Source organism: Leucopleurus acutus (genome assembly GCF_964270905.1).
Source record: "Leucopleurus acutus genome assembly, chromosome: 10".
In the NCBI taxonomy this organism is placed as follows: domain Eukaryota; kingdom Metazoa; phylum Chordata; class Mammalia; order Artiodactyla; family Delphinidae; genus Leucopleurus; species Leucopleurus acutus.
Genome location: NC_139153.1, coordinates 103,046,983 through 103,318,687, shown reverse-complemented (window position 1 = coordinate 103,318,687; position 271,705 = coordinate 103,046,983). Strand labels below are relative to the sequence as shown.

At 53.3% G+C, this 271,705-nt stretch overlaps 3 protein-coding genes across 3 annotated transcripts; 1 reads left to right on the top strand and 2 right to left on the bottom strand.

The window, feature by feature from the left end:
* Nucleotides 1-37,216: 37,216 nt before the first annotated feature.
* LOC309968083 (tubulin beta-2B chain) lies at nt 37,217-40,162 on the bottom strand. The gene is made up of 4 exons (XM_082849204.1): nt 40,015-40,162; nt 39,147-39,255; nt 38,782-38,892; nt 37,217-38,434 (listed from the first exon to the last, which is right to left on the bottom strand). The coding sequence occupies exons 1-4, from the start codon at nt 40,069-40,071 to the stop codon at nt 37,374-37,376; spliced, it is 1,338 nt and encodes a 445-aa protein (XP_082705330.1). The 5' UTR covers nt 40,072-40,162; the 3' UTR covers nt 37,217-37,373.
* Nucleotides 40,163-65,925: 25,763 nt separating this feature from the next.
* Nucleotides 65,926-70,726, top strand: PSMG4 (proteasome assembly chaperone 4). Its single transcript, XM_082847130.1, has 3 exons — nt 65,926-66,152; nt 67,595-67,670; nt 70,537-70,726. The coding sequence occupies exons 1-3, from the start codon at nt 65,979-65,981 to the stop codon at nt 70,656-70,658; spliced, it is 372 nt and encodes a 123-aa protein (XP_082703256.1). The 5' UTR covers nt 65,926-65,978; the 3' UTR covers nt 70,659-70,726.
* A 1,138-nt stretch (nt 70,727-71,864) lies between these two features.
* Nucleotides 71,865-217,888, bottom strand: SLC22A23 (solute carrier family 22 member 23). Its single transcript, XM_082847535.1, has 10 exons — nt 217,165-217,888; nt 182,631-182,734; nt 177,401-177,555; nt 112,461-112,629; nt 96,992-97,119; nt 92,547-92,649; nt 90,111-90,343; nt 88,531-88,563; nt 87,327-87,450; nt 71,865-75,638 (listed from the first exon to the last, which is right to left on the bottom strand). Exons 1-10 carry the CDS (start codon nt 217,795-217,797, stop codon nt 75,281-75,283), a joined length of 2,040 nt encoding a protein of 679 aa, XP_082703661.1. The 5' UTR covers nt 217,798-217,888; the 3' UTR covers nt 71,865-75,280.
* Nucleotides 217,889-271,705: the final 53,817 nt, after the last annotated feature.

Sequence of the window (271,705 nt, the reverse complement as noted above, 5' to 3'; positions counted from 1 at the left end):
TGTAAGTGAAGGCATCTAGCTTCCTTCTACAAAGAGAAAGCCCAGGTGAGTTTCAAAGGCTTAGTCAGGGTGAGGTAAGATCCAACCTTAATTATCCCTACGAACCATCCTGAACGGGTGGCCAGGGAGTGGAGACCAGGGACTGCTTCCTTCTCTTTCTCTCTGAGACCAGTTTCTCCAGCTGTAAAATGATAATTATAGGTGCCCTGCAGCCAGCTTTGTGAGTAGGAAATGAGAAGCTCTATATGAAAGCGGGTCAAGTTTATGGAGCAAAAATGCCCGCATAAAACCCAAGGTGATCCTGTCCTTATACATATTAAGCCCATTTGTCATGTTACTGGTGGGCAAAGTCACAGCTTCATCACCCCTGCTTCGGGAAGCCAGTCCTCGGAGTCCCTCTGCGGGCAGGCAGGTGCCTGGTGCCCCCTCCTGGGATGGGGGTGTATCTCTTAGGCTCCCTCCTCCTCTCTCCCTCCCGGTGCTGCTGGGCTCCCCTCGCTCAGCCCATCCCACTGATGCTGTACCCCCATGCCTAGGGCTTGGCTCGACCTTCTCACCACCGCTACCCCCAGCTTCCGCTCCCTGGGCTCTTCACGACCAGCTGGAGCCTTCCAGAACCTCTCCAGAGAACAGCTCTGCTCCAGGTAACTTCTGTGATTACATAGTTCCACGAAGATTTTCTAGAGATTACTGTGTCTTGGCCTTCGTTGTTTCGTTCAAGGTGGGGATTTGGGGCCGAGTAGAAGCAGAAGATGAGACCTGGAAGGGATGGTACTGGGGACAAGGGGACCTTAACAGGTGGGCATCTCTACGCGTGGAGGGTGTCCACTTCTCTGGGTCCTGGTCGGGTCGTTTTGTTACGTTGTGAAGATGAGAGACGCTTATTCGCTGAATACTCAGTTCACGAATATTAAGTGACAGCATTGATTCCAGCAGGCCCGGGCCCCTGGGGATCCCTGGCAGCAAAGGCTGCCTCACTGCCACCCAGTGTGCACCCGGCCTGCTTCCTCCCCGGCACCCGCCCCATGTCTGTTCCTGTATAATCAGAGAAGCACGCGGGCAGAGTTGGAAATAGCGCTTGCCCGACCTAAGGTGACACACCCGAGGACTCTGAGCTGCCCTCCTCTGCCACATGCGTGACCCAAACGCCACCACATGGGCACACGGCACCTGTGCAGACAACAGCAGGAAACGGGGCCCAGGGAACCTCCGTTCCCTGGCTTAGGCTTTGACGAGGTCTGGGGAGAAGGGGGTTGTTGCTGGCTTCTCTGTGTGTCTAAAAGGAACAGCTCTTCTGGCTGTCGGGCAGGGTGATGGGGGAGGTGAGTCAGTGTCTGCCTACCGTGGGCCATTTCCTGCTTTGGGCCTGATGTCATCGACTGCGTCTGGGCCACTCCCACCCCTAAGGGACTTTGGGGTGACGATGACAAAATTCAGACTGGAGGGGGAAGGTGTGAGTTCCCTGTGGAAGGCTAGGCCTGTGTCTTACTAAAGGGCTCTGCCTGCCCTTCCCCCTCTCCTGCCTCCGCTGAGAGCCTCTTAGTGAAAGTACCCTCTGAATGCCTGGTACTGTGATGGTGGTAATTACCGTTGCTTGATGTGTTGCTAAGTGACTGATGGGATCTAGTTGAAATATATTAGCTGGGGTCCTGAAATGTTGAGAACATCAGCTTCCTCTGTAGAATAATGAAAACCCAAGAACCATCTTAGCAATAAAATTGTATCCATTATCCTGGAACAGTCACATCCTATTTGTTTGTGCCCTCGGAGAAGGCCCAAGGGATGAGGCACCTCGATCTCTCTTTCCCCTGAAATATCTGAAACAGCCTCGCCGCTCCCTTGACTGCGCACATTTCCAGGCTTTTAGTAAAAGCGTCTCTTGATGAAGATGGAGGAATTTTGCTGGAAGCATTTGAGGTGCTTCCTTTTTAAAAAGACTGTCTAAAGCACAAACGGTCTGAACTCCAGTTTAATTTACTTTAAAGATGTCAGCGCCACCAGTTTATACATTTTTGCCCCAGACAGTAATAATTTAGAGTAAATATATGTAATGTTTCTCAGCTATCTTCTGGAATGTTTCATGTCCCAGTATGAATTATTTTTACTAGAATTGTCAATCTGGACCTTTCATAATTGAAAAAAATGTATCGTATACAGTGTGTGTGATATACACATACATTGTATATACATATATATTTTTATTGTGGTAAGAACGCATTTCATGTATACATATTTTCTGAATACAAAATTAGAAAATTTATAAAATACTAAAGAACACAAGTATGTCTTTCCACGCTCCTCTAGATGTATTTTTTTCACTGTTCATGTTTGATATTTTCCTTTTTTTCCCTTTCGTGGGTTATTTAGATATTTTTGTTCCTTTAAAACATGGTTTCAGTCATTTTTGCCTTGGACATTAAGAATGAAAGATACTGTTATTCTTATGCTATGACTTAAATGAGACATAATCTCACAAATTCTCAAATATGTGTAACCTTTTTCCAGCCGCTACCATTTTCCCCGTAACCTAGAGAACCTGGACCATACCAAATTCTCTGAGCAAACTCTGCTTCCCATGGCCAAGGCTGTTCACAGGACTGGAGTGAATTTCCCCTATTCAGCCCACCCCACATTCCCTGAGTGGTTAAGAGCACAGGCCCTGGATGTATGGAGTGGGTGCAACTCCTGACTCTGCCACTTATTAGCTGTGTGATCTAGGGCAAGTTACTTGACCTCTCTGTGCCTCTATTGCCTCATCTGTAAAGCGGAATAATAACAGTACCTGCTTCCTGGGGTTGTTTCGAGGACTGAGTGAATTAATATGGGAAAGCACCTAGAAGACCCCCTGACCGCACAAGTGAGGGGGTCCCGGAGACTGTATAGGGTTATAGCAATCTTAGCTATTGCAGTTGGCATCACTGTTTCCTTCCCTCCTTCCAGGGTGCTCTTCTCCATAAATCAGGGCTCAGCGCCAATGTCAGTCTCTCCACGATGTGCCCTCCTCTGTGCCTCGTAATACAGTGCACACACTTCCATGTTACAATCCAGGCCCCTAGTCCACGAGGCTGTGCACAGCAAGGAAAGGTGTTGTGGGAATGACGAGCTGCAGAGCTCCTAAGCGGGGAGCTGAGGATGTTCCTCCCCACCCCCAAACCCTGAGGGTCTGCAGGTCGATGGGCGTCCCCGAGCTGTGCAGGGCAGTTCTGAGCACAGGCACCCCGAGGGCAGGGCACGGACTGGACCAGCCCCTGCAGGAGGCATGAAACCCGAGAGAGCCTTTTCCCCCCACTTTCCAACTTTCTGGCTCCCTCGCCACCTGTCTTCTGAATGCAGGCTTTCTTCACACCAAAATCTGAGTTGCCAGAGACTTTTGGTGAGGCCAGCTGTGCTGATGGCCACGGGGCCAAGCTGGGCACAGACGGGGTGCTGGCCATTTTCTCGGAAGCTCCAGAGCCCAGGGTTTGCTCTGTTTCAAGGCAAACAGATTATGGAAAAGACTGACGTCGGTATTTCCCTCTCCGAGGTGAGAAAGCCAGTAAGCCCTGCAGAGCCTAATCATTCTGTCTTCTGCTGAAAGTGTGCAGGGCAGAGGTGAACAGCAAGTAGGCATTGGGTATCCAGCCAGGCTGCTGTGGTCCTGTTCCCTCCGTCACCGCCCTCTGCTCTCCGGGGGCTCCCTGGCTCACCCATGCCCCATCCCAACTGCCAGGCTTTTCACCTGTAACACAAGACTCCTGGCCCACACCGTGCCCCCCACCACGTGGTCTGCACAGCTTTCTCTAGAATAGTCTTTGCAGAGGGGCGAGCAGCCAGTTACCACCAAACTTGTAAAATCCGCCAGGGAAGATGCACTTGAAATATGCAGTGCCTTTTTTAACTATAAAATCATATTGAGGTACATCTTAAGAGTGTTTATCGGACTTCGAGCACTGAAGTTCTGGAAAAATACAGTCTCCGGGACCTCCTCACTTGTGCGGCCAGGAGTCTTCAGAGAAACCCCCAAATTGTTTTCCTGTTCACAGTTCCCTCCTTTGTTTGCCAACTAAGTCCCAGACATGCTTTATTTGACTGTGAAGAAATGCTACTTGTTTATCATCAGTTATTATCTATGCCTAGTTGTCATGTGGTACAAAACCAGTAACAAGCATCATTTCAACTACGGGGCGGATTAATTTTGTTACATTTATTATTGATTATACCAAATTTTGTTGAACACTCGTAGTCTGATGCTTTTGTAACTTGCTGTCAATATTTTCTTATTTTTCTTAATTAGAAGAAGTATTTGTTAGGTCTACTCTTTTAATCTTATCAGCAAAGCCAGTTTTCCACTGGGTACCTGTAAGCATAGCCCGTGCTAGTTTTCAGGACCTGAGAAGATGGGGTGTGGAGGTGACAACTCTAAAATATGAAAAGAAAAACCTGTAATAGTTAAATTAATGTTTAATTAAATGAAACATAGCACATCAATTAGTCAATGCAACTTAACTTTTATATCATAACATATAAGTTATAATAAACTAAAAACTTTACAAAACGGAAATTTAAATACTTTTGATATGGTATGGGTGGCGCCTCCAGGAGCAGGAGATCTTAGATGTACACAGCCCTTAAACAACTGGATCATCCATCCTTCACAATTAGTATCATTGTCTGGATATAAAGGAATAATTTAAAATTTTTTGATAACTAGAAGAAAGATGGAGATTAAAGAAGATAGAGACGCATTATATAGGAAAGGGATGCCCTGAGAGAGCTCGAACAGAGCTGTGAAGAGGGAGGGTGAGAGGCGCGTGCATGCGCTTTGCCTGGGAGGAAACCAGACGTCTTGGACCAGTCATTTCCCCTCACTGGCCGGCAGGGGCGCATGGCCGAGGACCGCTTGCTTGCTTTGGGTGAAGCGGGGAGAGATTTGGTGAATTACAGGATAGAGAAGCAATGTGCAGCCAGACACTTCTGTGTACTGGGCGTTTCACAGTCAAATTTTAGTTAACTCGTGGAGTTCGTGTATACCGTGCAGATTCGCAGGTGACTTTTCCAGTTGCATAGTTTTGTGGGTTTTTTTTTAACATCTTTATTGGAGTATCATTGCTTTACAATGGTGTGTTTCTGCTTTATAACAAAGTGAATCAGCTATACGTATACATATGTCCCCATATCCCCTGCCTCTTGTGTCTCCCTCCCACCCTCCCTATCCCACCCCTCTAGGTGGTCACAAAGCACCAAGCTGATCTCCCTGTGCTATGCGGCTGCTTCCCACTAGCTATCTGTTTTACATTTGGTAGTGTGTATATGTCCATGCCACTCTCTCACTTTGTCCCAGTGTATCCCTCCCCCTCCCCATGTCCTCAAGTCCATTCTCTACATCTGTGTCTTTGTTCCTGTCCTGCCCCTAGGTTCTTCAGAACCTTTTTTTTTTTTTTTTAGATTCCATATATATGTGTTAGCATATGGTATTTGTTTTTCTCTTTCTGACTTACTTCACTCTGTATGACAGACTCTAGGTCCATCCACCTCACTACAAATAACTCAATTTCGTTTTTTCTTATGCCTGAGTAATATTCCATTGTATATATGTACCACACATTCTTTATCCATTCATCTGTCGATGGACACTTAGGTTGCTTCCATGTCCTGGCTATTGTAAATAGAGCTGCAATGAACATTGTGGTACATGACCCTTTTTGAATTCTGGTTTTCTCAGGGTATATGCCCAGTAGTGGGATTGCTGGGTCGTATGGTAGTTCCATTTTTAGTGTTTTAAGGAACCTCCATACTGTTCTCCATAGTGGCTGTATCAATTTACATTGCCACCAACAGTGCGAGAGGGTTCCCTTTCCTCCACACCCTCTCCAGCATTTATTGTTCGTAGATTTTTTGATGATGGCCATTCTGACCGGTGTGAGGTGATACCTCATTGTAGTTTTGATTTGCATTTCTCTGATGATTAGTGATGTTGAGCGTCCTTTCATGTGTTTGTTGGCCATCTGTGTATCTTCTTTGGAGAAATGTCTGTTCAGGTCTTCTGCCCATGTCTGGATTGGGTTGTTTGTTCGTTTGTTGTTGAGCTGCATGAGCTGCTTGTATATTTTGGAGGTTAATCCTTTGTCAGTTCCTTCATTTGCAGATATTTTCTCCCATTCGGAGGGTTGTCTTTTGGTCTTGTTTATGGTTTCCTTTGCTGTGCAAAAGCTTTTAAGTTCCATTGGGTCCCATTTGTTTTTATTTCCATTTCTCTAGGAGGTGGGTCAAAAAGAATCTTGTGGTGATTTACGTCATAGATGTTCTGCCTGTGTTTTCCTCTGAGAGTTGTGCAGTGTCTGGTCTTACATTTAGGTCTTTAATCCATTTTGAGTTTATTTTTGTGTATGATATTAGGAAGTGTTCTCATTTCATTGGTTGCATAGTTTTGTAATTCATGCGAGCCTGGGTCCCTCTGAGATCCCAGGACTGAGGTCGGAGGAATGAAGCCGAGGATGGGGCACAGGTGAGCTGTCGAGGCTGACCAGTGTTAACGCAGGCCCAGGCCTGCGCTCCGGCCTTACTGCTGGGCTGAAAGGACGCGATGAGAAAGCAAGACAAGGGAGCCAGGAGGCGCAGGCGTACGTCCGAGTGGGGCCTGTCCCTGCGGGGCTGCTGCTGCGAGTCCAGAGCCTAGGACAGAAGTTTCCGTCCTAACTTCCTGCACTGGCAAATTTGAACCGCTGAACTGGAGCCAGTCCTCAGGGGGGTTGCAAGGCTGGCTCAGTTGCCTTTTTCATTTTCGCCCACCTCTTGCTGCCCTTCCCCCACCTTGAGCACACAGGCTCCACCCCCTCATGAAAATCCTTACCACGAAGATAATTTAATACCAATCCATTAAGGCCTTATTCTGATGAGCAAGTATATTAACTCTTCCAAGAATGACCGCATAGAGGCATAGACTTCTGTGGTCAAAGGGACCTGAAAGTCAAATATCCAAACAGTGAAAGATAGGCCAGAGCCAGCCCATCTCGGTCCCCCGCGCAGAATTCCTGACAAGAAGCCACAAAGCCTGTTCTGAAGCAGCTTCCTGGACAGGACTAAGGCTCAGAGAGATTAAAATACTTGCCTAAAGCCCTACAGCTACTAAGTAGAAAACTCACGTCCTTTATGAACGCAGATCCAGATCGTCGGAACCGAGGTTCCAGGAACCATGTTTGTTTCGGTCCCCAAGCTGTCCGTTCCTGGTAGGCAGAACTCGAAGCCCCAAAGTTCACCAGCCCCGGGGTGCACACACCTTTTCCCAGTTATTCAATCAAACGCTAATCTCAGTGCTGTGGGAAGGGATTCTGCAGGTGTAATTCAGGCCCCAAATCAGTTGACCTTAAAATAGGGAGATTACCTGGCCGCGCCTTCACTAATCACGTGAGCCCTTTAAGGGAGAATTTGCTCCAGCTGGTGGCAGAAGCCTTCAGAGTTTCAGTGCAGTGGAGGTCCTCTCCTGGTGGCCTTGAAGGTGAGGCTGCCGTGTTGCGGGCCACGTACTGGTGTCGGCAGGCACCTCCAGGAGCTGAGCACGGCCTCTGGCCGACCGCCAGGAAGCCAGCAGGGGCCTCAGACCCCAGACTGCGGGCAACTGGATTCTGCTAACCACCTGAGGGGTGCTGGGGGACCCGAGCTGCAGATGGAGCAGCCTGGACGGTCGGCTGTGCATGGCCCCCAGCAGAGAACCTGCTGCACCCCGCCAGACACCGTAAGTTTGTTACGAGGGTCCCGCCATCGGGCTTACGGCAGCGTGTTGCACACAGTGCACGAGAAAAGTGCACCGCGGCCTCCCCTTTGGTCTGAGGTCAGTGCCCCTGCCCTGAAACAAGGATTTTACTCTATTCGTTTTAATTATAAAATGCTCTTTTTAAATATTTTATTTATTTTATTGAAGTATAGTTGATTTACAGTATTGTGTTTCAGGTGAACAGCAAAGTGATTCAGTTTTATATATATATATATATTTCTTTTTCAGATTCTTTTCCGTTATAGGTTATTACAAGATGTTGAGTATAGTTCCCTGTGCTATACAGGAAATCCTCGTTGCTTATCTATTTTATATATAGTAGTGTGTATATGTTAATCCCAAGCTCCTAATTTATCCCTCCCCCTCCCCCTTTCCCTTTTGGAAACCGTAAGTTTGTTTTCTATGTCTGTGAGTCTGTTTCTGTTTTGTAAATAAATTCATTTGTATTATTTTTTTAGATTCCACATATAAGTGATATACAGTATTTGTCTTTCTCTGTCTGACTGACTTCACTTAGTATGATATCCTCTAGGTCCATCCATGTTGCTGCAAATGGCAGAATTTCATTCTTCATTATGGCTGAGTAATATTCCATTGTATATATGTACCACATCTTCTTTATCCGTTCATCTATCGGTGGACATTTAGGTTGCTTTTATATCTTGGCTATTGTAAATAGTGCTGCTATGAACATTAGGGTACATGTATCTTTTCGGATTAGAGTTTTTGTCTTTTCCGGATATACACCCAGGAGTTGAATTGCTGGGACCATATGGTAACTCTATTTTTAGCTTTTTGAGGAACCTCCATACTGTTCTCTGTGGTGGCTGTACCGATTCACAGCCCCACCAACAGTGCAAGAGGGCTCCCTTTTCTCTACACCGTCTCCAGCATTTATTATTCGCAGACGTTTTGATGATGGCCGTTCTGACTGGTGGGAGGTGATACCTCATTGTAGTCTTGATTTGCATTTCTCTGATAATTGGCGATGTTGAGCATATCCTCATGTGTTTGTTGGCCACCTGTATATCTTTGGAGAAATGTCTGTTTAGGTCTTCTCATTTTTTGATTGAGTTGTTTGTTCTTTTTTTGATATTGAGCTGTATGAGCTGTTTACGTATTTTGGAATTAATCCCTCGTCGGTTGCATTATTTGCATGTATTTTTTCCCAGTCTATAGGCTGTCTTTTCATTTTGTTTATGGTTTCCTTTGCTTTTAAGTTTGATTAGGTACTATTTGTTTATTTTTGCTTTTATTTCTATTGCCTTGGGAGACTGACCTAAGAAAATATTGCTACAATTTATGTCAGAGAATGTTTTGCCTATGGTCTCTTCTAGGAGTTTTATGGTGTCATGTCTGTGTTTAAGTCTTTAAGCCATTTCAAGTTTACTGTTCTGTGTGTTGAGAGGGTGTGTTCTAACTTCATTGATTTACACACGGCTGTCCAGTTTTCCCATCACCACTTGCTGAAGAGATGCTTTTCTCCGTTGTATGTTCTTGCCTCCTTTGTCGAAGATTGACTGTAGGTGGTTGGATTTATTTCTGGGCCTGAGACAAGGATTTGAGTGGAAATTTGTTAGGGGGCTGATCCCAGGAAGCCTGGGAGGGCAATGGGGACGGAGCGGGGAAAGGAAGGAAGGAAGCGGCATTCTGCACTGGGGTCCGTAAGAGACCCCATCACTGAGTTGCCCCCCTGAGTCAGGGAAGCTGGGCTATTTAGCCTCCAGCCTGTCCTTGACTGGTCTCCTTCCAGAGGGGTGTTACAGGCAAGACACGCAGAAGGGGGCCTGGGAAGGACAGTGAGCTATGGAGGTGCTCATTCGTAGGTACCTCCCCATCTAGCAACACAGGCCACGTAGCCCGGGGTCCTGATTGGGGCCCTTAGCTGGTGACGCTGTCTTCTCCGTGCTTTTCAGTTCCTGCAGTTTTCATGCTCCCCAGGTGCTCTCTTCACTAGCTAAGCATCTCCAGTCTCTTCCTGGACCCCCATGAAACAGGAATCTGAGTCCTTTACAATCTGGGGTCGGGTGGGGGGACTTTGCACCCAGAACTGGCTGGGTGGCTCCCAGCTGAGAGCTGTCACCAGCGCTGCTCTGACCGCGTCAGCTTCCAGGCAGCCGCCTCATTCTGGCGACTCAGGTGAAGCTGTCCTGCTTCTTTGTGGGGCTGCAAAGACCACGTCGCGCTTCCTGCCACTCTGCCAGTAGTGCTGGGATCGTAGGGGAAGGACGTTTCATTACTGGGTGGACCTGGGCCTGCGTCTGGGGGAAGGGCCCCGTGTTCACGGCCGGTTTGCTCAGGCCTGCGTTCAGTATTTAAAATACTTAAATCAGCTACAAGGAGCAGGCAGGGTGGAGGCACACGTGATCAGAAGAGGCCACTCCAAGCAGCTGTCTCAGCCGCTCCTAACCTGTGCCTTTGGCCTTCGCTCCAGGAAATGCTTGCCTGTTGTCACTGGTCCTCTGAGATGACCAGTCACCTGGGAGCTGCTGTTGGAAGCTTCCCTTCGCTCTTTATTCTCTGCCCTCCCCAGGCTGCTCTGCCGTGGGACGGACCCTCTGCAGGCAGACCCCGTCCTTTGAGCTGTGCGGAGAGGGACCAGAGGAGCGACCGCCCGTAGACCGGGGGCAGTTAGGCCAGGACTCAGGGCCTCTGTGGACACGCAGCCTCCAGCGGGGCACTCAGCAGTGAGCTGTGACCTCCACGGGATTCAGAAGGAAGTGGGCCTCCCGAGCCGGTGCCCGGGGACCACGCTACATACCGAACACGAAGTTGTCGGGCCTGAAGATCTGGCCGAAGGGTCCAGACCTGACCGAGTCCATGGTGCCCGGCTCCAGATCCACCAGGATGGCCCGAGGCACATATTTGTTACCTGCGGGGACAGAGCAGGACTCAGACCTGCGGTAGGCAAAGGAATCACAGACAGTGCCCTGCTCTCTGGGCCTCTTACGGCAGAATTCAGCAGGGAAAATTCCAGATGAGACAAAAGTAGGAGATTAGAGGCGGCTTCTGCTCTACAAAGGGAGATAATGGCCTGCCTCGTCATGACAAACATGCAAGAGACTTCAGGAGCTCTGAAGTGTGTTTTTGAGCAGTTAAAAATGCATGCAGGAAGCCTTTCTTTGTCATTTGCATGTTCCTAATACATTGCGTCTGCCGCAGAACAGAAAGCAAGGTGAGGGGGCAGGAAAGCTTCCAATAATCACCGGCAGCTTCATTGTAGTACACGTTGATTCTCTCCAGCTGCAGGTCACTGTCTCCATGGTAACTGCCCGTGGGGTTGATCCCATGCTCATCGCTGATGACCTCCCAAAACTGGAAATAAAGAAAAACGCTTGACGGCCTGGCATTCGAAGTATCAGTAAAAATGGCTCCCTTCTCCCTCTCCTGTCCTTGGAACGGCGGCGTTGTGGTCAGACAGTCGAGGAGACCCAGACAGACCAATAGCTGCCTGCCCTGATCCTCCAGCAGCTGCTGCTGAGGGGCTCAGGAATCCGCCGCGCATCAGCCGTATGATGGCGACAGGCTGAAAAGCTGGGAGGAGCCCTGAAGGAGGAGAGTGGCCACAGCCGCGGGGGCTGTCACCCCCGGCAGGGCTGAGTGTCAGCACCCCAGCTGATGGACGGGTCACCCGTGGGGGCAGTGGCCAGAGCTGGGACCCTACTGTCGAGTAAAACACATTCAGACTTAGAGATGGAGCGACTTGAATGGAAAAGAGTGTTACCGTAGGGAGAGTGCTCCGATCTCAGAAACGTGCAACAAGCGTGCAGAATGGAAGAGGACAGGCTTTTCTCTGGCAGGGAGGGTGAACAGGGCTAGCGTGAGCTTGGTGGGCGGGGAGGGAGAGAGGGTGGGACAAGCAGATGTGAAATCAGCTCGCTGCAGCCGGAAGAGTGTTCTGTCGTCAGCGGACCCTCAGCCTGTTACAGGTGCAGCGTTCACCTGTGTGCTTGCTTCAGCCTGGGGGCTGTGGAGGCGGGACGGACTGAAGTTTGGTAAGAGGTGGGCACTTGTGAACACCTGGTCGTTGCCCCTGTTGTTTTATATAGACAAAATCTGTGGTTAAACGCTACTAGGGATGAATAAGTGTGAGATTGACGTGAGTTCGGTTAGTTGTCAGCGCTGGGTGGGCTTCCAGGTTCCTGGTGGCCCTGGAGGACCAGCTGTTACCATCTGCTGAGCACGTTCCTGGCCTGGCAGGTGTTAGAGGCTCTTAGAGACCAGGGGTTTCACAAGAGGTATGCTTAGGAGTATTATTTTAAAAAAATACTACAGGTTAAATGAGGGAGTAGAAACACAATCTGAAGTTGGAAGGCAGTTGGTTGAGAAGGCTGTGAGACGTTGGGCCTGGAGCGTATTTAAATGGCAGCGTGAGAGCGACAGTGGCAATCTGATGGATTTCTCCGTTTGCGGTAAATATTTCGGGCGGCGGCATAGACATTTATGGGATTGCGGTTTGCGGTAAATATTTCGGGCGGTGGCATAGACATTTATGGGATTGCATGCACAGCCGTTACTGCTGACCTCTGCCCCAGGGCCCCTTTGGGCAGCCCAGAGCATGCCCAATGGCAGACGACTGTTGAGGACCGTTCACTGAATTCCTGGAGTTCTCTCGTGTTGCTGTGTGTCCTCGGTAAGACTGTGCACGGTGCTGGTCACTTCCTGAAGCAGAGGAGGAAAGCGTAGAGGTTCTGGCAAACTGGCTGCGTGGCCCACCGGCCGCAGCTCCAGACACACATGTCCGCACGTGATCTGCAGCGGTCAAGCCTTTTGAGAGCCCTCCCAGTCCCTTATCCTCTTGTTCTAAGGCTTCTTGAGAACCTGGCAAGGAAGGAGGGTCAGAGCCTCTTCCTGCAGCCAGGATTCTGCAGGTGGACTTGTGGCTGTGGCTTCTGTCCCATGAAGATAGCCACAGGTAGCTTTTGGATCATCTAGTGCCTGAAAGCTGAAATCAGAGGTGATAGTGCAGTTATGGTGATGAACGAAAGCAGTCTGGTTAAAAATTTGATACGGGCCAGTAAGATTCGCTAGTAACAGGATCTGATCCAACCGCAGGCATGATCTTCCCAGTTTGGGCCATGCCCTGCCCCATGGGAGACATTTATAGAGCCAAGAGGTCATATCCAGCAGACCCTGCACCATGTCCCACATCCTAGGGTGTCTGAACTTCCTGCCCAGTCTGCTCCAAGCCCACTTCTAGCGCAGAGATGAGCCTCTCTCCCAGGGTCTTCCTGAGGGCAGGTTATTGAAACTTAGTACAAAAAAGGTGCCTGCCGTGTGCACCCCTAGGACCAAGGGGAGGCCGTGTGGGGAGAGGGAGTGGTGGGGTTTGGCGTGTGGGCTGGGCTGTCCCTGAAGCCCAAGAGAAACTCTGAACACGGAGCTTCAGGCGAGCGCCCCAGGCTGGCAATACTCCGTGCACAGTGTCACACGTGGATGCAGGGCAGTGACGTGTCCTGACTCCGTGGAAGGACAACAGAAGCCCTGTGTCTGGTTCATCTCTGGACTCAGCCCTTTGCGTTCTTCCCTTGGCTGATCTTAGCCTGTATCCTTTCCCTGTGAAAACAAGACAGAACTGTAACTGCAAGGATAACAGCTTTCGGTAAAGTTCTGAGTCCTCCTAGTGAATTACCAAACCTGAGGGTGCTCTTGGGGACCTTTGACCTTGCAGTTGGTATCTGAAGCAAGAATAGTCTTGGAGACCGTTCCCTCCAACCTCACAGTTGGCCCAGATGCTTCACAGTTGGTGTCAGAAGTGACATTTGCTCGTGTGACCCTGACTCACGGAAACATATGGTTCAAGAAGAGGGGGGATGATGGGGTGGGGGGTGATGAACCTGTGGTTCCTAGGGGACCCCAGGTCAGCCAAGGTGTAGAACTGGAGCTGTGCTGCACTTAGTTATCAGAGGTAAAAGTCTCACCATGGCTCCAGCCCCTGAGTAGTTAGCTCACTGGACGCGTGAGAAAATGCGGAGTCACAAAGGACAAGCGAATGAGTGTCCGTCCTGCGTGGTGGTTCTCTGCAATAAGCCAAGTGCAAGTGGGGTGTCAGGATGCATCTTGAGGCTGCGCCACGCTTGCATTCAGGCTGCTCCGAGCTAACTCAGGGCTGCCACCCAACGGGATAGTTAAGCCAAAGACACAGATGGCTGAGATCTGCAAGATAGTGGGGAAGAGACAAAGGGGAAAGTCGGAGCCGGTCCCAGTGGGGCTCAAATCTGTGAGCGGTTCCTATTGGGGAAGTTAAGCAGACGTTGATGGGATCAGAATAAAGGTCTTGCTGCAGCACTCTCAGAAGTCAGATGGACCCATGGGAGCCTCTGCTGGTTCCTCCACATTGAAGGGCCCTAAATCTGCTTCGTTCGCCTTGGTTTGGAGGAATTTTAAAAGCTGGAAGGCACAGATGACAATGAGACAGCTGACCAAGAATTTCTTGAGGTGACGGCCCCATAGTCTAGTCAGGGCACAGACTGGCTAAGAGCCCAGGTCCCTTGGGCAATCCCCCTCCCCTGCCCCGAGCTGGGAGCCCAGGATGTGTGCCCGTGAGGGGGCAGAAGGCTCGGGGTGGGGGGGGTGGCGGGGGGAGGAGGTGCTTTGGGAGATCCTTGACACGGGGGCCCGGGGGCCCGTGCACTCTGCTACCAGCGCTACAGTTAGAGTCGGAGGATACAGGGAGGAAGGAGTCGGTGGGACTGCGGTGAAAGTTTGGATGAAAACTGAAATGTTCCGGCAGACTCTGTGAAGTGGTTGTGTGTCCTTTACCTGAATGCTTCATGGGGACAGAGGTTGTGTCTGACTGGAGAATGCCTCCCCTTCCTAGTATGATAAACCAGGAGGCAGGTAAAGCCACCCCCAGCTGTATTACTGTTGATTCGACAGCCGAGGGGTCGTCACCGAGATGGCCTGAACCCCCAGCCTGCTCACGCGACCGGGGCGAAGTACGGAGAGATTATCTGTGCAGTGACCCGCGTCGGGTGCAGACCGGGGCTTGTGGCAGAAGCCTGTGGATCCCGCCTGGCAGTGACCGCTGGGATTCCCGCTGGAGAATTCCGGAAAGTTTCCATTGCAAAGATCATTCCTAGCCTGCTTTGAACATTACTTGAAACTGCCCCGATGGCTGAAGGACCTAAGATAACCTCGGACCTGAAAGACCCGGAATGTCTTGGGTGACGTCAGAGAAATGCTCTCTAGAGAGGGGCGTGCGAAGAGCGTCCCGTAGTGGATGGAGATGGTCCGTACAGGAAAGGGTGCTGACGGAACACGAGGAGGAGTGGGCACCTCCCCCGGGACTAACTCTGGAGCCGCCTGAGGCGCCGCTGGACTCTACAGCCGCCTGGTTCGCCCTGTCAACAGCTCTCCTGACCAGCAAAGGGCTGCTTGGCTTGTGGCTGGCAGTTCTGAAGCGAGCGCACAGCATCCCGTCTGGAGAGCTGCCGCTGTACCTGAAGGAGGAGGGAAGCCGTCAGCTCAGTGGCCTGGACGGCGAGCTACTCGCCTCTATGTTTGGGCTTTTAATGACTCAGGGGTTGTGGCCAATGGCCTGGCCCTAGGGTCAGGCAGACGGGCAGCGGAGCCTGGCCTGTTACAGGGCCGCCCGCGTGGGGCACAGCCCTGAAGTCGCTCTGGGAGTTGAGGGGTGCATCAGTGTAGGGCGTGCTCGCTGCCCACGAGAAGCGCCCCCTTCGGGGATCGGGAGAGGTTGGGACGGGCAGGTGGCCATCCTTGAGGTGCCCTCGTGGGTCCACGAACTCGGTGGACGTGTGGGTACCACAGCAATGCAGAGATGGGCTGAATCTAGATACACTCCTCCTGAGGCACAAAATGGCAGCCGTACAGTCTGTGCAGGAAGGACGGAGGCTGCTCCGGGGGAGGGTGATGCCCACAGCCGGCAGGTGGCGCTGTGCTGCTGCCCCCGCCCCCGCCGCCGTGGCAGTAGACACTCTGAGTTAGGCTTTGCGTGCCTGGTGGAAGAGGCAGTTGTACAAAATACTGTAAAAGGACTGGGACAGAAGGTATTGTACCAATTTGGACCACGGAGTCGCATTTCTTCCCATCGAGGACCCCACTCTCATCCTGAGAAATAGTCGGGTGGATCACTGGAACGGGCAATGATTCCTGCAAGGAGGGCCGGCTTACACACCTCTGTGAATGTGTGCTCACACTCAACAGGAAGGGGGCCGTGGATGGTCCACCGGGGAGGTTCCTCCACTTTTCTGTGGTATCTGGGGTACAAGTGGGAGGGATGCTGATATGACTGTACAGCCGTTTCCCACATCACCTCAACTTCCGTTTTCTGGATGCAGTGGTCCTGGGACCAGGGCAGCAACCACTGGCCAGTAGTAGGGTTGATGCCTAAGCACGAGACTCTCACTGTACCCTCCCATCTTTATGTCAGAATCCCTAAGGGCCAGAGGGAGTGGGTTGTGCCTTGATCTTATCTGGCAAAAACCCTCCCCTACAGAAAGGACGGGGGTACTGAAGGGGGGGCTTGCCAGACTACCATTGCTGCTGCCAACCCAGCACGGAGACTGAGCCTAGCATCCTTTCTGAACAGAGGTGGACAAGTCTGTTAAAAATCAGATGATGAATGTGGAACGGGAGCTGAGGATAAAGGAGTGAGTAAGTAAATGGTTTGTGCAGTGAAGGAAATCCAACGTTTATGTTGGTGCCTTGAGAGAGACTCGGAACACGAGATGGTGGGGGCGCTTAGCCCGGGTACACCGGCTGCCTGAGAGGGTGGGGCTGTCTGTTGCCGACACCACGCTTGCTTTTGGAACCGGAATGGTCTAGTGGAAGCCTACAGAACTGGGTGGCATCGCTCACGGAGCGTCGTAGGTTGTGATGATGCCCTGGTCCCATTGTCGATAACTCAGTGGGACTCTGATGAAGTGTAACCTTTTGACTTTCGTTTGTCAGGCTGCCACACTGTGATACGGGGGCGACGCTGGCCTCGTTGGTGAGACTCAACCACCTTATGTAAACACGTCTGATGATAATACTGATGTTGATGATCAAATATAGTGAGAAATGGAGTTAGAGCCTATGCAGGACGTAATAAAATGACTGGCTTGGGGAAGAACTGGGTTGACCCAACTGTCAGCTCATTTTTATGCTGCATAGTTCTGTACAAGTTTATCACGAGGGGAAAAGAGTAATCAACTTAGTACAAAAAGATGGAAATATACGTACTGGCCTTGTAGGATAAATCGATGGGTTGTTTCCTATTGCTCAGTCTGATAAATACTATATCAAGTATAGATGCTCAAAGATGACTGCTTTGCTGTAAGAGAGCCTTGGCCAGAAGCCAGGGGTGGCCTGTGTGGTGGAGAACTAATCTCACCCAGGAGAGGTCTGGTCTCTCCCCTCGGCTGCCGGGAGGTGACTTCCAGGCCCCTGCAATGTCCTGCCTGATGCGAGTGCGCTGTGTGCTTGGGGGGCTCTGGCCACTGAGTGTCTAAGGAGTGACTTGCCGTTGGGGTTCTGGGCCACACGGTACCAGGCGAGACCTCCCAGGAACTAGAGACCAAAGGCCTCAGCGTCCAGGAGGAGCTGTGGCAAGAGGCTGCTGGGTAGGCCGGGGGGTGGCCAAGCCCCAGTAGGAGCTGCGGGCTCCCAGGTTCAGGCCGTCGGCCTCGTGGGGGCAAGGGGCTGCTGGGTGGGCCGGGGGGTGGCCAAGCCCCAGTAGGAGCTGCGGGCTCCCAGGTTCAGGCCGTCGGCCTCGTGGGCGATGCGCCGTGTGTGGTCTCACATCGGCGGCAGGGGCTTAATGTGTCCGTGTCCCCACGGGGAGAGGACCACTGGGCCCCTGGCCCTCTGCCGGACACCCCGGGACACCTCCCATGTTTCCCCTCCCTCGGCTGATTTTAACCCTCGTGCTTTCCCTGTGATAAACCATAAGCAGGAGCAGAACAGCTTTCAGTGAGTTCTATGAGTCCTTCTGGCAGATTATTGAAACTGAGGGTGGTTTGGGGAACCCTTCAAACTTGTACCTGTCGGAAGTGAGGGCAGTCTTCTGTGTGGACACCGTGCCCCCCGCCTAGACTTTGTAGTTGGCCCTCATTTATTCAGGGGACGTGGTGAGTATTACTACTGAATTCTGAACCCCCAGGCTTCTCCTTGGCTCTCAGCATGCTGGCAGCCAGGTGTAGGGAACAGGATGTTGGTGAGGGGATTCTGGGGAATATGGCCATCTCGGGAAGAAAGCCCTAGTAATAGTGATTATCTCTATCTTTTTTTTTTTTTTTTTTTTTTTTTTGGCGGTACGCGGGCCTCTCACTGTTGTGGCCTCTCCCGTTGCGGAGCACAGGCTCCGGACGCGCAGGCTCAGCGGCCATGGCTCACGGGCCCAGCTGCTCTGTGGCACGTGGGATCTTCCCAGACCGGGGCACGAACCCATGTTCCCTGCATCGGCAGGCGGGCTCTCAACCACTGCGCCACCAGGGAAGCCCCTCTGCTATCTTTTGCTCTGTAACTAACCGCCCTCAGGTTTGATGGATTAAGACAAAGCACTTATTAAGCCAGGTTTGAGGGGTGGCTGAGCACGATTTGTCCAGGGCCAGTCCCTCTGGGGCCCCGTGTCCTGGGCAACTTCACTAGGGCTGGCGGTCGGCGGCTCGCTGGTCCAGTGACTCGCTGTCTTGTCTGGCTGTCAGCGTGACGTCAGCTGGGCCAGCAGTCTGTCACCTATCAGGTTAGTGATGCTCCTTCGTATGGTGGCGGAAGGTCCCCAGTGGTGGAGAGGGCAAGGCCCAGTTCACAGTGCCTGCTCTTCGCGTGCATCACCTCAGCTGTTTCTCTACCAGATCTGCATCCCAGTTATTCAGTGGTGCCTGGTGAGTGGGCATAGAAAGGAAAGCATCCACACTGAGCTCCCCGTGTCCACCAGCCGGCCGAGGCGCCTTACACACACACACGTGCTCGTGCACTCGCACACACACAAGGTAGATCTGATCTCCTCCTCGGACATGAGGAAACTGGTGCAGAGGGGTTAAGAAAATGGCCTGGCATCACGCAATGCCCGCAAAAAAAAAAAAAAAAAAATGCATCTCCTGCCGCCTGACCACGCATTTCCTGGAGTTTCACATCCACGCTGTTTCCTAGGTAACCACCACACAGCCCGCAGGACCGTCTGCATGAAAGGAAGGGGGGTGGTCCATCCAGTGTCCGCTCTTCCCCTCTTTTCCTGCACCAGCAAGGCTGCAGCCCTTTGTTGGGGCGTTACCATGGGCAAAAACAGAAAGCCCAAAGCTTGCCGGTGGGATTAAATGTCCAATAAGATACTCCTTCTCACTGAAGGACCACGTTCATTGAGCGTCTGGCCTGTCAGAACAGTGAGCCTGTTCCTATTTTCATTCACTCCCTGCCTTTCCTTTCCCTCAGGCTTTCTGTCTTCACAGCAGGCTCCCTTTGCCGGCCACAGAGAGCCTGTGCCCTTGAGCCCAGGACCTCTTCCCCTCGGGCAGCGGGCAGCGGCCCTGCAGGGCCCTCATCCTGCCCTGACCTGCAAGTGACCAGGGCCAGCAAGTGTCTGTGCCACGGGGCCGTCATCCTGGCGCTGAGTCTTTGTCATCGTGCTTGCCCTGTGATGGTCCCTGCAGGTGGCCGCTGGGACCTCAGGAATTTGAACCCCTGCGCTGATACTGGGACAGGCTCGGGGAGGGGGGAGATAGGCGAGGGACAGGAGAATGGGGCAGCGTCTCCCTCCCGCCTTCAACGGTTTGATCTTCCTCCATACAGAGCATTTCCTTACCCTTTTCTACGAAGCTGAAACGCATTTGCTGTTCCGAGCACCTCTCTGCTGACATAAATATTAGTGAAATGGGAGCTCCCGGGCGTTGCTGCTGAGAGCCGTTTTTCTCGGCAGCGTTCTGTGCAGGCAGCGGTCGGAATGTGTGTGTCCAGTCCTGTGATGCACAATTAACATCTTCACTTGCCATTTGAAATACGCCTGCACAGCTGCAGCGCGGGCCGGGTCAGGGTGGCCCATCAGCTCAGCCACGGGTGGCCCACGGGGTCGGGACGCGGCCTCGGTGACGCGGGCGTGGGGAGGCGTCCGCATCAGGGGTCTGAGCTGCTGGGCGAAGGTGCCTGACACGTCTCTGGACAGCCTCATCCGCAAGTCGGGCTTTTGGTTCTGGAAGGCAGTGGACAGGGTGGAGACAGGGCTCAGTGCCCAGGCGGCAGGGCCGGCAGCCAGTTCAGCCGGCACACGACGCCTGGGCAGCGCAGCTGCATGTTAGGTGAGCCTGGGAGCTGGTGACACGCTTCCCGGGTGTGGTAGCAGCATGGCGGTCGTAGGGGAGGGTGTCTCTGTCCTCAGGAGGTGTGCTCTGACACTTTAGGGGGAGTGTTGTGATGTCTGTAATCTGTGTTCAAATAATTCAGCAAAAAATATACGCACAAGGCAGTGCCACAAAGTGGGCGGAACATTAATAACGGTTGAAATTAGCGAAAGGCATCCTGGGGTTAGGGCTGGCTGCTCTCCTTCCAGCTTGTAGGCTTTAAGTTTTATTTTTTAAATAAGTGTTTTCAAGGGTTAATGATTAGTTCTAGGCCTGAGACGTGAAACAGTTTTCCTCATAACGGGCGTAGAGTTAAACTAGAGTAAGTGGTAGTTTCTTAACTGTCTCGCCGACTTCCTCTTTATTAACGTGGAAGAGTCCAGAAAGGATGGACTCTGGTGAGAAGGCTGCACTCGCATCCACCCATTAGAAAGACGTCTCGCAAAGCCGGCTGGTGTGTCCTATTCTTATCTCGCTTTTTCTTGTTCTCACATATTCAGTGCTTAAGTGTTTTTCTCATGAAAAGAGCGTTTTTATCTGACTGGCCGTCCTGCCGCAGTAGGAGGGCGGGAATGGTATCTGGAGATTAAACCCCAGGAGTGGATGGCGAGTCTTCAGGTACCTTTCGAGGTTCTGCTTTTATCATAGCCTTGAGGAAATGCCTCCATCAGCTAAAACACACACAGGACAGCCACTCTTCTGGCCACTTGTATGTGAACAGCAAATCATTTAAAAAACAGGTATTCTCTGTTTTGATGCTTGTGCAAATACAACATGAATGCCTGGCTCAAATGGGTAAATGCATGGAAATCACACGATGGTGTCTGTCTCCCCTCCCAGACTGTGAGGTTCTTAAGGGCAGGGACAGTGTCTGTCTTATTTATAGGTGAACCCCCATTGCCCAGCACCATAAATAATTTGTTGAATAAACACATGAATAAATAAGTAAATGAAAAATAAATAAATGAAAAAAGGAAAATAAAGAGATGTGATGATATTTGAATTTTACAAACAGCCATGGATTATGCAAATTCGTAATACCATTGTTCTTATGATTTATCATGTTTGTAGACTAAACATAGCAGATGGATGTCCAGTGCTTACACGGGAAATACTTAGGTAACGATACAGCATTATCAACATGTAAAAGTCTGTTGTTGAGGAAGGATTAGACACTAAAATTAAAAAAAAAGAAAGAAACTCTTGCGTTACAGTGGTGAGACTTGAGGCAGCCTTCTTTATCCCGTGTAGCATCTTGTTTTTAATAAAAATAGTTTATAAATGAGTATGACCCCCGCAGGCAAGCAAATGGAGGCTGTTTAATATAGAGAAGAAATAGCACAGCATGGAGAATGACTTGCCTCAGCATGTGGAATCTAGATTCAGAGAAGTGCGTGTTGCTCTCATTAGAATGTTGGGAAAGAGAAGGGAGGCTTTGGAAGTAGCAGAATCCTGAACACAGCCTGGGGCCGTGGCCCTGGCCCCAGCAGGCGCTGACGGAGGGAGCAGGAAGGTGGGCAAGGAGGGGTGCGTGTTGGAACAAAGTTCAGTATCCACGGTGAGCAGGGCACACAAAGACAGAGGTCAGCTTGAACTAGAAGAGTTCGTCCCGTAAGCAGTCTACTTAGTGTCGGACAAACTGTAAATCTACTCAATTTGAAGGTAGAAGTAGCAGCGCCCGTTTCTGTGCCCGTGGGTTCTCTTCAGATCCTAGAGCGTCCTATTTTGTGAACATTAATTGCACAGGATTCAAAAGCACCGTAGTGGATTCAAAAATAATGCCTCCAGTGACATACGAATGGTACTTATCCTCGCTGATAATTAGGAAATATAAATAAAATGAGAGTGAGATCATTTTTCTTCAGGTTGGCAAAATTTTTGAATTTGATGATGTCCATTGTTAGAGAAGATGAATTTTTAGCACATAAACTAAAAATGTATGTTTATTAAAATGTTTTAAAGTTTCCTAAATTTTCTAAAATCAACCTTAGTTTCTATCTCAAGAGCCCCCGACTCTGTTTGGCGGAAAAGACAACCTCAACTTAGTCGACGTAGGTTAATCTTTGTCAATTCAGAAGACCCTCTGTCAACTGGGGTTTCATCCTCCCCTCTCCTCCCTGAGGCTGGTTCCACGTTAGGGCCGGAATATGTGATGCTAGAGCATCCCAGAGAGGGGGTCGTGCTCTCCCCGTTCACTGTCATCTACCCACGCTCACACCTTTCGCGTACCCACATCCCGTCGTCCCCCAGGAGAGAGTTCGTGCTGACTTACCTTCCTGGTCCCGTTGTGACAGTTAATTGTATGTGTCAACGTGACTGGACCATGGGGTGCCCAGGTAGTTGGTTACATGTGATTCTGGGTGTGTCTGGGATGGTGATTCTGGACGAGATCAGCATTTTAATCAGCAAAGTGAGTGAAGCAAACTGCTTTTCCCAATGTGATGGGCGTCACCCAATCCTTCGGAGGTCTGAGTAGAACAAAAAGATGGAGGAAGGAGAATTTGCTCTCTCTGCCCGACTGTTGAGCTGGGACATCAGTCTTCTTCTGCCCTCAGCCTGGGGCCTATACCATCGACTCTCGGGATTCTCAGGCCTTTGGACTCAGACTGGAACCACACCACCAGCTCTCCTGCACCTCCAGCTTGCAGATGGCAGGTGGTGGGACTTCCCTGGCCCGCAATTCCTTATTCTGTTGGTTCTTCTCTGAAGAACCCTGACTAATACACCTGTTGTCTAAACAATGTCTCTTTGGTTCTCCTGGCTCTCTCCCAGCTACATATGCTCCTCCCAGTTAAAACACGGAAGCTTTCTGAAGCTCTCTTGCAATGTTCCGGGGCCCAGCAAGGCTCCTGGGGGCTCTTGGGACCTCCCAAGTCTGGACATGCATCTGCAATTTCTCCTCTCCTGCCGGCACAGCAAACTGGTAGGAGGAAATGTGGTGGGCTTTGCCATTTCCCAGGATCCAAGATAGAAACTGGTTTTCCGATTTCTGGCTTGAGAAACTACCTAGGAGTTTATCAGCAAAGTTGCTTTTGGCTGCAAGAAACAGAAGGTCCAACTGAAGGTAGCTTTCATCTTAAGAAACTTATTACCTCGTGTAACAAGAATATTAGGGCAGTAGTTCTCAAAGTGTGATCTAGTGACCCCCTGGGGGTCCCTAAAACCCTTTCAGGGCATCTGCATGGTTAAAATCATCCATTCCAAGTACAAGATAGACCAATAGATTTTAATGTAATAGAGCAGAAGTCAGCAGTCATTTACAAAAAGTTTATTACAAAAAAGGTGCTGTAAGTTAAGTTTTATTGGCCACAGCCACACTTACTTGTTTATGTTTCTTGATGGTTTAGGCAGAGGGTAATGCAAATGGCAAAGTTTCATTCTTTTTCATGGCTGAGTAGTATTCCATTTGTGTGTGTGTGTGCACACACCCCACATCTTCCTTATCCATTCATCTATTGATGGACACTTAGGTTGCTTCCATTTCTTGGCAATTGTAGATAATGCTGCTGTGAACATTGGGGTGCATGTATCTTTTCAAATTAGAGTTTTTGTTTTTCAGATCTATACCCAGGAGTGGAATTGCTCAGTCAAATAGTTGTTCTATTTTTAGTTTTTTGTGAAACCTCATACTGTTTCTACAGTGACTGCACCAATTTACATTCCCACCACCGACGTACAAGCGTTCCCTTTTCCCCACATCCTTGCCAACATTAGTTATTTGTGTTCTTTTTGATGATAGCCATTCTGACATCATGAGACATCATCAGTGGGAGGTGATATCTCATTGTGGTTTTAATTTGCATTTCCCTGATGATTAATGATATTGAGCATCTTTTCATGGTCTGTTGGCCATCTGAATATCCTTTTTGGAAAAATGTCTGTTCAAGTCTTCTGCCCATTTTTTAATCGAGTTGTTTGATTTTTTTCATGTTAAGTTGTATGAGCTGTTTATATATGTTGGATATTAACCCTTTATTAGTCATATCGTTTGCAAATGTTTTCTTCCATTCAGTAGGTGGGCTTTTCATTTTGTCTGTGGTTTCCTTTCATGTGCACAAGCTTTTAAGTTTAATTAGGTCCCATTTGTTTATTTTTGCATTTATTTTCTTCCCTTTCGAAGACAGATCCAAAAAAATATTGCTGTTATTTATATCAGAGTGTTCTGCCTATGTTTTCTACTAGGAGTTTTATGATTTCTGATCTTATATTTAGGTCTTTAATCCATCTTGAGTTTATTTTTGTCTGTGGTGTTAGAGAGTGTTCTAATTTCATTCTTTTACATATAGCTGTCCAGTTTTCCCAGCACCACTTATGGAAGAGGCCATCTTTTCTCCATTATATATGCTTGCCTCCTTTTTTGTAGATTACTTGACCATAAGTGTGTGGGTTTACTTCTGGACTCTCTATCCTGTTCCATTGATCTATGTGTCTGTTTTTGTGCCAGTGCCATACTGTTTTGATTACTGTAGCTTTGTAGTATAGTCTGAAGTCAGGGAGCATGATTCTTCCAGCTTCATTCTTTCTCAAGATTGTTTTGGCTCTTTGGGGTCTTTTGTGTTTCCATGTGTGTGGTTTTTGAATGGGTGTGGAGGTTGTGAATGGAGGGTTTCAAGAGAAGAGCAAGCAAATAAGATATTTTCCAAAACCCTTTTCTCATAAAAAGAAAGAAGTGATTTTTAGCAATTCAGGGGCATAAAAGTGAAATGGCTACAAAGCTGCCAAAATCAGTGAAGATTAGCTGCTCCAAACATTCGGTGAAGCAAGACAGACCTAGTTTTAGAAGCTGCGGAGCATCTGAATTCCCTTTTCATCTCATTATATCCAAATCTGAGGGGTTTCCAGGGGGAAGCAGAGCTAAGGCCCTGGCCAGCTCTCTTTCTGTACATGTGATGGGCTGTCGGTCCTGTCCCCACCTCTGCCTGCTTGGTGTCGGTCAGGACAGGTTTATGGATGCTGTCCCAACAGCTGGGCTGTGAAAGGTCACCTCCCTGGATGACGCACAGGCCCCTGGAGCATTTCCAGTCCTCAGCAGTCTCTAGCCTGGGCAGGGCAACCAGGGCGAAGGGCCTGGAAGCAGATCACATCCACAGGCATCTCCACAGGCAGGAGTCCCTGCCAGGTGGCAGAGCGCTTACACCAAAATGCAGTTCAGCAAAAAGGTGTGAATGCCGAATGACTGAGACATTTTCCCACGCTCGGTAGCCCAGCCTCTCTCACGTGGAGGCGCTCAGTAAATGTCTGCAGTGAGTGGTCAGTGAGGAAAGGGAAGAAAAGCGTCCTTTTGCATAGGCTTCGTGGGCTGGCAGCAAAATGGGTAGACTGTGACCCCTTCAAGCAGGTGGTGTGGAAGTGTGACACGCTGCTAGAGACTCTGCTACCCCCTTGTCTTATCTTGTTTTTAATATGCTAATGCTGCAAGGAAAACATTTATTCTGGGATCTCTGCAGCTAGAACTCAACACCCACCGACGTCATCCAGGGGCCCTGCCCCTCCCTGGCTGGTGGGGCAGCAGTGTGTCCCTGGGCGCAGGTTAGAAATGTAGGATTTCAGGCCCTACCCCAGATGGACTGAGTCAGAATCTGCATTTTAACGAGATCCCCAGGGAAGAGCCGGCAGGTTAAAGTTTGAGGAGCCCCTGGGGACGCAGACACTCTTGCCCCTGTGATGAGCCGTCAGGAGAGCCTGGGAGACCCCACTGCTCAGGACATACGTGGGGTCACATTAACAGAAATCTGGGGTTTTCTCCCCGGGCCCCAGCGATTTCGTATGGTTCATCGTCACACCTGGGGAGCGTCCAGTGTTTCCACACTCCCCTCCTCGCCCAGTGCGCGGTGTCACCACCTCCTGCTTGCTGACCTGGGTACCAGCTGTGCCTCCTGAGAGAAGGCCAGGGCTTCCAGAAGGGCACCACGTTCAGGAGGTGACAGTTCTCACCACCACCTCGAATGTTACCCACAACAGCAGTGACCACGGATGGTAATACCAGGTGCTGCCGCGTACCGGGCGCTGTTCTAGGGCCCGCGTCTGTATGTGACCCCCGGGGCAGGCATAGCAACCATTCCTGTTTCGTAGGCGCAGAAACGAAAGCCCGGAGGCATTAAGTACCTGCCCAGTTCCCGCAGCTTGTAAGCGGAATGACACGTGCTTGCACCCGGGCCCTGGTGGCAGAGCTGCCTGGCGCTCTGACAGCACAAGATTTCTGGTCACTTCCTGCTGGGCGTACACGCTAAAGGCTCAGAGGAGCCAGAGACACAGTGAACGGTCTAAAAGTGGGTGAAGAAATCGAGGACATGAAAAGAAGCTGGTCATCCATGCCACTGTGGGCAGACATGTTCCCAGGAACCGAGGGGCCCCCCTGAGTCCCACAGTCTGCAGTGTGATCAGTCTGGCCCGTGTCCCTGGGACACATGGACCTCACTGAAGGGCACAGCTATCACAGACAATGAGCTGTGAGCGAGGACGGCTGGACAGGACAGGAGATGTGGGCAGGGGTGGGGGAGGGGTGCCAGGCCAGGGCCTGAGACCTGCAGGAGAGACGCCTCTGAAGGCTTTATCCAAGAAGCCCCCACGGGGAGGTGCCTTCACCTCAGTGGTCTGGGGGTAACTGAGGGGACAGAACAGAACGGCCGAGGCGGGGGTGAGAGAGAGAGGAGACCCGTCCCTGGTCCACGGCGGCCCGGATGACCACGCGTGTCTGGTTGGCGACCATCTCAGGCAGCGTCAAAGCCAGGAAGGGGAGGTGGGAGGGAGCCCACGTGGGAGACGGTCGAGTTAGGACGAGCCTCTCGGAGGTTGGAAGTCCTCTGCTTCCAAGCCCTAGAATTTCTCATTTCCTCCAGGAACTTTCTAACCTCATCTTACAGACTTTATCTGGCAAAGGGAACTCCTCCCCTGTATGACGAGTCGGGGTGTCGCTGAACCCCTAGAAGCCAGGAGCAGCGCTGGCCCTGCAGTGACCTCCTCAAGGCCTGGCCGTGAGCCAAGGCAGCTGGTGGAGGGGCGGCCGGGGGGGTGGGGCCGCCGACCCCGTCTCTCCCACACTCCTGTCCGCTCCCCGCCCCCACTTTTGGTCGAAAGCTTTGGGCGGTGCTTGCCCTCAGCGGGCTCCCCTCCTGGATGCTGTCGCTGAGGCTGACACGGGGAAGGCCTTGCTTACACCATCGCTCTCCCGCCTCCTGGCCTCAGGGGTTGCTTCTGAGCTCCTGGACCTCTAGGAAGACGTTGCACGTGGAGATGGTGCTGGCTCCCAAGCATAACCACATCTGCGTCTCCTAAAATCTCTCACTTAACCTTTGCACAACTGAATACCAGATGCAACACTAAAAAACCCAAAAACAACCAAAAAATTTCACTCGCAAGAAGCGCACATCGGTGCCGTGTAATGAAGATCTGCCCACAAAGACTGCTGTGGGCGGAAGCTGGGCGCATGGCAGCCTGCCCTCTCCTGTGCCAGCACTCACATCCACCCGCTGGCTTTTTCTGAGAAATATCCAAACAAAGGGGCACGATTGTGTGAAATGCCAGCCAAGGAGCCAGCCTGTGGGCCTCCGGGGGGTGATGGGAGGGGCTGGGCCGGGGAGGCTCGGCACGGGTCAGGAATGCAGGTGGACTCAGCTCAGGACTCCTTTCCGCCGAAGGACAGAAAGCTACAGTCTGGGGTGTCTGCCACCAAGAGCAGGAGATAGCATCTACACCAAGCACAGCCACCCTGCTTCTTCCCAGACACCTGTCAGGATTGCTGGGGGAAGAGGAAAACAAAGCCGAGGGAGGCCAGGCTCATGGTGATGGTGAGAAGCACGCAGCTCTGTGTAGGAAACGGCACTAATTATACAGCCACGTTTTCTATAATAACAGCTTGGCTGTTTCAAGAGCCATCGTTTAAACCAGCCGTTGTCTCCTACAAGAGCCCTGATTCTCATTAATATGTGAGTCACATTAGACCTTCCAGTTTGGGGGGATGTAAATGTTGCTTTTCTATGGAAATTGGCCTGATTTCAAATCAATGAGGGTGCGTTGACGCCTCCTCCGTGTTTCCATGGCATCTTTACAGCAGCTACCCCTGGTTGCACTTAATTGTGCTTCTATTTGTCTCCCCAGCGGCTTGGAAACTCCTTGAAGGCTGGAGTGTGTTTATTCCTATCTGTATCCTTAGCACAGCGTCACGCTCGGGGCAGGTGCCCAAAGATTATTTGTCGAAGTAAGTGGATGATGAAATAGAAGCGAGACTTCAGAAATGACTGGATCCCAGGGTTCTTGGAAGACGGTGGCGGGGTCACAGCTTTGAGTCTCCCTCAACCATCTTCTATCACCGCCCCCATCAAAAACAGGCCAAGAAACTGACCCTAATCAAACTAAAAAATCAAATCTCCCTTTCAGAACTAGCCTTATAGTAAGAAAAGCTGCTGGAAGCAGAGTCCATAATATGGAAGATGAGATTAACAGCATCAAAGGAAAGAAAAGGTCCTGGTAAAAATGAGGGAGGGAGACTGATTGGAGCAGATCTCAGAAAGTAAGCTGGTTAAAAAAAAAAAATCACTTTCTGAAAACAACACAAGGGGGAGGAATAGAGCCATGCAGCTCTTAAAACTATCCTGGCCTTTCTTTTACGCCTAAAACTACAGGAAAACCCATTTCGCTTTAAAAAGGGCAAGAGAAAAAAATCGTGCTCAGATCTCATACAAAATTATTAATAAAAGCAAGGAGAATTATAAGCAGAATAGTGTCTCTACAGATAAGTATGCCAAAAACACAACAGATTCGAATGGACGAAAACTAACCTAAAATTTCAAATTATCTAAAAAAGAAAAAAATCAAGCAAAGGATAACAGACATGAAAGAAAAATGCATTAAAGTTACAAAAACTCTGAAATGAGATTCTTGGGGAAAAAAATTCTAAATAGGTGAAAGAAGTGAGAAAAAAAGTAAAAAGAAAGAAAAATCATAAATGAAGTCCAAACTCAAAGGAATACAAGAGCAAACACACAGGACAGATACTGCCGTAAGAGAATTAGTAGCTGGAAGGGGAAAATAACCCCACCATTTTAATCGAAAGGAAATGAAGAGAGGAATTCTACTTTCAGCCAAGATGGGGCAACAGGAATTGGATTACCCTCCTGACGGAAACAACTAAAAACCTGGGCAAAATATATGAAACAATGGTTCTCAAGATGTTGGACACCAGGCAATCAATGGCCGCTGAGGAAAGGGAGATGAGTTAGCATGGGATTGCCCCAGCTGACGGTTTGGACGCCGCTTCCAGGCTGCAGTGGGGACGGGGGGAAGTGGAAGCCAACAGGGTTCGGTGGTCTCCGTGAGTTGAGGACCGAGACGTCAGAATTCAGAGGGCCCAAGTCAGGCAGGGGCACAAGGCAGAAAACAGAAGAGGAAGGAGCGTCACAGAGAGAGCTCTGGGGGTGTGCAGAGAGGGCCTCTCGTGCCTTTGGCTGAGAACCAACGTGCACGTGTAAGGTCGGAAACTACTGCTCAGGAACGGGGGAGAGACTGCCGGAAAGCAGTAGACAAGACAGTTCCTAGGGCTCATGCTGGGCTGCGAGTGATTTGTGTTCCTGTTAGCTAGACTGGAAACACCTCGTCACGCGTGGGCATTGCTGTAATAGTGGGGTTAAGTTATCCCTGGATCAAAGACTACTTTGGATTTACCCCAGTAAAGCTTAGAAGCGTGTTTCCAAAGGACCCATTTGATTCCAAGTAACGTAACTGTGTGCCAGAACATTTAAAGGACTAGAACAGAATCCAGCAGTCAACACCGTGAAAGTCACATCCAATCAAAAGATACAAAGAAGCGGGAAGATATGGCCCGCAACCCTGAGAAGGAACAATTATAGCAATACATCTGGAAATGACAAAGATAAATGACAGACAAGGACCATAAAGCAGTTAGTGTATCATATGCTCCATACACTCAAGAAAGTAGAGGAAAACATGAACACGAAGAGGAGAGAAATGGAAAATTTTTAGAAGACACCAATAGAACTAGAAATTAAATATACGTATGAGATGAAAAATACTTGTATGAGATTAACAGCAGAGAACAGTGAATCGAAGGTACAGCAGTCAAAACTTGAAGCACAGAGAGAAGACTGAACAAAAAATGAGCAGATTATCAGTAAAGTGTGAAACTATGTCAAGAAGTCCAAAATGGGGCTTCCCTGGTGGCACAGTGGTTAAGAATCCACCTGCCAATGCAGGGGACATGGGTTCGAGCCCTGGTCCGGGAAGATGCCACGGAGCAACTAAGCCCGTGTGCCACAACTACTGAGCCCACACACCACAACTACCGGAGCCCGTGCGCCTAGAGCCCGTGCTCCACAACAAGAGAAGCCACCGCAATGAGAAGCCCACACAATGCAACAAAGAGTAGCCCCCACTTGCCGCAATTAGAGAAAGCCCGCGCGCAGCAATGAAGACCCAACACAGCCAAAAATAAAATAAATAAATTTTTTTAAAAAAGAAGTCTAAAATGCATGCAGTTGGAATCTCAGAATAAAGTAGGGGGATGGAAAAATATTTGAAGAAATTATGGTCGAAAATTTTATGAATTCGATGAAACTCTAAGCTCACAGATTCAGGAAGCTCAAGAAACCCCAAGTAGAATAAAAAAGAGGAGAGCACCCCAAGGCACATCACCTTAAAACTGCTGGAAAATAGTGATTATCTTGAAATCATCTTAAAAGCAGCTAGACAGAAAAATAAAACATTGCATACAGGGAAACAAGGTTGATAATTATTGGTGATGTCTCATACAGCACAAGTTAGGAGACCATAGAATTATGTCTTTAAAGTGCTGTTAGAAAACAAGTTGTCCACCTAGAATTCTGTATCCAGTGAAAATATCTTTGAAAAGTGAGGCAAAGTACCTTTTTGAGCCAAACAAAAGCCGAGAGGTTCACGGCCGGCAGGTCTGCACTACAGGAAACGCAAAGGACGTTTTTCAGGCAGAAGGAGATGTGATCCACCCACAAAGATGAAGTGACCTGAATTGGTAAATATTGTGGATAAATCTGTTTTTCTTAGTTTTTAATCTCTTAACACTATATATAACATCACGCACTTTGGAGTCAGAAAACCCTGGGATTTATACACAGGCCCTCCACTTAGAGCTGAATGATTTGGGGGCAAGTCACTTAACCCGAGTTCTATCAGGAATGGTCAGTTCCCTAAGGAAGGATGAGACTGCCAGGCATGTGGCCCATACTCGCCCACCTCACAGGACGACAGGTAGTCCAGGCTAGTCAACCAGCATTGCTTTTCTCTGACCACATGACCGATCCAGGGATGGGCACACAACATCTGTCTGGCCAGTTTGGGTTCTTCTTTTCTCTGAGTCTCTAGGAATAGGGTGGAATGAACCTAAAGTAGCCACTCGGTGGGGAGACCCTGCCTCAGCATGAAACCTAACGGAAAACTGCGGAGCCAGGAGAGCAGCAGAGAAGGACAACGTTCTGAGAACTTACTTAGAGGCTCCAGATGCAGCCACGAGACAGCCAGAAAGGTCTGCCCCTGGGCTTTTAAATTACGTGAGCCAACAATCTCCCAGCCTTACCCCTTTTGTAAGTAAATTTTGAATTGATTTTGGACACAATGAAAAGCACCTAAACTGTACAGCATCTCTGAGAGGATGAAATGAGACAAATATGTAACCTACATGTTCAATAAATCCTGCATATATCATCACTTTCTTATCACTGCACGTAGCTAATGCCCTTTAACCCTCTGTACAAGTAGGGTAAGGACTCGGTTTTATAAAGGAATTTACAGAGGTGAAGTGACTCATTAAGATCCCGGAGTTAGTAAATGACGTGACTGAGAGCTGTGTCCCCTCTACACTGTGGTCTCCACAGTAACATTCCTGGCACGCGGTCGGCACTTGGTAAATGTTGACTCCCTGCCCGTTTCCTGTAACCGAGACCCTAAATCATGCCTGTCCGCGCAGAGGTCTGAAAGAAAGTCGAAGCTGAACAGTTGCTGTCCTGATCCCGGCTCGTTGCAGCATAGTGTGCTCTCCAGGGCACTATCTTGGAAGGATCTGACCTTCGCAAGGCTTGAACCTTCCCGTCTTAGCCTCCGGAGGCGCGTCCCTCTCAGCTGTCCCCCCGGGGTCTCCGCTGCTTCCCCGCCCCGGCTGGCCCTCCAGCACACTGACTTGCGTTGTTCCCTGGCATGTACCAGCGTCCTCCTGGGCAGGCTGTCCCCGTGACCCCGCTCACGCCCCGTGTATGCCCTGTACCCTCTCCTCCCACCCAATTCACCCAAGTCGCCTTGGTTCATTCTCCTCAGTGGCCAGGTGTGCAGGTCACACTGAACACATTCATGAAAAAAAATCCCACTGCTTTGGCCAAACAAACGTTCACAATGGGTGCAAGCTGACGTGGCCACTGCCCTACAGATCATTGAAAGGAATTTCCCTGGAAGCCATGGGTATGTGCTGGCATCAGCTGACTAAAGGTTAGGAAGGTCCTGACGTGCGAGGAGTAAACATTTCGATCCAGGAATTTGAATCAAGAATCTTCTTCGCTTCAGTCTTCAGCTCCCTGTTTTAGAAAATGGGAACTCTTGGCATGAAACACTTTGCAAACTCATGTCTGCAGAGAGCCCTGCAGCAGGAGCTAAGAGATCGGGGTTAATGTCACTCCTTAGCCCCCCCTCTGATTATGGGAAAAACTTCTGGTTACCCATCCAGTGTCCATTCTCCACTTCTTCCTTCCTAAAAGGACCTCTGAGTTGGTGGCGGGGGCAGGGGGATAATGTGTGCGCGTCTAAAAGCCTACTTCTCTGTGCACCCACGGCAAAAAAAAAACGTGGCCAGTGAAATGCAGGCAGAGGCCATGGAGGGGGCTCCTGGCACAAGTCTTTAAAGTGGCTTGCTCAGCCAGAAGGTGCCTCTCTACCCCCCTCCTTCCCCCTTCTTGCCAAGAACCCAGACACCATGACCAGAGCTGCAGCAGTCATCCTGCAGCCCAAGGAGACCTCGAGGTTGAAAGCCAATGGCAGCAATGGGTAGAGCATAAAGAAGATATTGTAGAGCTAAGGGCCTGGACTGGGTGTCTCTAGACTGTTTTAAGTTAGAGGAAAAAAATAACTCTAAGCCACTGTTGCTAGGAGCTGAACGTCAGCCTCAACTGGACAGAGTGACCTGAGGACATTGCTTACTTGGAGTCTTAGTTTCCTAATTTATGAGCTGATGGAGTCATGTGCCACCTCTACAGTTCCCTCTGTTTCTAAGACTCTATACAGATGCACAAGTACGAAAACCCTAAGGCTCACCGGATCTCTATTCCACCTTGGCCTCCTGGGCAAACTTGAAGGCATCTACATCCCTAGGTGGAGTCACGAGGACTATAACTTTATACCACGTGACCCAGCAGTTCCACTCCTGGTTATAGACCCAGGAGAAATGAAAACACACATACACAAAAAAAGTGTGCATGAATGCTCATAGCAGTATTATTCTTACTAGCTAAGAAGTGGAAGCCACCTAAATGTCCATCCGTTGATGGATGGATACACAGAAGATGGCATATGCACACAGTGGACTATTATTCATCCATAAAATGTCATGAAGTACTGACACCTGCGACAACAGGGATGACCCTTGAAAACATGCTAAATTTAAAAAGCCAGACACAAAAGACCGCATGTTGTGTGATTCCGTGTATATGAAATGTCCAGAAAAGACAAGTTTGTAGAGACAGATTCGTGGCTGCCAGGGGTTGGAGGGAGAGGGGAGCGGGGAGGGGCGGCACGTGGGTGTGGGTGATGAAAACGTTCTGGAATCACACAGTGGTGATATTTGCACAGCTCTGTGAATATACTAAAACCCCCTGACTTGTACTCTTTTAAATGGTGAACTTTGTGTCATGACTGTGCAGCATTTTGAGTGAAATAGACTGCACCAAGCTAAGCTTCTCTGCATACGTGTCGGCACGCACGCCTTAAGAAAAGCACGAAGGGTCAGGGAGGTAGGAGAAAACGCCTCTAAGAAGCACAGGTAGGAATGAGTCTGTTTTCAAGTAAATGGCTCAACTTTGCGCCATTTAGAAAAGCATGACCTTGCAAGAGAACTTCTCTTACACACTGGAAATCAATCAACATTATTACAGTTGTCAAGTGGTGTTGTGTAGTACGCAAGTTACAACTAAAATGGGGTAAAAGGCGGTGTAAATGGTGAAAATGGTGTAAACGGCGGTACTCCAAGGAATATTCATGAATGCCCACTCATTTTCACCCTAAGTGCCCCCCGATGGAGTATTCTTCTTGCCACCGTAATTGCAGTAGGACATACGTGTGGTGTTTTAGAATCAGGAGATCCGGCGTTGCCCGGCACTGACCCCGTCAGAGACAAAACACCCGACCCTGTGCCCGTGGGAAGGTTGAGTGTGGACCCAGGGGCACCTTTGGGTTTTTCCTTGAAGCCAGGACACTTCTCTTTCCCTCCTTCATGGCCCTCGTGTGGCCTTGTCAACAACAGGACCTGGGAGGTGCGGCTGTAGAGAAAAGAACAGAGCCCCAAATCTGATCTGTACAGAAAGTTCTGTGAAATGAGACAAAATTCTCGAGCCTCCGTCCCCTTACTCACAAGATAAGGAAGTCCAACTAGACGACCTCTTCACGTTACTTTCAGCTCAAATTTCTATTAATCTAACACAGTTAGTGATGAAATGGGAGCTCAGCTTAGGGCTGAGGCAGAGGTGCAGGCAAATCTGGAGCACGCTGGGGTTCCCGTTCCTTCTCAGACGCTTGGGGTGACTCCAGCTCACCATCCCTAACCCCAGCCTCAGGATCCTGCATCACAACCCAGTGGGTCTCGTAATTCGGGTACCATGCCTGACCGGAAGTGAGTGTCCTCCTGGTGCACCTCAGGGAGGGCTGGAAGAATTACTTTGTAGAAATGGTGTCGAAAACACACACCGTCACCATCACCCCCACTACCACATCCCATCACACAATGCTAACGTGACAAACGAAAGTAACAGTTTCAAAAAGTATCTCGTAATTCAGCTGCTGTTCTGTGCATTTTCCTACTTTTGCAGTGTTTTCCTATGAGTGCATTTCAAGTCCCTTTATACAAATGGGCTTCTAAAGCTTCGCCCTGTAGCGTCTGCTTGGCAGGTCGGTCTGGCACCCCTGTTCCGCTCATGCAGAAGCGAGCCCTGGCAGTGTGCGTGTGTGGGTGTGCCGACGGGCTGGCAGGCTGGCCTGCTGGGTGCCTCCTGTCAGCTCTTTTCTCACAAGGTGGAAAGAGAAGCAGGACACTTACAGGATGCCAAGAGGCACCTGGCAGGATTCCCTCTCGTCTCCAAAGTTACCCATCATGTGTCTGACAGGTTGTGGGAAGGCATGGCCAAGGGCGGATCCAGGGGGCCCTGGCAGCTGCCCCAAGTGATCAGAGCTCTTCAAACCAATGTTCCGCTTCAGCGAGGTTGTTGGAAGCTTCACACTAGCTCAGCAGGAAATGCACCTGCCTGTTCATTGTTAAGTGTAGAAAATTAAAGCAGAATCCCCTGTTCCTGACCCGTTTGACCCTCCGCATCACTGGCTCTAGTTTTATGATGTATAATATTCAGAAGGCGCAGCGCTCCTCATTCCCACTTGGGGGGCATTTGGTAGAATGAGCTTATTTTCACACTATTTAGAACGGCGCTGCTCACACTTCTTCTTTGAAACTGCTTTCATACTTCAGCCTCTTCACCCCTCCTCTTCCTCCTTGTTTTTCTTCTTTAAAAAAAACACGCACTTAAGTGGGAATAGAACCAAGTAGAATGAAATGAACACAGGGTCAGATTAAAGGAATATTTTCTCTAATTTTGAATTTGTCTAAAAATTAGAGAAAAATCATAAACCTACAGTTTCCTTGGTGTTTTTTTCTTCCTAGAGGGGTACGTAAATATGTTTTGCACATTTGCTTATTACTTACACTTCACTGCTCTTCCCAAACTGAGAAACTGACTGGCCCGGATTAAGGCAGAACATTGGCACATTTTGACAAAGTATAACTGATCCCACAGAAGCATATAATCTTTACTAAAAGTCACTTGTTAAAATCCCACAGCTTCTTTGGTGATTGAGTTCAAGTCTAGAGGCAGGCTTGGGTTCAAATCCCAAATTTCAAAGCTGCATGGTAGGAACACAATAAACTGAAAATTATAGTGGCTTACCTATTAAAAGTAAAACTCTCCAATAATCCAGAATTTATAATTTCATATAAATCCAAAGGTAGTTAATGTGCAAATAGTTTGTAATGTAGTAAAAACATAATTGCTGGGAGAAAGCTTGCTTGAGAATTTTAGTCTATTAACAATTTATAAATCTGTTGGGATTTCTAAGTACAGGGGATTTCATTAAAATGTCACAGTATCATATACCCTTTGACAGAATATTCCACTTAGAGAACTTCACACAATGATATATGCACAGACTTATTCACTGTGGCGCTATAAGATAAAAGCATAAGCAACCTACATGTCCATTGGTAGGGAACTGGTTAAATAAAACATGGCGCAGCGACATAATGGGTACTATTTATCCATTGAAAGGAGGCGGCCGCTCTGTATTTTAAAGATACACTGTTTAGTGAAAAAAGGCAGCAGAACAGTATTGGTATCATAACCTGTGAAGAAAGAAAAAGGGAATAATCTCAGTAGGTTTCAAGACTCATGGAAAATTTCTGCAAGGCCGCAAGAAAGATAACAATATAAGAATGCCTGCCCTCCGGGAAAGACACAGGAGGAAGAGCGGCTTTCTTTCCACTCTCTGTGCTGTGCGCATGTAGTAACTATTTGTAGAGGAAATAAAGGTATAGTAGGGTTTCTCCATGAGAAGAGTCAGTGTGCTCTCAAGCAGGCATCTCTCAACTCTAACATATTTACTTGAAGGCATCTTAAAATTCGGATTGCTCTCCCCTCCTAAATTGGGTATGACTGTGGTTGGTTCCGTTTTACCACATTGAACAGTAAATTCATGTGAGATTTTCCCCATCCCTTCGCTTTTCTGAAAGAAGGATTCAATATAATGTGTTCTGAAAGTGACATTTAAATTGATAATAAAGAGACAGAAAAGAGGACACCATTAGGACACAAACGTTTATGTGATTTTAGCCATTACAACAGTAGTTCAGAAAGATCTCAGATGTTACATGGATGTCATCAATATTACAAAGAGGAAAAAAAAAAGGGACGGGCAACAGTGAAGAGCACCTGTGAACCAGCGCCCGGCCGCGGTGACCCCAGCCCATGCTTCTCTCCTTCCGCGGGCCCCCCTCCCCCTCGCTCTCCTCCCGGCCTCCAGCCACGGGGCCTCCGGCCACGTCCAGCCGCACGCGGGGCTCAGGCCTCGTCCTCGCCCTCCTCCTCCTCAAACTCCCCCTGCTCGTCGGCCGTGGCGTCCTGGTACTGCTGGTACTCGGACACCAGGTCGTTCATGTTGCTCTCGGCCTCGGTGAACTCCATCTCGTCCATGCCCTCGCCCGTGTACCAGTGCAGGAAGGCCTTGCGGCGGAACATGGCCGTGAACTGCTCCGAGATGCGCTTGAACAGCTCCTGGATGGCCGTGCTGTTGCCGATGAAGGTGGCCGACATCTTGAGCCCGCGGGGCGGGATGTCGCACACGGCCGTCTTCACGTTGTTGGGGATCCACTCGACGAAGTAGCTGCTGTTCTTGTTCTGCACGTTGAGCATCTGCTCGTCCACCTCCTTCATGGACATGCGGCCCCGGAAGATGGCGGCCACGGTCAGGTAGCGGCCGTGGCGCGGGTCGCAGGCGGCCATCATGTTCTTGGAGTCGAACATCTGCTGCGTGAGCTCGGGCACCGTCAGCGCGCGGTACTGCTGGCTGCCCCGGCTGGTCAGCGGCGCGAAGCCGGGCATGAAGAAGTGCAGGCGCGGGAAGGGCACCATGTTCACGGCCAGCTTGCGCAGGTCGGCGTTGAGCTGGCCCGGGAAGCGCAGGCACGTGGTGACCCCGCTCATGGTGGCCGACACCAGGTGGTTGAGGTCCCCGTAGGTGGGCGTGGTCAGCTTCAGGGTGCGGAAGCAGATGTCGTACAGCGCCTCGTTGTCGATGCAGTAGGTCTCGTCCGTGTTCTCCACCAGCTGGTGCACGGACAGCGTGGCGTTGTAGGGCTCCACCACCGTGTCCGACACCTTGGGCGAGGGCATCACGCTGAAGGTGTTCATGATGCGGTCGGGGTACTCCTCGCGGATCTTGCTGATGAGGAGGGTGCCCATCCCGGACCCGGTGCCGCCCCCCAGCGAGTGGGTCAGCTGGAAGCCCTGCAGACAGTCACAGCTTTCTGACTCCTTCCGGACCACGTCCAGGACCGAGTCCACCAGCTCCGCGCCCTCCGTGTAGTGGCCCTTGGCCCAGTTGTTGCCGGCACCGCTCTGGCCTGCCGGAGGGAAAGAGTCTTCGTAAGTCCCTGATGACTGCCTTCGATTCCTTTCTCCCTAAACCCTTTAATAGAGCTCAGGGAGTCAGTGCTCCGAGCAGATTATTTCAGGTTGTTGTTAAAATGGCCAGACATTAAAATATTTGGTCGTGGACAGGATTATAAATAAGGAGGGTTAGGGACCTGGCTATTAGAGGCCGAGCGGCATTTTGTTTTAGGGTATACTGAGACAAAAATCAACACACAACTCTATACTCTATACAACTCTAAGGCGGTCACACCGCTCCACCCTGAGCTGTCCAGCGTAAAATGTGCCTCCCAGGCCGTCAGCCATGGCAGTCACTCACCAAACACGAAGTTGTCGGGCCTGAAGATCTGGCCGAAGGGTCCAGACCTGACCGAGTCCATGGTGCCCGGCTCCAGATCCACCAGGATGGCCCGAGGCACGTATTTGTTACCTGCGGGGACAGAGCAGGACTCAGACCTGCAGGCGGAGAGCTCGGGGGAGGAGGGCCTGGAACCAGCTTCCTTTTTGCAGGCGCTGATTGTTTCCCCCAAACAAAGGACATAGGATGACAGGATTCTCAAAGGGGCGCCCGCTGGAAAACCTCAGGGAAAGATGGGAATCCTAAATCCGCCAGTCCACCCTCCCCTGGGGCCGCACTCCTGGGGTCAGTCTCCCGGGGAGAGGGGAAGGGGTAAAGGCAATCACCAGTGGCTTCATTGTAGTACACGTTGATTCTCTCCAGCTGCAGGTCACTGTCTCCATGGTAACTGCCGGTGGGGTCGATCCCATGCTCATCGCTGATGACCTCCCAAAACTGAGACACAAAAAGCTTGCATTTAGCCACGCCCCACCCTTCAGAGAGGCCGCGACTCACAGTGAAAATCCCCGATCTCAGTTCTGATAACCCAACCTCTAGGAGCTTTAAGGCAGCGGGACCTGCACAGGCGCAGGGCTTGCATTTTGCAAGGCTGAGGGAGGCGGGTTTTAGGAACTGAAACTGGGCGTTTCCCGGGCGAACAGCTGCTCGCTGCAGGAGGCGGGGGTCTGGCGGGGAGGGGCGGACGCGCAGGGACCCCAGCGGCGCCTAGGGGGCGGGCAGGGGAACAGGGACCGGAGGGGGCTGAAGGAGGGGGGTTTTAGGTTCAAAGCACATCCAGAGACCTCAGGAAGATCGCTCTCCGCCCCTCCCCCCGCAGCTCGACTCGGGTTCGAGCGCGTCAAATCGATTCTCCTGGCGTCGGGGCCCCGCCCGCAAAGCCGCGCACACAGCCCGGCGGACACACCCCCGCGCTCTCCAGGCCCGCGTGCCGGGCTAGGAGAAGAGCCGGGAGGAAAGGGAGGCCGTGGGACCGGGATTCCAAACGAGTTACAGCAGAAAGTTGAAAGGTTCCTTCCCATGCCCCCCGAAAGTCGCCTCGGGCCCACGTCCCGCTCTGCGGCCCAAAGCAGCCGGGAAGGTCTGCGGTTGGCGAGCCGCGGGCCTGCTCAGGACCACGCTAGCGCCCGCAACCCCGAAGGGCGCTAGGCCGGCGTCCCCGGCCCCACCCCGGCCCCTCCCGGGCGCCGCGCCCACCTTGGCGCCGATCTGGTTGCCGCACTGGCCCGCCTGGATATGCACGATCTCACGCATGGTGCCGGCTCGCTGCTTCTGGCCCCGGTCGGCGTCTGGTCAGTCTGTCCGTCCGCCTACACACCCACTGCGGGGTCACCGGGAACGCGCTCGGGAAGCAGCCGGCTGAGAGCGTCCGCCCAGCGGGCTCGGCCTTTTATGCGAGGAGGGTGGGGCCGCCCGCGCAGGCCGCGCCCCCAGCCCGAGCTCCCCAGTCCCCTTCGGGCTAGCGCTCTCCAGGCCCCGCTGACGTAATGCTCCGGGCCCCAGGGACCGTCCAAGGGGCTGGACCACGGGCCCGCGGCCAATCAGCACAGGCTTGCGGAACGGGCGAGGCATGGGGGCTGCGGGGGTAGGATGGGGGCGTGCGCATTGTCTAGGATGGGGGGGGAGGATGTGGAAAAGCTGGGCCCTGCGACTGCGGGGTGGGTGGCGGAACCGAGGGCGGAGGGCGGCGACGCGAGGGCGACCAGGGTGGCAGGCCGGGTGTCTGCGGGGAGAGCTGGCACTGAACGGGTGGGAGCCAGGGGACGGGAGCCCGTGGGTGTCAGGTGCGCCGGAAAGGAGAGCGCTGTGCTCCGGGTGCTGGCAGGTGTCAGGGGTGGCGGGGTGGCGCCGGTTTCGCTACCAGCGAGGGTTGCGGCCCTCCTCCGCCCAGGGCCGGAGACCCCTAGGCCACCCTCCCTGGTGAGGCCACCGCCCCTTTCCCCAGCCCTTAGAGGCCAACGGCTGTCCTGCGGCCGGACCTCGGTCGCACAGAGTCTTGGGAGAGGACAGGCTGCCCCAGGAGAAAGTCCTGTGTGATCAGTTTGTTGGGGTCTGAAGGCGGTGACCTTGGACACCTAAGGCCCAAGAGCCCCAGGGTGCCCTCCGCCCCGCGCCCCCCCCCCCCCCAGCATCCGCGCGTCCTCTCTTTTGTCTCCTGCCAAGGGCCCCTTCTCTGTGGCGGCAGCATCCATGGCTGGGGCGACCTCCGCGCCTCCTCCGCCCTGCGCGACCCTCTCCAAGAGTCCACAGCTCCCCGGCTGGTACCCAGGACCCCTCCACCCCGCGGGTCGGCTTTTGTTCCTTGGGAGTGGATGGGGTGGGTGTGGCCGGCCGCGCGGGGTGGACTGTCCAGCGGTCGGAAGAGGGTGGGGTTCGGGGGCGGGGCTGCGGCAGAACAAAGAGCTGGAAAATGCGTGGGCTACCCTCCCAGAGCTGAGCATTTAAAAAGCACTGGGTTCAGTCCATCTATTGTCCAGAAAGGGGTTGGGTTCCAAGGGAGGTCATCGCCCGCCCCACCGCCAACATTCTCGTCATCCATCAGGCGCCGGACCCCGAGGCGGCCCCGTGGTCCCCAACCTTCTTGCCGCTGCCGCGGGTGAGGGACACGCCTGAAAACTGCAGCACCGCGAGGTAGAGGTCACCCAAGACCCCGAGGCGCTTCCCGCGCGCGTGCGCAGAGGCTCAGCCCAGACACTCCTTCAAACCCACAATTTCTAGAGTACAAGAAGCTGATCTCTTTGTTAGTTTTCGTGTGTGTGTGTGTGTGTGTGTGTGTGTGTGAGAGAGAGAGAGAGAGAGAGAGAGAGAGAGAGAGAGAGAGAGAGAGAGAGAGAGAGAGAGGGAGGGAGGAGAGCGCGCGCTGGAACCTGGCTCCCGCAATTCTGTGGGTGAAGCTTCCCCTCTTCCACCCTGACCCTTGACGGGTCTTCTGCGAGGTGACGTGACCCCTTTTCATCCTCAGGCGAGAGGGCCCGAATGAGCCGGGTTCCCGCGGCGGAGCGCAGCCCGCAGCTGTTGAGTGAGACCCTCCCAGAAGTGTCAGCAAGCTGTCATCGCCTCCCTTCCCGCTGCGGGTGGAAGGGGGGCTTTCAGCCCAATTCCTGCGCACAAAGAGAGACAGAGAGAACAAAAGCCCAGCCGCCCCCAAACACCCCTTGTGCCCGACTGCAGCTCGGGGCAGAGGTCCCCAGATGCGGCGGCCGGAGCCAGGGTTGGGAGGGGTCGGGCGGGGGGCAGAGGGGCGGAAGATCGGCCCACATGCCCGCTTGCGGGGCTCCAGCGCCTGACCCCGAGTTACTAACCCAGCTCCCACAGATGCAGAAGCGTCCAGGGCGAGTGATGCCCGGGGTCACACAGCAAGTTAAAGACAGGACTCAGGCCGGAATCCCGCTTCCCGGCTCCCAGCCCTGGGCAAGGGGACCGCGTCCAGGCAGAAAGGACTGTGCCTGGTGTCAGCACCCGGACCTGGGGGTGGCGGCTCGGGTGGGACCGAGCCGCGCGGGAAGGACCCAAGCGACGGCCGCACACACGCTGCTGGTGTGGACGCGCGCCGAGCGGCTAGAGCCCCGCCCGGGCGCCGAGCGCAGCGCTCCCGGGGATGAGCTCCTCGCCCGACACCTTGAGCCCCACCAGCTCCCGCACCTAACGGTTTATTTCTCAGCTCCCGTTTCACCGCCAGATTTCCGCGGAGGGCCCGGCGTGGAAACGCGTGTTCAAGATTACGTGGATAAAAGGACCCTTTCCTCCAGGGTTTCTTTTTTGGGAAGGGGCTTAGGATAAGGCGAGGGTGGAACTCATCCTTCCGAAAGCCTGGATGCCCTTGAGGACTCAGCACTTTGGGCTCAAGGCCTGCCTTCATTTCATACCATTTGCCGGTACTGTCCCGCATCCCCGCCGCCTCTACCGAGCGGGCATTCTCGTTAACTGTTCCACGGCCCCTCCCCAACTTGGAAGTATGATACTGCGCATTTTATTTTTCACAAGGAGCTGGTTTTGTGTCGGAAGGATGTGTTGATGACAGCCAAGTCTTTCCCTGAAGTTTTCAGTTTATCTGCCAACCCTTATCACCCTTATTCTGCTTAGCTCTCAGAGAAGAGGCTGGTGAAGAAGGGCTTTCAAAGAGAAAGACAAGTCGCTCTCAGTTGGGTCCTCCAGCATCCAAGCGTTTCTTTTTGTCTGTGTATTACACACAATTCCTCTCCATCTCGGTCGTTGTACATCAGACATGAAGGCGTCAGAACAGTATATTTCATCATCACTTACATGCTATTAACTTTAACGATGCAGTAACATTTCTAACTTTTCCCTTCCTGAGACCATTGTAGAAATTACACATGTAAAATAAAATTCCACCTTTATTTTATGAATAGCATCGTGTGGCTGAGGTAAGATACCCGCTAAGCTATTAAAATCCTATTTGCTCCCACACTTTTCAGAGTATTTTCAGGGGCACATTCTCAAGTGATTTTGCATTTATCTCTTACGTGGCCACAGAGTTGTGTTAATTAATTGAAGTCTGATAGAAAGGGGACATTACATAGCTGATTTGGTAGTAAATTTTTAAAGCGTCGTTTTCTTAAAGCAAGATATATGTTTTTACACACACTGAGATTGCAAGACTCGTAGCCTTCGGATTTTCCCACTGCCTGCTTGCATTCACCACTTAATACACAGCTCACAGGCCCGGTAGCCTGCCAGCCGACCCTGCCGCCGAGATGCACGCGGTTTCCTAGGCAACCGACACTTAGCCAATGAATGAAGAGGAATCGAAAGAAAGAGACTGCAAATCCATCATTATTTCCTTTTTTACCCGTCCCAGTGCTCTCCAGCTAGAAATATTGGAAAGCTACCAACCCTAATATTTATGCAAAGGAGTCAGATGCCCGGAGAACTGGGCCTAGGAAGGGGTCCAGCCCTGTCTTGTGACTGCGGGGAGGGGGTAGTGGAAAGGGTTCACGGGACTCGCCGAGACGTGTGCTTTCTCAGCTTTGTCACTCCCCCTGTTGATGTCCCACTGTCCCCGTTTCCTCCCAGGCCTTCCCTCCCCCCGTGAGAAGCCAGCAGCTCCCGGCAGAGCTGCCCCGGGGGCTCTTTAATCAAAGGGCTGCCTGGGTGGGAGCCTCAAGCCCTCGTCCTTCCGCAGTCGTGGGGCTCTGTGGGGACCCAGGTAACAAAAGACGGAGATGAGCAGAGAAAATTCCGAGGCCGTGAATGCAGGGTGTGCGGCGACGTTCACTTTTGTTCCGCCGTGAGGCTGGCTGTTTTCCCACGGCCGGTGACGGAATCTGGGTTAAAATGGCCTCAGTCCAGACTGAGAGCGCTGAGCTTTCACGGAAGAGCTTTACCGTCTTTGTCCTGCAGATCGGCGGAGGGAGCCGGACCCGGCTTTCCCGGGCACAGCTTCCCTTTTATAAGCGGCCCCCCGTCCCCTACGCCGTCAGGGGTTTGTAAGGTTCCTGGGCTGGGGGAGGGCAGGCCAGAGGATGCGGGCTCTGTGAATCCTGGGTGGACGGGCATCTCGTGACACAGAGTCAGACTGGGCGGAAAATAGAAGCAGAGTAGAAACCACCCTTGAATGGGACCGTTATAGCGTACTGAGATTGACACGTGCAGCCCGTGACATCAACAAACGTAGAAATAAAGTCCTTATGAAAAGAACGCTACACACAGAAGGTAGGAGGGGAGCCATTTTAAGTTGCAGCACAGATCGCTGTAGTAGTGATGTGACTGCGGGGCTGCCACCCCCCGACCCCCCAGTAGAAACCAGTCCCCCAGCCACTGGTGCTCATGGAGATCCAGGCAGCTCACCATCTGCCCCAGACCTTTACTTGCCACTTAAATGGAATTAAAACGTGTATTCAGATAGATAGATGCACACAAATACATAGAGTAACACCCTTGGCCTCTTGGATTTAGACGTCTGGTCACCATTAACGATGTCTTCACTGCAGAAACAGGTCACCTTCTGAGCAGGAACTCTTGGCTTGACGTGTTCAGCCTCCTTTTTAGTGGCCACCACATATTCATGGTACATTTTCAAGAAAATAATGCATTAGGAGTACCTCTGGGAGGACTCTCTACCTCTTTCAAAATAACCACTAGAGAGGAAACGTATCAAAAGATTTGGTTTCTCACGTATCTCCGGAAGAACTGAAAGCAGAATTTCGAAGAGATATTTGTACACCCCTGTCCACAGCAGCGTTATTCACAGTAGCCCACGGTGGAAGTAACCCTAAGTGTTCAGCAATAGATGAATGTACAAAAAAACCAAATGTGGTCTACACACACATGGAATATACTCTTCAGCCTTAAAAAGGAAGGAAATTCTGACACCTGGTACGACATGGATGAACCCTGAAGATATTATGCTCAGTGAAATAAGCTAGTTATGAAAAGACAAATACTGTATAATTTCATGTATACAAGGTACCTAGAGTAGTCAGATTCATAGAGACAGAGAGTAGGCGGGTGGGTGCCAGTGGGGAGGCGAATGGGGAGTAAGTGTTTAATGGGGACAGAGTTTCAGTTTTGCAAGACGAAAAGTGTTCCGGAGAGGATGGTGGGGATGATTGCACGACAATGTGAATGGACTTAATGCCACTAAACTGTGTGTGTAAAAATGGTCGAGATGGCAAATTTTACGTTTATGTGCGTTTTACCACAATTAAAAATAAAGAATTAGTTCCTCACTATCTATGAAATACCTAGTGGCACCTTTTTTGTCTTGATGCTAATATGGTGCCCCAAGTTTCTCAGTGATTGATAGATACATAGATAGATACATAGATGATAGATACATAGACACTAGGTAGATATTTTAAAAACCAGGATCAATTTCATCATTCATTCCTCCTCCTTTTGCCCCGAAAGTGGTGTCAGAGGCATCCCAGTACTGTTGACTCCGGGCTCTCCTTGTTCATTCGTCTCCACGGACTCCCCGTGGTCCACAGTCTTAGCGCAGAGTTCAGGCTGCTCCAGCCCGGGTGATCTGCCATCCCAGGGTCACCTGCACCCTCTGCCTCTACAGTACATCCCAGGAGACTTGGACCTGCCCGCCCATCTCCTTTCAGGACGTGTTCTCCCCGCCTCTGAGTCTCTGCTCATGCTGTGCCGTCGACCTGGAGTTACCCTCTCCTCTCTTCATCCGGTGACATTTCAATTGTTCTTCATGCTGCAGCTCAACTATCTGTGATTCGTCCCCCTGTTGCCAGGAACGACGACCTGATGATGCTCTGCTCCGCCAGAGGCTTCTTCACGTGGTTAATGCCAGTTTTGCATTTGTTACATTAAAGCAGTGATCACTGTGCTTTTTCATTGCACACCTCCACCCGTTAAAAAAAGAGTTGAGAATGCATATTGCCCAACACTGTATATGTATATTTATTTATCCATAAATTGTATATATTTATTTATTGTAAACATTTATTTTATTTATTTTTGGCTGCATTGGGTCTTTGTTGCTGCACGCGGGCTCTTCTCTAGTTGCAGCCACCAGGGGCTACTCTTCATTGCGGTGATTGCCTTGGCTTCTCTTGTTGCAGAGCATGGGCTCTAGGCGCGAGGGCTCACTACTTGTGGCATGCGGTCTCTAGAGTGCAGGCTCAGTAGTTGTGGCATGCGGGCTCAGTACTTGTGGCACACAGGCTCTAGAGTGTGGGCTCAGTACTTGTGGCACACGGGCTCAGTACTTGTGGCACGCGGGCTCAGTACTTGTGGCACGTGGGCTCAGTACTTGTGGCATGTGGGCTCAGTAGTTGTGGCACGCAGGCTCTAGAGTGCAGGCTCAGTAGTTGTGGCACGCAGGCTCAGTACTTGTGGCACGCGGGCTCTAGAGCGCTGGCTCAGTAGTTGTGGTGCACGGGCTTAGTTGCTCCGCGGCATGTGGGATCTTCCCAGACTAGGGCTCAGACCCATGTCCCCTGCATTGGCAGGCGGATTCTTAACCACTGCACCACCAGGGAAGTCCCCTATACTTATTTTTATAAGGCAGTATCTCAAGGTACCATATACTTAGTATGAGTTGTATCGCGAATGATATCAGAAGTTAATCAATATTTCAAATACACTTTTGTATAACTTTTCATTTTATTTTGGCGAACATCTCGCCAGACTTGAGCTCCTCATGGTTTTCTTACCTGACAGTGGGCTTGACTAAGAGCCCGTGGAAGGAGCAGAGTGTCAGCTCTGCCGTCTTATTTTTTTATATGTTTGCATCACTAATATCATCTTCATTTTGCAATTTCTTTGTTGCAGTGTTTTAAGCCCCTCCCTTGCCCAGTTGTGAGGGTCAGGGGAACAAATTTATGGGACATAAGTATACATAGGAGTTCTCACAGTTTCTCCCCACGCTGCAAATCTGCTCCCGCCTCTCCCACCTCAAGTTCTCTGCGTGAGATTAGAGTTCGCTCCATCGAGGCCTCTGTTTCCTGCTGGTTTTTGACCTTTTGATGGCAGGAACCACATCTTATTAGCCTTTATATCTCCCCCATTGTCTGAAATTAAGTGCAGGCAAACAGTAAATATTCCTCCAATAAATGAAATACCCCGAATATAAGGTAACCAGGGAACCCAGCTATTTCCAACCCACACAGAAGCAGGTTGGAGACAGAAAAAAGACCAAGTCATTTATAAAGGTGGAAAAAAAAAATCACAGTTATCCACACTTTTTAAAACAATATTCAATACTAGAAGATAATAGAACAATTCCTGTAAAATTTTCAAGGAAAGGGTGCCCAAATATTTGTATATCCAGTTACATTGCCTTTTAATTTTTTTTAATTAATTTATTTATTTTTGGCTGTGTTGGGTCTTTGTTGCTGCACGCAGGCTTTCTCGAGTTGTGACAAGTGGGGGCTACTCTTTGCTGCAGTGTGCAGGCCTCTCACTGTGGTGGCCTCACCTGTTGTGGAGCACGGGCTCTAGGTGCGCAGGCTTCAGTAGTTGTGCCTCGCGGGCTCTAGAGCGCAGGCTCAATAGCTGTGGCTCACGGGCCCAGCCGCTCCGCAGCATGTGGGATCTTCCCGGACCAGGGCTCGAACTCGTGTCCCCTGCATTGGCAGGAGGACTCTTAACTACTGTGCCACCAGGGAAATCCCTGCCTTTTAATTTTAAAGGTAACAAATATTTTTGAACATAGAAGAACTGAGGAAATGTAGTTTCTGTGAGCCATTTTGGAAAGAAAAAAAAGGGATCCAGAGAATGTAGAAATAGAAATAAATCTTAGAAACGTTGGCTGTTTGAAAGCACGTGACCTAAGAGGTAATGGTATCTCTGAATATAGTCCAGAAACAGATACAGAAGCTCTTCAGTTGAGGAGTTCTGTGGAAATGCTTTTCCAAGCTGCTGGTAGTGACCCTGGCCAAGGACCTGAGGCTGCCGGATCATCATCAAGTCCCCTGTAAATTGGAATTATTACCTCCTTATGGGGAATTGGTTGTTTGCCAGTTTATTCTGGAAGCTTCTCTGCTACAAAGGGTAGAAGATTTCAAGCGATGCAACAACAGGTGCACAGACATTTAAAAATGTCCCATGAAAATATAAAATTCTCAACAAATTGTAAGATTTTAGAGAGAAGGTCAAAGCAACAAAGGTATCTCTTGAAGAACTCAGGATGCAAAGTAAGAGTGTGTCTGAGGAGGTGAGTGGGGCTTAGAGACACGCCGGGGCCTTGAAGAAAGGAACCGGATTGCAGTAGAGAATCCCCTTCTTATTTTGATGACTAAGGATAAATGCCATGGAAAGAAACAGGACAAGCTATTGGGAAGTCAAAATTCTATGGAAATAACACAGTTTTTTATAAGGAATTCTGTAAAACTCACAGAGGCCCCCCCGCCAATGCTGTGACGAAGCTAAATTAGTAAAGGTGAAGTCTACGGTCCACCAGGCTTATGAAGAAAATAACTAAATTTAAGAGCGGCATGGAGCAGCGATGGAGGAATGAGAAATGCTCTGAGCTCGGTGAACTAATAAAATGACGTGGAAACTCTTAGAAAGATGTGTGAGGACGCTCGCTTGCAGAGAAAAGGAAATTGAAGTTTTAAACCATTGCATTTTGCAGTGGAAGCACAGGGCAATCACTGGAGTGACGTTATTTTTAAAGAAACCAGAGAAGGAGGAAGATGAAGAGCTCACAGACAAATCTTTGCTAAATCCTTTGTTCCCAACACAAGCTGACTGCTGAGAGGTCAGCTGGACTGACATTTGGCCGAAATTCTGCTGGAAAATGAAAGAAAAAACCTTGCAGCACAAAGCAGAGATCTGTAATGACCTCTCTCAAAAGAAATACCATACAGGGTTCTGAAAACACAGCTGATCCATGACTGGGATAAATGGGAAAAGAAACGCAGAAGCCGCCAGCTGCAGAGGAAGTGAAACCTTACGAGCAGAGGAAGACGGCACACTGAATGCAGGATGGCAGCAGAGAGATCTCACAGAACCCCAGGCTGATGCTCGAGGGGGAAGCGCGTGACAGCCGGCCCGCTGTTCTCGCTGGAGTGGAGGGGAAATATGCCAACCCGGGACAGAAATGGAGGCAGTCAAACCTGTGACTTCCGGAAAGAAATCCTCTGCTCCCCGCTCCTCTGCTCAAACCCACGAGGACATGGTACCCACAGCTCTGCATTTCTCTTCTCTTAGGGAAGAGATACACCCCAAATGATCTGCGGATGGGCCGAGGGGATCATACGCGGTTTCTGGAACAGATTTGCCTCTGCCACGGGCTCCAGGGGCCATCATCAGTAAACCCAGAAACCGCTTCCCTTTGACAGGGATGATGTCACAGGTGAGGCTGGCCTCAGAGAAGCCCGGCTTTCAACTGGAGGACGGAGGATGCCCACGGGGTCCGCTTGGACACCTCCTCGCCGGGGGTGGCTTCCAGCCTCTGCGCCGTCTCCCACCCCTTGCTCCCGCCGGGCTCCCCCTCCAGGCCTAGGGAACACTGCCCACTCAGAGCAGGCTCTCACGTGGGGGGAGGCCCTGCAGAGCCCCGCTCTAGAATCCCAGGCCCTCAGTGCTCTGCTCTGACCTCAGGCAGCCTCCCCAGCTTTCCTCCCGTCCCAGAGCCGTGCACTGTCTGCCTCCACCTTCTGCAAGATTCAGGAATGTCTTCAGGCTCCAGAGGTGACCCTTGTCTCCTGGCTGCTCACAGGACGACTCTCAGGCCTCTCCCAGACCTTCGTCGTGACGATGAACGGGCTGCTGGAAACAGCCCTGTGCTTCAAATCCATTTCTATTGTTCTCTTTTGTATTGAATTTTTTATTTTCCCAGGCTGACCTGACGTTGTGCCCTCTGAGCCACAAATGAAGGCTCTGCAGATGCAGCCGCCTGCAGTAGTACCTGTTTTATTTTGGTTTCCATAATTCGAGTAGTTGGCAAATTACTTTAAACATTATGAAAATATGATGAAAATGAAATACCTTTAACAATTTTTTTTTTTTTTTTTTTTTTTTGGCGGTACGCGGGCCTCTCACTGCTGTGACCTCTCCCGTTGCGGAGCACAGGCTCCGGACGCGCAGGCTCAGCGGCCATGGCTCACGGGCCCAGCCGCTCCGCGGCATGTGGGATCCTCCCGGACCGGGGCACGAACCCGCGCCCCCTGCATCGGCAGGCGGACTCTCAACCACTGCGCCACCAGGGAAGCCCATTTTAACAAATATTTTTAAAGTTCAAAAATGTTGTCAAGGTACCTTAAGATGGAGAAAGAAAAGACCTTATTGTAATTTGAAGTGTAGCGAGGTGCCCACCTTTGCATCCTAACAATTTCCTCGCTCGGGAATCAGATGACCTGGAACGACCGCAGGGGCCTGTTCCTTTGTCCTAGTCGCTGCCTTCATTCTGGAAACCGACTGAAATTAGGTGTGTTCCCAAGCGGGCTAGCACGCTGCCACCTGAAAGGTGCCCAGCTTTCTTCATGACCAGAAGGACCCGGGAGAGTGGGTTATGTCCCAGTGGAGGGTGAGGGTGAGGAGACAGCCCACTTCCCAGAGCCACTCCGGTCCTGGCACCTTCCCCAGGTGGGCCTTTCCCGGGAGCGGAGAGCGGGACGGCTCTGGCCTCCTCCCGAGGGTGAGCTGGGACCCCCGTGGTGGGGTCAGGGCCAGGGTCTCGGCCTTTGGAGGTGCTGACTTGCAGCTGGCGCACCCGGCTTGATCCTTTAAAGTGGACTTAGCGGCCACCCAATTCATCCAACAAATACCTGCGGGGGTCAGGCTCTGCTCTAGGCCCAGAAAGACAGCAGTGAAGGAGTCGGGCAGAAACCCCTGCCCTCCTGGAGCTGAGCTGCAGCCGAGGTTGTCAAGTTAGAAGCGTCTGGTTCCTGGTTTCTGATGGTTTTTCTTGTTTATTTCCTTGCCCTCATTGGTTTTGTTCATCCCGTTTATATGCTTCTCCAAGCCTTTCTTTTCTCTGCTAAATCAAGTGTGTGGTCAGACGGGTGATTAAAGGTTGCAGAGACCTGGTGACAGTGAGTCTGGGACGGCTTGTCAGACGAGGTGCAGTCAGGTGCGTTACGCTGACACTCGCGGTGATGACATTAACCCATCCTCCAATCTCCTCCCACCCCCACCCCTGTTCTGTTGCTCTCTGAGTGATTGTAGATCCTGGTGTGAGAAAACAAGCAATTGATTCTGGGACTTTGTTGAAAAAAAAATAAACAAGGAAGCAAACTCTCCGCCTAAAAATGGGCATCTTTAGTCATTACAGGATCATCACGAAGGTGACCGCTAGGCCGAAGGCAAACGTGAACCTATTTTCCATTGTCACCTTGAAGCCCTCTCTTCCTACAGACCAGCCACCGAGAGAGAGAGAGAGAGAGAGAGAGAGAGAGAGAGAGAGAGAGAGAGAGAGAGAGAGAGGGAGAGGGAGAGGGAGAGGGAGAGGGAGAGGGAGAGGGAGAGGGAGAGGGAGAGGGAGAGGGAGAGGGAGAGGGAGAGGGAGAGGGAGAGGGAGAGGGAGAGGGAGAGGGAGAGGGAGAGGGAGAGGGAGAGGGAGAGGGAGAGGGAGAGGGGGGGAGAAGGAGAGAGAGGGAGAGAGAGAGAGAGGGAGAGACAGAGAGAGAGACAGGGAGAGAGGGAGAGACAGAGAGAGAGACAGGGAGAGAGGGAGAGACAGAGACAGAGAGACAGAGAGAGAGAGAGGGAGAGAGAGGGAGAGAGAGACGGGGGGGGGAGAAGGAGAGAGAGAGACAGAGACAGAGACAGAGAGACAGAGAGAGAGAGAGGGAGAGAGAGGGAGAGAGAGACGGGGGGGGGGGAGAAGGAGAGAGACAGAGACAGAGACAGAGAGACAGACAGAGAGACACAGAGAGAGAGAGAGAGTGTCGGCGGCTGCTGGGTGAACACTGCGAGGAACCCGCCGCGGTGCCGGGGAGGGGCCTTGTCTGGGAAAGTGTGCGTGAGGGGCAGACGGGGCGGGGTGCACGGGGGTGGGACGCTGGGCGTGGGGAGCTCCGTGACCCCGTGGAGGGTTTTAATTTTAGCCGTGAGACGGTGATTCACTGAAGCGCACCAGCTGACCGCGGCCCCTTAGCTGAGGCCTGCAGCAGCTGGGAGAGTTTCCAGAACCCACGGGGCCCTGTGAAGCCCGCAGGTGAGCCCTGTTCTCCTCGCCTCGAGCCCCACGCAGATATGAGCGGTGGGAGGGGCAGCCGCAGGCCTGCGGCTCCTCCGGGCTCCTCCACCGGCTGCAGGGTTTCCGCGGCGTCTGTGCCGGAGGGATGGGCTCGGCGGGCAGGGCGCTCGCCCCGAAGCCTCAGCGGCCATTGTGCAGGTCCCTGGAGGGCCCGTCGAGCAGAGGGGCTGCGTTGCTGTCGCTCTTGTTGCTGGACTGGAAACCGGGCCGTGCAGGGACGCGGAGGCAAACGCCGGGATACAGGAGAAGCGCAGGTCACGGAGCCGGGGACGCAGTTAGACGTGTGGTGACGTCCTCTTGAACCTGGAGCGAAGCCTTCAAGACGCTACCAAGGGGAGCCCAGGTCGCACAGACGAAGCGGGACAGCAGAGTGGGAAGAACATCCAGTTTGGGCTCAAACCGCGACCTAAACGGAGAAACTAGGGACTACGGACGCTTCCCCGGGTCGCTGACGTGTGGACGGGAAGCTCAGGCCGCGGCTCCCAACACCAAGTAGGTAGGTGCCCGCCTGGGAACGACTGTCACCGTTAGATGAGGGCATGGGAGGGCATAGGGTCTTGTGCCAAAATGGTTGGGAAAAACCCAGTGTCAGAACTGGGACCCGGAATCGCACCGCCGTGCTGCGACTGGAAGGAAAGTACAAGGAGTTGTGAGGTGTAAGTGGGCAAAGCGCAGACGTTATGCCTGGAATCCTGTGGGCAAGGAGGTGAGTTCCGCCTTGGCCTCTGCAGCCTGGTGGCGAGGCTCCAGGTGGGCTCGCTGTAGGGCTGGTAATGGCGCGAGGGCAGGACTGCGTGAGTGGTGGGCAGTGGCTGGACAGCGGTACTTCCGGGCTGGGAAGCCTTGCTGGGGAGTGGGGGGCTCTTAGAGGCAGCTTCCAGAGAGCAGTGCCCAGAAAGGGGACGACTGGCCCTGTGGGGCTCTTGCAAGTGAAGTTTCCGGGAGATGCAACGTTAGTAACAATTTGTGATTTGCTCTGGATTCTCGGAGTTACCAACCTGGGTCCTTGGACTCTTGAATCAATAGAAACTGGCGAGAGGCCAGAGGCAAGGCTTTACTAGGGCTCTGCAGCGCGAGGGAGCGAAAACAAGTCACCGGTGCCCTTGCTTTGCCCCCTGAGGACGGCAGGCTGCTCCCTTAAACGGGCTGCAGGTGGGGCGGATCAGAGGTGTGGCTTAGGTGGGCTGCCCACGCCCCTGTGGCGCATGTGCAGGACCCGGCTTTTGCTCCCGGCATCTCAGAAGTGGCAGCTGGGTTTTGGCCTTGTTCATAATTGGCCCCAGCTGAGCATGCGTGCGTTATTTTTTATCCCTTATTGTGTCTTGGTATTGTGGTGCTCTAGGAGATGGTCGTTCAGGTGCAAGCACTGCCGCAAAGGGTCCCAGGTCCCAGGCTGTCTCGAGAGGACCCGGTATAGTTTGGGCAGCAGAGTGCGTGGCGGCTTCTTAGGGTGATGAGACTTGGTTAAATACATCGTGTGAATGTATTTGACCTTCTGAGCTAGGGTCACCCTTTTTTTATTTTGCGGTACGCGGGCCTCTCACTGTTGCGGCCTCTCCTGTTGCGGAGCACAGGCTCCGGACGCGTAGGCTCAGCGGTCATGGCTCACGGGCCCAGCCGCTCCGCGGCACGTGGGATCTTCCCAGACCGGGGCACGAACCCGTGTCCCCTGCATCGTCAGGCGGACTCTCAACCACTGCGCCACCAGGGAAGCCCCACCCTTCTTTTTTTAAAAAAAATTTTAATATTGGTAAAACACACATATCATAAAATTTACCGTCTTAACCGTTTTGAAGCACACAGGTCTGTGGTATCAAGTACAGTCACACTGTTGTGCAAACATCACCACTGTCCAGCCACAGAACTCTTCATCTTGCAAAACGGAAACTCTCTCCCCGTTAAACCCTAACTCCCCATTCCTCTCGCTCGGTCCCTGCCCCGCCATCTACTTGCTGTCTGACCCCTCTAGGGACCTCATAGCAGCGGAACCATCAAGTGTTTGTCCTTTTGTGTCTGGCTTATTCACTGGAGCACAATGTCCTCAAGGTTCCTCCGTGTTGTAGGCTGTGTCGGAATGTCCTCCCTTTTCAAGGCAAGGTCACCCCTCTAAGTGGGTGTCCGGATGCTCAGATGAGGCTTTGCATTGAGGGGATCTTGCTGAATTTAACCCCCTTTTCCTCTGTCTCGCTGCCCTTTCTCAGCTCATCCTTCTCCCTCTTCATTTAACAGGCTCTGAGCCCGCTCTGTCCTGTGCCCCCAGCTGTGTCCTCGGTGCTGACCCCACCTTCTGAGCGCCCTGCACTTCCCCCCACTTGGTGCCTGTGCCCAGCCCAGGCCTCCCACCTGGTCCATCTGACTCCTCTGCACCCTCCCGCTCCACGCGACCTCTTCCAGGAAGCCCTCCTGAGGGCTCAGTCTGTGCTGGGTGAACCGCCCCGGTCACTCTGTTTGCCTTTAGCGCAGCCCGTACTGAGCTGCACTGTAGCTATTTGGCTTTTCCATTTCTTTCACTAGAAAGAGCTTTGTCTTCCTCATTTTTTTTTTTTTTTGTTCCCCTGGTGCCTGGCACACAGTAGTCGCTCAATAATTGTTTGTAGGATAAACATAGGCATGAATAAGTGAAAAACTGCTTGGGAACTCCCCTCTGTGCAAGCCAGGGGCCATCATTAGCATCGGTGGGCTTAATTGCTGCCTTTTATGGACTGAGATAAAGACCTTTTTGGTGGAGATGTGATGAAGTTTGGGGTGAATACGGAAGGGACCAGTACCGTTTAGATTGGCTCTGTGCAGAGGTAGTATGTAGCATAGCTGCCTTTAAAGGCCCCCTGCTCTCTGAGTCAGGATACAAACATCTGTAGAGACACACAGATTCTTAAGCTATTCAAGGATCGACTCAGAAAGTGCTCAGAGCACAGTGCACGGCTCCACGACTGTCCTAGTGGACACTGCACACCTTCCAGAGCCCCTTGGTGGTCCCCGTCCCTCGCCCCAGAGAGTAACCGCGGTCCTGACCCGTGGCACCAGGAATCCATCAGCTTTGGATGCGTCTGCGCCCCTCACTGTGAGGTCCATTCATCCCGGTGCGATGCGCGTTCACACACCCGTGTTCCCGGTCCTGGGACCCGGTGCGTGGATGGAGGGGTGCCGCCCTCCCTCTCTCTCGGCCCGGGGAGCGGAGTGGGCAGCCGGGGGCGGGGCGCGCGCTCAAGGGCATCTTTGTGCCCCCGGCACTCAGCGCGGGGCCTGGAGCACAGATGGCCTCAGTAAATGTTTGCCGAGTGAACCCATGAATGGGCGTTTTGTCACTGGAGCTTTTCATTTTTTCCCTTGGCTTTGCTCCCCGCTCTCCTTGAAATACAGCTGCTTTCATGGGCCGCGTCTTTCTTTATTGGGTCGCTGGGCTCGTCTTCAGGGCCAGGAAGAAAACACCAGAAACGGACCCGCCCAGCAGCCATGTTCTGGGCGAAAGAGGTCTCCTTTGTGCCAAGAACAGACCCGTCTACACGCTATGAGGGGGCTCGGGGCCGAGGGGCTGGCCCACGGGCCGTGTCTCACGCAGCGCCCTGGCACCAAGGCGGGGAAGGGGCTTTGACATTCTTGAGACACCCCCCAACGTGCTGAGCAGCCAGCCCCACCTGCCCCTCCCACGGCAGGGCCTCTGTGGATGGATTTCTGCATCACATGATCCTTTCAGCCGGAGACACACACGCACACACACGCACGCGCGCGCGCATGCAGGCTTTTGTTCCCTGTCCTCCGTGTCTGCTGATCGCGGGCTCAGCTCTGAAGTGTGGTCGAGGATTCTGCGAAAGCCTCAGGGGCTGCGCCCAGAGGCGGGTCCGGCGCTGGACACAGGGGTGTAAGCGCCATCTTCCGCTGGCAGCTGTGTCTCTGCTTCCTTGTGAGTCTCATAGTGCCACCGACCCCGCCTGCGCCCCGGAGCCTTCGAGTCACCCCCCAACACAGTCACACGCATGGCGACCGCCTTTCCCCGCCCCGGGGGGTCCACGCCCTCCGTGAAAAGGGCCCCCTCCAGGTGTGTGAGCTCATCGGAAAAGTGCTGAGTCACAAAATCAAATCACATGGAGACCAACGCTTACTTCACTGAAATATTAAACACTGGGATTGTGGGGAATTCTGAGGTCCGGGGTGAGAGGCAGCAGTCCCACTGTCCACCTTCAGGGCCACAGCAGATGTCCAGCCGTGGGAGCTGCCGTGGGAGGGCCGCGTGGGGCAGGCTCCCCCCGACACCCCGCAGCCTGTGCATCCCCTCCACCCTGGCTCCCGGCGGCATTCAGCCCCGCCCCCTGAGGGGGGCGGGGCCCCGGTGGTGTCCATAGAGGCCATGCTCCGCCCGCAGTGACCAAGTGCCTTCTGGGTCCCCTGTCTATCCTGGGGTTCACTTCCTTGTTTGAAAACTCGAGTGTTGTCCTTGTTGGAACCCCCTTTCCTGCTTTGCTCCCCTAAATCCTAGGCTCGTGTCGTCCTTCCCGGGGACTGTGGGCACCCAGGCGGCTGCTCCCCTGGCCAGCCGGACTGGGGGGAACCTTTTTATTCATCACTCATGGGTCAGCCAGAGGCAGGGACCAGACCTCCATCCTAGGGTGGAATTGGGGCTCCTGCCGAGTCCGGCGTGGAGTGAGGGCGTGGGAGGCCGGTCTGCGGCAGGGGCGGGGCAGGCAGGGCTGTACTGAAGCATAGCTGATAAAGAAACTGTATTGACATCTTTCAAGGAGTTACAGAGAAGTCTCAGGGCGGATGAGTCTGTCTGTGGTCACACTGCCAGCTCAACTTGTTTCTGTCCACTTTAAGGTTCGTTTCCCTCTGGAGCAAAGTGATAGGATTATCTAATTTTCCTTTGGGGCCAGAGGCTGGTGACATCAGAACTTGGGCAGGGTTTCTTTCGTGAGCTACGGAAAGCTCTGGGGCGGCGGCTGCCAGCACAAATATGTTGTCTGCACTCGTGGAGACTGCGCGGGGGGAGGCCAGGGAGGAGGTGGGTGCACTGGGAATATAGCTTTTGGGGGATTCGAGGACTGACGGGAAATTAAAAAAGAAATAGGAGCGGTTCTGATAGCCCCCAGGAAGGTGAGCATTCTGGAAGACTTCCCTGGAACAGACTGTTCATAGTAGGCCATTTTGGTTGGAGAATCTAACCCTCCTATTTCGAAAATGAGGTAAGAGGAAAGCCACTCTAAAGGACTCACTCTGTTACGTTAGAATAGATGGTAAGGGGATGAGGGTGGGGCAGGGGGACCATTTAGAAGGTTAGCGCCTGAGTCCAGACGGCAGGCGGCGGCGGAGGTGATGCACAGAGCTAGTAGGATTTGCTGATGAGGGAGATGGAGGTGTGAGAGGAAGATGCCTGAACACGTACGCATCAGGGGCCGTGTTCGGAGCAGGGAGACAGCGGGGGAGGGGCGGGCAGGCTTCCTCTAACTTGCAAAGTTGGAGGTCTCTAGGCACAGAGGGAGATGCTGCGTGGGCAGCCGACCTTATAGGGTTGGAGCTCAGGAAGGAGGCTGGCTCCAGAGACACAAATTTGGGAGAAGTCAGTGTGTAGGAGGTTCGTAAGCTATGGGCTGGGGGGTGAGAGGGAGAGCAGCTAGGGGAGAGGGTGGACCCCAGAACAGAGGAGGCTGGGACTGTGACCCAGAACTAGGGGGAGACAGCCTGGAAGCCACGGCAGCCCAGGCTGGGAAGAGACGGTGTCGGGCTACGGCTCCGACACAGCGGGCTCTTGGTGGCCTCAGTGGGAGCAATTCAGTGACGGGAAGGGCAGCCCAGTGGAGTGAGTTCAGGAAAGAAAGGGTGAGGAATTGCAGGGGTGGGGGTGATCAGAGTCAATGGGGAGACAAAAATAGGTTTGAAGGACGTGTCTACACCCTGACCGGAGTAGTCTGGAAGGGGGGGTGGAATCGGGGATGCAGGAGAGAGATACAAACCTCTGGGTGGCGCCCTGGAGGTTAGGCAGGGCCAGTGTGCGAGGAGGGCTCATCTTTATCCACAGGCACAGGACGGAGGACTTGGAGGAGGTTCGTGGCTTTGGTGGGGGAACAGATCTGAAGCAGGATGCGGGTATCATGTACTCTTCGGGGCAGACAGTGACTCAGTTCAAGCACTTGGGGTGGTAGACACAGCTCTGGGCCTCGCCCCCTGACCTCAGGCCTCTGGAAAATCTGGACAATGCTGGTTGGCAGACGCAGAGGCTCTCAGTAAGTCGTGATCTGTTTTGTCACTGTGGCAGGGACAGTGGTGCTCATCGAACACTCCATCTGCCCCCCACAGCTTGTAACCCCTCTACCCCTGGCAGGTAGGCAGTGACGCGTGACTATTTCTGGCTAATGGGCTACGAGAGGGTGTGATGTGTCACCTCTAAGTTGGAGCATCGAAAGGTTGGGCCCACCCCTGCAGCTGTGACCCAAGGAGCAGTCCGGGTCCTTGAAGGACCACATGCAGCAGAGACCCCACCCTACCTCTTACCTCCTTGCCTGCATCCCAAGCTAGAAATACATGATAAGCTGAGGATAGAGTTTGTTACGTCACGGCACCGCCATTTCAGGGCTAAAATGTTACCACAGCATAACCTGGTCTATTACTAACCCAAATACCACGTTACCAACCATGGCATATAACAGAGTTTGCGATTGATTTTGGATTAAAGGCCCAAGGATCTCGTGAGAGAATCCTGTGATGCTGTAAACATCCTCGATGCTCTTGTGACTCACTGGGCACGTGCCCGGGGGCAGCTGCATCTCCAGGTGGGCACATCACGACCCAGGACTCACCCTTCCTCCCTTGGTAGGGAGCTGACAGGTGTCCTCCCCGTGGGCAGTTCTCTTATCCATCATCTAAAGCCTGTAGTTCTTGGTTCTTGGTGAATGAAATTCACACCAAAGCTCACAACCCAAACGGTGGCAGAAAGAAGAGAGGGACGAGTCGACACCGGGCCCCTTCCTCTCTCCAAGCAGACAGCTGGTAGGCTGGCCGCCTTCACAGCCTCCTGCTGGGCCTTTCATCTGTGGGCCGTGGCTACCTGGGAAACAGGACCTGCTGTTTCATGAGTGTTCTAAAATTGCAGAGTTTAGAGAAAATACTAGCCCTGACGGAGTTCTGAGTGTTCTAAAATTGCACAGTTTAGAGAAAAGCCTGGCCCTGACAGAGTTCCCCGAGTTGAGGGTAGGAACTCAGGCCCTCCCCATCGCTTTGCAAAGCCAAGGCCACTCTGCATGGAGCCCGCCTCCTTCCCACCTGCCACCCTGTGGTCCCCTGTGGAATTACACCCTCCTGCTCGCGTTGGAATGGAAGGATCTGGTTACCGTTCTGCATTCTTATCTGATCTTCACAGGGTATTAGCCCTAGAAGGCGCCCTAGAGATAATCCAAGCCAGTCTTCTCCATTTACAGCTCAGGTAACAGACCTAGCAGAGGGGCCCAGGGCTAATGAGCGGCGGGCCAGGCCTGGGGCCTGCAGCCTTGAGAAGTTCTCTGTTTATTCTTCCAGCATTTCCTCACTCAGTCAACCACTGAATCAATATTTGCTTTGCCTGTGACACGCAGGGCCCCTGCTGGCTACCGCTCGGAAGATGAGAGACCGCGTAGCTGCCCTTAAGGAGCTTCCTGAGAAGGAAGATAGGCGTGAACAAGGCCACTGCATGAAACGATTGCTCTGTGGGCGGTAAAAAGGCAGGCCAGGAGAAGCTGCAGCCCGTCTGCCCGAGGCGGGGAAGGCTTCCTTAAGGGGCGTCGGGGCAAACCTCCGGGGTTACCCCTGCAGGAAAGCCAGGGCGGGCAGGGGTACGGCGTGCAGTGGGGCACAGGGCAAACGGAGGTGGTGGGTTCTGGCCGCCTCGTGGAGCTTGGTGTCAGCGGGGCGTCAAGTCAGGAGGTGAGGGGCCTTGATGTCTGCAAAGGTGTTAGGGCTGAACACCGTTGAAGAACATTTAGGGGCAGTAACGTGGGCAGGTTTATTCACTCAGTCCATCTCTCCATTCATTCACTCGTTCGTTCGGTGAGAAAGACAAATTGGGAGCCGGCGAAGCAGGCGGCAGGGAAGCCAGTCGGAGTGCTACAGCAGCAGCCCAGGCGACAGACGGGCAGGGTCTGTGCCAGGACGGAGGGCAGGGCGTGCAGGGTGAGGGCCGGAGGGGGCGTGGATGACGTCTGCACAGTTTGCAGAAATAGAGAGGATTCCTGAGTTTGCGTGGGGAAAGGGAGGGACAGGTGTGCATTCACCAATGTCGGGACGACAGGAGGGAGAGGGCTGGGGGCGGGGGCAGCGGATGGCGGAGATGATGGGTCCAGGCGCTTGGGCACAGTTAGGAGGTGCTGGCCGGGAGGCATGTGTGCGGCTCGAAGAAGCGCGAGGCTGTGAACACGTTGGAGAGTGGGTGATGAGCTAGACTAGGTCCATGGATGTGACTGCCCAGGGAGAGTGCCGAGTGAGATGAGAGCAGGCCCGGAAGGAGCTGTCCCGGGCTGGGTTCTGCAGAGAGCAAATTCAGAGAGCTTAGTCTGAATGTGGGTGAGAGAGGACGCTGGGAATCCACACCTATGGAAGGAGGGAGAGGATGGGACTGGCAAAGGGAGCAGGAAGGTGCAGACCCCAAAGGCTCAGCTGGCCCTGGGAACTGGGACCCTTTGCTGCAGAGGTGGCACCTGGACAAACGTCTCCTTGAGCAACAGAATAGAAAGTATAAGGGACTCAAGGTACGCATACGCAGCTGGGGCAAATTATGGACAACAAGCTACAAAGAGACCACAAACCGGCCGCCCCTTCTGAGGCGCCGGGAGCAAGGGCAGGGTCCTGCGCGTGCCCCCTGCACACGGCATCAGCAAGGGGGTGCCGCTAAGACACGCCTCCGGCCAGACCCGCTGATCCAGCTCCACCCTTTAGCCCGTTTAAGGGACGGCTCGCCTCCTCGCCCACTTAGGGGCCGAGCAAGGGCGCCTGTTTCTTGTTTGCGTTAACTTGTGCCGTAGCAAGAGTCCAATAAAGCCTTGCCTGAATTTCCCGTCTGGCCTCTTATCAATTTCTGTTGATTAAGAGATTAAAGGGTCCAAGGACCCAGCTTGGCAACAGCTCCATGGGGGGCTCCGGAGCTAAAATGGCTGCAGAGCCCCTGGGAACCACCTTTGGGTAAGGAGGCTCTTGGCAGCTGAGGTACTCAAGAGGGGTGACACTTGAAGGGCCCAGTGACAGTTCTTTCCTGGAAGGGGATCTGCCCTTAGGCCAGCGGTGCTTTCTGGTCCACTTACTGTCACAGCTGGGCAGGGGATACCAAATGACTCGCAAGTTGGTCACCCAGGAGCAGGACACTTTCCTCCCTCCCCCAGGGGTGACAGTAGCCCTAACCTCCCCCTGACATCAGGGTGCACCTCCCTGCTGGGACGCTGCCTCCGCTTCGAGACTTGCGGGGCTCTGGACACAAGGAGCCCAAAGTGCTAGTGCTAGCCACACGTAGCAGTGGCTTAGCGGACTTCTGCCGTGTCCCCTGGGGGGGATCCTGCGGCGAGTGAAGGTTTGGGGAGCACCGGCCCCTAGATGGATTTCTGGTGTCCTTGGCCCATGAGGTCTTCCTCTTGGGGACATGGCACTATGGGAAGCACTTCGGTTCCGTTGTGTGTGGGGGGCCCTGGGGGATGACTCCCCATCCACACCGTCTCTGAGCGTCTCTTTCTTCGGTGGGCGGCAGCTTGTGGGTGATGTGACCAGCGGCTCCCGTGGGTCTGGGCCCACCCTCCCACCTCTTCCACTGTCTCAGTGAGGTTACGTGGAATGCCACGCAGAGGACACGCTCTGTAAGCACTTGGATGGTGGCAGTCTCTGAGGCCCTGCGGGCAGGAGGGCAAACCTGCACCTGGAATGTGGCCCCCATGAGAACAAATCACTGGCACCTCTGGGTGGAAGGAGCCCGTCACCGCCACCCTGCTCCCACCCCTGGGAGCCGCGCCAGAGAGGAGCTGGGGCCTGGGCCTCCTGGCCAGTAGGACACGTGGTGGCAACAGCTGCAGGATCGACCTTGGGAGGTGGGAGTCCGTGCCGCTGGCTCTTGCAGAACCTCCATCCCTGCTACCGTGGCTATTTTGTTCTTGGCCCTTTGTGCCAGCCCTGGGTGGTGGCAGACGGGGCCAACCAACATCAAGTGATGGAGTCCTTTGTCACTTAGTTGACAAATTTACCTGAAGACTTGTTGTTCTGCTCTGGGAAAGACACCACAGCTGCTGAGGCAGCTGCAGTTGGGACCGCTTCCTGGTTGAGTTCATGGTGGTCTATCGCCGTCTCCCAGCCTCAGCTGGTGAAGTAGAGACGGATGAGGACCACCGCCACTGCACCCTTTGGATCCACGATGCTCCACCCTCCTCTGGATGCAGTACTGCCTGGCTGAGGAGGGGCAGTATCCCAGGCTCCCCCCGGCGTCCTCCACTACGGTAGCTCCTACCCCAGGCCAAGGACCCAGTACGGGGGTGTGCCAACTTCTGAGCGCATCCACCCCAATTGCATGTTCAGGGACCAGGCGAATGTGGACCCTAGGCCAGCACTCTGTTTATTGTCTGGTCCCTGTAGGCCCCGCACACGCAGGAGGGCAGTGATGACACTTCTGGTCCCCATATCTCAGTGCCGCCTCTGACCCCTGAAACGCCTGGGTCTTCCTCTTTCCCGAGTGTACCGTTACCTGAGTAAATGGGCACTGGTCCCTTTGGGGGAGGGCTGGGGCTCACAGCCTCTTGTCGGGGACCTGGTGACGTCTTCAGTTATCTGGTTCCCGGAGACTGAGCAAAGGGACCACCTGAGATCAGGGTGACTGAGGATCGTCCATGCCCCATGTCTTGTGACAGTGTAGGGTGACTACTAGCCTTGTATCACCTCCACCTTACACCCTGAGCTGACTCCGTGGGCACCGTGGAGCGAAAAGGGCCCATCACAGCTGTCCTGCGTTGGGCTGAAAAGGCCTGGCCTTTACACAGCTGCCTCTGCCAGTCACTGGGGGTGGGCCGCCCTGGGGAGGGCGTGCAGACGCGGCAGGAGGCCCCAGTGGAAGGCTCTCTGCTAATGGCGTTGCCAGCAGCTGGGACAGCCAGTCCTTTCCTGAAGGGGTCTGGGAGGCACATCCCAGAGCCTTTGGAGAAGCCAGCGTGGTTGATGGAGTGGGTTCCTGAGGACGTGAAGGAGGAGAGGCTCAGAGCCCAGGGGAAGAGAGCCTGGGACAAGGGGAGGGGCATCTCCTGCTTAATGAGGGGGAGAAGGAGGTACGAGTGGGGTCACATGGAGGTAAGGGTTTGAGAGGAGGGACAAGGATTGGGGGAAATCGAGCCCGATGACCTCTGTTTTCTTTGTAAACTCAGGAGCTGGGGCATCGGCTGAATGTGGGCTTGGGTAGGGTTAGGACTTGAGAAAAGTCCTCAAGGTAAATGAGAGGATGCAGTCTGGGAACCACAGGACAGTGTGTTGAGGGGCAGCTGGTGATGGGGGGCCTGGAGGTTGTGAGCCCTGCCTGCTGGGTCACGTGGCTTCCGCAGCGGTCATCTGAGCCCGCCGGAGGAGCAGAGAGGAGCGTGCTCCCACTTGTGCTGGGCCGGTGTCGGGGAGAACAGGGGGCAACGGGGTGTTAGCTTGTTGCCTTAGTTTCCCCAGACAGCTCTTCAAGGCTCTTTAGAGAGAAACTCTGTTTTAAAAATGGTGTTTGTCTTCTAAGGGGACAAAGCATTAGAGGGTATTAGAGTTGATGTGTGGGTGACATCACCTGCTCCGTCAGTCCAGTTCATCGAGTTATTCTTTTATGTATCATGCTTTTGGTGTTTTATTGTGAAATCTGCTTAAAGGTCACAAAGGTTTTCTACGTTTTCTTCTGGAAGTTTTACAGTTTTAGGTTTCATATTTAGGTCTCTGAACCATTTTGAGTTCACTCTTGCATATGGTGTGAAGTGTAAACTGAGGTTCATTAATAATTAAGGAAATGCAAATTAAAATCATGTTGAAGTAGTCCTTAGAATGGCTAAAATGAACTCATACTCTGCTGATGGGAACATACAAGGGCACAGTCACTGTGGAAACAGCTTGTCAGGTTCTTAAAACGTTACACATGGTACAACCATTCTACTCCTAGGTCTTTAACTACAAGAAATGAAAGCATATGTTCATAGCGACATGTACAGACATGTTCATGGCAGCTTGACTGCAATATCCCCAAACTGAAAATAGCCCAAATGGGCATCAGCACGTGAGGGATAAACAAGCAGTGGTGTGTCCACCCAGCAGAACGCTGGTCATCAATGCAAAGGAACAAATGACACATGCACCAACCTGGATGAATCTCAAAATAATTGTGATGAGTGAAAAGGCAGACCAAAAATTATACCTACTGTACAGTCTATTTACATAAAGCTCTAGAAAATGCAAACTAGTGACCAAGTACAGCACAGTGTTTGGGGCAGGCAGGAGGGGTTACAAGGGGCTTGAGGAAGCCTCTGGGGGTGATGGACATGTACATTCTCTTCGTTGTGGGGATGGTTTCATGAGTTACCCACGTGTCACAACTTCAATTCGTATACTTTAAATAGTGCAGTTATTGTAGGTTAATTATACCTTAATAAAGCTGTTAGAAACTATTGACCTGAAAATTAAGTACATAATTGAATCATTGATAATTAGCGAAGGGAACAAACTTTTAACAATACTTACTCTCTTAAATGTCAATTTAGTCAACTTAGATCTATTAGAGATTTAAAAAGCACAACTCTGATAGTTCTGACATAAAACCCAACAGTCAGTTGTAACAGAATCTGACAAAAATGGGCGCTGTGTGCGTTTACCACAAACACTGTCTCTCAACACACTGAAGCCTTCCTATGTCCACTCCGAGTGTCCCAGAGTGACTACAAGTCAAGGTCCCCAGCAGGGATGACAGTGGCCCCCTTTCACCTGCTTCCCACGCCTCTGAGAGGCGCCCGTTCTTACTTCCACTTTGCAGATGGGGAGACTGAGGCTCAGGGGTTGAACGGTTTAGCCAAGGCCCACGCTTGTACAGGGCATCAGCTCAGGGGTCTGGGTCCAAAGGCGTGCCAACCCACCTCCCTAACTCAGTCCATGCAATTTTCCTTTCTAGGGCTTTCCCCAGTATCGCTGCCATCCTCACGGCTAGCTCGAGCACGCGGAGGAGGCTGCTTTGAGTGCTTGCGGCACCGACTGAACAGCGCTGCCCTCTGCTGGGCGGCGCGTCTCCACCAGGTAAGACGCTCCCACAAGTCTACACTGCTGTCCGCAAGGACGCCGGCCCGCCCCCGCCCCGCCCCCGCCCCGCCCACTCTCGGGACCCGCCCCTCCGGCGTCCCACCTGGGTCTCGCCCTTCCCCGGAAAGCCCCGCCCCCACCGGATCCGCCCCCCGCCCACTCTCGAGCCCCCGCCCCAGGCCCCGCCCCACCTCGGGATAGAAAACGAAGGCGCGCTCGACCTCTCGGCGCTCGCCTGCTCGGGTCTGGCGGCGGCGGCGCGGCGGGACCGGGTGGGGCGCGTGCGGCGGGGCCTCCGGGCGGCATGGAGGGGCCGGGGGCTGCTGCGCGGGGGAACGTCTCCCTGCACAACTTCAGCGCGAGGCTGTGGGAGCAGCTCGTCCACTTCCACGTCATGCGGCTGACGGACTCGCTTTTCCTGTGGGTGGGGGCCACGCCGCACCTGCGCAACCTCTCCGTGGCCATGTGCACCCGCTACGTGAGTGCGGCCGGAGGGCCGTGGGTGGGTAGAGGGGCCGGGGGGGGGCAGCGGCGCGGGGTCCGCGAGGGGCGGAGGGGGCTAGGCATGCGGGGGAGGGATGGGGTCTCAGGGGCCGGACGGTGACCGAGGGCCTCAGGCGCGCGCCCCGTGCCCACCGGGTGCCCGCCGGGGAGACCGCGGATTCGGCGGCCCCCCAGGGCTGTCCCGGGTCGGGGAGGGGCGCTTGGGGCGCGTCCTCCATTTCTGGTTGGAGTGTCAGGGCTGCCTCGTGGGACCTCTGCTGTCCGCTCACTCTCGCCCTGGGGGTGGCATCTGTCCCTGTTTTTCTTGCCGGCGCCCTGTTGACCGCACTTACTTACATTTCCGGCCCAGACCTCTTTCCCGCCCTTCCCCTCCCCTCCCCTCCCCTCCCCTCCCCGCCCGCGTCTCGCGGGCGGGTGTGATAGGCAGCTGTCCCTCGGCATTCCAGGCTCCCCCCGCTCCTCCAGCAGCCAGCCCCTTTCTGTAGCAGCTCCGTCCCAACCTTGGGGTCATCTTTGGATCCCCGCTCCCACGCTCCACGCGCCCAGTGTCAGTGAAGCAGCAGGCACTGCTGTCAGCAGAACCTGCAGAATCCAGCCTCTTCTCACCTGCTGCCTGGGCCAAGCTGCATCTCTCGTGGCGGCTGAGGCCCCCTTTGCCACGTTAGAGGTTTCTCAGAGCTGCTGTTGCAAAGTGCCACAGGCTGGGTGGCTGAAAACAACGGGCTGATTCCCTCCCAGATCTGGAGGCCAGAGTCTGAATCAAGGTGTCAGCAGGGCTGGTTCCTCCCGGAGGCTCTGGGGGAGGAGTCGCCCCGTCTCTGGGCTTCCGGTGCTGCTGGCAGCCTCGTCACCCCCAGTCCTGCTGCCAGTGCACAGGCCTTCTCCTCTGTGTGCCTCTGTCTCTTCCATTCTTCTGAAGACACCAGTCCTACTAGATGAAGGGTGCTTCTCACCTTAACTTACATCTCAATTACATCTGCAAAGGCCCTATTACCAAATAAAGTCACCTGCACAGGTGCCAGGGGTTAGGACCTGGACGTACCTTTTGGAGGTAGTGGCTTAGCCCTCGGCGCTGCCTTACGGCCAGTCCCCCCTGGGCTGCAGTCAGTATCGTCATCCCTCTGCTCAGACCTTCCGAGAGTCTAGAGCCCGCACTGACCTGCAGGCCGCGTCAGCTGCTGGGGCGCCCCTGCCCCCCTGTCTGTGCCCCACTCGCCCCTCTGGGCTGCTCCAGCCTTTCACCGGGCAGGCCTGCCTGCTGCCAGGAGAGGCTGCACAGCTAGGGCGACACAGGCCCACTGCAGGGGGAGGCCGGCCTGGGACAGGAAGGGGGGCCATGGGACCCTGGGTGCTCAGGTGATCCAGGAGCGTTGGGCCTTGCAGGTGGGGCAGCACTGCTCGTTGTTTTCCTTGCAGGACCCCATCCCTGTGTCCACTGCCCTCCTTGGGGACATGTCCGACACGACGTCCACCGGCCTCGCCCAGCGCTTAGGTAGGTCCTGCAGCTTAGCTGCCCAAGTGCCTGGGTGGGGACCTCGTTGTTCAGCGGAGCCGGGAGGCGAGTCGCTGGTGGAGGAAGACTCTGTCTGGGAGGCGGACCCCCGGTCTGTGCGGGAAGGAAGGCCTTGTACACTGGGCTTCTCAGGACCTGACCCAGTACCAGCACCGCTCGGGGCTTGTGCTGCCCACGGGCTCCCGTGTCGCCCTGGCTGCCGTCCAGGCCGACCAGTGACAGGTGATCTCCTCCTCGTGGGAGGAGCGGGCGAGTGATGCCCACGGTGCCTAGTGGGTGGCGGCTCCAGGTAGCCTCCAGGGGTTTGGTGGGGCCCCGCGGAGCAGGAGGGACCGCCCTTTGCCGCAGGTGATGTCGCTCAGAGCTCGGAAGGGTGACGGCCTGGCCTAGGGTGGCCTGAAAGGGCGTCAGGCAGGGCCCCGAGGTTGAGGGCTCCAGCCCCCCTGCACCCAAAACACGTGTCCTGCAAGATGCCCAGGTGGTTCAGGTAAAGGTGCCCCCAGCTGGTACCCATGACCGCCGGGTGGTCCCAGGCACTGGGGACCTCGATTGGCAGGGCAGCCTTGCCTCCTGTCTGGCCTTCGTGTTCACAGTGTCCTGGCCACGTGCGGAGCCCTGGGTCCCGGCTGGGGGGTGGCGATGAGGCCGGGCCCTGATTTGAGGAGCTTCTTTTGCAGTTGTGTCGATGGTCCTGTCAGCCTCATCTCCGGGGAGTGGGGACGTGAGTGTCAGTCGCCCCGGGACGCACGCATGCGGACAGCGCAGCCACGCGCTGGTGGAGGCACTGCCAGTGCGTCGAGGGCCAGGGCTGGCACAGGTGGCCCACAGATCGCACGAGATGGGGCAGAGACCTGGCGGCTGCGTCTCGGGGACGTCCACCACACTTGTCCTTTAGCCTGAAGCTAGAGCAGCCTGGCTAGTAAGTTATTTTGGTAACTTTTTATGAGGAAGCAATTTAAAATTTACAGAAAAGCCACAGGAGAGATGTAAAGGATTCCTGCCTAGCCTTCGCCCGGACTCCCAGGCGCTGTCATTCCTGCTCTGCGTTTGAGCTGCTGGTTTTTTGTGACCCACGGAGAGCAGGTGGAAGACCTGATGCCCCTTTGCTTCACTGCGTATTTGCCAGCGTTTCGGGGTGACGCACCCCCAGCAGGCAGGCCCCGTGTGCCGGGCCTGGTGGAGGAGGGAGGGAGGCTGCTGGTTTGTGGAGCTGGGACCGGTGGGTCCCCCCAGTGTGGACCGAGTCCAGGAGAGGAGGGCGGCGGGAGCTCGTTTGATGAGCCACAAATCACCTGGTTATTCCAGTGGAGGGAGATGGGCTCCCGGTGTCCTTGAGATGAGGTCTGGAAGCAGTTTGTGTGCGAAAACTAGGGTTCTTTTTCTTTTTTTGGGCATTTTGTGTAAACGTTGGCGCTCTTTTTAACATTCTCTCACGTGGCTTACGTCGATTTATAATCTGCATAATTTGAAACAACACAGACCAAAAAATACAGACCAAAAAATACGTTCTAACTTAACCAAAGCCAGACGCTAGTGGAAGCTCCCACCCTCCCGTATCCACAGACCCGGCAGCCCTCGGCCACTGCCCAGCAGGGACGGGCACACGTGGTGAGATGCCAGCACCCCAGGGGGACAGGCGACGCGTGTGCTGAGGCCACAGAGGCCCGTTCCGCAGGGAGGTCACCTGCAGTTGAAAATGCGTTATTAACCGTCGTTAGTTGTCTGGAGGGAGCCGAGAAGAGACAGGTGCCCCGAGACAGTGTCTTGGGTGGAAGAGGTGAACGGCCTGGGGGCACTGGGGGCTTCGGTGTGGATGGGGACCCCCTGCCCTGTGTGGCTCTGGGGCGCAGGGTGGGGCTGCCGGGTGGACCGTGCAGGCGGGATGGTTCTTGGCTCGCGGAGGGACTGGAATCAGTGGCCCCCGGGGCCGGGGACTTTCCTGCCGCCGAATGCAGGCAGGCTGAGCGGCTGTGGCTCGGCTGCCGCGGCTCTCCCCGTCCCCACCTCTCTGCCTTTGCCGAGGGGACTGACGTAGCCCCTGACTGCGGTGGGGGGAGGAGGGGCTTGCACCCGCCCCCTGTGGGGTGGGGCCCAGGGAGGAGCTATTTCACCGGAAGGGGAAGAGGGGACCGGTACCGCCTGGCTCGTCCTCGGGACCTGTCCTGCCTTCGGGTTATGGGTGTGCAACGGCGCGTGCTTTTGGCGGTTGGAGCAGCTCACGTCAGCCATGAACGGTGCCGCAGAAAGGAGCTAAAACACGTCTCTCGCATCGCGTTGAGAAATCGTGCGCGTGCGCCTGCACGTGTGTGTGTGTGTAGGAACGCCGGCTCCCCTCTGTGGGCAGGGGGAGTTGCTGGAGGGGGCGGTTCTGAAGTATAGATAGATTTTTTGGGCCGTGCCCCGCTGCTCGCGGGATCTTAGTTCCCCGACTGGGGATTGAACCCAGGCCCTCGGCGGTGGAGGCGTGGAGTCCTAACCACTGGACCGCCAGGGAAGTCCCAGGACCTTAGCCTTTTAAATACTTGCGCATTATCTGTGCTTTTTAAAAAGCAGCACAACCAGCCGGCCCGTGTGCAGAGCGGTGGGAATCAGACGGTAGAGTCTGAGAGCAGACTCGGTGGGTCTGGGCGGGCCGACGGTCTGCATCTCCCACGAGGTCCCGGCGCTGTGGCCATGGGGACCGGCCTTCCAGAACCGCTGTTCGGTGCCTGTAGTCTGGTCTGCAGCAGCTGCCCGTGACACCACAGGTGTCAGAGCTCGCTTCTCTCCCTGGAAGCCCGCCTTCCCCTTCCAGGCCTTTCCCCGCAGTGGGTTGCACACGTGCGTGTGCTTTCTCTCGTTTCAGCCAGGAAGACCAGCAAACAGGTGTTTGTCAGCTATAACCTTCCAAACACCGACAGCAGCTTCACGTTGCTGGTAGAAAACAGGATCAAGGAGGAAATGGAGGCCTTTCCCGAGAAGTTCTAGCCGAGGCAGCAGCAAGGACGCAGATGCACGCCCGGACGGACGTCTGAATAAACGCGTGGGGTCTCGCCAGCCGTCAGCAGGGTCACGCGTGACGTTTGTTTTTAAAGGGTCGGTCTTCCCGCCGTCACTGGAGTTGGGCCCCAGGGCTGCACCTGCAGGAGGAGGCAGAAGGGCAGGGAAGGTTCCTCGCGGTCCTGGGGGGAGGGGTTCGGGGCCGTTGTGGGACGGAGGGGAAATCAGTCACGACTCCGTCAGGCCCATCTTGTCACGACCGGGGCCTGAGGCCCGAGGCCTGTGAGGTCCTTCTGTCGTGTGTCCCCACGTCCCGCCAGTCCCGAGTCTCTCTTCTCTGGGCGCTGTTTCCTCACCTTTGAAGTGGGACGGTCTCACCTGGCTGGGTTATTGCTGGAAATGCTTCGCAAACCCCGGCGCCGTGGCCCCTGGGACCTGGGTCACGGTTTTACCCTTTTTGTTGAATGGATCCGAGTGTGTCAGCCCCTCCCTGGGCTTCCTGCTGCCCTGTCTGTCCTTCCGTCCCCTCTTTCCTCCAAGTCGCAGGCCCCTGCTGCGTCGTCTTAATCCTTGGCCTTTTCCTGCCGCTTCAGGTGGAGTCCAGCCTTTCTGGTACGTGCGCTCCTTTCCAGGAGCCGGTGGTGCTCAGGTCAGTGGCTCTTAACTTGTCTTCCGGTCGAGTTGCTGGCAGAGCTCTTACAGGTTCCCTTCCCCAGACTCAGGCGGCCGGAGGCCCAGGTTTTGTGGGGTTGAAGCCCCCCACGTGCTTCTCAGCACAGCCAAGCCGAGAACTACAGGCGAAGGACTCTCTGATCTTTGGGGTCCACGTGGACCCCTTTTGTCAGGAGAGGCGGACGGTTTCGGGCCCTGTGACACGGTTCACGCGATGGGTGGCAAGCCCTGTGTCGAGCCAGTGCGGGCAGCCAGAGCGGTGACACTTTGGCCGGGACGGAAAGGACCTTCCGGGGACCAGGTCTGGGGCTCAGGACGCTAACCTGCAAGGCCCCGGCCGGTTGTGGTTTGGAAGCACAGCGGGTACCTTTCTAGGAAGAGCAGGTAACGCAAATCAGGGCTATGGAGAGGAGAGTTTGGTATAAATACTTTATTAAAGAAATATTGCTTTCTTGTTAAAAAATACTACATTAAAGAGAGCTCTGGGTTCTCAGTCTCTCCTGACCGAATCACAGTGTGAGAATCGTTTCCTCTCTAGGAACCTTCAGGCCACGGATTAGATTAGCAGGACATCCACACACAAGAGAAAAGAACTCTGAAACCTGCTGTCGCCCCCCGTTTCTCGGGGCCTGCGAACGGCAGTTTGATGTTTCCTCTGCCTCTGCCTGCCTTTACGATGGGGAATCTGCAGGCAGAGAAGCCCCCCGCGGTCCCCCGGGGGCAGAGCCGAGGCTGGGCTTACACAGGCGCTAAAGTAGGGACACAGCGAGGCCTGAATCAACAGAGTTTATTACTCGTAGCCAGTGGTCATGAAATGCCCTTCACTGGACACCATCAGATGAGGTAGGGAAGACATTCCAGAGGAAGTTTGTTAATGGGGAAACATTTTTATTTCTGTACATTTACATACAAATCTCCCCCCAGGGTACGACAGCTGTGGCGTCATGCAGACAGGAACATAAGGACAGGCCAGGACCGGGTGCAGGTTTGTGCTGGGAGCAGGCACCTCCAGGCGTCCCGTCCGTACGCAGGCCACACGGTTCTCACACAGAACCCTCCAGTCCGGGGCTGCTGGGCCACTGGGGCACCCCCAGCGGCACGCAGGCTGCACCACGTTGCCACCACCCTGTGGCCCAGGGGCTCGTCCTTTCGCGGCGCCTCAGCCGCCCTCGTGTGGCACCAGGAAGTGGTATTGCGGGCAGTACTTCCTCTGGGCCGTTCCTTTCTCCTGCTGTTCTGTGGCTGGACCAGCTTGCCCGCCCCCGTGCCCCTAGTCGCAAGTGGTCATATAGTCTTTCAGAAAACATTTAGAACTTTTACTGTGTGTTTTGGGTGCTAACAGGCAGGGTATTGGGTGCGTATCGGGGAGTTGTTACTGGTTTCCAGACAGGAACAGAAGGCAGGAGGATCACGTTTGTGCCTGACTCGTTGGAAGGGGGTCCCGGCTCCTGGGGGGCTGGGACTGAGGGCGCGGCGTGATGCCAGAGGAGGAGCTGGACGTTCCCGGGCAGCGGGCTGGGTGAGCCGGGTGGCGGACGTGCAGCGGCAGGCACCTGAGAAGTGTCTCTCCCCTAAGCATGGAGGGACCTGGGCCGAGGGGTCCACACGTGAGCATGGGGGTCTCACGGAGCAAGGCAGGACCGGCCCCGGCTGGGCTTGGGGCTGCCTCGCCTGCGTGGTGTGGGGTCTCATGGGGCTCGGCCCACAGGAAGCTTTTCTGCTTTGGCTACGCTCACAGCTGTCCCTCAGGGGACCAGCCTGACCCAGGGCCGCAGGAGGGGGCATGGAGGAGCCAGGAACCTCCCCTCCCTCACACCTGCCGCGCCATCCCCTCCCTCACACCTGCCAGGCTTTGGTCCCGGGAGCCCCGCCCTCGCAGCCAGCTTCTCTTCTAGTCTATGAGCTGGTCCTGACCGCTGCGGTCACAATGCTGGGCTCTGTAGGACCAGCGTCTACTGTTGTCACTTAAGATGGACCTCAGACTTTGGAACAGGGGTCTGGGAGTGCTGTGCCCGCCTTCCTGGAGGTGCCGACTGCCCCCTGTGGCTTGAGCATGATCCCTAAAGGTCTACACGGCCAGCGGGAGGGCACGCACGGCCTGGGGTCTGGCGAGCGGCCTGGCTGCAAGGTGTCCTGGAGCTGGGGTGATGGGTGCAGACACACCTGGCAGGTGTGGCCCAGGGACCCCGCCAGCCCTGCGCTGCACGTCCCGCCCTAGACCAGGGACCCTGCGGCCGGCATGCTGAGAGAGGCTAAGGCGCTTCCCAGGTTTGGCACTCGAGCTGCACAGGTGTGAAAAAAGGCCTTGTAGATTAAGGTGAATGCGGACGGACACTGAAACATGGAACAGTCGTGACTCAAGACACGAGGCGGGGCCATGAGGGGCTGGGCTGGTGGCCCTGGGACCAGGCGGTGTAGCTGCCGCCACCACACAGGTCTGCGCGTCTGCTCCCCTCCTCACGGCGTTCTCACCGAGCCAGCGGCTCCTCCCCGTGGCCGCCAGCTTGTAGGGGCACCGTGGGGGGATGGCAAGACAGACTGGAGGGGACAGGAGGCGAGCGGGGACGCGCTCCACCTCTCTCCTGGGCCTCGGAGTCTGGGCAGCCGTGGGCTGGGAGTCCCCTTGCTGCTTCCCACGGACCCAGGGCCACGCCTTCCCTGGAAGAAGAGCCCACGGCAGAGGCACCGTGGGGAGGTGGACCCTTCCAGGAAGAGCCCAGGCTGTCCCGGGACTGCCACAAGGCAGTACCTGCCTGGCCAGCAAGGGGCTGTTTCTCAGCATCTCCCGCGTTTCCTCTGAAACGGCTCCAGACAGGTGCAGAGAGCCTGACCTGGAAAGGCAGGGGGACGAAGTGAGGAACACAACAAAAACCCTTGGAGTCGGGTGGGGCTCGAGCTTTGGTGAGTTATTGCTTCTCTCAGTTGGTCTTGATGTTCTCGGAGGCTGCCGTCAGCGGAGCTCCCCAGTGAGGGCCTGCTCCAGGCCCAGCTCCGTGCTGACGGAAGCAGAGGGCTCTGTGGTCTCCGCCGGCGGCTAGCGGAGCCGAGGCCTCCAAGCTGGTGATTTCTGCGCCGTGTGTGCTCGGGATGTGGCTGGCGGGCCGTGTTTGCAAGGGCACCGCTCCCTCCTGGGGGCTGCCTAGCCTATTGAGTTATTTTCCTATGGGTGTTAGTTCAGGAAGTAGCCGTGTGTTCATGTCGTGCTGGCAGAAAAGCTGACTGCAAGAGGGGACTCTCCTGCTGGAGGTGAACCGGGAGGAGGGGTGATAACAGTAACTTGTCTCTGATCGATGCGTCGCTGCTCGGGAGCTGAGCTGGGCAGACCTGCCTTGGAGACACTGGCGATACCGCCACTAATCAGGCTCTGGGAATGGCTAAGCTTTTCCCCCAAAGAGCTTCCAGCATCAAGTATAAAAGGATGATCCCGCGGGAAAGACTAAGCTGGTTTAATGATACCGTGAGCTGCTTTCCCCCAGCACATGGAGCAGAAGCTCTTACCTTACAGAGAAAACCTTTAAAAACCATACACAGACTCTAGCAAAACCCTAACCATTTACATTTCAGTCTGAGTAAAGCACAGCTGTGGGAGTGCTCCAGACGGTGGCTGGTTGGTCTCTGTGCACGGCCTCGGGGACAGCTGGCTCTGAGGGCACAGCGGACCTCCCGGGGAGCCTGGGCTGCGCGGTCCTCACGGTGTGTCCTCGGCCACTGCGTCCCTCTTCCTGAGGAGGTGGGACCCGTGAAGGGGAGGGAGTAAAGTGCTTTTTAAAAATGACCAAAATAAATACAAACGTTTCATGGCAGAAAGGAAAGTCTTTGAAGGGTCGTTTGCAAAGTCCTCTTCCTCACACATGGGCTCCTCGGGGGTCCCCACGCCGGCCTCAGCAGAGCGGGCCCACCCATGGCCACGGTCAGCCCGGTCCGCCCCCAGGGCCCTGCTACATGGGCCGCCCGCCGTTGGCCGTGGCACGGTCCGGCAGCCCGTCGCCCGCGGCGGCCGCGTCGTGCAGCCCCGAGTAGTCCTTGAGCTCGGCGTTGGTCGGCAGCAGGGGCTGCTCCCCACGCCTGGGCGGCAGCAGGGGCTGGCGCGTGTAGTGCTCGCCGTCGGGGATGCTCTCGGGCAGGTTCTGGTCCCGGCTCTCGGGCAGCAGCAAGAGGCAGATGATGCAGATGAGCGTGCAGCAGGCGAAGATGATGTGGTGCAGGAAGTAGCCCTTCTGGTTGTGCAGCTCGATGATGGGCGCCGTCAGCATGCCGAAGCCCGCACTGGCCAGCACCAGCCCCAGGCCACCGCACCTGCGGGGAACGCGCAGGTAGGCGGCGGGTCGGGCCCACAGGCACGGGGCCCCAGCACCGGCGCACGGCCAGCTCCCCCAACCCCCTTCACCTCCTGCATCTGCTGCCCCCGCTATTCAGTGAACATTTTCCTCGCCAGCCCCAAACTTCTTACTAGGTGACTGTGATAAATACCACTGTAGGGGACAAGCGGCCTCACTTGCCGTGAATAACGTAACATTTTGTTTCTCGGCGCTGTATCAATTTACGCTGTTTTTCCGAGGCTCGCTCTTCATTTAGAAGCGGGGAGGGTGGCCGGGGGTTGAAGGAGGCATTAAGGACACGTCGACAGGAGAGCTGCCGAGGTGGTGGAGTGGAAAGACCCCCCCCCCAGCTCGCCCCTCCCGTGGGCACGCCGGGCTCACAGCTGCGCGGAGCAGCCATCGACGAAAAGGACCAGGGCCAGAAAGATCTACAACTGGACACAAAGGACCAGAGCCTGCCAGAAAGATCCACAGCTGAAGACACGGGAGGAGCCACGATGAGCCAGGCAGGGGGAGCAGACGTGCGAGATGATGGAGGCCCGTGACCCCCACCGGGGGGCGACCCCCCCACTGGAGATGATGGAGGCCCGTGACCCCCACCGGGGGGCGACCCCCCCACTGGAGATGATGGAGGCCCGTGACCCCCACCGGGGGGCGACCCCCCCACTGGAGAGCAAGCACGTCGCGGAGCCTCTCCCACAGGAGACGGTTCTGAGCCGCACGTCGCGCTCCGTAGCCCGCGGGTCCCACACCAGGAAAACGGGCCCCCGGGGATGGGGGGCTCTCAGGGGTCCCAGAGGACTGGGGGAAACAGAGACTCCACTGTTACAGGGAGTACACAAAATCCCACGTGCACTGGGACCAAGGGCAGAGCAGTAACTTGATAGGAGCTTGGGCCAGACGTACCTGCTGGACTTGGAGAGTCTCTCAGACAGGCAAGGGGGCAACTGCAGCTCACCCTGGGGACACAGATGCTGGTGGCAGACATATTTGGGAGCTTTCTACCATGGGGACGCTGGTGCCGGCGACCACCGTCCTGGCTCATGAGCTCTGAGACCCGGTCCCACCCAACCGCCTGTAGGTGCCAGTGCTGGGACCACCAGCCGGGTGGGAACACAGCCCCACCCCTCAGCGGACAGGCTGCTTAGAGACTTCCTGAGCACGCAGCTGGCCACCTCTGGACATGGCCCTGCCCACCAGAGGGCCAAGATTCTGCTCCACCCACCAGCTGACAGGTGCTGGCCTCTGCTGCTAGGAAGCCTGCACAGCCTCTAGACCAGTCCCGCCCACCACGGGGCAGAAACCAGAAGCAGGAAAACCACGATCCTGCAGCTTGCAGACCTCGGCGCTCCCAGCTGGCCAGTGCAAGCTTCTGGACACCCCGGACCCCATACCCAACTGTGCTAGGAACTGGCCCCAGCCACCAGCGATCTTACACCAGCTCTCCGGCACTCACCCCAGGACCTGGCTTCACCCAGCAGTAGGGGGTCAACAGCTCCAGAGTCGCCTGGACCCTGGACCCTGACGTCACCCATCAGTGACCCGGCACTAGCCCCAGGGTCCCTGGGGATTCTGCAGTCAGCTGCCTCCTGACCAGGCCCCACCAACCAGTGGCCTCCACACAAGGCAGAGCTTGGCAGTCAACCAGACCGGGTGCCAACTAAGCCCACCAGACCACCCACGTAGCCAGCCCTCCAAAACAGAAGGAACCACGCAGCCCTCACAGGGGGCGCCCCTACATACAGCTCTGGTGACGAGTGTGCTGCTGGGATGCGTAATGTCTCCTACAGAGGGGGCCACTGCTGAGGTCGAGAAACAACCTACCACACACGTAATATACAAACAGCAACTCAGACAAGACGAGGTGGCACAGAAACCTGCTGCAGAGGAAGGAACAAAGTAAACCCCCAGGAGAACAACTAAGCGAAGTGGAGACAGGCAGCCTACCCGAGAAAGAGCCCAGAATAATGACAGTAAAGACGATCAAAGAACTCGGGAGAAGAATGGATGCACAGGGCAAGGAGTTAAAAGCTTTTAACAAAGAGTCAGAAAATATAAAGAACCGCCATACAGAGGTGAAGACTACAGTAACTGAAATGAAGGAGTCAGCAGCAGACTGAGTGACACAGAGGAACGGATCAGCTGGGAGCCACTGCTGCCGCTGAACAGAAGGAAGAATGAAAAGAAGCGAGGCCAGCGTGAGAGACTCTGGGACAACACCAGGCACACTTAATGCTTGCATTACAGCGGTCCCAGAGGAGGAGAGAGAGCAGGGGGCACAGAACATATCTGAAGACATAACCACTGAAGACTTGTTTAACCTGGGGAAGGAAACAGACATCAAGGTCCAGGAAGCACAGAGAGTCCCAAACAGGATCAACCCAAAGAGGGCCCGTCCAAGACTCACTGCAACTGAAGTACCAAAAACTAAAAACAGAATATTAAAAGCAGCGAGAGAAGAGCAACAGACAACATACAAGGGAACTCCCGTGAGGCTATCAGCTGTTTTTTAGTGGAAACTGTGGGCCAGAAGGGAGTGGCATGATCTATTTTAAATGATGAAGGGACAAAACCTACAACCAAGAACACTCTGCTCAGCAAGGCTCTCGTTCGGATTTGATGGAGAGATCAAAGCTTTACAGACAAGCAAAAACTAAGAGTTCAGCACCAAACCAGCTTTACAGCAAATGTTAAAGGGACTTCTCTAAAAGAAAAATAAATAGCTACGACTAGAAACAAGAAAACTATGGAAAGAACTAAGTGGTAAGGGCAAACATATAGTAAAGGTAGGAAGTCATCCACAAACAAAGCTAGTGGGGGGGTTAAAAGACAGAAATGGTAAAATCATGTATATCCACAATAAGCAGTTAAGGGATGGACAGAACAGATGGAAAATAGGATGTGAGGGGGGAAGAGGACAAAGGCAGGGTTTCCTTTGTTTTGTTTGTTTCTTAAAAATTTACTTTTGGCCGCATTGGTGCAGGGCTGCATTGCTGCAGGGCTTTCTCTAGTTGCAGTGAGCGGGGGCTATTCTTCGTTGCAGTGCACAGGCTCACTGTGGTGGCTTCTCTTGTTGCGGAGCACAGGCTCTAGGCTTGCGGGCTCAGCAGTTGTGGTGCGAGGGCTTAGTTGCTCCGCGGCATGTGGGGTTTTCCTGGACCAGGGCTCAAACCCGTGTCCCCTGCATTGGCAGACGGATTCCCAACCACTGCGCCACCAGGGAAGTCCCAAATGCAGAGTTTTAAAATTAAGAGATCAGCACTTTGAAACAGTCACATGTATATATACATAGACTGCTATATGATATACATAGACTGCTATATGAAAACCTCATGGCAACCACAAGTCAAAAATCTGTAGTAGATACACCCATAAAAAAGAAAAAGGAATCCAAACGTAAAACTAAAGATAGTCGTCAAATCACAAGAGAAGAAAGCAAAAGAAGAAAGGGGGATAAAGACCTCCAAAATCAAATTCAAAACAATGAACAAAATGGCAGTCAGAACATACATATCGATAATTACCTTGAGTGTAAATGGACTAAGTGCTCCAACCAAAAGACGCAGGCTCGCTAAATTGATACAAACACAAGACCCGTATATATACTGTCTACAAGAGACCCACTTCAGACCTAGGGACAGACACAGACTGAAAGTGAGGGGATGCAAAAAGATATTCCATGCAAATGGAAATCGAAAGCTGGAGTAGCAATACTCATATCAGACAAAGTAACAAAGGCTATTACAAGAGATAAAGAAGGACACCACATCAATCCAAAAAAGATACAACCATTGTAAATATATATGCACCCAACACAGGAGCACCTCAATATATAAGGCAAATGTTAACAGACACAGAGGGAGAAACTGACAGTAACACAATAATAGGGGACTTTAACAGCCCACTCACATCGATGGACAGATCATCCAGTAAGAAAACACTGACCCTAAATGACACACGAGACCAGATGCACTTAATTTTATAAAGAGAGCATTCCATTTGAAAGCAGCAGAATACACATCCCTTCCAAGTGCATATGGAACATTGTCCAGGACAGATCACATGCTAGGCCATAAAACAAGCCTCAGGACATTAATAAAACTGAAATCATATCCGGCAGCTTTTCTGACCACAAAACTACGATACCAGAAGTCAACTACAAGAACAGAACTGCAGAAAACACAAGCACAGGGAGGCTAAACAATATGCAACTAAACAACCAGTGGATCACTGAAGAAATTAAAGAGGAAACAGAAAAATACCTAGACACAAATGAAAAAGAAAACAGAACAATTCAAAACCTATGGGACACGGCAAAAGCAGTTCTAAGAGGTAAGTTTACAGTGATACAAGCTTACCTCAGGAAATAAGAAAAATTTCAAATGAACAACCTAACCGTACTCCTAAAGAAACTAGAGAAAGAACAAACAAAACCCAGAGTTAGTAGAAGGAATGAAATCATAAAAATCAGAGCAGAAATAAATGAAATAGAGACTAAAAAAACAATAGAAAAGATCAACGAAACTAAAAGCTAAACAAAATTGATAAACCTTTAAAAAAGGGAGAGGGCCCAAATCAATAAAATCATAAATGATAAAAGAAGTTTCAACTGACACCACAGACATACAAAGGACCATAAGAGACTGCTGTGAACAACTATATGCCAATAATAATAGTCAACCTAGAAGAAATGGGCAAATTCTTAGGTACAATCTCCCAAGACTGAACCAGGAAGAAATAGAAAATATGAACAGATAATTACCAGTAATGAAACTGAATCAGTAATTTGAAGTGCAGGACTAGATGGCTTCACAGGTGAATTCTACCAAACATTTAGAGAAGAGCTAACCCCTATCCTCCTCAAACTATTCCAAAAAAACTGCAGAGGAAGGAACACTTCCGAATTCATTCTATGAGGCCACCATCACCCTGATACCAAAACCAGACAAACATATCACAAAGTTATAGGCTGCTGATTAATAACATAGATGCAAAAATCCTCAACAAAACATTAGCAAACCAAATCCAACAATATATTAAAAGGATCATACACCACAATCAAGTGGGACTTATCCCAGGGATGCAAGGGTTTTTCAGTATCTGCAGGTCAGTGTGATACACCACATTGACAAACTGAAGAATAAAAACCATATGATTATCTCCATAGATGCAGAAAAAGCTTTTGACAAAACTCAACACCGGTTTATGATAAGAACTCTCCAGGAAAGTGGGCATAGAGGGAACATACCTCAACATAGTAAAGGCCATATGACAAACCCACAGCTAGCATCATACTCAACAATGGAAAGCTGAAAGCATTTCCTGTAAGATCAGGAATGAGACAAAGATACCCAATCTTGCAACTTTTATTCAATATAGTTTTGGAAATCCTAGCCACAGCACTCAGAGAAGAAAAAGAAATAAAAAGAATCCAAATTGGAAAGGAAGAAGTAAAACTGTCATATACAGAAAATCCTAAAGATGTCACCAGAAAACTATGGAGCTCATCAATGAATTTGGTAAAGTTGCAAGATATAAAATTAATATACAGAAACCTGTTGCATTTCTATACACTAACAACGAACTATCAGAAAGAGAAATTAAGGAAACAATCTCATATACCATTGCAACAAAGAGAATAAAATACCTCGGAATAAACCTACTCAGAAAACTATGTCACTGATGAAAGAAATTGAAAACAACAAAAAAGAGATGGAAAGATGTATCGTGTTCTTGGATTGGGAGAATTAATATTGTCAAAATGACCATACTACCCAAGACAAGCTACAGATTCAATGCAATGCCTATCAAAATACCCATGACATTTTTCACAGAACTAGAATAATTTAAAAATTTTAATGGAAATGCAGGAGACCCTAAATAGCCAAAACAATCTTGAGAAAGAAGAACAGAGCTGGAAGGACCACAGACTTCAGACTATACTACAGACTATACTACAGACTTCAGACTATACTGACTTCAGACTATACTACAAGGCTACGGTAGTCAAAACAGTATGGTACTGGCACAAAAACAGACACATAGATCAGTGAAACAGAATAGAGAGCCCAGAAATAAACCCATGCTCTTATGGTCAATTAATCTATGACAAAGGAGCCAAGAATGTACAATGGAGAAAAGAGGGTCAAGGATTCTTTTCTGGAACATCCATGGCACACACTGTGTTTCATAAATGTGGGGATGCTGCAGATCAGATCACCCTGGTTGCTCGGCAAGAGGGCCACCGTCCCAGTGAATGGGGCAGAGTGAATATGAAGACCTTACAAAGAGCGGTGCGACTGACTCCACTGGAAGGTGAATAAACGAGCACCTGAAATAGCTCTTCAGTCCTTGTGAGTCTGGCCACTCCAGGAAGCCACAGGAGGCTGCAAGGGATTATATGGGGCACCGGAAATAAAGGACGTGTTTCATGGGCCTTTGATACCAGTGAGATATCATTTTCTCTAAAACTGCCCATGTGGGACTTCCCTGGTAGTGCAGTGGCTAAGAATCCGCCTGCCAATGCAGGGGACACAGGTTCGAGCCCTGTCCAGGAAGATCCCACATGCCATGGATTAAGCCCGTGCGCCACAACTACTGAGCCCTCATGCCACAGCTACTGAAGCCCACGTGCCTAGAGCCCGAGCTCAGCAACAAGAGAAGCCACCGCAATAAGAAGCCACGCACTGCAATGAAGAGCAGCCCCCGCTCGCCACAACTAGAGAAAGCCCGCTCGCAGCAACGAAGACCCAACGCAGCCAAAAATAAAAAAATTTATTAAAACAAAACGAAACTGCCCACATCTGCCTGACCTTCCTGTAAGTTGAGTGGGGTGGTGCTGATGAGCACGAGAGGCTTCCCCGCTCAGTGCAGTAAAGTGCTCACGTGGTTAGTGCACAGGGACGTGAGTGCACCGCCGCCCACGAGGAATTCCCGAGCAAGGAGCTGGCTTCCCCTCAGAGTCCAGGTGAACTATGTCATGGTAGCAACTCACGTCAAATGAGATGGAACGTATTTGATTTACGGTAGGGTTTGATGACTTGTTTTTAAAAAGTACTGACATCTCTACAGATGCACATATATAAAATGCTATCCATGTACACGTGCATATGTAATATGCAATATAGCCTTATGTATTTTTTTCCACAAAAGCAATTTTCTGTTGGTTTTCTATCAAGGAGACCTTGAGATTAGGTTAGGAACAACTGGCAGAATCTGGTATTCCATTTTTGGATCTGTGTTCCTTTTAGAAATCTCAGTTTAGAGAATGGGATCATTACGTGCTTGGTTCTAAGGTGCTAACTTCATCTTTCTCCCCGCAAATGCTGACTCTGTACATTTTCTGCTTTTCTCCAGGTTGTCACGAGAGGGCAGCACACGCTCATGTTTAAACAGGAGAGTGGCAGCCGCCTCGATTTACAGATAAAGGAGAACCTGGAGCAAGGTTGCCTTCTAGTGCTTTCGGAGCTCGAAGGCTTTTACTGGTCGTCTTTATTTTACTAGTAATGGTATCTAAATTACTTTGAGGATAGAAAGATAGGTACACAGGCAGACTTCTTAGAAGTAGCAAGCTTGACAAAACTTCTGGAATCTTCAGAAAAAAATAAAAAGGAAAAAAGAAAAAAGAAAAATAAACAAAAAACCAAAAACAACAACAAAAAAGAATCTTCAAATCATTCTTTTAACCATGTTAATACCAGCGTCTTGAACACAGAAAAACCTCCTGTTTTCCACTTCCTTCTCTTGTCTTGACTACCTTCCTGTGAAGTCAAGGACGAAGAAACATTTCTGCCGATCTTTACAGAAATATCACTGCCAAAAATATTCAGGTAGGAATAATGAACACCACCAGTTGTCACTTACTGCGGCCAGACCCTCTGTGTACAGTCTGTCCCCCACCAGTCCCCCCACGAGAAGGCCGTCATGACTAGTCTTGTTTTGGGGCAGAGATGAGCCCAGCTGAAGGACGTGCCCAAGGCCACGGAGGAACACAGGTTCCCTGCCTGCTTAGGCCCGAGTCGGGGGCTCGGGGGGGATGCGACCTGTGTGCTTTGGCTGTCCCCTGTCCTGTCTGTCCCCCTCCTGCTGTTTAACAGTGAGGATTACACATCACCCCCTCGGCCTGCAGTCACTCATTGAGCGTGTGTTATAAACATTTATATATATATGATGCAAATTTTAAAACAAGCTAAACGACCCCACGTGTCACGTGACACACAGGCCATCTCTCTTCCTGGTGCCCGTTCCTGAGGCATGTCTGGAGCAGTGACATCAGGTGGGCACAGGGAGGAGCCAGAAGGAAGGTCTCCGGAAGGAAGACGCTTGGAGGAAGGGGTGGGCACCTGAGGGGAGGGAAGAGCTCAGCCGGAGAAGGGGGTGGGCAGCCAGGGAGCGGGTGAGGAGGTGTCAGGCGGTGAAGTGGCCCCTCTGCTCAGGCAAAGGAAACAAAAGCAAAAAGAAACAAATGGGACCTAATTTAACTTTTTAAAGATTTTGCACAGTAAAGGAAACCATGGACAAAATGAAAAGACAACCTACTGCATGGCAGACCCTGTTTGCAAATGATATGACCAATAAAGGGTTGACATCCAAAATATGTAACAGCTCATACAACTCAACATCAAAAACAAACAAAACCCCGATTGAAACAATGGCACAAGAACTGAATAGGCATTTTTCCAAAGAAGAAATGCAGGTGGGCAACAGGCACATGAAAAGCTGTTCAACATCGCTAGTCATCAGGAAATGCGAATCAAAACCACAATGAGGCATCGCCTCACACCGGTCAGAACGGCCACCATCAAAAAGAACACAGGTAACACGCTGACGAGGATATGGAGAAAAGAGAACCCTCGCGCACTGCTGGTGGGAATGTGAAACGGTGCAGCCGCCATGGAGACCAGTCTGGAGGTTTCTCAAAAAACTAAAAATAGAACCACCATATGATCCAGTAATTCCACTTTTGGGTATATATCCAAAAAACCCGAAAATACTAATTCAAAAAGATACATGCACCTCTGTGTTCGTAGCAGTATTACAATAGCCAAGACATGGAAGCAACCTAAAGGTCTCCTGACAAAGAAGACGCGGTAGACATATGCAGTGGAATATTACTCGGCCATCAAAAAGAACGGAATCTTGCCATTTGCAACATGGATGGGCTTGGAGGGCATTATGCTAAGTGAAACAAGTCAGGGGAAGACAAATACTGTGTGATATCACTTATGTTTGGAATCTAAAAAATACAACAAACTAGGGAAGATAACAAAAACGAAACAGACTCTGGTTACCAGTGGGGAGCGGGAAGCAGGGAGGGGCGACATGGGGGTAGGGAGTGAGAGGTACGACCTATTAGGTATGAAACAAGCTACAAGGATGTACTGTACAACACGGGGACTACAGCCAGTATTTTACAATTTACCTTTAAATTGCTATATATTAACCTTCAAAAATTGTGAATCACTATGTTGTACACCTGAAACATAATACCGTATATCAACTATATCTCAATAAAAAAGGAAGAAATACCCCACAGCCGGGGCCCGGTGCTCTGGGAGCCTGACGAGGTGTCGGGAGGTGAGGGATGCGTCCCTGCCACCAGCGCCTGCCCCACCCCCCGCCCTGCTTTGTGAGGGCACACGGAGACAGCGAGGCCTCAGGGACCCTCCTGCAGCTTCCAGGTGACACTGGGCCCGCCACACCAAAGCCACCAGCTGCCCCTACACCGCCGAGGCCCAAGGGGAGGATGCTGAGAAGCACCTCTGCAGCTGCCGGCCACGGGGAGGGCGCCGTCAGCGTCTAGGTGGGCGCGCCGGACGGCTGTCACGCGTGGACAGCCAACGTCCCCCAGGCTCTGTGCAAAGGAGTTCTTACCCTGCTCTTCGCTCCTCGTTAGCCAACCCTAACCTTCGCTACTGTTCTCGTTCAGAGGGTGTGTTTTCCCTGGGTGGGCACGCAAGGAAGGGCCGGGACGAGGGGTGTCCAGCAGGGAGAGTGACTCACCGGCAACACCAGAGAGCCTTCTGTCCCCACCAGGAGACCCCCCCTGGACCTCATCTCCTTCCTCTGCAACTATAAACGCATCACCTAGGGTCAAGTGAACATGTTTTCTAGTTTGTCATCCTGGCAAGCTGACCCCGAGAACATTTTCTATCCCCAAAATAATCTTTGCAGGTTTGCCTCAGAGAGGAAAAGGATACTGCATTTCCTTCAGTTTAGCTTGTTTAGCTCTTTTCAGCAAAATCTAATGATGATTAACGAGGTCTGCCGACTGCTGAAGGGGAGGCTGGCCACCCCCAGAGAAAGATACAAGTCTGACCTTGACTTCCGGTCTCCTGAAAGAGTCCTCCTTGCTGGGCTCTTTGGTAAAGGAAGGACATTAACCGGGTAAAGAAAGACACCAGGGGGCTGCTGCTCTCCGCCTGGGGCGCTTTGCAGTGTCCCGCATGAAATAAGCCCCAGGCTCACTTCCCGTGTCAGGTTAAGCAGAGGGGATGAACCAGAGCGAGGCCAGTGAAAATGCTGTGTCAGCATGACGCCTGCAGACGCGGGCCTCCTCCCAGAGCCCGGCACCAGGGACCAGATGGTCAGTCCCGGGCGTCCTGCCTGAGTGGGACTGGCCCCTGCCTGTCGCCCACGTGGGAAAGGGAGGATGGAAGGGTGCGATCATGCTGGCTTCTGGGCGGTATCCCACAGCCGATTAACTGCCACACTCCCAGTTACACTTTAACAAGCAGAGCGTGTGCGCTGGGCAAGCTGAGTCGTTCCCACACCGAGTTCGGGAGCTTGACCGGAAGTCACAACAGTCGCTACCGGGAAGACAGCGTGACGGCAGGGAGGTGATGCCCTTCACGAAAGGAAACCCTTCCGTGTGGCTGTAACCTCGACAGCACCAGAGCGTGTGCCCGCCCGCGTACCGCTGCCCGGGACGGTGCCGGACGGAGCAGACCCCCCCTCCCCTCCCCAGGAAAGCAAAGGCAGCTGAGTGCCCGCCACCCCGCCTTTCAGAAAACAGACCCGTCACGGACTCCTGGGGGCCGGGCTGCACACTCGGCCTCTGCCGGACACATGGCGGCTTCTTAACCAATATTTGTCCCACAAATCAGTGATGTAACTCCTTGGGCTTTCCCTCCGAGGCCCTTCTTTGGGCTGGAGACACTGGCCTCTCAGGCCAGTAGAAAACCAAGGCCCTTTCTGTCTGCTTTGTATGTGACACAGACTGTTTCCGGAGTCCTCCTGGGAGAGTGGACAGCGTCTGGGCTGGAGCAGAGCGCAGGCGTGAACTCAGTGGCCTCCCCACTCCACCCCTTTCCCAGGAGTCCTCCTGGGGGAGCGGGCAGCGTGTGGGCCGGAGCGCAGGCGTGAACTCAGTGGCCTCCCCACTCCACCCCTTTCCCAGGCCCTGCCGCGCTGCTTGCGCCCCCAACGCTCCCCGTCCCTCCAGCTGCCTGGACGGGACCCAGGGGCCAGCCCTCACCTCACTCTGGGTTCCCTGGGGGCCAGGGCGGAACAGCGGCCTGGAGCTGACGCCCAGCACGGGCCGCAGCTCGTCCGGAGGCCGGAGCAGAGCTGGTGGCTCGTTCACCGGGAGCCCTGCCAGACGCGAAGCCCCGCCCCCCGTGTCCTCAGAAGAAACGCGCCCCTGCACGGGCGGCCCGCCACGCACCTTATTACTGTGGGAGTGATCTCTGCACAGAAGAACACGCTGAGGCTCCCCACTGCATGGGAGGCGAACATGCCCACGATGGAGAAGGTGATGGAGAACTTGTCTTTGACGCTGTCGCTCATTCCTGGGGGAGAACCAGGGGGGTGGTGAGGGGGGCGGAGGGAGGCCTGGGGCCGAAGAAGGGTCTTCCCTCCTCCCCTCTGCCCGGTGTGAGATGCAGACCCGGGAGATGCAGCAGCGTGTCCCGGGGTGGGAGGTCAGAGCCCTTCTGGCAGGAGCCTCTGTCGGGTCCCCCGGGAGTCCCTGCGGGTCTAAAATGTGGGGCTCAGACTCTGCCGGACGCCGTAGCCTAGAGCGGCCAGCAGGTGGTCTCCCCGACGCTGTGGCGACGCCCTCCCGTCCAGCCTTCCGGCTCAGCTCCAGAGAAAGGTCTCTGGTTCCAGAGAGCCTGGCCATCCTGGCCTCAGGCCTGACCAGTCCAATACAGGGACAGGGCAGCCCAGGCTTGACCGAGGGGAACAAGAACTCAACCCCGAGAGGAGAACTTATGGGCCTGGAGGGAGCGAGCTGGACCAACTGGAGCATCTTGCCAGTGGCACCGGGTCTGACCTCACACCCAGGCGGCGCTAGGCGGGCACAGCAAGATGCTGGGGTCCCACATTTGGGGCGCAGCCCAGTTCCCCACAAGGCTGCACTGGGAGCCCTGGCGGCACAGGCTCGGTCAGGCCAGGCACGTGTGCGCAGCAGTGTCGCGTGCGGGGCAGAGGCTCTGCCGTCCCAGAGGCCGAGAGTAGCAGGCTTGCGTCGCTCACAGGCGGGGACAGCTGCTTCCCCTGGCAGCGTGGTCAGCCGGGCCCCCAGGGCCGTGTGGCCCAGCCCAGGCCTGTCCCCAAGGCCCTGCGTCACAGTGGAGGCTGCTGGGCTGTGCTGGCCACTGGTGCCAGGGGCAGGGGCGAGGGCAGCGTGCAAGCCGGGCACAAAGCGGGCGGGGGGCGGGCGGCCCGACTTTCTAGAGGCGCGAGGGGCAGAAAGGACAAGTGGATGAGTGTAGTGTCCAACCTACGGCCAACTTCAGCTGCAACTCTTCGGGTGAAAGGGGGAGGGGAGAGAGAGGAAAGGGAAACCACAGGTCTGTGAGTCTTTGTGAAAATGCCCTGCAGGTGCAATAAAAGACAACACGGTGCCGCACGTGCGTTCGGCTCACCTGAGTCCGGATGCTGGCTGTATTTCCCGATCACTGGACCACAGGAACGGCGGCACACGAGGAGGAAGGCGGGCAGGGAGGGGAGAAAGAGAGCAGGTCGGACGGAAGTTACCACCGCGTGCTTCCACGCGACTGGTTTCTAAGCACACCCCCTCCGGGACCAGCAGGGGTGGCCTTGCAGCCAGCCCGCCAGGCCCACTCGGGGAGCCCAGCTGACGCCGCCAGGGGCCAGAGAGCAGGAGGGACGTGGCACAGACGTGGGGGAGGGTCCAGGGCATCAGGGCTGGCATTTGACCAAATGGAGCTCCTTCTGTTCGGAAGGGAGGGCTGGGCCTCTCTGGCCTCGTGACCTGGGGAGGACGCCAGCTCCTGAGAGCAGGGGCCCGCGCGCAGCGCCCGCCCTCAAGCCAAAGGAGGAATCTCGGACTTAACTTTGGACTTAATGTCCAAAGTTACTCAAGTCACTGCTGGTCTGTGCGCGGGGCACCAAGTGCTGTGGGCAGACCCGGCAGACAGCATCGCTGTGCCCTCCCAGCCTGGTCCCCACGGTGCCTGGTCTCCTGGGCATCCCTGCTCAGGGACTAAGAGGGGCGGCTGGGAGCCCCGGGGCTGCCGTGCCCCTGCACGTCCGCCCAACCGGCGGGAGCTGCAGAAGACTCCCCAGAGGGCAGCTTGGGCGGCCCCACCGGGGGACAGACCCCACGTCGTCACAGCTGAAAATGAGACCAGTCTCCCGGCAAGATGCGGACCGCACGTGAACTTGCCCAAGTCGGAAAGCGGCTCCTGAGTCTGACGCTGGCTCTTCTAGAACCCAGTTGGCACAAGGCTGAGAAAGCCCCGCTTTTCTTTCTCCTCCTCCTGTTCTGGATCCTCCCTCCCCACCTGGACACCACGCAGACCTGAAACACTACTGCAGGCGTCTGACTTGCCCAGCAGCGCTGACCGAGCTCTGACAGCTCAGGGGCGAGGGCAGCCATCAGAGCCACGGGGTCCCCGCGGCGCCTGAGTCCACTGGGGGGGATGGTGCTGGGCGAGAAGGCTCATCCCCGTGGCGGGCGAGGGCTTTTGTTCACCAGGAGCTGCACTGAGCGTGCCTCGTAGAGTTGGGTGGGCGACACGGACTGGCTAGCTTTTCTTTAAATTACTTGTAACGTTTACTGAGAAACTCTCTGGCCTCAAGAGCAGCTGATGAACTTGGAAGCAGTACTGAAAAGCAGGGTCCCAGTGCAAGGGTGTCAAAATGTATCTACCTCGCCCTTGACCTCACATGAGGAAAAAGTCCTTCATTCCTTCTCACGTGATGGATCACAGCGGGAGAGCGTGGCCCCCAGTGGGGTCACCACGCCCACCAGCACTGTGAGGGCCCGGCTACCAGGGAGCCCCGGGGCAGCGGGAAGCCTTGGGGTCGCGTGGGAGGAGGGGGCACCCCACGCACGTGTTCCAGTGCGAGCTCGTCCTCCCCAAAACAGCCCCCTGCAGCCGTGGATTCTGGAGGACGCCTCGGGCTGCCCACCCACCCAGGGCTCTGGAGCGCACGCCAGGCCCTGCCCACCGCCCGCCCGGGGCCTGGGCCCACTCACGGTTGAGCAGCCCGAGCTGCAGGAGCGAGGCCAGGGCCGTGAGGATGACGAAGAGCAGCAGGCCTCCCCGGCGCCCCAGGAGCCGCACCGCCGGGCACACGGCCAGGCAGGACGCCAGGGCGATGCCGGCCGCCGTGTAGTAGTCGGCATAGAAGTTCTCGAGCAGTGGCGCCTTCACCTCGTGGCCCACCATGCTGCGCGCGAAGCAGTGGTGGATCCCGAAGCCGGTCAGCCTGCGGGGACACAGTGCCTGAGGCCACCACCTCCCGGCGGGCGCGGGACACCCTGCGTCGCGTCCAGGGGCAGAGCAGCCCCTCGGAAGGTGGCGGGGAACGCACATCAGAGAGGACGTCGGGGGGGATGTGCGTGGTCACCGCCCTGCTGTGGCCTTACGGGGTGCAGGCATAAAAGCAGGGAGACCCTCGGCTCAGACGCTGTCTCTCACGAAATCCAGGCGTGAGGCAGGCGCCCCCAGGGTCCCTGCGTTTGAGCCCACATCGTGGGCACCAAGGGGGGCCCATCAGAGCCGCTTTCCAGGCGGGCCGACAGGCAGGCAGCACAGCCGGTGAGCACAGCCTCTAGGACGCACCACCCGTCTACACCTCTGCCTCTCCCGGGGTTCTGGAAACTCAGGGACCCGCCCCGAGAACTGGCTCCCCCCCCACCCCTCGCTGCTACTCGCGGCTCATGTGGCCTGGAGGGACAGGAAGGGTCAGGCCAGTGAGGACATCTGGTCTTGGAGACCGTTCAACACTTAATTTACCGTCCCCCGCCCACCCTGCCCTGGGTTCAGCCCCCTCCTGCCCCACAGGGTCACAAAAACCCGCAGGGAAACGTGTGTCCCAGCCACTCAGGCGGATGTCCATTCTGGGAACAGGAATAAAGATGTGTCGTGTTCCCTGGGAGCACAGGGCAGCAGGGCTCTGAGGCCCCGGTGGACGTGCCCTGTGGGAGCAGGGCTGCGAGCGCCTGCATCTGTCCCTGAGCTGAAACGCCCTTCTCTCCCAGCCTCCCTCCTCCGTGCTTTCAGCAGACCCTGAGGACGCATCAAGGTCAACTACAGACCCAGTCCTGCAGGAGGGAGCCGCCCTCCTCCAAACCCGGCTCCCCTGGGCCGCGTTGGACAGCCTAACAGGTGTGAGTTCGGCGGGGCTCCTGGTCTCAGGGCGGGTCTCCCACCTTGCTGTTCTGGTGGAAGAACGTCCTCCGACCACAGCAAAGCCACAGAGACTGGCTCGCCCTCCCCCGAAACAAGAATCATTAAGGTGGAAACTCCCCATCTTGTCTATGTCACCATTTGTGTTTTTTCCAAAATAAAAGTTGGAGAAGTGACCCCACTGTAAATGGTCCCAGTGGCCCAGCCGGCGTCTGCCTGCGACTGGGCAGCGGGTGGCCGGGCTGGAGCTGACTCTGTGCAGAGACAGGCCTGAGGGCTCGGCCCCGACCAGGCGTGCGGCGCGGCTGCCCCTTCCCCTGCCTGGGCCTCGGCTGCAGGACGAGGTGTCCGTTAGATCTGGGCTCTTCCACTGCTTTGGCGCTGGGATGTTTTGCATCCTCCCCCAAATTATTTAACCTGGAACCCCAACCCTGAGAGCTGATTAAAGGAGCGGCTTCGACAGGAGCAGCTGTGGGATGCAGGGCCAGAGGCCCGCCCCCGGGCCTTGCTCTCTACCGACGACTGCCGTCCTAAGACTGTGCACCGAAGGGTGCGAGCTCCCCTCCCCCAGTGACCTCTAACCCCCTACTGCCCAGATGACCTGTGACCCTGAACGAGGCCCACCTGGGCAAGCAGGGAAGGGCAGGGTTACTGAGCTGCGAGTCAGCAGCACAGGCTTGCCAGTGCACACCGAACCCAGGACAGTGCTGGCAGGAAACGGCGTGAGCCACGGGGGTGCAGGTGCAAACCTGGGGCACCGGGCTGGACGTGGTCGGCTAGGCAGGAGGGCCTCTGGCCACGTGTGGAGGTCATACCCAGGGCCGGGCCGGCCCATCACCACCCGCCGTGACCCTGGGGTCGGGCCTCTGCAGGCGCTGGCTCCACGCAGGGAGCTAGGACACTCAGCAGCCTGGTCCCCTCGCCCGTGATGGTGCCCGGAGGCCCACACGTGGGGGTCCCGTCGCCCCCGAGCCCCCCGCCACTGTGCCTCGGGGGGAGGTGCCTCCCGGGAGGTGCGTGGCCAGAGAGCCCCGCTCCCGGGACGGCCCTGGACGTGAGCCTGCTCTCCGGCAGCCCCGTCCCCCGGGACACGTCTGTGCGGACCGAGTAGCAAGCAGGGGGAGATGCCGGGCTGCCCCGAGGCTGGGGGTCCGCGTCTGCAGACACCCGTAGCCCGTCAGACAGCTGTTCAGAAGCTCTGACGGGGTTGCTCAGGCTCACCCCGGCCCTGCCGCCTCTCCCCCGCCCCAGGCCCGAGCCCACCTGCGCCCGTGACTCACGAGTTCACGCACAGCACCACGATGTTCTTCCACAGGTTCCGGGTTCCCACCACCTTCACGATGCAGACCTTCTTGGGCCTCCGGGAAAGCTCCTTCTCCAGCTCTGCAGGGAGGGGGGACCCGTGAGCCACGCTCGGCCAGGCAGCCCCCCCGACGGCCCGATGCGCGGATTCGGGGGTCAGAAGAAGGAGTGTTTCTCTTTAAGGCAGGGGCAGGGCCTGGCTCTCAGGGGAGAAAACGCGCCACAGAGACACCGACTTGGCAGGCGCAGCTGCCCACGGGGCCCGCAGGGAGGCGGCAGGACACACACAGCAGCCACCTGCGTGGGCTCCGTCCACTTGGAAGGGCTGCGGAGGCCGCTGGCGGGCGACCCCTGGTCGGGCTTGGGCAGGGGTCCTCTTCCTTACAGTCTGAACCCTCTGCTCAGGGACCAGGAGATGCACGCACTGCTCTGGTCCCCAAACCAACCCTGTGGGCCAAACAGGCTGAGGCTGCTTCCTCTGCACCTGCCCCTGCACGGCCCACATATTAGGAGAAATGAGTGACGGAACACGTGTGCATACGCGTGCACAGAGGTGTGGCCCGTGCACATACGTGCGCTGAGCCAGACAGACGGCGCCTCGGCTCAGGTGACGTGACCAACTACAGCTTGGTCGCGAGACCCAGCTTCTCAGGGGGCCCAGACCAGCTCTGAGCAGACGCCAGGCCCACGTCAACGAGGTCGAGGGGTTTGCCGCCGTCCCGGGGCTGCCGGTTCAACAGGGAAGATCCAACGAGGAGACGCCCCAGCCTCCCCGCCTCCCGGCATCTGTGAGCAGAAATGCCGCACATTCAGCCTCCGGGTCTGTCCCTGCTCCCCTGGCCGGCCGTGCCCTCGGGGGAGGGGACCCCTTCTCAGGGGCCAGAGAAGAAAAAGGAGACTTAACCAATCAAGACTGCCGAGGTCAGGGGATGCAAGGAAAGACTGACAGCGCACCGACCACAGGCGGCCGGGAGGGGAGAGCAGGCAGCCCTGGGTGGGATCCTACGGCAGGGTCACTGGGGGTGACGTCCGGTCCAGGCTGCAGCTGGGCTGACTGCAGTGCAGCGACGGCAGTTTCCCAGTCGTAACAGGTGCAGGGGATGTGCGATGTTACAACAGGGAGACTGACTGGGGCTCTTTCAAAATTCTGTGCTCTTTGTAACTTTACTATAAACCTAAGAGGAATTCAAAACAAGTTTACCAAAAATAAAGCACGCAGTGGGGTGGGAAGGCCCGGAGGGAGTGGGGTTGCCTCAAGAGGGGCCCAGGAGCTGCAGCCCCCTCGGGGGGGCTCCGAGGTGTGTCCCCCTGCCTGTACTGCTTAGGGGTCCTCTCACCCCTGGACGCCCTACCTCTTTCCCGCCGTCCAATGGCGAGAGGGTCACCAACCTCACTAGTTACAGCTGGAAGGGGCAACAGGTTGCTTAACCATAACGGTTTAGGAGTTTTTTATTTAAAAAAAAAGTCTGGATCAGTGTCACCAGCTGGGGCACACAAGGGAGAAGGCGACACCTGTCCTACGTCCGAGGGATACCATGCTCCCTCAGTTTCCAGAACTTTCTTCCGTGTCAATATTCAGGCACAGAGCTGCAGGCATGGACGCTCAGCTCCTGACATCCTCCTGGCCTTTATCATCCCCTCTGCGAAAACAGGCTCATTTGATTTACAGACATACTTTCCCATGGTCAGAACGCTAGGAAACTTTTAAAGAGCACGGAAACATGGTTAACAAACACATAGCGTTGATCCAGCGATCTGAGTATCTTCACTGCTGTGAAACTGGTCAGGAACCTATTTATCACAGCCACACTCGCCCACCATGGAAGTCTTCCAGGAAGAAAAACTAAATGCCCATCCGCATGGCTATATAGGTTTAAATTTTTTTTTTCTTTTGTAATGCAGCTAAAACTTAATTCCTGATACTTTCTAGTGTATGAAATAGATGTTAAGAAGCTGTAGTAACTGTAATTATGACCTTGTTTTTTCTTTTTTTAAAGCTTTAAACTCTGGAGCCCAAGCTGACTGTAGTCTACAGAGGTAACTGCATTATTCTAAGTGGAATTACACTAACCTCTCCGGGGCTGTTGGTATGTTCTCTCTGTTACCTGCATCCCCAGCCTCTCGACACCACCACAGATACGCAAGAAGCCATGAGGCCTTCCTGGCCCCACGCTCTGGCCGACCCAGACCGTCCGGCCTCTCCCCACCCACTGCAGAGACTCCTTCCTGGGCCTGCGGGGACACCTGCTGACCCCAGAAATTCCCTCTCAACGCCCGAGGCTCCAGCCGGCCCGAGGCCTCTTGCAGGAGCAGAAGTAGGTGCGGAGGGTCAGAGGCAGGGCGCCGGGCTCCGCTGCCTGGGGCCGCCTAAGCTTCATCTCCTGCTGGGGTGTGACTGGTGCAAGTCACCTGACGCTGGGGACCGTGAGGTGGCCCGATACAGGGACCTGCTTCTCACCTCGGGTTCAGGACGGACGGACAAGACAGAGTGAGGCACGTGGGGTGGGATCCCCGCTCGGTAACCGAGAAGGGCTCGGGTAAAGCCCCCGTGGGCCTGATGGGGGCCTCGTACCCCCCAGACTCGCTGCCTGACCTGGTGACGCCAGACTCGGCTGCTTCCCTGCGGTCAGGCTGCCCGGAGAGGGCCTGATGCCGGGGACCCCCTCTCTGCACCTGGCTCACGTCCAAGGAGGAAAAGGGAAGCCAGTTCACTCTTCCTCGGGGGCTCCTTCCGTGCGGAGGGAATGCCGGGAGCAGGGAAGCCGTGCCTCCAGCCCTCAGCCTCCGGGGCCCCTTTCCCGTACGTGCAGCAGGGTCGGGCGATCTGATCCATTGGAAAGGCTCTGATGAGGGTCAAACGCCTGTATGGCGTCTCAGCCCCCGAGGCAGGGCTGAGGGCGGGGCAGCAGGGAGGATAGAGTCAGGGCCGGTGAGAGCCTGGGTTGGGGACAGGATGCTGATCCAGTGGCCTAGATAAGATGCTGGGACACAGCATTCAAGCAGGCAAACCGGTCCAGCCTAGGGAGGTGCAAGGGGCCACTTGCGAGGAAACGGACACCCGTCTGCCTCCAGCTTTGCCCTGGTGCCATGACGTCACCGTCACTGTCACCGTGCGCCTGACAGCTGGGAGGGAGCAGAGACCCAGAGGCGGGCGAGAGCCGCGTGCCCCGGGGCGTGAGCGCATGCCACCCCAGCCCCCCGTCGGGGGCGGGGTCATGCGTGCTGCTGCCTGCCCCCCAGCACAGACACCAGCACCAGCCCAGCTCCTGAGCGAGGATACCACTTTCTAAAAACAGGAGGGAAACGAATCGGCGTAATTAGGATGGAGAAAACAAGCTTCTCCCAGACAATATTTTAACCTGAAAGAAGTGGAGTGTGGTGATTTAATTAGGGAAATGCCAGAAACAAGGCACTTTGACTTAAGAGCGCTGACCTGCTCATGGATGGGCCTGGACAAGTTTGGGGACAAGAGCCAGACACTCCAAAAGGGGCAAACGTGGCCTGAAGGGAGCGAGGTCCACGCACCCCTCACCCCCCCGCCCGCCACGCCAGCACGTCCATCTCCCTCTCGGAAGCAGCACAGGGAAGCTGCTTCTGCTGGGCTTCCTGGGCTCAAGTCCCAGCACTACTACTCACTAGCTGTGTGACCTCTGGCAAGATACTCAACCTCTCTGTGCCTCAGTTTCCTTGTCTGCAAATGGGGATAATTACAGTACCTTGCACAGAACTGCTGTGGAAAGATTTAAGACAATATCAACACACTTCTAATACTGATATCAGATGCTTGCTTTTCCTGTAAAAGTCCAAATAGTCAATATTTTAGACTTTGCAGGTCACAATAAATCACTTCTAGTGCTTATTAAACAGACAACGTTCAAGGTTCCTTCCAAGATCTACTGGCTGAGAATCTCTGGGCGCCGGGAGGGGCCCAGGAGCCTGGATTTTAATGCCCTCCAGGGGCCTCATGGATCTGATCTAGCTTTTGTGCTGACGTTCCTGACAAACGGATTCTATGGGTCTGAAGTGTTCCGCGTCCTCAGAGGCCCAACCAACAGGTCCTGACAGACACAGACAACACAGCAGCTCTCTGCAGGTCCTGTTCGGGAGAGACAGGGAGCGAAGGCCAGCGCCCCCTGGCCAGGACCGCCGGCACCAACCCGCGGGCAGGCAAGGCTGTGTGCCCCGTGCGGTTCAGCCCTCAAGGTTCCCCCGAGGGGCAGGGGCACAAGGTCACGCCGTCCTCTGGGTTTGGCCTTGGCCACGTTCCTGGTCTAGCTGAGGACCGACTGCCCCAGGAAGCTGGACAGCTGGCTGGGCAACGAAGGCACCAGGGGTGATGTGGGGTGACTCCCGGTCCCGGCGGGACGGGTGGCGGGCCCCCGAGTCTGGCGGGGCTGTGGGTTTGAAGGGAACACGTGCTCACCAGGCATCACGCCTTTGATGTCGTTCTCGGGGTTCATGCGGTTCTTCTGTGTGAAGCGCAGGATTAGCTTCTTTGCCGACGCAAACTGGTGGGTGGCCATGAGCCACCGCAGGGACTCTGGGAAGATCCTGCAAAGAGACAGGGAGCGGGTGAGGCTCTTCCCACCGGGTGAGGCGTCAAGACACAGCTGTCGGGGGCTGGGAGCGTCCAGCCGGGTCGGACTGGGTACCCGTCTGCGAGCGGCGGAGGCTGGTGGGTGCTCAGGACTCTCTCTTGGCCCAAGCGGACGAGAGAAGACCGTGGCCCTGGGTGTTTCTGGCTTTCTCTTAGAAAGTGCAGAAGTTGCAGTGTTTAAAATGAGGCAGAAAGGAGCAGTATCCTCCCAGCTGTGTCAAGAAATCTGTGTATACTTTTCACCAGACGCTGGATTGCTAAAACACGTTCCAGCAACTCATGGAAGGGCTGCTTCTGTGATATTCTGTCTCAAAAAACAAATGTTCATAGAATGATTTTAAGTTTAAAAACAACGCCCCCATCCCCCCATCCTAGCGACCTGACGGGCACCTTCCGTTCTGAGCATCTGGAGCCCCTGACCTGCCCAGGGCTCAACTGTAGAATTAGTTTCATCTTGCTGCTAACTTGCTGCTAACTGCCCAGAACGCCTCCCGGAGGTGGGTGATGGTTTTCAAGTGTAATGAGCGACAGACTCCTTGCTGGTTTGTTTGTGTTTAGGATGAAGTACGGTGAGGAGTCCCATCGGAAAAAAACCCAAAACCAAACTAGTGTCTTATCAATGCGTTTTGTAATTTTACATTTATAACGAGATTTGCAAGTCCGTCAAGGAGAACCGTGTGCCTGTCTGGAGCAGTGCGTCAGCTTGCTTTTTCTGTAAAAGTCCAAACAGTGAATATTTCAGACTCTGCAGGTCACAAGGTCTCTTGAGAAACCAGCCACTGCCACGTGCCCAGGGATGGAGGCTGTGTTCCCTTGGGACCTGATTTTGAAGCAGGTGGCACCCCTGTGTGGGAGAAGCAAAAGCTGGAAGTCAAGGTTGGGGATGACAGCACAGCCTCTGCGGGCGCGGCGCTCCAGGCGTCCCTGTGTTTCATGTCAGTTACAGAGTGTCAAGGAATCATGACTGATGATGATAAGAAGTTACCTTGGCTACTACCCAACACCTGCCCCACCAGCTCTGGGGAGCCTCTAATCAAAGTAAGGCAGAGCTGCAAAAGCTCTCAGTGCTAAGCTTTTATTTCAGAGTCACGTCACTGATGATGTCACAGCTGTCACTCCCTTACCTGTCTGAACAAAAATCAAGTTTCTAAATGTTCATGATGTATTTTGCAGAAACAGCTGACTTCAGTGGAACACTGGGATGGTCTGATCAGAGTGTCAATCTACGCTGGGAGACCTGGGTTGTCACCAAGAGCCAAAAAGCCACTGTCCCACGTGGCTGCACAAAGGTGCAGGCGAGCTGGGGGCCCACCCTGGTGAGGTACGGCCGGAGCATTAAGACGGGCTCAGAAAGTCTCATGTCTTTCGCCCAGGAGCCCATATTGGAAAGCTGACAAAACACAGGTTTCAAACTGTAAGCACTGATTTTTTTTTTAAATAATAAAAGTTACTGTTTGCTTTACTAGCCTCTAGTGTTTATAATTTCGAATATAATTCAAGCAAACAGAAACACTCACAATATAACATAACAGACATCAATATTATATAGATATTAACATCTCGCCATACTTTATCAGATCTTTTCTTTATAATGAAATAACCTAACACAAATGCCCACCCCTACAGCTCTCACCTATGTTATCTCCATCCATCTTTCTGATTTATTTGGGTTTAGTGTCACTTTCTCATTTCTTAAGATAGACACATAGATCATTAATTCTTCTTTTCTAATATATGCATTTCAGACTTCAAAATTTCACCTAAGTATCACTTTAGCAACATTTCACAAGTTTTGGTAAGTAGTTCTTGCTGTGATTTGATTATAAATATTTTGTGATTTCTATCAGGATTTTTCCTTACCTATGATAGCCAGTTAGACAGACAGACAGACGTATCTCATATATATACATAACATTTCCAAACATACCGGTTTGGAGAGGGGGGTAGTGGCGGGGTTGCAATCTTGTTTCATTGACTTTTAATTTTATTTAGTCATTTTGAGAAAACACAGCCTGTGTTACTGCAAACTGGTACAACCAGAATCCTGGATCCAAGAGGAGGAAAGAGGAGGAGAGGAGAGAGGCAGGGCCCAGGGAGGGGAGGACCTGAGGTTATCAGGGGCAGCAGCCCTCGGACCAGAATGAACCCAAGTAAAGAAACAGGGCTCTCCCAGGAGACGTGGGCACAGCGACCAGGGCTCTGTTAGCCACACGTCCCGTCTCTGCTGGTGGACAGCACTGCAGGCCGCTTCCTCCACGCCTGCCTGGCCTACACTCACCCTTCTGCACGTTTCCCATGAATTTACGTCTTTCCAGCTCATTATGCTGTAGTAACATTATCCCCACTTCACAGATGGGGAAACTCAAGCAAGGCACTCAAGGATGTGTTCCAGGTTCCTGGGTGGTGAAATGCAGAGCTGAATGTGACCCCAGGCCGTCTGACTCAGGACCCCACATCCTTAACCCCGGGGGATGCAGCAAAGAAACCAACCCCGCGTGCGGAGACGGCGCTCCCATGACTGGGGTGTGGGAGATACTGTTCCAGCGCCACCTCCTCAGCCCTTCCAGATGCCACGGTGCCCTCTGGGTATTTAAACCTGCTGCAAATTCATAAAGAACTCGCTGAACTGTCAGCCTATGAGAAAGCCCAGAGATGGCGGTTCTAGCTCGGATACTGTGCAGCGTGGCCACATTATGGGAATTTAACGAAATGTCTGCTGACAGGCACATAATGTAGTAACACCATGAAAATGAAAAAACTGGCCAGTGGCCCAGGATCTGGCAGGAGTGCAGCTGAGCCTCAGAAATGCCCAACATTTTCAACGAAAATGGAAGAGCACCGCAGGCAGCTGGAGCCCACGTCTGCTGGCGGACCCGCACGTGCGGATACTAAGAAAACGCGACCTCGAGGATGACCTCTGCGAACACAGTAATGTGCATAAAGGCCACCGCGGCACCTCTAGGAGGGAGCTTTGCCGTTGCTGCCAGAAGGGGCGATGGCTACGGGGACAGGCAGTGGTCCGCAGAGTGGGTGGAGAGACAGGAGTGTTTGAAAGCTGGAAGTATCTGGTCCTCTCAAGCGCACTGTGGGGCAGAACTATTATCACCCCTCTTCCACAGATGGGAAAACTGAGGCAGAGCAGGTTCGGCGACGTTGGCCGGATTATGGAGCTATTAAAGGGGCAGAGCTGGATTTGGACTCGGGAGACTTTCAGGCTGTGATCCCTCCAAGCCAGGGGTTCAATGGCTCCAGGGCTTCTGCGGGAGGGTGTGGGCAAAACTAAAAGTCTCCTCTCGTCCAGTTCAAGTCTTGAGCCCCTGGCGGGAAGCGAGGGGCACAGGAAGGGCAAACGCAGAGCCCTGGGCAGAAGTCCCACCCCCTCCCTGAGGATGGTAACAGGTTGATGGACCTCTCGCCCCAAGGCACATGGTCCTGAGGCCTCCGAAATACATTCAGGATGGTCAGAAGGTCCAGGATCCCTCATTCACAATTCCAGAATCCAGACGATTCTGAAACCTAAAACCTCTTCATTTAACTCACGTGGGAAAAGACCTGAACTCCCTGAGGCAGAACGGGACCTACTGGGTACGAGCGTCAGCCTCGGGCATCGCTCTCCTGAGATGCAGACACTTCCCTGCAGAAGCGTGAGCGTCCGGTGGACACGTCAGCATCCCCAGGGGCGGTGGCGGGGCTGCAGGTGGACGGTGCCACCCCTTCCCGGCAGCAGGAGCCACAGGGAGGAAGCTGTGGTTAAAGACTTCAGCCACGAAGTTACTTTTTAATTAAGCAAATCACAGATAAACCCATTCTCTACTTTAAAAGATTCCAGAGAACTCCGCCCCCCTCCGCCGACCTCCTGCCCCAGTCCTGGCGCCCCTGCACTGCCCTCCCTGCCCCGAGCTGACCCCTGCCCTGTGGGTGCGCATCCTTCCGACCACTGGAGCCCCGTTTATCTCAAGGTGCTCCCTCTGCTGTCACACTGCCCCTACCTTCAATGGAAAATGCCTGTTACGCTCTCCGAAATCCCCTTCCTTCCAGATGGGCACACAACTGCCCCCGTGGTGGTCCGGAGACCGTCACCCCGGGGGTGTGCACGGTGGTGTCCACCCCGAGATCCTGGGAGGAAGCCACGCTCACATCCTACCTGTGCACTGGGGACACCAAGGCAGGTCAGTCCTACCCGGGCCACCTCGTTTCCCAGCGCATCCCGAGAACATCCAAACTCCGCCTGGATCTACAGGCCATGAACCCCGTGGCCTCAGTTATTCCACGAAAGCCAAGAACCAGAAATTTAAGGAAGAGGCTTTGACTGAACGCCAGGGAGGTTACAGAGGACGCACTGCAAACCCAGGCTTTCTTAAGAGGAGAACCCCCAGGCCTCACTCAGACAACCGAGTCCTGGGTCAGGAAGTCCCAGGCGGCGATGGGGGTCGGGGAGGCAGTGAGGGGCAGAGAGGCTGCGCAGGAGCAGCAGGAAACGCCCAACTGGGAAGGCACGGGCTTTCCGACCTTGCCCGGGGGCACCAGACTGCACCCCACACCACAGACCCTGCTGCAGGATCACACTTCTGCAGCACACGCGTGTCTGTTGACATGATGAAAACCCTTGAATCACTCACAGAAGAAGGCAGAGTCACGCATCTGAACTTGAAGCCCGAGGGGATCTCTGATTTGCACTTAGCCTTTGCCCGGTGGCACTGATTCAAAGGTCTGGGACCTGTGGCCTTTGAATCCCTAGGGCAGCGTCGCTTTTCCCACTTCAGGCTTACAGTACTACTTAAAAAGCAGGAAAAAATATTTTAGAAAGATGCCCACCCTGGGGGCTTCCCTGGTGGCGCAGTGGTTGAGAGTCCGCCTGCCGATGCAGGGGACACGGGTTCGTGCCCCGGTCCGGGAAGATCCCACATGCCGTGGAGCGGCTGGGCCCGTGAGCCACGGCCCCTGAGCCTGCGCGTCCGGAGCCTGTGCTCCGCAACGGGAGAGGCCACAGCAGTGAGAGGCCCACATACCGCAAAAAAAAAAAAAAAAAAAAAAAAAAGATGTCCACCCTAAATAGCTACAATGAAGTACCAATTCTTAAAGAATTACATGGAAAGTTTATTTATGTGGAACTACTTTTTCAATGGTACCAATGTAAATGATGTTACTGTATCAAGAGAGAAAGCTTTCCACTTCCTTTCTCTCTTTTTCTTTAAAGGAAGAACCTTTCTTTAAAGTAATTTATTTTTGGCTGCGCTGGGTCTTTGCTGCGCGCGGGCTTTCTCTAGTTGTGGCGAGCGGGGGCTGCTCTTCGTTGCGGTGCACAGGCTTCTCATTGCGGTGGCTCCTCTTGTTGCGGAGCATGGACTCTAGGCACACGGGCTCAGTAGTTGTGGCTCGTGGGCTCTAGAGCACAGGCTCAGTAGTTGTGGTGCATGGGCTCAGTTGCTCCGCGGCATGTGGGATCTTCCCGGACCAGGGCTCGAACTCGTGTCCCCCGCATTGGCAGGCGGATTCCTAACCACTGCGCCACCAGGGAAGTCCTTTCCCTGTTTTCTGATCGATGCCCTTGGGTTTTTCCTCCAAGCTGAGCATCAGAAGCCACTCCAACAGGAGGACCCTGCCCGCTTCCCCTCTTTAGGCCTCTGACTCACCACGTGCGTTTCAGACCTCGACGCTTTCTGATTTAATAGTAACGTGTTGCTTCTGATCTGCTTTCCCATCTTTGTCTTACTTCCTGCCTTTCTCTTATCTGGCTCCGTCTCAAGTGCATCTGACCTGCATTCCTGGATCTGTTCTACTAGCGTTGTATGGTCTCTCAGAAGAATCAGAAATTAAAATGCGATACTGCGATCCTTTCACAATACTGTGAAGGTGAGATTTTTTTCCTTAACATTTAACGATAAAAGCAAGTATTCCTTCTACCCCACTGGACGACCTGACACAGACGACGATTCCACGCAGGCTGCCTTCCAGCAAACCCATGTAACACCTGCGCTTGGCAATGCTCTACAGTCAAAGTATGTCTCTCTCTTCAAATCACCGAACTGGAACATTTACTCACAAAGTAAATATGGACAGGAAGTAAGGCTAACTGCTAACGCGCTTTGAAATTAATTTTACCCTCAAGTTGTTTTGTCTGTGTTTCTGATATAGTTAGTTTTGGGTGACACACCTGTCGACAGGTATGCTCTTGTACTGGTGATGTGACATCACTGCAACTCATGGGATGAACGTGTACTGAACATGATCAGCCTGCCGGGGGGGAAAACATGTAAATTAATAAATGCCTTACAGGGAGCGTCTTCTATCAAACAGGTTAGAAAACACAGAGGGAAGGACATAAGTGAAGTTGGAGGAGCAAAGCCATGAAGGGCTTTGCAGAGATGAAGTTTCCCTGAACTTGTGTGTGAAAAGAGTCTCAGACAGTTGTTCTAAGGGTGCTTTGATTTAAAGAGGTGATTCTAGCTGTTAATGCTTTGGGGTATTACCAAGTATCAAACTTATGACATTCTGTAAAGATTTTCAAAATGAAAAAATTCAGAGACTAGAATTGAATTAAACACCAGTTGGGGGAATATCCTAAGTTTCTGATTCAAAGCTCTTACAAAAATACATACTTGGTTCCAGTAGATAAGCTTTCAGTTGCATTTTTTTTTTTAACTTTAGTTCTGTTTGGTGTTAAAAAAAAAAAAGGTAAGTAGTTTCAGTTCAGGGCAGAGCAAATGGATATGAATTAGCTCTTTAAAAAAAGTCAAGTTCATGACTTGAGTTAGACTTAGTAAATTAGGGAGAAGGGACAAGTATGAAATTAAAGAAAATGCGGCTCTTAGGATGGTTAAACCCTGAAGTCTTCCTAAGGCAAATCAACTCTTCTTGTAAATCTTTGTAGAACAAGGAATTCTTTTTTTTTTTTTAATTTTTAAATTTATTTATTTATTTTGGCTGTGTTGGGTCTTTGTTTCTGTGCGAGGGCTTTTCTCTAGTTGTGGCAAGCGGGGGCCACTCTTCATCGCGGTGCGCGGGCATCTCACTATCGCGGCCTCTCTTGTTGCGGAGCACAGGCTCCAGACGCGCAGGCTCAGTATTGTGGCTCAAGGGCCCAGCTGCTCCACGGCATGTGGGATCTTCCCAGACCAGGGCTCGAACCCGTGTCCCCTGCATTGGCAGGCAGATTCTCAACTACTGCGCCACCAGGGAAGCCCAAGGAATTCTTTTGTAATTAGATGGCCACCACACTAGCTTATCTGTCACATAAATTCGGAACACTGCATCTCTCGTTTTTCAAAATGATATACACGCCTGAGCTCTAGAGTTCTTCCACTACAGGAAAACTGTGGAGGGACTGTATCAGGAGGCCGGTTTATAGACCAGTTTTGTGACCTTGGGCAAGTCACCTAAACCTCCGGGCCTCTGTTTCCCCATCTGTAGAATGGGGTGGGCGTGGGGTGTGTGGAGTCACACCAAGGGCTCCCCCCAGCTCCAACATTCTCTCCCTAGTTTATTTCAAGGGGCTGATGGTAACCGTGGCCCCTTCTGAAAGTTAAAAAACATGCTGCTCACGCAGTGCACTTGAACCAATATCCTACTGCTGCTCTAGGTGCTGCCAGGACGAACGGAGCTGGCTCCCAAAATGCCTTCGGAGCTGGCCTTTTAAAGGCTAAGCAACTCGGAATGTACAACAGTGTATAACGGCTGCGATCAATTTAAAATGTTCCTCAGTTCCCACTAGAAACGGGAACATTTGGAATTTATCTGGGTTGGTTTTTTCCACTTTCTCTCTCCTTCGACTCTCTTCCTTCTGCTTCTTTTACTAACTTATCCACGTGCACAATGATCAGGCTGAAGACAGCGTAGGGCACACAGGGCATTTAAAACGTAACACGGTAGGGGAATTAACTTGGCATTTTTGCAAATGATAAAAATAAAATGAGATGCTGAAAAGCAATTCGAGGAGATAAGTGGGCAGAAGGCTCTGTGTGGTTCTGCTTCTAACTGGAGTTTTGTCGGCACCTCTGAATCAGCAACCGGTTACAGGGGGCTCCACAGACCCTCCCCAGGGGCCCAGCCTCCCCCTACCTGCGGCTGCAGTCTCGTCCCGACAGGATGATAACTGAGGCCACAGACGCCACTCACCATCGGGGGGCCCCTGCTGGTCCTGCCCTGACCTCAGACCCGGCTCCGGAACCTCGCCCCTCTCTCTCTGTCCATCCACGTGGACTTTTGCCAGCTGCCAGCCGGGCAAACACTTGGCAGCTCTCACTAGACACCTGTCACCAGACGGGCATTTCCCCAATTTCTGCCAGCGGCCAACAGCTCGACCTCACTGCTCCCACCACACGCACACGCGCGTGCACGCTTGAACACACAGGCTCGCCACGCACGCTGCCTGAACCCTGCCTGGTCTTGAGGCTCAGAGACCCTCAAGCTGGCCTTAAGCGACCCCCAGCCTCCCAGGGGTGGGCAGGGGAGTGGGGTGGAACATTGGAGCACGTGTCAGGCACGGGGTCCGCGTGGACCACGGTGTGGCTCTGGGGTCAGTGACGCTGGCCTTCAGAGCGGAGGCCAGACCCTGTGGGAGCGCCTCTCTCCACATCTACTTGGAAACATTCCAGTTGACTGCAGGGGTTCCTAGTACTTTACATAATCTCTGCCCACTCAGAAGGCAAAAATGGGGTTGCCTCTGGCCGCCAATTTAGAGAACATTTTGATCTCACTTTCAATTGCTCATATCCTGTGCTTATGACGGACATACGGGCTATCATTTTTATGTCTATGTTTGCCTTTGTCAGTACTACCTAGTCTTCCCCCATCTAGATAATTTGTAGACAAACAGGATTTGGCTAAAAAAATTTTTTTTGCTCTAAGTTTCCTGAAACTCTCCCCAAATGAACTATCTGATAACCTGTACAAATAATTACTGCAGATTCATTCAAGCTCCCAGAGGCTACATGCCTTTTATGACTCACTTCTCACTTCTTCCGCTTCCTGGAAGGAAAACATCGTCCTGTGAGGCTTAACCTTTGGTGATGGTGTAACTGATTCCAGTCTCCCTCCTGGTGTGCGGGGCGCCCTGCGGCCCGTGTTTTGCCTGTTTGCATAGTGTTATTTTGACCCCGTACTGAAATAAAACTCTTTTTGATGGAGGAAGGTGTTTTGTCCCTCAAGTGTATAGGCGAGAGACAAAGGCCGGCAGCCGCGGGGATGCACGTATATACTCGTCCTCACGCTGGCTCTGGACTGGCCTCTACCGGCTTTGACCTCGGACCAGTGCTGGTACCAATCTCTGTGCCTCGATTTCTCTATGCGCCGTGGAACCTCCTTCAGAGGGTCTGACTCAGAGCAAACCCTCAAGAAACGTTAAAAATTAGTCTTATTTTGGCCAGAATATTTCCGATGCTATTTAAAAGAGCCAAGTAACATATAGGAGCGCTTATCTATTGGAATTGTTAGTAATTTTTTTTTTTCTGGATATTTATCTGACATGAGGCCCCTTCAATGTTTTATTGGCTTGGCCAAAAAGTTCGTGTGGGTTTTTCCATAACATCTTAACAGAAAAAAAACCGAACGAACTTTTTGGCCAACCCAATACAATGGCTTGTTTCTTGAAATTTTTAAAATTAAGATCGCTTTTAGCACATAGCATTTTCCCGAGGGTTTTAATTGTCTCTCCTCTACCGGTGAGTCCTGAGGTCAGCCCAGTCGAACGTCCTGGGTTTCAAGGTTTATCTCCCATTTGAGGAATGGATACCGTTGCTTATTCTCCAATGTTACCCAGCGCAGCTCGATCTTTCTCTAACTTCCTTATTATTCCCACGTTCATTTTCTTCTTCTCGTTCTCCCGAACGTTTCCCATGATCACGCTGACTGCCAGCAGCACTCGGTTAATAATTCAGCATCTTCACACGTTTTGAAACTTCGAGGCAGTTCACGCAACACACACATCAGGTAAGTCTCAGGTGAGACCCTGTCCTACCCAGGGACTTGGCTGGGAGTCTGGGGAATGTGAAGGAAAACCGCACCCAGGCTCCCTGCAGGGGTGAGGGACACACAGGTAAGCAAGGTGGGACCTTTCCCTCCCAGCAACTTCCATCACGGGCCACAGCTGAAGACTCCCAGACATACATGCATGTGGGTTTATGTTCTCACAGTGCAGATAAAAATCACTGGACTCTGTACTAAGGGTTTTTTGTCTTCGTCTGTCACTTCCAGGAATGCCTGACTTCTGCCGTCTGCCGCCTGAGATGACTCACGGTGGGGCTGGACTGGGCAGCTAGGTCCCGTGTGGCATCTCACAGACCCTCAAGGACGGCAACTGTGTCACGTCCTTGCAGAACCAAGAACCGCTTCTTTTAAGAAGGGTGTGTTGCCCCAGCCAACCCACATCTCCTTTCACTCTTGACAGCATCTTTCACTTTATTGGAAGTGGACCAGGTCCCGTATCCCATAAGCAGATATCTGGCTTTTCCTTCTCACTGGGCAGCCTGGTGTACAGCAGCCCTCTGGGACCTGAGCCATCACCAGCACCCCTGGAAGGCTTCTTAAACTACCCGCAGACACTGTGACTCAGTCAGCCTGGGGTGGGGTCTGAGCCCTGGTGTTGCTAACAGGTTCCCAGGTGGTGGTGGTGGTGGTGACACTGGCCCGGTGGCCGCACTCTGAGAACCACTGACATTCAGAAACCAGTTTTTAATGACTTGCCACACCTGTGTCTCTGGTGCAGCTTTTTGATGTCCTGGTTTCCTCAGCTAAAAACAGGAATAATCCCACCAACCACCAGCTCGTACCTAATCCGAAAATATCAGGTTGATACAGCCTCGCACATAGAAACCTGCAGCTGATCTCGGGAAAAGCGTGTCCTGAAAACTTTAAGACGTGTTCAAACCGCCACACCTGACGGTGCACCTGCCTCGAAGGAGGCACGTGAGGTCGCCCTCCTTGGTGAGCTGCTCCACCAGGCAGGGGCGTGGGCACATGGCACCCGACACCTCGCAGACGCTGCCTGGGGAGAGGCCTTGGTGTCGCGACCGTGCCCAGCACATGCCAGGCCCAAAGCAGACGTGCACGTGCTCGTCCTCACAAACTATCACAGGTACTTGGCACCAACAGTGATGCTCTAAGGCAGGTGACGGCATGCACCGGCGTTTCGGGAGGGTGGCCGGAACATCTCCATCACGTCCCGGAAATGCCTCCCAAGCCCGGGCCGTTCGCCCTCTTACCCACCTGTGCCCCAGCAGATCCACAAACGAGACCTCCCAGGGCTACCTGCAGAACAGACCTGGAACCAGACCCCGTCAGGTGACCCGCAGCCAGCGCTGCATCAGCACCCGCCCTGCCCTGTGGCCACTCCCACAGCAGACAGAGCGAGGCTCCCAGGGCACAGCCCTGCCCCGCTTCGGCCGCTGGCATGTTTTCAGGTGGCAGAGGAAGCTCGGCGCCCAAGGCCCCCCACGTCTGACCCACCTCTGTGTCCAAGATCATCTTCCGCCCCAACTGGCCACTCGGGCTCTGGCCACACTGGCCACCGCCTTCCTCTTCCACAAAAAGCCAAGCGGAGCCAGCTTTTACCCTGGCGGCCGCCGTGCGCCGGGCACGTAGTCTCAGCCCAGAAGTCACTTCCTCAGAGACGCTGACTGCACTTGTCCCTCTGCATCCCGCTGCTTTATTCCATTTCTTCCTAGTGCCGGTTATCTGAAAGCATGTTATTGGCTGACTTATGATTTACGGGCTGTGGGCCCCCCATCAGCCCATCAAGTACGTCTCAGCGGGCAGAGGTTTGGTGACGTGCACGGCAGTATCCAGAATCCGTCGTGTCTAGAACGGCACGCGGTGCGCCTAAGTGGTAACGACGCATAATATCTGAGGTGAATTCACTTCTCTTTCAGACTGGTCTGTTTTGCAGAATTCCTGAGATGCAAACTCCCTGAAGTATAGTTTTTGCCCGTGGTAATGGGTCCCCTGGGCTCGGTGAGCTCATCCTTGGTGAGAATTCTCTTCCACGTGAGTCTCGGCTCCGGTGATGCCCCACGGAGGTTTCATTTCTGACCCTGAGGTTCCAGCGAGCTCCCCTGGTTCTTCTGTCAGCCCTGGAGAGCAGCTGGAATTTGGAAAGGAACATGTAGCCACGTGTGGTGCAGACTCCAAGGCGCTGATGTCCTTCCCGCCCACGGCCCGGGGCAGTTGTCCAGCTTTGGAGCTGAGGCCCTGTGCTGCGCAGAGATCTGTTATCACTGATGCTCTGAGGCCCGGCTTCGTCCCGGGGGCTCAGTTCTAAGAGCAGAAGAGGCCTGAGATCTCAGCCCCGGGCCCCGTGCAGGGATAACCCAGGCCCCTGGGCCCCTTTCTGGTTCAGCTGCCCTGTGGTGCCCTGTGTCACTCCAGCGTGAATGCTGTCCTGAGTCTCTGCCCAGCACCCCCTTTCCTGTGCTGGGGGTCAGCGCTGTGTCCGTATTTGGATAATGTCACCTCTTACCTGGTGTGTCTGGATGCTCCCAGCTTCCATGTGGACCAGAAGATCCTTCACCTGCACCCTTTCCTTTGTGCTCCTGACCTGACCCTGCGTCCCGGGGACTTCATGTCGTGTGCTCTGCTTTATGGCCCTGTTAACACACCTGTTCCTCAGGCCTGCTCCAAAGCACCGAGCAGGCTGCCGGGCACCCAGGGCACATGCGGTAAATACTTGCTCTTACAGCAAAGAGTGACTTTCAACATTTTGTCACCAACAGCCGGTCGTGCTGGCCGCTGCAGCTCACTGCCCTCCCCAGAGGCCAGTTCTTCCTGTCAAACCACAGAGCCTTCTGCAAGAAATCTTCCACCGTAGCAGAGGGGAGGAAGGGTGGTCATTAGGGGGCGAGAAAGAGGGGGCACCTCAATGGCCTTTAAAAGCCAGTGACGCCCCTGGGGCCACTCACGACTACAGGCAGAGGTGGGACACACCTCTTACCGTGATTCCCTCGACTGGCCCCAGATACACCCAGGCTTCCACACTGGGAAGGCGGGGATATAGTAACAGTAAGAGCAGTAGCTGATCTCTGCAAGCGCTACTGCAGGCCGGACATACGTCAGGGGCCTTACGTAATAACACAAGGGACAAGTACACGGGTGGGTGGAGCGGGTCTACCCCATACTGGGGTGCCTGGTGCCTGCAGACGCTGTCCGTCTGTCTGTCCACACACACTTCTCACTTATCAGAGTACCCTGGGTGCCCTTTTCACCAAAGAGTCATATTTTTACATTTGTGTGTTTCAAAGAATTATTTTTTATGCTTTACAATGGATTTAAATAAATGAACATTTTTACCTTGCCTAACACTAAACCTTGATATATTTTTAAAATTTAAAATAAAAAAATAAGATAAACAAAACCCCTAAAGCTTTCCCACAGGGGCCAGGCCCCCAGCCCTGCTCCAGGAAACCATCCTCTGCCTTTTCTCTCTGACAGGTTTCCTCCTACCTGGGACAGGTGGGAGCAGAGCCTGGGCTGAGCCTCAAAGCCTGGAGGTGATGGAGACAACGCTGCCTATCCTTACAGGTGTGTGAGTCTCCAAGAGGCTGTGTCTCCAGGGGCCAGCAGACAGCACCACTGCCCTTGGGCGCAGTGGAGCCCAGGAAGCCAGAGGAGTGGGGTCGGCGGATTCCTGACTGCAGAGCTAGAGACAGCACAACTCCGGGCTCAAGGGTCAGGTGGGTGTCCTCAGCTTTGCCATCTGTACAATGGGGCCATGAAATGCCCAGACCAAATGACCCACTATTAATACAGTGCTTGCCATTTGCCTCTGACACGAACACGATACAAACAAGTGTTAAATAAGGAAATGTCCTGAAATTCCAAACCAAGCAAAGCCCAGCTCTGGACGCAGCATATCCTTAGGGACATGAGGACAGGCTGCCCACTCCATCCTGCTTTGGGGAACGACTTCGTTCTTTGCCTCTTAAGACCCTGCAGGAAAGAACAGGATGTCCCCAAACACGCGGGCTCCTGCGGAACGGGTGCCGTCCAGCCTCGGGTGGGGGACGCTTTTCCTGGCAGGTGGCCTTTTTCTCATCTGTCCTTGTAGCCTCCCCACCACTGCCGAGCCTCTGAGGACACTGTGAGCGAGAACCCGGCTCTTGAGGAAAAGACACGTGAGTCTGGCTCATGTGATTTCTCTGCTGGGGGGTCTGCTGCCAGGGTGAGGGCGGGGCCAGCCTGTTAAGCTGCAAGGTCGCGCTTTCTTCCCCTCCCCCGCACCTTAGGAAAGGAAGCCCCGTTAACAGCCGTGTCCGCTAGGGCGAGCACTTAAAGCTAAGACACAACTGACTTCTGGCCCCAAATCGGGTTTGCATTAGTGACTAAATAACAGAGACACAGAGCAGCGGGTACCACCTCCTCTCCAGCACCTTGTGCCCAGCGCGGGCCGGCGGGAGAGTCTGGCACAGAGAGGGGACGGGAGGGAAGGAAAGAAAGAAGAGGTTTTCACAGAAAGGGTACAGCGCTCATTTTTCGGGCGCTGTAAACATGTCTCTATCCGAGAGCGGCGTTTTTCAACCTTGGCTAAACATTAATCCCCTGAGGAGTCTAAAAGCATCTGGTTGCCCAGGTCACAGCCCCAAGCCAGGCCAGTGTGTTCAGTTGTTTTTTCTCTGAAGTCAGCAAGCCAAACACTAAAAGTTACACACGGTTCTAAAAGGCCTAGTGGGCTCGTCCAGAGCAGGGGTGGACAAACTTCCGCAAAGGACCAGAGACTAAACGTTCTCGGCTTTGTAGGGCCACAGCGTCTTGGTCGTATCTGCTCAGCTCTGCCATCGTGGCATGAGAGAGGTCACGGATGATACACGTGGAAACACGTGAGCACAGCCGTGTTCCAACAAAACTTTATTTACAACAACAGACAGCGGACCAGAGTTGGCCTGTGGGCCGGCGTTTGCCCATCCCTAGCCCAGAGGAGACAGGGGACAGTGGCTCTGCTAAATCTCTCCTGAACACCTCCAAACACATTTCCCCTCCCAACACGAGACCCCGCCCTTTGCAAACCCAGTCTTGAAAAGTCATGTCAAACACCCGGCAAGTGTGTGTTCAGCCAGACCGTGGAGGGTAGGTGGCTGGAGCCGGGCAGGGGCGCCTAGGCCTCGCCCCACTCCTCCGTCTACTTCTGTGTATGTCAGAACGTTTGCCAAGATGAAACGTTTAGAAGAGGAAATTTTTTTAAAAAGAGAGGAAAATTCCCTCATTAAAAATGCCACAAGCTGAGACTGGCGGGATGTCTGGGGACCGCGCCCGGGGCGCGGCCCTGGGATGCAACGCAGGTGGCCCAGGGGGTGGCAGGGAGGATACTCACGACCAGTAGAGCAGCATGGGCAGGAAGGGGCAGATGATGAGGGCCTGCAGCACCTGCCAGTCCCGGCACAGGGCGGCCAGCCCGGGCATGAGGAGCTGCCCCGCCGTGGCCACGAAGCTCGCCACCATTGTGATCAGGAACCGCTTTCCCGGGGGGCAGAGCTCTATGCCTGGAACACAGAAGGGACAAGAGAGCCGTGAGCGCCGGGCCAGCACGCTTCCCGTCTGGCCAAGGGCTGCAAGGTGGTGCGTCAAGGCTGAGATGCTCGTTTGTGCAGCTGGACGAGCTGAGGCTCCCCCTGCAAAGGGAGCGAGATCGTTGCTCAGGGTCACAGAGCAAGTCGTGGCCGAAGAACGCTGTGACGGAGAGCGGCCGGCTCAGGAACTAGGAGACGCTGCCTCGCGGGGAGACAGAGCGCGTGCGTCACACGCGGCCCCCATACCTTCTGCTCTCTCGGCGCCTCTGAGCTCCCTCTGCCGCCCTTCCTTCCGTCTCTGCTGCTGGACCACGCGGCCCTCCCAACCTCTGCACAGGGCACAGGAAGCCCAGCCCAGCTCCCCCCGCCTCACCACCCCTCCTTCCGTCCCACTGCTCCCCGAGCTCTGAGTTCCAGGCAACCCACTCACACGTGAGACCAAGACAGGTCAGTCGCATCCAAGCCATCTTCTGAACAAGACAGAAGCCAAACCATGAAGCAGACTGGATCACGTAGGGCGGATCTCACCCAAGCCCCCCCTCCCTCTCAGAATTCTGCTGCCCCCGTGACCTGGGCATCCCACGCACCCCCCGCAGATGACGGCTCTGCCAGTAGGGGCAGGTCTGATTCACCTTCATAGCTGCAAAAACACCGGTGTCTGCCTTCAATAAATGTCAAGGACACGGTCCCTCCTGTTTGCAAGAATCTATGCTCTTAATTTGACCTTGCGCAAAAAAAGATGGTCACAAAACCTTAAATTGTAGCACCCAAGCGACAACCAGTGCACACCCACTACATGAATTCCTGTAATAAAGTCCCCAATACTAGAAGATGCATCTGGGTTTTATATATTTTCCCCCTATAGAGCCTGTAATTTGTCTGCTATTCTTCTTCAACAATTTGCAGGATTCCCTAAAGCTTGCTTTTTTTTTCATTTTTTTTTTAAAAAAAGCATAGTTAAAATGATTTTTTAAAAAAGAATTAGACCCTCAGGAGAGAATACTTCTCACGTCTCTGTATCCAGAGACTGTTCGTAGATCAGTGGCTACAGCCCATCTGCTGGTTGTCCAGAGGCCAGAGCAGAGGTCAGAGGTCAAGAGGCAGTAAGAAGGGAAGCAGATGAGAGGGGGCGGAACAGGCCGGTTACATCTGGCCACAGGAGGGAATCGGCATTAACAAGGATCATGCACCATGCCGGCCAATAGCTACGCCAGCTCATCTGTAAGGAAGAAATAACAGCCGCCCGGGTCTCCACCCCTGCCCTGCCGCAGACAAGCAGGTCAGCACCCCAGCTACCCGTGCGCGACAGGGAAGCCTGCTTGCTACCAGCTACCCGTGCGCGACAGAGAAGCCTGGCCTTGCTCATAAAGAACTTCTGCTACTTAATTAAGAAAATAGGATCAAACAGTTCTCTCCTGGCCATTTACTGTGCTGCTGTTCCTTTCAGCGCCCAGGCCAGGTTCACGTAAAGGATCACTTCCTAGCGGGGCTCAGGTATTTACCCCACATCTGGCGTTCTTTTTTTTTTTTTTTAACTTTTAATTTATTTGGGAGTATAGCCGATTAACAATGTTGTGATAGTTTCAGGTGCACAGCAAAGCGACTCAGCCATACATATACACGTATCCATTCTCCCCCAAACTCCCCTTCCCTCCAGGCTGCCACGTAACACTGAGCAGAGCTCCCTGTGCTATGCAGTAGGTCCTTGTTGGTTATCCGTTTTAAATATAGTCGATCCCGGGCTTCCCTGGTGGCGCAGTGGTTGAGAGTCCGCCTGCCGATGCAGGGGACACGGGTTCGTGCCCCGGTCCGGGAAGATCCCACATGCCGTGGAGCGGCTGGGCCCGTGAGCCATGGCCGCTGAGCCTGCGCGTCCGGAGCCTGTGCTCCACAACGGGAAAGGCCACGGCAGTGAGAGGCCCGCGTACCGCAAAAAAAAATAATAATAATAAAATAAAATAAAATAAAAATATAGTCGATCCCAAACTCCCTAACCATCCCTTCCCCCCGCCCACCTGGCATTTCCGCTCTTAAAGATAATAGAGATCAGGGTCTTTTAGGAAAGACTAACAGTTGCAGGCTCTAGTTTTCACGTATTAAATAAGCACAAGCAGTGGATGCGCTGCTATGGAAACCAGAACTCGGCATCCGCCAGGGCGAGCGTGATGCTCTGAGGCTCGGCACAGGTTAAGATCAGATGAGAAAATTCAGCACTTGGCCACTCAGAGAGGGAGCGTCAAGGCAGCATAACGGCTTCACGTCCTCGGGTTCGCTGTTTCGACAGGCCCTGCGTGGGGCTGGTGGTTCTCCTCTTCTCCACCTGGCTCTTAAGTATGAAGATATCTGCAGCTATCGTTCTGTTCCCCCAGGCCCCCTTCGGGACGTCTAATGCCACACGTCAGTCTACACCACGTGCTGTCGCACCGAGGATCACAGGCCACTTCCCAAACCCGGGGCGAGGTTTGTGGGCGACAAAGCAGCATCGCCCCTCGACAGGCAGAGGGTTCCACAGTCTGGCTCCTCCTCCCTCGACCCTCCCTGTGACCACTGCTCAGACGACGATGAGCTTGCCGTGGTTCTCCTTCCACAGGGTCTCTCCTTCCTCGCCCGCAAGTGGCCCGAGCGATCCTCTCACTCCCAGCTACCTGGACGGGAAGCATCAGCGTCACCTGGCAGCTTCTTAGGCACACAGAGCCTCAGGCCCCGCCTAGGCCCCCAGGATCACACCTGCGTTTTAACAAGAGCCCCAGATGCCCCCCTGACAAGCACTGGCGCACCGTGCTTCTCCCAAACCGTGGGCATCACCCACAGCAGGAGAAATGCTTTTGTCTCCCAGGCACACGTCTATGAGAGCGGAATAAGTAAAATCGTTTCCCGACCTCTCCAGGGCTTCTGTTCTGCTAGGAATCCTAGCAGAGATTTTGCTTTATCTCATCGGGTGGAAGAACGTAGAGCGTTCCAGCAGATCTACAGCATTTCAGTATTCCTGCTGAGGCAATGGAAAAACACAGCCATTTGATGTAAGGACACGGGCATGACACTTACAGTGACCCTTTTGCCTTGACGCACCAGGAATCCGTTCCGAACTGCCTGAAATCAACTACGTTCTGAAGGTGGCTGTAAAATGTTTAAAAAAGAAAAAGCAATTATCAAAGAACCTCAGGCACTTTGGGTTTGCCTTTAATCACATGCTCCTTTTGGATGATGAGAAGTCAGCTTTTCTGAAGTGAGGAGAGGAAGGAATACATCAGAGGGTGAACGTCCTAAGTCCCCGCATCTGGGAGGGGGTGGGGCCTGCAGGTAGATGGTTCTACCCGAGGAAGGTCTGATCCCAGCTCTGCGCACAGGAGCGCTCAGCCCTTATCCTTTCTTAAATGCATTTCTAAAAAGCTGTGCGTGCTTGCCGCAGTTCCGGGAGCCTACGTTTTCTTGGGATCTCGAAGTGCTCCCAGCTGCTCTGAAATGAGTCTCCAGGGTTTTTCTGGATGGCAGTCGGCCGTAAGGAGGGAACACATGCAGCTGGCCGACAGCATCCGCATAGAACGAGGAGGAAGTGGGCCCTGCAGGGGAGAGGCTGGGGCGCCAGTGTGGGCGCACGGCAGGCGTGGGACCCCTTCCCCGCCCCTTCCCGTCGGGTGAAGTCGCTCAGCCTCTCTGTGCTGCTCCTTCCTGGCCTACAAAGCAGATAACATTCCTCGGCCACGAGGTGACACACATCCAACCGCCGTTCAAGGCTGTCGTCCCTACAGACCTCAGGCTCAGGCCGTCCGGGTCCGGCTCCGGGTGGGCTCACGTCCCCCAGAGACTAACCACTAAAGTAAGTGCTCCCATGTGGGACCTGACCGATCCTGGGTTTTAGGCAAAACTTGGTCGGAACCGACAAAACGATACGCGTACAAGCCCCTGTGACAGGATTCTTGGACGTCAGTAGCCTCTGCTCTCCAGGGGAGGCTGACGAGGCTGCGTGGAAAGAACGGTCTCCTCTGGGTGACGGTCCCTCTCTCGCTGCCTCTGCCTCCCCTTTGGGCTGTGAGGCCCACACCCACCTCCCCCCACCCTCACGAACTCCTGCACCAGGTCCCCAGGAAAGAAACGGGGAGTCTGGACTGGCAAGAAACCAGCCTGCACGCAGGCGTCAGCACGCGCTCCCAGCGAGCCCAGCAGGGTGTCAAGCCCTGCTCCTGCCCCCACGACTTCTCGAGAAGCACCGGCCCCTGCGGTTCCCCTGGGGCGCCGCCCGGCTCACTGTGGCTGGACCCAGACGTCACCCCACCTGGGACAGGGGCTGGCGGGACTCAACTCGCTGGAGGAGGGAGACGGACTCAGGAAAGGACAGTCTCCCCCAAACTGTGTTCAAGCACCAGAACGAAACATGCTTCTGGATCCGCCGGGGAGTGAGGAATCCATCAAAGCCCAGGGCTCCGCCGAGCGGCCCGGCCATCCCCACGAAGGGGCAAGCCCACCACGGGCCGCCGGGCCCCTCGCAGCCCCGCGGCCGCAGCACAGGCCACTCAGCGGCCACTGGGCCAGGCTCACGTCCTTCCACGCGGAGCCCCTCCCTATCCGCCCAAGAACCTCTGTCATCAGCCGGGGAGCTGAGGGGCCGCTGGGGAGAAACTGCCCGAAGCAGGAGGAAGGGGGCCCCGCCCAATGGAAGGGGGGTGGCATCACAGCCCCCCACCTCGGGCACCGGCTCCCTCCAGCCTGGCCCGGCCCAGCCCCCGGGCTGCTGACGCCCCCCCGGGCCCGGGCTCCTCTCCAGCAAGGGGGGTGCGCTCACTGGCCGCTGCCCCGACACCCGCCGGCCTCTCTCCTCTTCCCTGCTCCCTGCCCTCACCAAGCTGGCCCGGAAGGGGACACACCACCCTCTAATTACGGCTGAGGACACGGGGCCCCCAGAACCCCAGAAAATAGACCTGTGACATGTGATTCTGCAATTCCTTATTATAGCAAAAAGTGGCCTGAAATCGCCAGTCATGGAGACTCAAATAGCATCTGAGGGCGTGACTGTAAAAGGCTGCTGTTATCACAACAGCTTCCATTTCTTACCTTCCCCGTGGAAAACTTCCTTTTCCTCTCAATTTAGGACCTGCCAACCCAGCGGAACGGTTAAAACCACCTCCATTTAGAGAAAAGAAGATAAAAAAATATGGAAACGTAAAGATCTCCTACAATTCACATTCCAGTGCCTGCCAGACATACAGACTCAAACATCTAACGCTCAAATGCAGAAGAACCACATCACCTACCTGCTAGGTTACCCATCAGGTCTGCAGCGCTGGGCTAAGGCACAGCTCCCCCTCACTGTGGCTAAACACGTCGGTGGGCATTTTTCATCCATTAAACTCACTCAATCTGCACAACTCTCCGATGGAGATACTGTTTTTTTTTTGGTTTTTTTTTTTTTGCAGTACACAGGCCTCTCACTGCTGTGGCCTCTCCCGTTGCGGAGCACAGGCTCCGGACGCGCAGGCTCAGCGGCCATGGCTCACGGGCCCAGCCACTCCGCGGCACGTGGGATCTTCCCGGACCGGGGCACGAACCCGTGTCCCCTGCATCGGCAGGCGGACCCTCAACCACTGCGCTACCAGGGAAGCCCGGAGGTACTGTTTTTAATGCTCGTTTCACACAAGAGGACCCCAAAGCTCGGAGTCATTACGTGACTTGTCCAAGGTCACACAGCTAAGGAGGGAAACGAGCAGGACCTGAAGCTAGGACCCCCGTTCCCCGGTGCCTCCACCGGCCAGGCTGCAGGCAGGTCTCCAACAGGAGTCCCTGGTGGGTCTGGCCTCTCGGCTGCACCCACTGGAATCTAAGGTCCTGGAGGTCAGGCCTCCTCGGCTTTGCTCACTGCCCTTCCTCAGAGCCTGGGATGGTGCCTGGCACACAGCGGGGACTCAGGTATCTGTCACCTGAAGAAGCTCGTGATGGACTCTTCCCGTCTGGTACAGTGGCTTTACCTGCGCTCCTCTTTCCTTAGATTTCTACGATGGAATCAATGAGCGTCACGGTAGCTGAGACCGGTGAGTAAATCTGCAGAAGCTGCTCTGACACGGGAGCCCACTGTGGTTCACAGACTCACATGCTGAGCACTACCGGGGAGAACTGCCCACAAAGCCCAGCTACGCAGAAGGAGCCCCTGAGCCCAGTGTCCTCTCCAGAGAACGAATTCGTTCTATCACCTCATGTTTCTTTTAAACGAGTATTATAATTACTCAAAATGAGGAAAAAGGATTTAAACGCTCGCTGATGTTTCCGCTTAGCAAGCGCTTCTGTTTAAAAACAGTGACTAACGTTCAGCAGTACACACTTAAGAATTTACATTAATACCACTTGCAGTCTCCCAGCATTTAGCGAGAGAGGAAAAATCCAGCGAGAGAAGGGACCTGAAGCATCAGAACAGCCTCAAGCCCGCTGAAGTCCCTGCATTCTGCATCTGCTGAGCACCCTCATTCAGGTCGAGTGAAGGAGCAGGTACAGAGAGAGGGGGATTTTCGGGTCCAGAACACAGGTTTCCAGCCGTCAGTTCCAAGTGACACTCCTCAATCCTCATTTTCTTTGGTACCAGCCATCCTGCGGGTCAAAGTTGCACTTACTGACCAATCCTGTCTGCATCGTTAGATGATGCATCCAACAGAGTCCTCAGAGACGGCAGGTCTGAACCCTCAGAGGAAGGTGGCCCAGGAGCACAGTCCTACGTTACTGCCAACTCTGCCTCACATTAGCAGCACACGCTCCCCAGGTGTCGGCGGGCAGGCAGGACCACCCAACTTCTATTTCTCTTCAACAGCACTGTCGACGTTGTTGTTGTTTTATGAGCTTGACGAGCAGTCAGGAAAGCAGGGGTTGGGTTTATGGTAAACAGAATACATCTCAACATGAGGTCACAGTATCCTTACTGTATAATACCTGGTAATGGTAAATGTACTTCACTCTTTAGCATACTCGTCCTCAACAGGGAGGAATTCTTAGCAATTAGTCTTTCTAAACAAGGTCTTCCTTTTTTCTCATTTGCCTCTTCTGCATACCTTCCCGTCTCTCTTATGTCTGCATTTTTAAAAGCTTTTGAAAGTTCATACGTTCACCGAGAAGACAGAATCGTGTAATGAATCCCCAGAGACCACGTGTGGGGTCAGCGATGATCAACATTTTGCTTCTCTTGGTTCTTCTGCCACTTTTCTTTCACTGTTTCCTGTAATATTTAAAATCAAATTCTCTTTTTTTTTTTTTTTTTTTTGCGGTACGCGGGCCTCTCACTGCTGTGGCCTCTCCCGTTGAGGAGCACAGGCTCCGGACGCGCAGGCTTAGCGGCCATGGCTCACGGGCCCAGCCGCTCCGCGGCATGTGGGATCTTCCAGGACCAGGGCACGAACCCATGTCCCCTGCATCGGCAGGTGGACTCTCAACCGCTGCGCCACCAGGGAAGCCCTAAAGCAAATTCTTGAAATCATGTCATTTCACTTCTAAGCCCACAGACGTCTCTCTATGAAAAGGATATTTTCTTACGTAAAGACCAATACCATCATCACATCTGACAAAATCTATGATAATTCTTTAATGTTATTTATTCTCCAGTCTATGCTCTGATTATTCAATTACCCCCCAAATCTCTTTATGGGTGTATGTTTAAAACACCAGGTCCAAACGAAATTCATACGCTCGGCTCTAAGTCTCCTTCAATCTAGAAAAGCCCCACCCCATCCCCTTTCCCAGGGCGCCGTCTTGTTGAAGAGGCCAGAGGGCTCTGGTTTTGTCTGAACACCTACTTCCTGGGGGGTGCTGACTTGTTCCTTCATTCGCTTTTTTAATCTCTGAACAGTAAGTTAGACCTGAAGGTCCAGCTGGACTCAGGTGCAACATTTTCCGTAAGAATGGCTCGCGGTGGGCCCGTGCTTCCTGCTGCAGTCCCCCAGGAGGGGCACCTACTTTGGAAGATGCTGAGCTTGACCAACAGACTCAGTGGTGGTGTCTCAGGCTCCCATCCGGACCGCTCACCAACACCTTCCTCCTGGCTTCAACATCCCCCGACGGGCAAGGCCCACATCAGTGATTTCATCAGGGGTGCAAGATTTTCTAATTCCGTCGTTCACTGCGCGTTGTTTTTCGCCTTGAGTTATACTTGTACAGAAGAACTCTTATTCACCAGGGAGGGCCATTCAGAAGAGGCAGCACTACGGAACCACAGTCACACCAGGCAATGGGTAATTTCACAGGTCACGTCACCTCTGAGAGCTCCCACTGTGCTCAGAGCAAACGCAGGCCTTCACAGTGACTTGAGGCCTGACGTGTTCTCCAGCCCCTTGCCCCTGGGACCTCATCTGCCACTTCCCCTGCCCGTCACCCACTGGCCTCCTTGCTGCACCTGCTGTCTGTCCCTGTGCCTGGAACAGCCTCCCCAGAGTGTCCCACGCTCCCTCCGCCCACGTGTCACCGGATCAGGGAAGCTCTGCCTGACCACGCCACACGTAACAGCCATCCCTACCCTGTCTCATCTCCCCAGGTTCGTCCTGATGACTCACCACACAGCGGACAGTGTCTCTGGACTGTGGTTCTCAAGTTTCTCAAGTGTGGTCGCAAACCAGCAGCAGTGGCACCTGGGACCGTGCTGGAAACACAAATTCTAGGGCCCTGCTCCAGACCTGCTGAATCCGTACCTGGGGCTGCATCCAGCACCCCGTGTTAACAAGCCCTACAGCGGACCTGACAAATATCACATCATTCAATCCTTCTAATAACCCTAGGAGGTAGCACTATTTTATCATTAAATTTTAAAGATAACAGAACACAGATTCCTGGGCCCCGGCCTCAAGATGCTGATTCGGGGGGTCTGGGTCAGGGTTGCAGAATCTGTGCTGCTAACGAGTTCCCAGGTGACGCAGGTGCTGCTTGTTCAGGGACCACGCTCCGAAACCCAGCGCTGGGAACACCATAGGGAGAGTTCTACACATCTTAGCCCTGAGATCCCATATTAATGTCCCCTTTGCAGCAGTAGTGTATTAAAACTAACACAGCTCAAGGCTACACTGCAGCTTAGAACACCTGTTGGCCTGCAGGCCTTGGGGAGACTACGTGCTTGCTTTTTTCCCCATCACCATGTGTGACTTTCTTTCCCACTGAGGAAAACAGCTCTTCCAGTGCCCCCAGGGCAAGGCAGGCAGAGGCTTAAAAGACCTGGAGTTGCAAAGAAGTTCGACTCTCAGCCTAATTCAGATAAGAGGAAACTCAGAGAACACCCACCGGGGCTGGCAGAGTCCAATGCCAGGCAGGTAAGAAACGTGCCAAACCGGCCTGGGATGAGGGGTGGACCTGCAGCGAATCACGGCTTGCTGGCTCTGTTTAAAGCCCTTCAAATTCAATTAGAAGAAAACCTCTGTCTGGGTCGCACGGAACCCGGTGGGGGCCAGGGTCCGCCACGCGCTGCCGGCCTGCTGGCTTCGTTCACGGGGAGAGTAAGGTCGCAGAGGCCACTGGCAGCGACCAAGCCTGCTCCTACCCGTCTCTTCGACGTCCAGCACTGCGTCCAGCACCCAGCAGGTGCTCAAAATTTGCTGCACTAAGGGGCTTCCCTGGTGGTGCAGTGGTTGAGAGTCCGCTGCCGATGCAGGGGACACGGGTTCGTGCCCCGGTCCGGGAAGATCCCACATGCCGCGGAGCGGCTGGGCCTGTGAGCCATGGCCGCTGAGTCTGCGCGTCCGGAGCCTGTGCTCCGCAATGGGAGAGGCCACGGCAGTGAGAGGCCTGCGTACCGCAAAAAAAAAAAAAAAAAAAAAAATTGCCCCAATTTTGATAAAAATGAAACCGGCATTCCTTCCCCAGCCCTCCCCTCCCCCTGCCTCCCCCTCAGTGTGATAACCTGGCACCATGCTCACAGGCTTTGGTAGGGACAGACACTGACCATCACTCGCCAGGTGCAGCCGGGTTCCCAAGCCCTGGCCCCGTCCCTCCTGGGGCGAAGTCTCGGCTTTCCAGCTCATGACCTTGAGGAATATCTACCCCGAGGCCAGCCTCCCTCTGCAGTTGTATGAAATTAAAAAGGACTGTATCTGCAAGAATCCACCTGCCGGCCGCTCCTTTCCCACGGAAACAGCATCATTCAAGATAGGTAGCCCAGAGGCAGCAACGGGAAGAGCAGAAGCGCTGAAATGGGCTGGACGTTTCCATTTTCCAAGTACCTGCCTCATGGTCTTGAGCTGAGTACTTAACACGCTCATGCTGTCACGGGAGAGGGTGACAGGTCCCCGCCGGAAGGACGGGTGACAGGAGGTGAGCTGCTGGGCTCGTTTGCCCCAGCGCCTGACACAGCACATCCGAGTAACAGCTCAGGGACTTGGTCCAACGGCCCCGGGGCTGCGGGAGACGCTCATGGCCACAGCAGAGGCTCTCGCAAAACGCCCCTTTAGTTCCAGGTAACCACGAAACAAATGAACTTTTGTAGAAGTTTCTAACTCTTGTGAAAGTTGGGGACTTTTTGCATGAGAATGGCGACCTCCAAAGTGCCGGGAATGCTAACCACAGTAAACAGAGGAAGGGCCTTTCTAAATGATCCGTTGTGTAAAGGCGAGCAAGGATTTTCCAGGCCCCACGTGAAAAGGGAGAAGACAATTGTCGCAGCAAATGTGCAAGCAACAGAGCACAGGCCTCGTGGAAATGGATGGGCCACGGGGAAGGACAGCCCTGGAATGCGAGGATGGGAGAGGTCCCAAGAGATTTGTCTGTGGGTTTTGATGGGCTCCATTTGGAAGGGACACACTTAGCATTTGGAAAAGCGGCCCTGGAGGCACTATAGGTTCTAAGTAATTCTATTTGAAAGAGCAGTGTTGGGCTTCCCTGGTGGCGCAGTGGTTGAAAGTCCACCAAAAAAAAAAAAAAAAAAAAAAAAAAGAGCAGTGTCTTCACACTACGTTCCTTCTTTAAGGGTAATGGTGAACGGCCGGGAGCCCCACCTTTCATGCCCCCCGTGAACGCAGACGTTTGCATCACACCCACACCTCCGACCGTTTCATACCGTTCAAAACGGCCTGCTGTGAAGCCGGGGACTGTGCGGCTCCCTCTGGTTCTTGGTTCTGAAGGAGGCGTGTTCAGGACAGACAGCGCTTTATAAAGAGCAGGACCCTCAGGCTGAGGCTCTCTGGAGCCCGACGTGTCCCGGGGGCCCTTGTGAGCTGCAGTGGGAAGAGTTTCCCAGAAAGCATCCCTCCTCTCAGTTGAGAGGGGGCTTGTCAGCTACAAGGGACTTAAAGTCTGCAAAAGTTCTGCCACTGAATTATAATTTTGTTTGTTTGTTTAAAAGGTTTGATTCCAAAAGCCTACTTTTTACGTGGTGTAAGAGTCTGTCTCAAGGCCGAGCTCTGAGGACACACCTGAAGCTCGCCCACTGTGAGCATAATGGCTGTCAGGCCTCCGGGAGACTTCCAAGGGGGTTCCGTGTTGTTTGCTCTCTCCCTCTCCCCCTTTCTTTGGTCCAGAACAGAAAAGCACAGAAGCCACCCCACTTTGGATGTGAGGCCGCAGTCACTGCTGTGGTATCAGGTGACAATCAAATGTAAACGCTGTCACACGAAACCACCCCAGAGTCCGGGTACATGTTTAGCCAGCACCTCTGAGTCACGCTGGGCCACCACCTTCGACAAAGCTGACAGAAGACACAGAGGCCAAGGGGCAGAAAACAAATGAACTATTCACTTATCATCTATCACGACCAAAGCTTTCCTGCCAGGGTGGGGCTGTGCTTGGAATTAATTACTAGTGAGGACTGACTCCATTCCTGGTCTGGGAAAAATCAAAATTCGAGTGGTGGGCTTTACACAGAATAAATAATGTAAGTTCCTTCAAAGAAAAGTTAGTAGACTAAAAAAATTACGTAACTTAAATCTCCACGTACTTCTCTCATGTCCTGAACAAATTCTAGGGTCCAAGTGATTAAATGTATTTTGATTCATGGACAGAGGAAGCAACCTGCCCAAGAGAGTTAAGAAGGTAAAACCCAAGTGTTGTAACACCTGACCGAGCATTTTATTCCTCCAGGTAAATAATGTGGGTTGAAATGCCGGGTATGTCTGTGTGAAAACTTACGTTCAATCAGCATTTTAAGATGGGACCCTGAATTTCAAATTAAACCCATCACAGCGTGATGTTTTAAGGATATGAGTCTCCTTAACATAGCTCAACTCCTCCAGAAAGTCGCTGTATAGCTCACGCATCGAGATAAAGCAAAACTGAAAAGAACGTCACAATTCATTTAGGCAACCAACGACTAAAACTGAAATGCAGAATGAAGTAGAGCCCCAGAAACTATGAACGAGGCATGCTGGGTCATCCCCACGCCTGTGGTCCTTCTAAACGCGGAGGTCCCCCAAAGCAGTGCTCCGCAGAGTGCGGTTCCCTTAACCCTCTGCATCACCCTCCCCTGGGATCCCCTGTCCAAACCTACAGAACCAGACGCTTCCTTGGTAGAAGCCAGAGTTTAGCAGGGTGTCCAGGAGATGCTGCTGCACCTGTCACCAAGCTCCAGCAGAACTGATGCAGTTCTTCATCGCCTCAAACCACCATCAGACACATAACACCTGCACCTGTTAGTGCTGCGGGGGCGGGGAGACCTTTTCCCTACCCTTTTGGGTGCGCTTCCTGGGGGCCCGTGAATTAAACTGACAACAGGCAGATTGGCAAGAGAAAAGACAAAGTTCACTGCTGACTGTGGAAGTATGGACGCGGGGGGCTCACAAAGAAAGCGGCTCAGAGAAGCAGTTAGAATTTGGGGCTTATACACCACCTCAGCACGAGGAAGGAGTTAGGATTTCAAGGGGCAATAAATAGTGAGAAATGAATGCCAACTACGTAGATGAAAGAAACTATTGGAAAGTAAGGTTTAAGAAAGTCTGTTTATGCAATTTCTCATCTCTGGTGACAGGAGTCACTACCCGCACCCCCCCCCCCCCCACCTCGCGATAGGAAGCTTTCCATAAAAGGGGATGCATGGGAGATGAATTCTTTCAGAAGATCTGCTTTTAGGCAGTAAGAGGAGTGCAGAGAAAGCCTCTTCCTGCTTCTGTCCACTCTCAAACGTCTTCAGCCCAAAGGGCTCCTTATGCCACGTGGCACGTTCTGGACCCTTTCCCTAGGAAACACAGTCACCTGCGTCACGGCCTTTATTCCTCACCACATTCTTGTCCTGTTCCCATTTTACAGGGTGGCCCCAAGAGGCTGGTGACCAAACAGGTCTCGGGTCACGTGGTTTACAGTACCTGGACCTTGAATCCAGGCTTTCTGGATTCTAAACATCAGGTGTATCCTTTAACAAAGCAGACAGCCCTGCCCTCCACACACGCACACACTGAGACGCTGTCTTCCTATTGTTCACCTCTTTTCAGTAAGACTTGCTCCATTTATCACCACGACTGCTAACCAGACCGGCTAAGCTTATCGACGAGGGCCCACTCCCGTGTCTGCTGAGACATAATGAAACACTCAGCAACCAGCCAAACGTCTAAGGGCCCATAGCTTGCTCCTGAATCGTCCATCTGCTTCCAAACATCACGACACTGATGGATGACCTCGGGGACCCGCGTGGAGTCAGGCCCAGCAAAGAGCTCATCATTGTCAAACACTCGTGCCGACCAGGGGGCAGCTCTCCCACGCAAGAAGGAAGAAAAACATCTTATTTGGAAAAGGACGGGTGGAGGGGACGAGAGGGCAGAAGAAGAAAACTACATTCTATAAATATTCAGGGTATTATTTCCTTCACTAAATTTTATGCTGGATTCATTAACTTTAAAGAAGATTTCTGCTAAGGAATGGGAACACGAAGTGGAGTGTTCAGCCCAGTCTCTGACAGCATTCGAGGAATATTCTGGTTTCTACAGCTTTTTCTTCCAGAATTGTACCTGACCAAAATGGTAACCACCTAAGGCTTCTTAAATTTAAACTTAATTAAAGTTAAATAAAATAAAAAATTCGGTTGTTGAGTTAGGCTAGCCACGTTTCACGTGTTCTACTGGACAGCACAGATCTAGAATCTGATGTCAAAGTGTCGAAATAAAGACACTTTGCCAACATTCTCAAGAATATGTAAGGAGGAAGGAGGGGGCAACTGAACTTAAAAGATTATTTTTAAATTGTGAAATATTTCAAGTATATTGGAAAAGTATAAGAAATACTAGAAAACACTTGTGTGCCCAAACACTTGGCTTGGTCAAATCTTTACATTTACCGTATTTCCCCACTTCTTTTTGAGTGAAGATAAGAAAACACAACAGACACAGTGGAAGCCCCAGCGGGCCCCTTCAACGAGCCCAGTGAATGCTCTACTGAAAGTTACAAAGGAGCCCCACGTCGGCGTCCGGCAACCACGCGGTGAGGACCCTACGCTCCGGACCAGGCAGCACGGGTTCTAAGCTTCCGGGACAGCTGAGAGCAACTCCAGGATGTCTGGAGATCTGCTGAAGGCTAAAGGGAACCGATTTGAATGTACAGACAGATGCATAAAAATCCTTTTCCTGGAGGTAGAAGTGGAGAGCATGTCTTGAAAGAACCAATTTCAAACTTCAAGCGTGTTAAAACTCGTGATCCTTAGGCACAAATGCCTCCAACGAAACCCTTTCTGCCCCTGTAACTGCAGAGCCAAGCTTCTTACAGCTCTCCCCTGCTGACACCTTGAAACCGAGACGTAAACGCACACAAACGCTGTGCTCTTGGCAGTTCGGGAGCTAGGCAGAAAGAAGCAGCCACCGCCCTGGGTGAGTCATGCGATAAACCTCAATATTAGGAAATGAGCAAACCCCACACCAAGCAAGCTTCCTTTATACAAAGAAAACAGCTGTTTACCATCCAGTGTTTGACAAAAGGTCCACTGCTCAGCCTGTAATAAATACATGCGCACGTGTCCCAACGCGAAGGACATCTGGCTGCACCAGGATGCTGTACACACTTTCACTTACCATCACTTCGGTTATATCCTCGAGTCCAGTGGACTCCGGGCTCCGACACTGGGGGAATTAGCACACAGAGGTGTTCGGTGGCTAGGGAGTTTCGAATGCCAAGACGTGTGTTTCTTCGTACAGCCCACCTCCATTCAGCCAAAGAAAACAGTTCTCAGAGGGGAAGGACCCACTTTTAAGTTATAAGGGAAGTACACGTAGCCTACCGTCCTACAAACACGGTGCCTTTTGCAGGACAAGACGCGGGACTTGTGAGTATCCCGGGGTGAGGTGCGAGCTCCCAGGTCAGAGCAGCTGAACGCAGAGTACGTTTCCACTGTTGTGTACAAACCGTTCTGCCCCCAGGAGTTGGGTGATGAAGCTGGCTTCTCCTTCAGCACTGAAAACGTTCCACTTACAATTCACGGGCTGTTCAGCCTGGAACCACTGAAACTTCCTCCTGCTCTAGCTGCTCAGAGCCAGAGACGGGCTCCCCTGCGTCACAGGACACAGCTCCCCTCCTGTGCGTGAAGGATGCCACCTGACCCGCCAGCACTGCCCTCCTAGCTAAGTCCCACCTCTGCTTCCCTGCCGGCCAGTTTCTGCCACATCTAAAACCCACTACGGTTCACCTGGGGCTAGACTCATCACGGGCCTCCCCACCCCAAAGTCAGCTGTGCCCCTGACTTCTTACGGCTGTTAATTATGCATCCCTCGACCCCAGCCCCCGGCTGCGGGTCCCCCTACCTGGACTCAGTCTGTGGGTCCGGGAAGCTTCCTTCCTGCAGACCCTCTGAGGTCCGACTGTCCTGTCCTACCCTCTTCCATCCCTCCTGCTCAGGCTTAGGCAGGGCCCCCTCCATCACGCTCTCCAAATCTCCCACTACACGGCTCACAAGAGCATCCCCCTGCTTCCCCCAACCCTCCCACTGGAAATATTCTGCCCTTGCTGACGCCCAGGACGAACGTAGCCCGGCTTCCACGATCCAGCCTGGAGTCCCGGGACCCGGGGGGGAACTAGCACATCTTAACCTTCAACCTTAAAGACACAGACACTGGGGGAAATTCTGAAGACACAGAAAAGTACACATTAAGTGAATCACTGATAACCCAAATGGCCGGCGTTCAGATTCCCATGTATTTCCTCCCAATCTTCTAAAGAATTAATTTAAACAACAAAATTGGCTACCTGCTTGCTTTCTTTATTTTGTAGGACACTGTACACATTACCTCAAGTCGTTAAATAGTCCCCCAAACGAGAGGTTTTGAGGCTGCATGAGGTCTGACCCCATTAATTCACGTACCTATCCACTCTCTAGTCGCTTCCCACTTTGTGCAGTTACACTGCCCCCCCAAAGGGACATGAATGGTCTCGAGGGCCCAGTCCCTTCTCACACTCCTCGTGTCCCTGACCCAGAGCAGCCCTGGATGACCCCGGTGGACTGACGGATCTGGGTGCTGTCCCCCTAAGGGCTGAGCTGCCTCGGGCTCCCCTCCCATAGAGGCAGGGCCCGGCCCTGCAGGAACCCCTGCGCGCCTCGGGTCTCCGGCCTCTGCATCTCCTAAGCTGCTTCTCTCCCAGAATCTCCTTCTCACCAGCGGAATCTGCTCTCACTCAGGCTCAGGATGCGAACCTGGTGATTCTTCTCGACACCATCCTCACTCTCCCAGCCTGGCCACCGTCTCTCCACCGCTCCCTACCCCCAGTCTGTCCCTTCCCCCTCTCCCCCTCTCCCCCTGGGCAGCCACAGGGGCCTCCTCGGGACCTCCCCACCTCCCAGTTTCCCAGCTGCACTTCAGCCAAAGTCGCCTCTTCAGGACCAAGTCTGGGATGATCTCATTCTTCCTCTCATCTCCACCTGGGGCTCCTGCTTTACCCAGGAGATGGCCCAGGAGGGCCTGCGGGGCCTGTCCTGCCCCGCTCAGGCCGCGGCCACCAGCCCTTCTGTCCGCCCCTGACAGGCCAGCCCTCCCCAGCCCGGTGCCTCTGCCTGGCCGCTCTCCTGTCCTTCCCTGGCTAAGCCTCCCGGTCCCGCATGCGTGACGTGTCCTCAGGCCGCACTCTCTCTGCTCCCCCGTGTACATCAAGGCTCCCGGCTCTCTCATGTCACCTGATGCCCCCTTCACAGCACTGTCTCAAGTGGGGACACACAAATCTGATCGTCTGTACGATATGCGCCTGGACCTGAGGCTCCAGGGGGAAGGAGCCCATAGCTCTGTCGTCTTTAATACCGTGTCCCCTCCTCAGGGCTTGCACGTGACAGGTTCTCTGTGCCATGGGAGCAGGGAAGTGGGCAGGGCAGGGCACGAGCTGGCTTCTGACCAGTGCCTAGTACAACCCCCCTAGCTTGCGGGGCCCTGACCCCGAACCAAAGCCCACCTGCCACCCTCCCCGGGGCAGAGGTTCATTCCCCATCTTCTCCCACAGGCGGGGACGCGCTTCGGCTGGCCTGCGGCCCCTGCCTGAAGTGACCGCTGCAGCCGGCACGTTCACACCTTCCTCTCTCTGGGTTCTAGATCTAGCGAGGCCACTGCCTGGCTCCTGGCCCTGCCTGTGCGTCTCCGCGTGCGCACGTGGGACGCAGGCCCTGGTGACAGCATGACGCGTCCTGCCGTCCTGCCCAGAGCAACTCAGCCATCGCCACTGGGCGTCCACCCCGTTCTGGACACCGAGCTGGGCGTGGTGCCCTGTCCTGCTCCCCACACCTGAGGTCAGCCCCTCAGCACGGCCATGGTCACCCCCTCAGACCCGCTGGGAGACTATCCAGGGAGAAAACGGTTCAGACCTTCCACCTGCACAGACTCACTGGACCTTACAGCCGTGAGGGGACAACCCCTGGCCGACCTCCTGGAGCTGCCCCTTGAGGCCAGACAGAGGGTGCTTGCGAAATTCAGACCCTCTGTTCCAGGCAGGAAGGGACGGAGTCCCCTCAGCCCTCATCGCCTCGTCACCTCAGCCCTTATCACCACCCTGGAAAGAGAAGCTAATCTTTCATTATCTCTTCAGAAGAGTAAACGTTTCTCCCTCTGCGTAAACAAGGAAGCCACAAAGCACCATCTGAGCAGGAGAACAAGGGAACGTGACGGTGAGCCTTTCCCCTGACAGCTCAGCGTGGGAGCAGCCCACTCACGGGGCCAGGGGCACCCTACGGCCGCAGAGCTGGGAGATCCCCGGCCCTCCAGGGAGCCGGCCTTCAACCACAAGGAAGCACGGGGCTGTTCCATGGGAACCCCAGCGTCTTTCCATCCCCACCTTCCCCTCCCCACCCCAGTTTCTAGAACTGGTCCAGGGCAGGAACCTAAGGGTCTGTCTCTCCCCCCGCCCCATCACTATCAACACCTCCCGAAAACTTTTCAGCCCAACTGACCACCAACAGGCAAAGCCAGAGGCCCAGGGCAGCCCCGCGGCCCTGGAGTTTCTGGAACCCTCTCCAGGCTGTTGACCGCCCGCAGGGCGTCCCCTGTGGGCCCCGAATCATTAGAGCGCCCAGTACTCCTTCCTTTCTCCACCTCCGCCGCCTCACGGCCTGGCAAACAGCCAGGGTTGGCATGACTTGTTTTTATCAGATTAAAATGTATCACCCCTCTTCCCACGCAGGATTGTGTTTCTGTTTGGCGAAGAATACTGAATACCCGACCAACGCTTTAAATACCACTCAGTCTGGGGAGGTCGAAGAGCGGAGAGATGAAGCCAGGTTACTGAAATACGCAGAACACGAAAGCAGGAAGTTCACGTTCAGCGGTCGGCGCCCCAACAACCCATTACCTGAAGGATGGATATCGCTTGTTGCTTCTGCCTCTTAGGCTACAGACCTAGGAGAGAGGTGTACGCTGAGCATCCTGATTCCTGGGGTACAGGAAGGAGGGGGACCACACTCCCCTCCGTCCCCCGACATCAGCACTCCACTGGTTCCGAGGTTTTGTGTCCCTTGGGGTACGCAAAAGTCCGGGGAATGGGCAGCATCGTGACCCCGTGTACGTACGTACACACACACACACACACACACACACACACACCCCAGAAGGTTTACGACACAGTACTTAACCCTTATTATGTCTGTTGCACTAAATCCTACTCTTTTCCTTTTAAAATGCTGGGAAGGATCCGCCCAATGGACTTGGTGACCCCCCTAATGCCTCATGAACCGCGGTCTTCCAAACGCTGCTTTAGGGTAGGGTTCAGATCGCTTTACAAACAAGTGCACAAGGGCCTCCGAGAACTGTGACCCCGGGCCGCATCCTGCCCGCTGCCTGGTTTTGCACCACCTGCCACCTGTTTGCATTTAGCCTGTGAACTACAAACGGTTTTTACATTTTCAAAGGGTTCAAAACAACCAAAGGAAGAAGGATATGTCTCGTGTGGAATGTATGTGAACTGAATCTGAGAGTCTGTCAACAAGGCTGGAACACAGCCACGTCTGCTCACTCCCAGCCCGCCCGGCTGCTCTCACACTAGTGCACAGACTGATGGCCCGCAGGACCCCGAAGACTGGGTTTCTGACCCTTTACAGAAGTCTGCTGCCTTGTGCTCTGAAGCTTTGATAGGTGCAGACCGGACCATGAGATCGAGGTGCCAAGTGTGTTGCCAGGGTCGCAGGATAGTTTACCTTTACTTGCATTTGTAGCAGAATGGCCAGTAATATCGCTTGAAGAGCGCAGCGATTTTTACTACGAGAACAGAGTCCTTAAGAAGGCTGAGCTACCGTCACCTCAGAGAGGTAGCAGTGGAGTTTCTCTGGGTGTCGGAGGAGGGCCCTTTACCACATACTCCGAGGGCACTGAGCTAGTCGTCCAAGAGCATTTTAATTTTTAATGCTCTTCTCTTATTGAGGTGTTTAATGTGTGGTGGGAGAGAAGGATGGTTTTAAAAACCATCCCTTTTGGAACTTAAATCACGAGCCTGCATTTCCTCCACAAGAGGATACACCAGGCTGATGAGAACAAATTTCTCTTAACATTCAAGAACCCACTGTGGATAGAAAGTTCCCTTGGAATGGCTGCCAACAAAGACGCGGCCAAGGCTGACGCCACGTGCATAGAATCGCAGGAAAGAGTGAGTGCGGGGGCGGGGGGGGCCAGCTTCTGTGAGGCCCACACTGGAGAGGAAAGAAAGCTCCCGCCAGCCCTGCAGCCTGCAGGCCTTTGTCCAGCATCGTCCGAGGACGTGGAAACGCCTGGGGATTTAGCCGCTCGGGGTGCACAAAGGAGGGAAAAGGAAAAGTAAGAGGAAGAGGGGACTGATCCTGGCTGACGGCGTGGAGGGGGGAGGGCTTGGGGGGCTGCTGAGCTACGACCCTAGGCTTTGTCTGAGGATGTGGCCGTGAGGGGTACTTGGCCACGTCTGCACAGTCAGAGGCGGCGGGGAGTCACTTCAGCCGAACAAAGGGTCCCTTTGTGGCTCCCACTCCTGCCCCCATCCCCGCACCCCAGAAGCCCCAGAAGCCTCTCCCCTGTGCCCTCCTGGCCTTGGCCTAGGAACGTGCCATTGGCCACTCTGAAGGCTCGGCAGCCCCTCTCGTCCCCCCGCCGCTGCCCACAGCAGCTGGCCTTGGGGAGGCCACGCTGCTGCCATTTGGAACCAAACCGGTGGCCAAGGGGACTTGGTGCTTCCGTGCAAAGTGAGCCGGAGACCCAGGCCCGAAGGGCTGCTCCTCAGCCACGCGTGCCGCCGGGCGGGTCCGAGGTGCCGAGGCCGGAGGGCACCTGCGCACGGCGGGGGCTCCCTGTGGCCGTGGCCCGCGAGAGGGCAGGGAGGGGCGCTCAGGACCGTGGCGCCCCAGGCCGGGCTGGCGGCACCCAACTCTGAAACTGAGCCACAACAAAGGCATCCCAGGCCTCCCCCGCGCCGGACAGGGCTGCTGGCAGGTGGGCGACCGAGCAGAGGGCACGGCCGGTCCTGGGGGACCATGGAGAGGGCAGGTGGGGACGGGAGGGTGGGAGCCTCACTTGCGCACAGCACACACAGCCCACACTCACACACGCGACACGCCACACACACCACGCACAGCCCACGCTCACACACACAGCACACACTCACACACGCGACTCACCACACACACAGCCCACACTCACACACGCGACACACCACACACACAGCACACACAGCCCCCACACACACACAACACAACACACACACAGCCCACACTCACGCGACATACCAGATACACATCACACACACAGCCCACACTCACACACGCGACTCACCACACACAGCACGCACAGCCCACACTCACGCGACACACCAGATACACACCACACGCACAGCCCACGCTCACACACGCGACTCACCAGGTACACACCATACACAGCCCACACTCACACACACTACACGCACTGGCATACTACGCACACACACCACATACACATAGCACACCACACACAAAAATACAAATACACACCACAGTCACAGACCACACGCATGTACATATACACACACCATACACATACCACACACACACCACTCATACCACACACTCACACAGCGTGAGAGCGCGCCGTGCTTCAGCTGTAACGATGGTTGACAACAAAAGGGAAAGAAAAGCTGCTCTGAGGAGCCTCCAGAGGCTCTGATCTTTGCCTCCATCTCATTTTCATTTCTCCACCTTTACATAAGAAACCTCTACGGGGACCCCCCTGAATCATGGAAAAGGGAATCCCCGGGGTGCTTTCATCATATTCTCACATCGCGTGAACCGCAGAGGTCTACGCAGCAAGTTTACGCTCTGAGAACGGTTAGTGTGCTCACAAGTACTTACAGAAACTACACTCTGAGGGGGCGGTCTGCTGAGCCTGAGCTTGACCAGCACTGGGGGCACTCGGGCCTGGCCTGTGACAGGCTGAGGGCAGCAGACGTCGGGGAGACGCCCCACCTTCCTGCCCACAGAGCCAGCGGCCGAGAGGCAGGGAGGAACGTTTTACTTAAAAACGAAGGCGGAAAGTAAAATCATCACTGTACACATACTGACTGGTCCCAGAAGACGTCAGGTGACATGAGGTCTCGCCACCGCTCTGCTTAATCTACACAGAGAAACCGCTACCGTTGAAAAGAACACGCTTTCACCTTCCTGGAGACTCGACGACAGAGGCTACACAAGGCACAGAACTGGGGTCCTCACCCGGCCTCCAGCGCCTGAACGCGAAAGAGAGGCGCCGTCTGCCAGCGCACCCAGAACCCCGATTAGGAGGTGCCTCTGCCTCCACTTCTCCCAGTTCCCAATTCCACCCTCCCCCGTAGCGGACCAGTTTAAACCACCTCCGGCATCTCCTGAGATCTCTCGTCATCCGGCCTCAGGGCCTGGATCACACCCGAAAGAGACGCTCTGTGCTGGGCTTGAAAACACCAGGCTGCTCTGCCTAGGGGTTTACACCCTCTGTAAGGTCACGTGGAGTTAAACAACAGGAAAAAGGTTCAACTGGAAACACAAGACTAGAGCGACTGGGATTTTTGTCGCTAAATCACCAAATTGGTCAAGCGCTGCTTTCCCGGGGTTCGGGGGGAAGGGCTGTGCCTCTTTACCCTTTACTGAAGCTCTGACACGGTTCTCTGTCCCTCCTGCAGCCACCCAAATGCGAAGGTTCCCAAGGGCCCTGGCTCAGGGAGCCCCAGGCCCTGCTCAGCAGAGCAGACCCTCTCCTGCACTGGCGGACGTTCCCTGGGACCCCAGCTCACCCCCGAACGTGACACACGCAGAGGCTCCAGCCCCAGCCATGGATTTTTCCCGACCTCCTGCGGGTTGGCTGCTTTGCTTTCTCGAGGGAGACGCTGGGGAACACACCATTCCTGCGGCAGGCTCACTGGAGGCACTGCTCTGTTGTCTGGGGTGACAGGGAGCAAAGCCACCTTCCAATGCCAAGGTAAACCTCCCTGGCACCCTTGGTTGGCTCGTGGGGATTTCGATGACGATCAGAGGTAGTTTTCCCTTAGAGTTGGCGCGTCCAAGAACAGCTGCGTGAAAGGCTCAGGGAGAATTCCAGGCCAGAGACGTACAGACCACTCAGCCTGCCGATGGACCGGACCCTCCCCGGGCGGCAGTCACGGCACCAGATGGCAAAGATGCTGCCCCCAAGACCCTGCCTGGTAAATGCAATGAGAGACGCACATTTGCCTGGAAGCTGGCAAGTGAGGCCCTCAGAGACCCCCTTCTCCTGCCTTCACAGGAGGGCGGGTCGGGGGAGGGAATAAAATTCCGGAGAGGCTGGGAGCTTGCCTGTCCTGCACGCCCAGTGTATTTGCTCTGTGTCTCCATCATGCGAGTCCCGCGTGTGGCCAGACGCCACGGTCGGTCCGAGACCCCGAGCCTCGATGGCCACACACCGTCCCCTCATCTTTAGAGCCCCGCATCCAGCAAGCACTAAGTGATGGATGGACCGTTCATTGGTGGAGGAATGGAAACTCGGTCTGTTTTTCAGTAGATGCCCCATTACGAGTGCTGGGGGGAAAGGAGGAGTCGGAGGGGTTGCCCAGCTTTCTGTCGCACGTGCCACCAATCACTCGAGTCACTAGTCCACATCTATAGTGGGAAGGGGCCACCCTGGGCCAAGTCACCGTGGTCGGAATCGCATAATTCAATGTCATGGCCTCCACAGGTAAGATGCTATCATAGAAAAGCAATGAGCTGAGGGTCACAGGTCACAGCACTGATTCTGTCCCTAAAAGCATGATGCATTCGGATGCCTTTGTGCTGCACCCTTTCCTTTAAATAGGAAACAGGAAAAATACTGAGGCTTCTTCTATTATTGAGTTTAAAACAAGAAAAAAAATAACGCCTCCGCCTGCAGGACATGGGAGTGTCCACATCCTTGTCTGTGCTGCCCGTCCTCCACCCCCTCTGCGTCGTTACTCCACCCCCTCTGCGTCGTTACTGCCCTCACCAATCAGAAAAGGGATGTCTGGGCTTCCCTGGGGGCGCAGTGGTTGAGAATCCACCTGCCGATAAAGGGGACACGGGTTTGTGCCCCGGTCTGGGAAGATCCCACATGCCACGGAGCAGCTGGGCCCGTGAGCCATGGCCGCTGGGCCTGTGCCGTCCGGAGCCTGTGCTCCGCAACGGGAGAGGCCACAACAGTGAGAGGCCCGTGTACAGCAAAAAAAAAAAAAAACCACCAAAAAAAAAAAAAAAAAGGGCTCTCCCCCGCAAATCCTGACTCGCATCTCTTCACCTTTACGTTGTGGAAATAAAACGAGATGAATAGAGGCCCTAATACCATCAATGTCCTCACCTTCAAACTGAAAATCAGAAATAAGAGTTTCAGAGGAAAGAGATGAACTTCCTGTGCCTGGTAAGATGCCTTTGAACTTAAAATAAAAATAAGGGGAAGCCAAGTTTCCTGTTCATAGATTCTTCATGACTTATTCTTGACAACACGGCCATCTTTCCTTCTCACCATTTGTACAACAGAAAGAAAGGGGGTAGGGGCCGCAGGCCGAGGGAAGGCAGAGGCCCGAGCGAGGTCACGTCGGTGACATTACGGATGGGGTCTGATCTGGGCCCTCGCACCCCACTCCCGCCATCAGCCCCGCTCCCAGGCTGCAGGCGCGGTCGCTAGCTGCCCCGTCCAGCCTTCCTGTGCCTTCCAGAATTTCATTTCAATGCGTAAGAAACAGAAGCACAGGATTTTGTGGCTCCTCCACTGCATCCAGCTGCTATTTCTTAAGTCAAGGCCCAAGTTCAGTCCTCAGCAATCCGGCCTTCAAAGCCGACATGGCTCCGTTCGTTCCCTCCACCCCGTCAATGCGGGGGGGCCTCCCAAACACAGCCCTGTCAATGCGGGGGGACCTCCCAAACACAGCCCTGTCAATGCGGGGGGACCTCCCAAACACAGCGCTGAGTTGTAAAAGAGGAAAAAAGGAAGTTCAGAAGAACAAATACATAGGATTCCACTTATTTAAAGTGTTTTTTTTTTTTTTGGCATTTCCATTATGGCTTATCCCAGGACATTGCATAGAGTGCCCTGTGCTCGACAGTAGGGCCTTGCTGGTCATCTATATTTAAAATCTATTTATTTATTTTTAAAAAGTTGAAGTGTAGTTGATTCAGTGTTGTGTTAATCTCTGCCGTGGAGCAAAGTGACTCAGTTACACACGTACATTCTTTCTCACATTCTTTTCCGCTAGGGTTTATCCCAGGACATTGTGTAGAGCGCCCTGTGCGCGACAGTAGGACCCCGCTGCTCACCATCCTACACGTACTAGTTTGCACGACGACGCTTTGTTGCCGAGTCTGGGAAGGGGGTGCGTACCTGTGCGACGTCAGGAATATTTCCCAGTGACCATGGATAAAAGAAACTGAAGCACACACCCTCCTCTGAGTGCCTCTCCCACGCGTGCCAGCCCTGGGGAGCTGGCCCTCGGGCTCCTGGAAGGTTCAGAGGGAAATGGTGAGCAACGCAGCGGCTGATGGAGCTGGGTCCTAAAGCACAGCTTTAGCCGACCCGCAGGAAGGTCAAGGGTCATGGCCCTGTCTTGGAGACACCAGCAGCTTCTCAGGAAGGGAAACCTTGGAAGAGGGATCCTGGCAGCCTCTCACTCCCTCACCTGCTGCTGAAAATACAGCCTACCCTAAATACAGCCAGCACGCTCTGCCCTCCGTCAGCGTCTCCATTCCACTGGGCACACTTCGGCGCGAGAGGCAGAGTGTTTATTTGAGAACCAAACCCGCTGGCAGGGACCCCATCCGCGTAGGACATTTCTCCCCCGGTCTGGAGCTGCGCTGTAACCGTGTTATCTCTGTCCTCCTCTGCTCAGCAGGGAGGACCAGGTGGCTTGGCCCGCTGGGTGTGGAAACTGGGCCCGTGATATCAACAGCCACCCGCAGTAAGGTGCACGGTTACACCTGGGCCCTTCAGAGCATTTTTAGAGGAGCGACCTCATAAGCCCTCAGTAAATCCTATAAATAAGGATGTTGGGTATTCCACCCATTTCTGAGATGGGAAATGGCATCTTCAAAGGTGGGTTCATGGACAGAGGGATGGACCAGAAGTACAGGCTTCTAGATTCCCACCACCGTGGCCAGCCCAGAGACTACCACAGCCTGGACCACACACAGTCTGCAAGCAGACGGCCCAGCAACACAGCCCGGAGGAGACAACCAAAACGGGACAAAAACCAAGAAGCGAGGCAGGCACTGCACGGAACGCTCACACCTCGTGCAGAGCCCACACCACATTCCCTGAGTCTCAAAAGTCCAGTGGCATTTAAGTGGCAAAAGTCCAGGGGAATACTTATCATTGCTTTTGCCAAACAAACCCTTCCTTACCTTAAGCAAAGGTCAAAAGCACGGCAAAACCCCCAGTGCAAACACCCAGCTGGAGGGCTCTCCTCGGCCTCCTCGGAAAGTCTGGGCTAATGATTATCCAGACGGCTTTCTTAGGTCAAGCAGGCAGGCGGCCCGGTGACAGCACGGGGACCACGCCCCTGGTCGAGCAGCGTGAGGAGGTGACCCCCCCAGAGTGGGTGTGTGTTCCCAGCCCCCTATTCTCGGCATCAGTCACGGACCTTCACCACTTCAAAAACTGAACTCCATATGCTGTGCTGTTTACCTCTTTCTAGATATCAAAAGACGTGAATCAGGGGCTTCCCTGGTGGCCAGTGGTTGAGAGTCCGCCTGCCGATGCAGGGGACACGGGTTCGTGCCCCGGTCCGGGAGGATCCCACGTGCCGTGGAGCAGCTGGGCCCGTGAGCCATGGCCGCTGAGCCTGTGCGTCCGGAGCCTGTGCTCCGCAATGGGAGAGGCCACAACAGTGAGAGGCCCGCGTGCCGCAAAAAAAAAAACCAACGTGAATCATAAATAAAAATTCAGAATCAACTTTTCCGGTTACCACATTAAAAGCTCCTTGAGATCAGGGACTGTGTTCTTATTCAAAGTCCCATGTCCGGCTCCTGACCTGGAGAAAACCCTGAATAATGGTGGATCACGGAACACAGAAGGCTAGCAGTGCACAATAAACGCACCCTGTCTGCTTGTTCAGTAGAGACCACGCAGAAGCGCTCTGCCAGGGGAGATGCGGGATGGGTAAGCCGGCCTTAGGGGGCCGACAGGCTGACTGACGAAGGAGGCACGGGACTATGAGGTCAGGCAACTGGGTGTACGCGGGGTGGGGGGGTGGGAGCCCTGGGGAGAACCTAGTACAAAGCGGAGAGTAAGTAGGAGTGTCCCGCCTTGTGGGTGACAGGGAGGAGGGGCTGAGGGTCCAGCGGAGGCAGCTCCCCCCGGAAAGAGGGCGTGCGCAGGAGAGGCCGAGGGCCAGCTTGGCATCAGGATCCAAAGTCCCCAGGAGGGTCTGTTGCACCACCGCCGGAAGGAGCCACAGCTCTGCGCGGAAGGTGCTACAGGGAGGAGCCCCGGGAGACAGGCAGGCGTCTGTCTGGGGGACGGCGCCGTGTCACCGGAGGCCCTGGCTGCCCTTGGGCCACGCGTGCCAGACGGCCTCTGCTCTCCGTCCCCCTGGCCAGGTCTCTACCACCTGTCCCGTCTCCGCAGTGGGTTTGCTGCCCCTCCTCCCCACGCCCCCCCCCGTGCGCCCGCGGGAGGGCAGGGAGTGCAGATTACACGACTGCCAAGAGGGAAACTCTACTCATTCAGTGCCGCAGAGACGGGCCAGAGACCAGACAGGCTGCCTCCAGAGTCACTGACTGTCTCAACTGAGAAAAGGCTGGGCGCCGAGAACGGGAGGTGAGGAACGCGCCAACTGAGACCCACCTGACCTGGGGATAAGCCGGAAGGCGCACCTGCGGAGGACCCGCCACCACCAGGCAGACACATTCATCCCTCATCACCAAACGGTTCTTCTCAGGCCACACACATAACATCCATCTGAATAAGGATCCTGAGTGCAAGTTTAAAACAAAATGAAAACCAAAGACGACGTACAGGTAGCCAATAGGCAGGTTAAAGATGCGTAACGTCACCAACCGTTAGGGAAACGTTGATACAAACGACCGTGAGATACCACATCACACTCACTAGGATGGCAAGAATGTGGAGAAACAGGAACCCTGTGCACTGCTTGTGGGAACGTAAAATGGTGCAGCCGCTGTGGAAAACAGCAGGGAGGTTCCTCAGAAAGTTAAACATAGAATTACCATATGGCCCAGGAGCTCCACTTCTGGACGTAGACCCAAAATAACCGAAAGCTGAGACTCAGAAAGCTACCTGTGTCCTCATGTTCACGGCCGTGTTATCCACAACAGCCAGAAGGTGGAAATGATCCAAGTTCCCACTGATGGGTGAATGGATAAACAAAATGTGGTCTACACATGCAACGGAATATTACTCCATCTTCAGAAGAGAGGAGATCCTGACACATGTTCCAACATGGAGGAGCCCTGAGGACATTATGCCAGAGTCACAGAAGGACAAATCCTGTCTGATTCCACTCAAATGAGGTCCCTGGAGTCATCAAATCCACAGAGACAGAAAGCAGAGGGGCAGCTGCCAGGGGCTGGGAGGAAGGGGATGGGGGATCTGGTATTTAATGGGCCAGAGTTTCAGTTTTGCAAGATGAAAAGCTTCTGGAGGTGGACAGTAGTACAACAACATGAACGAACTTACTGCTACTGAACTGTACACTTAAAAGCAGTTAAAATGGTACATTTTACATTACTGTCTTTTACCACAATAAAAAATCCCCTTCCAAACAAACAAAAAAAAGGAAAGTAGGCATATCTGCCTTTGGAGCTCTGTGCCCGGTCTGTGCCCAGCTGCCCCACCAACCAGGGTCCCCGCTGTCCCCTTTCCCTTCAGGGGGATCAGATAAAGTCCGTCACCACGAGGTGGAAGTGACTCTGGGAGCTTGTTGCGTGACCATCCTCAGGGCAAGGATCCTGTGTGGCTTAAAATAGAGAACTGCACCCTGACGGTCAGGTGTCAGGCACCTGCTCAGCAGCAGACAGAGGTCACCTCAGGGCCTTTTCACCACCCGAGGTCAACCCTGACCACCTCATTCCGCACACCCACCTCCACGTCTCCACTTAGCCCTGTGTCCACTGCCACCTAAGCCCAGACACTACCTCAGTTCCTAAGGAAATGAGCTGAGCCCTCCATGACGACACAGGACAGAGGTGCAGGGACCCCTACGAGTGCATCCTCTAGCGGAGACCACAGGCTTCCCTGGGATGGAGGGACGGGGCGTCGCGAGCCGGGTGTGGGCAGAAGCTGCGGGTCAGTGAGTGCAGGTGGGCAGCAGAGGAGCACGAGGCTGGGCCCTCCATCCAGGCCACGGACGGCATCCCACGTCCCACACTTCCGTAGTTCGTGGACTTCCTACTTCTATGCATCTCATTTACCCCAAGTTAAACTGCTCAAGCGACTTCAGGCTGAACCAGCTGTGATCTAGGTCAGGGCTTCCTCCCGAAGAAGCCTGGTGACTGCATCTCGCAAAACACACCCCCTGACCAAACACATTTTCTACCAAAGCAAGGTGCCAGCTGGTGCTCTGAGGGAGGGGTGTGGGGTCCCCCAAGCTCTCCCTTTGTAGAGAGCTTGAAGGTTCCTACATCATCTTTTATCTTTTTAAAAGGCTGGATGAGTCAAGTCTGTGCCAACGGCTACTTCATCCCGAATCCTGTCCTCTCTCCTAAGCTCACACCCCTTGGGTCACCCCAACCAGCATCCTAATGGCCAGGTGAGGACCCGCACATCACAGTGATGCAGGTGTCTCAAGGTCAGCGGTTGAGAGGTCACACAGGCCAAGGTCCCGAGAGGGGGTGGTGACCCTGCCTGTCACTGGTTCCATTTCCAAAACTCTGGGGTTTGGGTCTTCCATCCCAGTTGTTCTGGGAACTTCTGCTAAATGGTGGTAAATGTTTAACTCACAGTATCATGGGGGGAAGGGTTGATGTGTGTTAACTGTCTAGTGTAGTTCCTGCTTCAGCAAATAACTTATTATTTTGTTATTACTACCACCAGTAACACATAAAGAGTAACTTTTCCTGAGTCGTTTGGTACTCAGGATATCTCACGTGGAAGAAGCCTTCCACAGGCTCTATACAACGGCTGAAGTCCACAGAACTCACTCCAACCTTTCACAAGTGAAACAGCCGGCCCGACTATCAGTTTTATCACTAAGTTACAGGGCTCCTCCCAGCAGAAGCCACCGTGGACCTCCGGCTGCGGGGTCCTAGCGATGGGAGGGGAAATCTAGAAGAGCCCAGTGGCCTCTGTCTCCCACCCCATCCTCTGTGCAAACATAACACTTGGCCGAGACTTTCCAACGATGCAGCCGTCGCCCTACAAGGAAGGGGCAGGGGCTGCTCCCGAGTCTCAGGCAGGAGAGGCGTGTGGACCCCACGCACAGGCGAGCGCGGCCGTCGTTCACCCACCCCGTGAACTCCTGATGAGAGCACAGCTTCAGAGAAAGCGCACGCCGCGCTCAGAGGAAATGCCCTAAACCGTCCTGAGATGAGAGGCGCGGGTCGGGCAGGTGGCTTGCGGGTCGTCTCTGAAAGCGGCTGTCTCTGCCCACCATCATCTCTGGCATCAGTGAGCCAGGCCCAAGGGCACCTGCAGGGCTGTCCTCGGGGCCGGCGGGGCAGGCCTCTGCAGCGCCTGCCGACGGCTCCGTGAGAGCGGAGAGAGGGGCCCGGCGCGCACCGCACGGCTTTACCACCTGGCCCACAGCAGCTCCGAGAGGAAACCTGTGCGTCAGCACCTCCCAGGAGAGGAGGCCGGGGCCCAGGAGGCGAACCAGGTCACCCAAAGTCACAGGCTGCGGGGGCAGATGGGCCGAGAGTGAGCCCAGGCGGACGTCTGCTAGCGTTGGGCGACTCCTGACTGTTCGTTAACCGTGAAAGATTAGTCATGTGATGTGAAGGAGATCAGAAACCCTCGCCAGCCCCGTGTCCCAGTGACCTCGAGTGGGGCTCCAACGAGAGACCCCCTTTCCTCCTGCTGAGGACGGGGCAGCCCCCTGCACCTCTCTCCCTGGGCTGTTCACGTTTGTTCCGACGCCAAGTCCTATGATGCTGTCTTGGCCTCATCCAGACGCTTCTAGCTCTCTGCGTTGTCACGGACACCCCGAGAGGCCCATCAGAACAGGTGGACGGCCCTCCCGGGGTTCCAGCAAGGTCAAGGTGACCGAGGGTGAAGGGCAGAGGCGCGAGGCCTCCTGGGGTTGAAAGTCGCAACTACTTAACGCCCCTCCCGTTTGGACACAAGGTATTTTCTGGAAACGGGGTTTTGACCAAAAATTGAATCTTTGGTTCTGTATGACAAAGTGCTTGCTAGACCCACACCGTGGGAACAGGCTTTCTGCCCTGGCCCTTCCTGTGATGCGTCTGCCATACAATCCCAGCGCTGGCGACACAAGTCAGGCTCCCCCCAGGGACCCTGCCCCTCACGCCCAACCAGAGCCGTGTAATCTTCGGCCCAGGAGGCACAGATGTGTCTGGGGGTAGCTGTGAACGTTCTGTAGTTTTGTAAGACTGTATGGGCATGTGGGTGTAAAATATGCATTTTTCCAGGGGAAGAACCCACAGTTTTCATCAGATTCTCGAAGGGGTCTCTGACCCAAAAAAGGTTCGGATGACTCAGAAACACCGCTTTAAAAGGAGCTTTCATTTCTGTCAAATTGGCCACATTTCAACGTAAAGTGGGTCAGAGCGATTAGAAGTGGAAAAAAGGCAAGGATGGGCAATTTCATCTGTAAGATTTCAGGGAAATTAAAACATCCTCCAACGGAATACATTATGCGAAAGGACTGCAACAGAACGGGGGGTTACTGGTCGTGGAAGGGGTGAGTCGGGAGGGAGAACAAGAGCTGTCGGAAACGCGGAGTGGACGAGGGGCCCTTCCATCCCCCCGTGCGCTGCTGCCGAGGTGGGCTCCGCAGCCGGTTGGCTTATTAGCCTGCACACCGGTTCCTATTTTTACTTAAACCTACTGGAGAACCACGTGTGCAGCACAGAAGTCCTGGCCTCCCCCTGGGACCAACCTGCTGACACGTCAGAACTGCTCAGAGAGATGAGCTAATTAAAATTCTGTGGTCTTTCCCAGAGATGCTCTATTTTTAACCTAATTCTGACTGTCACTTAAAGTGGGAGGTTTACATTTTTTTTTTTTGGTAGGAAAATACCTTTTCCTTCTTAATATTCCCATGAATAATTTAGCCTAGCTGATAACTCCTCCAGTCTCCTTCAAGCATTTCTTCTGAAGACAGATGGGGACATTCCAGGCAGAAGAGAACTGAAAAAACATGTGAATCCCTGCTTCGCACCCTGCAGGGACCCTAATTAAAAATAAAAGAACCACAACAACAAAAAGATGAAAGGGACTGCAGCCCAAGCACTTTGAAAATCACTATCATCTCCCTGTAATCTTGCAACTCTGTCTTCAAAGTGATAGATCCACCTGATGAATGTTTCCCAAAAGTTCATGTGTAACTTGCTTATTAGGAATAATGGTGTAAACAAATGAACCTATCTATGAAACAGAAACAGACTCCCAGACATGGAGAACAGACTTGTGGCTGCCCAGGGGGGAGGAGGGTGGGAGAGGGTTGGAGGGGGAGTTTGGGATTACCAGATGCAAACTATTACATATAGAATGGCTAAACAATAAGGTCCTACTGTATAGCACAGGGAACTATATTCAATACCCTGTGATAAACCGTCATGGAAAAAAATATAAAAAAGAATATATATGTGTGTATAACTGAATCACTTTGCTGTATAGCAGAAACTAACACAACATGTAAATCAACTGTACTTCAGTTAAAAAAAGAAATAATGATTGACATATATACACTAATATGTATAAAATAGATAACTTATAATAAGAACCTGCTGTATAGCACAGGGAACTCCACTTTGCTGTACAGTAGAAACTAACACAACATTGTAAAACAACTATACCCCAATTAAAAAAAATTTTTTTTTTAAAGAAATAATGGTGTAAACATATGTTTAGGTCCTCAATTTGGGGCCACATTTTTTAGGGGCCTTGGACCAGTCTACACAAGCATTTTAACCCAAAGACTGCTGAAATGCTTCATACTTAAAATATCTGTGTGTTGAAACACTATTGCTTCGATATTAGAAATGGTTTTTAAGATGTTATATTTTAAACACAACTTTTTTTCTCGTGAAAATTTCCATCACATACAGGTACGCCTCCAAATTCAAGAGAAAAAAAGCAAAATTCAGTCTATGGTACATAATTAATATTTGTATTAACATTAATACAAATCATATTAACAATTAATATTTGTTAACATCACACTTTTGTTTCGGGAGGAAGAGGCAAATTGTAAGAAAACAGCTCCAATTTGATTAGGGTGATTATCAGGGCGATGGACCGTACGCCACTGAACTTCATTTTACGGGATCTATGCTTCCATTTTTAAGGATGGCTGGGAATGATTTCCCCTAAACTTCTCCATTGACTTTCTTTACAAAACTAAAGGTTGTTATAAGCACATCTAGGAATGCAACAAGTCTTTTTAAAATTAAGCTCTTCTGGGAAGTGACTTTAATGGACATCATTTAGTAAGACAATTTAAATGCTTAAACACATTTTGAAGAATCCCGAGTTGGTCCTTGAGGAACCCCGAGCCTTACAAGGGGCAGAGGGGGCCCCGCTCTCGGTTCTGACGCCATGAAGCTTGCTCTGCACGGCATGAAGGGTGGGCTCTCTCCACGGGACCCTGACCCGAGAGAAAGCCACGTGGGGGTGGGCGCGCTGCCCAGGGCGTCGGCCAGCCGTGCTGGTCCAGACCTGTGGCCCCTGCAGCCACAGGAGGCTCCTTCGGGGTCAAGGCCGTGGAGCTCCTCGCTCGCCGGGCCGTGGGCCCACCTGCCCGACCTCGGGCTCAAACTCCAGGTTGAGCAAGTTCCCCAGGGACCCTGACGGTGTGACCCTGACGGTGACCCCTCTTGCCGGCCCCGCACACAGCTAACGGGGAGGCAACATCGATCCTGCCTGAGTGTCCGTGACTCCGTCGACCTCTTGAAACCAGCAGGGCCTTCAAAGCAGGACATCGTGGACTCACTTCTCCGCCCACCTGCCGAAGGGTCTCCTGACCACGGACGCCCCACCGCCTGCACTCAGTCCTACAGCCACATGGCAGGCCTTTCAAGGGCTGACAGCACGGAACCAAGTGTTCGACTTCCTGAAAAGAGCTCCTCCCTGGGGCTTTTTTACCCATTCCGCGGCTCCCAGGAACATGGCCTTGTTAGAAGGGAATCGCTTTATTTCATTTACCCTCTAAGAGATGCTGCAACACAAAAATGAACTTATTTGGAAAAGTGTCTTGGAGAGTTTCCATAACTGGTTTTCTCTCCTTGAGCCGATGAGCATTTCATTCTGAGGTTTATCTGGTGCCTTGGTTACCAGCGCGACTGAAGAGCTACGCTCCAGACTCAGGAGCGATTACAGGAATTCGACTTAGCCGCTGCCGGCTGAGGGGCTGCCCAGCGTGGAAGACAAAGATGAACGAGATTCTCCTCCAACAGACCCAGGTGGGCGGGCCGAGAACCAGAGCAGGCGTGGGCAGCGTGCCCCGCCAACAGCCAGAAGGCAAGCGCTGTAGGTGCCGCGGGCCGCATGGTATCTGTCAGGACCACCCAATGCTGGTACCATGGTGCAAAAGCCACCAGCCCGCAGAGAACCGTGTGGGCAGGGCTGGGTCCAACAGAACTCTTCTGATGGACACAGGAACTTCGATTTCTTACAGTTTTCACACGCCCCCCCAATATGCATCTTCTTCTGATGTTTTGCGACTTCTAAAAAATAGAAAAACCACCCACAGCTCACCAACTATATACAATGGACAGCTTGCCGAGCGTGGCCAGTGGCCGTGGCTTGCAGACTCCTGGCTCTGCCCCTGCCTTGCTCTGTGAGGGAAGGTGAGTTGCCTGGATGTCGCGAGCCTTGCCTCGTGGGTTCTAACAATTAGATATCTAAACGTAGAAAGCACTAGACGAACGCCAGGTGATCTCCTTCCTGGAGAGGTAGCCTTGTTGATCACAGCAATAACGGCTAAGCTTCCTGCCAGCACGGTGTTAAGTGCTGTGTGCTTTTTATAGTATTTTATCTAATCTATGAGGCCATCGATTTTAAGACACACCATTACTGAATGGACCACCAAGACAGAAAAAGCTGCCAGTTAACCTCTGACACAGCATCGACTGTAAGATGCATCTTGATTTCACAAATGCTAAAATGTGTGTGTAGTGGTGGTGTTGCGGGGGACGACTGCATTTTAGAATCAATGAAACGTGGTATCTCCTTTAAGCCCACAGCCATCCTCGCAGGCAGGTACTCCTATCCCCATTTTACAGGAGAGGAAACGGAGGAGAGGTCCTAGCCTGTGCTCAAACAGCTGGGACTGAACACGGGCAGCCCAGTCCAGAGTCTGAGCTCTGCCTCTTGGGCACGAATGCCCAGCAGAAGCTGAAACAGCTGGAACTTTGAGTAGGAAATGGCAAGGTCCAGGAGTCGGGCACAGACGAACCTTGTCCTCGGTCAGAGAGGACACACGGGCCAGCCACTGGTGTCCCTCTGGTGCTTCAATGCAAGGCGTGACTGCGGCAGGAAGTAACAGGAAACGGGAGCCTCAGATGTAGGATGAAAATGGCAAGGGACATCAGCATCTCGGCTGCAGGACCCTCCTGACGGCTGCACTGGGACTCCTGCCCCGTTCAGGGGAGGGTGGGCGCAAGGCTAAGAGGATGTGACATGAAGTCCAGGACCTGGGACTGCAGGAGTCGTCCCTTGGTTTCCTGACCGACAAGCATGGCCCTTGGGACCTACACTGTGCATTCAGGGTGGTTCACACTGAGCACCTGCTTCCTTCCGAGAGCCTTGAGGCTGGTCCGTGCCAGGCAGAGGGGGCCGACGTGAGCAGCTCCAATCAAATCCCTGGGTGCTGGGTCTCTGATGAGCTCCTGGTGACATCATCTCGCACGTGTCGTCACAGCCCATAGCTGGGGAGTGAAGTAGCGACTGTGTGACTCCACTGGAAGCGGACGCTGGAGCTCGGGCCTGGCCTCTTCTGGACTTTGCCCTGTGCTGAATTTGCTCTGTATCCTTTCCTGCAGTAAATCACAGCCAAACTAGAAGCTGAGATGCTGAGTCCTGTAAATCCTCAGTCCGGGGGTGGGCTGGGGGTTCCGGCACAGCCACCCTCAGCTGATTCATTTCAAAACACCATCCTTCTGAAAGAGCGCCGTACCAGGTGCTGGACGGAGGCCGCTGCCTGTGCCGGCCCTGAAGCAAAGGTCGTGAGAAGCCAGGTAGAGAGTATCTGTGTTCTGCTCCACTGACCAAGCACCCCTTGCACGCTTCTCTGGGAGAGGTGACCTCGTGATTTCTGTCCTTCGGGTAGGAGATGGCGACGGTGACGGTGACGACAGAGGTGACAAGAGGTTGCACTTACTGGGACCTGCCATGACCACTTCCCATGTTAACTCAGTCCATCCTCAGCAACCCCAGGGGGAGGCGCCTTTATTATCTCCATCTTCACAGTGAGGAAGCGGACCACAAAAATGCTGAGAGCCGCCTGGGTCACACACTGGTCACTGGCAACACGTCCTCTGGCTTCAGAATCCAAGTTCTCGCCACGACACAGAACTGTCTCTCTCTGCACATGGACGTAAATCTGAACCGGTATCACCTGGCCCAACTCACCCACCCCTTTAGCAAACAGTATTTATTATATTCCACCCAGCCTCTGAATGCCCTGTGGGCGTGTTTTACTGCCTGCACTACCCTCTGAGCTGCGCGGCCAGTCCGTGCCTGGTGTGACTCTGGGTCCCACCAGGGCACCACGCTTTGCACGCGGCAAACATTCAGATGCAGACAGACGGGAGGGAGTCACCATTCAGGACTGGGGGTCAGCACACACTAGAACTGTGACCTAGGTTTCGGGGCACACGCAGACATTCGGATCTCAAATGCTAAGTTCCCAACAGTCAGAAGGGAAAGCGGGCGTTCACGGGGCAGCAGCAGAGCAGGCCAAGAGGTGGACCCGGCAATGACCATGAGAAGGTGAGAGGCCTGAGAGACGACTGGCCAGGATAAAGGATGCGTCCAGGTGAAACTGGGTGAAATCAAACTGTGACGACCCTTAAATGGAAAACCCGGGTCAAACAGCGGAGGGCAGCCAGTGAGAGTTGGTAAGAGTTATCTGGGAGCAGAGGGAGGGACGGGCCAGAGCTCTGGGGAGGCGGAGGAACTGAGAAGCTGCAGAAAGAATCTTCACGCAATGTGAACATGCGAGAAATGCAGCCGGAGCCCAAGACCGGAGGCGGGTTCCACAGCAGATCTGCTGCTTAGACGTGTAACACCTCGGCCAGCGCGACTTCTCGGAGCTGACGGGCGGTGTTGAGAGTCTCAGCCTTTCCCACTTGAACCTTTAGGATCCTAACAGACTTGGACTGGAATTGGTGGTAGCTGTGGGTTTTATGCACCATTTCTACAGAGAGGATTGATGGACTCTGGTATCTCACTAACAGCGGTGGGGTACTCATGATGGCCCGAGGGCGAGCGCAGAAAGCTGGGTGAATGACGGTGATACTGACGGGGGTAAGGAAGTCCAGAGAGAAAATCAAAGACATTCTTTACTTCACACAGGAAAGTATGTTTAAAGGAAAAAATAACCTCAGCAGCTACTAGAGGTGAGACTCTAAATGACAATAAGCTACAAGGAAAAAAAAAAAAAGCAGGGAAAAACGAGAAGCAAGCCCAGGAGAAGACGGACTTGTTGACGGCGGCTTTATCCACGCTGGTCACCAGTTAACCCTCCAGCGCCCCCCGGCTTCAAACAAACCACCCGTCAAAATACCGCTTCTACAACTGCGGTCAAAGCCGATTAAGTCTCAGGATTGTATCCGAGCACATTCTGTGTTTTGAAATAGAGTATCCGCCAGTGACCCTCAGGGAGCTAATCGCTTTTCCATTTTTGAGCACAGTTATGCGTCTAACTAAACCATTCACCTGCCAGGTGGCTGTGCCCTACAGGGAGCGTTACTGCCCGGGGACCGACGTGAGCCCACGGCAAGTGCCAAGGCCACGGCCGTGGGCACAGAGAGACGTTCTGGGGAGAAGCTGCTCAGTCCTACTGCAGAATCTACCTTCTGCAGATGTGCTTCGCTGCTTCGTGCACAGTCTCTCTATCCAGGGAGGGAGCCTTTAGCCTCTAATGTGTATAGTATACGGCTGTATACTGAATATACAAGGCTGGTGGCAAATACGACAGGGTAAGCAATGCTGCAACTGGCCCCTTCCGGTGAACTATGGTGCCTTGTACATATACACTGGGTCACTACTGGCAAAGACCAATTTCTGGTTTAATGCGGCAGAAAGAAGAGATGCAGATACAAATGTCTATCAACTGTCTCTATTCTCATTAAAATACTCCCCCCTTAGAGGAAACCACACGCCTCATCTGTTTACTTGGATTTGCCTTTAAAGTGGCTGACACACTAGGAATTTTAATAGTAGAAATAAATTCATTTGGTGTCATGCGTATTGCCGTTCCCTTTTCTAGCAGGCATTAGAATATTTCGTAGCGGTATGTAATTCTTTGGAAAGCACATTGCATTTGGGGTAATAGAGATCCTGCAGATTTTATTAAACAATTGTGCCAGTGGGAGCGCGGTGGTAAATGCTAACGCGGGCTTCAGAACACAGACGCTCGTTGTGCCGTCATTTCAGAGCGAGAGGCTAGTGAGAGGCCGGACCAGAGACTGGACTCCCGGCGCCTCCTCCTCGCCCTCTTCATGTCACTGTGTGATTCGAGCAAGTCACTGAGCCACGGCAAAGCCAAGACCACGTCACGGTGCCAAGAGAAGCCTGCCATGGCTCTCCTCTGATGCCTGCCTCTCCGGCCGGGTTCGAGGCCCTCCCAGCCCCGCCACTCTCTGCCACCCCTGCTCGCCCCTCGCAGCCCCACATCCTCTTGCTATAGAACGTGCCCTCTTGTCTCCCTGGCACTAAATACTCTGTCTCAGGCCCCCCTCCCACAGGAATGTCCCCCGTCTCTCAATGCACACGCTGCTCTCCTTTCTCCTGAACTTCCGGTGACTTTCAGCCACCTGCATCCGTCCTTAATTCATTCACTTGCATCACAAATATCTTGGTGTCTGTCAGATACGGTTCAGCGCGTGCAGGAGCAGGTCACTGTATGCACGTTGTGTTGGGTCATTTAGACAAAAACCAACAGGACACACATGAACCGTGTGGGCCAGCAAGAGAGAGAAGGACGGGGCTTCCCTGATGGCGCAGTGGTTGAGAATCTGCCTGCCGACGCAGGGGACACGGGTTCGAGCCCTGGTCTGGGAGGATCCCACATGCCGTGGAGCAACTGGGTCCGTGAGCTACAATTACTGAGCCTGCGCATCCGGAGCCTGTGCTCCGCAACAAGAGAGGCCCGCGCACCGCGATGAAGAGTGGCCCCCACTTGCCGCAACTGGAGAGAGCCCTCGCACAGAAACGAAGACCCAACACAGCCAAAAATAAATAAATAAATAAAATTTAAAGAAAAAAGAGCGAGAAGGGTGCTGACCATAAGGGGGGGCGGGAGCTCAGGAGAGCGGGACGGGCCCTCCCCAGCCCGGAGGGATGTGGTGGGGCAGGAGGATCTGCCCTTTGTGCTCACAGGGCAGCACGTGTCCTTTAACTGAAGGACACAGAGAAGATCAGGGCGGCCCCTGGGACGATGATGGGCACATCTGCAAAGGCTTCCACATGTAAAAACAGAGAAGGGAAAGAGGGCCTCTGATTGGCCCCGGGGAATCTGGAGATGCAAATGGAGGAGGAAGAGGGCACTCCAGGCGTAAGGACGGTGCGGACAGAGGCTTGAGAGAGGGCCGGTTGCAGAGCCTGGAGGCGGGGCTGGGAAGGGGACAATGGGAATGATGCTGAGAGACCCCCCCGCCCCGCCCCCCCCCTCCCCGCCCCCCCGCCCACCCCCCCCAGCCCTGCCTCTCCCCGCCCCTCGGACCCTCATGGCTGGGCAGCTGCCCCTGAGGTGCGTCTCTCCCTCAGGTCTGTGGGCAATACGAGGGCAGCCGCCCCTTCCCTGGCTTTCGGGCTGGTCACCTCTAGGGCACCGCGCAGTGACCCATGGGTGAAGCCATGCTGCCCAGAACCCGAGCTGTGCACTGGAAAGATGCCTGGTGGGCAGCCAGAGCGGCATCCAGAGAGGGGCACCTGGGGAGGGTGGCTGGGCAGGAGGCCACCGAGACCCTCGGGCAGGCACAAGTGGAGCCCTGGGCAGGAGGCCTGTTTTCTCCAGGTGCTCCTGATGGAGACGCCCAGTCCCCATGGCCTGGCGGCCCCTGTGCAGCCACAGAGCCACAGTCCGCCCGGCTGGGGACGAGCTGTCAGGCAGCTCCTGTGAGCGGTTCCGCCACGGCCCAGACGCACACTTGCGAGGGGATCTGTTCCCCCGGCACTGCCGACGGCCCGCGGCCAACACATGGTGCCAGTCCCTCGTGCGTCCGGCTCCCCCAGCATCAGAAACGCCCACGGCTCCGGAGACATCCCACTTCCTGCTCTGCTGCCTGAGCCTCTAGCGGGGTCCACGCTTGGCAGGTGCCAGAGATCAGAAGTTCCAGGGCCAAAAGTCCGGCAAGCGTGGCAGTGAGGGCCTGGAGGGGTTTCTCAGGAGGTAAAGGCAGAGGGGACACGAAAACCTCAGCCCGGGTATCAGCAATGATACACAGTGACCCCTGCTGTTATTCCTATGCAGGCCGTAGGCCTCGACTTTCCTTGAAAAGCCACCTTTTCCAGGGGCTTCCCTGGGGGCACAGTGGTTAAGAATCTGCCTTCCAATGCAAGGGACACGGGTTCGAGCCCTGGTCCAGGAAGATCCCACATGCCGCGAAGCAACTAAGCCCGTGCGCCACAACTACTGAGCCTGCATTCTAGAGCTCGCGAGCCACAACTGCTGAACTGCCACAACTGCTGAACTGCCACAACTGCTGAGCCCATGTGCCACAACTACTGAAGCCCGTGCGCCTATAGCCCACGCTCTGCAGCAAGAGAAGCCACTGCAATGGGAAGCCCACGCACCACTATGCCGTGACTAGAGAAACCCCACGCGCACCCAAAATAAATAAATAAAATAAATAAGTTTATATTAAAAAAAAAAAAGAAAAGCCGCCCTTTCCTGTCTTTCCTGGAGACTCCCTGACAACCACGACCCCCTCCCTGTCTGAGGGGGTTCGACTGCGACTCACGAGGTGTGAGTTCTGACTCTGGCTCAGACACCGCCTGCCTGGCCTTGGGTATTTTAACCTCTCACAGCGTAGATCTTCATACGATGGATGAGCTGGACTGGGGTGTGGGTGCTCAGACGCGGCTCAGGCAGGCCTGTCTTCCTAGGACCGGCTGGCCTGGGGCAGCCCCGTTTTCTCCGGGATCTGGGTCTCCCTCACAAGCTCCCTGGAGAGCCTCCCTGCACCCGACCTGCCCAGACACGAGCCCCGTGCTCTGGCGCGCAGGGCAGACAAGAGTCGGAATCGAAATGCACCTCTTCTCTGCTGCAGGGACGCAGTCCCTGCCCCCCTAAACACGCTCCTTCTTCTTGCAAAAGTCTTACAACCGACCAGATGGGAAGCTCCTGGAGAGAAAGGCCCACCTTTCTAACGATAATCTATAAAATGTTAAAAATCATCAAATGCTCCCTGAGAAAGTTCAGGGCACGTTTCCCATTGTCAAGGATGAAATTTATTTTTCACGCTGTGGGACGCTGTTGGTGAACTGAAGAACACCACACAGCAGGTCCGAGGTGTTGTACCTGCAGGGCCTGGGGATGCAGGGAGGGGAGGGGACGGTGGACCGCGTTTCCACCTGGCGTTGGAAATTCCAGCTTATGTGACACAGACGCAAACACACCTGTGGGGGCTGGAATGCTGCCATCTTTCCCTTCCCTCGGGACTAAATTTCTCCCACTAATTCTACCCCTGCTCCGTGTCAGCCTGAACACGAGCTGGAAACCAACACCAGTGGAGCTGAAAGCAGAGACTCTGCGGTTCAAACCGAAGACCGCGGCTGGGTGGGCTCAGGGCCCGGGCCCCCTCCGGAGCGCTTCCAGGCATTCCCACAGTTCTGTTCACCAGGGAGGATGAAAAACGTGTGTCTCCCCAGGGTCAGGGATCTTAGAAGAGGATCAGTTTAAATGCTTGTCGGGGGGCAGGGGGTCTGGTGGAGGGACAGAGACAGAGGGAACACCTACGTGTGAGCAAGAGAAAACGTGACGCACACGACGAGGGAGAAGGGCAGGGGTGAAGAGAGCAGAACCCCAACGCTGGCTGCTGAAGACACTTAACAGAAAACACGTCCTGGCCGGAGCAGCCACTGACGTGCGAACGCACAAAGCGTACAGGCCGACAGGGCGAACGCGTTGTCCAAACTCAAGCAAGTTAAGCAGGTTTGGGAGACGTTTAGACAAGTCTCAGGTGGACGGGGATCCGTTCCAGCACACAGGGATGACACTGTTCAACACGACACCCACAGCAGCCTGCTCTCCTGGAACGTCTGACATCGCAGGCTAAGAAGTGAGGAGAGGGTCTTCCTACGAGGAACTAGTTCCAACCACAGTAACGGGAATTGGTAAGAAGAACACTCAAGGCAGTGGCCGATTTCTACACCTCCGGGGCCCTGACAACAGCCTGACCCGTGAAGCAAACGTGTCCTGACATCATCACTACACGAGACGTCCTGCTGGGTTTACCAACACATACCAAGTCCTGGGGAACTGGACCCTATTTCTGGAACGTCTTATCTGTTCTTTACAAAACTCTACCCAAATTCAACACTAACATTCTTTCCTGCTTGTCCTAACTCACTGACATACACACACACACACAAACGTGGCACAAGCAGGGTGTCTGCACGGAGAGAAACCCGCAGTGGGTGGTGTGTTAGTCATGGGCTACATCACGCTGCAGGAACAAAAAACTCTGAATAATTTCAGACGCTTAAAAGCTCAGAAGGTCATTTCCTGCGCACGTTATGTGCCCAGCGAGGGCTGGTGGAGGTGGATCGTCCCTGTCACCTGGGGGTCAGGTGGAAAGAGTGGTTATGAGTTAGAGGCCTCCAGGTCTCTTGCAGGTAATTAAATGCTCCGGCCGAGGAGGGACACGTCACTTCTGCTCCCAGCTCACGGGCCAGAACCAGACACGGGGACCTGCCCAACCTCTAGGGAAATACTGGCCAAAGGCACCAACGACGTCCACACCTTTGCTGTGTGGAGCTGATTGTTCGAAAATGCTTCAAACACGTCACGCGTGAAGAGGCCGGCCCGACTTCCTGGGCGCTTTGCGTCCTGAGATGTGTCTAGACCCCTCGCCCCGCCTCGTCGCAGCCCCAGGACCATGACGGGGACTGACTTGAGTCCCTGCCGTGGTTGTCACTGCATCGCGGGAGGTGGCTTAGCAGCGCCGACCCGGCCACTAACCTCAGCCCCGGGATCACCACGCGGGCTCAGCCCCTTCAGTTTCACGCCCCGCTCTTTCCCAGCATGTCCCACTGGGCGGCTTCTGTCTACTGCGCCAAAGGCTGGGCACCACGGACCGTAGGAGAGCAGATGGGCTGCCCCGCGGCAGCTTCAGGACCTCAGCAGCGTGACAGCAGCCCAGCGCACCGCGTCAGCCTCAGTGCCACGAGAGGCAGCGTCACGGTGAAGAGCACGGGCTCCCCAGCCAGACTCACTGCGTCTCAGTCTCAGTTCTTCCCTCTCTGGCCAAGCGACCGTCTCGCAAGCGGGGAGGGTGATGGCTCCTTCCCCACCCCCACCCTGGTCGCTGTGCTGTGGAATGAGGGGTGAAGGGGCGCGTGCAATAGGCACTGGTGCCGCTGTTCCTTTTCTTCTCATCACCTAACCCCCTTCGGCCACGTTAGTTTCGAACAAATTTGTTCCACAAAGAGAAAGTCACATTCCTAACGTAACCTGGGAGGTGGGTGTAAGCATCCCCATTAAATAAGGAAAAGACCTAGACTGACCCAGGATTAGAATCTGTCTGTCCGAGCCGACCCTCTTTCTCTGCAACGTTCTCCCAGGTCTGCCCTGACGTCGTGAACACAAGGGGCCAGGTCGGGGTCAGGAAAACAGCTTGGTCAAGGTCGATCCCCCACTTGTACCTGGAACTCTTCAAAGAAGCCGCTCTGCTCGATTCAACAACGATAAGACGATGCTTCCCCCCCACCGGACGCATTCTGTACGCCTGACCCTCTGCTGTCCGCACGCACAGCCAGCCAGGCTCCCGCCGCAGGTGCTGGCGGTGAATCGGGGAAGGGTGGGTCGCGGAAAGGACGGGGAGGCGGCCGTCCAAACCCTGTCCCCTCCTGCACCTCAGAGGCCCAGCAGCCTTTGTCTTCAAGGCTCCACACGCACACACAGCAGGCTGACTGGAAGGTGTGCTACGGTCCCGGTCTGGAAACTGCTATCTTTCCACCCGGACGGGAACCAATCACCTCACCTTCTGGCCGCGGCCCACTCTGCTTGTCCTCGTCTGGACTAGAGGAGAGGGTCCCCAGAAGGCACAGTGTGATCGGGGGGGGGCTTCCTCGCACTGTCCTCCTCTCCAACCAGCAAAGTCCTCCAGAGCAGAGGTCAGCAAACAGCTGGTGGGCCAATTCAGCCCAATGGCTATTTCTGTAAATAAGGCTTTATTGCAACACCATCTGTTTACGCACAGTCTGTGGCTGCTCTGAGCCATGACGGCAGCGTAGTTACGCGAGAAACCCTACGGCCCAGAGAGCCTAAAATATTTCCCATCTGGCCCTTTACAGAAAGCGTGCTGAGCCCTGGTCTAGGGTTTGCGGCAGGAGAAGGGGCAGGGAGGAAAGAGCTTTGGACCCACAAGGATGGTATGGTGGCCCGTGACCGTCCCCGGCAGACCCTCTGACCAAGGGCGTGGCTTTCCTTTACTAAATACTTTCTTACGTGCTGGATACTGGGACGTAACGGTGAGCGAGATAAACGCAATCTCTGCCCTGTGGGAGTTTAAAGTTGTGTGTTGGGATAAAGATGGGGCATGAGGGAAAGAGAAGAACAGAGATCCATGAAAAATCAACTAGGGGGTCACACAGCAGTGGGCTATTCACACAGCAGTGAAATGAGCGCATGACAGCTGCAAAGAGCCACACACACGCACCTGCGGAAAAAGGCCGAGTGAAAACAAAAACGTCCAGGAGAACACGTGCTGCAAGACCGCACTTACTAGAAGCTGAAAAGCACGCAAAGCTAAACGACAGACTGTTCGCGGATCCCAGCAGATGAGGCAAAATTATGAAGAAAAGCAAGGGAAGGAGAAACACAGAAGCCAGGCTCGTGGTGACCGGGAGGGCAGGAGTGACCTGGGTGGCTGGGCAGGGACACACGGGGCGTTTCAAAGCGACGGTCGTAATCCTCAAACGTGCCTGGTGTCAGAAGCCCCCACACCTGACTTGCTGGCATTTATATGTCTGTCCAGTATTTAAACAAGCTGACTTTTGAAAGCACTCACTGTGATGAGTGAGGAAGGCCCCCAACTCAGACGGGAGGGGGATGCCGGGAGAAAGCTCTGGAAAAAATGGCGCCTCTGTCTCCCGAGGACTTGAGCACACTTCACCCTGAGAAGAAGTCGTAGAAGCCTGTCCCAGCAGAGAGCACCTGTGCAGAAGTGCGGAGGTGCTACAGACCACAAAGTGTTCAAGGAACCGAAGCAGCAGAGGAGGGGGCAGCGGGGGAGCAGGGCTGGGGCTGTCCCCAGCCTCACAGGCCGCCGTGAAAACCAGGCACTTTGCTCCCAAAGCAACGTGGGCCTCTGGAGAACTGGAGCCACGGAGTAAAAAGACACGTCAGAGCCGTCTTCTAAAAAGACTCTTCGCGCTGTGGCAACATCAGTTTATTCTGCTGTCCTGACGTCCCCTTGGGCTTCTGCTGGGTTGAGAGCAATGCTGGTCCCTGTCTGTCACTGACAGCACCACCACTTACACAAACAAAACTAAGGTGTCAGGTCAAAACCACAAGTCCCTTCATAACACAGCTGATGGGTATCAACTATGGACTGTTACCAGTGGAAACACGAACGCTGTGTGAACCAGCATTCTGCACACACTGAATTAAACATCAGCACGCCGGGAGAGATTACAACGATAAAGACATCCCAACGGTGAATCCTGGCAAAGCGGACGCTCCCTCTCTAAAACAAAGAATCTCCTAACACACGTCAACTTCACGAAAATAGATTTTAATCCCCCAGACCCACTTCAAACAAGCATCCTATCTAAATGCTTCTTAATTCTTTAAAAGAACAGATAAGTGGAACTGTGGATGCTGTAAATATTAAAAAATCTTATCAGTAGGAAAATCAGTTCAAAAGCACATTTCTCTAGTGGCAAGAAGAAACATGCATATATAATAATAATAATAATTATTATGGTTATATTAAATGCCACAAAGAAAATAAAACATAAAAACAGCACTCTCTCTGGTTTCATCACCCCACCACCTACTTCAAACTTGTAACTTAATTACTAAATAATAACCGTATTTTTTGCCTCCTGTTAATTCTACTTGGAAACAATGTCAGCATAAACTCTTACTATGCTTCTAGGAAGTTAGACCAGATAGTCTCCGAAGAATATAGCGACTTCAAAAGTCCTCAAAACTATACGATCCAGCAACCCCAGAGTATGTAACTAAAAGAACTGGAAGCAGGAATTTGAACAGACACCTGTGCACACATGTTCACGGCAGCATTCTCCACAACAGTCCAGAAGTGGAAGCAACCCAAGTGACCATCGACGGATGAACAGATAAACCAAGTGTGCTGCACCATACGATGGAATACGATTCAGCCTTAAAAAGGAAGGTAATCCTGACCCAGGCTGCAACATGGGTGAACCTCGACAACACGATGCTCAGTGAAATAAGGCCCCAAAGACAAGAGCTAGATGAGTCCACTTCTGAGTCCCTAGCGCTGTCAGATTCATAGAGACAGGAAGTAGAATGTGGGTGTGAGGGTCTGGGAGGAGGGGGATGGAGAGTTAGTGCTAACTGGGGACAGAGTTTCTGTTCTGCAAGATGAAAACTATTCTGAGATGGATGGTGGTGATGCTAGTAACATGAATATACTTAATGCCTCTGAGCTGTACACTTAAAAAGGTCTGAAAAGGTAAATTTCACATTACATATATTTCACCACAGTAAAACAACAAGTTCCAAAACATGGATGTCTTAACTGAACTGCACAGCTGCTGACTTAATATTACAGACTCAACCTGCCCCTCACTGTGGCCCTAATCATCTTGGTCCCTTAAAAGTCTCTGGCTTCCTCAGGGATGTCCTCTGAGGGTACAAGTGCGGACCAGAGACTAGGACATCTGTGTCCTCCCCATTATGGTACCAAACACACGTGCCTGCTACTGGCCCCCAACCAGAAACCCCTGTCCTCAAAACAAAGCACTCCTCAGAGAACTCTTTGTTACCAGGACAGAGAGATGCATTACAGCTGGGATGTCACGAGGGCAGACCTGGTCACCGATTATTTTCAGCTCACCTTCTCCAAAGAACATCTACAGAATAATCCATTAGGCCACCGAGACACCGCGACGAGCGCCCCAGCTCTGAATTCCAGCAGGAGGTGCCACGTTAAGGGCATCGCGCTCTGAACGACGCGGGTCTCAAACTCCCCATTAAACATCAGCCCCTCTGGACACAAAGAGGAGATCTCAACAGGCTTAAAAAACAGCATCTTTCCACACTCCTCCTAGGTCTTTAATTACCTGGCAAATGGATTTATTAAATGACCCGGCTCGACATCAGCAAGAAACACAACACTGATGCCACCAGGGCTCGGAGAGCTCCCCAGGCATTCAGAAGTGGACCAGAGGGAAGACGAGAGGGAAGCAGAAAGGGATGCACTGGGGTGGCGGCCCCAAGGAGGCCCTGCAGGACGGCAGACAAGCCTCAGCCCCAGAGACAGAAGGAAGAAGAAAAACCCACTTGTTCCACGGAAACCGTAAACAAAGCCCACAGCTGTGAACCTGCTAAGTGGGCATTTGTAACTCGTTCTTCCCCGTCCCCCCTGAAAAACTTTGCTTGTTTGGAGAGCCGGGGGAGGGGCTCCAAATCAAGCAGCCACGGGAGGCTGGTGGTTCTTCCAAGACAGCCTGCTCCTCGTGCCCAGAGGAGACGGGCACCGCTGCTCACACCCACCCCCTGGGGGCTGCTCTTCGGGGGCCAGGCCACGCGATGCTGGAGACAGCCTGGGGCTCGGAGCGGGCCACAGCCTACACTTTCGTCTTGCGGATGAAAACAGTGAGTCCGTATGATGCAGCGATCCCACTTCTGGACACACCCCCAAAAGAACTGAAAGCAGGGTCTCGAAAAGATATTTGCACACCCAAGTTCCCTGCAGCACAGTTCACAGTAGCCAGAAGGTGCCGGCGACCCAGGTGTCCCTGGATGGATAAACTACACACAGTCTAGACAGATGTGGAATACTCCTCAGGCTTACAAAGGAAATGCAGACACACATCACATAGGATAAACCTTGAGGACGTTACGCTCAGCGAAATAAGCCAGGCACGAAACGACAAGTACTGTGTGATGCCACTGATGTGGGGTCCCTAGAGGGGTCAGATGCACGGAGACAGAGAGCAGAAAGTGGGTGGCGGGGATGGGGGAGGGGAGACTGTTTAACAGGGACAGAGTGCCAGCGGGAGACGGATGGTGGTGACCCCTGCACGACGACGTGAGTGTACTTAACACAACACAGTGACTTAGAAATGGTTAAGACGGTAAATTTTATATTATGTGTTTCATACCAGAACTAAACAATTTTTTTAAAACGTGAATGCCGAGAATCAGGGTGTGCTAAGAGAAGGAAGCTGGTGAATTCTGCGCGAACTGTCAGGGAAGCCTCTCTGAGGAGGGACAGAAGGTGGTGGGCAGGGTAAATGTCTAGACAGAGCCGGCTGGCGTCTTTCATCTGCTGCTCCCTGACGCCCCCTTCTCCCCCTTTTCAGGCTGTTTTCCTGCAATCACAGCCTCGTCCAGGCTCACAAGGGTCTAAACTCATCGGGGGGATGGAGCCCCTGCACGGTCACCCGGCCAGGGGCCTGTGCATTAGACACCCAGGACAAGGTGCTTCCTCCTGGCTTGTGACGGCATCGCAATCAAGTCCCGCAGATCCGGCACGAGGGGAGGGGGTGTGACGCGCGCATTTCAGGTTGTCACCAGCGGCGCGAAACCCCCCCACCCCCACGCCTGCCGGCAGGGTCCGCTTTGCTGGAGCCAGTTTTAAAGATTCGCCCTCGGCACGTGCCTTTTTTTTACTAACTTGCAAACCTGATGTCACTTGTCCTAAAAAAATAATATCCAGCCAGCTCTGGTGGGCCATATATCAAAGGGACATCACAGTGCTGTGTTTCAAAAAAGGCCCCATTTTGGATGAAATGAACAGCGCCCCCCCCCCCCCCAGCACGGTGTCACCAGGCCAGCTGCCACCATCTGTCTGCTGCGTCACCTGGAACAGCCGCCAGCTGGGAGTCATGTCAGGCATGAGGGAATGGCCTAAGCTAAACCTCTCATCCAATGATCCTGAAGAGGAAAAAGGCAGGACCCCCTGGACATTCTACATACACTCAGCCTCTCAAGTAACTGGCCTCAAATCACAGAGCGCACTGATCCGAGTTCTGAAGATTCACCCCCAACGTGAGAATGCAGCGCGATCCAGGCACACCCTGGGTCCCCTACCTGCCCCAGCCTCCTCCTGCCGTGCCCAGAGCCTCGCCGAGTCCTAGTGCAAACCCTTCACGTGCGGGCCAAGAATCTACCCACGTCTGCAATGACGTCTCCGGCAGGCTCTCCCATGGGAGGAGCTGGGAGCCGGAAGTAAGCCTAACGCTCCGCGGGGCCCAGAGCTCCGGGCACACTCAGCGTTCCCTGCAGGTTTACGATCTCCTAGGAGGGGCCTGGGCTAAGTGTGTCCCCTGCGGCCACCCTGGCCCCATTCACTATCCATCTGTCTCATCTATGAAACACCGGGTGGAAACCGGGGGCCGGCCTGCATCCCACGTAGGACCCTTGGCATTCCTGAGTCTGGTGTGCAGCACTAGACCCTACGGGAAGGTACAGAGTCTGTGCAGCTCTGCTTCATTTCGTAAATATTAGTTTCAGGTCCTGAGAGCTTAACTAAAACGCTGCCTACCTGTGAAACCACGGCCGGACAGCAGAGGAGCCAAGGACACCGACACCGATGCTAGAGTCCGGCCTAAGGGCCCCGCACGCCCAGCGCGAGGGAACCAGACCGTTTACTGCTGATGCCGGGTCCGCTCTTTAAGCACATCTGGTGAGCTGTGTGGATGGAGAAGTGACACCCTGACTCTTTACTGACTCACCAAAACCCCCCATGAGATCTCTTCCCATCTCTCAGTTCTTACTGAGTATCTACCACGGGCAGAAGATACAGGATGGGCTGCGATCCCCCCTCCCTGCCGTGGAGCTACGGTGAAGGCGACAGCAGGGACTCGCGGGCAGTCAACCTATCGCGGTGAAGACAAGGAGGATGGTGACCTGCGTCCTCGCTCCTGCTGGCCAGCCCCTCATTTTGTGCTCAGTCAGACCTCATTTGCACACAGGGTCACTGAGACCTTGTTCTGCTGGGAGTCCGTATCAATCAGTCGTGGTGGCGCAGGGTTGAGCCGTCAGTTCTGAGCGCAGCCGACTCTTCTGGCATCCAGTCCACAACTGTCTAGCTCGCGAGGCCTCATGAGAAATCCCAGCTATTACCTTTGCTGTCCATAACCACCTGCGTGACATCACACGTGCTTTTCCCTCATCTCTAAGCGGCGGGAATGGCACCGAGAGACCTGCAGCCTTTCCGGCTGTCATATTTTACAGCTGCACACACACATCTACTCTGCGACGGCGCTGCACAGATTTTCATCACGTCCCACGAATTCATTCATTCACCCAGCTCATGTGTAGACGCCCTTTCTGTGCCAGGTACAACCCCAGGTGCCGGAGATACAGGGGAGAAGAATGGGAAGGTCGTGCTCAGTGCAGTCTATTCCAGAGCCAGGGGCGGGGGGGGGGCGGTGGTATTCATGGAGATTCAGATAAATAAATATATTTCCAGGGGCGGTAGATGCTTAAAGAAAGGCAGGTGGTCCTAAAGGAATAATCTGGCTAGCGGTGAGATGGACGGTGTGAGAAAGTTTTGCAGATGTCACATGAGCAGAATCACGGTGACAGAACATCTCAGGCAAAGGGAGAGGCTCCTAAGAACGACCGGAGGAACCAGTGAGAGCCTGGCACGTAGAGGATGGAAAGGAGGTCAGTCTGGCTGGAATGCGGAGTGAGGTCATGGGACCTCACAGGCTGCAGTGAGGACCTTGGGCTGCACAGTGAAAGCCACTGGAGGGTGTGGCAAGGACCACGGGTCATCCCCCAGCACCCCACCGGCCTCCTGCAGGCTTGCGGCTGTCCGAGATGAGACAGTATTTCCCAGACCCCTTGTAGCTGGGTGTGGGCAGGTTACTGCGGGGATGTAAGATGTGGTACCCACGACCTCCGAGCAGTGACCTTAATGAGAAGAGCGTTCCCGCCTCCTCTTTTCCACCTCCGTGCTGGCTGCAATGTGGACGTGATGGCAGGATTAGCAGAAAGGGAGGGTCTGGGCCCCAGGCTCAGGAGACCGTCCATGCCCGCCTGGATGACTACAGTGACGGGAGAAATAAACAGCTACTCTGTTTAAATCCCTGTCATTCTGGGTTTCAGGCTCCCACAGTGAACTAACCCACACTGCTAACTAACCCAGAGGGTCTGAAGCAGATGAGCACAAGGCCTGGCTCTGGATGTGTAGGCATCACCCTGGTTGTAACTGAAGAATTAGTTGCACGGCATGAGCAGGAGGTAGGAAGACGGCTCAGGAGGCTACTGAGGGCAAGAAATGGCAAGGCTTTGCCTCGGGGGCTGTGCGGGGGTGGAGGGAATCGAGGGCCTCAGCAGCTGATCAAGGGGGAGAGGCGAGAAAGCGACGCAGACCCTCGGCTGGAGCTGCCCCGCGTGTGGCGGTTCTGGACTGAGGCTGGGAAGACGCGGGGGCCGTGGCTGTGAGGCTGAGGGCGGACGAGAGCTCTGTCTCAGCCACACTAGCCCTGAGACGCTTTCAAGACCAAGTGGAACTCCCACCAGGCAGCTGCGTGGAGGGGTGTGGAACCTGGTAGGGAGGTCAGCGCTGGCGAAATCAACCGTCCCGAGATGATTCGACACGAAGCTTCCAGCAGCGCTGACCACAACAGCAGCTGCTCGCCACGTGCGGTTACTTATATTTAATCAATGAAAATTAACTAAATTTACAGATTCAGTGCCCCAGTCCCCGGTCACATGTCACTGCTCAACCGCCACATGTGGTGGGGTCAGAGCACCGGGCAACGTAGACAGAGCGCGCTCCCAGCCCTGCTGCGAGGTCTCTCGGAAAGCTCTGGTCTGAACCTCTTGAGAGATAGTTTATGATGAGGGACTGCTTTGTCTCACAGCCTGACGTGTGAGAGAATGGGAGAGAAAATAAAGGCGTGTGTTTTCCCATTTTATTTCTTCTTCTATAACTTAAACGTGTAACCACCACACTCCTTCACCCAAATCCTTCAGGTTCATGTTTATAAACCGTTCACAATAATTCCCAGTATTTGAAGAGGTCAGAGGTCTGTGTAACTTTCCAGAAGGTAACTATCCTGAGGTCTCAACTCTTCTTTTATTCTCAGCTGCCTTATCAGCCCTGAAGAAGGATGGGAGCCTTAAGCGATGCTCTTTCGTCCGCTGAGAGCAGACAGCAGCCGCTCCCGCCCTGCTGACCCCCCAGCCCCACAGAGGTGCCAAAGCAGCGGTGATGGGACAGAAGAGGCAACAGTGCAAACACTTGCTTCTACCGTCACAAGGTGGATGCGGAAAATGCCAAAAAGAAGAGCCTGGAAAAACAGCAAAAGAACAATTATCCCCTGGAGAGAACATGAAATTAGACCCTACAGTGACCCAAGGGAAACGGAAAATAAACGAACGGGCCAGAGACCAGCACCAGGCTTTTGGGCGACGATCACAAAGGAAGAACAAGGTTTGGGCACCGCGATCCCCTCCCGGCATGTCAGCCTTAACCCCCGGGGTGGCGTGTTCTGTGATTCAATGACACCCTCTTAAAGAGAGAGACCCGAGTACCCCAGAGCAAACCGACACCCCTACGACTCCAGGCTCACGTCAAAGTCGCAATAACAGTCCCCACCCGTGGCTGGGAGCCCGCACCGCCGGGAGCAGGTGAAACACGAGGACGGGTGCTGAAGGATGGTTCCGGAGGAGACCATCTTTTCTGTGATAAAAGCGCCAAGAAGAGGAATGGCTTTGGTAAATTTCATTCATGGGAAAGAGAGATCTGAACGATGGGCTCTCCACTGAACTTTCTGCAGGGACGCCTTCTGTGATAAAGAGGACATTCTGGTTCAAACTCCTTAGAACTAGCGAGAACTAGAACAGCACAAACTCTTGCTACTTGCCAGCCACCACGGGATGAGAGGGCAAGGCCCCCACAGCTATCTCCCCGAAACACGGAACGGAGCAAACACTTTCGCAAAAAGCGGGCGACGGCCGTCCTCCGCCTATAGAGTGCAGCTGGGACACCGCACCCGGCACCCACATCCCTCGGAGGCCCCAGCCCTTTGGGAAAACCTTCCCAGCCCCCCACGGTGACTTCCTGTGGAGAGGTCACGCTCGCCGGCCAGGATCCTGGGTGAGAGGACAGAGGTATCTCTTGGGAAGGTGCCTGGTCCTCAGGATGCTGGATGAGGCCAGAGAGGCAGCCGGCCGGGGAAAGGGGCGGGGAGCGCGGGGGGGCAGGCCGGAGCCAAGCCATCCGCCCGGTGATGGGGGTGGGAGGAGCTGAGGGCGGCAGGGATGGGACACGGAGAGGGTCACCAGCTGGGGCTGCACTCTAGACTCTAGAACGCTGGTTCCTGAGTGGGGGGAGGCCTGTCTCTGGCCACCTGAGGACACGTTCTTGGCGGTCTGCAGGAACCTTTAAATTTCATGTTCTCACATCAATGAAAATCCATTTACAAGCACCACCCTGACCGTCTGGCTGAGCAACCCAGAACCCAGCAGGGACCTGAGATTTCAGACGACGTTCGTGTCTAGATTTACACTCCAAAGGCCGAAGGTCACCATGGCCGGCTGCACAGAGGCAGGCTTAACCGTGGTTTGCACAAAGCAGCAGGAGATGGGAGCCACCACTGCGTTCAGCATCCCAGGACGTGACCAGGCTGAGGCCATCCCTGGAAAGGCCACGCTCCTGAGCACAGGAGCACCAGGACACAGGATGCAGGGATGGCTTCCCGGCTCAGCCCCTGTCAGCACTGGACTAAGCGCTGTTTAGTGAATATTTTAATAATGCCACGGTCGAGAGAAGCAGACAAGTCAGCAGGGCCGTCGAGGGGCCGAGGCGTGGCAGGTATGAAGGATGAGTATTCCATGCGGGCAAAGCCTCAAAGCTGTTAACACCACCTTAGACAGCAAAGTTATGTGAACAGGCATCCCGGACGCTGGGACTTCTCAAGTCCAAATGCCAAAACAGATTAAATGCGAGACTGAATCTGAAGCCACGTCTTTCTGCTGCTCAACCCGACAAGGCTGAACGGGTGATTCTGTTTCAGGAAAAGCCCCTCACCCGTCACATCCAAGCGCCATTAATTAGGACCCTACTGGCTTTGGAACTGGGGGTCATTATTAACATTTTGGTGTTAGAGTCATTTAGAAGTTGTAAGAACGAATGCAAACTCCTCATGGGATATTTGTACACGTTTAAGATGGTATCAGGGCTGTTAGGAACGACATGGCAGTTACCAACATGGGCACTGGAGCCACCGAGACCTGGGGTCCAGTCCTGGCTCCTCCATCTCTGGGTTTGTGGTCCTGGGCCAGTTACCTCACCTACACCTCAGGCCCCCATTTGTAAAGTGGGGATAACAGTGGTGCCCCAATCATGGGGTTAAGGGGTGGAGTAACTGAACTACTGATACTGCGTTCAGCACAGCATCAAGGCACACGGTAAAGTCCAGGCAACGCCAGCTCCTCCTGGAAGGGCCCACTCGCCCGGGGGTTAGAGGTCTCAGTTTCCTTATCTGTAAAATGGGCGTCTTAGCAGGATCTACCTTATATAGTTAGTATGAAATTTAAAAAATATGTGTGAGAGACAGATCTTGAAAACAGCTGCCACGGTTCCATTTCCTTGTGTCTTTCTCAGCGATGAAGGGAGGGTTCTGGGTGTGATGGGTACCCAGGTACTGGGGTCCAACAGAAGAGCCGAGGGCCCCTCATGCGATTTGTCCAGGAGAACCTTTCCTGTAGTTTATTATCTCCTCCTGCCCCTGAAGTGGTTCGGAGTTTAAAAATGCAGCCTGTGGGGCTCTGGATGGATGTCACAGGAGAGGTAGTTTATTAAGCCAGCTGCTGGAGAAACGGTTATGAAGTGGGTTCTTGCCCCCGCCTGTCCCCGCCACAGTGACTCTCCTCCGTGACCCCCAGCGCGTAGCCAGCCCCAGTGCAACGTTCCCCTCCAGCTAAGGGCTCCGAGTTTGCTGTGAGCTCAGGGAAGCCCTCGGATGAGGCCCTTTGGAAGAGGAAAGGCTTGACGATCCCAGCACAGGATTCCTGCTTTCAGCAGAGCGGTGGCCGTGACACGCACAGAAGCACGTGCACGAACACACACGCCCACGCACACGTCTCTGGATCTTCATGGTTTACCGACGGCGATTACGTTCATCCTCTCAACTCTCTGCACCACCCTTCACGGTGAGAAACGGATTTAGGGTCTGTAAGCACCTCGCCCAAGATCACACCGGGTGAGCGGTGGGGCCTGGCTTACAACCAACACCAAACCCCCCCCCCCAGCATCTTCACAGCTGCTGATGTGTGACACACACATGCGTGCCTGTGGACGAGAAGGAGGGTGGGCGCACAGCGAGCGTGCAGACCCCGCTTTCGGCGTGAGCAACATGATGTCCCTTGGGAGACAAAACTGCATCTCTGGTTCAACTGCAGTTCTGAATTCCCAGCTGAGCCAAGGGAATGCGCTGTTTCAGGAGACTTCAAGAAAAGCCTCATTACTGACGTGCCTTCTAAACTCAATGTTTTCTACCCAGTTATAATCAACACTTATTTGTTATTTTCTTGCACAGCAATGTGGATGCACTTAAGCCACTGACTTCTACGCTTAAGAATGGTTGCGATGGTAAATTTTATGTTACGTACATTTTACCAAAAAAAAGTTTCTTTCTAAAATACTTGCCATGAGGACAAGACGTATCCCTCTGGGGAAGACAGAAATTAAAACCTATGCTTGAAATGATTTAGATTACATTAATCACTAAATGGAAGTTGCTTTTGCCCCAGTTACCTCTGACCTACTGGGCGACCACGGCTCCATCCCAGGGCTGTTTCTCAATCCTCGTCTTGCATCACTGGACACTCTCATCGGCCCCTCCTTAGCGCCCTGGTTATCAGGCTATTCTGACTTTCCACTGACCACTCATGCTACTCCTTCCCACCTCCCTCACTGCTTCCTCTTCCTCCACCCACTTATTTCTCATGTTACACAGGCTCTGAGCAAACTCAGCTATGCCCGGGCCTCTAACTGCTGCCTTGATGCTGAGGACATGCGGACCTTGCTCCTGAACTTCTGAACAGCCGATCACCTGCTAAATCAATCACCCCAGATGCCCCTAAGGGACCCCCAACCCGTCATATCTGAAACTGAAGCTGTCATCTTCCCCCGGCAAACCTGCCAGAGGAGGGGAGGGGCCCGTGGCTTCGAAATCCACAGGATTAGGAATCTGAAAGCCTGGGCTGCATTCCTCACCCCACCATTTGGAGCAGAACCTGTCCAGGTGCCCAAGCTGGTCACCAGGTCCTCTGCGCTCCCTTCTCCAATCACCTAAGCTCAGGTCCCACCTCCCCAAAGTCTCTCCTTCCCCGTGGCCACACTCTTCCAGGTTCTCCTTCCTCACCCAGATGCTGCAACCGCCTGCAGCTTTCAGCTTGGACTGCTTCCTTGGTCTGCTCTCCACTGCCCCAACCTGAGCAGTCCCCCCAAAACGTGCGTCTAAATTGGTACCTTTCTGCTTGAGACCCTGCAGTAGCCTGGCACTGTCCCAAGGTCACGGAGGACAGTCATTTTGTGCACTGTCCCAGTCTCCTTCCCAGGCTTCACTATTCATGATTCAGCCTCTGGGCTACACCCAGCCCCTAATAACCCACATCAGCCAGGATGCTCTAGGCTCTAGCTGGTCCCTAATCACTCATATTACCCAGAATGCACTAGGCTCCAGCTGGTCCCTAACCATTCACATTACCCAGCATGCACTAGGCTCCACCCGGCCCCTAATCACTCACATTTGCCAGGATGCACTAGGCTCCAGCTGGTCCCTGATCACCCACAGTACCCAGAATGCACTAGGCTCCAGCTCATCCCTGATCAACCACAGTACCCAGAATGCTCTAGGCTCCTCTGGCCTCTGAGTATCCACTGCAAATAGCTAGCACCTACTCTCCCGACTCTACCAAATTCACAGCTCGGGCTTGCCTTCCAACACTCTCAGTGCAGCCGGGGCCTGGCCCTGCATCTCCCTCACTAAACTCCGAGTCCTGGTGGGCAGGAAGGTGTGTCTACCTTCGCGTGCTCAGCCCCTGACTCAGGTACCCAGTAAGTGCTCAAGTTAATCACGGCTCCCGGCACCCAGTAAGCCCTCGAATGCCTGCTGAAGGCGTGAGTGAAGGAGAAAGCAGTCCTGTCTTCACGAGAGCCACCAAAAACAAAACTGAGACTCTCTGAAGCCCCGTTGCTCTGGCGTGACACAGAGCCGCACGGCCCCCGACAGCAAGCCTCAGGGCTCAGCGCCACGGGAGTTACGTTGCTCTCTATTCTCTCAGCCGAGGTTATGGTTTTCTTTGCCAACAGGAGTCTTGGCAAACCAGTCATGATTTCATCTCCCACCAGGTCCGTTTGGATGTTTTTAAGGAAGCCTGGTCTTTTTCACTTGCTTTCCAGGTGACGTTCATTTCCTCTCTTTTGTTTCAAGAGCGAAAAACAAAACGAAGTGCATCCAACGTCGCTCTCCTACTTCTCCTCAACCCCCTCTTCCAGTCAGCACAGCTTCCAGCACTGTGTCCCTTCCTGTCTTTCCAGACGAGAAAAGAAAATCCTGTCGCATCTAACGGGATTCCTGGAACAGACCTGTGAGTCCACCTGGTTCTGGGGGCGGGGGGGGGGGGGGGCGGCTGGTGGAGCAGCTGGTGGAGCTGCGGCCTGGAAGGCAGGGCCGAGAACCACAGGGAAGCGGTCAACCACTAGTCCTGCCCCCACTCACCTCCCACGCCACCTCTGACCTCAGCCCCTCGGCGCCGCAGCCTCCAGAGAGCCACGACTCAGGCTGCCAGTGCGGGCTGGAGAAGGACACCATTCGGGGCCAAGCGTCCCCGGCTTCCTGTCCTTCCCGGCCCCTGCTGAGGGCTATGAAACCCTCAGCACCGGGGGAGGCTCCTGCTTGAGCTTAGAATGAAAAGCCATGGAAAGCTTAAGCAAGAAAGCACGGGGGCAGCGGTGGTTTCCACTTGGTTTTGTCGTTGCCTTGTCTTGACAGCGGTGGTCAACGTTAACACCTAGAAGCCATTTCTTTTTGTTTTCTACCCATTTTCTCCACAAATGGTTCCACGGCACACACTCTGAAACCTGTGCCCTGACTTGAGAGAGAGGCAGACAGAAGCTCAGAGATAAAGCAGCCTGTTGGCACAGGGTCGGGCCACCATGGAGCTCACACTACACCTGGATCTCCTGATTTCCACATCTCTCTCCTTCCCCTTTTAGTGTGTGAGCAGCTGGTTTCAAACGAAGCCCTCACGCACCACTAGAATCCCAGTCTGGGAAACACCCAGGCCTCAGGGATAGACATAGCTTTAATAACATCCTCCACTGCAGGGGAAAAGGCATCCAAATACTCTAATCTTAGAACGCCAGATATCTAAATAGTTTCTACTTTTTCCACTGATTTTGAGACAGGACTCTCTTCACCAAATTCAAAACACCCAAAGGAATATGCACTTGACGCCCACTTACACGCACCTCTGTCCCAACTTCCAGCAGAAGACTGGGCGTCCGGGCCTCCGTGATGCCACGAGCCGCGTACCCTTCCTCTGCCCTCATATTTCCACCTTTGACGTGCAGGTGACACAATATATCCTCACATGCCCTAGAGCCACACAGACATTTGCACTTTCTTCAGAGAAAAGCCTCCATATAAATCCAGGTTGCGGTAACACGTTAGAAGGGGGAGAGGTTTCATCGTTTTTATTTGAAGAACTGGCACTGCTTTTAGAAATACTAGTCCTCGGTGGCGTTTCCTGGTTCCCTTCTGGACAACCCGCCTCTCCACTCTCAGACCAGCCGCAGGGCCCCAGCCGCTGCCACCTCAACCCCTCGGGAGGATGGGACTAAGCTGCCGGGACCCCCTGCCCTCTCACGGCATCCCGAGAGTGCTGGGGTTCCTGCGAGGTGTGACGGGGAAGGCAGGTGACGGGACAAAGGCCTTGTTACCTTTCTCTTATACATCTGCTCCCTTCCCTGTCACAGTCTGTCTGTGGGTTAGTAAAGTGTTTCCCATGAAGAAAAAGACAGATGGGGAAACCTAAGTCCGTTCTGATTTCCCAACCATGCGGTTTTGAACGCAGATCAAACCAAAACTCTTCTGAAGTTTAAAAATAAATGTTTGCCAAAGGCTTTGGGTAAACTCTGACTCACTTCCTTGGTGGAAAAAGCCCTGTAGGTAGAGCTGGTCCCACCAGAACGGGGCTGTGGCTCCCAGGGTGGCCGCAGGGAAGGCCCAGGCATCTGAAGATGGGGCAGGTGGGGGAAGAAAGAGGTGACCGATGACGATGGCCAAGCACACGTTCACAAGAAACTGTCCCTTCACCGCAACGCAGTGCCAATAACTGCGCATCAGCCAGCTGGGGTCACTTACACTGAAACTGTCCCTTCATCCTAACGCAGTGCAAATATTTGCTCACCAGCCAGCTGGGGTCACGTATACGGAAACTGTCCCTTCACCCCAACACAGTGGCAATATTTGCTATCAGCCAGCTGGGGCCACTTACACTGAAACTGTCCCTTCCCCCAAACGCAGTGCCAATATTTGCTATCAGCCAGCTGGGGTCACTTATACTTGACCACACAGCTCAATGACTCAGTCCCTGGTGCCACGGTTCAGTGGACCGTCTTCTTAACGTACAGCACAGCTCTGATGCTCAAAAACCCTGTCGACTGAAATACGCCCCCAGGAATATTAGTTCAGAAGAACATCAAATTATAGAAATACAGGCAATCGCGAGAAAGAAAGTCACCCAGCACGACGGAAATTACTCAGCCTGAGTCCAGATCCATCATCTATCTCACGAGCTGGTGAGAAGCAGAACATCGCCCCACGCAGAGCAAACTCCAGGTCCTTCAGAGATTATTTACCAGTTAAGATGTGGCTCCTCATTTTGCAAAGTAATCAGTAATTTAGTCACCTGTGAAATTTCTGGTCACTCCTTATGTGTAAAATTCGTCCAATTATGTATGCTGTATGGGTTTGAGGAGGGTTATTATAATGAGAACATGAAGCTTTTAATTTTTCAAGGAAATTGTTCAAACAAAACAAAACAACTGTTTTGTTTTTTGGCCTGACTGTTGCTAGGCCGAAAAACAAAAACAAAAAAGTAACGTTCATTCACCCACCGTCAGTATGGTATGGTCTCTGCTGGCAAAAAGCCGGGCTCGTTACTTGCGCTCAGGGTCGGGGGAGGTTGCTAAAAGTGGGGAGGGGAAGACAGAGATCAAATGAGGAGAGAAACTCAAAAAAGTATGCTAAACACATTCCTCTCCCCCAGGACTTATTACAGCTGATATCAAGTCGACTCAAAAAGCTATAACCTCTCGGGGCTCCTTTTAAACAAGGACACATCTTTACAAAAGCTGCATCACCCTGTCTGTGAGGTTACGAATCCTTGGTGGAAAAAGGATTCACACCACAACAAATCACATCTGCCCGTGTTGAAAAGCGTCTATTTCTTTAGTCTCTGACAAGACCTTTTCATAAACGAATCAGGAAACGTGATGCTCGCTTCTTTTCTGTCTGTGGTTCCCTGCTGCTGGCCCAGCTAAGGCAAGACTTTCTACCTTTTTTTTTTTTCTTTCCGGGTCCAGAGCTCAAGGGCTACAATGAAGCCACCAGGGTGGCCCGAGTGTGTTTAATTATTTCAGTGCCTTGTGAGGCCTCAGAGGCGGCAGGAAGCTCGTCTGTAGCTGCCACTAACCATTCAGCATAGCTCGCTGTCTCTGGTTCCTGCCAACATGCTGACAGGTACAGACTCCTGGGAAGATGCCCACAGTCTCTGGTTTATGTCCTAGTCCTAATGACACAACCACATCTCCCTTTGGCGAGCCGAAGGAAACTAAAGTTTGAAGGAGAGAGTCTTTCACTGGAATGCACCTTAGACAAATTCCAAACCAGGAAAAACCTTAAGCAGCCTTGCACGTAACAGCACAAAAACTTTCACACGTCAGCAGCATGTCTCAAAATGAAGAGTCCACCTTCGTGGCAAGCTCCGCAAGAAGCGAAATCGGCAAAAATCATGACTTTCCCTTCTTACGATGCCAAGAACCTGCAAGGCTGCAAAAAGAACGATATCCAGGTCTCTTCTGAGAAAATGCAGACCTTTCCAGCAGACGCATTAAGTAAGCTAAAAACCTGCCAGTTGAAGGGGGAGAAAACGTCAGGACCGTAAAAAATGTATCTTCCAAATAATCAACTTCCCCCACGTAAAAACTCTTCTCTAGAGTCAAGAAATACTTCGACCCTGTGACCAGGGTTATGAAGAATTGCCTTTAAGCAAAACGAATTCCCAAGCATTCACTAAGCATATGTACTACTTGTGTATGAAACGCTAGCAAGCACAGTGATTAGGACATTCAGAATCACCTGCCCTACAGACTGAGAGCTGGTCTCTTAAATTCTCGTCACCAGCCCGTCTTCTCCCAAGACTGCCAGAGAGAGGGGCTGCCCCAGCCCGGCACGCAGCACACCCACCCCAACGCTGTCTGCCCGTTACAACTTTATTTCCTTTTTTGAGTCTCCCTTCCCAAACTTAGCTTTTCTGATTCATGCTGTTTAAATATTATCTCAATGAACTCCAAGTAATCATTTATATCGTTTTATTTTAATTTTGCTATATCAGATATAGTATTAACTCGGACAACGGGCCACTGGTGGGTATCTGGAAATTTTCATTGCAACGGTATCTGTCATGACGTTTGACTCATAATCCCAATCTAAGAAAACATAGCTATTTATTTACGCCTTGCTTCATTTCCGAGAAAACCTAAGACTGTGCGCAGAAATCCATATAATAATACTTAAATTATGGAGATAGGAAAATGGGACAAAGGAGAAACGAAAGCAGAAAATTTCAAATAAAACTAGGAGAGGGGCCAGCATTTAAAGCTCAGCTTGTCAAGCCCACACACATGCTAGATCAGATTCTAAGCTTTCCAAGCTTCCCAGCGTCACTGGAAAGAGAGCATCACTTATCAGTGGCTAAAATATGACGGCCCACTGGTCAAATCTGGCCACCATCTGCCTCTGTAAACAAAGTCCTACTGGAACACGGCCACACCTAATCATTTACATATTATTTATGGCTGCTCTCAGGATAGATGGCAGATCTGAGTAGCTGCAACAGAATAAAATATTTACTACCTGTCCCTTTACAGAAAAAAGTTTGCAGATGCCTGGGTTACACGATCTGTGCCGGTAAGATAACAGCAAAGCCGTCTCCCGGGATAAGCACACTCTTCGTATGGTTCTGAAGTACGTAAGAGAACTTTCTACTATAAAGAGCTCACTGTGTAATCTCATGAAAAAACAGCCTTAGCTTCATTTTTCACAGTACATGCAGCAACAGATTTCACAGGGACAAGGGCGATTCTACATGAGGCTGAAATGATGCCATTTGAGGGAAATTCTCTCCAGGTCTGGCTGAGTTCAGGGGAGTCTGCAGAGATGGCCAGTGCCGGCCACCCCCTGCCCTCCTTCCTTATCACAGCCCGGCAGGGCCAGCAGGTCAGGCTCCTCTCCCGCTGGGCCCCAAGGGTCCTCCCAGGTCCTCTGAGGTCTCTGCCAGCAGTTAGCGTGCAAGATAAAGCCGATATGTCAGCTGTGCTTTAAGGCTCTTTTCCGTACACGTTCTCTCCACCAAACGTGGCTAAGTACCGGGGTGGTGAGAGGGAGGTTATTTCTCTGCTAAGTTCCTGAAGCGTGGCTGCTCCGTTCTGCCAGTGTGCTGAGCCGTCCCCGGGAACAGCGTCCTCGAGGAAGCAAAGGACGGATGTCCTCCTGTGGGAACCAGAGCCCCGCGGGGATGGCGGCCTGGAGAGCGGATGCCCACGCGCCTGAACAAACATGGGACCAGAGGGCCTGAGAGCAGGGCCCGCAGCCTCCTCCAGAACGAGCGCGAGAGCCGCTCCTCTGCACAGACGGACGGGTGGGCAGGGATGGAGAACGGCCCAGGCACCTGGAATGGAAGCGCTCAAGCCCACCCCCCCCACCCCCACGCCCATGATGTTTGTTCAAAGAAACAAACCCTCCGAATAGCCATCCCCTCGACCCACTGCCCTGGAACACGTACATTCCTTAAGAACCCCCAAGAGCAAGGGTTCCAAAATAAATGCAAATAACCTGGAAATGGTGACTAATCGAGACCACAATGCAATTCGGTGTCGGAAGGAGATAACAAAACTGTCCACAGTGACTTTAGGAGAACCCCTCTGTAGCCCTTTTATTCTCTGTGGTTATAAAGCTACGTTATAATCGACTACAGTTCTCTACAATAAGGGAACAAAATCCAGGCCATCTAAAAGTGTTATTTAAAGGGATCATAGACTAAACTAAGAGAGCCGTACTTAAGATAATCCGAGCTACCCTTATTGACCCCACTGGAAACTGCTACCTAGTCTATCCTGCCTATGTTGTCAAAGGGAAAGAAAAAGAAAACATGTCATAAATCATGTTACATTAGTCCTAACAGTTCTTTCCACACTGATTAAAAAGTATAAAACTAGAAAATAACTAAATGCCTAAAACCCTCCTTCTCCTTGTGGGGTTGTGGCCCTGTGCTGGAAACCACCAACTACAAAGAAGAGAGACAACCATCCTTGACAGGAGAGTTAAAAGGGTCACAGACACGATGGAAATTTTCTTCACCCTAAAGAGACTGCTGTTTGCTCTCCCAGCACCAGCGCTTAGGGTTCAAGCCCAGACCACTTAAGCCACGTGGGGAGGTGGGAAGCCTGGACCTGGCACAGTCTTAAAGAAAAAAAGACAAGGGAAACTTGAGGAGCCCGTCGGAGCACACTGGAGCAAGCACTTGCTATGCTCTTCCGGAACCGAGTGCAGGGATGCCCGGATACGTCCAGGATTGGCAGTGCACGGAACGTGAGCACAGAACATCCCGGGGGAAAGCAGAAGCCCGTCCACGCCCACTGCGGGCCGATCCCCCCTTCTCCGGGCCACGATGCAGCCCCCCACACCCTCCGACAGGCCCTGAGCCTGAGCTCGGGCTGAAGGGAGAGTTAGAGACACAACGTGGGAACGAGTGTTTTCACAGCAGATGAGGCCTGTGGTCCGCACCTCCAGAAGCTGCTGCCTCCACAGCCCGCCCCCCGCCTCCCCGAATCGCAGCGCGCAGACACCCTTCCCGAACCTCGCACGCAGCGGCCACACGTCCCCTCGTTTCTTCAAGACCCGCCGTGAAGGCTCCTACTTACGTAGCGCGTACAGGGTGAGAATCACTCCGGCCAGGCAGAATCCTTCAAAGAACCTGAGCGTGCTGAACATGGTCACGTTCACAGACAGCGCCACGGTCAGTCCAAAGACGAGGATGAAGATGACGGAGAAGAGCAGCACGGGCCGCCGGCCGGACCTGCACGCGGACAGGGACACGGTTAGCCGCCACCGCCGGGTGGGGCCGCCGGCTGGACGCCACGGCATCCCTGGGACCGCCGTGCTCGCTGGGTGCCGGGTGAGCACCGCACTGAGTCTGTATCCCTCCTGGACCCACCTGGGGAGGCCCAGGGGTAGAAGGCCCCCGGGGGATATGCACGCACCCGCTGGACTTGTGGATTAGGGAACACAGGTCAACAGTACCGCTCAACAGACCAGAGAGATGGGAACCAAGTCCTGTTGGCGAGTCTGTTCCCAAGTACATGGGGGATAATTCAACACAATCAATGACACCTTCCCCAAACACCAACCTTGACATGCCCAACATTCAATGTCTTGAGAAGCTGCTGACCTTTGGAAGTGGCTCCAGGGTCAACACAGACCCCAGGCAAGCGGCTTCAAGCCGTTTCTCTGGGCTGTTAACTAGTCTGGCCCGACCTCACCCGTGGCCTGGTGGAGCCCAGGGCCCAGCCGGCTGCCGACTGGTTTCAGCTGTATGATGAGAAGGAAATTTAAGGGACCACAGGCTAAACTAAGGTAGCCTGACCTGTACACAACGGGTGTGGACCTGAAAGTGAAGCCCCCCGGGCCCATCCTCTGCACCTCGGGAAACGGCAGCGCGCACCCTGGGCTGGTGGGCCACAGCGCCAGCCGGTGAGAGCTCGGTGACCACTAGGGGGCGATGTGCTTCTAGGCGTGGCCCGGGGGTGGGGGGGCTGGGTAGCGGTGGCCCACTGGGATGGGGAGGCCCTTGTTCTCCATCCCTCCCAACCTGTCATGTGTCCCAAGTAGAGCAGAACCCTCCCCCACACAGATGAATGTGACACAGCCAGAGTGAACCGGAAGGAAGGCTCACAGAGCAACTGGACTCCATTTGCCAGGGAACAAAGTCCACGCCTGGTACCCCAAACACCTAGACTTAGGACGAGGCACCTACCTAAGAGCAGAGTGCCCAGAAAGGGCAAATGGAGAGAATGGAGAGTAGAGTCGTGGTTGTCTAGGGCTGGGGTGAGAATGGCGGTGACTACAAATGGGCAGGAGATGGCAATGGTGTAGACTCGGCGTGTGGTGTGACTGCATAACCCTGTGAATATACTAAAACTCACTGAATTGGGTACTTAAAATGGGGGAGCTTTATGGTATGTAAATTATCTCTCAATAAAGCTGCTTTTTAAAAAAGCAATACTCAGGAGTGCACGGTCTTGCCCTGTGCAGGAGATGGATGTAATTTCTAGAAACTCTGGGGGCGGGAACTACAGGACACAGTTTCATTCAGAATTCCTTAGGCTTCTGGGCAGCCCCGTCAGTCGCTTTGGTTTAGAGAAAGGAGGGCAAGGCTGTGAGCTCAACGCAACGTAAGTCAACCTTCTTATCGAGCTTTTAGCCATGACCTCCCCTGACTTGTGCTGGGGCCACTAAGTCCTCATCAGCAAAGACTCTATAGGTAGTTTGGTCCAAACCCAACCCGTTTACAGAAATAAATTTAAGCATGGCTTAGTTGGTCTCCTAAAATGAAGGAAAACGAAGTCTAACTTACCCATTTTTATTTACCTCGACTTCCCTTCTCTGTAACACGGGGATAACCGTCCTGCATCACAGTGTGTTGGGATCGCTAACAGGGATGACGGACAGGGCACCCAGCAGCTCGTGGGTCCCCTTCCCGCATCCTACGTCCCTGTCGCCCACCAGATACGGTCTGCCCTGTCCTGACACTTTAGGAAAGATCCTGGATTTTTTTTTTTTAACTTGTAGAAATGATTCTAAATCTTTCCCTCCCAAATGGTTGTTAAAATCATTAAGTGAAAATCAGTATTAGGAACTGTGGGGCCGACATGGTCCTCAGGGTCAGAGCCCCGCGGCCCCGAATCCAGGCTCCCTGAGGAAGGATGGAATCTTGAGAAAGACGAGGCTCCGTCAAACGAGCCTTGTGCTTTCTTCAGGAACGGCCGTCGGGTATAGACACGTGCAAGTGATTTAGAAAGCACTGGAGTTCACGTGCGCACCGGCTGCCCCAGAGCTGGGCCCCCCCCCCACCGGCTGACTGGTAAAACCGCACCCCCAAATCTGCGATGCGCAGAGTAACGGCCTCGGGGGGGCCCCGGTCCTAGTCCTCAGACCCTGCGACTGTGTCACCTCTCAAGGCAAAAGGGGCTGCACAGACGTGACGAAGGTGAAGGGCCTGAGGTGAGGTGACTGTCCAGGTGGGTCCAATCTAAGGACCCGGAGAGCCTGTCCTGGCTGCAGGGAACCAGAGAGATGACCTTGTGAGAAGGACCTGACCAGCCATCTAGGGCTCAGAAACTAGAAGTGGGCCAGGAGCCAAGGAACGCGAGAAGCTGGAGAAAGCAAGGCAGTGAATTCTCTCCTAGCACCCCCAGGGGGTCCTGCAGCCCTGCGGGCACCCTGGGCTCAGCCTGGCGCGAACTACAGGACCGCGAGTCAGGTCAGCCAAGCCACCAAGTGCCTGGGAACCGTGACAGCGGCCCCAGAGAAATACGACAGGGTCTCCGCAGGACACAGATGTCCCGCTCAAACGGAGGACTCGGAGGAGACTTTAACGGAGGGATTATTTACAAAGCGGGGGGCAAGCTGGGAGAGAAGGCTGGGGCTGCCGACAGCAGGGAGTGGGGAGCAAGGACAGTCCGGAGCTCAGAGACGGGGCGCAGGCAGGGGGGCCCCGAACGATGGCAACTCTACAGAGACCAAGCAGGGGAGGGAAATGCCGCCACCTTGCTGTCCCCTCCCTCACATCTCCAGCCTGTGCTCCCCGCGCCGCCCCCCCACCCCGGCCTCTGCCCCGCTGGCCAGGCTCAGCCGGGAGCCAGAGGACAAGGGGGCCTGCGGTGCAGCCCATAAAGGCAGCCTCCCGGGACCTGCTGGACGAGACATGCAGGATGTCCAGCCAAAGACCCGGGGAGGGGGGGAACGAGGTCATCGGGCAAGAGCCACTGACCGGGCCGGTCCCCCTCTTCCATGTGAACTAACGCGTGACCGTACATACTGTCCGGTCCCAGATAGAACGTGTGTGGAAAACAGTCACTTTTTAAAGTTTTCTTAGACGCTGACTGCGGTCTTAGCTTAACCTAGGACTGGATCAACTTCCCTACACAGCCGTGAAACGGTGCCAAGGGCTGTGAAATCCGGGCTTCCCTCTACATGTGTTTATCTCCTTTGAAGCAAGGCTCTAGCAGGGAGTAAAATGCCAAAAGTAAATCAGGTAAGGGTGGAAAACACCAAACTTTCAAACTGGAACTGAGGCCCACTCACACGTGCAGGGAGCCCCAGCACAAGCTGCCCGCCCTGACCCCCCGGTGCCCCTCGCCCACCACGGTGACCCTGGCCAAGCGGCCATGGCACCAGACTCTAGCTGCTCGCCAAGGGAGACCCCAGACTCTCCTGTCTTCTGTCCCCAGGCCTGGCGTGCGGTCAGGGAGGCCAAACGGCGTGGATGGGCCAGAAGGAAGAAACCACAAAACCCCGTCTAAACAATTTAAACCGTCACAGATCTGTTGGTCGAGGTCCATATTTACTTCCCCTATTAAATCTCTCAGGAATCGGGACACTAAAACCTCCGTCAAGTCCGTGTTTTTAGGGAGAAGTGACGAGGTTATATTACCATAGCCTTCCCCACCTATTTCAATGCAGGTTTCTAGGAAACAAAAGTCTTTGTGGTTAAAACATTGGGATTAGAGTATCTTTTAGGTCAGTATAGCTCACTCTGAAGACGTTTAAGCTCAAGGATTTGGTTTAAAAAAAAAACCAAAACCCCAAACCCTCGCCCTTTCCCCGCCTCCACTCCCCAAGAAAAGCCACCACCAAACCCCATGCGAGGGCGGGCTGTGGGTTTCCAGAGATCACCGACAGCGTCTCTGTTGCCGTCTCCAGGGAGTATGTCCTTAAAAAGCACTTCCAAACGATGATTAAGCAAATTCTGAACACTCAGGAAATCACACTTCACATTAATGCAAGGAACTCCCAAAATAGGCACTAGCCTTGGGGAAGAAAGTTCTAGAACATGAAAGGGGCCTCCCTGGGCTCCCCCACCGCTCTGTCCCCGCAGGCGCTCTCTGGAGTACCACCAGCCAGCTGTCTACACCCGTGGAGCCAGGCTCTGGGGCCACCACCAGCTTAGTCTCAAATCCTGGCTCTCCGACCTAAAAGCTGAGTGAACCTGGGGATTTTACTTAAACGTCCGTGCTTCCATTTCTCCACCATGAGACAGGGGTAATAAGAGTACCTTCCTAACGGGGTGCTGTGAGGACGGGATATTCTAATCCACGGAGGCACTCAGCACGGTGCCCAGCCACGGCAGGCAGCCAGTAAGCGAGGGGTGCTACCATTGTCGCTGTTATTATTACCATGACTACCTCCATCGCCCTCCGAACAACCTGCCACTTCACCCTGAACCACACACCTGGCCCCTAACCCACCCACGTAAAGCGTATTCATTCTCGCCTCTGGTCACTGCCCCTCTGCCTGCACTGCCCAGCCATTACGCACATGCCGTCCACTTTTCAAGGTCTAGCTCCCTGTGGACCCGCACAGGCATCTACTGGCCAAGCCACCTACAAGGACTGTCCCTCTCTAAGATCTGTGTGGCATTCAGGGAGCTCATGGGCACAGCCCCACCGTGCAGTTCTCGGGGGTGAAGAGAGTCCGCCGTGTCCTCTCCCCATCTTTTGACGCCTCTCGTATATCCACCCGCTCAGGGCCCGGCCCATAAAGCCTTGAAGCCACGTCCCCAGGCTCTTCCTAACCGCACTCTGACGGTCAGGAGGACATGGGCTTGCAGGCTGCGAGCCGGTTTTGCTAGATTCTAGCAGCCGGGGAACTGCAATGAATTTAGATTCTCACTTCAAAAGGGTCTGCTCTGTGCACCGGCCAATTCCTTTCATTCTGAATGCTGCAGGTGGCAGCTACAGCCTTCTGCTCTGCCACCAGCACCAGGGCAGAGGAGAGCCTCGGTCACGGTGAGCTCACACCGACCGTGCCCCGCTAGGCAGCAGAGGCTCGCTGCGGCTCCCAGGTTTGTGCAGCGGGCATGTGGGTACTTACCAGTCAGCAATGCATCCAGTTATCAGGTAGCCAAAGATTAATCCAACCAGTAAGGAGAACTTAGCGACATGGACCTTCCAGGCATTATCACACACAAGATCCCACTAGAGAGGGGCAAATAGAAAACAGATCAGAGAGAAACACACACAGAGGCCACTTGTCAATCATAAGGGCAACACATAACTGCGCTCAGGGTCATGACACCCTTTACAGGCTGTGTCACACATACCGCTAAGAGTCTCTTCAATGTTTTTGAAATCCAACAATGAGAAATATAAATCTGCCCACAGAAGGCGGTGTAATGTTTTAGCCCGGGACAGAGGATAAAAGTCTGCAGGGTCTCACCCCCCCCCCCCCCATGACATCTGCGGATGAGTCTTTCCTCCATCCTGCCAGCACAGGCCGGGAGTCCCCCATCACTGGCACAGCTGTCACGCGGCCCTGCAGGTGGAAAGCCCCTGCCAGCTTTTTGCATGGGGTATCACAGTAACACGAGGAAACTGAAAGCAACCTCTGTGTTTCCATCCCAAAAAACTCCCCAAACTTTATAAGTCGCCTTAAAAATAAAGAGGGTTAGCAGCGAATACTGAAATATCAATTTTAACTAAGCATTCTTACTTTTTTTCCTCATCGATGTCCCTTGTGTTGTCCCATATTACATCCTAAAGCCACTTTCTCTCCACTTGGAGAGAAAGCCAATCAATTGGTGAATATAACATTTAGACTATCTTTACAATTAAGCTTTATTATTTAGAAAAACAAAAATAACTCTCCAATTTTTCCTTCCTCCTTTTGCAGAAGTGAGAGAGAAATGCACGTCTGTTCCCTCGAAGTGACGTGTGTCCAAGTGGAAACACGGCCCTCAACCCACAAGCAACTGACGTCTGGGCCCGAGAGGCAAACAAAAGGGGTCTCGGCTTCAACGGGCTTTGGGACAAGCCGAGCTTCTGCACCAGCCACTGTGGAGGGAGGGGCCAGCCAGCCTGGACAGAGCAGGAAGGCGGCCGCCCGCCACGTCATTCCCTGGACTCCCTGGGACGCATCCAGGGCCAGCACTGCTAGCTGCACGCAATCTCATATTAACAATTCAGATACAGGTGTTCTTTCCAGGGATGACATCCCCCTACGTCTGCCCAGGGACCGGCAGCATCAGCATCACCTGTGAAGGCGTCAGAAAGGCACATTCTCGGGCCCACGCCAGACCCCGAACGGGAAGTTCTGGAGGAAGCACAGCAAGCAGTTTGACAAGCCGCCCAGGTGACAACGCCGCCGCCCTGGCCTGTCATTTCCCTGCTGTTTTGAATACAGTGAATGAGCTTCCCAGGCCTGGGCCAGGGCTCGAACAGTCAACCCCCAAGAGCAGGGTGAGGCCAAAGGCCGCGTGAAACATGCACAGCAGGGCTGGTCAGTGCCTTGTGCAGCAAATGCTGGGTCAGAAACTAGAGCATGAGCTAAGGGGGCTTGTGGAGGCCAGCCTGGAAAACCAGCACTCACGGAAGTACCCGTGTGTGTATATTCTGTCTCCCCAGCCTGGTTTAGTACATTCTGAGGCTGTTTCTGAATTGCCTTCTCTCCACTCTGCCCAGCACAGGACTCTGCCCACAAAGCAATTGATTTCCAAGGCTAAGAGCTACATCTCCCAGCCCATCTGGCTCCTCCGGGCGAGGAGATGCTTACAACACCTATAATGGTTACAATCCCAATCACATCACACCTTCCTGAACCTCAGCCCAGCACGTGCTTGGCAGCAGAAGGACACAGCCGGCCCCAGGTTGCTGCCAGGGGGAGGGGGAAGGGGGAGGGGGAAGGGGAAGGGGGGAGGGGGACCAGCTGCTGGCTCTGTGGCCAAGAATCAGTCACTCCCGTCTCCACCCAGACTGCTCACTGATGAGCTTATTTGAGGTTAAGTGATGCCAAGCAGCACATTCTGCTGGTATTAGACGCCCAGGAGACAAAAGAGATTTTCATAAAAGCATCTGGCGGGGAGCGGATTGCCAACACTGCTGTGGGTTCAGGCCCCTGAACAATAACTCGCCCTGGCCTTGGGCAGCCATGACCCAATTCAGTTGCTACCTAGTCAGATGTTCAGTGCAATCGCTATCAATTAACAAGGCGGGAGTGGAAAACTGAAACAGCTGAGGGAGACAGAACCGCTCCCACGGCCAGGAGGGAAAGGCAGCCTGGTTAGCAGTGTCGCTGGCCCCGCTGTCCTCAGCCTGGGGGGCGGGGTGGGGGGAGGACCCAGGACTAGACAGCCACCTGGCGCCTTAACCCCTCAATCAGGCATCGGAGCAGACAGCATCTCTGAGTCAACAAGAAAACCACGCCAGGCCCCAGCGGGCTCCCCAAGATAAAGTCCCTCCTGCTCGGGGTCTGCTGGATACCCCTAAACCCTGGAGGCCCCTTGAGGTCCACTCCGTAAACAAGGGGAGGTAGGGCTGGGAATCCACGGGGACAGCATCCCTTGTCCGATCGCCCCACTTCTGATGAAAATAAAATATGCTCAGATGTCCTACAACCTCCAGAAGAATTTCAGAAGTATGAGGAAGCTCTGAGATCACCTCGCTTTCGAAATCTGTCCCACTATCGATAAGACGCGGCAATCGGTCATTTCACTAAGCAAAGGCTAAGGGACGTTAAGAAACCTAACTTGTGCACAGCCAGGGCTCAGTGGCACAGGTTCTGTCTCTGACATCATCACCTGTCACCTCCCTCTTCTCACACCCGTCAATCACCGATGCCAGAGGACGTGCCTTCCTAGCGTACCTGGCACCCACCCCCCACTCCACCCCTGTTATGGACAACCTGATTTATGGGGACGTGTGAGGAGGCTCGCTCGTCACCCCTTTGGTGCGGGTTCCCGCAGTGTGGGCTGGAAAACACCACTTCCAGGCTCCCTCACTGCTGAGCTCTCCCATGTAACTGAGGTTCTGCCCGTCATCTGCACTTAACTTCCAGCGCACAGCCTAGATCTAATTTCCAGGGTAACTTGAATTAGGAAGAACGTTAAGGCAGGAATAGGTGGGACATCCAATTGGTGGTCACATCAGGCAGGGCTTGGTCTGCAGGTGGCCGAGGTGTGATCCCAGAGCCTGGGTTGGACAGTGACCTTCTGAATCCCCCGCCTCCTAGCTGTGACCCAGTCCCTGGACAGGCCATTCTAGGGAGCTGCTCCAGGCACCCTTCAGGAGGCTCAGCTCTCAGCTGCTTCTGCAATTCGGCAAGCACTGATTTTATGACCAGATCTCCCTGGGAAGGAGTGTGCAGGGCAAGAGGACAGGGGGCGTCCCCACTGAACACAGGGGTCTCCATGCATTAATCCCTCAAATCCATTCCCTTCACAACAATGAGAACAGCCGTCTAGTCAAGCACTCTGTCAGCAGGTTTAACAAGATCGCAAAAGCGGAGACGTCATGGCCCCGTTTCATAGTCTGACGCCTGCTTCCCTTGCCGTCGTTCCAGGACCGGGGATGGTCCACTGTGATGCCACGTGATGCTCCACGGTGAGGGAACTGACCCTAGAATGTGATCTCAATCTTAGCTGCACATGTTCTGTTTTTCAAAAAAAAGGCAGTGGTTACAGAAAATCTGGTAGACTGTTTTCCTACCTATATATTTTAAAGATAAGCTAAAAGAAATAAAATTTATACTATTTTCAAGGGAACCATCTAATTGCTTGACTTGCCAGAGGGGAGAAATATTCATCAAGGAAACTAATGAAGTTTCTAAAGGAGATGGAAAATAAATGGGAGATGAGGAAGATAATCTTATTTTCAGCAATAATGAAGATACTATGATAAAGTCAAATGCAAAACAAGAACGTAAGAAAACTGAAGAAAACAGATTACTTATCCAATTTTGAAGTGGAGAGACTCCCTAAGGATAAAAACTAAGAGGAAAAAAACTACTTAAGAAAAAGATGATGGATTTTATAACAGTTTATCTGTTACTCCTTAATTATTATTCATTTTACTTATTATTTAAAACCTCCCTGCATCAAAAATACCATAAACAAGGGCTTCCCTGGTGGCACAGTGGTTGAGAGTCACCCTGCCGATGCAGGGGACACAGGTTCGTGCCCCGGTCCGGGAAGATCCCACATGCCGCGGAGCGGCTGGGCCCGTGAGCCATGGCCGCTGAGCCTGCACGTCCGGAGCCTGTGCTCCGCAACGGGAGAGGCCACAGCAGTGAGAGGCCCGTGTACCGCAAAAAACAAACGTAAACAAAATTATAAAGAGATAAATTTGTAAAATATATTGGAAGGGGGATCAGAATGGGTCACCCCCAAAACATGCCACTTTGGCCTACGGATGCTTTTGAGCTGGAGCAAATGAGAATCAGCAGATTCAGAAAGAAGCCTTCTCAGAGCGCCCCATCTGCCTAAAAGCAGAGGCTTCTGGGAAATGAAGGCCATAAACCCCCTCCCCGGGGAAGTCCTATGGCTGTGAAGACCAAGTTGGCACCCAGATGCGCCTGCAAACAGCCTCACTGACGAATTAGGAGTGGGGACTAACATGTACACACTACTATATATAAAACAGATCGCCAGCAAGGACCCACGATACAGCACAGGGAACTCAATATTCTGTAACAACCTAAATGGGAAAAGAATTTGAAAAATACGTCTAACTGAATCACTTTGCTGTACACCTGAAACTAACACAACATTGTAAATCAACTGTACTCCAATATAAGATAAAAATTAAAAACAACCTCACTGAAACAACCCTCATCTTCCGTTAGTTCCCCCATATATTTCCTTCCCAAGTTTGCCACCCCTAAAAGCCTCAACCCCTTTTCTTCTGTCTCCTCACTTCTGTACAAACGGACTGTCCTTCTGTTAAGATGTGAGCCCAAGTTCTGACCACCCCTTTGAGTTACTGGTCACCAAGCACTCCTGTGTGCCCAGCTCCACTTGGCAATGAACCCTGGTTCCCTCTTGTTCAGCTGCCTTCAGTCTAGTTCCCAGGGCCCCAGCCACAGAGCCTAGGAGGGTAGAGGAAAAAGGTTTTCTCCTCCCCTACAACAGCCGAAGGGTTACTATCCTTAGTATTTCCATAACAATATAGACTGATACTCCTACTAGAAATGGGTAAAGCACCAGGCAAATTAACAAAATATGAAACAAATGGTTAAAAAAAACACCTGGGAAATGCTCAATTCCACTAATTAAAATCAACGCTCAATATTTTACTTTCAAAAAAAATTTTTTTTTAAGTTTCCCAACAATGCAGGAGAAGCCAAGAGGATCAAATCTGTGCTGGGCGTTTAAACGAAGCACTGCACTTCTGCGAGGCCGTCTGGCAACATGCGTCCCGTGACATGAAATCATGAACACTCTTTATCCCAGCAATTCCCCTTCTTGGAAGTTTTTCCCAAGGAGACTATGACTGATGCCCACAGATGTCCTGGTGCAACGATGCTCAGTGTTTGTAACTTGTAAGACATGGGAACCTGCCTGACATCAGCAAGGCTATACAGCATGAAAATGTTTGCTTTTGAAAGCAAATGATTGAGAAAAATGCTCGTAACGGTATGAGAAAGGCTCAGAATAAAAAACCATGAATAGAGGAGATATTTGGGTCCACAGGGGAAATTAGAAGATATTCCAAAATATTTAAAGTGACTATGTCTGGAGAGTTGAGTTTTATTTTCGATTTTATACTTTTCTTGACTTTTCCAAACTTCCTACAGTTAATCTATAAGCCTTGTAATGAAAGAAAAAAAGTAGAGGTAAAAGTAATATAAACTCCCACCCACAGTGGTATGTGAAAGTGATAGTAGTTAGGGTGAGACCAAATGACTAAAAAAAAAAAAAAAAAAACTTTTCACCTTTTCAGGAATATGCATTTTAACACAATCTAAACACTCAGGCCTAGCGGAAGCTTGTTTGCAAAATGACTAGAAACAAACTACATCTTCAGAGCCTGAAGATTACTGATGATGTTAATGTTCATTGACTAAAGCCAAAAGTATTTTTTAGGAAACTAAGTGAAAAATTTCCCCCAAGTTTCATCTTCTGTGCTGGAGATGCCCATCTGAGGCTGCTCCATTAGAAACCACGAGTGTTTTACCAGTCACAACACACGTCTGTTCTAACCCTGAGGAGTCAGTAGAGATAAACGGAAAAGTTTCTGCTCAGACTGCAAAGGGGATAACACTGCTTAAAACTTCAAAAGCTTAAATAAAACAAAATTCCTGACTGAACTGGAGGAATTTAGAGAAATGCAGGGTCAGCATTCTTCTGCAACCTTTTTTTCCCCCTAAAGTGGTATTTCAGCAGACCCTCATGAACCACTGTTTGATACACCGAGCATTTGCCCTGCTCTGTGTTTCTTAACTGGAGACAAAAGAAGTGGCAAGAACACACACACACCCCCCCCCCGGACCCACACACACCCTGGAAGGCTGGCCACATAAGCTGGACCCACGAAGCACATTAGCTACAATCAGCTGCTCAACACTGAGGCAGCCTATGCAGGTCTGTGTTACTCAGTTGTTGTTTTTTAATGGATTTATTTTATTTATTTATTTTTGGCTGCATTGGGTCTTCGTTGCTGTGCGCGGGCTTTCTCTAGTTGCGGTGAGCGGGGGCTACTCTTCATTGCGGTGCACGGGCTTTTCATTGTGGTGGCTTCTCTTGTTACAGAGCACAGGCTCTAGGCGCCCGGGCTTCAGGAGTTGTGGCTCGCAGGCTCTGGAGCACAGGCTCAGTAGTTGTGGCACGTGGGCTCAGTAGTTGTGGCTTGCAGGCTCTAGAGCGCAGGCTCAGTAGTTGTGGCGCACGGGCTTAGTTGCTCTGCGGCATGTGGGATCTTCCCGGACCAGGGCTCGAATGTGTGTCCCCTGCATTGGCAGGCGGATTCTTAACCACTGCACCGCCAGGGAAGCCCTGTTTTTGTTCTTTTTAATCTAGTAGTATTCGGATTTTTTTTCCTAAAGATGCTATCAAAATTCAAGAAATACTGCATATTTTGAAAACCACAAATTATTCTCTGCTTTTTGCCTCTAAGTTCATCCTCCAATTTTAGGAGATTCACAGCAGCCAACATAACTGCCAATTAGGGCTGGCACTCTCTCGAGCTTCCTTAAATGACATAATGAACGACCTTGCCAGATACACTGGGAGGTCTCTGGGTGTCTTTTCTAGTTTTGTTTCCCTGTTTTTCATTAATTGCTGCTCAAACGGCTCCTCCACTTTCTTTTTCCCCAACCAACTTGGTGCCAAAAACCCAAACACAGCACGTTGAGGGAAATAGTTGAACCAAAAACCTACTGTGAGCCTGTGGGTGCTCCATGGAGGAGACCAGCAAACCCGCTCTCTCCTCGTGCAAAGGAAACCGGTCCAAGACCACACTGTCAAAGCTGGTGAACTTCTTCAACCTCGCGTAGCCCCGTTTTGGACTAGTGTAGTCATTTTAGACTCACCCTAACCCTTACTCAGTAATCGGTCTTGTTCTGTTTTTCTTCCAGTGACGACTCTCACGCCTGCTGTCCTTTGGCTGTAGTACCACCTTGGTGTGGAGGAAGAGAGATGGATGTGACAACGGCTTCAACCTGTCGCCTTCGGGGGCTTTCCCGGTTCTTACTGAATTTGACCATTTTTAAAGGGCTGAAAGTATAAAACCTCTTTCTTATAGCACAGGGAACTATATTCAATACCTTGTAAAAAACTATCATGGAAAAGAATGAAAGAATATAATGATATATACATATATATTACGTATAACTGAATCACTTTGCTGTACACCTGAAACTAACACAACATTGTAAATCAACTCCACTTCAATTTAAAAAATAAATAAAAATTTAAGAAGGTAACTTAAAAAGGAAACAGAAAATTAACCACCTAAACAGGCCCTGAGTAGTGGATGTAGGATCATCTCTGCGAGGTAACACAAGGCACTCAATTTTCCTTTCCTTTTTCTGAAAGGAAACAAGGAACACTGTACAGTTCTAAGCAGAGGTTTGCGTTAGCAAACGTCCTTATGAGTGGGCCATGATGCCCACTATGGCCCTGGGGGATGCTGAATCTATGATCCACAGGCAGCAGAGACGGTAAATAAGCAACGACTTTCTATCAACCAAAACCTTGCAGAGTCTTTCCAAATCCTGCAATGCCTATTTTACTACCTCTAAGAAGGGAAATTGATAGTAAACCCTATACACTGAAGAGGACTATTGCAAAACCAGAAAGAGAAAAAAACACAAAAACAAAAAACTCCACCATCCTGAACATTCAACCCCAGGGAACTATTCACGCCTTAAGTGAATTCAACACACCGGCTTCTCACACGTAACTGATATTAAGTAACTGAAAGATTCTTAGCAAGAAATTAAACAGTTGCTACATGTGTTACTAGAAGAGATCTTTTAGTATTGCGCGGGAACAAAACTGGACTGTAACACTGAAATGAGCCCCACTAATTCTGGAAATGAGCGAAGTGTGGAGACCTTTGGACAGCAGGGTCAGGGAATCCTTGGAACGAGAAGAATGTGATGACCAGGTGATCAATCGAGAAGAACTCAGAGGCAGAAGGAAAATTATCTTTTACCTGCGGAGACAAATGCCTTGTCCCTCCCCACTGCCTGGCAGCTGTGACCCTGACTTCTCTCAGCCCTGAGAAGTGCCTCTGGGCCAAGTCACCCCTCACCTCTCTGCTCTGCCAGGGCCCAGCCACGCCAGGGGACCCCCGGCTCCCCAAAAGCCGCAGGCCCCTTTGCCTGTCCTACAATATCCATGCACACCCCGATTTTCCTGGCTCAATGGATAAAACTCATTTCAACCAAAATTATTTAACGTTGTAGATCACCTGCGGGTTGGAGAATGGCAGCCTTTCTGTACTCCTGGCGTTATTTCTTTCGATGGGCATACAGCAGCTTTGTAAGCACACAATTAATTACAAGGGGTAGAAAATTAGAAAGATACAAAGAATACGTTTCCATATATTTAATCAAGTCAATTGAGAAGCTCTCCTCTTCCTAGTACCCCTGTTCTGTACTCCTATGACAACCTGAACTCAGGATAAACACCCAGACCATTTATCAGAACATAACATAATTGCCTGCTGCTTACAAATCTTCCTTTCACCAGCTCAGGGGTTGGCAAACTACAGCCCGCAGGCCCGATGTGGCCCTGCCCCCTGTTCTGCACGTCGAGTTCGATGGGGGCCCGTCTCTGCTAGTGCACAAGTGCATGTGCCGAGCACAGGGGTGACAACACAGGACACACGGCCTGCAAAGCGGAAAATGTCTACTATTCAGCCCTTCACAGGGAAAGTCTGCCGACCCCGGCACTCGACCGTGAGTCCCTGAAGAAAGGGACCACGTCCTCAGTCTCTAAGCTGATGGCTGGGATGGGGCAGGACAGCACGTGGAGCTGCCACTCCGGAAGTGGACGTGCTCTGTGTTTGCTTGTGTTCCCTGTGCCATGCACCTTCTCAACCCTCTTTCTCTCCGTGATTATTTCTTCAAACAGGATTTAAATAATTAATACATAATTACGTATTATACAACATTTATACAGGCAATATACTTTTTAAGTGTTTCCGCCACACTTTTCACCATTAGTAATTTTCCCCAAGGGGAAGAGAATTCTAGTTTCATTATAAAAGCCCACAGAATACAGGGTATGAGACATTTATTTAAAACAATGAATAATTCTCTCTTAATAGAACGAATCGGTTACATAAATTAAGTATCGTCTCAACATTTGTTAAGCACCTGCCGTGGTCTTGTGCTCTGCTGGCTGCTTTGACTAAGCATCTTATTCAGGGATCGAAACAGCCCTACAACACGGGCTTATGACCAGTGAGTCCACTTTACAGATGAGGAAATTGAGGCAGAGGGGAAGCAACTAGTCCAAAGTCAAAGGGTTTTTCAGCAGAAGATTATCAATCCATGTCTGCTTAAAACTCAGGCTCTTTCCCCACCCCAATAAACTCAAAGAAACAGCCCCTGTTCACGCAAATATAAACAATTCTGTGGTTTATACTAAGTTGTTCTCCGTTGCAGCATTTGTCTTGCCTGGTATTCAGAAGACCTCAGGTACGAGGAAGCAAAGCGTTACTGTGGAAGCAGGACAACCTTTGCTGTTACTTCACTGTTACAATGACTAAACAAAAACAGCTGGTAAAGTCCCTGTGAATAGCAGGTATGTATTCAAAGGCATCTATTAAAAATAATACCCCAGTATCTTATTTTTCATAGAATTTTAGTACCGAAATACTGGGAAAAGTCAAAGTCAACCTCCTAATTTTAGAAATGAGAAGCCTGAAGCCTAGAGAAATGATGTAACTTGCTCAAAATAAAAAAATCTTGGGGGCTTCCCTGGCGGTCCAGAGCACTCCTTGTTTCCACTGCAGAGGGCACGGGTTCGATCCCTGGTCCGGGACCTAGGGTCTTGCGTGCCGCACAGCGCGGCAAAAAAAAAAAACAACCCTGGGGCTGCTGGACCCCAGCTCAGGCTGCTGTGGAAGATCTCACTTCCTCACAGGTGGCCCTGATGCAAACTGCCCAAGTCCATCACTGCCGAGCAGGACAGAGGTGTGTGGTCCAGCTCCCAACCTCACGGTCATCTGTCGGCACCACGTTCACTCTGGTCCAAAGCCCTTACGACATAAAGAATTTTAAAAAATTATCTCAACGTTCTAACTGAGACCAACTCTTGGCCTTCTTGTCCAACAGTCACTTTTTTTTTTTTTTTAAATAATAAATCAGGGCAGTTGAGAAGCTAAACCAGTTTTCTCCCTGTTTCAACATCGGTCTCACCATCTTGAAAGGACGTGAATAATAGGCAAAACGGCCTCTTCAAACAAGGATGTTGTTTGCTGTGTCTGACTCAAGTTAGAAGCCAGCACACATGTGAATCTAAATGGTCACCTTTTCCACAAAGACAGCTGACACCAGCCTGCTAAAACAAGGTACACAGAACCCTCAGCTGCTGGACTCACAAAAGGTCTAGCAGAACACTAGTTGGGGAATTTTTACCAATTTGGCCTTTTCCTTTGTTGTTTTTGGGCTGGGCTATAGCTTACCAGGGTCTCCGCAGAAGAGCGTCATCAGATAAACAAGAGCCTGCAGGAGGCCTGGAATTCAGAGACCAACATGGGGGCTGGGCTGGGCCGGAAGGTGACAGCCACACCGAGGTGAGAGCACAGATTTTCAGCTGATGGACCCGAGTTTCCATTCTAGTCACGTGACCCGGGTGAGTTCCCTCACCCCTTGGGGCCTCAGTTGCAACATCTATGATACAGGAGTCATAAAACTTGCAATATAGGTTTGTTATGAGTCAAAACTAATATAAGGCAGGTGCTCGGTGATTATTACTCATTAATTCTGTCACTTAAGCAGCTCCTTTGGGGCTTATGTCTGTGGGTGAGTAACACCTGAAGGAGAGCTAATAAAACTACTTTCAAAAAGAGTTTTGATAGAGAGTCTGCGTTATTCACCAAGACTGACCCTAACTGATCCAAATGAAGGGGTATTTCCTAGCTGTACCTCCTCTCTGCACAGCTGTACATTCTCTCTGCACAGAACAGAAAGTGGGAGAGGCATGCACAGAAGATGCCCCCAGGGCACAGCGGGGAGGGACTGGACGGGAAGCCGGCACCCTTCCACACGGGGTCCACACGCCTTTCACGTCCTTCCCCAGAGCTCGGACGCGATGCCCTTTGCTTCGATCTCATCAGCTGCAGACAGGACAACATTAGCCCCACGTCCCAGACGTCCCACAGACAGTCATTAAATATACTGTTTCTGACCCAAAGGAGAAAAAGGAGGTTGGTTCTCAAAAGCTAGCGAAACTATCACACCCAAAAGGGTGTTTACGTTTTTTTCCCTTGAACCGACTATTAATCTCCCCAAAACATTGAGCAGAATTGGCAATGTGACAGCCAAAGGTGACAGTGCAGTTTGTTTCCAGCTGCCCGGGGCTCAGCGGGACAAGGACATGCAGATACAGGCCCGAGAAAGGACCCCTGCCATCCACTCCAGGGGCCTCCGACATCTGAGGGACAAGTTAACAGAAGACAGACAGCTCTCCAAGATTTTCCTCGAATAAAACTCAAAGCATCCTTAAGCCAAAGCCAGAATCAGCTCCTCGAGGGGCGCCACCCACTGCTGCGAGCCAGTTCTCCTGAGGACTGACCCCAGGGACCCACGTCGGGCCGGGCTGGGTGGGAAAGGGAAGCGGAGAACAGACTCAGCTGGAAGGGGAAGGAGGGGGCAGAGATCCCTCAGGCCCCCCATGGCTGCGAGTGGCCAGACTGGGCCTCAGGAGGCCTCCCTCACAGGCCCCCCACGGCTGCGTGGATGTTCTCACCCGCCAGCCCGGTCAGAACCCCACAGGCTTTAATACTGGGGACGGGCCTGGGACGGTGTCTTCTGCTATGGGTGCATTTGGAAGTACAGCACGCAGGAACTTGTGCGGCAGCCCTTCCGTGAACCTCTGGAAACCAGGCTCTTTCCTGCAACGCTATTAACTGCATCGGGTTCGGGGCTTGGTGGGTGTGGCCCTGCTAATTAAGCCAGGGCAGCTGAATTCCATCCCAGCCTAAGGCATGCTCTGGAAAGGTACGCTTCACAGACTGCCAAGTGACCCTCCATCAACCACTGATTCGAGAGCGGATTTTACAAAGCTTGTCGCAGGCCATCAAGGCCACCCACTGGGCACTCCCCACTCCTTCCCCTCTCTCCAAGGCACACAGGACGCAGAGAGGAGAGAACAGTCCATAAATGAAACCTTCAGCTGGGCTGTGCTCCCCTGTGGGGCTGCATCTTTAACACGCGTTCACTTCTAAGTCAGCAGCTGAGGCATTTTCTGAAGGTGCTTGAAAGGGCACCAACAGGTGTTCGTCTGCAGTAACAGTCAGAGGGAAGATGGAGTCTGCCTTGCAGGACTTCTCAGAGCCTTTACTGTTACTGCACACCATGGATCCTGCACAGGGGGCTCTGTGGCTGCACTTCCCAAACTCAGGAGGCCTTGGACATCCCACACACACACTTTGAAGGGCATATTTTGAACTGCAGAATAAGAGATGTTGCCATGCATATTTTGTTTGCCCTACGACCTAACAGACGATCACAACGCAAATTATAATATGACAATTCCGGGACTTTGAGCCTGGGGTAAGACACTTTGGTTACCCCTGCATCTACATGAGGGGAGGAGAGCTGCTATCCATATGTGTCAAAGGATATTCAAAGTACACAGAGGAATTTGTTTTCTACCTTTGATCAGAGAACATAAAAACAATAACTATGTTTCTCTGTCTTTGGAAGAGATTATAAAGGCTAACTGGTAACAGACTGACAAACATTCAATACTCTTAGGAACTGATATATAGAAGCTCAATGACAGCAAAAAGCAATCACTGTGTACAATTCACCCTCCTTGAAAGGACATGTACCTGCACTGGACGCTGCTGCCTCTCCTGCAGGAGGACGCTCAGTCAGCCCAAGTCCAGTGGTGCTTACGGACTCTTCAAGACATAGTCTACGTACCCAACAGAAGTGAAAGCAGGGACACAAACAGATATTTGTACGTCCATGTGCAAAGCAGCATTATTCACAATAGCCAAAAAGTTGAAGCAACCCAAGGGTCCATAGACACATGAATGGATACACAAAACGTGGTGTATACACAGAATGGAATATTATTCAGCCCTAAAGAGGAGGGAAATTCTGACACAGGCTACACCATGGATGAGCTTGAGGACATTACACTCAACGCAATAAGCCCGTCACAAAAGGACAAGTACTGTCTGATTCCACCTATAAGAGGTCGCTGGAGCCGTCGGATTCACAGAGACAGAAAGCAGAAGGGTGGATGCTGGGGCAGAGGGAGGGGGAATGGGCAGTTAGTGTTCAACGGGGACAGAGTTTCAGTTTGGGACGATGAAAAAGTTCTGGAAACGGATGGTGGTGATGGTTGCACAACGTGAATGTACTTAATGCTCGTGAACTATATACTTAAAAATGGTTAAAATGGTAAGTTTTATTTCATACGTATCTTACCAAAAAAAAAAGGGAAATAAAATTGTGTTCCTGTTCTAACAGTGATAAACCCAAGCTGTGACTAGTCAGGGTTCTGTTTAACTTACACACAGAGGATGCCCCCTTGAAGAGCAGGAAGCCCTCGGGCAGCCACTTCCTGCTGGCGGATTCTCAGCCTTGCGGGTTAGAGCCTCAGGACAAGCTTTTCCGAGGCCCAGACCGTTCCCTTTGGGGAGACATGAGAGAAGGAAGCGTGACAGTCCTCCTGTGTCCCTCACAGTCGCCTGCTCCCTCCCCTGGGCTTCACTTCCCATGATGCTCAAGCCAGGCTCCCAGTGCCTAGGTTCTGTCCTCACGCAAACAGGGTCCTCCCTGTGCATCCCCACCCGCGGCCAGCGCCCTGGTCCAGGCCCATCGGGGACTCGCCTGCGTATTCGGAGGGTGGCACAGGCACGGCTTCCATATTTAATGGCTGTTTACTGGTCACTATTGTGGGCCAGACCCCAGGAAACAACAGTGCAAAGTGCTGTCCTTGCTGTCGAGAGTCTAAGGGTGGAAAACAGGCCGTGAGTAAGAAATGAAATACAGCTGAACTTAAGGCGCCGTGAGAGCTCATCAAAGGTCCTGGGGCTCTGTCTAGTTAGGACTCTCCCTCTTGGCCGGGCAGGGGGTCAGGAGGTGAGTGAAGAAGGCGGGGCAGACCCGGAGGCCCTGCACCCCACGTTACAGAGGGGAACGCATCAAAACCAACCTTTAAATGGAGTTCAAACGTCAACTGAAATCAAACCTCATGTTGGCTCTTCCCTGATGCTGCTCTTGTTAGAAACACCCTGATCCAGCCTGGCAGCCTTTCAGAGGAAGGGGACCAAACCCCCGAGCCCGCTGTTCAGGGCACGGGGGACGAGAGAAAGGGAGAGAGTGACCGGGGGTGCGGCACGGACCAAGCAGGCTCCAGCCTTTCTACAGACGCACCGATGGGTGGGCACGAGGGTGCAGGCCACACATCTGCCACCGATGAACAGGCCGCAGGATACGGATGAGCCCCAAGGAGAAGGATTAGCTCTATCATCACATGTACCTTGGTGTGAGCTGCTTTACCTCTTAGCTGAGATCAGCTGCCCGGACGTTTTAAGGTGAGAAGGCAGGGTCCCCACGCGCGGCCGCGGCTCAGGTGGCTGCCACATGCCATGAAGGCTCATTTGCCAGGGCTGATCGTCATTTTGTCCTGAGACCTTCCAGACGTCTTGTTTTAAACATGTTGAGTTAATGGCTGGGAAACTGCGGCGATTTGCACGATGCGTCAGAGCAGTTACCCTCCCAGCCCCGATGGGGGCTCCTCGAGCAAAGGGCTCGGATGAAGCACGGGTCTCACCCTGTGGAGACGGAGGCTGCGTGGGGGTCGTTTCCTTTCATCTCTGCAAAGCCTACGCATTAAGCGGCATCTCCACCTCGGAAATTAGGGTCCAGGAGGCCAAGTAACTCCAGGAGCCGGAGGTCTGAGTGGAAAAGTGGTGAAGAGCCCAGCATGGAGACCCAGGTCTCCTGCCCGAGCCTAGGGGCTTCCCCCCGCCCTGCTGCACTCAGCACAGCCCCCGAGCACAGGACCGTGTCACTGCTGGACCAGCCCCGGTTCTCACAACCACGCGGTGCTTGTGGTCAAGTCAAGACTGTGAAAAAGCCAGGTGTAAAATCATTTTTCACAAGGTCTTTTTCCCCCCCCCCCCCAAATCATGGGGCTGCGTTTACAAAACCTAAAGGAACCAAGCTTCCTGGCTACTGTGCTCAAGTGCCGTTCAGAACACCACCCACCCAGGCCCAAGAAAGCCGCCTCTCGCTTTCCCCTTCGGCTCAGTAACTTCAACAGCCAGCAGGATAAACGCATTCTCTCTGCTGAACATGGCGGGGCCTGCAGTCCCCAAACTGCTGTCTCAACACAAGTGCATCAGTGGTGGCTGCACCTGCTTCAACACGAGCACAGTTCACCTTGGACGACGCGCAGGCACGGACGCAAACACTCTGCCCGACGAAATGCCCAGCGGCACGCAAACACGGACAAACGTGAAAACCCTGGGGAAAACGCCATGTTTTTGGAGGTTCAAAAATGGTGGGAACCGTCTGCCTGCACTTCGGGGAGAGGTTGGGAGAGATGATTCCCTTCCCACGCCCCAGCCCTGCTGGGAAACACTCCCCTAGCCCCCTCCTTCCCCTGGGCAGGTCCATGGGAAGAGAATTCCCCTCGCCCTTTCCTACAAATGTCCCTACACACGGGGCCGCCGCTCTGTGTTCAGCCGTGGCTGGGAGATGGCGGACGCACCGTCTGTTTCGTTTGGCCTCTTGCTCCCAAACTCCTTTAACCCCTGAGCCGTCAGCCCTCACCAGGCTTACCCAGGTCTTCCTGAGCCAGGAGGCATGCGGGGCTCCCGGCTGGGGTCCCACATGTGGCAGGAGGTCCTGCTGTTCCAAGCCCCCTGGAGCTGCGGTAGAAAACCACAGCACTCCTGGTACCCGCGCTACCATCATGGCCGCGGCCTGTCCAGGTGTAGCTCCTTCTGCCCACGTGCATCCCCGCCCACGTGCATCCCCGCCCACACGCATCCCCGCCCCCAGTCCCAGTCCTCGGGCCTCCTCATCACCCTTGGGCCCTGGAAACTGCATCTGGATTCCTGCGGCTTGCAGGCCGCAGTTGCTCCCCCACAGGCACCCCGCGCTCCTTCTTCCGACCCCCAGGAAGAGAAGGGAAAGAGGGAAACCTACCCAGATTATAAGTAAGTCAAGACCTCCCACTAGCTGCTCCGATTCTGTCAACTTGGACGTCTTAGAACTGCAAGGTAATGAGTAGGCAGGGCTTGCGAAGTTCTGAATTTCACTGTCATGGCAATCTACGTGTATCGGCCACTAACAGGAAACACCCCAAAGTCCACTGGCAGGTGAGGGGAGAACCCGAACGCGGTGACGCGAGCGGTGGAGGGCGTACCAGGAGCAACGACTGACGGAGGTGGGAACGTGGGCGGAGCTCACGCGTGCGCAGGGTGCGAGCGGCAGACGCGCAGGCCTCGTCCTGCACGTGTCCACGTCTGCCACGCTCTGCACCAGGCGGCACCCAGCTGTGCTGAGGGAAAGTAACACGCCGGCTGCTGGCGGGGGCGGGAGGCGATGGGAGGCGCGCAGGGGGCAGTTCTCCACGGCGGGGGAACGCACTGAGGCTTAATTTAGGTCGTGGTTAAGGGGCAGATAAATGGGTCCAAACCCACTGAACTATACACTTAAAATCTGCTCGTTTTACTGTATGTTAATTGTATCTCCGTTTAAAAATATCTGGGAAATTGTTTTAAACGGGTCCCCAAAGATGAGGAAGCAGCAGCCAGAGCTGACGGGGCTTCCGCGTCCTCCCCGCTCCGGCAGCTCTCTGGTGACAGGCAGCGAAGGGGAAGGAGACGCAGGGGGTGTGGCAGAGCCCAGAGGGCTGGATGACCCTCCAGGAGGGAAAGCGTTTGTTTGTACTTTCCCTTCTCCTCAAGGAGACGATCTCCAGGCCAAGAGCTCAGGGCAGAGAGTGAGCGACTCGCACAGGTGCTGTTTATTCCAGGGCCCCTTCCCCTCCTTCCCTCCCCCTTCTCCCTCACCGTGAAAGCGCCACAGGCACTCCTGCCACCATCTGCAGCCACCTGTTACCTGCCCCCTCTGTCACCACCTGGATTCCAACCACTGCAGCCACCTGCTTGCAGATCCATCACTCTACAACAGACCAAATGGGCTGGAAAAGCACTCTTCTTGCAAAAGTGACGTGAAGGATGGAGTCACCCGTGTTGCAGGGATAAGAAGCTCTGTCTTCCTGAAAGGACCCCACTGTGGGCTGAGCTGCGTCCCCCCAGTAAGAGCTGGCGAAGTGACTCCTCAGCCCGGCGGCTCAGGACGTGACTGTGGGAGGAAGGGTCCTCACGGAGCAGAGGAAGCTAAATGACGTCATCAGGGTGGGTCCGCATCCAGCATGACTGGTGTCCTTAGAAAACGGGCAAACGTCGAAGCAGAGACACAGGTGGAGGGACGATGACGTGAAGACACGTGGGGAGGCCAGGTGGAGATGCAGGACTGGACGGGTGCATCCCAGCCCAGGACGCCAGGGACCGAGGCCGCTCCAGAGGCCTGGACCGACCCTCCCTCAGGGCCCCCGCGGGGAGCCAAGCCTGCTGCCGCCCTGGACTTTCTGCCGGACTTTCTGAGGCTCCGTGCCCGCCCCCTCCTGTCACCTGATACGCGAGTGAGTCTGGTCTGCCTCTTGCCCACCCCGTGTGGCCGGGCACCATCACCCACAGCACAGACGCTGGTGGCCCCGGACCTCCCCTCCGCCGGCACACGGTCTGTCTTCTGGAAACTGGGGGGGGGGGGGGGGAGCGGAGGGGGGCTGGTGTTATGGAGGGAGCACAGGTGGTGGAGCGGGACTGACGTGTTTGGGATGCCAGCTTCGTCGATTAGGAACGCCGCGTCCCTGGCCAAGCCCCTTGGCCTCTAAGCCTTGGGTCCCTCACCTATCAGATGCTGATAACAGGAGGGAGAAGTGAGTGGCCCGCCAGAGTGGCCCGCCCACGGCTGGGACATGTTGCCACGACCTGGCTCACAAACCTCCCACCCTCTGCTCACCTGCCAGAGACAGTCCGGGGTCCTCTGCACACAGCCCCTCTTCTCCCCGATCCCACTCCTCTTGAACCCAGTTTTGTCTACGTGCCCGCCCCACGTGACTCGGGGAAGGGGCGTCCCTGGTGCGCACAGGGCACCCCCGGTGGGTGCTGTTGGTCCCGGGCAGGTATGCGACCTGAGGGATGCAGGTGAGAGAGAAGGACCCACGCTCCAGGCTGCAAGGAGACGCTGTCCTTCCCTCTTTCCCAGGCCAGGAGGGGGCTGGAGCCTCAGAGAGCCACCGTCAGGGTGCGTTCGCCTTGCCAACACGAGGACCTCAGCGCTTGGCCACGGGCTGGATCGTGTCCCCTCAAAAGCCATCTGTTGAAGCCCTGACCGCCGGCACCTCAGATGTGGCTGAATTTGGACACAAGGCTTTCGAGAGGTGATTAAGTTAAAATGGGTCGTTAGCGTGGGACACAACCCAATACGACTGGTGTCTTTAGAAGAGGAGGAAATCAGGACACAGACACACAGAGAGATGACCCTGTGAGGACACAGGCAGGAGGCGGCATCTACAAGCCGAGAGAGGCCTCGGGAGAACCAGCCCTGCCAACACCTTGACCTTGGACCTGCAGCCTCCAGACCGTGACGAACAAATCCTGCTGTTTCAGCCCCAGTCTGTGGTGCTCTGTTACGGCAGCCCAAGTAGTATTAGCCTCTCACTACACAGCGTCAGGATGAACCACCACTGACGAAGGCCAGGAAGAGACGCAGAAAAGACTGTGGACTGGGGCCCGGCCCATCCCTGACTTCTGGAAATGTCTTAAGTTTCCCTGCGTATTTCAGAACTCAGTGTGATCTGAGGTTTTCTGCTGTCTGCAGCGGACAGCATCCCTACTGATGCCCAAGGTTTCAAACCGTCACAGCTCTGTGCCTTATCTCCTCCTGGTTTAAACAAGAGCTCCTTCCCACTTCCTGCCACCCAGGACTGACCCCCGACACACACACTCCACCCCTCCCCACTGCCACCCCCTGCTCAGGCTCCCCCCCTGCCCAGCTGCCCTCCTTCTCCCCGGTCTCCCGGGACCACCCGATCCTCAGGGCATGCCTCACAGGCTCTCAGCACGGCACTCTGCAAACAGAGCGGCCCAGCAAACATCTGAATGACATACCCTCTGGACTTTCCTCCTGTGGTCTCCTCCCCACGTGAATGGGAACCAGATGAGATGAGGCCACCGCCTCTGCTCTACGCACAGATTCCATCAGACTGTGGATCATGGCCTCCCCCTCGACGGGGGAAATTGCCTTTTGGAGACAGAAAAACCTACTCTCGGTGTCATAAACTGAGCCTTTAAATTCTGGTCACCCCTGCCTGCTCAGGTCATCTCAGTTTCCCCCAAACTGCTGCTGGAGCGAGACTCACAACCAAGGCTCTAGTTTTTCTTTTTTCGCCACCCTCCCTTCAATCACGTGTCTGAGACCCTAGTGAAAACTCTAGTCAAAAGAGGACTAGAGTGGGGCTTCCCTGGTGGCGCAGTGGTTGAGAGTCCGCCTGCCGATGCAGGGGACGCGGGTTCGTGCCCCGGTCCGGGAGGATCCCACATGACGCGGAGCGGCTGGGCCCGTGAGCCATGGCCGCTGAGCCTGCGCGTCCGGAGCCTGTGCTCTGCAACGGGAGAGGCCCCAACAGTGAGAGGCCCGCGTAACGCAAAAAAAAAAAAAAAAAGAGGACTAGAGTTACAAATGGGGAAAAGCAAGATGGCAGGTGAGAAACTAAGGAGAGAAACCACTGCTTATACTTAAACCACAATTCAATTCAATTCAAACCTGTTATCAGCAGACACACAAAAACCAAAAAAAAAAAACCCCAAATACTCTCATAACCTTGATGATATCCATTTTTGAAAAGCAGCTTCTTCTGGGACTTCCCAGAAAGAAAGATTAAAAATAAATCTCCTTTTACAATGAAATAACACAAAACCCTACCCTGGAACCTGGAAGGTTTGATCACAGGCCCACCATGCGACAGCTCCAGAAGCTTCCAGGCTGTGCACAGGCCCCAACGAGACGCGTCACCTTCTCACTTTTCTCTACCTCTCACTGGGTGACCACTGGTCAGGGCATCTTTATTTCCCATTTGAACGTTACTTCTGAGAGCCAGCTAAGACACTCCCCGGCCCCAGAACACTCGGTGAGGTCTCCCCGCTCGCAGCCTTGGATGGTTCTTTCCTAGGGACACCAAGGACGCCGAGCACAGACCCCTTAGAAGGAGGAGAGCGAGGGGGACAGACAGACGGCGCTGTGAGCGTCTAAGGAGGGAAAGATCTCGCTGGTTGGGGAAGACGGGCAGATGGGGCCCGGGGTCGGCTCCGGTGAGTGGACAGGCCCCAGGCCAGCAGCTGCAGTGACCACCCCCCAACAGGCTGACTTTCAGAGGGACACGTGTCATGGGGGATGTCACACTAGGACCACTGCAGGTTCACCGCCTGCACTGAGAAGGGTCGCCCTGCTCAGTTACTCTGATACCGAAAACGTGCTCCGTTCCAGCCCCGAGCGCTCGGTGTCTGTGTCCCACAGGGCGGCTCTCGTTGCCTGCCCCTGAAAACACTATCAAACCACCTTAATGGGCATTATGGAAAAGGCTAGTCCGAATTAGAGCCATTTAGAAAATAAATACCTTTTACTTGCATATAAATGTTTCCCTTTCAAGTAATGAACCATTATTCTAGGCAGAGGTTCAAAGGGCCTATTGAACAAGCGACAGGGTCGTCAGCACATCCATCTGCAGGTAGAACGCACGGGTTGGTGCTTCATAACGTGCCTGCCCCGGCAGCCTGGCCGCGGGCGGGCTGAGGCTCGGGTGACAGCACGCATGCGCTCCGCAGACCCTTCTTCCACGGGGCAGGGCGCCCAGCTGAGGGGTCATTCCTGGCAACTCTGCAGCTCCTGCCTGGCTTACAGGGGAGCCTCGGTCTCAGACGGGCTGAGCCCTGGCCATCTGTTGGGTGGGGTCAGGAAACACAACGCACGTCCACACTAGCTGAGACCAGGACGTCTCAGACCTGGCGCTTCGGACACTTGGGGCTGGATCACCCTTCGCTGCTGGGGGTGGCGGTCCCATGCATCGTACCACGTACAGCAGCATCCCTGGTCCCTGCTCACCAGATGTCAGCAGCCCCCCGCCTCTGCGTAACAACCACAGTGCTTCCAGACACGGCCACGTGTCCGCTGGGGAAGAGCCGCACCACGTGGGGATGTCCTAGAACTTTTTTAAACAGCTGGTGCCTGGGTCCTACAGGTATTTCCCAAAGTTCCCCAAGCGAGTCTAGGTTTTCCAGACACCACCTCTGGCCCCAGTCCTAGATCCAGAAAGACCAATTCTGTCGATCCACAGCTTCCATTAGAAGAAAAGATTCTGTGACTAAAAGTTCTGAAAAACACTGCCTTAAAGACATAATGTGGGGCTTCCCTGGTGGCACAGTGGTTGAGAGTCTGCCTGCCGATGCAGGGGACGCGGGTTCGTGCCCCGGTCCCGGAAGATCCCACGTGCCACGGAGCGGCTGGGCCCGTGAGCCATGGCCGCAGAGCCTGTGCGTCCGGAGCCTGTGCTCCGCAACAGGAGAGGCCACAGCAGTGAGAGGCCCGCGTACCGCCAAAAAAAAAAAAGACATAATGTGCTCCAGAGCCCAGGTTGAATTCCAGTTTGATGAGCTGCTACTTGAGATACATCACATCACCCTTTATGGTCCTCAACAGCTCCTTGAACCTGGACTTCAGGCCTGAGTTGACCTGTGATTCTGTCCTCCCCTTTCTATTCTTGCCGTCCTAGAATCAACTCGGCTAACACCCCACACCGGCAGGGCCACAGCCCCCAGCCACCTTCACCGCGGCGAGCACCTACCAGGGCCAGGCACCCAGGGCGCGTAGCTGGGCCTGGAGCGGAGGCACAGGGAAAGGCCTGGAGAAGGCGTGGGGTGACCAGCAGGCGGACTCCAGGCTGGAGGACACCGTGTGCAAAGGCTGAGGCTGCCTGAGGAAGGGTCGGGGCCAGAGCACAGGGTCCCGGTGCTGGGCGGTGGGGACAGTGGCAGGAGAGGCAGGCGGCGGCCGTGAAAACCCGCCAACCAGGCCCAACTCCGCCCTGAAGGCCAGGGAGCACAGCAAAGACTGAGCAGGGAGTCAGAAGAGCCAGTCGGCTACGACTTAGGACAAAAGCACTGGGATCTGAGGCAAGGGGGGTGGAGGAGATCAGAGACCAGAGGACACGGCCAGTCCTGCTGGCGATGGAACACGCAGGCCTGGGGCCTTGGGGAGATACGAGGCACAGGCAGAGCTCTGGGGCCGCCCTCCTCAGGCTGTGTGCTGGAACTCAGCTGTTACGGGCTGAACTGTGTCCCCTCACCACCACCCCAAAAAGACTCTCCTGTGTTGAAGTTCTGACCCCCAGCACCTCAGATGTGACTATTTGGGGATGGGCCCTTACAGGGGTAATTCACTCAAAATGAGGGCACTGAGGTAGACCCTGATTGAAGAGGGCTGTCCTTGTAAGGGCGGGATGAGGACACAGACACAGGGGGACGACCGTGTGAGGACACAGGGAACAGGTGGTGTCTACAAGCCCAGGGGAGGGGCCTCGGAGGAAGCAGCCCCGCTGCCACCTTGATCTTGGACCTCCAGCCCCCAGACCGTGAGGGACTGAATGTGTGTTCCCTTAGCCGCCCCGTCTGTGGGGCTTGTTTCTCGGCCCATAAGGAGCTAAGACACCCGGGAATGACCTTAACGGGTGAGCGACGAAAAGGACTCTCGCAGGAGACCAGGAGGAGAGCAGCTAGGAGACAGACGGGAAATCCGGGCGGCGCACCCGTCCTGAGAGAGCTGAGGACTGAAGGGTCACCGCTAAGGCCACAGACAGGTCGCCTGACGTCCCTGAAGCCGTCTGCGGATCTGGTATCACCAGCCTGACTCGGCTGTGGCATGAGACCTCGAGGCCCGGGTGCGGCGGGGACCAGGCAGCACTGGCACCTCCCAAGGGCAGACACGTCGAGAGGGACAGGCCCTCGGTCAGAAGCCCTGGGAAGGGCCACAGCCATAGTTTTCAAGGGCGGAGGATGGATGGAAGGGCTGGGGGACCCTGAGGACACGGCGTGGACAGCTGGGCGTGAGCGCTGCTCCCCTGCGCCCACCCCCCCGGACGGTGAGCACAGACCTCCCCAGGTGTGTTCACCTCTGTGCCCCATGCCTCAGCTCCCACCTCACACCACGCCCAGAACCCTCCAGCTGACACTGGTCTCAGCTGTACCAGGAGCTCCTTCTCTGGGCACAGACGAGCTTCTGCCCACCTGGGTCACTACCCAGGGCGGAGCAAGGCCTGCCACGGAGCAGATGTCACGAGAGCAGAAGCAGGGGCAGGTCAACACAGGCGGTGGGGAGGGGCTGTACGTAACTGTCTTCAAAACGTAGGGCAGCAGCTGTGTTCACAGCAGCACTGTCACAAGCACCTCAAGGAGGGAGCCATCCGAGTGTCCACTGACGGATGATGGACAAACAAAAGTGGTATAAACACAATGGAATATTACTGTTCAGTCTTAAAAAGGAAGGAAATCCTGACACGGGCTACAGCGTGGATGAACCGTGAGGACATGATGCTCAGTGAACTATGCCGGTCACAAAGGACAAAAAATGGTCTCACTTATAGGAGGGGTTGAAAGTAGTCAAGCTCACAGAGACAGAAACTAGACGGTGGGGGCCGGGGGCCGGGGTGGGGGAGAAGGGGAGCTAGTGCTTAATGGGGACAGAGGTTCAGTTCGGGAAGATGAGGAAGTTCTGGAAAGGATGGAGGTGATGGTTGCACGACACTGAGAACGTACTTAATGCCGCTGAGCTGTGCACCTACAAATGGTTAAAATGGTCAGTTTTACGTTATGTATACTTTACCACAGTTACACAGAAATTTTTTAAGTTGGACAAAAACTTTGTGTTTGCTGCAAATGCTCGTGTATACCCATTTGGGAACAGTGGCGTTCCTCAGGATGAAGCAACCAAGGGTGCCCAATTTGTAAAGCATCTTTTAAACACACAGAAAAAGCAGCTTTTAATCTAATCTGGGAGGAAACAGTCTGTAGTGCAGATTGTGGGGCTGAGTGTCTAACATCCTTAATTTAACATGACCCCTGGGAGGCTTGTGGCTGGTTTACAGCCTTTGCACTTATTCTTTATTTTTTTTAATTTTCAGTTTTGGCCGCATTGGGTCTTCACTGCCGCACGCGGGCTTTCTCTAGTTGCGGCGGGCGGGGGCTACTCTTGGTTACGGTGCGCAGGCTTCTCATTGCGGTGGCTTCTCTTGTTGCGGAGCATGGGCTCTAGGTACCTGGGCTTCAGTAGTTGTGGCACGTGGGCTCAGTAGTTGTGGCTCGTGGGCTCTAGAGCACAGGCTCAGTAGTTGTGGCACAAGGGCTCAGTAGTTGTGGTGCACGGGCTTAGTTGCTCTGTGGCACGTGGGATCTTCCCAGACCAGGGCTCGAACCCGTGTCCCCTGCAATGGCAGGCGGATTCCTCACCACTGCACCACCAGGGAAGCCCTACACTTACTCTTTAAATGATGCTAAGAAATAAAGTGTGACTGTCATGCTAGCAGGATTAAGTGATACAAAGACTGACCCTCTTCCCCACTTTAAAAAAAAAAAAAAAAGGCTGATAAACACTTAACCCGCATTCTTAGGACTTGACATTCCTTCCCACAGGCTCCTGTGACTCAGCTATGGGTTCACTGCTCAGATAAGAAAACTGTCTCATTTCTGGAGCAGGGTTTCCAATGTAAGGAGCCTCCTGCCTCCCTGGTGCCACTGCAGGCCCTAAGCTAACTATACACCCAGAACTAAACCGGTTAGGGCTGTGCCTCTGCAAAACAGGCCCTGCAAAAGTGAGTGATACTTTGACTGCAAGGAACCGAGAAAAAGACACAGCAAAGGAGTGGAGAAGCAGAAGGACGTGAAATGGGGAAGAAGACGCAGAAAGGCACGGGGAACACTTGATGAGCTTTGCGGTGGTGACACCGGCTCTGTGAACAGTGACAGGCAGTGGGGGGCGGTCCCCAGGAGCAGGGCCCAGCTCAGAAGGGCCGCATGTGGCTTAATGCTCTGCGGCTGCCGTCTTGGTCTTGGGAATCGTTTACGAACAAGGGGCCCTGCATCTTCATCTTGCACTGGGGCCCCACAAGTTTCGTGCTGGTCCTGACTAGAAGAAAGGTTTGGGGAGACCAGGAGACCCGCCCTGAGTGGGGCAGGGGCCGAGGCAACACTCTGCTGCGTGTTTCAGCGTCTGCCCAGGGGCTCGCTCCAAGCCCCCTCTGATCCGGAGCTAATGGCTGAGGGCATCTATACCTATTTCCAGAAAAGAAGCCTCAGGAGGGGCGTTCCTGCCAATTCCACACGAAGCTTAAGGGGCCGGGTAAGTTTCATCCTGAGTCTCTGAGAAGAAAAAGAGTCCTTTGTCTAAAGCATTTAAGGGTTAAATCATCAACATTCATTTATCCTCCATTAACTGCCCAAAAGATCCATCTCTAGTCTCTTCCGCGCCCCAGTGAAAAACAGCTACTGCTGCCCCCCACCCCATGGTCTGCAGGGGTCCCCCCGCCCTGGGTAACTGCACCCTGTGCTCTGAAACCCGCCTGTCCTGCCCCAGCTGGACATCGGAATTGCGCCCAGGAATCTGGTGTTGGACAGAGGGGTGCTGGCCTCCGCCTGACCAGGGACCAGGTGAGCAAAAGCCAGTCCGGAGGCGGGAGGGAAGCTGATCTCAGGAGAAACTGATGTGGGTTCCACAAGGGCTCTGAAACAACCCCTGTCCCACTTTCTGGTCTCAGATCCCGGCCTAGGTTTCCTGAGCCATCCCTGCATCTTTCCAGTCAATTTCTTTTCTATTTTTGTGAATTAATGTAATTTGGAATTTGTTTTCATTACTTGCAACCAAACGAGTCCTGAGAAGAGAGGGTTTGACGGCAGGTCATACGGTGCAAGTGACGACCTGAGAGCCCTCGGGCGGTGTTCTATTTCAGCAACGACTTGTTGTAGGGGAAATCCACCTAAATCAGCCCATAACCCTGCCCCCTTTCCCAGAAAGGCAGGCTTGTGACTCTCTAGGCCACTTGTCTCGCGGGGGGGTCAGCCTGTATGTAATGACCAGCGCTGGGTAAACGCTGAGAGAAGCAGAGACCGCAGAGCCAAGTCTGGACCATGGAGGTCAGGGTCAATGCCTCCTACAGACCCAGCAGGGACAACACTCCAGGTGGGCAGGGGCCTCTCTACAGAGCCTGGCCCTTCCCCCGTTTGCACCTGCCCTGAAGGCAGCTCCCTGATGCCTGCGGTCAAGGCTCGGGTTACCCTCGGCCCTGCTTTACAATTCCACTTTCTCTCCGATCCGCTTCCCCCCAGCACAGCTAACCCAGACTTCTAACTTGGTAGACGGTCCTCCATCGAAGGGCACGGACTCAGATGTCTGGCCCACGACCTCGGTGGAGGTGGAGGTGCAAATGACAGAGCACCCCACCCCATCCTGGGGCCCCCACCGGCCAGGAAGCCCCTTTCCTTTTCAGACCCCTGAGCCCTGCGGCCAGAGGCCTGCTCTGTTTTCACATGAGAACTCTGAAAACCAGCCAACCCCTTCAAGGGTCTTTCAGACAAACCCCCTGGAGGTCCACCTTGGCGGGACCCCTCAGGCCACCTGCATTGGGGCGTCACGTCTGAAGGGCACACCCGGCTTCCCACGTCATCAGTTTCTGGGCGAAGGCGAAAGACACCTCGGAACGGCATGGAATTAACCACCCTTCCAGATGTGGCTTATCAGGTCCTCCTCATCTAAGCATTTCTGACCTGACTCGTTCAGCCGGTCCTTACCCCACAGAAGAGGAGGAGAGGAATCTGAGATTTCCAAGTGTCTCCTGGAGGGGAGGGGAGGGAGCCCTGAGCCCACTTTACCCGCGAGGCGCCTGCAGGTGAACGGGTCATAACCCACACCTGCAAAGCTAGAGAGCTCCGCTCTTCTCGTGACACCAGCGCAGGTGCGCTCAGACACTTCTGCTGAGGATTCGGTGGGTAGAGCGGGGACAGACGCACAGCCAGTGCTGGGGGCACTGCGTGCGGACCCGAAGGATGAACAGGGACCAGCAAGTAGAAGGACGGAGAAAAGGGTTCCAGGAAGTGGGCTCAGAGGCAGAGGGAGCAAAGATTAGGGAAACTGCCCGAGAGGTCTGCACAGCCCACCGCGGAAGCCGCAGGTCACAGCACACAGCCACGCCCCTCCTCAGGCAGGAGCAGGACCGTCTCTGATTGGCCAGTAAAGATGAAGAGAAAGGGCAGCCCCCCCCCCGGGGCGGGGCCCCTGGGGCGGAGGCAAGAACACCCTGCAGGGTGAGCAGGTGAGCCATTCTAACCCTACAGCTACGGCTCTGGACACGTCAATGACCCCCAGCCTCCCTGAACTGAACTTTGGACTCGAAGATAACACCACAGCTCGCTGTGCCCAGGGCACTTTTACCTACACTGGGTGCTGGGCACAGGTGAAGCTGGCTGAATGAAGTCAGTTCTAGCCGATGGCTTCCCATCTCAGGGTCCTTTGGCCCTGTGGAAACTTAATTAGCACCCTCCCCTTTTGAGCCAGAGGGCAAGAGAAGATGCTAGAACCCTCCAGGGCCGGTGCTTCTCCAATCAACAGCCCGGCAACAGGGTCAGACCCACTTGCCCAAGGCCTGGTCCGAACCTGCCGGCCAGTGGGATTCTCCATGGCTCCTCCGCAGGCCCCCGCCTCGGGCCAGCGGCCTCCTTCCGGCAGAAGCGGGCCTGGCTTCCCCCCTGCCCGTCTGTGGCCCCAAGCAGGGTCAGCGCCAGCCCTCTCCTCACCCCACAGGCTCTCTCCCTGGGCGCCCCTGTTCCCTACCCATCCCTCGGCTGGCTGAGTTCAGCGTCTCATGGCTATGAGTCACCCCATCCCCGTGCTCCCAGCCACCCTGCACCCTTCAGCCCCAGGCTCCCGCAGGCCACAAGGCCCTGCAGATGCCACTCCCTCTCGGAGGGAAAGGCACACACACCCACCCCCTCCTCTGCCTCTCTCCTCCTCAGGCGTCAGTCTCATCACTGAGGCCAGTCTGTCTGGGCCAGGCTCTCTGTTCTCTCTCATTTCCCATTCTTTCCACTCACTTAACTCAGTTTGTAATTAAAAAGTGATGATGATTAGTTAAGGTGCGCCTCGCTTGTTAGTCCATCAGCTCGGTAGGTGCTGTGCTATTTCCGCCTAGCACTGCATTCCCAACACGAAGCACGAGGCCTGGCCCAGAATCCGCACTCACGTCTGAGAAAGGGAGGAGGGAGGGAAGGAGAGGTTAGGAAAAAACAGAGGAGTGGCCCAGGGCCACACTCAGTGGCGTGATGATTGCCTAACAACTGTTTCTCGGAAGAAAAACAGACCCAGGTGTGCAGTGTTTGCAGATTTCCACGGTGTAAACGCTCTCACCGTGGCCGTGGCCGGCTCCCAGCCGCCAGCCCGCATCCTGAATGTGTGGCCCAGCCGGCTCCCGCACCGGGACTGACATTTGGTGCCCAACGTGTTTTTAAATGACATCAACTTTTGACTCGATCCTGCCTGGGACTGAAGGCCAGAATGAACTGAGACTTGCAAAACAACGCTAAAGACAAGAGGTTTTGCAGCTGGTCCAGAGCAAGAAGGTGAAGGAAAGGTGAGACCTGGGGACGAACGCTGTCCCCCAAAAGATGGAAGAGCTGCTTAGCAACTGTGCAACTTCCGGCGTCTCCATCAGTGAGGACCACACCAGATTCTGTGCTTAGGAGCTCGTCATGAGCAAGTTGAAGCCTGTGAGAAATGCTGTTATACCCACTGACCTAGCATTTATTTCCCTTCCTAGCAATTCATCCTAATGCCTCAATAGAAGCAAATCTGACACCTACAACACCAAATCAAAAAGGTACTGAGATCCTAAAAATATTCGAAGAAAATGTGTTTTTTTCCCTAATATTCCAGGATTATAGAAGTCCTAAATCTACCACAAAACCCAGAAACCATAAAAGATTCACTTGACTCTATCCAAACCAGAAGTTTCTGCGTGACAAAAATACCATGAACAAAATCAAAAGACAAACAACAAACCAGGGAAAACCATTTACAAAACATCCAAAATGCTTCATTTATTTTATGCATAAAGTACTCCTATAAATCAGTAAGAAAATAACGCCCCCCCCAAATATACACACAAGAAGGCAAAGGATGCGAAGAGACAGTCCAAAGAAAAGGAAACACAAATGGCTCAAAAGATTTCAGAGATATTTAACCTCCCTCCTAACAAAGAGAATGCAAATGACAACAACAATTTCTCACATGTCAAACGAGGAGACATTTAAAAGTATGACAACCCCCTGGGTCAGGGAGGGTGTGGGAGTGGGGCCTCACACCTTATGGATGGAAGTGTGAAAGGGCAATAAGATCTCTATGGAGAGCACTTTGACACCATCTGTCCGAATTAAAATGCAGCCCAGTTTGACCCTCCACTTCTAAAAGTTTCATGTGTGGGGGAGTTTCATTATATATTATGTAATAACAAAGACTGGAAACAACCGAAATGCCCCCTTGGAAGGTGACTTGTTAAATTATTACACAGAAAAGAGTGAGGGGCTCCCTGTACTGATACGCACCCATCCCCAACACAGGTGAACAAAAGGTCTGAAACAGTGTATACGAACAGCTTGTGAGAGAAAATATATAAATGAAAATATACTTGGAATATTTCTGGAAGGATACATAAGGAACTGGCAGCCATGGCTGCTTCCAAAGAGGGAAACTGGAGGCAGAGATGGCGAGAAATGTTACTTTTACTGTTTGCTTTTGGTCCCATGTGATGCATTGTCTATTTCAGTAAGTTTCTAAACACAGTCACGCACAAAGATGTTCACTGTTGTGTTGTATATAGTAGACACACGAAATAAAATCACACTAGGATGATCTACCGGTGAGTTATTTCTAAAGATATTCCTATTGTGATGACATTGTAATTATTTTTCACTCTAATTAAATCGTACTGAGTCACTTTAAATAACTTCTAATCTTGAGCCCCAGAAAAAGAATTCAAATTACTTCCTGGGGTATTTAAACAACTCTCAGGTTGCTTACAGGATAAAGGCCAGCAACCTGTGAGAATTCTTGGTGAACAGAAAAAATATTAGAAGACTGGAGATAAACATCTTAAATTTCACGCACAGAAAGAGAGTGTTGCTAACATTGATGGTAGGCAAAATTCTAGGGGTTATTCAAGGAAGTGGAGAGCACTAGAAACCAACAAGGGTTCACTTTGAACACTGCAGGATAAGATAAACCATGCAAATCACCAGGAGGAGTATTTTAAAGTCAGCAGAGTTATGTTAAGCACTGACGATCTTTCTACGCGGCTGGGGATAAGACGCAGAGCAATGAACGGCATTTGGAAGTTGAGGACCAACTTTCTGGTCCACTCAAGGCTGGTGAACTGACTTAAAATCCAAGGCAACACTCAGTGTTAAGACTGCCTTGGACGGCTCAACATTCTTAAGCAAAGGAAATAACAGGTGAAAATGTTTTGAAGACTTTATAGGGCAGCACAAAAGAAAGGTGGTGGCACCGGCACCACCACCACCATCATCATCATCATCATCATCATCATCATTATTACTATTCCGAAGGCATTGCAAATTCCGGTTAACAAATACCAGGGACCAAGGCAAAAAACAGAAACGAAAAAGATCCTAACAGGAGAGATCTAATAACCCCAAACTAGCAAGATGGAACCTACATGGTGCCCCACGTCACATGAGCACAGGCTGAGAAAGCCCTGACATAACGGGATCCCGTCGAGGCCCCGAGGTAGACAGATGACACGTCTACTGAAAGCCTTAATGATCGACTGTAAGCTTCATTAGTGAAGTGTCCAATGTCTTCTCTTCTGATCAGAACACGCAGGCCATGCCTATTGTGTTCTGGGTGCCATGCTTAAGAGATACATATGCCACGTGGACCCAGCAGAATGGTGAATTCTGTCCCGTATGGAAGGACTGAAGAAGCTGGAGATTTCTTAGCCAGGGAAGAAACCAGTCCTTGGGTATCCTCAGGTATCTGAGCACGTATTATATGAAGGAAAAAGAATCATTCGGAGGAGAGAGCTGCACAAACAGGCATGAGATGACCCGAGTTATGTCCACCAAAAAGCACGACTCTCTGCAAGGAAGACTAACCAGCTAACGGGGTTCTGTGCAAGGCACAGCCACGCCGGGGATGCCACCCAGGAGGGGAGAGACTCTTGTCAGTTCCAAGACCCCTTTTAATTATAACAACCTGGGACTCTATCTGCCTTGACAGTTTCACGTGTGTAAACGCTATTATAGCCTGTATACTAGACTATACAATATATGATATAGATATTAATATGTATCTAAAACATATATTTAATATAATGTAATATGTGCCTGGTGGTTCTTCTGTATCCCCCTCCCCATCTAATACCTGAGGAGAGAACTGGCCCTCTATCGCAGGGAGGCACACACCTGCTGAAGGAAGTCTGATGATAAAGACATCGCACGGGGCTTTTGTGAGTGGGAAGATCGCGGCGCTCAGTGGGGGAAGATGGTACAAAAGGCAACTTCTCAGACCCTGAATTTTCATCCACTGACAGAAGGAGAAGCCTGCCACTTCTGCTTCCACTTGCAAGCCAAGCTGACAGGCACCTGACCTCTGGAATCAGCACCCATCACAATATGCATTCCACGTCTGTACATCTGATACAGGATCCAGCGGACACCACCATCAGAGGAGAAAGCCGGCCTCAGTACGAGCCAAAATGTGCTTAAAAAGCTCTTGAAAGCATTGGTTATGGAACAGAACAGTCCTTTATTTAGATCTTATTTGTGCGTGAAAATCAATATGTCCTTTTTAGTCTTTATCTTACAGGCAAATGCGTCTCTACCTATTGCCCCCAAGTGTTCACCTCCCGGACTGCCTTGTCAGCTGTACATAACTGACGCACCCCAAACCATGCTGCACGCCCTCGTGCCATTTTTGACCCCCTCGAGTGCTCACTTGCAATACCTGTCCGGCTCTCCAAGGCGTCTCCATAGCCTGCTTTCAAGAACTGTTCTCTAGTTTTCTACTCCCACCATCCACGGCAGGGTCCCCACCACTGAGACAATGATACTCTGACGCACCTCCTTGGAGGCTAACTTCCAAGTTGGCCTCCCCTGTGACCCCGGAACAGAGCACCCTCTACACACATCTGCCTCTATCTACATCATTCCTCCTGTACTTTAGAAAGAGGGTCAAAGTATCTGACAAGTTGCAAATCCTTACTTTCACAGACATACAAACAGTATTAAAACAGTCACTGTTTTTAAGTTTTCCGTGCTGGTAAACGACAACCAGATATTGACCTCCACGGATGGGAAACAGTCACAGAAACGCCTTGGCAAAGGACAGGCTGACCGGCGGGATCAAGGTGAACCAAGCTAGAAGGATCTCCCCACTAACAGCTAAGCCAGACAGTTCCCGGAGGACAGCTCATTTCTCGCCAGGCTGGTGCAAGCTGAACACAAGGGTTATGATGACGTAAGAGTTTCATCTTACACATCCATGCGGCACAACTGTTCACTAACACACGTTTGGGGCGGGGGGAGATACATGCACATAGATGATTATAAACTGTCAAATTTCAGTCTTGCATTTAAACAAAGCGTTTCAAACTCTGCCCAGAACTGCTCAGAAGTGGGAGAAAGGTCTACATTTACTTTGAAAGGCAAATTAGTTATTTAAAACACAGAAGGGGCACAATAACACAAGTTGTTTGACACACTGGCATACAATCTCTCTTGTATGTTAAGAAATCCAGAAAACTGTAGCTGTCTTAGGCATCGATTTTCTAGTACTGCCCCTTCTCCATCTCTATGACGGCCACATATCTCTGGCAAACACTCCGACTCCATTTCCCAGGATGCAGCACCTCTGCTAGAGGGCCCCCCTGGGCTGGAGCAAGTCAGATGTCCAGGTAAAGCTGGCCAGGATCTGACCTCAACGCCTGGACAAAAGGGCTGCTGTGTGACAGCAGGGGTGGTCCCGAAACGCCACAAATTCTTAGCATCCTTCCTATACTCCAGTGGTGTTCGATACAGTCCCGAGAAGACACCTGAGGGAACACTGGGGTGGCGAAGTCCAACGTGAAATACGCCGACCTCTGGGGAGGACTGAGCTCGGGGAAAGGGAATCTTCGAAAGCTGTTTGCTTCTCTGGCTACAGTTTGAGCTCTTTAGTCAGCTTTAGTCTGTTTCCAAAGCCAGCGCTGGAGGGCTGAGGTGTGCCCAGAAGAACACCTGGGAACAGGAACTATTCTGGCCGAGGCTATTTCTTTGTGGGAGACTTGGGGACAGCTGGCCCGGCAAAGGGCAGAGCCTGGGGCCGGGCTCCAGCGGGCAGACCTTGAGAGGGGCGTCCTCCAGGGCCAGCTGGTGACCCATCAGGCCTTGCCCTCCGCGGGCCACCCCTGCCTGAATGAAGCGACAGCTCGAGGATGGGGAAGGGAAGCTCCAGCCTTTGCAGAGGGAGGGGCGCCCCTTCCGTGTGTGCTTTGGGACAGGAGTTTGGGTGCCAACTCGGAAGGCTAAGGTGCCCCTTGGCGTAGGTAGGCAGGGCCACCGCAGAGGGCTGCTGGAGCCCGGCTTCACACCCGGGCAAACACATCTGTTTGGGGGATGGAAGGACAGCAAGCCCACGTGAGGTGCGAGGACACGCGGGCTCGCACCACTGCGGGGACCCGGGTCTGCACGAGGGCGCGGGGAAGGGCGCGAGGACCGCGGAGGGCACAACGCTCGGGAGCGGGACGCGGGGCCGGGGCAGTCGCGGCCCTTACCTTGCTGACCACGTTTTGTACCAGGCCTGTGCGGAGGCCGTAGTCCCACGCGTGGCAGTCGCAGTTGGAGGCGTTGTCCCCCTTGTCCGGAGGGGACGGCAGGGGCGGCGCGTCGCCCCCTTCCGCGCCGCTGCCGTTGCCGAGGGGGCCCGCCGTCCCCCAGGCGGCGGTGGAGAAGGGGGTGGTCGGGGGGCTGGTCCAGTTGGCCAGGTCGCCGCCGCCCCCCCGGGCCGTGGCCGTGACCCCCGCCGGCTCGGCGCCCTTGCCGTCCCCGCGGCACCAGAAGTTGGGTTGGTCCAAGAGGAAGGAGTCCGAGAACTGGCTGAAGCCGATGAAGAGCGCCGGGATCCAGGTGAGCAGCACAAGGGTCTTCTGGTAGCCGCCGCCCAGGCCCCCGAGAAAGGGCAGCACCGACCCGTCGTAGTCCAGCAACAGGAGGCTCGGGTGCGGGCCGCCGGCGGCGTGCGGGGCGGGCAGCGGCTGGATGTCGCCGCCGCCGCCCGGGCCCGCGCGTCCCCCGAGGGGCGCCGAGGCCGCCGCGTCCCCGGGCGGCAGGGCGCCGTTCTCCTCGGCCGCGGGCGGCAGCCGCCCAGGGACGCCGCCCGCCGCCTCGCGCCGCCGGTCTATCGCCATGGCCCGGGTTCGCGGCGCGCGCAGAGGCGCATAGAGCGCAGCGGAGGCTCCCGCGGGGCCCCGGGCAGAGCGCGCGGGCCCGGCGCCGCCGCCGCCGCCGCCGCCGCCGCCGCCGCCGAGGAGGGCCCGCCGCTCGCAGGGACGCTCGGCTGCCGCGCGCGTCACTGCGCCCCCATGGCCGGCCACCCGCGCCCGGGCTGCGGCCCCGGCGGGCGCCGGGCGGAGGGCGGGCAGAGGCCGCGGCCCTCAGCCGCCGCCGCTCATCGGCTCAGAGGCCCGGGCGCCGGCGGCCGAGCCCGCCGCTCTCCGCGGCTCCGCGCCCGACGCGTGAGGAGGAGGAGCAGCGGCGCCGCGCCTGTGCCTGTGCCTGTGTCGGCCGGCGGGAGCCCTGCGGAGCACGGCGCGGGCGGCTCCGCGCTCCCCGCGCGCCCGGGATGTATTTATCCGACCCCAGCGCCTCCCGGAAGCCGCGAGCTCGATGCCAGCCTGCCGCGCCGGCCGCGCTCCCCGGCTCGGCTCCGCGGCCTCCCTCCGCCTCCCGCGTCCCGGCCCGCCCCCTCTCCCCCCGCGCGGTGGAGGTAACGCGGCACCTGCTGCGCCGGCCCCTGCGCGCGAGCGCCCCCTCCGGCCCGCCGCGCCGCCGCCGCCACCGCCGCAGCAGCCGGGGAGGGGCGGGGACACGGGATGCCCGGCCGCAGGGCGCGAGGATCCCCGCCAAGCTCCGCTCCGCCCCCGGCAGGGAGAGGAGGAGGCGCCACGACTGCGGGCTCGTGAGGCTGGCGGCCCGGAGGGGGCGGCGCGCGCTGAGCGGGTGACCGGGTGGTCCTCAGGCTCGGCTCCCGCGGTGCCGGCTCTCGGTGACCTCTGTTCTCTTCCCAAGTGCCCGCCACCAGCTGCCCGCACCCCACGCCAGGTCCCGAGGCCAAGGGTCGCCAGCGTTCGGGAGCAACCCTCTTGCGCTGTTTCGAGGTGCTGACACGGTTGATTTTCGAGTCGAGGGGGCGCATTTGCCAATTTCAGGTCGTGTGTGACCCGCAGCGTCGGGTCACCCGCGACCGTCCGCGGCACCCACTCCCAAATCGCCATTTCTCGTCCCACTCCTAAAGGAATGCTATGTAAGCACGAGGCCGGAAGGATATATTGCCAACACCGAGTTATATGTAGATGACCGTGAACGGTGCTGGTGTTCCCAACCCCCTCCCCAAGATGCATTCCGGTCTCCGGCGGAGAGCACAGGCGCACACGCGGAGGCCGGACCCCCCTCCTCTCCCGCAGTCCCGCGCAGACCGCGTTGGGCAGCGCCGTGAGAACAACACCGCCCTGCGGCAACCGGCCGCGTTCGCGTGTTTCCTACTGCGCCCGGGCCGGCGGGCCCCTTCACCAGGCGTGCCCAGTGATAGGACCCTTGACGTTCTGAGAAGTTTATTAATGGGTGTCTCTGATAGAGCAATCCATTTCCAGCCTTGTTTGGGGAGGGGGGGAAGTGGGAGAAATGCTTTTTGCTTTCCAAAAGAATACACTCTAAGCTGCATATACTGAACGTACTCCTGCATTTCCATTATTTGCTTACATTTTTAACCTGCAGTTCTTTTTTGTTAGGGCAACACGTACTTACAATTTAAAATACTTGCACACCAGAGAGAGATTTCTTTAAACGCCTTCTAGCGCACCGGGCCTTGGGGGCGGGGGAGGTCGTGGACTCTGGTGTGGCTGAGAAGGGGAGATTAGATACGCAGCGGCAAAGGAAACACCAAACCTCCGAGAGATGGGTCCCAAAACCTGCACGTATTTTAACACTAAGCACTTGTTAGTGTTCAGTATTTCAGTAAAGATTGAACTTCGCAGGGTGGGCTTTCTGATACACACTCTCACTCAGTCCTCATGGGACCCCCAAGAGGTGGGTCTTCAAGATGAAGCTGTAGGGTTAGGGCGTTGCCCGCAGCAGAGCCAAACTTCTGGCTTGTCACCAGATCTTCTGACCTTGCACTCCAGGATTTCTCTGTTTCAAAAGGCAGGGGGAACAGCACCAACAAAACCTCAACAAAGCAAGCAAAAAACCAGCGAGAAAATCATAGGAAAGAGTTTTAAAAGATATTTGTCAATATGCATTTTTAGGTGGGAGAAGCCCTAGCCCTGGGGCGGGCGGGGGGGGAGTTTCATTGCCAAGCTGTTACTAGTTCTTGTCTCAAAAAGGTGATAAAAATCCTCAAATGGTACATTCCGAAGATTTGGGGACACACTCGAAATGGTTCCCTTTAAAACTCAAGCTAAAAGGAAGCCACATAAGATGTTTGGGATTAGTCAGCTGCAGCACTGACCCAGGCATTGTAATTAAATTGCTGATTAGATTAGGGGTTTCCCTAAATCCCTCTTGGATCAATATGCCTCCCAAATCTAGTCAGGAAGATGAAAAGGTAGCAATTAAGCGGGTCTATAATTTATTAAGACATACCACAAAAAGTGACCTCACGGAGGGACCTAGAACCAAAAGAGCAAAGAGAAAGAACTGGAAACTCTGATGGCTGCCGGGTTCACTGGCTCCTATACGGCAGCCACTCAGGCACCTGCTATCACATTACGATAGTCTACTTTCCTGCACTGCAGTTTTCACCAAGTGCTAGTTTTCTTGTTTAGTTATTTATCTACTGCCTCCTCCCTCTAGACTGTTCCTGTACTCAGCTGTATTTCTGGTGCCTGACACACGCAAGGCAATATGTATTTGCTGAATAAATGAGTATATCCAGTTACTATCACCGAGTCATATAATCTGTTGGGATCCTCCATCTCTGTTTACTTTGCTTCTTAAGTCACCAAGCAACCTTTTCATGTTTGTTTAGCCTCTCAAATATAGTGCTCAGACCAGGCAGCAGGAGAATTCAAATGATCTTGACAATTCTATGCCTTAGTGGAAGTTATTGCGGTTGGTGGATTAACTCCCAATGTGAAGTTCTTGTGGGCAGTTATCAGTCTGCAGATGGACGGCTTGTAGGCCCAAAGCAGCTCACAGACTACACACGATGCTTCCAGAAAAATAACTGCCAACATTTGAAAATCGGGAGATTGAACTTTTTTTTAAGTACATCGCAGAAGCCCTGGCCCTTGTCATGCCGTGTTTCCTTGGAGGGCAATGGAAGGACAGGAGTTCTCCAGCTTGCCTTGTTTCTCCTGGGCACACAGGGATGTGAGTACACGTCACTTGTCTGGCCCCGGAGAACATCTGAGACTGTGACCCTAAATTTAGGTTAGCATCCCGAACTCACTGAGCTCTATTTCTCTTCTTTGAAAGCACGTTAAACAATCTGTCTGTTTGTAATTTTCTTAAAACTGAGAAAGTAACAAGAAGAAATAAAAGATACAAGCAAGTCACCGACGCACTTGAACAATTTTATTTCCTTGGAGATAGCAGGAGGAAAAAAGTATTTAGCTTACTTCTGAAGTTGACAGAGATCTAATTTTAAATCCTCCATAATTCTGTAAGAGTTAGTTTCAAGGAATTGGTGTCATGGTTAATTACCTTAAAATGTACAAAGCAATCATAGCAAATGGATTCCACATTGGTTTTTTTACCTGTATGCTCATGTTTCTTCTTTATACTTGAAATATGGATAGATATATTTAAAAATATCACGTCCTTTTTTTTTTAACTGCAGTTTGATTTCTTTCTTTCAGTTAGCTATTTGAAAAGTAGGTTATCTTGATTTTTGGAGGATGGGAGAAAGTGATATGAAATTACTTCAAACTCCACTTATGTACACTTGAACATTATTTACATCATTCTTTGACTTTTGGAATGTTAACTTTGACTAACAAGGAATTTGACATTTACAAAACCTATCATAAATGAAAATTCAAAAGCTATTTTTGTTCTGTTGAAGAAGTAATAAAAATGTCACAAAATCTATCCAAAAAAAAAAAAGAACTACAGGTAATATCTTGAGAAGAACTACTTACTGGTGGAGTACAAGCCAATTCATTCTTCCTGATCAAAAGACCAAGGGAAAAGAATTAACAAAGTGAAGATAAGAGTTCTATGCAAAAAGCTATTCAATTGTAAGTGTGATTGATAGGGCCGAATTAAAAGCTTGGTTAAAATTTAATTTTGAACTCTTACTGAGTTTAAAAACAGTCAGTATAACAAATTGATCTAGAATTGGAGGTTGGCTTTTGTTTGCTAAAAATCACAGATGTCACGTTTGCCTTATCGTGGTTAAGAATGTTCATTGTGATATCATTTATATGTAGAATCTAAAATATGATACAAATCAACATATCTATGAAGCAAAAACAGACTCACACATATAGAGAACAGACTTGTGGTGGCCAAGGGGGAGGGGATGGGGAGGGAAGGAATGGGAGTTTGGGAGCAGCAGAGGCAAACTATTATACACAGGATGAGTAAACAACAAGGTCCTACTGTAGAGCACAGGGAACTATAGTCAATATCCTGTGATAACCATAATGGAAAAGAATCTGGAAAAGAAGATGTATGTGCGTGTGTGTGTGTGTGTGTAAGCGTCACTTCGCTGTACAGGAGAAATTAACATGACAACCGTGTGGCTGTGTCAAAGGGATAAGCTCCTGATTTGAGCAACAAAATGAAGTCGTGTTGGTTAATAACCCAAAGTATGAAAGAACTATCCCCAGATCCATACTGATATAAACAAATGATTGAATAAAGAACGAAAGAAATGGGGAAGAAGCGAAAAATCTCCCCCGTGGAAGAACTGTAGATCCTGTGTGTAGGTACATGACCCTTGAGAAGGTGGAGCATTAATTCAACGCTCATGAAGTGCGGGCTGCCTACAGTGTTTCCTTCCAAAGAGGACCACATCGACAGGGACAAGTCATCTTGAGAGCATGTAGCCGTGACCTGGTGTGATGAGGAGGGCCTTTACCTCTGGGGTCTTCCTCCCCCAAACCCATAGCCCCACTCTAACCAGGAGGAAAACACCAGGCGAATCCCAGCTGAGAAGTTCTACAAAATACCTGACCAGAACTGAAAACTGCCCAGCTCATCAAAAGCAAGGCAAGTGTGAGAAACCGTCACAGCCCAGAGGAGCCCAAGGAGACGTGAAGATCAAGTGGGATGGGATCCTGGAAGAGAAAAAGGACATCTGTCAACACTAAGAAAATCCAAGTGAACTATAGACTTCAATGAATAAAAATGTATCAGTATTGGCTCACTCGTTGTGACAAATATACCAGACTAATGTAAGATGTTAATAACGGGGACATTAGGCGTAGGGTATATGGAACCTCTCTGTACTATCCTTGTAATCTTTTTCTATAAGCCTAAAAATATTCTAAAATAAAATTTTTAGTTTTTTAAAAAAGGTGATTTAACACTCTTTCCAAACACGATTTCATTTTAAGCTCTAAATCAGTAATTTCCCTCTGAATAGGTTCCATCTTTGCGATACATTTTTAAAAATTTTATTGACGTAGAGTTGATTTACAATTTGTGATGATATTTTTAATCAAGTGAAGATTTCATGGTTCGGAACTCAAGGTCGATGGGGGAGCAGAAGAAAAACAAAACAACAAAGACAAGTAAATTTTAATAAAAAGCTTGTTTTAGTAAGTGGTTTTTTAAACTACTCCAAAATGTTAAAGACGCCAACAGCACTAAACCTGCCTGCTGTAGTCCAGTCTCCGGTCTGTCTGAAAGGCTGGCGGCGTGGAGGGTGAGCCTTGAGCCCAGTCTGAGGGTCATGACGACTAACTGTTCAAATTCTCCTGTTTCATTCTAGTTTGCATTTCCATCTTTTACCAAGTTTTGATCATTGACCCAGAAATGCACTTATATCCAAGTTTTCCTTTAATTTTTCAGTGTTTTTTCCTGCGGCCTTGTTAACCTCCTCAAAGATTCCATTTCTTTAAAGTTAACATAGAGCCTTCAGGGAGGCTGCAAAATTCATGTGTGTGGAATAAGCAGCCGCTTTTAGCGTACAGAATAGAGCGGCCGTAGCCTCCAGGTTCATGGCCTCTGACAAGAGTGTCTCCATCAACCAGAAAATGCTGGGAATATAAATCTAAGGGCATTCAAGTAAAACTCCATTTTCCAGTGGACGTCCCTGAAGGCCAGAGCCCTGATTTATATGCCGCAGGAGCCCCCCTGCCTGTCACAGGGCCTGGCACTCAGTAAATACTTTTGGAGTGGATGAAGAGTGGGCTGATAGATAGGATTTTGCCAGAAAGAGAAGAGGGAACAGCAGAAGGGAGGCACCAAGGTGCAGGGAGAATTACACGTTTGTGAAGGTTTAGGGACCTCATGGCATTTCCATCTTATGATTTAATTATGGTATTTATAGAATAAAATTTGACGATACTCTTTGTGAAATAATAAGAAATATATCTATGGGTCTCTGCCCCTGGTTCCTGACACAGGACTCCGAAAACCCTTGTAATTTCCTAAGTGATGAGAACACGAGGAGCATCTCTTGTTCTAATATTTGGTCTTTGACCCCCGTTCCTGACACAGAGGTCCTGAAACCCTGGTAATTTCCTGGGTGATAAGAGTGTCTTTTGTTCTAATGAGGTGACTCTGGGTCTCCAGAAACACCGAGCCATGATGAGAAGCTTGGAATGTCCAGCCACCCTCCGTGTTTCTCTAGAGAGGGAAAAGGGGCCGGAAGTGGAGTTAATGACCCATCGTGCCCACGTGAGGAAGCCTCTGTAGGTAAAATCCCACTAGCGCGGGGTTCAGAGAGCTTCCAGGTGGGTGAGCACAGCCACACGGAGGGGGGTGACGCACCCCAACTCCAGGGGGACAGAGGCTCCTGCAGTCAGGACCCTCCCAGACCTCGCCCTGTGCCTTTCTTCATCTGTGTCCTTTACTATATCCTTTAATAAACTGGTAAAGGTACGTAAGCGTTTCCACATCTGTGAGCCCCTCTAGCAAGTTAATCAAACTCGAGAAGGAGGTCATTGCAACCTGTGCTCTGTATCTCAGCGGTCCCCACCCTTTTTGGCACCAGGGACCGGTTTTGTGGAAGACAGTTTTTCCACAGACTGGGGCTGTGGTGGGGAGATGGTTCAGGCAGTAATGCAAGCGATGGGGAGCGACGGGGAGCGATTGGGGAGCAATGGGGTGTGACAGGGAGTGACGGGGAGCGACGGAGAGTGACAGGGAGCGACGGGGAGAGATGGGGAGCATTGGGGAGCCACGGGGAGCGACGGGGAGCATTGGGGAGCAACGGGGAGCAACAGGGAGTGACGGGGAGCGATGGGGAGCAATGGGGTGTGACAGGGAGTGACAGGGAGCGACGGGGAGTGACGGGGAGAGATGGGGAGCATTGGGGAGCGACGGGGAGCATTGGGGAGCAACGGGGAGTGACGGGGACTGATGGGGAGCAATGGGGAGTGATGGGGAGCGGCAGGTGAAGCTTTGCTCACTCCCCCTCCACTCACCTCCTGCTGTACGGCCTGCTTCCTAACAACCAGCCCGTGGCCCGGGGGTTGGGGGCCACTGCTGTAGCTGGTGAGTCAGAAGCACAGGTGACGGGCGGCCTGGGCTGGAACTGGCGTCTGCAGCGTGGGGAGGGGTGCCGTCTTGTGGGACGGAGCCCTAATCGGTGGGATCCGAAGATAACTCTGGGTCAATAGTGTCTGAATTGAATTAAAGTGTAGGACCCCCAGCTGGTGTTCAGAGACTTGCTTGATATGGGAGAAAACCTCCCACACGTGGTGACCAGAGGTGAAGTGTTTGAGCAGCAGAGGAGACTCACAGGTGAGAAAGACACAGTAGAGAAGAGCGTGGGGAGGAAAAAACTGCACTTTCCAAAAGACTATTTTAGGGGCTTCCCTGGTGGCACAGTGGTTAAGAATCCATCTGCCAATGCAGGGGTCACGGGTTTGAGCCCTGGTCGGGGAAGATCCCACATACCGTGGAGCAACTAAGCCCACAAGCCACAACTACTGAGCCTGTGAGCCACAACTACTGAAGCCCGCATGCCACAACTACTGAGCCCACGTTCCTAGAGCCCGCACTCCACAACAAGAGAAGCCACTGCACTGAGAAGCCTGCGCACCACATGGAAGAGTAGCCCCCGCTTGTCGCAACTAGAGAAAGCCCGCATACAGCAATGAAGACCCAACGCAGCCAAAAATAAATAAATAAAATTTTATTTTAAAAAAAAGACTATTTTAGATATCAACATTAGGAGTTTTGAAAGGACGTTAAGAAAATCCTAGGGAAATACCTCACTTTAGAAAATGGCTTTATTGAGGTATACTTTACATACACACATTTTAAACGTACAGTCCAGGGATGTACATGCCTGCGAAGCCCTCACCCCCATCAAGATACAGACGTCACCCAGAAAAGCTCTGCTGAGCCTCTTTGCAGACAGTCCCTGCCCCCTCGCCTCCCTGGACAGTGACTGGCCCGCTTCCCTCACCGCAGGTGAGCCTTTCCTATTCTCAGCTTCGAGTAAATGGAACCAGGCACAGGCTGTCATGTGTCCGGCTTCTTTCACTCAGCATAACACTTAGGAGACTCACGCATGTCGCCCGTATTGGTATTTTATTCCTTTGTATTTACTGCTAAGTGGTGTTCCATTGTATGAATACCCCAGGACTTGTTACCCATTGCTCTGTTCATGGGCGTTTGGGTTGTGTCCAGTTGGGGCCCCTTGGAATAAAGCTGCTCTGAACCCTCAGATGCAGTGCTTTGTGTAGACACGTTTTCATTTCTGCTGGGTAAGTATCTAGGAGCAGCATTGGTGGGTTATATGATAAGTCATATCTTACTTTTTGAAAATGATACCTTCTGGGTCATTAACTCACAGAAAGTGTCCTTATAGCCACTCTTTGAACAAAGAACCCAGGCTGGGTAGAGCGTCACCCGAGCTGGCATGGGACAGCTTACGTTCTCACATTAGAATAATGCTCGTATTCTTTGAGGACACAAGTGACAATGGGGAGATGGCACTGAATATGCTGGTTGGTACGTCTGAGCTGAAGTGAATACTTTACACGTCAGTATCTGGAAGTGGACTCATTTTAGGCAGCACATCAGGGTCTCATACTTGCTTACATAGCAAGACATCGACAGGAAATGACCAATACTGCGAGTGCGTTAGTATTTTTTTATATGAAAACTATACACCCAAGGCAAACTGACTTATGCAAAAAAAAGAGACTTTACTAGCTTATGTAACCAAAAAGACCAAGGGTGACATGGCTTTAGACATGGCTGAATCCTGCTCTGTCTCCACCTCCAGGTTGCTTTCTTCTCTGTCACCTTCATTCTCAGGCTCCACGTGGCGTGTCCCCTGCTCACTCACCCTGGCAACTCCCACAGAAAGAGGCAGCTCTTCTCTAAAATATCCCAACAACATCCCAGCCGGTCTTGTCAGCTCTGACTGTTGCTGGCGGGTCCCGTGCTCTTTTTGAGCCTATCACCATGGCACCCAGGCTGTGATGCTCTGGCCAGGCTCGGTCACGTGCGTGGAGGTGGCCTTAGCCTGGTCTGAACTGCAGGACTGAGGGGGGAGTAGCAGAATTCCCAGGCGCAGTTACCAGAAGCAGAAACAACGATGGCCATTTCTGTGCTTGTTAGAAACGTTGTGCAAACGGTAGATTTTTAAATATATTGATGTCACTCAGGCTCCTTAATCTGAGAAAGAAAATGGATGAGACATTAGTTACAAGTTGTCAGGAGAGAATCCTCCACTTTTCAGGATAACTCATCAAATAAATTAGAGGGAACTACCACCCACAGAACACCAGTGACTCCCAGGTACTAAACTCCACTTTCCCCTAAAGCAGGTGGGGGAGTGATACTCACGTGGCCGTCATCATGTGATTGGGATGCAGGACCTTCCAAGGCCTCCTGGCTAGAGGGATGCTTTGCCTACACCCCACAGGGCCCTTGTAACTAGTTTTGTTGGGAGGGCTTGGGGTTGCGGAAAGGAGGCTGGCTTTAAGGGATGTTCATCCCATCAGCCCCCAGTGGAGACTTTTTTTTTTTAAACATCTTTATTGGAGTATAATTGCTTTACAATGGTGTGTTAGTTTCTGCTGTGTAACAAAGTGAATCAGCTATACATATACATATGTTCCCATAACCCCCATGGAGGCTTTTCCTCAAAGCGTTGCTCTTGGACGCCTGGAACCCATGGACCAAGTCAGCAGGAAGTCTTGGGAATTCAGTTTCCCTTCGCCTGGGACAGGTGAGTTGGGGGCAGTGAGGCCCCCGCCCGCTTGCCTGCGTCCTCATTCCAGGGTCTGCTTCCAGGTGTCAAAGCCTAAGTCAAGGAGCATAAAAGTTTCAAGCCCCCCAAACGCTTGGCAGGATTCTGTTATGGAGAAAGCAGAGCACCTGAAGTCAGACCTCCTGACGTTTTCTCCGGACCTCACACCTTCCGGCTGTGTGACCTTGAACTGGTCTCATCACCTCTGTGAGCCTTACTTTCCTCATCAGTAAAGTGGGAATAATCATAACACCTGCCTTACCTGCCAATCACCTCTCACATGAGATCATGTGAGCGGGGAACTTGGACGAGTGAACGATTGTACAATATCCAGGATTATTTAGCTGCCGTCAGAAGTGGTCATCTTGACCCCAACCCCTCGCGAGAGTCAGAAGGAGCTTATCTGATCGTGCATCGTCCCCACAAACTGGGGTCGGATCCAACATCAATCAAACAGAGAGAAGAGGTTGGAATCCCCAGGACAGTTCATTCCATTAGCTCTGCTAAATAATTCTGCAGCCGGGCCCGATAGACACAGAGCTGGAGTTTGCTGCCTGCGGTCAGACTTCCTGGTAGCGGATGACTCTGGGTAAAGTCCCAAATCTCCGGTGGCCTCTTTGCCCAGGGGCAGGCCACCCGGTCCTCTATCTTGTCGATGGGGCTAAATCCACATCACCAAGTGTGGAGGACAGCCACACCCCGCTGTCCAGTGTCATGTCCACCTCCCCACCCCGCCCAGCAGCAGCTCCGGCCAGGCTTCCCTGGTCCCGATTTTATCCCCTGGTGGAGCTAAAGCCTGGTCCTGGCCCCTCCGCACCCCGTCCACCCTGTCCTGCTGCAAGCACACCACTCTGCATCTTTGACAGAAGCAGAGATAGGACATGCTCCTAACAAACTCAAGAGCCAACCTGGTCACTGACACCCTTCCCCGTGTGCTGCCTCACCTGAAGTACCTGCACACCTGTGAAGGCCACTGTGGAGGTGAGGACAGCAGGCTTCAGAGGTGTTGAGTAACTTGCCCAAGGTCACATGGTGTGCAAACCAGGACCCCCAAACTCAGACTGTTCCCCTGCCGGACTCAGGACGCCAGCCCACTACGCTCAGCACCTGCCCTGCTCCGCTCCTGTCCTCTCAACAGAAAGTCATACCAGGGGCCTCCTTGACCCCTGCCTTTGTTCCTGGCGCCGGCTTCCTCTCTGCCCCAGTGCTGGTGACCTTGGGAAGCCCCAAATTGCTCCCCTACAGGAAAATGCCCTGTAGTAAGTACAGCTCCTCAGGCCAGCACTGTCACCCACCGCCTTCCCTGGGGGACATCTCTGAGCCCTTAATCTCTCAGGAATCATTTATCTGGTCATTTCAGCATCAACCCTTAGTCAGTGAACAAAATAGAGCTCTAGAGGGTGAAGCCTTCTTAGAAACATGCCTGATTCCCCCTTGTTTTGGGTTCAGAAACATTCTCCCACTGAAAAGGCTCTTGAGTACAAAATTTTGTGTCTTCCCCTCTGTCTTCTGTGTGTGGGATGCTCAGAAAATCCCGCTGTTGGACACTAAACAGAAGCACAGGTGAACTCCTTCAATCCCTCACCCTTCCCTGGGGGCTCTGGAGGGATTTGCCCTCTTGGGCTGGAGCCTGAGCTAGTCTGAACGGTCAAGGGAACCGGGGATCACCCTCAAGATGCTGGAGGACTCTTTCTGCAGAAAAGATCCCCAAAATGAGAATCTAAACTCCATTGCCTACAATTCTATTTTATGTTTTTACCTTTTTCCCCACCTAGTTCATTTAAAAAAATGACCTTAATGCCTTGCATCAGATGAGACTTTTACATATAGAAACAGCTATTTTCATTTTATTTTATTTAAAATTTTTTTCATTTTATATTGTAGTATAGTTGATTAATAATGCTGTGTTAGTTTCAGGTGTACAGCAAAGTGATTCGGTTATACATATATATGTATCTATTCTTTTTCAAATTCTTTTCCTATTTAGGTTATTACAGAGTACTGAGCAGAGTTCCCTGTGCTATACAGTAGGTCCTTATTGGTTATCTATTTTAAATATAGCAGTGTGTACATGTCAGTCCCAATCTCCCAGTCTATCCCTCCCCCCACACCCTTCCCCCCAGTAACCATAAATTCATTCTCTAAGTCCGTGAGTCTATTTCTGTTTTGTAAATAAGTTCATTTGTATCATTTTTTTTGATTCCACATATAAGCGATATCATATGATATTTGTCATGCTCTGTCTGACTTACTTCACTTATTATGATAATCTCCAGGTCCACCCATGTTGCTGCAATGGCATTATTTCATTCTTTTTTATGGCTGAGTAATATTCTAGTGTGTGTGTGTGTGTGTGTGTGTGTCTGTGTGTGTGTCTGTGTGTGTGTATGCCACATCTTCTTTATCCATTCCTCTGTTGGTAGACATTTAGGTTGCTTCCATGACTTGGCTATTGTAAATAGTGCTGCAGTGAACGCTGGGATGCACGTATCCTTTCGAAGCAAGTTTTTCTCCAGACATATGCCCAGGAGTAGGATTGCTGGGTCATATGCTAGCTCTATTTTTAGTTTTGTAAAGAACTTCCATCTGTTTTCCATAGTGGCTGCACCAACTTACATTCCCACCAACAGTGTAGGAAGGTTCTCTTTTCTCCACACCCTCTCCAGCATTTATCGTTTGTGGACTCTTTGATGATGGCCATTCTGATCGGTGTGAGGTGATACCTCATTGTAGTTTTGATTCACATTTCTCTAATAATTAGCGATGTTGAGCATCTTTTCATGTGCCTCTTGGCCATCTGTATGTCTTCTTTTGAGAGATGTCTGTTTAGGTCTTCTGCCCATTTTTGGATTGGGTTTCTGTTATTTTGGTATTGAGCCACATAAGCTGTTTGTAAACTTTGGAGATTAATCCCTTGTAGGTCACACAGTATTTTCTCCCCTTCTGAGGGCTGTCTTTTCGTTTTGTTTATGGTTTCCTTTGCTGTGCAAAAGCTTTCGAATTTAATTAGGTCCCATTTGGAAACATGTTTTTAAATGATCAGAACATGCGCACACGAGTCTCTCCTCTTCCCAGAGAACAATGGACCTGAGAGGCAGGTGCTGCTACTGTTAGAAACTTTCAGCCTCATTTCCTGAAATTGCCTTTGGAGCAGCACATTCTTTGAATTTTCTCAATTGTGAAAAAATTTTTTACACTCTTGAGTTTAAGTGGCTGAAAGTCCATTGGAACCAAGTAGAGTGATTAACCTGAGAAGCATACCATGGAGCTTGAAATGACTGACTATGAAGTAAGGAGAGAGTTTCCTGTGTGGTCCTACGTGGCTCCGAGGGTCGTGAATTTCTTCTGAGGCCCAGGAGGCTGTCGGGGAGGGGAGGCCTTTCCCCAGCGACGGTGATGGTGATGGTGACAGGCTTGGCCTTGCCACTGAAGGCCTCCCCGTCTGCTCCGTCCTCACTCGAAAGCACCACACTCCCTTTTGATCTTTGCTGAGCGTTTATCCCTCACATTTTCATTTAATGAGGGTGACACCCTGTCCAAACCCCGGGAGGAAGTGGAGAAGAATTTAAATCATCCCTTGAGCACAAAAAGGCCATTTCTTAGTTGCTCTCACTCAGCCCAGCTTTCCAACTGGGCAGATGAAAGGATTCTTCTGGGGCCTCTCTTCTCCGATCTTCAGTTTTTTCCCTTTCAAAGGAGAACACGTGTGACGGGCACCGTCCACGTCCCCACCTGATGAGACCTCAGGCGTGAAGTCCTGCCGATCCTGCCTGGCAAGCTTCTGCACAAAGCACCTTCATCAAGAGTCTGCTAGGGTGGTTGGGAGCCCGCCTGCCGATGCAGGGGACGCGGGTTCGTGCCCCGGTCCGGGAAGATCCCACATGCCGCGGAGCGGCTGGGCCCGTGAGCCGTGGCCGCTGGGCCTGTGCGTCCGGAGCCTGTGCTCCGCAACGGGAGAGACCGCAACAGTGAGAGGCCCGAGTACCGCAAAAAAAAAAAAAAAAAAAAAAGTTCTCTCTGAGCTGCTTCCTGAAACCTGAAGCTCATCGTTTGAACCTAGTAGGGGCTCAGTAAATGGGGAATGAGGGGATGAATGAAACCAGGCAAGTCAGCTGTCCCAACCGGGATCCCCTCGACTCTCCTGATGATGCCAATGAGTTTGGTTAACCAGCCATTAAGTAGCGGCCACCATCTTCCCCCAAGTTGGCTTCTTTTAAAAACATCAACGCCATGCTTAACTTAAAGTCCCCAGTAAAAATGCCACTCACACAACGTTTCACTTATCTCCTGAGCTTAGTTTTACAAAGCCCGCAGAGAAAGGCAATTCTTCTGGAAAGGCTGGCCTCTCTTATGAACTCTGCCCTGCTTGAGATTTCTAAACCTTTTCAAAGCTTTTTCAATCAACCTCTGACCTCAGCACTCAGAGTCCTGGAAGAGCTAACTTCTGTCGCAGACATCGGAGACACTCATAAGGCAATAAAGAGGCTCTGAGGCTCAACCCCAGCTCACAGCCGCGCGGGTCTTGGTTTCTGTGGGCGCTTGTCGCGGGCTGTGTGGACGTGTCAGGGGCTGTGGGCCTGAGGGGAAGAAGAAGTTCCTCTTTCTTTCTGGCAACATAGTTAAATTGCTGGACCGACACAAAGTGAAAGAGCTTTGCAAAGTTAAATGCGGTGCAAATACCCATGATGTTGTTGGGCTGGCCAAAAAGTTCGTTCAGGTTTCTCCATACGATGTTATTATTCTTATTCAATACTAGGCAATTATTATTGAATTATCATTCAATTGTTCAGTGTTGTTCTTATTCTACTAAAGCACGGGTGCAATGACTGAATGTCAGGGGAAATGACTTTCTGAAGGACCTGGCGGTTTCTCGCTAAGCGGGGCGGCATTGGACTTTTCTTTGTGGGAAATGAGCACAACTTGGAGTGGTGAGACCTTAGGATCTGGGCTCCTTACATCATCAGAGCCTCAGCGATGGCTCCTCCCATCTCTCTATTCTTTCGGATGTTACTTGTTTATTACGCATAAACCACGTGCTGGTTAGATGGTGCCTGTGAATAGAATCAAATATTTCCACTGCCTTGCTGACGGCTTCCAAGCCCCCTTTGATGTCTCTAAAGAAAAAAAGCCACTTGATAAAATACTGTCTGGTCCCCATGGTGGCCTCTGTCCAGTCAATGTTGATTCCGTGGCAACTTCCTGTCTCCTAGACCTACAGGGGGAAACTGTGGGATTAAACCAAACGTAAAACCCTTCAAAGCATCCCTTTATCAGCCAGCGATGGGAAGAGCTTTTAAGGTGGTCATGATTTGCAGTGTGTTGCCCGTGTTATTTTCCCAACCAGAGAAACGAGGTGTCTGCCCGGAGTGTCACATGGGGGGATGTCCACGGACACGTCTTGTTCCAACGACAGTGGGAAACTCCAGGACGGCGCCAGGTGAGGGCGGTGGACCTGGCCTTGTCGACTTAGGGCAAGAGCTCTTTACTTGGGGTCGGTGGACCCGGAATTATAGGCCAATAGTGTGCATTTATCTGGGGAGGAGTTCCCATCTTTCCTCAGGCTTTCAAATGGGGCCAAGACATCTCGAAAGGTTGAGTTCCCGAAGTGGAGGTCTTTTTAATGTCAGTTTACTGAGTTGTGCCATTAAAAAATGGCACTTTGCTACAAAATTTTAACGATGCACTTTAAAAAAATGTGGATAATTTTAAAGTGAGTTAATTTATTTTAGATTTAGCACCAAACAAGATGGTAAGAAATTAATTCCATGCATTAATGTGTTCTAGAACCCGGCAATTCCCTTCCCTGGATGAACCATTTGCAGTTTGGTTGATGGCCTGACGGGTATATCTAAAACTGTGTATTCTTGTTCATTCATAAAACACTCGTTGACCCTAACGCCACGTGCCGTATAGTGTGACAGGACAACTGCCCAAAGGCTGAAGGGACCAGTGGGGAGTTCACAGTCCAGGTAGCAGCTGGTGATAGTGCCAGATGTTTTGAGAAAAGCAGGTGTAGGGCACCACAGAACTCCTGACCTAGGTGGGGTTCAAGGAAATCTTAAAATATCCTTGAACTACTTCCGAGCTTTAGGAGTTTGGCAGGTGATGGGCAGGGCAGGAGAGAAGAGGCAGCAGGAGCATTTTCACGTGTCTAGGAATCATCTGGGGCTCGTTAAAATGCAGACTCTGGGCGGGACCTGAGAATCTGCATTTCTGCGAAAGCTGCTGGTCGACCCCACTTTGAGTAGCTCTGGCTGTCTGGGGCTCGGAGAGGGGCTCAGGGTGCCCTCGCTCCAGACCCCTGGAAGAGTCTCTCTCTCTCACTCTCTCTCTCTCTGAAATGTTTCAAACATTCAGAAAAGTACAGGGAATAATATAAGTCTGTACCACAGTGATTTTACAAATGTTGACGTATGTGCCTCGTGGCTTTGCAAAGATACGCTCTCCCTTCCCGCTTCTCCCTCATCCCACCCACACCCCTCCTCAGCAGAACCCTCTTCTGGTCCTGGTGTCTACGTTTTCCATCCATGATGGCAACGAGAGGCAAATATCAAAGCAGGGCCTGGATTTAAAATGATCTGAGTACATTATAGTACATCAATTCCACAGAGGCTTTCAAACCAGACTCATCAGGCATTTGAAAATCATTTATCTTAAATGGGGCTCTGAGATGCACCAGGACATTAAAAATGACTGTGAATTATGTTTATGTCATGTTTTACATTAAAAAATAGGAAGCGTCACAATTTCTGTTCCGGATAAAGGCATTTTTCTAGTCCCACAATTCGCTCTGCAAACATCCAAAACAACATCTAATTCCAGCCTTTGGAATAGCCACCTCTTTTTCAAAAGGCAGCTAATGTATGCATTTGCAGACACAGAGACCAAGATAAACCAAGCAGGGCAGCTTTGGTACCCTTAGGTGATGACACTCGGGAGGAAGGAATGAGAAGAGGAAGACGTCGCTGACACCTCCCGCTCTGGAAGCTTGACAACACCCTCCTTGCTCCTCTGAGGTCTGGAGAGGGTGCGCCAGGCTTTGGCAACACAGACTAATAAGGGCTCCTGGGCCACAAGGGCTTCCCTGTCTAGGGAGAGGGACAAAGCAGAATTATGTCATTACGGTGCTACGTGGGGAGCGCTCAGCATGGGTGAAGAAGGGCCAATAGAGCACAGAGCAGTGAGGAACATAGGCACGTCTGCTTGTAACTGGTCGTGGCTTTAATGATCTCGGCCTTTGTCTCAGCTGAGGCGTGGCGGTCTCCTGTGCTCTTTGCTTTGTAACTCAGGGCACAGATGCTGGTGGTGTGAAGGCTGGCGGTGCTTCACGCCTGTTAGCGGGGACTCAGTCATCAAACACTCGCTTGACGTGAGGCCCTCTGCTCATTTCTGCGGATACTGAGGACAGACACGGCAGTCGGTTTTGGTTTAATCATTCAGCGGTGGTAGCCACCTTGTGCCATCACGATTCTGTACCTTTGGACAACAAACCCCCACACTGGAGGGTGGTGGTGGGGTTCCTGAGAGCCTAGAAAATTGAAAAGCAAGAGCCCGGTGACTGGCCAGCAGAGCCCCGGGGGGTCTGGGCTAAGTCTGGCCTCTTCCCCCCGACGCCCTTGATGGACACCATCGCCCTCTCAGGCGGAGACTGGACACAGCCGAGACCCCTCTGGAACCCAGTAATCGCCATCCTTGGTCTCTGTTCTAAAAAAGATCCCCCTGCCCCGAAAGAGAATGCCACTCCTCCCTCACTTACTATCAGGCAAGAGGCCAGTACAGATGAGCACAGATGTGGGCTTTGGTGGTTTGACTGTCTAGCCACGTAGGGGCCCGGAAGCGTGACTAGGAATCCCTTAGGTGTGCGGGCACTGAAATGCCTCCACACTCGTGGTTCGCTTCACCCTTGCGACAAGCCTGGGAAAAGGTTACGTCCCGCCATCCCCACACCCCAACGGCAACACTGAGACCCATCATGGTTAAACGGCTTCCCGAGCAGGCAGGGCCAGGATGGGAGCAGAGGCGGCCGGAACGAGTCAGGCGCTCATTCCAGAAAGTCACAGCCACTGCGAGGCCTGTGGGATGGGCTGTCTGGATGGAACCGGGGAACAAACTTCATTTGTTCAGAATATTGGTAGACACGTGGATGTTAAAGGCCATTCTTAGGAGGCTCACATGGAAACGAGGAGTGTGTTTTGGCAACTGGTTAACAGTGACAAGGAACTTGGCTGGACTGTGTTCTAGGGTTGAGTGGAAGGTGGAACTTGCAAGTGATGAACTGCGATATTTAGCTGAGGAGATTTCTAAGCTGAGTGAAGGAGTGGCTTGGTTCACCTAGAGTAAAACCTGAGAGGAGAGAGAGAAATTCAAAGCAGGGGCTGGAACAGATATTTGCATACCCGTGTTCATACCAGCATCCTTCACAATAGCCCAGAGGTGGAAGCAACCCAAGTGTCCATTGATGGATGGTGGATAAACAGATGTGGTCCATACATACAATGGAATATGGTCCAGCCAAAAAAAGGAAGGAAATTCTGACACAGGCCACAATATGGATGGACCTTGAGGACATTATGTCCAGTGAAATAAGCCGGACACAAAAGGACAAATACTGGATGATTCCACTTACATGAGGTTCCAGCAGTCGTCAGATTCACCAAGACAGAAAGCAGAATGAGGGGCGCCAGGGGCTGAGAGGGCGGGGATGGGGAGTCAGTGTTTAATGGGGACAGAGCGTCATTTTGGAAGATAGATGGTGGGACAGTTATACATCACTGTGAATGTGCTTGTGAATGTGATGTGCTGCACTGGCCACATACATGGTAAATTTTATGTTATGTACGTTTCACAGTTTAAAAAACTAATAAAAATACTTTTAAAACAAAGAAAGAAGAAAACTCTCCAGTGAATTCTCATGCCACTAAAATGTGCCCTGAACCTTGTACATCTCTCACCTCCTGGCGCCTGAAAGGCTCTCGTTTCTTCACCCTCTGCATGCGGCCTGTCACCACATCCTGCTGTCTTCCCTGGGAGTTGTCCTTCTCTCCCGCCCCCAGCCTGCCGCCTCGTGCCTGCCCTGCTCCTCTCTCCTCAGTGTCCCTGCAGCCTCTGGTCTGGATTCTATTCTGCCTGCTGAGCAGGTGGATTTCTCGGAATCACCTGCCTCTCCACGTCTGCTGGCAGCTGGTTTCCCTGTCCAGCAGTGGTCCCAGCACACGCCCCTGTCCAGGCCCTTGGCCCCTCCATCTTCTGCTCCCACAGTCACCCCCGCCCCTGTGCCCCCCTTTCTGTGCTCCATCTACCTTCCCCCACCGATGCCTGCCCCCCGCGCCTCCACTGCTGTCACCTTCAGCATCCACGTCACACCTTGAAGGCCTAGCTGCCGTCCTCAGCGTCGCTGGAGCCTCCCCAGGTCGGGAGAAAGCTTCTTCCCGACATGGACCACTTTGTGCTTCTTTTGCCCCAAACTCCCAGCAGGTGTTCCACAGGTACCAGTCGATCGAGAGGAATAGATTTCAACTTAGGCAGCTGAGCTGAGCAAACAGCATGTTATTAATCAGTTTCCAGCATATCACCTCTGCTATTTTTTTTTTTTTTTTTTTTTTGCGGTACACGGGCTTCTCACTGTTGTGGCCTCTCCCGTTGCGGAGCACAGGCTCCGGACGCGCAGGCTCAGCGGCCATGGCTCACGGGCCCAGCCGCTCCGCGGCATGTGGGATCTTCCCGGACCGGGGCACGAACCTGCGTCCCCTGCATCAGCAGGCGGACTCTCAACCACTGCACCACCAGGGAAGCCCTCACCTCGGCTATTTTAAAGCTATTTAGGATGTGCAGTCCTGGCCCGGGGTGTCTGCCAGTGGCAACAATGAGCTGGGGCTCCTGGTTAGGGAGAAGGCGGCTCTCAGGTCACCTGAGGGCAAGGCTGGGAGCAGCGCGGGCTGCGTGGGAAGGAGCTGAAATGCGTGAGACAGGGGAGCTGCCAAGAGGACACGTCCGTCATCCCTGGAGAAGCAGCCTCCGCAGGAGGGCAGCTCGGGTGGCGACTCTCAGACCTCAGTGGTGCAGGGGCTGCCGGGGTCGATCTGTCTCCAGGGGAGAGTGAAGGTCCAGGTTGAAGATGCCCAGCCTCCCATGGCCACCACCAATCGCCCTTCCCATCCTCCCTCATTCTCTCCCCACTGTCGGCCTCCCCATGCCCCCTCCTGCTAAAGCTGCATCAATCCGGGTAAATGAAAAGTCTCGGGCGCGCCTCTCGGTGGTGAGAACCTGACTTTCGCGTCCGCAGTGCCCTGATGTTCCTCCGTCCCCTGTGGCTTACCTGCTCTGTGCCAGGTGCTGGGAGAGAGCGAACCCTGCAGACCAGACCCCCAGCCCTCCCGGGGGCTCATATCTCGTCTCACACCTGAGATGTTGCCAGGCCTGGTGCTAGACCCTGAGATGCTCTGATGGGCAGGAAGGGCTCACGGTGGAGGGAGGGGACCGCAGTCAGCAGGCAGGTACAACGCGGTGTGTGATGCACGTTCCCAACAGCAAGGTGCGGGGGCCCTGTGCTCACCTGCCACACCTCGACAGAGAGGAAAGTACAACTGTTGAGTGGGGGCACATTTCATCTTTGCTTTGTTTTTTCAAATCCTATTTGATTAAAAAAACACTCTTTACAGAATCATGGAGATGCCAGGCTTCTCGCCCTCGCTGCCGGCACGGGAGGCCGTCAGAGGCTGACGCTCAAGCAGATGTATCTGAGGATGTTCAAGCACCGGGTCTCGGGAATGTCCTGGTGGGTCTTGCGACCAAAGGACCGGGGGTGGAAGGCCCCCCTCCAGGCACCCTTGTTCTGCTGAAGCACCAGCGACACCAGAATGCCACTCTGCTGTCCCCTGAGGGTGCTACAGGTCTTGCACGGGGTGGGAGCCGGGTCTCACCTGGAGCACAGCTCGATGCATTTCTCTGTCCTAACTAAGGGAACAGACACCACGGCCCACGGCTCCACCCCCCATACAAAGCCCCAAAATGACCTCATTCTGTTGTTATTTAGAGAACAAAAGACACACGTCTGTCCACAAATATTTTCCCACCATTGAAACTGGCGGTTGAAATCCTCGCCATTAAGGCCGCTTTTTAAACAAGCGCACCTGTTGAAATGGGGCTCCAGGACCCGCAGAAAGGATTCCCGAAGGTGAGGGTGGAAACACCTGGGAGGCCCAGCCTAGGCCAGCTCACCTGGGCCCAGAGGTGGTGCCGTGAGGACCTTTCCTGAGCTCGCCGGGTGATTCTAAGGCGCTGGGAGGGTTGAGAACCGCTGCCTTGCGTTCCCGGGACTCAAGGAACCACGGAGGATGGTCAGCAATTCCCCTCAGCATCGCCCGGCCTCTCCTGAGGGTCCCTCACAGCCCAGTCTCTCCAGCCAGTTACTGAGCGATCAGCGCCGCTCGGCCCCAAACCCAAACCCAACTTGAAGAGCTCAACAAATAACATGGACGTTCCCGAAGCTTTTCTGGAAAAGGTGGAGGAGAGGCTAGTGATGCCTGCGGGGTGGCAGCCAAGCAGAGTCTGCAGCCTCCTCTCCCCTTTGCAAACTGCCAAACCTCTCCTCAGGCTTTAGCTCCCCACCGTGCCTTCCTCCCGACACCCCTTCCCCCAGATCTGGCGGTCAGCATATTCTATCCCATCGAACTACAGCCAGGGGACAGCCCTGTCCAGGAGCTGCAGGCCGAGACCCCTGGGCACATCTGTGCTTGGACAGGCGGGATCGTGACCAGCTGCCCCGAGGGGGAATGTCACCACGGGAACAGCGGGTATCTTGGGGAGGGGGCTGGAAGGGACCCGCTGCAGGAGGTGGGTGACTGGGGGCGTCTAGGAAGCTGCCTTTGGTCTAGACTGGAGGTTAGATGCTGTCACAAGAGTGGGAGCGTTTCTTTGTCCAGGCGTCTCCATCAGCCTTCCTAAGGAGAGGCGACTGAAGATAACGTTATAATTGGCCAAGCAGCAGGGACTCACTTTAGCCGGCACAGGGTTTCTGTGGGTGTCACAGTGACCTTGTTTTTGTCTGTGCTTAGGTGACATTACAAAGTGGGCTTGCTTTGTTTCATGTAACCGTGACCTCAGGGTTTGGTGTCCACAGCCAGGCCAGCCACTGGTGGCAGGGTCAGCTCCTTAAAGCATCTTTCAGCACAAGACACGCCTGTGGGTTTCCAGCCAGCCTCTGTGCCTGTTGTTTTTTAAGCACAGCTCTGGGCAGGGCACCTCGTGTATTGGGTGAGGGGCAGGCCAAGGGGCTTTATGACGAGCTATCAGGCGGCTCGTATCTGACACCCATCCACTGATTCCGTGCACACCTGTCCACCAAGGCCTCCTAAGAACCAGGGCCTCCCTGGGTGTGAGGGGCTCTGGGATGAGTAGCAGTCAATCCCTAAGATGCCAAGGTGTTCATGCCTTTGTTGGGGGGCGGGGCTGCAGGGCTGGGAAGGCGAGCCACCTTGTCTGCTAGGGCTGCGGTAATGAAGACCCCACTGGCTGGGGGCTTAAGCCACAGCTCATTCCCTCACGGTCTGGAGGCTGGAAGTGCAAGATGAAGGTGTCCCAGGGTGGTTTCTCCTGAGGGCTCTCTCTTTGGCTGGTACATGCCGTCTCCCTGGGTCTGTGTCCTCATCTCTTCTTATAAAGACACCTATCATTGTAGACTAGGGCCCACCCATGTGACCTCATCTAACCTTAATCACCTCCTGGGGATAAGGCTTCGACATGTGAACCTGGGGGCAGGGGGACACAATTCAGCCCACGACAGCGGCTCAGGTAGTGGAGGGAAACGGTGCTTTAAGTCCCAGGGGCCAAGGTAGAAACCTGTTGGCGCTGGGATGGTGGTCACTGCGGGGTGGGCGCAGGTCTCAGGGGCCCCGCAGAGGTGACGGCCAGGCCTTCAGAGGGGAGGAACCTCACCTGTGGGCAGAGGGGCGGGTGGGAGAGGCAGAGGAGCTTCCCAGCCTCGAGCGGGGGAGTAGCTGGGCAGAGGGAAGGGCAGCTGGTCACCCTGCCCTGCCTGCCCGTGCAGCTCTGGGGCAGAGACAAGGGTGCGTTACCCCGCCCAGAACGGGTGATTCTGGGGCCGTGTCAGGTAGACCTGGCCCCTGGGGCTCCAGTCTATTGGTCTGTGTGTGTCTGCACTCCCACCTCTCCAGCGCCAGCACCTCACACCGGCCTCTGAGTGGGGCTCACAGGTCCCAGCGTCGTCGCCCGCCAGTTGGGTCACCTTGGGCAGGTTTCATCACCTTCCTGAGCTTGGTTTCCTCATCTGGAAAATGGGACAAGGCCACCACCTTGCAGGGCTGCCCCAAGGAACACATGAGCAGGGGTGCAGCCCCTGGCTCAGCTCCCTCCCTTCCACTCGGCCGTGACTGAGCAGGGAGGCCGGTGACACCCTGAGAAAGAGAAGAAACACACAAGGGCAAGTTCACACACGATCAGCTCTGTCACGCTAAGCTGAGCGGGACTCACGTGCTTGTAACCTATGAAAATTAAAAAAGAAGGTATGCCCGGGTGTAGTCACGGCCCGGGAACATTTAGAGGGTTTCCTGTAAGCTTCAGAAGTTGCTTTATGTTTCTATGAAGAGGAACCTTGAAAGTCAACTAACCCACCCTCCCATTTTATGGGAGAGGAAACTGGGGCCCAGACACTGGCAGGGCTGAGGAAGATGAGGGTTCACACACAGGACGCTCGCAGGACGCTCGGGGCCAGACGGGGTCACAGGACAAACAGCGATCGTCTGAATTAAAAGTTTGTACGAGCTCCTACTTGTGCCTGGGTCAGGTGCCGTGCTAAGTGCTTTATCTCTATTAACTCGGTTCTCCTGATGACCCTGTGAAGCACATACTGCCATGATGCCTGTTAGAGATGGGGAAACCGAGGCTCAGGATGTAATTTTCCCAGGTCCCACAGTGAGGGTGGAGCTAGAATTTGGACCGAGGCTGTCTGACTTTCAGAGTCTGTGTTCTTCACCGCTCTGCTTTCCTGCCTCAAAACCACTGGCTCTCAAAGAGTGGTCCCTGGGCCAGCAACATCGGCATCACCTGGGAGCTGGTTCCAGATGCGGGGCATTGATGCTGGTCCAGATCTCTGGGGTGGACCCTGCAAGCCCTCCAGTGAGTTCTGATGCTCAAGCTTAGAACCACTGCCTTCCTTTCCCTTCTTCCCCCGGCAGCCCCTTGCTGGAGGTCGAGAGGAGGCTAGAGAGGTCAGGGGAGGCTGGGATGTCCCCTCCAGGACACACTTGGGTCCCTGCTTTTGAATTTTAATGAGCGCAAGAAACGGTCTGGGCTGGGAAGGTGCCTTATTGGTATTTGGTCCATTTCTCTCTGCAGAAGTATACTTGGGCTTATTTTTAGTTTCCATTTTTCCCCTTGTCTAAGTACCTACCACAGAGTGGACCATTGTTAATCAATAAGCTTTTATGGTGCCCTTAAATTATTTGTTTTCCACACAGAGCTAGCCTGAAAGCAATAGATCTCTGCTGGGAAAGGCTTCCTGGATGGAGGCCATGTTTGTGGGAGAGAAAAAAGGGCTCTGGGTGGGGAGGTAGTGAAACTCTAGGAAGCTGGCCTGCCCTAGTGCCAGGTGCCTTGTGTCTCTGTTTCCTTTTTCTTTTCTCTCTCTCTCTTTTCCTTTTCCCTTTCCTTTCCTCCTTCCTTCCTTTCTTCCTCCTGCGAAAGACTGAAATGGACACAAAAGACTTGATTTAGATCCCACCAGACTTTTTGTACCAGAAGACCATTCACTGAAATCAAAAAGGTTAAGACATGTCTGAGATGTATAATCTCGGCATGGGAAAGAGAGATTTGATCCGGGGGTGAATTGAAAGAAAACAAGCCATTTCAAGGTATTTTTCCCTATGAGGGCAACTTCTTCAAACACCTGGTCACACCTATGGATCTGACCCATCACTCATGGCCGTGGCAGAGGGCTGTGATACATGCTTCATCAGCCTACAGCAAATTTGAGCTTGGGTCGTTTTCCATGGCCATTACCATGCTCCAGGAGTTCCACAAAACTCGTTATGCCAGCCAGGAACCATTGCACGCTCTCTAGCACAAGTCTCTAAAAACTCTTAAATCATATATATCCATTAGTTGAAAGAAACTAAGCAGGTGTCTCAAATATATTTATATTTACACTATTGTACAAATATGTTAATTACAAAATGTGATGCCCAGGGATTAGTTGCGGATGAGAGAAAGTTCAACAGAAGGGATTTAACACGAGAAACTAGATGCTTACAAAGATCTGGAAGAACAAGATGCAGAGTCCGAGAGATGACTTCTAGAAAAACACCGCAGCGCGGCCGGGCGAAGGAGCTCCAGGCCCCGCCGCAGACAAGAGGTCGTGGGCTCAGGAAGCTCCCGCTGGGTCTCTTGGCGCAATCCCCACCCTGGCCAGTGACAGGAGGACTGAGAGCCTTGCCTACTTTCTCCTTGCTTGGACGTGTGTGCCTTTACACAACCATTTTCTTCCCCTCTTTCCCTTATTATTATTTCATATACAGGTCAACTTTACTGTTTAGGCTTCAGGTGACAGAAGAGTTAGCGGGATTGTGACTTGAGTAGTAATGAACTTGTCTGGCCGTGGGTACAGTGGCTCCCGGGGCTGTGTACCTCCTTGTCCGATGGGGGGAGTGAGGGCTTCCTCACTCGCGTGAAGGACAGCTGCGTCTCGCTAGGTGGACACAGAGTTCTGCACAAGTTCAAGTGTGTGTGAAAGGGAATATGGAAGCCAAAGGGCCAAAGGGGTAGACTGTTACAAAGACCGAATCATTGCACCAAACCCTCCCTCCTTTGAGCTGCTCCGTGACCGGGGGCTTGGGCTGGCCCTGCAGCCGGCAGCACCAAAGGTCAGCCAAGTCCCCAGCACCCACTCCTGGAGGTTTCACATGGAGTAACTCCAGTGAGACACCCCCATGATCAGCCTTCCGGGGCACCTTAGAGGACAGACTACCAGCAAATTCCACCGGTGAAGGTCCCCAGCACCTTCTCGGCCACCGGCCGAGCCACGGCCGGGACCTGGCCAGCGGGGAGCAGGTCCCAGCCCGGGCTGGGGTATGAGCTGCTTCCTGGCCCCTGTCAGCCCTGGGGGTCATCGCTGCTCTTTGTATCTGCTTTCCCTATACTCTCTGGGGCTCCCTTTACTTCTTCCTAGCCAATCTCTCATTACTCCCTTCCCCTGTTACAGTTAATAGTTCTTTTCATGAAAGTGCGCCTGTTTCAAATGGCTGCGTGGTTCTCCCTCCTGATTGGACCAGAGTGATGCCCTTTGCAAGATGAAGGGGCTTCTCTCCCTGGACCCAGGGCCGTTTCCCCTCCACCGTCGGCCTGGCTGCCCGAGGGAAACTTCCCCAGTGCTGGTGGGTGGAGCCCTCCCTCTGGTGACTTTCCCAGTGGCCGGACTGTGAGAGCCCACAGAGGAGGGGTGAGGGGTGCACTCTGGGGGGGGGCAAGGGTGACAAGGAAGGCAGGAGGCCCGGGCCAGGTGACTCAGGCATGTCACCGGGTGCCTGTCTGGGACACGTGTGTAGGACAGACGTGACAGCATCCAGTTGACAGCAGCTTGAAACGCGGCTGATGCACAGACGTCGCTGCTGGAAGCACAGGGGCCTGGGAGGGGTGGATACGGAGCTTTCCAGCCTCGGCAGGTGAGGAAGCCAAGCCGGGAGGTTGGGACAGAGCCAGACAGGGTTCCCTCAGACGCACAGCGCCCCGCTCCACAAACGCGCCCAAAGAAGAAACGAAATGGAAAGCTTGGGAGTAAAGCATTCCAGGCGCTCTGACATTCTCTTCCTGCACCACGATGGGTCCCTTTGCAGACCTTTCTGTGGAGACCAGGCAAGAACAGTAATAGAAGGTCACGTCACAGCGTTCCTTGTCTGGACAGCCTCACACCCTACAAAGGCTTCCACCAGCATGACATCACTCGAAACCAAACACAGCTTCCTGAGGGCCAAACAGGTGTTTCCCCATCTCACACCTGCAGAAGCTGAGGCCCAGGTGGGATAACTCACCCCCTGTCACGTGCTCAGTGGTAGCCCACCCGCAGCTTCAGTTCTGCTGTCTTCTTGGCCACACACCATAGAGCTTCACAAATATTCCAGAAGGGTTGTTGGTGTGGAAAAAAACTGTGGCCTCGTCCCTGGGTTCTAATAATTGTGTACATCTCTGATGCTCTTTCAGCTCTAGGCTGAAAGCTACATAAACACTGAAGAAGAAAACTTCTTTTGGACTGTAGGTAAAACATTGCCCATTGCTGTAAAAGCCATACAAGTTAAGAGCTTTGAAAGGTGTGTGGAAAGAGTCTATCCAGTCTCCTGGCCTCAGCCGTCCAGTATTGACAGGCACTTCTAGGGAGGGTGGCCGTGTCGGATTTCTGTGATAAAGCAGCCACGCTAACAGCAGTCACCGCTGCGCACCGACTCAGAGCTGTAAAGGCACAGAGCGTGTGGTCTGAGCGTTTCCTAAGTCACGTGAGCAAATTCTGGAATAGAGAATATGGAACAGGTTGGGTTCTGGGCTGGGCAGCCTGTTTCTAGAAAACCACATGGGTATTTTGTCTTTTACTTATTTATTTTTATTAAAGTACACTTAATTTACAGTGTTTCAGGTATACAGCAAAAGTGATTCAGTTATACATATATATGTACATATATATGTATTTTTTCAGATTCTTTTCCATTATGGTTTATTACAGGATATTGAATATAGTTCCCCGTGCTCTACAGTAGGTCCTTGCTGTTTATCTATTTTATGTACGGTAGTTTGTATCTGCTAATCCCAAACTCCTAATTTATCCCCCGCTCCCTTTCAGCTTTGGTAACCATAAGTTTGTTTTCTATGTCTGAATAAATCACGTTTTTTTAAAAAAAAATACTCCACAGAGATTTTTTTTAAGCATCTTCATTGGAGTATAATTGCTTTACCTTGTTGTGTTTCCAAAGAGATTTAGAAAGAACAAGTTCAAAGATACCCTGAGGGAACTTGGTGACTCAGATGGCAGACAAATAAATTCCACCTTTGGTTCAGACTAATTCTGTGTGTGTGCTTCTAGAAAACATATGCAAGCAAATGTGAATAGTTACCCAGAGTTTAATTGGTTTAATGTATTAATCACTGTGTTGCGAAGCTAGCAAACATAATTGCGGAAAGAAAATTCAGTTGAAGATTTCATTTGTCAGGGAAATATTTACCTCTGTTCTCTGCAGACTTCTATCCCAGCAGTGGAGTAGTCCTCTTCATTGAGACTTTGTGTCACCAGAGAAACCAAAGTGCTTCATTTATCTTTGCAACATTGAACTGGAAAAGAAATGGGCAGATTAGCTGGGATCAGCTAGAAAGATTCCCAGTCTGCTGGGGAAAACCCACAGGGACCCAGTTGTTTGTTTCTTACACTTCATGTTTCTATGAAGGAAGCCTGGGTCACCCTCAAAAGAAATCTGTTTTTGAAACAGACTCACAGATGTAGAGAACAGATTTGTGGTTGCCAAGGGGAAGCAGGGGAGGGAGGGCTGGAGGGGGAGTTTGGGGTGAGCAGATGAAAACTATTATATAGAGAATGGATAAACTACAAGGACCTACTGTAGAGCACGGGGAACTATAGTCAATATCCTGGGATAAACCATCATGGAAAAGAATATGAAAAGAAAGAGTGTATGTATGTGTATAACTGAGTCACTTTGCTGTACAGCAGAGACAGGCACAACGTTGTAAATCAACTATACTGCAATTAAAAAAAAAAGAAACCCATCTTTCAAAAGGAAAGGGGCCAACACGGTATTCTCTGCCTCCGAGTTTATGGGGATGTGCTCACAGCCAATGAACTCTAATCTTAGAATCACATGGGAAGGAGAACGATCAGAATGTTTAGTCCCCTAAGAATGTATTGCAGAATACATTCTACACATCACTAATCTTTCCTGGATTCCTCGGAGGAAACAAAGCATCTGAAAATACAGTTCTCTGGCCTCAGGGAGCTTGGATTTTTATTTGAGTCTACCTGGGACACTCACCGTCTCCCTAAGGGAGAGAAAGAGAGAAAATAAAAAGCAGACGATCTGGAGTCCAGGCTTGATGGAGGTGCACAGGCGTTTCCTGGCAGCAGCTGGTGGTCTGTTCTCCCTTCTTTCCTCCCTGCCCTTGGATACTTCCCCAGGGAGGCCCTCGAGCATCACGATTAAGAAGGTGAGCGGTGGGGTCAGCAAGACTCCACATCAGGTTCAAGTGTGAGTCAGTGGGATCTCAGGGAAGTTACTTAAACGTTCTCATCCATAAAATGGGGATAATCACACCTACTTCGCGGGCAACCGTAAGGCCTCAATGAGCCAGGACAGAGAGGTGAGACAAAGTTCTGGGACACGGGGCCGTTTCTCCCACACACATGCTCCTTGGTGAACATAATTCCTCATGGCCTGGGTCCTCGCCTCCAGAGGCACGAATTGACACAGGGAGGGAACACATGCTAAAGAGTTCCCATTTCAGCTTCTGAGCTCCAAAACAGACTCTTCTTCTCCTGTTTTTAAGATTTTTATTGAGATGTAACAAAGTACACACATTGTAAGTGTACAGCTCAACCACGAAATACATACATTTCTAAGCTGAAAGGTCCACAAAGTGACCCACACCATGAATGGAAAGACACCCTTATTAAGGCACCTTGCTGAGATATTAAAATGCCAGGAGGAAGAGAAGACCCTAAAATCTTCCGGGGCGGGGGGGAAAGGTCACATACAAAGACAAGAGTATGCAAATTTTAGGAGGGCTTCTCAAAAGCCGTAATGGAAGCCAGAGGACCAGGGAGACATGATTCTCAACGCACCCCAGCATCCGTCCGGAGGGAGGGTAGAATAAAGGCATTTATCAGATATTCACGGTCTAAAAATATTGACATCTCACACACCCTTTCTTGTGGGTTATTAGAGGCTGTGCTACCAAAACAGAGAATGAGGAAGGCATGGGCCCCAGAGGACAAAGCATCTAAAACCAGACAGAGGCAGAGAGCGTCCAGGCTGAGGCTGGCAGGGGCGCGGAGGCTGACGTGATCCCGTGTGGACTGCCGTGGAGGACCGGAGTGAGGGTTTAGGAGGAACGGCTCCTAGGAAAACTGGAGCTGGTCAATCAGATGTCTGCTGTGTTTGGCCACGTAGGCAAACAATAGTATGCAGAGGATTTTCGCGATGCTGTTGGAGGGGGAATTAGCAAAGCAAACAAAAATGATTAACCCCCACATGACAACTATTATTAGATCCAGGGGCAATAGTTTAAAAGACGTGTAAGGAATGAATTAAATCATGTGTTCCTGGTTTTCATGAGGTAAGTGCAGGCTACCGATCTGTCCCATGATGGGAGGCACTGCAGGCCAGGTGATGCCGGGGACAAAGCCCGCATTTTTCATGACAGGAAGTCAGTGGATAATGTCTAAAATCAATAAATCAAAAAGTAATGGTCTTGGGCTTCCCTGGTGGCGCAGTGGTTGAGAATCTGCCTGACAATGCAGAGGACATGGGTTCGAGCCCTGGTCTGGGAAGAACACACATGCCGCGGAGCAACTAGGCCCGTGAGCCACAACTACTGAGCCTGCGCGTCTGGAGCCTGTGCTCCGCAACAAGAGAGGCCGCGACAGTGAGAGGCCCGCGCACCGTGATGAAGAGTGGCCCCCGCTCGCTGCAACTAGAGAAAGCCCTCGCACAGAAACGAAGACCCAACACCCAAAAAATAAATAAATTTATTTAAAAAAAAAGTAACGGTCTAATGATAACATTTAGAATTACTGCCGTAAACAGTGGAAGAGAAACGTTAGAGGTGCCGCGTTCCATCACGAGACTTGTGGTTCTGTTTGATTTTAATTGTGTAGATGTTTCACTTTGATAATTTTTAAAAAGAAAAAGGAAACTCAGAGGCGATGGTCTTGTTGAGAAAAGAGCTTTTGGTCTGCAAGAGCGGGTGCTGCAGAACTGAAAAGTTCAGGCACTGAAGCATCCAGGCGTGAAGCGAAGGCCGTGAACAGTGCCTCGGAGGGGCGGACGGCCAGCGGCGTCCTGGCCTCGGAACTAGACCAGCGTCCAGGGCAGGGCCCGGGCAGGGCGGGCTAGCTAGAGGCAGCACTACGGTCGACTTTCCACTCTGTGGGCCAGACCTCTGGTGAGAAATGAAAATAGACACCTCCAAGAAGTTTGGGAATTTGAGAGTAGGAGGGCCTCGTGCCCCACTCCCAGGAGAAGTCTGGGGTCACAGCAAGCCTTGTAGAGGAGACCCCAGCCCATTGCGGTGTGGACTGTGGCAGCAGCGGAGGGCAGGTGACAGCCAAGCGTGCTGGCTGCACAGGGCCCCCGAGAACCCCCCCTTATCTGCTGGCCCTAAACCTTCATTCCCCCTGTGTAAGTCAGGATGAGCTAGGTGTGTGATGGTAACACCCCACATCTCAATGGCTTAAAGTGATGAAGTTTCATTTCTTGCTCAGGCTGCATGTCCCTCCTGAGAGGGGATGTGTCTGCTTCACCCGGTCGTCACCCCAAGACCCGGAGGGATGGAAACGCCACCGCGTGAAGCATTTCTGACGACCGAGGTACAGCAAGGGAGTGACCGGCTCCCGGGCTCTTCTAAGTCTCCACCTGGAAGTGACGGACGTCAGGTCTGCTCGCACTTCATCGACGTGCCCCAGGGTCCCCCAGAGTCCAGGGGACGGGAAGGGCAATCTCTTCACGAGCCCCAAGAGGAAAGAAGCCTGCGAGAGTTAGAAGCCCCGGGGCCTCGGCACTGGGGAAGGAAAACAGAGGGCGTGGCCGAGCCAGGGAGGGGACGCTGGGTGGAGTCCGACGCCCGGGACCCGCAGGGAGAGGCAGTGCGCTTGCGAGCGGGCGGAGTGTGGCCTCAGAGGCCCGCTGGTGGGGAAGGCGCGGGGCCCCCCAGCATGGACTGCGTTTCCTGTGAAATGAGCGAGTGATTCTGGGGGCGGAGGTTTCGGCCTCCGAGCAGAACGGAGACTCGAGGAAGAGATGAGACTGAGGAAGAGTGACAGTGAGGCCCCTCTTGCGCACCTGAGCTCTGCGTCCTGCCACAGTTCTCTGTGTCTGTGGACCCCTCACCCCCTGCACGGCATCTAGCGGGGGGTCACCGTCCGACGGGTGGTCGCCCTGCCTGGGCTTCGCTCCGTCCTCGCTCTAGAGCTCGGTTCTTGTTCCGCGGCTGCCAGGCTGAGGATTCGAGGTGCCTCAGCCAGGCCTCTCCGGAGAGGAGACGGTACGTGGAGGAAGACTTGGGTAGATTGGGCCACGACGCCGGGGGCTCCCGCGGGGCCCCCGCTGCCCACACCCTCCCACGTGCGGGCAGGACCTCGGGGCCTTTCTGTGATGGGCTCCGTCTCCACCGCTCTGGCAGTCACGGCTGCCACTGAGCTGCTGGCGTGGATCATTGATCTCACTTAAACCCCAAATGACGACGTGACTCCTGACCCGGTTGCTTTCTAAACGCGGATGAGAAGTGAAGAGATGACGCTTCCCTCCCATACAGGGCCTGGGGTCTCTAGGGTAAGCTGGCGTCCGGGAGCCGAACGCAGAGGGCCCGTTACGGGAAGCTGGCTCCGGTCCTGGTCTGCGACCCCGGCGGCGGTAGCCGGGGGCAGACCCTGACTTGCTGGACCTTGGTTTGTGCGTCTGCGACGTGAGTGGATTCAGCGGATCGTCTCCTGAGGTCACCCCTGGTTTTAGCTTTCGGGTCGTTTGTGACTGCCGAGGCCAAGGGGAAGGAAGGCCGATGGGGGGGAAGGAACACGAGACAGGAGGAGAGGGTGAGTGAGGAGGGGATCCCGGGGCGGGGGTGGGGGGGTGCAGCGTGGCGTGTGCCCCCCCCCCCCCCCCCGCCTCCTGGACGTGCTTGTTAAATGATGGAGCCACAGCTGAGCAGGGAGCCCTCAGCCACGCATCTCAAAACAGAGGAGTCTCGGCATTTATTTCAAAGACGGTAATTTCATTTTCCAGGGAGAATTCTCGGTACAAAGAGTTGACGTGGGCCATTAAATTCTTACCTTTCAGCATACCTGCCTAAAAGCTATGCGAACAGCAATGTCTTGTATTTCCTAGGAGCCAGCACTTTCTAAGGATGGCAGTGACCTAATCCATCCTCATGACACTGTGACATCAGTGCTGAGAAGACCCCCGTCTCCCTGGCACATGCCCCCTGCGGCTCAGAGAGGTCAGGTCTCTGTCCAGCGGGAAGGCAGAAACGCCAAGGTTCAATCCGACGTCTGCTTTATTGCGAATCCCGGGCTTTTCACCCCTGGCCGCCGGCTGCGACCCGACACCCTCACGGAGGAGGGCTCCTTTTGCCCTCGGGCCCAGCAGCATGGTCCACTTCTCCGCCTCCCCTTCATCCTGGTATTTTTTATTCTCCGTCCTTTGGAACAAGCACCGCGGTCATAAAGGAAAGCAGAAGGGAGGGCGGGCGTTGAGAAGTCTCCCTCCCGCCCGCCTGGTACCACACTCCCCAGCCCTGCTTCCTGGTGTCTCTGGGCTCCTTTCTCTTTGCAAAAACAGGAACTTAGAAATGCGTGTTCTTGTTTCCTACTTTCTTACCCCAAAGTTGGCACACCAAATTAGACCATACTTCGCACTTACTCTGTCATTACTCAGCGATGTGTCCGGAAAATACTGTGATTTTAGTTCCCAGGGAGCTTCCTCATTCCTTCTCACAGGGACAGGCGGTTCCACCGGGTTGGGTAAGTCATCGGTTTACTTAGCCAGGTCCTCGGATCCGGCCACTAGGCGGTTTCCATGTGTTTCAGAATCACAGACAACGCCTTCTGGGAGTCACCTTGCAGAGGTCCGTGCCCACCCGTCAGCTGTAGCCCCAGGAGCGGGTCACTGAGGCAGGGGAAAGTCCATCTGACATCTTGCTGGCCGTGACCCTCATATGGGCAGTTGAGTAGACCCATCGAGAAAGGGGAACAGTGTCGACCTCCCTGGCTCCCGGACAACAGAGTATTTTGTCGAACTTTTGTCTTTTTTCCAATCTGATCGAGGAAAACTTATATCCTTGTGTAGCTTTACTGCTCATGTCTCTGACTGTGACGCTTGCGTGTCTTTTGGACCACATGCATTTCTTATTCTGTGAACCGCCCATGACCTCGGCCCATTTTTCTGCCGGTCCTGTGGTCTTTCTTGCTTTCATCTCTGAGAGCGCTTCATATGTTTTGGAGAACAACACTTTTCTGTGTCGTGAGGTACAAGTATCTCCCCTAGTTTTTGCCCCTTTATTCCCCACTCTGTGTTGCGCTTTGGTTTTGGCTTCTCTGTGGACACTGCTGTTGTTTACATTTGCAATTGTTAATCTCTGCTTTTTGGCTGCTGGATTCTGAGACATGGTTTGACATGTCAATCGACTCCGATGTTATTCTGTCAAAGTTCCAACAGGAGTGACACGGCACACTCAAATTAGGGTGATTTTAAGGCGGGGGTTACATACAAAGGGACTACTGACAAGGGCCTGGACAAGTTTTAGGGGCGTCCCAGGGGCAGTGCGAGAATGGGGGCCCAGCAGCAACCGAGATGCATCACCCCTGGGCCCCTGGGGATGAGGGGACGGAGGAGTTATGCAGCCTGGAAGGAGAGAGTTGTGTAGGCCAGGCCTCCTAGAGAGGGGCCCTCGTCTGCGGAGGAAACCAGGAACGGAACACCCTGCCCTCACGTCCCTGCTTCCCTCCTGTCTGGTCGTGGCTGTTGGGAGAAGCCTGCTGGCAGCGTCCATGTGGGCAGCCATCCAGGGCACAGAATGAGGGGTGAGTGGTCCGAGCTCTGTGGGGCGGGTGTTGGGGAGAAGAGGCGGGACCCACTTCCAGACCCCCTCAGCAGCCCTTACGGGGTCTTACTTTTACATTTACAACTTTGTCCCGGTGGAGTTTCTCTGGATGTACCATGTGTGGCGTGGGTCCTGCTTCTCCGACAACTATCCACGTGTCCCTATGCTGCTTATCACAAAATCCACCTTTACCCACGTTGGTCATATATTAATGTCCCATGTGCACTTGGCTCTATTTCTGGACTTTCTCTTTTGTTCCACTGGGCTGTCCATTCATATTCTGTATTCATCACCAAGGCCTTGTGATGGGCTTTAAGAACCGGGAAGACCAATCCCTCCTCATTTTTCTTCTATTTCAGGGTTTTCCTGGGCTACCTTGCTTGTTTATTTTCAGTGGATTTGCTTGTCTACTTCTGAAGGAAGGAAACTTGTTAGGACATTTAGGGAGATTATGTTAAATTTATACACTTATTAACTGAGGACTCACATCTTTAGAACATAGTTGATTTCTGCTTTAAAACAATGATTTGTCAAGAGACCTGGTGTTCCTGGGTTTTGGCACCGCCAGCAAGCAAAGAAAGAAACCTGACAGACACGACCTTGCCAGGTGAGGAAAGCTTTCGTTTGCAGTGATGGGACAAGCTGACATCTGGTCCCTCCTGTGGGATGAATTGAGAACACATCTCTCAGGCAGTGTTCCTGCCAAAATGCAAAACCTGCAACCGATCATGAGAACACGTATATGCAAAATTGAATTGGGAGCGCTCTCTAAAAGGGGGGCCTGTACTCCTCACGAATATCAGCCCTGTCACTTATACGTCAAAGCTGAAAAGAATCTGTATCTTTAAGGACAAAGAAATGATGAGGACCTGGTCTAGATTAAAAGAGATGAAGGGAGGGCTTCCCTGGTGGCGCAGTGGTTGAGAGTCCGCCTGCCAATGCAGGGGATGCGGGTTCGTGCCCCGGTCCGGGAAGATCCCACATGCCGCAGAGCGGCTGGGCCCGTGAGCCATGGCCGCTGAGCCTGCGCGTCCGGAGCCTGTGCTCCGCAACGGGAGAGGCCACAGCAGTGAGAGGCCCGAGTACCGCAAAAAAAAAAAAAAAAAAAAAAAGACATGAACGGGATGTGGCAACTCCAGTCACCGTGTGGTCCTGTGTGGATCCTGGATCAGGAAAAACATACCCATCAAGGACGTGAGGGGACCACTGACAACAGAATCCGCAGGGTAGGTTAGATCGTAGTGTTGTTTCAACGTCAAATCACCTGACCTGATCATTGTACCGTGGTTATGTCAGGGAACTCTCCTGTTCTTACATAATGCATGATGAAATATTTTGGGGTAGAGAGTGTCTGCTACGAACTTTCAAATTGTTCACAAAAAATAATAGCCTAGGGCTTCCCTGGTGGCGCAGTGGTTGAGAGTCCGCCTGCCGATGCAGCAGACGCGGGTTTGTGCCCCGGTCCGGGAAGATCCCACATGCCGCAGAGCGGCTGGGCCCGTGAGCCATGGCCGCTGAGCCTGCGCGTCCGGAGTCTGTGCTCCACAACGGGAGAGGCCACAACGGTGAGAGGCCCGCGTACCACAAAAAAAACAAATAATAGTCTACATATAAATGTAGAGAGGAGTAATAAAGTAAATGTGGCAAAATGTTAATGATCGATAACTGGGTGAAGAATACCTAGGAATTCTTGGTTCTATTCTTACAACTCAGTGCTGGAGGTTGGCTTCTAGACCGCGGTGCTAACGCTCTTCTCTGCGGCATCTCCACAAGGCCCAACGTCAGGTGCCGCTGGGTAGGGCTGGTGAGGTGCCAGGCGGCTGCCAGGCTCCGGCCACAGTAAAACTGGGAGAAACAACGATAATGGCTGAGCTCGGACAGCTCCGGGCCTTACAAAGCACGGACAAGGGCCCCGGGGAGCCAGAGGCCTTGGCGGCCGGGAACCCAGCCTCCAGAAACCCGCGAGAGGTTTGTACACAGACGTGCTGCTCCAGGAAAGGGCCCACAGATAAGTCCTGTGGATGCAGAGGAAGGCTTAGGGTCAGTGACAGAGGACACAGGGCTCAGGACACAGGAGCTCTTTCTCAGACGGTCCCAGAAGCGCTAAGAGGTGGGAGCCCGAAGGAGCAGCGTGGGCGGGGGGAGGGGGGAGGCTTGCCTGAGGATGTGGGACCCGGGAGCGGGGGAGGGGAAGGGGCCTCCCACCCGGGCCAGAGTCTTGGGAAATGGGATCCAGCTTTGCTGGCTGCTCTAGGGCTGTGCTTGGAAGGCAGCTGGAGCGTGTGTGAGCATCTCTGCTGTGTGTGTGTGTGCGTGGCAGAGACAGCGAGACGTTGGGAATGAGGCCCATCTTGGGTACCTGCTGGTGCCGGATTGTAACTGGGTTCCGCTAAGTTCTTATCCCCCATCCTTGGCGGCAGCAGGTTGAGGAGCGGCCCAGCTGGGCAGCAGTGGCCCAGAGTGCCATCGGCATGGACCACCGCAGTGGGCCTGGTGGGTGCACCCCCCAGGTCCCCATGGCCCCTCTTAGGCTTCCTGAGTTCTCAAGCTGGGGTGTCCTGGGTCCCTGTGCTTTGCTTCCGACGGCAGTCCTGACGCAGGATGGGCCTTGGGCGACCAGAGCCTTTGCTCCCCGTGCAGGGGTCCGCAGGGGCCTGGGGGTCCCTCCCTGGGGACGCTCCTTAGTAACCAACTGGTGAAGGAGTTTGAAAGCCCAGGCCCTTGCTTTGACGGAAGACAAACTCCAAGTTGTAATTTTCCCTCCAGAATGCCTCCATGGAGGGAATGGATGGGCCACCCCCCCATTTCCTGCCCTGCTGCCCGCACCCCTCAATCAGTTTTCCCAGGGGACCTGCCGGAGTAGATCACATGCACACAGCCCTGGCCTCGGGCCCTGCTTCTGGGAAGCCTGACATGAGATGACCACTAACACAGTCCAAGAAGTGACCGAACGCGGGAGAAACCTACCCTCAGGACTTAGAGGCCATCCACGCATCTGAGCCTCCCGGGTAAGACTCTGCTCCGTCAGCCTCCTTTCAACGGCTCCGAGAGAGCTGGTGTCGAGTTTGAGCTTTGCCTGGAGGGGCGGATGGGAGGGTGGCTGGAAGCAGCTCTCAGCTCTGCCTCAGAATAGACGGGGGATCATAACAATTTCACTGAAACGTCAGCTTTCTTGGGGCCCACAGGAGCCTCCAGCTGACCCTGCTTCCCGGTGGGAAGGAGGAGGGCTTTCTGCTGCGCCCTCTGAAGAGCAACCAGGAAGGGCAGAGGCGGCCGGGATGGAGAGGGGCACGCCTGGCGGAGGTTCTGGTCCCTGATCCATGTGCTGAGCATCAGACGGTGGAGCCAGACGCGACGGTGACTCTCCGTGACCATGTGGGACACGTCACAGCTGGGCGTCTGGCGCGTCCTGGCAACGGCCTGTCTCTGCAGGTCTGAGAAGCACCACAACGTTCTCTACAAGGTTGACATGGGAGCTGGGCCCTCGCACGTCAGCCCCGTCCTCCCTGCATCTTAAGTCTGAGCTCTGATGGGACTTCTGTATCAAGAGCGAATTAACAGGGTAAATGATGTTCAACTAAAGAGTTCAACCAGCACGCTATGATGTAGCTGAGCTCGTGTCTGAGCAGAGGTCAGTCCACACAGGGGTGAGTCGCTCTTCTGAGTTGATGTAATATTTCCAGTGTTAGCATTTGAATGTTGGAGGAACTTGTTTCCCTGGTGTGAAATTCAAGATTTGTAAATTCACACAGACTATGAAACGATTTAGAATTAGTCACTGATAGCCTCTAACTGAATAAATCACTGGCTTGCTTGCTAGTTCTCTGGGATTGCCGAGATTATACGTCTAAACGAGGTAGGAGCTCCCCTTCCCCGTGTGTGCGCGTGCACACACACACACACACACACACACACACAGTCTCTAAACTGTCACAGCAGTGTAATAATCTGACTTCTGAGGATTGCATGCAAGGACTAGAATACAGGCTAGAAGATGCAGGGCAGCCCACCCCGCTCTGTACGGGGATGATGTTCTAACAGTTAGAGCTCCCCCAGATGAAATGGGGGTCCATCCGCAAGGAGACCCGCTGTCTCGGAACTGCTGGAAGGAGGAGGATGGAGCAGAGTCTTACCCGGGATGCCCAGACGGGTGGACGGCCCCTAAGGCAGGTGGCTCTCAGCTCTGAGGTCCATGGTCCTGCGATTGCACACCTTAAAGACAGTACCTGGGACGTCTTCCATTTCCTCCCCCAAGTTATTACTTCCTGCTCACGGATCCACCACATAGCCTATCTGCATTCTCCTTTGAGAGAACCTGGGCTGACTCACCCTGAAGGAGCAGTTTGGCTTTGTGAGCCCCTGACACCCACCTTCTCCCCTTAGTTTGTGAGCCAGTGTCCCCTGAAGCCCCAAACTGCAGCTCGATTAAGCCTGTTGTTTCTTCAGGGTCACAGTGGAACAGCCAGGCCTGCTGAGGGAAGTTCCCCGCTCCCCATCGTCCCCCCTCTCTTCCCATCCCCCTCCCTCCCCTCCCCATTCCCCTCCCTCCTCCTCCCTCCCCACCGCCTCCATCCCCTTCACTCCCGCCCTCCCTCCCCCTCCCCCTCCCTCCCCATCCCCCCTCCCTCCCCACCGCCTCCATCCCCTTCACCCCCGCCCTCCCTCCCCCTCCCCCCTCCCTCCCCACCGCCTCCATCCCCTTCACCCCCGCCCTCCCTCCCCCTCCCCCTCCCCCTCCCCTCCCTCCCATTACCTCCCCACAGGCTACCCTGTATCTCTCCTTACTCCCTATCGTCCCCCTTCCCCCCAACTTCTCTGCAAACCGAGGGAGCAGGAGTAATGCAGCCGAGCACGGCCTTTCTGCAGCGAGTCCCACAGACCAGAAACCTTCCAGAAGAGGTCACGGTGCTCTGCGGCCTAAAGATGCAGGAGGCCAGATTGCTCATTTCCTTCGTTCAAGATCTCCACTGGGGCCGGTGTGTCTGTCCTCTGCCCCTGGACCGTAACTGGGAGTCGGATAAGAACCTCTGCTCCCGTAATCCCCAGGGAGTCCTCCACGATGAAGCTCCTGCCGCCGTCCCCGGCCCTGCCCGGGACACCCTGGCTGCAGTGTGACCACCCACAGCCAACGTGTGGAAGGAAATGAGTTTTCCCTTCCCAAACAGGTCTCTGGGGGCATCACTATCAGCTGACTGGTTCACACCTTGGACATTGCAAAGTAAAGCACTTGACAGCATCACAAATTCGCATGGTTATGCGCAGGGACCACTCTCCAAGGAGGCAAAAAAATAGCCCTGGACTGGGACAGGACGCTGTCCCCCCGTGGGACCTTGGGGAAGCCATGGCCCATCTGGGCATCCATCTGTCTTCTCCTCCGTGGAGAGAGCGCTGGGCACAGTGATCTCTGAGGTCCAGCCAGCTTGAAACCCGTCACTTGACAACTAGGGGAGAGTTTAAATGAGTATGTACTTTTCTCCACCCTCCCCGCAGTTCTTCTTAGTTAGCTTACAAAATGAGGAAGTCAAACCAAACCTGGACACAAAATCCCACCCTGGGGTCAAGATATTTGTAGAGTGTGTATCGGCTCCAGCCCTCGACCTTGGCCACCAGTGTCTGTGCTTCCCTCTCCTGAGCAAATGGTCCTGATACTCACGAGGGACACAACTGTTTCCTGCCCACCTTCCACCAGAGTTCTGCAACCTCCATGCCTGCTGCGTTAACACCTCTCTGGGGGATGACAGACGGAACATTGCGGGGATCGGAGCAAAGATGAGCCAGAGCCGGACATCCGGCAGAAGGGAGCACTTGGGTCCTGACGGGCTTGGTGGGTGAGTCAGCCCAGGGACGGCAGACTCAGCCTGTCAGGTCCTGGATCTGTAAGTGAGCAGAATATCGACTGCACTGGGGCAGGGAGGGAGGGGGAGAGCCATTCACACCCGATGGATGCAGATCAAAAGGCATGAGGCAGGCAGCCCCGGCTTTCCTTCCCAAGGACCTGTGAGTAAGAGCTGAGGCCAGCTCCGTGCCAAACCTGAGTCCCCTGTGCTGCCTTCCAAGCAGGTTGGAGGCGAGCTGGCGTGGGAGGGGAGGGCGGACAGTGGACATCACGGCGGGTCACAGTCTGTGGGTGTCCAGCGCGCCTGGCGGCATCTGTCAGCATCTGCTTACTTCTGAGCCAGGCTGCATTCAACAGAGCAAGGCTGCATCTGCAAGGAAGGGGCTGAGCCCCAGGAGCTGGCGGCTATCACCCCTGGCTTCTTACAAGCAGATTCTCTGGTCCGAGGATGAAATCACTATGTTGCCAGAGAACATGGCTTTAGGTCAGGGGACATGATATACACTCCAGAGAAGAAGGAGGGAATTCATTTTCCTTTTCTGCACACGGTTCAGCCCAGCTGTGGACAGATGTGCCCTCTCCCCGTCAGCTCCGTCTGGAATTAACCTCCCCGAGTCAGACTGTTGGGTGCAAAAGAGAAATGAAACAATGTAGTCCTTGGAAACTGGACGCCATGTACCTCCAAGGGTGCAAGATTCCAGAGGGCATACGGGCACTGGCTTAGTTGTATGTTATCTAGTACAACACGCTGCATAATTAGCAACAAAATAATCCAATTTAGCAAATCTATGTACCGAGCACGCTGCTAGCTGCCAGGGCTTCAAATATAACTAGGTCTCTGGCTTATTGATACACTTTCTGGTGGTTTTGACGGTTGTCAGGGAGGAACTTAGTATTAGAATTGCTTCATGGGACAACCTCTTAAGCAGTCACTGGGGTCTTTAAAAGAATACAAATCATTACATTTAAAATTTATTTATTTTATAAAAGGACAAATTTAAAAGAATACAAATCATTACATTTAAAATTTATTTATTTTATAAAAGGACAAAAATAAATTAAAGTTGTTGAGACTTAAATGTTTCTTTACCACAAAAGAGATTATTCCTCTTAGTATAAGAGATTACAGAAGATTGAGTGCACGTGCACGCACACCTATAGGGGTCTATACTGTACGTCTCGACGTTAGGAAGTATCGATCGTCTCCTTCCAAATGCTGCTTCCATTTTCTCTCTTCTTCCTCTTCATTTTATTGTTGTATTATTATTGTTGGTTGAATTGAGTTTCCCCAAAAGACATGTCCGAGTCCTAAGCCCTGGTACCTGTGAATGTGACTTCCTTTGGAAATAGAGTATTTGCAGATGTAACCACATTAAAATGAGGTCATATTGGATTGTAAGTAGTGGGCTCTAATCCAGTGATTGGTGTCCTTACAACGAGAGGGACATTTTGACACAGACACACAGAGGAAAGAAAGCTGCGTGGAGACAGAAGCTGAGGTTGGAGCGGGACGTTTACAAGCCTTGGAACGCCAGGGGCCGCGGGGAGCCACCAGAAGCTGGGAGAGGGGCCTGGAACAGATCCCCCTCGGAGCCCCCGGAAGGAGCAAACCCTGCCATCACCTTGATCTTGGACTTCTAGCACCCAGGACTGTGAGACAAGACATTTCTGTTGTGTCCAGTTCGTGGTACTTTGCTACGGCAGCCCTGGGAGACTAATACAGTCATTTTAACGTTGTCCAGGTTTACCTTAATCACAGTCTGTTTGGTAAAGATAGTTCTTATGGTGTGTGACATACGCTTTATCTTTAAACAGATTGACTGTTCACCACCTGTGCCTTTAGCTGTGCACTCTCCCTTTTCTCTCCACAGTTATGTCCTCATCTTTGGACTCTCGGTGAATTCCTTCCCCCTCCCTCCCCTCCTCCCTCCCTCCCCTTCCACCGTCCCCCTCCCTCTCCCCCTTCCCTCCCTCCCTCTGTGCTGGATGCTGGCGTAGCTGCTCAGCGGGTCCTTTTCATCTGACACCTGCTTGAGGAGCTCCCTCCAGACATTCTGTTTGCCCCGAATTAAAGCAGTGACTTGACATGACTCCTTCCTTCTCTGAGACTAGGTTGTTTTTCTCTACAAGCAGTTTTGAAGTCTGTTTCTCTTTCTGTTGCCTTGGAGAGTTGCATGGGTGGAGGGAAGGACTTGGAGTGACATGATTGGGTACATTTGTTGGACTATCTGGACATTTCGTCTTGAACCAGGACCTGCTGCACCTCACAGCAGAGTGCACCCTGTTCGCATGGGGAAACACCCCGGGATTCGGGGCATTTCCCTCGGGCAGCGTGCTCTCCTGCAGCCTGACTGCAGCCCTCGCTCACCCTCCTCCTTATTTTACCCGTTTCTCTCTCACCACTGATTCCACCGGCTCAGAGGAGAGAGACAGCCCTCCTCTCAGCTTGGCGGACCCTCCAGTGAGGCTTCCAGGACGGGGGCTGTGAAGACTGGCCGCGCTGGGTCTCTGCCCTGTGCTCCACTCCGGAATCCGTCCTTCCTTGGCTTCCAGTTTTTTAAATGTACTTTTTCTGGTTATACTCTTTTCCTCCTTGGTGCTGTTGGGAAATTCTCTCTTTTTTTTTTTTGCCAACTTAAATTTTTTTTTCTTATTTTTATTGAAAATTGGGAAGGGAAATTCTGTAAAGCCGTCTCATTTTTAATAGTGAACTTACGTTGAGCTGATGTTTGACGTAATAGCAGCTAATATAATAATAATAGTGACGAATGTGACTGGGTAGATGGATGAAGGCATTGTTACTCAGACTTCTAATCCCATCACCCTTATCCAGGGACTTGGCCAAGAGGAAAAGGACCCCCAGGGATGACATCTGTTTGAGGGGCGGCACCTGAGGGCTCTCCAGAGAAACAGAGCCAACAGGATCTATGTCTCTATATCTACATCTTTATCCATATCTATACCTATATCTATTTGTCTGTTTTACTCTATACCTTTTTCCTCCTTCCTTCCTTCCTTTCTTTCTTTCCTTGTCTCTGTTTCTCTCCCTCTCTCTCTCTCTTTCCTTCCTTCCTCCCTTCCTCCTTCCTTCCTTCCTTTCTTTCTTTCCTTGTCTCTGTTTCTCTCTCTCTCTCTCTTTCCTTCCTCCCTCCCTTCCTCCTTCCTCCCTTCCTTCTATCACCTACAGAGGGGTTTATTATGAGAAATTAGCTCATCTGATGATGGAGGCCGAGAAGGTCCCATAAACTCAGCGGCCCAAGAACCAGAGAAATCAATGGTGTGAGTCCCATTCTGAGGCCCAGGACAGGAGAAGATCCATGTTCCAGCTCAACAGTCAGGCAGAGAGAGAGAGAGAGAGAGAGAGAGAGAGCGCCCCCTTCCCCCCATTTTTTCTCTTCAGGCCTTCAGTGGATTGGATGCGGCCCACCCACACCGAGGAGGACAATCTGCTTTACTCAGTTTACGGATTCAAACGCCAACCGCTTCTGGAAACACCCTCGCAGAAATACCCAGAATAACATTTAACCAGGTATCTGGGCGACTTGTAACCCAGTCAAGTTGATGCATCAGATGAACCGTGACAGCCAGTATGCAGCAGAATAGCTAAGAATCTAGATCCCGGGGTGAGAGAGACACAGGTGTGAATTTTTGGCTCTGCTATTTAAATGCTGTGTGGTCTTCTCTTAGCTTACTTAACCTCTCTGTGCCATAGTTTCCTCATCTGTAAGATGGGAATGAAAAGAACTAGCGCCAGGGCTAGTTGTGAGGTTGAAAGGAGATAAGAAAGGAAAGTTATGAGCTTTATGACTGGAATTTTAGAAGGCTTGAGCTGGAAGGTATCTCAGAGTCAGTCTGAGCCTTTCTTATATATTAGGTGGAACAATGAAACTGGATCCCAGAAAAGCTCAGCCTACCCGCCTCCGAGGAGAGGGCAGGGTAATAGCATTTGTGCGTGGTGTCCAGAATGGAATTACGAGATCTGTTATAGCAAAGTTACAGATCTCACCGCCATGCAGGGTACTTTGTGAGACAGAGAGCTGGGCCAGTCCGCACAGCCTCCTCAAGTGACCCTACTTGTCAGGGCTGGCCGTGCTGCCAGGATCTTAGGATCTCAGGTCACGCATCACTGGTTATTCTGTTTGTGTCAACTGTTTTATTTTTCCCAGTGAAGCAGTCTTCATATCCCCCCATTTCTCCATGAGTTTTATCTTTTTGCTCTTACTAAATATGACCTTTGGGGGTGGAATTTTTTGAAAAAGCGGTTTGGGGAGGACTGAGAACCCAGCCATCATCAGTCACGCGTCGATACTTGCCATGATTTATTCATCACCACGAGCCTTCTGAGCCCAGAGCCCTCGCCTGACACTCCCTCCCTATCCTCGTGTGGCCCGATGATACAGCAGAAAGCGGTCTGTCCTCTTCTTTGGGTCATCGTGGGGAAACAGAGGCACCACAGTGGTCAGTGGCCACACAACAAGGCCACGTCTGAACAACCCAACCTGCAGACGTCCCTCCTGGGATGGGAAGGGTCTCAAGCCATCAAGTTCCCTTGCAGGCTGCACAGCCTGTCGGGTGGGCGCCCACCCAAAGCCAGGGGAGCAGGACCCCTCGAGCAGGGAATAAGGCTATTTGACACTGTGATTTGAACGGCTCTCATTTCTATACGGTGTTTTCCAAGGAAACAGCTTTAGGGATGGAAACTCCAGCCCTCTCCTCCGTGGCTTCCTGGCCACGCCCTCCACTGGCCTTCCAGGTGTAGCTGCTGCAGAGGTGTCTTTCTGGCCCCGTCATTCTCTCCCAAACACATGAGGTGCTCAGTACACACTTGCGGAACTGACTTGTGTCAATGAATTCATTCATATTCAAAGGATGATGACTTGATAACACTGACAATATTCCAAGTAAATTTCAAAGGCAATTCCAAAACGAGACTTTTTTTTGGCCAGGGAAATTAAGTGAGCCCTGGCGGCTGTAAAGGCTTAACACCACAGTGGCTCATCTTGCGATCACATCCAAGTCCAGTGTGGGTCCAGGGTAGCTCTCCTCCAATGGCGACTCGGTCTGGGCTGTTTCTGTCACTGCACCACCCAGGTCATCCCTGATGGAAGGCCACCTCCAGGGTCAAATAGGGATGGTGAAAGTTCTAACTTCCACTGAAACTATCTTGGGTCTTTATAAAAATTGTTAGACTTACAATGCAAATGTTGATTTAAACCAGTGATCAGAGAAGCCCAATGAAAAAGTATCATTACATTCCGAATTACCTTTATCGAGTCATTCTGTTCTTTTATTTTTATTTTTTTTTATAAATTTATTTATTTTTTGGCTGTGTTGGGTCTTCGTTTCTGTGTGAGGGCTTTCTCTAGTTGTGGCGAGCAGGGGCCACTCTTCATCGCTGTGCGCGGGCCTCTCACTGTCGTGGCCTCTCCCGTTGCAGAGCACAGGCTCCAGACGTGCAGGCTCAGTAGTTGTGGCTCACGGGCCCAGTTGCTCCGCGGCATGTGGGATCCTCCCACACCAGGGCTCGAACCCGTGTCCCCTGCATTGGCAGGCGAATTCCCAACCACTGCGCCACCAGGGAAGCCCCCATTCTGTTCTTTAAAGAAATTTATTAACTAGTTATCATGTGTGGAGTCCTGTGCTAGATGGTGTGGGATGCAGAAGAGGTAGAAGGCGTTGCCCACGAAAGTGAAGAATCCATGTGGGGAGATCAACGTGCAGTGAATAAAAGTGAGAGTCTCTGCAGGGGTGAGTCAGTTTCCTCCAGGGGTCCACGGGAGGGACTCTAACCGGGTTGGGGTGAGACTTGGGGGAGGACTGATGAAACAGTAGGACCTTGCTGCAGAGTGGGCTGGGGGAGGAGTCAGAAAGGGGCTCTGGCACAGGGAGCAGCATGGGAAACCCTGGGGCAGCGAGAGCACGGTGCATTCAGAGATCAGAAAAGGTTCCCGAGGCTGGAGCCTCCGGGCAGAGGAGCTGAGCCTGGCAGAGCGAGCAGATGCCAGGCCCCGAAGCGGCGAGCGGGGCTGCATCAGGCTCCGGGCTTTATCCTCTCTCTGCCAGGCCTGCCTTTCCCTCCAGGCCACGGACTCTTGAGCCCTAAGCTAGCTCTTGAGCATTGGTCAGGCACAAAAGTCCATGATCCCAGGTGAGGTGTTAATGGAGAGATACAGGTGCTCGTGAAAGATGAGCCACCGGTCTGGGGGAAGACGTTGGCCACTCGGGTAACTGAAGAGGATTAGCAACCAGAGGACACAGAGAAGGACGGCAGATCAATGAGAAACAAGCCAACAGAAAAATTAGGAAGTGCACTGGAGAGGCATTTCACAGAAGTGGAACCATGAATGGCCAGCAACAAAACAAGATACTCCCAGGTCAGTGATCAAAACGCAGAATAAACCTCAAAGATTCAGGTACTTTCTGCTCCAGGATATTTGCATGTTTATTAAGGATATCAAAGACCAAAAAGCTTTCTGACCCCAAGGGTTGGCCTCAGATGGTGACATTTCCGGTCTTGGGTCAGGTTGGTAGAGAAGATATTTGGGGCGAAGAGTCCCTTGTTTTTTAAGTCTCTGCCTCCTTTTATTGTTAGGGAGGTGAGGTAGAAACTGCATTTTTGGTGAATCTAAGCACTTCATTTAGTGTAATCCTGGTCTCCATATAATAATTAACACAGCCGGCAGTGTCCCCAGGAGAAGCATCCCAAAGCCATCATCGTCGTGGGGTCCCAGCAGACGCTTCCAGCCTCAGCTCATGCAGCAGCCTGATTTCTCATCCCTTGCCTCCTGTACCCCACACTCCAGTCACGGAAAACTATTTAAGCCCCCGAATAGCCACAATGCTTTAAACCTCCAAACTTTTGCCTCTACTTCCTGCTCTGCTTGGCATGCCCCCTTCCACCCCACCTGTTGGAAAACTCATACTCATCCTTCAAGACCCAACTGAAATGTCCCCTCTGTGACTCATTCTTTTCCTGATTTTCCCAGGTGGCATTAGCACGGCCCTTCCTCTGTGCTTCACTTAAAGCAAAACTCTCTTCAGGTATAGTACTTGCCCCACTGTGGTGTAACTATTACATACTGTTTTTCTCTGTCCTCCTGCCCCTCAAGTGTGAGCCCCTAAAGGTACGGCTTGGGTCTCTTCACCTTTGCATCAGGGCAGTGCCAGGCCTTCGAGGAATGGTGAGTGAATATCCTTTTACGTGAAAATGAATATCCACAGTTTCTCTGAATATTCTTAGGATGATTAGCTAATCTGCGAGGCACGAGTGTCCAGGAGCAGGTTTGGATGGACTGCGGAGGCGAGTCCCACAAATTCTAGGCTTCCATTAAGTGCACATTTGTTCCCTACCAGCGAGCTCACATAGGTTGCTCAGCTGCAATTTTGCAGGAAAAGACAAAAAGCACAGAAGTGTTTTTAGCAGGAGCTTTTAATTTTCTCTTTCAGAAAAATCTCTTAGGAACGTCTTTTACTCAAAGTACAAAACTTGGCATTCGGGGCACAATTTTCAAGTTCCTATGAAATCCTGGTTGGGTCCTGGACCATCTTGATCGTGTTTCTGAGAGAAGAGGGCATGTGGTCTGTGGTCTCAGACCAGGGTTGCAGGAAGTGCAGCTGCTGGAGAGCAGGACTCTGTCCCCTGACTCCCCGCCCCCTCCCTGCTTTGCAACAACAGAGCACATTTCCAATGCTGGCTGTGACGAGGGGGCGGCGGCTTCTCCCCATGAGGAGCTGACTCAACCCTGCCGGGCCTGGAAACGCTCACCGTCCTCAGTGGAGGGTCCCTCTCTGCATTAGGTGGTCACTTGGCCTTCATTCAGAAGTGACCAGGTCTCCTCAGCACATGGGAGGTGAACGGGGGCACCGGCCTCTAAGGGGAGCCGGGGCCAACGAGATGCAAGGACGCACTGAGGACCTCAAAGGTGCAAGTGTGTGGTCAGCTGGCTAACGGGCCCATTGGAGAGCAGGTAGCCCAGAGCGCCTGACAGCAGGTGACACTGGAAGTGCTGGGTGCAGGCCACTGTGCACAATTACCCAGCGCTCCCTGCACACCAGCGGGGGCACCAGGCACTCAGGCCGCACGGGAATCGTGCCCTCCGGGGCCTCGCAGGGCTCAGCCCGCAGGACCCCACGTGGCTTCGGGCTGCTGTGTGTCTGGCTTCATCCAGGCGGGAAGCCTTCACCAGGCCAGCAGGGCCGTGTGCCTCTTTCCTCACGACACACAGGGAAGTGAGGTACCAAGGAGGTAGGCGGCCAGCCAGCCCACGCCAGGCAAGGCCCCTGTCCTCCTGGCAGCCCAAGTGCTACTCTGCTGACCAGGGCCTGCAGCGTGGGAAGATGGTGTGGAGGGTGCTCTCCAGACAGAGACGCCAGACTTGGATTCTTCCTTGTCTGCCACGAGAACAGGCACCTGTGGTCTCAAATCCCACCCTTAGCCCGAAGGTCACAGCTCAGGACCATCTGGTAAACTTTGCCTTGGGCGTGTCCTGCAGGCCTCCTTGCTCTCTGCCCTGGAGAGCCCACACTTCCCCCTTTTGGTTCCGGGAGGCATCCTGCCTGCATTTCAATAGTTAACAACATGAGCTTCCATTCACTTCCTCCTTCTCCACCCAGTCCCCTGCCCGAATTCCTGGGCTCTGATGCCCAAGTCACTTACTTGCACCCAAGTCTGTCTCAGGCTCTGCTTGGGAGGGAGCCCAGCCTGAGGAAGTTACCTTGTGCACCTCACTTACCTGGGCCTTGGTTTTCTCATCTGTATTATGGGTGTGTGTGTCACCATCAGGCAGCTCACAGGACCCCAGGAGGTGACACCTATAACATTTCACACAGCGGGGGCCCTAACTGAGCATTTCTTTCCATTTGAGTGAGAGGATGCTGTCTACTTGCTAAAGGGACCACATATGCTTTCCTGCCACCTAACATTTTGTTATTCCCAGAAATAGTACTTGAATCACTATTTTGATTACCTGAGCCCATCCATGGGAAAAAACACCAACTGCAAAAAAATAAGAATAGCCTTGGGAAATACGAAACAGACAAATAGTAAAACAAACAAAGAAACAAAAAACATCCTTACAGGAAAGAGCTGGCGCTTGGACATGAATTCTCCCTCCCCACCCAGAACCCCGACTGGCGCTTGGACGTGAATTCTCCCTCCCCACCCAGAACCCCGACTGGCGCTTGGACGTGAATTCTCCCTCCCCACCCAGAACCCCGACTGGCGCTTGGACATGAATTCTCCCTCCCCACCCAGAACCCCGACGTAACCTGCTCTGCTGTAGGGGGTGATGCTCGTCCCTCAGGCTTGGGAAACCCTGTCTTCCTGAGTGTCAGTAACAATGAAACCGCACCTCAGTGTGTGTCCTTTTTCTCCCAGGGGTCACGTGGGGTCTCCTTTATCTTTGCATCAACAGGACCCTTGCTCCACAAAGCCTCGGGGGGGGGGGCGCCGTCCTTTGCTCCCCTTTGCCTGTGACATTTACTGACCTCATTGCAGAGGCTATTTGCTAATCAATCCTTCTGGACTCAGAGGTCACTGCCCGGCTGAAGAGGGCTTTGCTCACATGACAAAGCAGAACTGAAGAGGGCAGGACTTCTCGGGGCGGGGGCGGGGGGAACTTGGACATCTACCCAGGGCTCTGGCTGGGAACATGCATCCTCCTCGTGGTTCTATGTCAGGGGTGGGTGTGAATCTAGAAACAGGACGCACCTGGGGCACCTTGTCCTGGGGCCCCAGGTATGAGGTTAACTGCTCTTAACCCGCCCTCAGCTGTGAGTTCACCACAGGTTCCAGAGGCCTCCAGGGGCCACTAGTTAAGGAACTAGCTTTGAATCTGTGAGTCCACACAGCTGGCCTGGTGATTCAGAACCTGCTGACAATGAATCAGGTCAAAGTTTTCTACTTTTTAAGGGTGAATTAAACCTTTTATGGCCCCCAGAGAGCAATCAGACCCCAGACAAGGGGCTTCTCAATGCCACTGCAGAGCCTGAAAGAGTTAATTAACTGCGTAGGGGAGAGATTTATTGCCAAGGATCTTAGGAGGGGGGTGGTTGATAAGATTATCTGGATAATACAGATAAAGGAAGCCCTGGCTAGGGTGGTGAGTTAACTGGACGGTGCTTCGATCCCCACGCAGAGCCCTGGCTAATAAACATTTTTCTCATTTTGGAATCAGGCTTATTTATGCTGAGACCTAGACCAGGGAGAGGCAAGTTTTTTCCATGAAGGGCTAGATAGTAAATATTTTAGTCCTCGTGGGCCAGATGGCCTCTGTCACAACAGCTCAACTCTGCCGTTGTAGCGGGAAAGCAGCCACAGACAATAGAAAACCGATGGGTATGGCCATGTGCCAATAAAGCTTTATTTACAAACACAAGCCGTGGGCCGGATTTGGCCTGCAGGGTCTTAAGTGGGGGCAGGTTCTTTCAGACACACGCTCTTTTTTTTTTTTTTTGCGGTACGCGGGCCTCTCACTGTTGTGGCCTCTCCTGTTGTGGAGCACAGGCTCCGGACATGCAGGCTCAGCGGCCATGGCTCACGGGCCCAGCTGCTCCACGTCACGTGGGATCTTCCCGGACTGGGGCATGAACCCGTGTCTCCTGCATCGGCAGGTGGACCCTCAACCACTGCGCCACCAGGGAAGCCCCAGACACACCCTCTTTTTGAATTACCTGATTGAGTCCTCCCAATGGGCAGATTCATTTGGCAGATTTTTGTTGAGTGCCTATTACTGAGGTTTTCATGGACGTATCATAGTGAATCAAAGTCAAATCCTCTCTTCATGCAGTTTACAGGCATGTCTAGTGGAGGATACAGGGAAATGAACAGGCCAGGACACCCTGTATGAAAAGCCCTGAGTGGGGTTATCTAAGGGGTAAGACAAGAGCAGAGGACTCTCCACCCAGACTTGAGAGATCAGGGAAGACTTCCTGGAGGAAGTGGCCTCAGAGCTGTGGCTGGAAGGAAGAGCACACATTGGCCAGGCTGTCCAGGGAGGAGAGCTGGAGAGGAGGAAAGGGACCATCCCAGTGAAGAGGAAACGGTGTGAATCTGAGCAACAGAAAATAAGCATTGATTCCTGAAGCATCAGATTCTGGGGCCAGGGGTGAGGGATGAGCGGGAGAGAAGGGTGGGGGGGTGAACCACACAGGGTCTCAGGAGCCAGGGAACCGAGGTTGAACTTTGTCCCCAGGGCTACAGGGAGAAGTGACATCATCAGATTTTCATGTAAAGAAGAATCTGTCCACTAGCGCTGCAGCGAAAGCACCAGGGAGGATGTGGGGCAGGCGGAGAAGATGGTGCCTCAACCAGAGCAGTGTTGCAGAGCAGGTGGGGCTAGGCACCTGCGCCTGAGTTACTTAGGAGCTGACCTAGTGGACGCTAGGGAGTCTGCGCGGATGACCAGCTATTTCTTAGATGAGGAATATGTGGGTTTGAGGCCGGGGAGACGACAAGAGTTGGCCTGGAGCTAAACTTGGATTTAGCATCAAAGGGGCCCTGGAGAATTCCGGGGGGAGAGATGGGGTGGTGACCGCGATGGAAAGATGCTGATGATTACATACTCAGGCAAGAGCGGGGAGGCTGGCAGCTCAGGGGAGGCTAAACTGAGATGCCACAGTGACTGTCAACGATACACAAAGTCAGGCTCGAGTTCCAGTGGGAAGGACGGCCTTTAATCAGGAATAAGTATTGCCATAGGGAGAAGGGTCGAGCACGAACACGACTTTGTGCAGAGGCGGACAGAGGGGATGGTGCTTCACATGGAGAGGTAGGAGACGAGGAGGGGTGACGGGGCTCAGCGGAGTCGGGGAGTGAAGATCTACACGGGGAGGGTGGGTCCACGTGACACCACCTGGCGTCGCTCATTGGCGCTTATGGAAGTTAGGTTCCCGCGGAGGCCGGGAGGCGGGATGCGTCTTCAGGTGCGGCTGGGACAGAGGGTCAGCTCTTGGGGGGCTTGAGCTTTCTGAGCAGGCACTTGGAGGGGGCCTCGTGTCCCCTGCGGACGCGGCCTTGAGCTGTTATAAATGACGTCACTGTTTGTTCATGTCTTTTCAGGCCAAGGCCGAGGCCGGGCTGGGAAGAGGGCTCGGAGGAGTCTGGCAGAGTTTGGCGAGGAGTGTCCGTCACCACAGGACGCTTAGTTGCCACGGGGACTCTGGAGCCGATGGCCCTCGGGAGCTGTTGCACGTGTGACCAGCCGTAGCCTGTGGCCGCCCCACGACGGTGGTGTGACCTCAGGCAAGTGGTGGGCAGTTCCTGGAGGGGACTCAGCCCAGGGCCACCAGGGAAAGTGGGTGCCTCTGTCCTCGGGGGGATTCAGTCGAGAAAGGTTATGGATCTGAGGCCCGAGAATCGGTTCTTCCCGTCAAATGGCAACTTCCGAACAGTAGCCCAGCTCCGAAGCAGCCGCGGCCTAGGAACGTCCAGAGTTAAGTCATGTTATCTTCAGTATTTGCGGGGACAGGAGGCTGGCAGAGGCCCAGAGACAAGCCTCACGGCCCCCCTCCTGCTCTGTGGCTGTGAACTTGGTGGGTTTCTGTCCCTCTGTCACGTCAGGTCCCAATTCTAGCAGCAGACTCCACACTTAGCGACCTAAAATTTACAGTCTTCATTTTGTTTTAGTTAGAAATACCTAAGCGTCATACCGTCTGTCTGAACCTCCGCGTCGCAACGAGGATTAAGGAGGCAGTTAGCTCGGTGGAGGTGCGCTGACGCCCCTGTGCCCTGTCCCCTCCCTAAGGCGGCGCATCGTAGCGGAGGCCACCGGGGTTCCCACGGTGGCGACGCGATGGGTCCCCCCGCCCAGAGCTTTGGGGAAGCCAGGCCACTGAGGGAGGGCGGGGCTCAGCTCTGTTTCCCTTCTGGGAGGATTAGGCTGTATATTTACTACCTTCACCATCATGTTTCTTTTCAGATACAATCAATTAAAAAGTAGACATTCAGGAGAGCCTTGAAGGGAGTTACTGAAGTATTCCAAAGAGTTTCTCTTCTTCACTTTAGTGTGGAATATCCCAAAGTGTATGCCCACCACTGTCTCCAGAAACTGCCCGGCCCCCC

What these genes read in the sequence shown, in the direction of transcription:
- PSMG4 (XM_082847130.1), top strand. Translation starts at nt 65,979, where the DNA reads ATGGAGGGGCCGGGGGCTGCTGCGCGGGGGAACGTCTCCCTGCACAAC. An exon ending in TGGCCATGTGCACCCGCTAC is followed by an intron (nt 66,153 to 67,594) that starts GTGAGTGCGGCC and finishes TTTTCCTTGCAG; the next exon opens with GACCCCATCCCTGTGTCCAC. An exon ending in CGGCCTCGCCCAGCGCTTAG is followed by an intron (nt 67,671 to 70,536) that starts GTAGGTCCTGCA and finishes CTCTCGTTTCAG; the next exon opens with CCAGGAAGACCAGCAAACAG.
- SLC22A23 (XM_082847535.1), bottom strand. Translation starts at nt 217,797, where the DNA reads ATGGCGATAGACCGGCGGCGCGAGGCGGCGGGCGGCGTCCCTGGGCGG. An exon ending in CCCATGCTGCTCTACTGGTC is followed by an intron (nt 97,120 to 112,460) that starts GTGAGTATCCTC and finishes GTCTCTTTGCAG; the next exon opens with GATCTTCCCAGAGTCCCTGC. An exon ending in ATCACTCCCACAGTAATAAG is followed by an intron (nt 75,639 to 87,326) that starts GTGCGTGGCGGG and finishes CGTTCCCCGCAG; the next exon opens with GTGCGGTGGCCTGGGGCTGG.
- LOC309968083 (XM_082849204.1), bottom strand. Translation starts at nt 40,071, where the DNA reads ATGCGTGAGATCGTGCATATCCAGGCGGGCCAGTGCGGCAACCAGATC. An exon ending in GTACTACAATGAAGCCACTG is followed by an intron (nt 38,893 to 39,146) that starts GTGATTGCCTTT and finishes CTGTCCCCGCAG; the next exon opens with GTAACAAATACGTGCCTCGG. An exon ending in GCCCGACAACTTCGTGTTTG is followed by an intron (nt 38,435 to 38,781) that starts GTGAGTGACTGC and finishes TCCCTCCGGCAG; the next exon opens with GCCAGAGCGGTGCCGGCAAC.